At 46.5% G+C, this 288,358-nt stretch overlaps 6 protein-coding genes across 14 annotated transcripts; 3 read left to right on the top strand and 3 right to left on the bottom strand.

Moving 5' to 3' along the window:
• The first annotated feature begins 59,470 nt into the window (after positions 1-59,470).
• On the top strand, positions 59,471-61,106 carry LOC144150529 (uncharacterized). The gene is made up of 2 exons (XM_077682160.1): positions 59,471-60,068; positions 60,465-61,106. The coding sequence occupies exons 1-2, from the start codon at positions 59,581-59,583 to the stop codon at positions 60,556-60,558; spliced, it is 582 nt and encodes a 193-aa protein (XP_077538286.1). The 5' UTR covers positions 59,471-59,580; the 3' UTR covers positions 60,559-61,106.
• A 3,627-nt stretch (positions 61,107-64,733) lies between these two features.
• Positions 64,734-182,648, bottom strand: LOC144150472 (large proline-rich protein BAG6). Of its 5 annotated transcripts, none has more exons than XM_077682155.1 (27): positions 182,536-182,648; positions 182,022-182,084; positions 175,939-175,980; positions 175,779-175,854; positions 169,354-169,574; positions 165,079-165,150; positions 160,111-160,239; positions 150,230-150,334; positions 146,796-147,018; positions 142,608-142,734; positions 139,662-139,742; positions 128,874-128,997; positions 127,835-128,014; positions 116,313-116,426; positions 115,878-116,136; positions 111,647-111,933; positions 107,749-107,845; positions 103,743-103,930; positions 99,670-99,909; positions 88,951-89,010; positions 88,754-88,859; positions 85,533-85,765; positions 85,174-85,273; positions 81,952-82,292; positions 77,636-77,788; positions 75,832-75,939; positions 64,734-66,346 (listed from the first exon to the last, which is right to left on the bottom strand). In XM_077682155.1, exons 2-27 carry the CDS (start codon positions 182,082-182,084, stop codon positions 66,071-66,073), a joined length of 4,005 nt encoding a protein of 1,334 aa, XP_077538281.1. In that variant the 5' UTR covers positions 182,536-182,648; the 3' UTR covers positions 64,734-66,070. The 5 variants fall into 5 exon arrangements, with proteins under 5 accessions (XP_077538281.1, XP_077538282.1, XP_077538284.1 ...); XM_077682156.1 differs by having other exon boundaries at positions 103,743-103,927; XM_077682158.1 differs by having other exon boundaries at positions 146,928-147,018.
• A 181-nt stretch (positions 182,649-182,829) lies between these two features.
• LOC144150446 (endothelial differentiation-related factor 1 homolog) lies at positions 182,830-199,056 on the top strand. 2 transcript variants are annotated; one of them, XM_077682154.1, is made up of 5 exons: positions 182,830-183,053; positions 183,140-183,191; positions 183,517-183,677; positions 186,813-186,906; positions 198,267-198,615. In XM_077682154.1, exons 1-5 carry the CDS (start codon positions 182,976-182,978, stop codon positions 198,401-198,403), a joined length of 522 nt encoding a protein of 173 aa, XP_077538280.1. In that variant the 5' UTR covers positions 182,830-182,975; the 3' UTR covers positions 198,404-198,615. The 2 variants fall into 2 exon arrangements, with proteins under 2 accessions (XP_077538280.1, XP_077538279.1); XM_077682153.1 differs by lacking the exon at positions 198,267-198,615 and adding an exon at positions 198,655-199,056 and having other exon boundaries at positions 182,842-183,053.
• Positions 199,057-203,184: 4,128 nt separating this feature from the next.
• Prosbeta6 (proteasome beta6 subunit) lies at positions 203,185-208,218 on the bottom strand. The gene is made up of 6 exons (XM_077682152.1): positions 207,977-208,218; positions 207,795-207,902; positions 207,548-207,629; positions 207,343-207,472; positions 203,534-203,640; positions 203,185-203,435 (listed from the first exon to the last, which is right to left on the bottom strand). The coding sequence occupies exons 1-6, from the start codon at positions 208,060-208,062 to the stop codon at positions 203,250-203,252; spliced, it is 699 nt and encodes a 232-aa protein (XP_077538278.1). The 5' UTR covers positions 208,063-208,218; the 3' UTR covers positions 203,185-203,249.
• Positions 208,219-218,055: 9,837 nt separating this feature from the next.
• Positions 218,056-273,606, bottom strand: LOC144150384 (protein SCAI). 4 transcript variants are annotated; one of them, XM_077682149.1, is made up of 14 exons: positions 272,752-273,606; positions 272,352-272,447; positions 272,194-272,280; positions 271,796-272,009; positions 270,753-270,851; positions 267,971-268,123; positions 259,845-259,964; positions 257,138-257,333; positions 251,156-251,246; positions 250,734-250,888; positions 238,610-238,783; positions 238,301-238,401; positions 232,615-232,701; positions 218,056-231,185 (listed from the first exon to the last, which is right to left on the bottom strand). In XM_077682149.1, exons 1-14 carry the CDS (start codon positions 272,946-272,948, stop codon positions 231,042-231,044), a joined length of 1,914 nt encoding a protein of 637 aa, XP_077538275.1. In that variant the 5' UTR covers positions 272,949-273,606; the 3' UTR covers positions 218,056-231,041. The 4 variants fall into 4 exon arrangements, with proteins under 4 accessions (XP_077538275.1, XP_077538274.1, XP_077538277.1 ...); XM_077682148.1 differs by having other exon boundaries at positions 259,845-259,982; positions 272,752-273,605; XM_077682151.1 differs by lacking the exon at positions 232,615-232,701.
• An 8,547-nt stretch (positions 273,607-282,153) lies between these two features.
• Positions 282,154-287,210, top strand: Dhps (Deoxyhypusine synthase). Its single transcript, XM_077682144.1, has 3 exons — positions 282,154-282,732; positions 282,899-283,063; positions 286,016-287,210. Exons 1-3 carry the CDS (start codon positions 282,532-282,534, stop codon positions 286,772-286,774), a joined length of 1,125 nt encoding a protein of 374 aa, XP_077538270.1. The 5' UTR covers positions 282,154-282,531; the 3' UTR covers positions 286,775-287,210.
• The last annotated feature ends 1,148 nt before the right edge of the window (positions 287,211-288,358 follow it).

Here is a 288,358-nt window from a genome sequence, read left to right as displayed (position 1 = left end):
TCTCAAAAAAAGAAATCTATTTACTAGTTGTCGCGCAAATAAATGCGCTAGCCCCACTCCTCCATCTTTCACACTCCTAAAAAGGTTATTACGACTGCACCTCTCCCAGTTCGAGGCCCACACACAAAAAAAACCAACAAAAAAAAACCAGCGAACACTCGATGCAACTTGTGCACGTTCGTGCGTGAGCAGTGCAACACCTGCATCACATAACAGAGTTTGCATACTATGAACAAATTGCACACGGTCGCCCTCGCAAACGTGAACAAATAAGCCCCCTTCTACTTGTCCACTTTCGCGCGAGTTTCTTGTGTCTGTTCTTGCCAATATGGTTCGCTATCCCTATAAAACTGAAGGGGGGCTCACACTAAACTTTTTTACACCCTTTTTGGTTGAAAAGGGTGTAAAGATCTTGTCCCATGGCTAACACCCTTAAAAGGTGTTTTGGCAAAAAAGAGGTGTACGGATAAAAAAAAGGGTGTTGAGCTCAACACCCTTAAAAGGGGTGTTCAGCCTCACACCTTTTTTTTAAGGTGATGGAATGCGCAGTGGCAATGTGGATCGGCGCAGCATTCGACACAAACAGTCAATACGCACAAGTTACAGTTGGAACGCAAATGAATTGAGCCAGGACACCAGCGGGATGCAAGCGGTACAGGGAGTGCATACTTAGTAATACATGTGCTCTTCTTGCTTTTATATCCAGGAGAGGAAAGCCCCCCGATAGAGTCGGTGGGCTTGTCGTAAAAAACAGATATTTTAGCGCTAATTTCGAAACTATGGCTTTTACTATGAAAATATACAAATCAACACGCGGTTTTGCAAAAATTTTTAATTAGTAGGTAGTTTTTGTGTACCATAACTTATACAATTTTATTAAATACCAAAAAAAAATCTTCCCCGCCACCTCAACACCCTTCAAAAAGGGTGTTCATTATTTCAACACCCTTTTTTCTAGAAGGGTGTAAAGCTACAAATTAGGGTGTTTGAAACTAAGAAAAAGGGCGTAAAGAAAAAGGGTGTAAGAAAAGACCGCCAACTAAGCAAAAACGTGAAGAGACCTCCAACTTTGGAGGCATTTTGTACTGGTTTACACGGGTGGACTGAACATTTTCTACAAGCGGGGAGTGTTTTGTACCTCACGATGTTTAAAGCAATATGAATTGGCATAATTTATTACCAGTGAAGCTCTTTAAGCTTGAGCTAGTTTCGGTGGCGTTAGCAAAAAAATACAAAAAAAAGAACTGCGGCACATTTAAAGGGTGCACCACCGCAGATAGGGTATTCTAACAGTGAAGTCGGCTTTCGAGCTTGTTAGAGTGTGAGCCCGAGGGGCGTATGCGTATGCGCACCTCTTACTGTACCATTTCAAAGGTGCTGAGCACGAGGTCGCGGGTTCGATTCCTGGCCGCGGCGGCCGCTTTTCTGATGGAGGCGAAAAGCAAAAAGGCCCGTGTGTACGAGATTTCGGCGCACGTTAAAGATCCCCAGGTGGTCAAAATTAATCCGGAGCCCTCCACTACGGCGCGCCTCATCGCCTGCGTTGCGTCGGTACGTTAAACGCCACAATCAATCAATCAACCATTTCAAAGGTACTAGCCTTTTTTGGATTCTAAAAGGCAAAAAAATTGGCGCAGCTTGCAATAGCGGTGCAAGACTGGAAAAACAGCATAGCTGGGGGCCGACCTAGCTTGTTTCCCCCTTGGATCCCCTAGCAGTGGGGTGGTGGGGGGGACACACTGGAACAGCCTTGTAAAATCCGGTTCAACTTGGCCTCACTCCTCAGCGGTCATCCTAGCTTAGCAAGAACATTTCAAAGCTTAGCAAACATAACAAAACTTAGCAACACTGGAAGAAACTAGGTCGACCCTCAGCTCCGCTGTTCTTTTTTTTTTGTAACTGAACACCTATTTCACACCGTTACAACAACCTACAGAAAGCCAAGCGTGTTGCAGTAGGTAAAGACCCTTTTCACCACACGACTATAGTCTTTTTTTAATTTTGAAGGTTCAAATTGGTGTTTCACGTGCCAAAGCTAAACTTGGGGCATGAGGTGCACCGCATATGGAAGCGAGCGATCATTGCATACGAGCAATTATTTTTTTTTTGCGTTTGAAAATTTCTTGCGGATGTCTTCTTCTTTACAGTGCTATTATGCATCCAAACATGGTCTTATTCAATGAACAGCTGAACACCTTTTACACACTCTTTCAACACCCTAGGAAAACCAATGGTGTAGAAGTTGATCAACACCCTTTTTTTAACACAAAAAGGGTGTAGAGCTAGGACAAGGGTGTTGGGATTCAAAAAAAGGACGTAAAGGCCTCCCAACACCCTTTTTACACTTATGCTACACCCTTTTTGGCGAAAAGGGTGTAAAAAAGTTTAGTGTGTGGGGTTGTTGTCCAGCCTACGTTGGCAAAAGCGCTGGGGGTGGATTGCCATTCGCCAGGCCACAACTCCAGACATTTTCCCTAATTTACTAGGCTTCCTGTTGTGGTACTGAACCATTGTGTGACCTGGACTACTCTACTCTCTTTGTTTTCACAGAACACGGCAATGTCATCTGCATAAGCCAGCAGTTTCAATTCGGTCTCGAGGAGGCGGAATCTACGAATCTCTACGTCTTTTAGGATACGCAAACACAAAGTTTCAATGTAAATACAAAACAATAGTGGGCTGAGTGGGCAGCCCTGGCGCACCGAGCGTTGCACGTCAATGGGTGCTCCCAATGTCTTATTCAAACCGCGTAGAGCAATTTCGGTACGCTAGAGCCACCCCATCTTTGATAACAAAAGCTGCATTGATATAATCCAGTGTACAAAACAACCCTTCATGTGACACACAATCAAAAGCCTTCTCGAGATCCAGCTGAAGCACCGCGACACATACTTGTGCGGCATCGCCACACTCAAGCACGCACCTGGCCTTGTGAATGTTAGTACATATAGATCTTCGTCGTATACCGCAGGTTTGATGAGAGCCTACTATTTAATGGATCACTCCCTGGAGCCTGCTTGCTAATATTTTCGTAAAAATTTTATAATCAAATTCGTGAGTGAAATGGGCCTATATGAAGTAACCTGTTTAAGTTTTTCCCCATCTTCTGTTTTTGGGATTAATATCGTGTGCGCGGATCCATAAGAAGGTGGCAGGACATTAAAATGAAGGCTTCATTGAAAACGTCAGTTAGCACCCTATCTCTTTCACTTTTAAATTCTTTATAGAACGCCGCACTTAAACCATCCGGCCTAGGCGACTTCCCCGGGTTTAAATTGTCAATAGCCCTTCAACAGTACAAAGTTACTCGCAACCTATCACTCGCCTTATTCGCAAACAAAAAAAGAAATATTACAGCACCCGTATCTTGAAAGCGAAAGGAAATTCAAAAGAAATATGGAACATCATTAATTCAGTTACAAAATCATCCCAGAAAAGGCGCGTATTGCCTGATATAGGCGTTCTTAATTGCAGTGAGGCAGCTCTTGCAGAGAAATTTAATGATTTTTTCGTTAACATAAGCCGCAGTATTACGTCCAATCTTGATCAGAATGAGGATATTTGTCTGCCCAGTCCTTTACAAAACAGCTTTGTTTTTAAAGAAATAACTAGAGAAGAGATTATTCTTGTTACCAAACAAATGACCTCGAATAAATCCGTAGGGCATGATGAGATATCTGTTAATATACTGAAGGCCAATATCGATATTTTGAGCGATCCACTACAGACAATATTTAATCAGTCGTTTATTAGTGGTGTTTTTCCAGATCAATTGAAAGTTGGGAGAGTTGTCCCAATCTATAAAGGCGATGATCCCAACGACGTGGAAAATTATCGCCCAATTACAATTCTACCAGCCGTTACCATTCTATTTGAAAAATTGATAGCTCGCAGAGTGATAGAATTTATTGAAAAATACCAAATATTGGCATTACAGCAACAAGGCTTTCGCAAAAATGTTTCTACGAGCACCGCAGTTCATTCTGTTACCGAAATAGTTCACCAAGCACTCGATAAAGGTCAGATAACCCTAGGCTTATTCGTTGACATCAAAAAGGCGTTCGACTGTGTTGACCACAAAATTTTACTGAGTAAGCTAGAACGCTATGGGTTCCGAGGTCCAGCAAGTTCATTCTTTAAAAGTTATTTGACCAGCCGTAAACAGTTTGTGGACGTTTTAGGTGAAAAGTCGACACTGAAAGACGTCAAGTCTGGAGTCCCACAAGGCTCGGTTTTGGGTCCTATTTTATTATCACAGCACTATTTTATTACCAGCACTATTAATCAGCTGTAACTCTGTGGCCGAAGCTGAAACTCTGGCAAATGAAGATCTCGTGAGAACATTAACGTGGTTCAACACAAACAAATTAGTACTAAATATTAAAAAGACAAAATTTATTATTTTTTCTTCGCGTCAAAAGCAGTTATCCCACCTGTCTAACCTTAAAGTAGATGGAAAAGCAATTTGCCAAGTAGATGCATATAAATACTTCGGCGTAACACTGGACACATCAATGCACTGGGCACAGCACATAAAAACCGTATGCCAAAAGCTATCTTTTGGATGCTTTACCCTTATCCAAGCACGGAAACACTTCACCGAGAGAACACTGCGCCAAATTTACTTCAGTATTTTTCACTCACATATAACCTACTGTGTAGAATCATGGGGATACACTTACACATCGTACTCCACACCTATAAACATCTTGCAAAAGAGGGCCGTGCGCATAATAGCATCAGCAGCAAGAACTGCAAAATCTTCGCCAATTTTTAAGGAGCTGAACATCATGCACTTCAATAAAGCACGAGATTACAAAACAGCAATACTGATCAAGAGGGTCATAAGTACTAACACTCCGTACCACTCATCTATCGTAAAGGAGCCATGAAGAGAAAATGCAAGTTGGTTTTATTCGAAAGATTTCGTGTTTTATAGTGCCCCCAGCGCTTGTCCGGATACAACGGTGCTTTATTCACTGAGAAATTAAACAATTTAGGTTAAAATTTTGATTTTCCCGCTCAATCGTGCGTTTTCGTGGTCCCAAATGACATCACAGGAACCGACCGCTCTGCAGCCTAGAGTACCTTCATTCATGCATCCGCCGTACAGGGTAGAGACACGTATACGCTGGCGCCGCCATGTTCGGTTGCTCGCTCGCCGCCGAAGCAGGTCATTGTGTCAAAACCGCGCTAAAATTATCGCCGCAACGCGGTTTACTGAAGAAGTTTGAATCATATTGTCTGTTTCGCGTTGCTAGGTCTCGTGGGAAACGAAAAGAATAACGCGTTGAGCTCGTTGGCCCAATTGCGGCGGCACGGGACCGTTCAAAGGTTGTCTCCACCCTGTACAGCGGTGTTGGTTTGTTCCCGCGTTTCTTTGCGTTCCGTAACCTAGATGGCGCCACCATACCGTGGCAAGCGTTTGGTTTGTTTTTGCCCGCATTTAAAGGAGCCATGAAGAGAAAACACAAGTTTGGTTCATTCAAAAGATTGTCTCGTTAGAATCATACTGACACCACTTTTAACGTAAACTTCGCTCAAATAAGCTACATAATTAGGAAAAACGGGAATGGTCATGCGACCCACCAGCTCATTTCCCGCAACAGAACCTATGATGTCACATGAGCTAAGCTCTGCGATTGGCGGAGTCTGGCAGAAGCAGACGCAAATTAGGTAGAGCTTACAAACTAGACGAACGAGCGATTTGCGCTTAAATTTAGGGCACATTCTTTACAAAGCAATAAGAATGATGGGACAAACAGTGGAAGTTACGAAAGCACATGTAAACATAGAAGTACTGATGCGTTCTGCTGTTCGTACTGCGCACAGCATGCTTGGTTTAGCTGCACAGCACTACGGGGCTTGGGGTTGTCTCAGACGACACTGGCCGATTGACGCAAGCAACGGTGTCTTACGTGACCCCATTTGTCGAGCGAGCACTGTTTCAGGGAACGAATATTTTCTCCCAGAACAAAAACAAGCCAGGTTTAAAGGGACACTGAAGTGATATGTAAACATTGCGGGATTACTTGAGCAAATTGTAGTCCGGAGTCCCCAGGCCAGGTTTCGACCACCCTGGGCGCGTTTACGCGATTTTATTTAGTAGAAAAATTAATTCGAAATTGCTGTCCTCCTCTCTTTACGCTCGCCCATTTTCTGCGGCGTTTTCGTGTGACGTCAGGAGGGGATAAGCTGGCAATTGGCTGCGCTACTGCACGGCTCCCCGGCTGCCCCGGCCTTCAGACAGAGGGCATCCTCGATTTACCAGCCCTGGACGGTCCGCGGGCAGTCCGAGGACTGCGTTCGGACCGGGAGCCCCATTGGAATACATGGGAAAATCGAGCGCCGGATGGCGCCTCGGGCAGTCCGCAGACGATCCGGGTCTGATAATCGAGGAGGCCCAGAGTCAGTCGGCCCAGCGTTTCGTCCGCCGGCCGCCGACGGGTCGTCACAATTCGTTCGCTCAGTTGAAACGAAGCCAGGACACGTTTGTGAATGGTGGAATTTGCCTTTCTTTACTTGGTTAGTTTGTACACTATATCTAGCTCCAAGTCAAGGTCGCTTCACACAAGCGCACATGCGACGCTTCGCTGACTGGTATGCCAGTAGGAAAATATAAGGCCTCTTGAAGGCGGGAGAAGAGTCAGCGAAGTCAATATAGGTACTAAGGAAATAAAATCAACTGATATTTTTACCGTACAGCGTAAAACTAGGGTGCGGGAAGCACTTTTTGTGCTGGGCGAACAAGCACAGCGGTCAGCAGCACGACTACGCATCTGCGAACGCTTTTCCGTCTACGAAATGCAATTGCTAGACGTGAGCTATTGTGGAAACTCGGGCGACACTTACTGCACGAGCGCAGTACAACAAATAGTCACCTAAGCTGCTTGAAATGCCAAAACTAAATAAAAGTGTAAACTGGTTGTACAATATATACCCTATTTACCAATACCAGGGCGGCTGGCTCCGTGGCCGAGTGGTCTGGGTTGCTAGGTGTGCCACCGCAACTATTTTGCAAGTCACGAACGAGTTCGAATCCCCGCGGGTACGTGCTTTTTTTTTTGTAAGTTAACTTTTTCGTTTTCCGCCGATGTTTTCTATATTGAGTTCACCTTTTTTTGTGCCGCAACGTTCATGGCTCCACGAACTAGTTCACAAAACGCGCGCAGGCTGGCACTGGCGCGCTAGCGAGTTCTCGTTGGCGTGCTGTTGCCTTAATAAGCACCGACTGCTTGCAGGCAGTGGGCACAGGCCAGAATGAACAGACCCTTGGCCTGGTGCGAACGCGCTTTTTACGACACAGGCATGAGGGAAGCAAGCTCCTAATATGGGGGAAAAGCGCATGACATTTGGGCGTCTGCGGGTACGCGGAGGGCGTTCATGCACTGCGTAGGTTTCGGCTAGTGAATGCTACGATTCCAATCCGTCCTAGGAGGCTTATCTTTATGCATTTTTACAGCTGACAACGTGACAGAAGCGCGGTACGATGATTACTGAGTTATTGAGAATGCCCATCCGACAACGCCAACGGTTGTGTTTTACGGAACCGAAACCGAAACTTGTTTGGTTGCTCACCTTGGGCATCGTCCAATCACGGTGCCCGCTCCTCCTAACGTCACAGCTTTAGTTGGTGCGGCCGCCGCAAACCGCGCATGGTAGTTTTTCTTCTTTCGCGCTTTGTAAAATAATTACCGATTTGTCAACCGAATAAACGATGAAAAGTGTGCTAATTTAAACCAGTCTACGCAGCGCAAGCAAAAACGGGAGCTTGACAAATTCACTTCAGTGTCCCTTTAAATGCGGGCAAAAATAAACCAAACGCTTGCCACGGTATGGTGGCGCCATCTAGGTTACGGAACGTAAAGAAACGCGGGAACAAACCAACACCGCTGTACAGGGCAGAGACAACCTTTGAACGGTCCCGTGCCGCCGCAATTGGGCCAACGGGCTCAACGCGTTATTCTTTTCGTTTCCCACGAGACCTAGCAACGCGAAACATACAATATGATTCAAACTTCTTCAGTAAACCGCGTTGCGGCGATAATTTTAGCGCGGTTTTGACACAACGACTTGCTTCGGCGGCGAGCGAGCAACCGAAAATGGCGGCGCCAGCGTATACGTGTCTCTACCCTGTACGGCGGATGCGTGAATGAAGGTACTCTAGGCTGCAGAGCGGTCGGTTCCTGTGATGTCATTTGGGACCACGAAAATGCACGATTGAGCGGGAAAATCAAAATTTTAACCTAAATTGTTTAATTTCTCAGTGAATAAAGCACCGTTTGTATCCGGACAAGCGCTGGGGGCACTATAAAACACGAAATCTTTCGAATAAAACCAACTTGCATTTTCTCTTCATGGCTCCTTTAAAGAAGCCATGAAGATTAGTACAGCATGTTGTTGGTCTAGTTGGTGCAGCATCATGAAAGTAGAAAAAACTGCGCGTAAAAGACAGGACCGTGACAAGTAGACAGGACAAGCGCAGCCATGAAGAGAAAACACAAGTTTGGTTCATTCAAAAGATTGTTTCGTTAGAATCATACTGACACCACTTTTAAAGTAAACTTCGCTCAAATAAGCTACATAATTAGGAAAAACGGGAATGGTCATGCGACCCACCAGCTCATTTCCCGCAACAGAACCTATGATGTCACATGAACTAAGCTCTGCGATTGGCGGAGGCTGGCAGAAGCAGACGCAAATTAGGTTGAGCTTACAAACTAGACGAACGAGCGATTTGCGCTTAAATTTAGGGCACATTCTTTACAAAGCAATAAGAATGATGGGACAAACAGTGGAAGTTACGAAAGCACATGTAAACATAGAAGTACTGATGCGTTCTGCTGTTCGTACTGCGCACAGCATGCTTGGTTTAGCTGCACAGCACTACGGGGCTTGGGGTTGTCTCAGACGACACTGGCCGATTGACGCAAGCAACGGTGTCTTACGTGACCCCATTTGTCGAGCGAGCACTGTTTCAGGGAACGAATATTTTCTCCCAGAACAAAAACAAGGCAGGTTTAAATGCGGGCACAAACAAACCAAACGCTTGCCACGGTATGGTGGCGCCATCTAGGTTACGGAACGTAAAGAAACGCGGGAACAAACCAACACCGCTGTACAGGGTGGAGACAACCTTTGAACGGTCCCGTGCCGCCGCAATTGGGCCAACGGGCTCAACGCGTTATTCTTTTCGTTTCCCACGAGACCTAGCAACGCGAAACAGACAATATGATTCAAACTTCTTCAGTAAACCGCGATGCGGCGATAATTTTAGCGCGGTTTTGACACAATGACTTGCTTCGGCGGCGAGCGAGCAACCGAAAATGGCGGCGCCAGCGTATACGTGTCTCTACCCTGTACGGCGGATGCGTGAATGAAGGTACTCTAGGCTGCAGAGCGGTCGGTTCCTGTGATGTCATTTGGGACCACGAAAACGCACGATTGAGCGGGGAAAATCAAAATTTTAACCTAAATTGTTTAATTTCTCAGTGAATAAAGCACCGTTTGTATCCGGACAAGCGCTGGGGGCACTATAAAACGCGAAATCTTTCGAATAAAACCAACTTGCATTTTCTCTTCATGGCTCCTTTAAACCTGGCTTGTTTTTGTTCTGGGAGAAAATATTCGTTCCCTGAAACAGTGCTCGCTCGACAAATGGGGTCACGTAAGACACCGTTGCTTGCGTCAATCGGCCAGTGTCGTCTGAGACAACCCCAAGCCCCGTAGTGCTGTGCAGCTAAACCAAGCATGCTGTGCGCAGTACGAACAGCAGAACGCATCAGTACTTCTATGTTTACATGTGTTTTCGTAACTTCCACTGTTTGTCCCATCATTCTTATTGCTTTGTAAAGAATGTGCCCTGAATTTAAGCGCAAATCGCTCGTTCGTCTAGTTTGTAAGCTCTACCTAATTTGCGTCTGCTTCTGCCAGCCTCCGCCAATCGCAGAGCTTAGCTCATGTGACATCATAGGTTCTGTGGCGGGAAATGAGCTGGTGGATCGCATGACCATTCCCGTTTTTCCTAATTATGTAGCTTATTTGAGCGAAGTTTACGTTAAAAGTGGTGTCAGTATGATTCTAACGAGACAATCTTTTGAATGAACCAAACTTGTGTTTTCTCTTCATGGCTCCTTTAAGCTTTCCTAGTAGAAATACTAGGCATGCTAACAATAATAACCTGAACCTACCGAAGATATCAAATGTATACGGGTGTCGAAGCCTTCCTTTTATTGGCACAAAAATATGGAATAGCCTCCCACCAACAATAAAATGTATGACACAAAACGATCAGTCAATAAAAACATACATGATGTCTGACACATATAGTTCACCTAGTTGAAAGTCTGCTCTGCAGCACATAATACGTATTTTCCCTGATACCTTGTATAGTTCCCAAGTGTATGTACCGTTATTCTTGTTCAAAGTTTGCCGTTTATTTTTGTAATGTATCAACACATCTTCCTTGTCACATGTATTGAACCCCTGATATGTTGCTTGTTCTTGACTTGGATGAAAAAAAAAACAATGTGAAATTTTTGTATGGATCCAAAACTAGCCTTGGGGCTATGGATCCAGATGCTCATCGCAGCACTTGTATATATGAAAATTTCTGAAAAATAAACCTTCTTTACTCCGTGTAGAGCCTGGACTTTCGCCCGCGCACAGTACAGTACCTGAAGCACATAACCAAGCTTTGCTACCAAGAAGACATTGCAGACTTGCGCACGGGCAAATACAGAAAGCTCTCGCCCCAGCCGTGCCTGCGAGGCACGCTTGACATGCGTGAGTGCTGAAGACCAGTGTGGTCCTGAGTTCCTTATTTGGTGCAAAGGCACGCCAAGGTACTCAAGCGGTGTGTTGTCCCAATTAATACCTGCAAATTTGGAAGGTTTGGTTCCCCACAGGCCAAACCAAAAGCCCTTAGTTTTCTCCATATTCATGACCACTCCAGACACGTCACAAAACTCCTCAGTCAATACAAGGGCTTCGTGAACACTACGCTTGTCAGCACAAAAAAAGGCAAGGTCATCAGCATACGCAAGAACTTTAACTTCACATGACGGTAACGAAAAACCACGTAAACCACGTACTCTTTGGCTGTTTTTTATGCTAACGCAAAGAGGTTCTATGTACAGTGCAAACAGTAGAGGCGATAGAGGACAGCCCTGTCTAACAGACGACCTGATCTGAACTGGCTTCGAGAGAATGCGATTGACGACAAATTGTGTAGTACAATTCTTGTAGCAAAGCTGAATGCCTCTATATAGCACATCACCTACATTAGCCGCTTCCAAAAGTGCAAATAAAAAGTCGTGAGACACCCGATCAAATGCTTTTGCAAGGTCAATTTGGATAAGGGCCACCTGTTCAACCGAATCAGACACGCATTCCAATATAGAACGAGCAATAGGTATATTCGTTTGAATACTTCTGTTCCGAATACCGCACGTTTGGTGAGAACCAACTAAACTAGAAATTACCTGTTGAAGACGGTTAGATAAAACTTTGGCGAATATTTTATAGTCAACATTGCAGAGAGAGATTGGCCGATAGCCCTCTACAGATCTCAGCTTGTGTTCATCCGCAGTTTTTGGTATTAACACTGTGTGCCCTAAGTAAAAGGTTGGTGGCAAAACACCGTGATCGTATGCGGCTATGAATATGTCCAAGAGGACTGGAGCAAGGATATCAGAAAACTTCTGATAAAATTCCCCGCTCAGTCCATCCGGTCCAGGGGTCTTGTTTGTCTTAAGCGAAGAGATGGCAATCTTAACCTCTTCCAGTGTAATAGGGCCGGAAACCCCGGCACACTCATCATCCGCAAGCCTTGGAAGTGCCCCAATGAGAGAATGAAAGCCACGCTCTTGACCCACGACATTGGACCCACCAAATAACCTGCTGTAATGAGCATGGAATGCACCGGCAATATCCGCTGAGTCGGTATACCTAGTACCATTATAATTAATCTCAATTACCTCCTTTATAAGAGCCGATTGGCGCTCATCGCACAGCGAACGGCGAGTGGGATAACTGTCAAAAAACCTTCGTGTTCTGGACCAAATTATTGCACCGTGGTATTTTTCAGTAACATATTGCTGCAATTATCCTTTAGTTACGCCAATTTCATATACAGGGTGTCCCAGCTATCATGCACCAAGTTTAAAAAAAAGAGTAATGGCGTAACTCGAAGAAAACCTATTGGATAATGTTTGCAGTACTGTGAAGAAGCGGTGACTAATTTTTTCGTTAATGAGACTTAACTAATTATGTCTAATTAATTATCTAACTCGATAATTACTGTCCTAATCACGAAAGTGTCAATGAGGCACTTGTAGGTACCCACGAGGGGCATCTAACTGCGGTATTTTCAGCGACGATCTAATTACGTACACATTTATTCTGACTGATAAAGAAAACCCGCGAAATATGAAAAATACCACGTGACAGCGCGTCCGCGCGCATCGTAAAGCAACGCCCTCAAACTGGCTGCCTCTGAGTTAGCCAGAATGAAATAAACAAAAGAAAGAAAGAAGGAATCGCCACCGAGTTTGTGCCTTATCTGCACACGCGCCTTATCAAGGTGATGCGCTGTCTCTTCGGGTGGGTAACCCCGGAAGCAGTTGCTTTCAATCAGCTTATTTGGGGACGCTGCTTTACAATGCGCGCGGATGCGCCGTCACGTGGTATTTTTCATATTTCGCGGGTTTTCTTTATCAGTCAGAATAAATGAGTACGCAATTAGTTCGTCGCTGAAAATACCGCAGTTAGATGGCCCTCGTGGGTACCTACAAGTGCCTCATTGACACTTTCGTGATTAGGACAGTAATTATCGAGTTAGATAATTAATTAGAAATAATTAGTTAAGTCTCATTAACGAAAAAATTAGTCACCGCTTCTTCACAGTACTGCAAACATTATCCAATAGGTTTTCTTCGAGTTACGCCATTACTCTTTTTTTAAAACTTGGTGCATGATAGCTGGGACACCCTGTATACTTGATCCAGGCATTGCTGCCTCCAGTTCATGAAGGTCCACCAGTGTACGGGAAAGTTCACGAACATGAAAGCGTTTTAGAAACGCAAGACGAGCTGACTCTTCTATAGCCAAGTTTCGCACCTCTTGCTTAAAAAGATCCCATTGCTGATATAATGAAAGCTCAGCTATTGCAAAGTGCATTGTAAACACTCCGAAATACTTCTGCAAAAGATTTCATCGGCCAATAAGGAGACATTGAGCTTCCATAGATCCCACTGAGGCAGCACACCACGCGGCTTTGCGCTACCGAAGTAAACAGATACCATACAGTGGTCGGTGAAAAAAATAGGGCGCACAGTATAGTCGGAAATCCCAGAAACTTCTTCTGCAGAAATGTAAATTCGATCCAGGCGTGCATTCAAGGTACACTGAAAGTGAGTGAAGTGCACGGAACTCCCTTTCCTCTCTCCAACATCAACAAGACCATGCTCGTGCACTAGATCAGCCAGGGTGGCTGCGCTGCGGTCATATTGCACGCTAGGCCTAGAACGATCCTGCACACTACATACACAATTGAAGTCCCCCATGAGGAGGACTTTTCTTTGCGTACGTAGCAAATTCCGAACCGACAGAAAAAACGACGTGCGCTCACGACAGTTCACGGGGGCGTAGAGGCAAATGACACGCCACTCAACACCTGCAATGACAAGGTCACAACAAATAAAACGCCCTGAAGTATCGGTGCAACACGAGAGACAAGAAAACCATATACCCTTGCTGATGAAGACAAAGCATCCCCCAGACAAGCCTGCGGAGTGGCTAACACAAACACTGTACTGCTCTAAGAAGGGCTCTAATGCTGCCGATATGTCCTCATCTCCACAGAGCTTTGTTTCATGAATGGCCGCAATGCTCACGTCCATCCGTTTAAGGAGGCGCAAAAGCTGGTACTGTCGTCTCCTGTTCCTCAGGCCTCTCACATTAAGTGTGGCAGCGTGCAGTGCTGTGACACTTCCCATACTGTGGGAGCATCTTACGTGTCCTTGTCACCTCCAGATAAACCACCCTTGCGGATGGCCTTGGATGACAGTACCTTTCCTGGCTTCTTGGAACCAGCCAGCGGCACAAGACCACTAGCCAGAACAGCAGCGTCGGAGGAGTCCAGTACGGTGGACGCCTGCTTTTTGCCCGTGATGGATGACTTCTCATTATCCACAGGAGCAGGCCTTTTCATGGGCCCGCTGCTACCACCCGGAACGTCGTCAGGCAAAGCCACAGCATCCGCCCAAGATGATGAAGTAACGGAAGCATCGCCCCCAACGTCACCGGGAGACAAGTCGCTCCTCTCATCATCGCTGACAGGCAGTGGTACTGAAGCATGGTCTTCCTCCAAGGCTTCAATGGGAGTCGTGGAATCCATGCCAATCGGCTCCCCCTGCTCATCCACTTATCACTTGACCAGGTGGCACCGTATGGGGCTCCACTTGCTCACTCTTCCCCGCTGCAGGATTTGTTGGCACAGCCTCGGGAGGTCCCACCAACACTGACTGGCTAACTTCCCCCGATGCGTCCACTACCTCCGTGACATCCATGACATGAGCGGACACATTTTCATCAGTTGGTAATTCGTGACCTTGTCGGAGCTTGTCCGCATATGTCATGAGGTCACCTTTCTGCGGTGTGGCCATACCGACGACACTCGGTGCACCGTGGTGTACGACACTGTCGCCGTGCGTGCCCAATCCTGTTGCAACGCAGACAAAGAGGTGGTCTGCCAGGGACCAGTACAATGGCACTGGCTCCCATAAATGTACATCATGTGCGGTATGTCAGCGACCGAGACGCCATCCTTCAATATGAGGGACACCTCCCGAGCTCCGGTCTCCATGTGGTCCATTCCTGGACACCTCCACATCTCTCTAGCAACAGACTGGGTAGTGCCGAATGGTTCCAGCGCTTCAGTAATCCTCCGGTTGTCCAAATGGCGTGGCACCCAAAGTAGCTTCATTTTGATGTTTCTCGTTTCCGGGTCAAACACCATCCACTTTAGTCTCTTGACGGGGATGTGCTCGAGCTGGACTAGCTTATGCTTGACACTGTTGGAGACGCAGGTAAGCATCCAAACGTGACTCATTTGATATTGTCCGATGCACAACACATCACGGAGGTTGATAACGCGAGCCAACGCATCCCTAAAGTCAGGAGCCCGGTAAGGACGGCCTTTCAAGACCGCATGCAGGAAAACGGTATTCAAGACAACGTTACCGGTTGGGAGACGAGGAAGAATGATATTGTAATTATCCATATTAGTTTCAGACGAAGTAGTACCTCGGCGAGTGACCAATGCGCTGTTTCCAGCAGAGAGCATGAAAAGACACAGCCGTTCCGAACGGCGTCTTCGGGCGAGCGCTGCCGACCTTGGAAATATAAGGTATATAATGTATAAACAGTTTACACTTTTATTTAGTTTTAGCATTCCAAGCAGCTTAGATGGCTATTTGTAGTTTTGCGCTCGTGCAGTAAGCATCCCCCAAGTTTCCACAATATCTCACGTCTAGCAATTGCATTTCTTAGACGGAAGATGTGTAGTCGTGCTGTGCTTGTTCGCCCAGCGCAAAAAAGTGCTTCCCGCACCCTATTTTTACGCTGTACGGTAAAAATATCAGTTGATTTTATTTCCTTAGTACCTGTATTGACTTCGCTGACTCTTCTCCCGCCTTCAAGAGGCCTTATATTTTCCTACTGGCGTACCAGTCAGCGAAGCGTCGCATGTGCGCTTGTGCAGCGCTTATGTGAAGCGACCTTGACTTGGAGCTAGATACAGTGTACAAACTAACCAAGTAAAGAAAGGCCCATTCTTCCATTCACAAACGTGTCCTGGCTTCGTTTCAACTGAGCGAACGAATTGCGACGACCCGTCGGCGGCCGGCGGACGAAACGCTGGGCCGACTGACTCTGTCTGAAGGCCGGGGAGCCGTGCAGTAGCGCAGCCAATTGCGAGCTCGGCTCCTCGCGACGTCACACGAAAACGCCGCAGAAAATGGGCGAGCGTAAAGAGAGGAGGACAGCATTTTCGAATTAATTTTTCTACTAAATAAAATCGCGTAAACGCGCCCAGAGTGGTAGTAACATGGCCTGAGGACTCCGGACTACAATTTGCGCAAGTAATCCCGCAATGTTTACATATCACTTCAGTGTCCCTTTAAAAGGCCGGTTGCTTGTCTTATCACGTGCGGTTAATACACAGTTAAAGTCCCCTAATAATATTATAGTCCTATCATTATATAAATGTCGTCCTACATTCGCAAAAAAATCTACCCGCTCGTCGAGTAAATTAGGCGCATAAATACACACAATACGCCACTCAACCACTCAACGGTACAGAAAGACAGGTCGCACACCCCAAACCTTCCAGACAAACAAGCCATAACAGATTGAACCACTAAACTCGGCAGCTTTCTCACAAAAAGCACACAACCCGCCGAGGTACCGACTGCATGACTAACGCACACATAGTATCTCGCCGTGAAACGTCGCACCATGCTCTCGGTCTCTGCCTCCCCCTGAACTTTAGATTCCTGAATGGCTAACACATGAACGTCATGATCAATTAACAGCCTGTCCACTTGACTTTGCTTTCTTTTGCTTGCCAATCCCCTGACGTTAAGCGTAGCTATGTTCAGTGCGGGGTCCTGTGCCATTTTAGTTCAATTAGAGGCCGAGAGCATGGCGCCTACCTTTCGCGTCTCGGGTCGGGCTACGCGTTCCCTCCCGCTGCTGCACTGTCACTCGGGCTGCGTTGCCCGGGCGGCGTTTCCGCAGGGTTCCTATCCGGTGGCATAGTGGGCCTGGGCCTCAACGATAGCCGTCGCCCTTGAGTCTCTTTCACTGGTGGCTCTCCGATGTGCGCGTCTCCTGCGTCGTCTTTCTCTTCTCCCTCTTCAACGTGCGGACGCTTGGCTGAACCAGCCCCAGTCACAGCCCTGCCCGTGACCATGGTTTCCTCCCCTTGCACCAACGCTTCCCCGGAGGCCCCGGCGTTCGAGCGTCTTTCGTCGCTCTTATACGCACCCTCCTCTTCGCTGGTCAGCGTTACGCGTGAGTCCTCAGCGTCTCCTTCCTCCTCGTGAGCGTCGGCTTCCCTCGGTGTCGTCGCCGTAGTTCCCGGCGCCTCGCTGCCATACGTTCCTTGCGCTGCTTCCTCTGCTTCGGCGACGTCCATAGGGGCTCGGCAGACTCCTCGGGGTCAGCGCACCCCGTCACCGACGCGTACGAGGGCACACACTGCGCGGCGAGGTGTACAAATCGTCGGTACTGGGTAGAACGCGGCACCTTACACTCCCTGCGCACTTGTCCCTCTCCGTTGCAGCGAATACACTGCATAGGCCGGCCCGGCACCACCACTAGGGCAAGCTCTCCCGCGACTTTTACCTTGTGTGGCAGGTCGTCCAGCTTGATGCCCCTTTTCAGCTTGAGCAGCACCGTCCTCATCGTTGACCCCTTGTCGGTAACACCTTGGACACGCCAGCGTTCGCGGTTCACTTCAGTAACTTTGCCGAGCGGCGCGAAGCCGGTACTTCGCCGAACGGCGCGAGGCCGGTACGCCGTGCAGCAGCCAATGCAGTTTCAGCCGTACCTGTTTGCCTTGCAGGTCAATGATGACGCACCGCCGGCCCTTCACCTGTGGCTCGGTGACTTCCAACATCCTGTTCGTCGCTTCGGCACGTGAGTTAGAACCCGAGAGTCAAACGGCTTACTCCCTCGCCTGTAACGGTGAGGAGTCCCTTAGGACCTCCCAATGTCCGTCCGCGTCCATCCGTGAGCACACCACCACCAGGCGAAAATCAAGGGAAATTCGATTTGAGCCGTGAGTTGCACTTTCATTTAGGGAATAATCAAGGTGCAACTCACGGCTCAAATCGAATGACGGTCGGGGCGCAAATCGGATGTCACTCGGGGCGGAACTTGGATGTCATTTCGAGTCCCCGTACTCCGCACCCTCGCCATCATCCACGAAGTGGAGATGCTGCCATTTTTTCTAGTCATTGCACGCATTGCACGGACAAATCGCAGGCGGTGATCGAGGGTGGCAGCAGAGCTTGCATTTCGGTGCTGTGTATCTCAACCATGAGTGTGCCGGGGACCCCTTGCGGGATTGAAAGTGATGGGGGACAACACCCCAATGAACTGTGTTGATCCGTGTCATAAAGTCAAGCACTTGCAACTAAAGTCGCCCACATACTTATTCAGGGCTCGAATTTTGTGTCTAACTTTTATGCTGATACCACGCACTGTGAAACAATTCGCCTAAATGTCACGCGAACACCTATATGTTGCCTTTGTGTGTCTGGCTTTATCGCATAGCTTGCCGGTTGTGCAAAAAGACAACTTTAGGTTACGTGCTACGCGGAGAATTTTAACGTACAGCCGGTAAAAGGCTTGTCTATAACACAGCTTTCGTACTCTCAGCCCTATCCTGCCCCGCCGGTGCGGGATTTGAATAAAACTACTGCGGAATTCTGAAGTCTTAGCCCTTCGCTTTTGCCTCCGACATGTTTGGAACGAGTATGTTTCGGCAGTTTTCGAATGTAGCTGGTTGAAGTTGAAGTCGCTGTTATAGACAAACGTTTTACCGACTGTACAGGTCATGCAGCAAAGCCACCTTTTTGCATTGCCAGCAAGCTAGGTTTGACAAAAAAGAGGGAAATGATGTAGAAAGAGAGAGTTTCGTGGAGGGTTTCGGAGAGAGTTTCGCTGGTTTCGCGGGCCCCTGAAATGCCCTCGCAGACCCACATTTGGGGGAGGGGAAGGGTGGGTTAGAAAAGGCTAACTTGCACGCGTGTAAGCGTTGTGGGTTAGCCGCGAGAAGCTAAATTACCAGATCACGACTTCTTTTAATGCCCTTGTTTCAATTTTTTGTAACAGTGGGGCCGTTTAACCTTGAGCTCTGTCCGTTGGGATCATGAACAGCAAACTAAGTGGAGCGGGTGAAAATGCTAGGCCAAGAAGTATGAGGGAACGTGGCGATGAGGCAAGGAGCGTGCACGAGCAGGTGTTCGGAGTGCGCGCCCGGAATCGAGTAGGCCCCGGGAGGTCCCGGGCATCGAACCCGGGACCTTTACCCCGTGCAATCGGCAACCTAACCACTGGGCCACCCTAAAGGCCCGAGCGGTGTGGGGTTAGCAGCGGCGGGGAACAATAACATGTGCAACCATTTGGAAAGAAAAAAAAAAGTTGTGCTGGCACGCCGTGCGCAACACCTACAAGGGAAAAAAAGGCCGGATAGGAATTTACACAAGTATTACAGCCAATGTGCTAATTTTGCAGTGGAAAAACTTAAACCTAACCACGAATTAAGGCGCCCATGGCGTGCAAAACCCACTCCATCTCGCCTTCCCAAGCCGCCTCATATTACGAGACGGGAAGGCAAATGCACACACTGTTTGGGGAGGTTGGAAATAAATAATAAAAGAACGAGAAAAGCGATAACCTAACACCCCAAATTAAGCACAACAAAAACAATTAAAAGACAGCCGCGGCATGAAACAAAAGAGAAAACCAGGGGAAAAAACGCTTCCCGTGGTCGAAATCGAACGTGGTTACCTCGCGCTACGAAACCGGCGTCTATCCAATTGCGCTATCATCGCATACGGGGCGCCCACCATTTCCTTTGTGTTCATAGCGCGGGCGTTGGCTTTGGACTTTGGCTGAGTTTAAATGTACTTTGGCTTCGGTCTTCAGAAGTTTGAATTTTGGACTTCAGGAGGGTGGATTGGGGACTTTGATTTAACTCAGTTTGCATGGAGAAAGCTTAACCAACTTTCTCTTAAGGAAAGGGCAGACCTAAGAAAAGCCAAGTCAAAGCTAGTGAATACCGCCAGCTAGGCTGTTTCCTCAGATATTCGCATCTCAGTTGCGAAGGTGGCCGATTTTGTTTTACTTATGAATAAAGTTTTAATCAAATGCGGTCACAATATTAATCCGTTCATTCCAAAGCTGTACATAAAGCTGAAACAAACACACGAGGTGTTTCTACTATAAGTGAGCGTCTTCAAAACTTTTTGTTGAGCAAACCTCTAGTTTGTTTACGCTCAAATTTTGCACGAAGCTCAAATTTCGCGGTTTATTTTATTTAGCGCCGATGTCAATGACGTAACTTTTCTCGTTATTTATGGTCGAGTAAAAAAATGTTCCCCTATCTAGTAGTAGTGAGGGATTTATTCAGAAATAAGAAGCGGAAAGTTCGACCAAGGATATTATTTTGTCCATATAAGGGTACACCTGCATTCAACTTGGTGAAGGGGGAGAGTACTAGAAGGATCTACCCACGGCCTCCGAGATCCCCCCGCACGCGTTATCCGAGGGGTGATTGATTGATTTGATTGTGGGGTTTAACGCGCCGACGCAACGCAGGCGATGAGGCGCGCCGTAGTGGAGGGCTCCGGATTAATTTTGACCACCTGGGGATCTTTTTCGTGCGCCGAAATCTCGTACACACGGGCGTTTTTGCTTTTCGCCTCCATCAGAAAAGCGGCCGCCGCGGCCGGGAATCGAACCCGCGACCTCGTGCTCAGCAGCGCAACGCCTTAGCCACTGAGCCACCGCGGCGGGGGAGGGGTGATCTCGGAGGCCATGATCTACCGTAACTAGTACCAAAGCGCCCGCGGCTACGCGGCGCCACGCGTTTCGCTCGGGTTAATTTATGGGTTAAGTCTCCTGCCACGCGCGTGGCACGAGCTGCGCCCCCCTGGCAACAGCTGCTGCCACGCAGAAGTGACGTCAAGCTAAAGTAATCACGTGACTTCCTGTGACGTCACAAAACAAACGTCATATTTACGTCATTTGATCATGCCACTTTTTTGTGTTGACGACGGCAGCCGGGTGTTCGCGTCTTGTGTCCCGATGTTCTCCGCCCGTGGTTCGAATGGCAGGCCTGACGCATCGTTACGTCCTTATCTCCCTGTACAGCAGCTGCCTCGCGGCGCTTTTTTCTTGTTGGGAGGTGTGCTTGTAATTATTTAGATTGGGTATTTTTTGTGAACTTGCTGTTGCACGTCTTGGTAAGCCTAACGCATTTTTTCTGCACGCTGCTTCGCCCCGCTTTTTACATGCTCCTAGAACTGTACTGTTGTCGTTTAATATTTTGTAAGCTTCACGTTGTTTTGCAGTTCGCGTGCTATTTGCTTTACGCGCCTGCATTTGTTGTCTACTTGTGCCTCGCTTCTTCCATGCCAAGCCTTGTGTTCTGATTCTGGAGTGGTGGCTCAATTATAAAAGTAGGGATCAGTATTTTCCATCGCGTCGCGCCGTAGCGAGCGACGTAGTGTCAGCGTGTGCACGAATCGAGTGTCGTCAGGTAGCGCACGGCATCATCGAACGCAATCCGATCTCGCATGTAGCTTCTGCAATTTTTCCCCCGGGGCAGTAGTACTGTCGCCGAGAAATGTATCCTGACTATTCCACAGAAACGATCTGTGCACGTAGCGCTGCAGAATCCGTGCAGGGGGCGCAGTTGCACTTCCGTGGGTGGAGCCCAACTGCCCGTCCAAAGATATATCTATTCAAGATACCACTGAAACCATTCGCTGACTGGCTGGCTTCTTGTGCAAGGAGGCTCAAGCTCCAACTGTGCAAGCATGGGAGAAGTGCAGCCGATAAGATCGCCGTGTGAGCCAAGTTTGGAACTTCTGCTAATAGTCCTTTAAAAGTCTGGTGTGCATAAGGTTAACAAGTGACAATTCAGTTATTGTTCATCTATGCTCAGATTTGTTGCTTAGTACCATTGTGCTTTCAACTTAGGAAGTCTTAATGAAATGATAGGCAAGGCTTAAAATTACTGCTTGGCTCTTATTTCCCTTTCCTTCGCTCCAGTACCTTTCGCCTCCTCTAACCTGGTTAGGCAACAGAACTTCCTCCTGCGTCTGCTTTGAGTATGTATTTTGATAGGCTCGTTCCTTCTTTACTCTTGTGTTTGGCTTGGTTGGAATTGAACATAACCAGGCACAATATTTTTATTCACTCTCAGCAGGATGGGCTAATGATGATGAGAGCTTATCTCGGAGGCTTGCAGTCTTTGCACAAATTCCAAGTGGCTGTGACATCTATATGCCCATCCCAAGCACTCTGCGGAGTTCAACTTGACACTAATGCTTGTATTCGCAACTGGTGAAGCGTGCTTAAGCGTCTACTGTCAAAGCCTTTGGGGTAGTGAACAGGAAGAGTTTCCAATTGTGAGGGGACGTTTCACATTCTATTGCTTTTTAACTCCGCACTGTGTAAACTGTTTTCGAAAATTGCTCAAGTGAATTTACTTAGTGGTAAGGGGCTTTATAAAATGTCCCAACAATGATGCAAGTCTCGTCAGAAGCCAGCTGCTAGAAAACACATTCACGGGTTGTGTGTTGTGTGCCCATTAGCTGTTTCTTTTTCTTCCACAAAACGGGCACTTAAACAATCCTTTAAGCCAACAGGCGTAAAAAATAGTTCATCAAGTACAACTTCGGGGTAATGGTTGGTGTCGAGCGTGACATTGCCCACTCCCAAGAGTACTTCTTAATTCCTTGTGCAAGAACTGGAGCCAAGGCCACGTGCGTAGATGTGAATGTCTGTCGGTGTTTGTGAAAGTTGCAGTACAGCTGGAAGGTGTATGGATCATGGGTGGCTTTAACAATAAAATGACTGCTGAACGTACTTTTGCTCTGGTATCAATGAGCAGCATGTGAGCATTGATAAGTGCTTCACTGTTGACATTTTTGTTACACAAAAGCAGGCCATGTTAAGGCCCCCTGGCAAATATTCATGAAAAACACTGGACCAAAAAGCTGCCAACACATGGAAACCATGTTGATCACGGCACCTTTCCTAGTACTTCAGTACCGTTTATCAGTGCTGTGTTTTTCCCCCCAGCTAGTAAACTATCCCAGCGTTGCACCTTAAGCCAGAAATCAAACACTTGCTTGTCAATGACAAGTGATCTGCCAAACTTCCGTGTCTATGCAAAAAGTGAGTAGCTCTACTTTCTGTGCACTGTTTGTGCTGTGAAGTTCCATTTCTAAACAAAATGCCAGGGTTCTTCTGGAAGATGCACAGCATTAAAACCCCAACAAAAAAGGAATAAGCACGCGATACTTTCTTGCACTACACTAGAGCCCTGCGGGAAAGCCAAACCAGCAAGTGATCTTTTTCTACAAAGCGCTGCAGAGGAGCCAAGAAATGAATGAATGAATGACATTTATTAAGATGGGGGAGGCCACATGGCCGTAGTTGGGGAAGGGGAAGAAGGGAGGAGGGGGAGGTGATCACTCAAGCGTTAGAGATTACTTGTCGGAGATAGATGATCAGTGATTTCTTTGGGAGGGGGATTGTAAACCCCATCTCACACTACCCTTGCCAGGCCACTCTTAATAGAAAACACACCTAGAGCATGAAAAAGATTCCTTTTTGCGGACACCAAAGCTACGCTGGAAAGCCAAAATGTGTGGTGTCTGTTAATGCAGATTAGCTGCAAGACGGGCATGTTCACGCAAAGATTTATGAACCAGGCTGGCGGGGTAACAAAATCATTGAATGAGGTTACAACAAAATGTGTTATGAAAAATGATATAATACTGTTTGCTATAAATAGCAATTAAAGGTATAAAATGGTTCTGACACCAATTAAATGGCCTGTTGGAAATCATTGGCAAAACCTAGAGAGCAACATTTCATACAGCTGCAATTGAGAAATAGTAAAGCGTGGTTGGGGCCTGAATTCAGCAGGCATGCTCCAGCTGAGAATGTATAATTGCAGAGCAAAACAATTATAAAGGCCTAGGGAAAAGGTGAGCTTAGTTGAGTTTACCACCAAGGTATTTGGTAGAGAGAATAGTTACAAAAATAAAGAAGCAACATGGGAAGCTTTATTTTCCCTGATTTAAGTTTATCAGCACTGAGCTTCATGTTCTGCATGTCCCATTGAAGAATGTTACACCTGCATGCACTCGGCACATCACATTTTACGGTATAACACAGTTTACTTCGAACATAGGTAAATAAGAGAATATTGCATAAGCAGTTCATTTATACGTGAAATAGAAACAGCAGGGTTTTTAAAACGAAGCCCGGAAGTGTGCTGAATGAAAGGGACCAATGATGAGTTTATGTTGTCACTAATAACAAATTTCAACGACCATGTCAGAAACAAACCCCTTCCATGGAGGGACTGTGTGTAATCAAGATTTTTTTGATAAAAGGTTGTAAATGCCCTGTAAATGTATGTCAAAAGGTATTTTAACGCCCTAGTCGTGGCCTGTGAGTCATCGGCGCTTTTTTCTGGTTTAGATGATCAAGGGCTGTTGTACGGGATCCACCTTCTCTTCTCACTTTGGTCACCATCTTTCTTAGTCACTGCATTCATGTGCTTGGTCAGGGAGCTAGCAAGCGAGGACGACAGTCGGCACCAACTATCAGCTGAGTTCCTTCAGGCTGGGACAATTGCTGGAGAGGCTAAACAATGTTTTTAAAATCCCTGAGAGCTTTCACTTTTTGTTTTGTTAAAGAACATTTAGGCAACCCTTCAACTGTCCGAAATAACAAAAATGACTATTGTGCCCGTTAAATAGTTAATCTACGCACAGTGAACGATGGCACAAAATCTATCAATGTGAACCTACCCTTTGAACCTGCTTAATATTTAGCAGAGACTCACTCCATTCATTAGCTGTTTTATGGCGCTGTGGGTGGGCTACTGGTTTCCACCTATGGAGCCTGTGGGCCGCACTAGTTTCCAGTCGTCCTGGCAAATGTTTTTGGAGACTAGCACTACCCTGCAGTGTACGAGCCATGGATTCCTTGGGTTGGCCATGTGAAATTCTAGTGAATCGTTACAAGCCACCAAAGAAAGTGAGCATGTTTATCGACCACTGTTTTGTGGCCATGAAAAGTTTCGTTCATTAATTAAAAAGACTAACAAATGAGATCAATTTTATTGCAAACTTCAAACAAATAACTGGTATTACAGAAAATGTGTAAAGCAGCTGGAGCTCCATAGCCACTTTCCAGCTATTTCTCCATGCCATCAGAGAATCTTGTTTGTGCGACTAACAGATACCGACCTATTCCACTGCAAAGAAACATAACTTGGCGATTGCAGTGGGGCCTCTAGTTCCGTTTGATCATATCACTTGAGTGTTTACGTACAGTTAACATACTGATGACTGTGTTTATAGTGCATGCACATATAACATCAATGTAGTTTGAAATTGGGATCTTTTGCACCATTTCTTTTTGTTAAATTCGCCCCATGATAGCCTTGACGTTTGCCTATCAATTACATTTGCAGCATGCTCGCTGCTTATACCTGTTTACACAAACAATCCGTAGATGCTTTCACATTCCAGGCACATCTTAAGATTCTCTTTGACGTTGCTTATTGAGCCTGTGCAAAACCCATAGGTTTTCATATGCTGGAGTGCATGTAGGTGTATTAAACATGATGGCCGGCCAAGCGTATACCCTTCCTATTGCCGTCTCTACAGCCTCTTCTCTGACCCTATCGTCTGGGTGTGTGTCCTGAATTAACTTCCTTTGCATGAGGGACTCAGTCAAGTCTGGCCAACATAGCGTACACCACGGTACAGTGAGACGTGAAAGTTATACCAGTGCAGTGGCTATGAGATGAAGCGTCTAGCTAGTCTACCTTTTGAAGGTCGCAGGTCCTAAACTGTTGTAGAATCATGTATCCTACTACGAAATATTTGGTTTCTACTAGGAAATCTTTTTAAGCGCTGAATATCACGCAATTATGATCCTTGTGGCGCATGCTCACAAGACTTTTCTGCTCATAAAACGTATCGTGGGTGTAAAACAAATTTTAAGCTACAATTTCGCCCACTAGAAAATAAGAACTTCCCGATTTTCGAGTTTTCCTTGCTAATATTTCAGAAGAGGAGATCTACTGTAGTGGTACGTACGTGGTACATGTGTGGGGACACCAAAGATTACCTTTCCTATTCTCGGCGCAATTGTCTGTAATTGTAATGCGCACATGTGCCTAGTAAAAAACGGTTGCCGCCACTACCCTTCGTCCTCGGCACTGTAAATTCTGATTATCTTTTGGCGCTGCTAAGTTGTCTTCATTTCGAGAACACACACCGCGATTTCAGGTCGCCCATTTAAGCATTCTGGACTTGCCGTGGTGCAAACTGTTTATAGCAGATGCCGCCGCGCCGACATGCGTCGGAAGGTTCACAGAATTACGCTCGGACGGTGTCTTTTCTTGTGTGGAACGTAGCTTGTTCGAACGAGGCCAGTCGGCTGTGCGATGTCGTCTCACGTACGCTGAAACTGTACGCAGGTACCATCGGCGTACACCAAGCATAACCAAGCGGTCACAGGTCAACATTACTCGAGAGCGGCTATTTTGCTGCGGTCTGGAAAGGCTGGCTGGGTCCCCACGCAATACATAATCACAAGCAACTTTCTCACGTTTTCAGATAGTGCTTCTAACAATATGAACTCCGGTTTATCTACGTTGTCGGCCCGAGAAAATCGGAGCTTCGTCACGCTTTCGGATACGCGACTCCATGTGCGCGATACGGCAGCTGGCAGCAGCAGCAGCAGCATCGCCGGCTGCTCCCGCAAGAACAAAAATTGTTTGTTTAGAAAGGTTTTAGCAGTTCAATGGTGCGTTATTTTGTACTGCAAATAAAAAAAATGTGTATTTCGGACTACACTACACAAAATAATGACAATTATTAATGTTATGACGTCATATGACGTCACGCGTGGCAGCAGCCGTTGCCAGGGGGGCGTGGCTGCTGCCACGCGCGTGGCAGGAGACGCTGCCAAATTTATGTGGCATTTTTTATCATGATTGACTCTAAAACGCTTAAAGGGGTCATGATGATAAAATAGGAGTTTGTTTTATTCAAAAAATTTGGTGTTTTATACTGCCATCAGCACTTGTCCGGCAGCAGACTGTGCTTTATTGCTAGATGGCGCAGCGATACCGCTCAAGGTGGGAGCGGTTTTTCGCAACGTTACTAGAATAAACTCATAGCATCCTCGATTAACCGCACCGGTGCACACCGGGGCACACCGGTGCGCCTTTTGATCCTCGATAAACCGCACCGGTGTGCACCGTCCGTCCTCGATAAACCGGGGTGCACCGTCGCGGGGCAATTTTTGGTTGCACCGCCGCGCACCGAGAGAGTCGACGGTGCGCCGGCGTGCAGTCCCGAGATGCATCGCGGACGATGCCGGCGAACATGGAGGAAAAAAAAGCTCCGGCGAAGGAGCTTCCTCCGCCGTCTGCTGCATCGACGGCGCATCGCCGCACTCGTGTCAAGGCGGACGGAGTTGTGTATTGTTGCTGACAAGGATGGCGTGCTTGTGAATTCATCGGGCAACGATGCGACAGTCTCCTAACGGGCGGTAACAACGGCCAGTGATTGTAAATGAGGACGCGAACTTTGTGTACTTCAAAGACGGCTGCATGCATTGCCAGAAAGTTGGGGATTGACATTCGTTTCGTTCGATCGAATTATCATGAACTGTTACCGGAGTGCCTAGACGATGAAGACCTACTTGTTTTGCTGTAACGGAAGGGCGGAACAAAACAGGCACTCGCATTATGGCTCAAACGAAGATTAGAAGCAGCTTGTATGTAGCTGTTTAGTGGAAGCGGTGGCGGTACGTTGTTCCGCATGTGTGACGGATTTAAGTTGTGCGTACATATAATCATTGGCCTTCAATAAATACCACTTTCAAATAGCTGTATTGTTACTTGTGAACGTTTTTATGAGTTGATTTCTTAGATTAAGAGATGGCGCCTGGGTAGAACCGCCCCGTTTGTCCTCGATCAACGCTCCGTGCCGGTACGCACCGTCGTGGGGCACTGTGCACCGCACCGGTTTTGGGGGCAACACCGGTGCGTGTTTATCGAGGACGCTATCAGTTTCGGAGCTCCGCATCTCCGCCAGCGGAGGAGGGTGGGCCAAACGGCGGTCGCGAGAACTAGCGGCGCTGCAGTCAAGTCTTGCGTAAGGTCTTGCGCTACTCTCGGGGCGTCGTCTGCTACTGCGGCGGCGGCGGCGTGCCGCGGTGGGCCGCCGCGGAGTTGCTCGCGGCGGCTTTCTAGTAGTGCTATGGCCAAACTTAAACATTTATCATCCTTGCAGTCGACAAACTTCAAAATTAGTCATCCTTCTAGCTGACACCCCGCATCACATTTGCGCACTGTTTACGTAGATATGCATACGGTCGTCTGTATGCATTGACTTGCGTGCGTTGCTCATTGGTTGGCTGAATCGATGGTGGGCCTATATTTGAGCTGTGTAGATTGCTTGTAACTTCCATATACGGGAGTTTCTTAGCGAGTGAGCATTTTCAGCGTAGTTCCGATAACTACTGAGCTGTCTTATCTCGACCAAAAACCACGCAACACGTTTGTAAGATAGTGACTTTATATTTATTTTACTTTATATTATATTTTATATTTTATAATTTATTTCACACACCTTTTGTTCGTTGCCTCGTCGTAAAAACTCTCGAAAATCCACTGCTTTGAAGGCAGCGTGACAGTTGACAATTTATCAATTGTTAGTGTGACGCCAGGGCAACTCTGAGTCACGGCAGCGTTGCTAATAACCGCTTGCCTTTCGTCTTACTGTTCTACTTCCGGCGGCTCCTCCGCCGAAGAACTAGGCACTGGACTTTTGCGGGACACCGTGCGTTTTTGGGCTGATTTGCGCCTTGATCCCGAAAGTTTCGGCTTCGATATATGGGGTGGAAGTGCTGGGAACCTTGCGCGAGCTCCCACTTTCCGCGTGCTATCAAAATTTCTTGTCCGGCAACAACATGATGGTAGTGCTTTACAATGCCGCCATCTTCAAAATGAATGTCACAGACTTTGCATTTCGCAGATAGCCTTTTATCTTTGCGAAGTAAAGCTTGCTCCCACCTTTTGAATTCCGTGGGATCTTTTGGTGGCCCGAAGAAGTGGCGTGAAGTGGAGTAGCCATTGCGGTAGCCGCTCTTGCACCCCGGCGCAAAGCAAGTCGGCATGCCGAACCGTGGATGAATCTCTTGCTCCTCACTACGCTTTGTACATGACGTACGTGTCTTCGCGCAAGCTCCTTCGCATGGCCGAAAACAGTTCCAAAAATGACCGACGAGCAAAGCGTGCACACTCGCTCCCAACGTTACTAGTAATGTTGGTCGCTGCAAAGCACGCGCACTTGCACCGACGATCTTAATGAAAACCTTCTGGAGTGAAGGAGGCGCCCTCTATAGACGCCGATGCTCGCCAGGCAAAACAACACGTGTTTTGCCTGGCTTCAGGCAAAACACGTGAGGGTGGTCGTTCCGGCCCGCATGGCAGTACGACAGTTTTTGTGAACCTCATCAGTGGGAGCTTCCGGTGTAGAGTTCCTGTGCTGAATTTTTATGTGCGCCGGGCTGGTCTCACCTTCTACGGCCTTTCGAACTGATTCCGGGTGAATAAAAATCATACATCCCTTTGTTGCTTCCACCAAGTACATGACTTTTGGAATGTTTCAAGCGAATACGCATTACGCCCGCGAACGGCTGAATGCATATTGGATCATATTTAATCGCGTACGGCTAATATGAAATTGCTTAAACAACTGCCTTATGCAGCTCCTTTGGAAGGTAGTAGGGTTGTTGTTTTTTGACACCCCTTTCCTTTTACGCAACCAAAATATGCTTTCAGGTGGTTTTGAGGCATCTTGTGCGTGAGCAAATTCTGCAGCTTCCCTGTTTCCACAAACCTGTAAAAAGTTGCCATGATGGGGTGTCCTAAAAATACGGTTTTCTTGAGGCCCTCAGTTGCTGATTTTCCTTGTGCATCCTGGAGTCCTGTTATGTATAATTCAGCCTTTAAAAAAGTCATTCAATCCTCATTCGCCTTTCGCAGAGGTGCCTTGTACGATCAGGTGGGGGGATTTCTTGAGTTAAAAACATCAAAAATGCGGTCAAAGATCCTTATGAACTTAGGCGTAGAATCCGCACCTTTAAATTGTGGATTAAAGCTTTAACGTGATTTCGCAAAAGTCGAGTGCATCTGCGAGAGATGAACTGAGCGTCAGAACTGTAGGCGAACTTTCGTCTTCGGTGATCTAATGTCTCCTATGCACCACAAACAGCGCTGAAGCCGGGGGAGGTGAGACGAGCCCGGCGCATATAAAAGTTGAGAATAAGAACTCTACATCGGAAGCTGGTTAACGGAACCTCGCACTGACGAGATTCACAAAAACTGTCGTGTTGCTGCACAGGCATAAAGGCGCGGCTTTTACAAACGTGTTGGGTCATTTTTCGTCGAGATAAGACAGCTCAGTACTTATCGAAGCTACGCTGAAAATGCTCACTCGCTAAGAAACTCCCGTATATGGAAGTTAAACGCAATATACTCAGCTCAAATATAGGCCCACCGTCGATTCTTAGCCAGCCAATGAGCAACGCATGCAGGTCAATGCGCATACAGACGATCGTATGCATATCTACTCAAACAGTGCACAAATGGGATGCGGTAACGTCGACTGGAAGGATGAAGATGTTTAAGCTTGTCGACCGGGAAGATGATATATGTTTAAGTTTAGCAATAGCAGTACTAGAAAGCCGCCGCGGTACGTCGGGGCGGCGGCCCGCCGCGGACGGCTGCTGCAGCGGCCCGCCGCAGTAGCAGACGACGCGCCGAGAGTAGCGCAAGACTCGACTACAGCGCCACTAGTTCTCGCGCCCGCCACGCGGCCCGCCTCTCCGGCGGAGCTTTCAAACCATGAAGGAAAGAAAAGGTTAGGAGAGGCCCTGACGTCACATTTGTGAAGCCGAGTCCCGCCATGACTTGAGCCCACGGAGCCCAGCACTCTATCCCACCATCCTTGGCTGTCTCCGGTTTGATTTGACTAACATGGCGTCACCCTGCCCTCCCGCTTCGAAGCGAAAACAGCTTCGTCGCTAATTCCTCGGTGCGATGTCATCTTCTAAGCTGTTGATTTCGCCTTCAATTTGCCCATTCTAACCCTCACCCAAAGTTTCAATCGAAAAACGGCCTTCGTTTAAGTGCGAATGCACTTTATAAGCGACCCCAAACCATCCACCGCCGGCGGCGTTGGCGTCCGCAGTGCTCCTCTATATTTGAAAAAGAAACAGCATCCGGCGCCAGGTTTCGATCCGAGGACTTTGCGGCCGCAGCGCGATGCTCTACCGACCAAGCCACGGACGCGACGGCGGTATCAGTGTTAGACGCGCCTTATATCTTTAACGCATTCAAACTACGTCGTCAGCGGCGTGCGTTGGCGACTCAGCGGCGTTATAGCGGCTTGATAACTGCGTGGTGTACACGTGATACTACAAACCCGATGGAAGAGATGGAAGAGAAGGCGGCGAGGCGGTGGGCTGCGGGGGCCGAGCGCAAGCGCCGCAAGCGGGCCGACAACCGTGCATTCGCACTTTCACATTCTCCCCCTCGGGGAAATGCGGGGGAATTTTTTGAGATAGAAGGACGATTTTTCAGCTGTTAAGCCTGGCAAAGTAGCGTTTGTCGTCGTCATAGCAACAGGCTCGCGGGATGGCGAACGCAGACGCCTCCGACGGCAGAGTTTTCAAACTGGCCTAATCTAAAAACGTTTTTCGTAGCGACTGCGCTGGTTTTCAAGCGTAGCGAAGCAGCCACATACCAAGCGCCTTAAAAATTTGTCCGTTCTATTCGCCCAAATTTGGCCGCCGCAGTTGTAAACAAGTAAGCAACATTGTCCATGGGCTCAAGAAAAATCACGTGACTTCCTCCACATTTTTCGCAATGCATTGGGGTGCTAGGGGCCTCTCCTGAGTATTCATTCCTCCATGTTTCAAACTGAGTTTATTCTAGTAACGTTGGTTTTTCGCACTTGATCTCACCCCCACTGCTCTCTGCGCATGCGCCGCGTTGCTATGGCAATGGAGGCGCGTCGCCTGCGTCGTCTGCTTCCTCTCGGCCGCGGCTGCGCTCCGCGGCGCCGAAGTCAAACGGGAGCGCGCGGCACGCCGCTCGTCGATGCGCGCCGTCGGCAACGAGAAGCGTGTAGCCGCGTATGCGATCACGATGGAAACAAAAACAAAAGCAAAACGAAGAAAGAAAAGAAGAAGATTCGAACGCGGAGATCGAGGCATTGGGCACATTTTAGCGCGCGGCACGCCGCTCGTCGATGCGCGCCGTCGGCAACGAGAAGCGTGTAGCCGCGTATGCGATCACGATGGAAACAAAAACAAAAGCAAAACAAAGAAAGAAAAGAAGAAGATTCGAACGCGGAGATCGAGGCAATGGGCACATTTTTCTCAGCCTAGCAATGAACAGCTGATCTCACGATCTCAGTGCTTTCGTCAACTGCAATAGAGAATGCTTCAAACTCGTGGCATCGGTTGATTAATCCTTTTTCAATGTCTGCGCTGATCTCGTTAATTCTCTGGGCGACTGTGTTTGGAGAGAGGCTTATTTTCTGGAATGTCTTTTTCATGCTGGGACAGGTAGCATCAGCGACTCCGAGCAGGCACTGCTTCACGAACAGACCTTCAGTGAAGGGCTTGGATGATTTGGCGATAAGCTCAGAAATGACGAAGCTTGCCCTTACCGTTTCGTCGCTTGCTTTGGCAGCCTTTTTGAACAGGTTTCGCTGCTTTCCCAACGCCGCCTTCAGTTGAGTCACGGTGTGCTCGCGAACGTTGCCAGTAAGAGCACCATACTTCTCGTGATGGCAAGACATGAAGTGGCGTCGAACATTGTACTCCTTCGGCACAGCCAAAGTCTGGAGGCAGACTAAGCACAACACCTTGTCTCTTGATTCCGTGAAGAAATAAGAAAGTTCCTATCGCTCCTGAAAGCACCTCTTCTCGTCTTCCACTTTGCGTTTTGAAGACTGCTTGGACAACGACATTGTGGCCCGTTAGACTTTGTGGGATTCTACATTTCACACACTAGTGATTTCCCACCCCGCAGCCATCCGCGCTCAGCAAACATGCCTTGCGAGCGCCGGCTGCGGACGGGTCCGTTGTTTGCGGAGACAGACAAAGGCAGGAGGCGGCGAGGGCAAAACATCAATGGCAGCATTTATTGCAAAGTGCAAATCAAATACACTGCATACAGACTAATCGTAGGCCATAACGGTAACATTGGGAGCGAGGCATTAAACAACGCTAGAGATCGAGATGGTTCGACTCACCGATTGCATACCGGAGCAGCGGAGCGCTGCTCGTGCGAGCGCGGGTGCAGTCTCCCAGCTCGTCCGGACGCGTCCTTTGTGGCGCGTTCCCCCAGGTAAGGACCAGCGCCGAGACGTCCGCGCGCTACCGGATCCCGAAGACAAGAGCCCGTCCCCTCGTCATGCTACGTCCCACCAGACTTCGCCTTACGGTGGCGCTAGTATCGAGGAAGAACTGGTTCTCGGGTAAGGCAGAGGGGAAAAGGGTCAACGCTTCCACCAGGGCGACAACAAACCGTCCGGTCGCTGGCGCCCTCCCGTGTGGTTCCCGCCGCGTGAGCGAGGCGCGTGTGCACGCCGGCCGCGATGAGAAGCTAGCCAGAAAAGGGGTTCGCGTGAAAGTCGCGATCCCCACATCCCTCCCTCCTAAATTCCTTGCGTACGCCGGTGAGAGCTGACCACAGGACTAGAGGCGACGAAAAGTTCGTTCGTCGATTAAATCGTTAGTCACTGCATCGTGTTGCCTACGCCGGCTTCCACTCGTCCAATGCCACCGCTGGTAGTGTACCAGCAGGCCCGGTCGTCGCCCGCTGATGTCTGCAGGCGGGTAGCTCCGGGAAGAATCGCACCAGCCAACCCAAGCAAGCGTTGCTCAAGTGGCGGCACATCCGTGATGGCCTGTGGCCGCCGAGCGACCAGACTGCCGACTCTCTCAGCCAGGCTGGTGACGGCATGCCGCACCGCACCCCTTCAGCAGGCTCGGCAGCTCGCCCGGAACAGTAGACAGCAGCATAAACACGCTCCATCATGTGGTCCAAGCCGGGGTGGCTTAGCTGCACAAAGAAACTCCCCGCACCTTCAGTGTACGGCAGAAAAAATAGCTCTCCGATCGCACCGCCTTTGTGGCGCGATCCTAACGACAACTGCCGAGTTGTCAGCATTGCCATCGCTCTGTTAATGTCAACAAAGCCCAATAAATAGTCCAAACCCTACAATGTATAGGGCAGGAAAAAACAGGCTGCAGTAGCCCTTTGATCCCATCGATCATGTGGTTCGATGTCGAATATCACAACTGCCAAGGCTTCGGCATAATTACCAGCTTGTTAGCGTCAACAAAGCACGCCAAATTGTCCTAACCCCGCAGCGTGCAGGGTAGGGAAAATACGAACCCGATTGCATCGATAACGTGACACAATCCGATGGTTCAGCTGCTAAGTTTCTCAGCAATGCAACCGCTCTGGAAATGTCCACAGAGCTAGAACCTGTTCTAACCCTATACGGTACAGGGCACCAAGAACACACACGGTCGCATCGACCGCCCGGCGCGATGCTTAACCACACAAATGCGAAAGCAGTATTTGCTCGCATCAGTAACACTTCATTCATACACATGAACGCGGAAACAGTATTTGCTCCCAACGACAGCCCTATGTTCACACACATGAACACCGCTTGCGTAAAAATGCTGAAATACGTTTCAACACACTGGCGCTTAGTTTACGTGAACAGAGCTTGGTCTCTCGAGCCGAACAAGAGGGCTCCTGCGACTTTACAATCAGCGGGCGCAAAGTTTGCCTCGCGTAATTCTCCCCGTCAGTGGAAGAGGGATGAGGACCCCCTTCAGTCCCGTCGCCCGCGTGGCGCGACAACAAAAACAACTACGCTGCGGAAAGCAGTTTTTCAAGCAGCGAGGGGTCAAAGCAAGTCTTTCCTGAGGCGGGAGAGATTCCTTTCTCTCGCGCGAGGCGATCAACAAAAGAGGGGGAGCGCTCCATGCGCCCTCGCATTGTTCCCAAGGTCGTGCCTTCTCCGGGAGGACCGGCTGTGAAAGCCTTCGGGTCACTCACTTCGGCAAACGACCCGCATCCAAAAACACAACAAAATAAAACAGACCAAACGAAAGAAACCCTGAACGTGCCCGTACGTGCAGCCGTGAGGAGACATCTGCTTTTTAGGGTCCTACACGCTCGCTGCAACACAAGCAGCTTATGAGCGAGCGGCGCCTACCGCATTCCGCGGTATCGGAGCGCCCATGCCAGGCTGCAATACCAGCTAGCCTTTTGCGGCACACGTGGCCCAGCCACACGGCTCCCAGAGCCTCGACTCCCGGAGTCGACAAAACAAAAAGAAAAACTCGGACCCAAATTGCAGCTTCCGTACACACTCACTTCGGGCTGACACAACGGCGCGGGCTCCCGGCCTCGCGTGGATGCAAACTCGGAAACCCTCGTTTCCATAAACAACAACGTCCCGACAAAAATTCGGAGACCACGTGTTAATTGGCAGCGATGTCCTGCCATACACACGATTGCTGCAAACTCGGCGCTTAACAAATTAAAAACGCCGCAGCAATAAATAATTCGCCTCACTCTCAGGAAAGTTGGCCTCTGCAATAACTCGCTCCAATCAGTTAGGCCTGAAGTCTGTTGTCTGTGCTCGGATCGTCCGACGCCAGAACAAAGGATGCTGCCGTGCCTCCTGCTCGTCTCCGCAAACAAGGCCCCACGTTGGGCGCCAGATGTGGGATTCTACATTTCACACACTAGTGATTTCCCACCCCGCAGCCATCCGCGCTCAGCAAACATGCCTTGCGAGCGCCGGCTGCGGACGGGTCCGTTGTTTGCGGAGACAGACAAAGGCAGGAGGCGGCGAGGGCAAAACATCAATGGCAGCATTTATTGCAAAGTGCAAATCAAATACACTGCATACAGACTAATCGTAGGCCATAACGGTAACATTGGGAGCGAGGCATTAAACAACGCTAGAGATCGAGATGGTTCGACTCACCGATTGCATACCGGAGCAGCGGAGCGCTGCTCGTGCGAGCGCGGGTGCAGTCTCCCAGCTCGTCCGGACGCGTCCTTTGTGGCGCGTTCCCCCAGGTAAGGACCAGCGCCGAGACGTCCGCGCGCTACCGGATCCCGAAGACAAGAGCCCGTCCCCTCGTCATGCTACGTCCCACCAGACTTCGCCTTACGGTGGCGCTAGTATCGAGGAAGAACTGGTTCTCGGGTAAGGCAGAGGGGAAAAGGGTCAACGCTTCCACCAGGGCGACAACAAACCGTCCGGTCGCTGGCGCCCTCCCGTGTGGTTCCCGCCGCGTGAGCGAGGCGCGTGTGCACGCCGGCCGCGATGAGAAGCTAGCCAGAAAAGGGGTTCGCGTGAAAGTCGCGATCCCCACAACTTCCACAGCAGAAACCTTCGTCGTTTGCAGATCTTTCAAAAAACAACAGGTCAGAAAGACACCTGTCACATTTAAGGAGGCGACAGGCGCGTAGGAGCACAATTATGTAGTGCGCTCTATCATGAATGATCTTTAGTAATGATCTCCGGATCAACACCGACAAAACAAAGGCACCCCCGACATAAAAATTTCACATTGCTTCCCATTCATATAGATAATACCGAAATCGAAATAGTAGCGCATTTCCAAACTTTAGGTGTATACTTTTCAGGGCATAATACATGTCCTGGGATAAACACATCAGTTACCTAAACGGGAAATTTCGGTTGTGACTGGCTGAATGCGAAAACAGTACTTTTATTTTCCCATATCTGTTGATATCATTTTATACAATGGTCTGTTATAATCTCTATTGAATTATGGCGTATTAGTGTGGGGCACTACCACTCTTCAAAACATAGGATAAACTACTCCTTATGCAGAAACGAGTTATCCGAATTGTAAATAAAGCACCTCCGCTATCCCATACAAGTAGTCTGTTTCATGACCTTAAAATTATCAATGTAAAATCCATTTAAGTTATCTCAGAACTTTAATTCAGAAACAGCCAGAAACGTTGGCACAATGGCCGAACTTGCGAAACTACGAAAAAACGTCATTTCTTATGCAACCCGCAGTCCTAGAGCAATGGCAAGTTGACACGTGCCGCACAAATTATAGAAAGCAAATGCTGAAATTTTGCCTCCCTTCAATGCTCAATCGACTTTATTGCGAACATGGAACTGATATTTTTACAGTCTCTTTTAAAGATCTGCGTAACGCGTTTTTGTAGTTGTCTCATAGACCTCCTGTATATTTTGTTTTTATTTCCCATTGTATTCTGTTTCTCCTTTGTTATCAATGACATTTATATTCAAACAAAGTTAAAAAACGTGGCGCAAACTAGACGGGACAAGAGAGACAAGAAACACAGATACAGGCGCCTCTTGTCCCGTCTAGTTTGCGCCACGTTTTTTAACTTTGTTTGAACTATGTACCAACTAGCTCAGCAACAAGTTTTGTTAAGACATTTATATGTTGCTGCAATCCCAGATTAACTATTGTTCTTAGCGTCACACATTATGGAATGCCTTACTGACCTCCTAGTGCACACAAAAATCCGTTCCCTTATCTAGTCACTATAGTACGGTCTCTGTTCTTTGTTGTAGTTTTTTTTTTTGTTTTACAAAAGTGGCGCTCTGCTTCTGTACGCGAAAAACATGTAATTTCTTTGTTGCCACTATGAACACGGCCTCCCGTTACTCTCCACTGTGTGCCATGTAGGGGGCACGGACCTCTGTCAAGCCTTTGTATGGCTTTTTGTCTGTGCCTCCAAACATCCTTGATGTTGAAATAAACTGAATTGAATTGAATCGAATTGAATGATTGACTTGGGGCGCCGCTACCTTTCCCAGTGCTGTCAACAGGTTGCGAGTCGGAGGATTGTTGTGGTGTTCAAGAGTTGTGGGAAGTTCTCAAAAGTAAAATTTTTGAACTGCGTGATCAGTACGTACCATCGTGGGTATTGACATCGCGCCGTAATAAGAATAAACCATGGTTCACTAAAGCAGTTCGTCAAGTCAGTAATAAAAAGAAGAATATTTATGCGGCTTTCAAAAGAAATTCTAACTCGTGTAATAAAGTAAAATTGGAAGCTGTTACGAATGAGTTTAAAGGGTCCATGAAGACAAAATACAACTTTGGTTAACTTGAAAGAGTTAGACTTCAGTACCTCACTCAGCTCCATTCCGGCCACGAAAAACGTTTTTTAACCGATAAAAACGCAGGAAATACTTCAGAACTTTCAAATTTCGCGCCACAGTGACGTGTTATTGGCACGAGTGATGTCATACGGGCCAGCACTAAAAACATAATTTTCAGTGTCTTAACTGCAGGTTAGCATTCAAGTGATTCGATCAAACGGAACTAGTGGCCCACTACAATTGTCCAGTCATGTGTCCTGGCGATTGATCAGTTCGGCCGCCGTCAATTGCCCAAACAAGATACTGTGACGTCATAGAAAAGTTGCCGGAAACTGGCTAGCGAGTCGCCACTCCTCCACGCATTTTCTTTAATATATCCGTTATTTTTCTGAAGTTTGCGATGAAATCGGAATCATTGTTATCACGACAGAGCAGTCTTTCTAATGAACCAAACTTGTGTTTTTTAGGAAAGCCAAAAACTCGTTCTTTAATTCTTTTAACGAGCGTGTTGTGAACCGTCCGAAGGAACTATGGCGATATATTAAATCAAATAGAAAGGACCAAGTGTCGATTCCTACTCTGGAATGTAATGGTGCATTGGTGTCTGATAGTCGCGAGAAAGCTACATGCTTCAATGCGTTTTTTAGTTCCGTTTTTACCGAAAGGCGGCCTGGTACTGATAACTTTAGATTTGGCTCCCTTTGTGCTGAACCCATGGGTGATACTGAGTTTGATATACGCGGAATCGAGCAGCTGCTTTTACGTTTGAAACCTTCCGGTGCCATGGGACCCGATGAATTACCTACTGCGTTGCTATCGTCATGTGCAGCCGTGTTATCAAAATATTTTCGAATTCTTTTTTCGAGATCACTGAAAGAAGGAGTTCTACCACATGACTGGAAACTTGCAAACGTTGCGCCGTTGCACAAATCGGGACTACGTAGCCTCGTACCCAATTATAGGCCTGTTTCTTTGACGAGTGTAGTATGTAAGGTATTCGAGCACGTGCTTTTCACTCGCATTATTAATCACTTAAATTCATTCTCGCTACTTTGCCCCCAACAGCATGGTTTTCGGGCTGGGTTTTCTTGTGTGACACAATTAACAGAATTAACTCATGATATTGCTGGTTCATTGGATCAAGGTTTCTCTGTGGACTGTATTTTTCTTGATTTAGCAAAAGCGTTTGACGTTGTTCCTCATTCACTCCTCCTAGAAAAATTGGCGTGGTATAACATAAACCCTGAAATTCTTCGTTGGTTACAAGAGTACTTGAACTGCCGCGGAAACAGCGTGTTGTCGTAAATGGTCAGCAGTCTGAAGATGTCGATGTAAGTTCGGGAGTACCGCAGGGTTCTGTTTTGGGCCCACTATTATTTTTAATATTTATGAATGATATTTGTAATGGTATTTCTTCTACAATAAGATTGTTTGCGGACTACTGTGTATTATATAGAATTAGTAATCACTTAGACGACTGCACTGCGCTTCAACATGATCTGAATAGGCTAGTTGATTGGTGTAAAACTTGGGGAATGCAGATAAATCTACAGAAATCGGTGTACATGTGCTTCACGAGAAAGAAGACGCCTCATGTTTATTCCTATACCATTAATGGTACATGTCTTCACCAAACGTTCGAACATAAATATCTTGGTGTGTATCTTACCTCGGACCTGTCTTGGCGCCATCATGTAAATTATGTATGCGCGAAAGCATGTCGTGTTTTGGGCTTCCTACGTCGCAACGCGAAACGTTTTCCAGTGAAGACTAAAGAGTTGTTGTACAAGACCAATGTTCGCCCCATACTCGAGTTTGCTTGTACGGTATGGGATCCACGCATCAAATCTGATATCGGCAAACTAGAAAAAGTTCAAAACTTGGCTATTCGTTTTGTTCTTAAAGACTACTCCAGGAATTTCAGTGTGTCTACAGCTAAGCGCAGCCTAGGTTGGGATTCGCTTCAGCATCGTAGGAGAGTACTTCGATTAAAATTTTTTCACAATATATTTCATAACAAAACAGGGATAGACAAAAGTTGTTATTTAATGAGCCCAGACTACGTTTCACTAAGGACAGATCACTCCTGTAAAATAAAAGAAATAAGTTGTAGAACCGAATTGTTTAAGCATTCTTTTTCCCCAAAACTATTAGCGAATGGAATAAGTTACCCAAAAATGTTGTGACAATCATGTCTAATGATGTATTTTCTTGTTCTTTGTAGTGTATCTTCGCTGAACATGCCGGGTTTTGGCTTGTCATTGTGCTTTAAGTGATATTTCTGTTATGCCTGTATTTTGTACGAATTTCTACTCCCCCCCCCCCACTGTAATGCCTTGAAAAGGCGCTGTGGGTAGTATGATAAATAAATAAATAAATAAATAAATAAATAAATAAATAAATAAATAAGCGCTAAGTTTTCAGTCTCGGTATGGGGCGTTTGATGTCTGGAAGTACACAGTTTCGACGTGCAATGTGCAGTCTTTTCCTCAGCAGCGCGATGTCGCTCTCTCCCAGGCCATAAATAACGCTGCGACCCTCCCCTAAACGCACGTGGGCGCATTTGAATAAATGAATGATTCATGGATCCTGTGCTATAATTAGCCTCCCTTTGTCATTGAAGCATGGCATAATCCATCTCAAACGATCAGGGCCCGAACAAAAGAAATGCTTGCCGTTTTCTACGCAATGACGGCACGTGTATTATATTTTTATTATTGCATAATTTTTGGCAACTTTAAATTCACGATGTAAACACGCCTTGTGCGGTGCATGAAAGCGTCTGCTTGAGAGCGTTCGCGTTACTTGCTGCCGAATTCTGCTTTGTGGGGTCTATGAAAGAACCGAAAAACAAACACGGGATGAAGCTTCTTTCATTACGTGGTTCATCTTTCCAGGCCTAATGAAAAAAAAAAAAAACACTGCGCGCGCGGAAGGCTTTCAACCCTGCAGTTGCGCGTAACCTTTGCCCTTTTCATTCGGGTTTTTCATAAATAGTTAGTAATGAAAATATTATTTATTTATTTATTTATTTATTTATTTATTTATTTATTTATTTATTTATTTATTTATTTATTTATTTATTTATTTATTTATTTATTTATTTATTTATTTATTTATTTATTTGTACAGCAAGCCTCTATTTAGGCCCAGCACAGGAGGGTGAACAGAACAACTTCGACAACAACAAAAAGACTGATCAACACGTACGAGACTAGCATCGTCCCGGACAAAGGAAGCACATCAAATACACAGCTTACAAAAGTTGATAATTTGCGTAAGAAGTTCTGAAACAGGCGCTACAAGGATGGGATGCACAGACAAGGGCGCCGATTGTATCAAGTGACCATCGCAATGAAACCCCATGCTAGCGCCGATTTACCTTAGTCACAACCAGCGCATTTTGAAATACGACACGAATCGTGAGATTAGCTGTTCATCGCTGGGCTGAGCAAAATGTGCCCAATGCCTATATTATAGATTTCCGCGTTCGAATCTTCTTCTTTTCTTTCTTTCTGTTTTTTTTTTTGTTTGTTTTTGTTTCCATCGCGATCGCATACACGGCTACACGCTTCTCGTTGCCGACGGCGCGCATCGACGAGCGGCGTGCCGCGCGCCATGGAGGCACGGCCGCTGGATGAAAGGCGTGCGCTCTCATCCAGCGGCCGTGATGGAGGCCGCGCGCTCCCGTTTGACTTCGGCGCCGCGGAGCGCAGCCGCGGCGGAGAGGAAGCAGACGACGCAAGCGACGCGCCTCCGTTGCCATAGCAACGCGGCGCATGCGCAGAGAGCAGTGGGGGTGAGATCAAGTGCGAAAAACCGCTCCCTGTGGCGTCACCTGGCGTCACCCCAAGTTGTCCTCGCCTTACATGCCGCCTTGCCCCGTGGCCTCCGCGATCGGCTACCGCATGGAGGAAAGAAAAGGTTAGGAGAGGCCCTGACGTCACATTTGTGAAGCCGAGTCCCGCCATGACTTGAGCCCACGGAGCCCAGCACTCTATCCCATCATCCTTTGCTGCCTCCGGTTTGATTTGACTAACATGGCGTCGGCCTGCCCTCCCGCTTCGAAGCGAAAACAGCTTCGTCGCTAATTCCTCGGTGCGATGTCATCTTCTAAGCTGTTGATTTCGCCTTCAATTTGCCCATTCTAACCCTCACCCAAAGTTTCAATCGAAAAACGGCCTTTGTTTTTGAGATAGAAGGACGATTTTTCAGCTCTTACTGGCAAAGTAGCGTTTGTCGTCGTCATAGCAACAGGCTCGCGGGATGGCGAACGCAGACGCCTCCGACGGCAGAGTTTTCAAACTGGCCTAATCTAAAAACGTTTGTCGTAGCGACTGCGCTGGTTTGCAAGCGTAGCGAGGCAGCCACATACCAAGCGCTTTAAAAATTTGTCCGTTTTATTTGCCGAAATTTGGCCACCGCAGTTGTAAACAAGTAAGCAACATTGTCCATGGGCTCAAGAAAAATGACGTAATTTTCTCCACACTTTTCGCAATGCATTGGGATGCTAGGGGCCTCTCCTGAGTATTCTTTCCTCCATGGGCTACCGGCGGCGCGCCGCCCCGCCGGCAGCAAATCGCGGAGGCCACGCTTGCCCTCTTCCACTGCGTCCGAATTCCGTGTGGTGGCGCCACCCACCAATCCTCCCGCTACCGATCCTCTCCCGCTACGTCGCATGGTAGCAGACGATCCGCGGGCAAACCGCGCACTAAGCATTCCCGCCTTTTGCCAGTGAACGGCTCTTTATGGTACGTATTTTTACAATATCTGCGAGAATACCAGCCACTAAATTCATGTAATACCTGCCCACTAATCAAGCGACGATGTTTTGCTCGTGAAATTTAAACCGAAGAATGCGGTATGTTTTTGCGTCCCATTCTGCAGTGTGCGGAAAAAGGATCCGGATGTCTCCTACCATGAGTTCTCAGTGAACGAAGCCCCGAAAGCACATTGTGTAAAGAACATTTCTAGAAAGAACTGGGAACCCAACTCAACGTCCAATTACTCAGTGGTCTGCAGTCAGCACTTTCGGCCGGAAGAGTTTCGGAGTGACACGAAAAGACGTGCGATGCTGTGCCTCGTGTTTTTTCGCGCCACCCTTCGTACATGAGGCCAGCACCGAAAAGGGAAGGAAGAAGCGATGTCAGCTTCAAAAGAAATAAATAAATAAAGAAAGAAAGAAAGAAAGAAAGAAAGAAAGAAAGAAAGAAAGAAAGAAAGAAAGAAAGAAAGCGGGAACCCGCAACGCAGCAGCTAGTGCGACCCGCTGCGTGCCTTGAAAAGCTTTCTGACGCGCGTTGCTTTCTGATCGTCGGTAGCTTATGAAGCCCCTCTAAGCATTCGGTGTCGTTGAGCTCATCACATCAATGCCAGTCATGGTGTGCGAAAATCCCAACAAAGCTATAGGTCATCGGCAAGGTTGGTGGAACTCATATGTAGAATGTTTATTAAGCCGCTGCTGACCAACCACGGATTTTGACATGACCGATAATGCCATGAATATGATATATATATATATATATATATATATATATATATATATATATATATATATATATATATATATATATATATATATATATATATATATATATATATATATATATGTACAAAGCCCCTCTCACGGAAATTTCTGCAGCCTTGAAAATCATCCTTCTACCCATACGCATGCATGCGTGCATGCACTCATATGTACTCGCGCAGTGTAACGTAACAACTCGCACTTTTGGTTTTCGCATGTTTCTTTTCTGTCCATTTATAATTGTTTTTAAGCCCTCTGTTGCCGTGTAATTACTAATTTGTTTGAATTTGTGATAAACATATGTGTGTTGTCCGTCTGAATATCATCGCCCAATGGGACTGGCAGCTTCACCACTGCTGTTTCATGCCTGGAAACGCAACTATTCAGAGTATATATGAGGGCAGCGAACTGTGCAGAAAACGGATTACATATACGGAGTTGCAGTTGTCTATTAGAAGTAGGCAATAAACCCGCCAAAGAGCGACAAAACCGATACAAATTAAAGCGGGCCGATAAACTGTACGAGCGAAACACAATCTGTTCATTTAACGATTGCGCAATAAAGCACTTTGAAAAAGAGGAAAGTTATTTAAAATGACAACAAAAACACAGGCAAACAAATTTTATTTTAGAATGTACATCAGATGAAAGCAAAATCGCGCACAAAGACCCGGCATCAGCTGACGCCGCTACAGCAACCGAGGATCGGTCACTTGCGCTACAGTGCGGTGGGTACGTTAAATAGGTCGGCGATCTGGCGGCAATGGGAACCGGAGCGACGCCGCAGGCATTAAAAAAGTAAAGAAGGCGATGCCTGCGTCTGACGTCACTTCCGGCCAGCCGTAATGGCCGCTTTTTTTTTTTCAGTTTCGGTTTGGAAAAGAGCACTTTTGATCTTCGTTTACAATGCAGCGACGAAAATTTGGGTCTCAAAATTTTGCACGTAGCACCCTTTAAAGTAATACTACCGGAAAACAGTACAATTAAGCGGCCGGGAATTTCGTTGCAGTTGGCCTTTAAGATAAACATGAACTACATTTAATGCCGGAGCGCAATTTATAATCACCGCTGTGGTGATACCGTCTGGACCAGACGCAGAGGCTGGAAGACGAGAAATCACGTGTTCAAGAGGCTGTTACAGGACAGGATTTCAACAGCGACGCTTTCGATGGCTATGGTTCAGTGATTTACATATGCGAAAGCAAAAACCCCCAAGGCTCCACGTGTCTTTGAAGCGCGATGCGTTCCGTAGCGCGAGGTATTGGTGTGCGCGCATTTGTCAAGTTGCTTGCTTTTACTTGGGTCCGCACTTGCTTCAATTCGAAATGTTTCCCAAATATTTTCCGCTGGCTGACTATCGCAGCGGAGGCAGACAAAAACGCTACTTCTGGACGAATACCTTTCTTTTTTCCCTCTATCTGCCGCTGTGCGACCGGCGTCAGCCATGTCTACGCTCACCGCTCACACTGCCCACTCTTCGTCGTCGTTTCAGGCAGTGGCGTCGCTAAGGAGGGGGGGTACCAGCCCCTCAATAAAGGGGGGGGGGGGGGGGTGCCACTTGTGCCCCTACAAATGTATAATGCCGACGTCGAAAACTGGAATACGACTGTAACGAGACCACAGCTTTAAATTGCCCTGTTCAATTTACAACCCCATCAGCTAGTCTATTCAAATTTGTTTCCTGGTACAATGGCAGAAAGCGAGTAGAATTTTGGCATCCAGGCATTTGGTCGCGGCGGTAGTCGAGGATGGGCGCGGCTTGAGGAGTTAATTGGCTGCAGGGTGAGCGGACGCGAAGAAGGAACGATTTCTGGAGAGGGGGAGCTGTCGGTATGACTGCGACACTCGGAGGGGTGTAGTGAGCGAGCTTGTTTCTCAATGGGAGACAGGGGACTAACAAAGCCCCTTCATCACATCCAGGACAACTGTTGCGGCGGCGGACGAGAAGAGTACGGGGGGGGGGGGGGGGGTGAAGGGGGGTAACATCAGGGTCAACGAGTCTCCACGTGCCTTTTTTTTGCGCACATGAGATGTTGTGTACGGGCTCATGGTGAACGTTTAGCATTTTCTGGAGTCTTCCGGTGACGCGTCGGAGACCGTGTACCCCTGTCCGCTTGTCATATCTTCAGAAGGAAACCAAGGGGAAAATGACTTGAAAAATAAATATGGGGAAGATTCAATCTTGAGGAAGCGGTCACTGAGAATTAAAACGAAATGAAAGTAAGTGCGAAACATGCAATGAAGGTTGGTGCGGAGGAGCTAACTACAAGTTAAGCCTGTGTTGGGATGACTTTCCTTCATCGTGCCCAGCGACGCAGCCAGCACATGGCGATTGTACGAAAATGGCGATATATGGAAGGGGCGTATCCCATGCGGCCCCGTGTAATTAAACTAAAATAACAACGGACGAGTAGCTTGTCGAACAAATTATGCAAAAAATAGAACAGTTATGTAGGCATTTATTTTATTTACTTAACTGTTAATCAGGTTAATAAACGTTTTTTTTATTTCATTCTCCTGTAACTTAAAAGCAATATAAATGAGTATTTGCGTTGTGCACATAAATAAGACGTATACCCTTGTGTTCATTTTCTTGCTATTTTATCATGCTTTTCGTATAGGCGTCCCACGAAGTTCTAAGTAAAGAAAAATTTGATGCTGATGACCTAAATATTTTGCTTTGGTAGTTTCATCTTTCAAGGTGGAAGATGAGTAAAAAAAGGGCAGGGCAACGAAATTAACTGCATAACAAAAAGATAAACACCAGGTACATCACCCACTTTCTATCATTAGGCATTCGATCTGCTGAGTGCTCCCATCCCGGAAGATGGTCGGTGGACCACACGGTAATTGAGGTGGGCGAGAGGGGCAGTTTCTGTGTTAGTGAAAGCGTTCTGCTGAGTGCTTTGTGAACATTACTAGAAAAAAAAAATGTCGAAGACTGTCGAGGATTTAGGAGGAAACGCGCTCACCTTGAACAATTTATTGGGACCAAGGATTCAAGCGAAATGCCTGACGTCGTTTGTTTTCAAGAGACCGGTGTTTTTGCAAAGCTCAGCAATCACAAATCTTTCGCAGACGTAGAAGAAGACGCCGCTGGTGTTAACTCAAAGCAAAAACCCACGGTAGCCACTCTCGTGAGGCGAAACATTCCGGCGATTCGTCACGATGCCGGGGTGGTGCGTCGTCTGCGGCTCACATCCTTGTTGAATTAATTCCAGACAGGAAACACAGAACACAGAGCATATTTATACTTAACATATACAGCTCTCCTCGAAACGCCCACAAATTCGGTCAACTTTTTCGTAAAACCCTCGAACTGGCCAGGGGAAACACCCTAAAAGTCGTCGGAGATTTCAACGCTCACCACACCGAGTGGAGATATAAACAGGACACGATTAAGGGGCGAAACCTCTGGCTCGATGCGCATAGAGAGGGTCTCACCTTAATCACTGACCCCACAATGCCCACCCGCACAGGAAAAAAATTACGCCCACCTCCCCTCGCGGGAACCCTGGTGTGATGCGACGCTGAGGGGGGTTCAAGCGCAAGCGGAGAGCAACCGTCGACCGAAAGGCCGCCGGAGAGCGGCACACCGGTTATATGCGCCGCGCGCCCGAAGGAGAGGAGACCGCGTAAGAGAGAGTACTGCACATGCGCCGGCGCCAGTGCGTCTGCCGCGGCTATGATGCAACACAATCCAACACGATCCACTTTAATCCAATCCAAATCCAATCCAATCCCATCCAAGCCAAGCCAAGCCAAGCCATTCGAATCCAATCCAATGCCCCTCGCTACAGTGCCTAGAATATACTGGCTAGTGTGCTGAGGGCGGGCGCGGAGGTGGCCCCGACCGTGATGACTGGCGGCGGCGCCCGCTTGGGGCGCTGCTGTGCGAGAGGGTGCATGTGCGCGCCGTCCGCGCCAGCCCGCGCAGCGTTTCGCGTGCTCCCCAAGCGCTGCGAAGCTTCAAGTTAGCCGAGTAGCGCAAAGCGGGCGTTTACTTTTTTCGTGTGTTTGGAGCGTTCGTTACAAAACGCCATGCTATATAAGAACTACGCGAGTACTTTTAGAATGCACGCATTTTGCTAAACCCAATGTAGATAAATGTGTGGCGTAAACTTCGCCGTCTCCTCCCGCCTTCAAAAAACTTTACTTGTCAGTAACCACCCAAGATTTTTTATTTACTTTGCTTCTGAAAGCAGAAATATCATAGGAAGTTTTAAACCCCTTACCACATGGCCTGCATTCTGCCAGTGATGAAGTGAAAACAAAATAGTAATGGCAAGTATGTCAAGCAAATAACCGGACACTAAAGCAACGTTTGAGATTCTGCGCTGCGCTGATTATTCTGGGCTGGTGACGTTTGTTTGCGACACTCTCTCAATCAAAGGAGATAAGATAACATGTGCGGCAATATCAGAGGTGAAATAGAAAACATTATGGCAGCGACATTTAAAGCGACACCTTCGATTTGTTTAAAATGAACATGGATATTTGTAAATGTCTCCAAAGGACAGTCGTTGCCGAAGACATAATTAACAACCTACAATTCACCTATTACGGCATTAAATAACTACACAGAACATGAATTATATTTCAGAACTCCTGTCGTAATGACAATAATATTGGCGTTCGAAATCTCAAAGCAGCTATTATATATATATATGTGCTTCACCAGGCAGTAAATTAAAAACATTGTTATATCTCCTACTTTAAATTGTCTTTCACAAAGGGCCTGACCAACAATATAAACCACGATTTATTACACGTACGTTAACCAATTCCAGAAGTTTCCTCGTGATTCAACTAACCTACTTAGCAGGTAGCTCAGTGTGATGCAGAACCTTTGTCTGCATGTCAAGGATTATCTCTATCGGCTAGACGAGAGTCCCCGGCCTTCATGGTCACACGATGAAAAGCGGATTATCCATGGTGGGGGTTCAAATGAACCGGGCCTTTCGTGTTTAGGGAGCCCGGTTGGCAGACAGTGTTTCAAAAAAAAATTTTAGGCCTCCTGCTGATTTCCTTATTAAAACAGGGATTGTCTATTACAAAATGAATGCTTCGAAAGGGCTGTTTAATTGTTGCATAGTGTGCATAGTCATAGTCATAATCATAGTCAGCTCACAGTTCATCAGTCTGAGGGGAAAACGTTGCAATCGCCCAGAACCATGCATCGCGTACAGCAGAGAAGCTAGTTTAGCTGATGGACACAGATAGCAGCCGGACTGGGATTTGAGCAGCGGCGGTCCAACAATTTCGGAACGCGCATAGCGCACAGAGAGCAGTTTCTGTTTGAAACCTGTTTTAATGCGCTGAAAAAAAAAAAAAAAAAAACTGGAAATAAGGTAACGCAGAGGTTTCTATGCTATATTATGTTTTCAGGATAGCGTAAACAACGCCCAATTAAATACTTATACGGTATGGAATTCTCTGATTATGGAAGGACTCCGAAGGGGTGGTGGTTTGATTTTTCGTTCGGATTCAGAGGGTGGGTCGGGATGTCCTGCCCCCCCCCCCCCCCCTTTAATTTTTGGATTTATTTTCCCAAGTAGACGATGAGGTCGTAGAAAAAGTGTAGTTGATGATTTTTTTCTATTGCGGTGTATTTAGGTTTCTTGTAATTTTGTCTGTACAAAAATTATTGAAGCCAATAAAACAATTAAATGTGTTACTTCTACCATTTTTGTGGAAATGCAAGGCATAACTTTTGGGTCATTCTCGCTATTTTTAATGCGTATTCGCATCGTCTTTTTCGAGCTTTTCTAGTTCAGGCCTATAATGCGTATTTCTCATCTTTACATTTTTGTATAAAATTCCTATTTTTTATTTTTTGGTTTCTTAGTATTTTGTCTGTGCAATTATCTCTATTCATAACGATTTAGTGTGTTAGTGCGCCCAATTACGAATTTTTGTGCAAACACAGGGCGCTACACGGTCCCCTGTAGGGGCGGGGGGAGGGGGGTGCTCGTCAGTGCTGTGTTGTGCAGTGAGTGCCCTGTTTCACGACCAATCGGGCTGGAAGCTTTTCGAGGACATCTCAAGTCTTCTGGCGACGTTCTCATTGATGTAACGCATCCAGGCCCGCCTTCACTTGCTAGTTGCGTGTACACGTTTTGTGCGTGCGTGCGTGCGTGCGTGCGTGCGTGCGTGCGTGCGTGCGTGCGTGTGTGCGTGTGTGTGTGTGTGTGTGTGTGTGTGTGTGTGTGTGTGTGTGTGTGTGTGTGTGTGTGTGTGTGTGTGTGTGTGTGTGTGTGTGTGTGTGTGTGTGTGTGTGTGTGTGTGTGTGTGTGTGTGTGTGTGTGTGTGCGCGCGCGCGCGTGCGCGCGTGCGCCCGTACACCGAAGTATCCTCGCAGTTTGCTGTTATTAAAGATTGGAACTGCTTTTCCCAGTTCGAGGAGCCTGCAGGCACTGGACATTGCAAAAAGTATCCGTCCGAGTCTGGCTGGCACATATTTTCCGATAAGCTTGGGCATTTTATTTCATATGCTAGCAACGAAGGCTGCTCTTCTGTGACAGACATGGCGAAACTTCAAATCCGTGAAAACTTTGAAGGTTCATTCCCGGATGTTTATGTTGCTGTTACATTTTTTTTGTGCTTGTCGGTAATGAATTTCACTTGCGAAGGTCATTCAGCCAGCTGAAATCGATAAAACCGCTTTGATCAGTGGTGACTGACAGCTGCCTCGGCGATTTGTCGCTGCTCAGCGTGCGGACAGAGATTCTTAAAAGCGTCAATGGTGAGGATATCATCAACAAACTAGCAAGTGAAACGGAAACGCTTGTAGAAACGTGCAGAACTTTTTATCTATTCCTAAAACACGAATAAAAACAGAAAGCATGCTAATACGTACACATGCCCCATTTCAAAGGTTGGATTTCGTCGAAACGCGCGTAAGGTATAGAAAATTTTGTTTATTTATTTAGTCATTTAAGAGGGAAAGAGCCGCATACAATAGGAATGTGTTTTTTTTTCTGTTATAAATATATATAGTGCCTGCAAAAATGTAAATCTGTTACCTGTTTAACAGTGAACTATGTTTTATTATTAAAATATTTTTGTGATGTTCGGTATCCATCTCATTTGCTGTAAGCGCCACTTTTTCTAACAGATTTAGCTCCCCGCAGGTTCAGAATATTTTATTAATAAACCATTCAAATTAAATTTCCCGCTCAGTCGGCATATACCAAATACTGCCTTAGGAGAGCTTAAATTTGGGTTTCTGGATGAAATCACAAAATAGCCAGGCGATTGGTAGCTTATTTACAGTAAGGATGGGTGAACAGTTTCTGAAAAAGGACTACCTGTTTACTTCGGCAGTGCTTACACGCCGCCGACCGAAGCGTGGGCTGCCGAATACGCCGCCGCGACAAAGGAGCTTGGCGGCTTTCATGCACCCTCTCGCCGAGCAGCGCCTCTTGCGGCCTCTGCGCGCAGTCATCGCCGGCGGAGCCACCCTCTCCCGTAGAGAATGCGCGCGCTCCGCACACTAGCCAGTAAATTCTAGGCACTATACCCTCGCGAGAGAGGGGCATCGGAGAGGAGAGGGGGTGAGCGGCGGAGAGCGCAGCTCGCGCGGCGAGGAGAATGGGGGAGGGGCGCACGACAACAACGCCGACGACGCTACATGGACAAGGCGAGTGAATGAGATGCAGTCGCATCTAACAGCGTGAGTGGCGATACTACTCCCGACCTCGCCTTCACGAAAAACACGCGCAAAGATGCCACTTGGTTCAACAGTCAAGAAAACCTCGGCAGTGACCACTACATCGTCGTGATTGGGGTCGAATCCAGGGTCACTAAATACCCGTACGGTAAAAAACTCCACCTTATCGATTGGGACCTTATCGCAAAATACGGGCCGCCGAACGTACCTCATCTGACGTTGCGGGCAGCCCTGCCATCGTGGAGATATCTGACATTCGGGCATGGACAGAACAACTCTGCAGGGATGCCAAACAGGCTACTAAAGAAATACCGGCAGATGCAGGCCTTTATCAAGCCGACGCAAAGCTCCTTCACATGTGGGAGGCCCAGCGCAGTTTGCACCGGAGACTTCGGAAACAAAAGCTAAATCACAACCTGAGGCGGCGCCTCGCTACTCTCAATCGCGACATTGAAGATTACACAAGTCAACTAACACGTCAAAATTGGCACAGCACGTGTGATTGAATGGAATATGAAATTGGACTATCAAAGACCTGGAATATTCTACGCTGTCTCATCGACCCCGATAATAGTAAAACCACACAGAGAAACAACCTCAACATACTTATACACAACTTTAAGGGTTCCGACACTGAGCTAATCAAGACAATTAAGGATAGATACTTCGGAGACTCCGCACGTGAGGTCCTCCCTCACTACACGGGACAGGAACATGACCTCCTTGATCGACCCATCACGGTCAGCGAAGTACGAGGGGCCATCGTAACCCTGCGAACCCGTTCTTCGCCAGGTCCAGATGGCATCACAAATAAAATGCTCCGAAATCTGGACGATGAATCAATTGAAGCCCTCACCCGCTATATGAACCTGTGCTGGGAGCGGGGCCAAATACCCGACATGTGGAAAACGGCAAAGGTGATTATGATTCCCAAACCAGGCAAGAAACTTCAGCTCGAAAACCTCAGACCGATTTCGCTCACATCTTGTGTAGGGAAATTAATGGAGCACGTCATACTCAACAGACTCAACAGCTACATGGAGGACAACGGTCTTGTTCTGCACACGATGATCGGCTTTCGACCAAAACTCTCTGCGCAAGACGTGATGCTTCGCCTCAAATACGACGTCATAGACGGGGCGCGCTGCTCACCACTTGACACTAGAGCAATTTTGGGCCTTGACCTCACAAAGGCCTTTGACAACGTTAAACACTCGGCTATCCTCACGAACCTGAGCAAACTCGGTGTCGGGGCAAGAGTCTACGAGTACATCAGCAACTTCCTTTCATACCGCACAGCTACCCTCGCTGTAGGGAGAATGGAATCCGATGCGATAAAGCTAGGGAACAGGGGGACGCCCCAAAGCTCTGTCCTGTCCCCTTTTCTCTTCAACGTCGCCATGATTGGTCTTCCCGAAACTTTAAACCGAATTTACAGCCTTCAACATAGCCTTTACGCAGGCGATGTTACGCTCTGGGTCTCCGGAGGCAGCGACGGCCACATTCAGGACACGCTACAACAGGCAATCGAAGCAGTCGAAGATTACGTCGGCCCTCGCGGTCTCAAGTGCTCTCCGCAAAAATCGGAGCTTTTACTATATCGACCAACCAGTCGAGGGCGGCGCACAGATAAGACCCCTCCGGAAGTCCATCTCTTCGCTGGTGGTGGAACCCAACGCATCCCCACAGTCACAAGCATACGGGTCTTTGGCCTTCGCTTACAGGCAAACGGACACAATTCCGAAACCATCCTCGCTCTCAAAAAGAAGGTCTCTCAAATCACCCGACTCATCTCCCGTATTGCAAACCGCCATCACGGCATGAAGGAACTCAATCTAGTAAAATTAGTTGAAACTTTTGTTCTAAGCAGGATAACGTATGTCACTCCGTTCTGAGACCTTAAAAAGGACGAAGAACACAAAATCGACGCTCTCATTAGGCGAGCTTACAAGCAAGCTATCGGGATACCGCTTACCGCATCGACTGAACGCTTCGAGGCACTTGGGCTACACAATACGCTAAGCGAACTCATCGAAGCTCAACGCTTAGCGCAACGAGAACGACTTACGTACAGCGCGACTGGACGGCACATCCTCGACTCTATTGGCATCAATTACCCGAGTACTGCCCCAACCAAGGTCCCACTTCAACCAGCCATAAGAGAAGGCATATCCATACCACCCATTCCAAAAAACATGGATCCCGTGCACAATCTGGAGCGAAGACACGCGCGGGCCAAAGCCCTCCACAAACAGTACGAAAAATCAGAGAACGTGGCATACGTGGACGCAGCCGATTACGAAGGTCGTGACGCCATGGCGTTCGTGGTAGTCGATCGGCAGAGAAATTCCGTAGCTTCCGGCTCGATTCGCACGAAGGAACCGGAAGTGGGAGAAGAGGTGGCCATAGCACTGGCAATGACGGCCTCCGCAAATATCAAATATGTCATCAGTGATTCTAAATCTGCCATTATAAATTTTTCGAGAGGACGAATCTCCCCAGAAGCGTCTGCAATTCTTACATCTGGCTTCCGTCGCGATGCGCGGACCGGCAAAATCTACCTGATATGGGCACCTGCCCACTCCGGGAACGAGTGCGCGCACGATGCTGCTCGAGGATTCACCGACCGAGCTGACACCGACTCTAACACCCCCATTCGCCCATTCGCTCCGATGGTCGGGTAGGGATCGGCTCGTGTCCTACAGGGACATAAAAAATCACTATCGTCTGGAACGGGCCCGTCCCCCCCCCTCCCCCCGCTCACCCGTCACACAACAAGAGGCAATCCGTCGTATGGCGGCTACTTCAAACGAACTCATATCCAAACCCTGTTATGTATAGCTACTGCTATCCAGCGCAACATTCGGATAAATGCCATAAATGTAAAGAAAGGGCAGATCTAGCACATATGCTATGGGCCTGCCCGTAGGCGGCTATACCCGCGCGCAGAATCACTCAGGCGGAGCAATAGGAGACCGTGCTGATCAGCCACGACCCAGCGGATCAAGTCTGGGCCGTCCAGCTGGCCGAAGACGCTGCTAGAGCCCAAGGGCTCTTGGCCGACGCCTGGGATCACCAGCCTCTTCCAATAAAATTATTTCTCTCTCTCTCTCTCGAAGACTGTGCGACAAGGAACAGGACGCCCGGTGTCGCATACAAGATTTTTGAGCTGAGTGTCCCTCCCCATGCATTGGGGAGAGGAACTTTACGGTAAAGGTTGAATGGACCGTGAGCGCGCTGGGGGATCCAGACGCCGACTCCGAGCTGCGCGACTCACTGCAAAGGGGGTGCCAAGCCCTGCAGCACTTCAAAGAAGAGAATTAAGCACTCGGCGCGGTGGATTACCTTAATTGGCTTACGGCGCGTCTCATACATGACTACAATTTAAAACATCCCCCTCGCGAGGGGCACGATCAAATGCACAGCATTTCCGAGGGGGTGCGCCGGCAAGTCGTATCTCTTGATCGCGGGACCCGTGTCGCCATCTTTTGGAGGCGCGGGACAACTTGTGGCGCTTTCGAAACAAACGAGAAATGAGTGAAGGATATAAGGCGCGTTCGGTGCATCGAAATGTGTGTGGGTTTCGTGGCTCGGTCGGTAGGGCGCCGGGCACCTTGCGTTCCGCCCGCGGCGTCATGGGTTCGAAACCGGGCGCCGGAAACTGTTATTTTATTTCTTCCTGGCTGCGGACTACGACAAGGCGCGCATGCGGACTACGACAAGACGCGCATGCGGACTACGACAAGGCACGCCAACGCCGCGTGACATTGTGAGTTACTAAAATGCTATGCATTTAAAATCTACTGGAACGAGTCAGGCAGCGCAACAACGACGTCCGGCTGCAGAACCGTCGCCCAGTACCGCGAAACATCAGACCGCAAAAGAGGCATCGGTGAAACGTTCCGGAAGCGTGACAAACTGGAGAAAAAGATGCAAAGAACATAAATTCTTCCCTCCCAACTCTACCACTTGTGCACACGCGGTGCACGACGCTCCACAGCGAGGCACTTTGTGAGTGACCGGCGCTTCAACGTGACCCCAGTCACCCCTGAAGCGGGAATCGAGACGTCTTGTTCTTGGTTGTTACGTTTGGTTGGAGGGGGCGATATTATTTCCTCAGCTACTGGGAAAAGGCCCGTCCGTCTATCGTGCGTGCGGCCGGTTGTTTTCTTTCGGCGTCGCGCTCGCAAGTACCGCACTCGTCATGTCTGGTCGCGGCAAGGGCCTCGGGGCTGCGCCGTCGTTGTGTGCTGTGTTTGCAGTGTTGTGTGTTCACACTTTTCTTCCCAGCTCGGATACACCACGCCACAGCCATCCAGGGTGAGTCGTGAGATTTCTTTGTTCACCGGGCGCGTGTTTTAGGTAGGAGTGAATTCTCTGTGCCTTCGCGTTCGCCATGGCAGCTCAGGATGCACGGCTTAGGCCTTTCACGTTCTACGCTCGACTCCCGAAAGGGGTGACGAACGTGGAGCTGACGAAGATCCTTGTCCAAGTGTTCTCGAGGCAGGAGCTTGCAGGCGTGCAGGAGTTTGGAGCAGGCAGGTTCGAAATCTTTTTCAAAAGCAAGAGTGCAGTCGAACGTTTCCTGAACAACCCTGTCGTCCCTGTTCGTGATCAGGAAGTTCGGTTCGACTACCGCGGGTCGCAGGCAAAGGTGATTAGGGTGTTGCACTACCCAAACGACCAGCCGGACGAGTCTTTGTGCCGTGCTCTCGGGTCGTTTGGGCAGGTCCACAGCTGCTTCAAGGAAAGTGTGTCGGGTTTCCCGGGCGTCTGGTCAGGTGTGCGTAGGATGCGCTTGGATATGAGCAGGGCAGTCCCGAACTTGGTAGCTGTAGGCGGATTCACAGTGCAGCGTGAGTACGATGGTGTTGTGCGCCTCTGCATCCGCTGTGGCCTTCCCGGCCACTACGCGGCTGCGTGCACGACGGCCAAGTGCAAACGCTGCGATCGGTTTGGCCACGAGCAGTGTGAGGAGCCCTGCACTAAGTGTGCTGGCGACCACGCTGTCTCAGAGTGCACTTTTCGCTCTTTTGCGATGGAGACTCGGCAGCCGCCGCGTCCCGCGGGAGCGGCCGGCACTCCAGTAACTTCTATACAGCAGGATAGCTTTAGCTCCATCCAAGGTAGTGGCGCAGGGTGCATGGAGTCCGAGGGGGACGGCGGGCGTGCCCAACCTCTGCGGTCAGTGCGGGAAGAGCAGTTGGCAGCCGCCCCTCTAGAACAATCGGTACCTGCTGTTGCTGCGGCGACAGAGGAGCAAGCCGAAGAAGGTGGTGGCTGAGACGATGCAATCCGTCGAAGAGGCACCGCAACAGGCCAGGCGAAAGAGGCCACGCCACAAGAGGAAGTCGCACAACCTCGTGGCAGACACGAGTGCGAACGACGGCTCAGAAGGCGAGCTATATCTCGAAGCTCGCGAGGCACCCCCGCGGAAAAACGAGCCGCTGTGGACGGCATTGAGTCCTCGGGGGACGAGGGGAGCAGCAGCTCTGAGGAGATGTCTGCTGACTCTTCCTCCTCGGTAAGCGAGGATGCAGTTGAGGATCCAGTGAGCCCTGAGTCCAGCTCACATTAGTCTGCTAGCGGACTAAGCATGAACCAACCGGTGGTCAAACCGATGGCTCTCGAGCTGCGCCGCGCCCCGCGGAGCAGAGATGACGAATGGCTGACTTGAAGAAGAACCTGGCAAAATGACACTGGCACTCCTACGTCCAGGAAAAAAAAAAAAAGGACCGTTGCTCTAAAAAAAAAAAAAAGACGCACAGCACCCCGGGGAACCTTACCTGAGCACCGTAGTTGAATGATGATGGTTGGATGAGTTTTTGACTGCTCTTGGGCGAGCACCTCCATGAGACCCCCCCTCCATCTGGCAATGGTAAGGTTGATTCATCCAGGAGTTGTCTTGAGCTAGTCGACTGCACAACGACGTCAATGAAATCGTTGTCACCAACATATCGGGATGGGCGCGACCGAACGGTTGTGAGCCAGCGTGTAGCGCTGATACACTCAGGCCCGTGCGAATCTGATATTTTACTCAAAGCGTTCCTTCTTTATCGCTTCGTAACCTCCTCCTCCGATTGATTGATTGATTGTAGGGTTTAACGCACCGACGCAACGCAGACGATGAGGCGCGCCGTAGTGGAGGGCTCCGGATTAATTTTGACCACCTGGGGTCCGAAATCTCGTACACACGGGCGTTTTTGCTTTTCGCCTCCATCAGAAAAGCGGCCGCCGCGGCCGGGAATCGAACCCGCGACCTTGTGCTCAGCAGCGCAACGCCTTAGCCACTGAGCCACCAAGGCGGGTCTCCTACGATTCGGATTTCCTCCATCGGCTGGTGGCTGCTTCACTGGTAAGCCCGAACATCACATTTTATACTCTGTTCATTTTCCCAAGACGCCAATATCAATTAACTTATTTGCAAATGTGTGATGGAACATTTTTTTTTACAACGTACGAAAGGAAATGACGACATCGCCGCCGACAAACATCCACAAGACCAGCCGTGCACTGGTCGCGTAGGCGACTCGTGTACGGCCAGTCGTCTCTTTCCCCGCTAAATGTCCCCTTTCTATCTGCTTCCATTCTGAGAAACCAGATAACTATTGAAATAAAGAGGCTAGACAATGTATATATTCAAACGGAGTCTGAAATGCTCACCTAGAGAAATTTCCAGCATGCAGTTGCTGCCACAGAGGCTGCCTTTAGTGACAAACCACTAGGCGCAGGCGGTTTTTCCGGATTGCAGGGGCGGTCATTTTCTTCGACATTTTATACCACTCACGCTTCCGCGTATTAGCCTTCACTTTTCCCCTACCCCACTTAGGTTTTGGCGCATTACACCCTGTCTTGTCGCAAATAGCTCTTGGCCACTTCTTTCTCGGCTGCTAACGGTGTTTTCGTGCTCACGAGCGACACACCACGATGCTCCTTACTGTTAAAATTTTTATCGATGCCTGAAAAGGTCGGTGTTGTGTATTCGAAACCTGCATCCGAGTCGGCGTCTGGGGTTCTCTAAACCAAGCTCGTGTACTAACACACGGCTTCTTATCTTTCTGCTTACTTTTCTGATATATTGCCAGTTCTTTATAAATAACTACACATCAATTATCATGTGGCTTCATCGCACGTTGCATATTATGCATGCTTGCCCACACATTCAGTATCTGTGAAGTTTTTTTTTTTTTTTGCATTGGTATCTAAATGAGATTTGTCGAGACCAATCGTTCTTGTCGCGCGACGAGAGCGATGTCGAGCGACAGAAATAGCTTTTGGTAGCTCCAGTCGCAAGTGTGAACCAGCCTTAATATGGTAACAATAGAATACATTAATATTATTGATAATAACAATAAAACTAGTTTTATTATTAATAATTGTTTTGTATATGTGAAGGGGTGACAGATTTTCTGGGCCCCGGGTGCAAGTTTACCCAGCAACGCCACTGGTTTCAGGCTCTCAATTGCATGCCTAACCTGGCTTAACTTCCTTTCCTTCAGCTCCACCCTGGTAGCTGGTACGCATGGAGGAAAGAAATGCTGGTACTTCGTGCGCATATCTACTTTCAGCTTTCAGCCGGGTGGCACGAATGTCGAAGTTTCGTCCGGCCCCTCCCGGCAGCGGCAGTCTTCCAGGCGAACTACGAAAACACAATACATGCGTACCTTTCGTCACGATGACTATACCGATCAAGACAATAAATGAGTTCGCACCTTTCTTTAAAATTCTGTCATTTCAACTTTGCTGGCCATTCACCTCCAGAGTCGGCAAAGGATGCGGACGCTCGTTGCGTGACATTTTGAGCCTAACTTAGCTGATTGAGGCATGTTTTATCTCTAACGCGATCGCAGAATAACCAGGTAAGTGCCGTCACTGATATCTGTGTTAAACAAAATTATTTGTACAAAGCATGCGCTCAAACCATGGCTCAAGGCTATGCCACGCTATGCTCAAACGAACGCGCGACTTCCTAAAAAAAATCATCTTTGCCGCCGCTAGCGCCACAGCCAGGATGCGTGCATTCGTCTTGCAGCAGCATCGAACGATTCAAATTATTTACACAAAAAAGCTGCTGCTTTTTATTTTAGCGTAGGCACACCTAGAACGTAGTTAAACGAACGCAAAATATATGTAATTTTGCCCGAACGGTTAGGCCTTCCAGCATTTTCGAACACGCGCTACGTCATCTGTGACGTCAATGCAACCGCGTGCAAATCAAATATGGTGCCTGTCAAGAAGAAGTAGCGGACGGCAGTTGCATTGTCACGGCCCTCGGCTTGCAGTCAGCGGACGCCCAGCTCCCTGAAATGTCCAAGCTGATGAGCAAGATGATCCTGCGCAGCCTGCTTCTCCGCCTGCGGTCCCGCAGTGCGCCTTCGAAGCAATGCGAGCGCTGCTGCTGGAACTACTCCGGCTTCGCCGCGGCGGGTCACCACCACAAACTGCGGAGGTCCCTTCTTTGCGGAGCCAACTGCGAGCAGTTTCAATGCCACATGACCACTCGAGTGATCTGCGTGAAGACTTTGTCGACAAGCACCTGTCTCAGCTCCTGCCCCCAAACGTCCTGCGGCCCGGCGTGCGCCGAGAGCGATGACAAGATTCATGTGCCTCTCGAGAAGCTCCAGGGCCGTATGCTACTGTCGTTCCTTTGCAAACTTTGCTCGACTCGAGTCACCAAGCTGATTTCCAAGGTTTCGTACGAGAAGGGTGTTGTCATCGTCAAGTGCCACGGCTGCAGCAAGCATCACCTCATTGCTGACAACCTGGGCTGGTTCCCGGACCTTGAAGGGAAGAGGTAACTAATTACAGCGTGTCTTTTGTTAAATTTTAATGGCTGGCTAGCGCAGTGAGTTGAGCGAGGAAGCAGCGGTGTAATTAATACCTGTGTGTGACAGCTCATTTTGCGCGTAGTTGGCCTGACTTGTCAGACGTTTGAGAACGGACGTAGCGGACCAGAACGTGGCAATAGCAATATATTGTCGCCTTCTGATCCCCTGCGCGCTTGAGTCAGTGGGCATCACATAGCATTGTCATAAAGCAGCCCCTAATAAAGGCGGCAATATCGGTAGGCCTAGAACGACCGGTGAAAGTACAAAGCGGCTTCTATTGTTTCGCAGACCCCCCCCCCCCCCCCCTCTCCATTTTTTCTTCGCTGCCTGTGTGTGTGACTCACTGTGGCGTCGTCTTTCAGGAACATTGAAGAAATCCTGGCGTCGAAGGGCGAAGCCGTTCGTAAAGCGCTGCTGAAGAACGAGATCCTGGAAGTGACCGTTCCTGATCGCTAAACCCGCGCTGGCTACCCGAGATTATGATGCGAGAACTACGAGTCAAAATTTTCGTAAATCAAAAGTGAAGATTTGCGAGTTAGTCAGTACTTTGGCTTACGGTGCTATTAACGGTTCTCGGCATCCATTTACTCAAGTATTCTTGGCTACTGGCGTTGCTTTCGTAGCGCAGGCGTCCGGTGTTACCGAAAAATTGTCACGTTTTGATGGCATCATGTATTTGTTAGGACTTTTTGATCATATATTTGTTAGGACTTTTTGCCACACGCAGTGTTTGTCTAGAATGCTTACAATACGCACCATTGTATAAGACGCAGCATTTTTGTGCAGACTAAATTGCTTTGGCTTGAGCCTCGTACTTATACTGCCCCAGGAAGTCGTGCGTATTCGTTTGACGAAATAGTTTTTATGAAGGCTAAAATGTCCTAGTAATAAAAACAAAAGCCTCGTACTTATGCTGCCTGAGGAATTCATGCATATTTGTTTTCCAGCAGAACATATTTTGTAAACGTTTTTATATTTCTGGAATAAAGGTTTGCAATCAGTAAGTTCTGGTGTACCATATTCCTTATTATCCATGAGGCACTCGTTCCTTTCAAGGTGCAGTTCATTTGTGCACGCTGAGCCCAGTATTGCCCCCATTTGGGCTGCCCATGCTCGTTCATGTGCAGGCGTTGGAAGTGAAATAAATAAAAATTGGAAGCTCACTTTCACATTGTTTGAAATGGCTGCCTCTTCATGGGGGTGGGTGCATTGCAAAGGCTGTTATTTCAGTGGCCATAGCGGCGTGCGGGGCAGCTGGAAGTTAGTCTACGTTAATTGCGACGTGGACGTAACTGCAGTGATGCTTGCAGACTTCCAACACTGGGAATTCGGTAAAAGGTTGGCGGATCGGGAACGATGTAAATGAAGGACAGTGCGTGACGACTAAGGAGATTTATTATCGGCCACTTGTTTCTGCACCACATGTGAAGGTGTTGCCTCAAGTCTCTTATGAAGTGACTTCAGTGTGCTCGTGGCCGCATGTGTGTGCCCACAATCGAAGTTACATGCACATTGAAGAGTGCTCCCTCCCCTGCTGAACAGAACGTTTTGTGCAGCTTCTGTTAGGTTGAACTTCGCTCAATTCAGGCTCTCCGCACACCCCAAGGGATTCAAATTAGTTTTGTGCCTTTTATAATGGATGCAGCTCAACTACAGTGGCCTGAAAATGCTTTACAGCACATGCTATTCTTACAGCTTTGCATACGGGTGAAGCCCTCTATGTTCCTTGAATGGAACAGATCGTTCTATTTAAGTATATTCAAGGTGAAGCGAACAAGAGTCGGGGCAGAAGAGAACACCTTGCAGTCTCCCCGGTTGTTTCATGCACTTGACCTTGAATACAGGATGAGCGGAACGTCCTAGCCAAAGCGTTCCCAAACCGCTTTGGATGAGGAGAGCTTGCAACACCAGGATGGGTTCTTTTGATGGTTCCGGATGAGAAGCACTTGTCTGCAGATTAGATGGTGTGTTGCCCACCAGATGGAAACACTTACTGTATTTCTTTTTCATCTGTGGCAGGAGCACAGTTTTCGAGTGAACACAGGGCATCTGGTGACAGCAACGCATGCATAGCTGGCTCATCAACCCAAACAAGAAGCTTTTCATCTTTGTCATCTTCTTCCAGTGAAGATTATTCGTTTATCTTGTGTCCAGAATTGAAGAAGACAGCGATGACGCTGAATTGAAGTTTGGTGATAAGGGCATCCCTGAATCATTATGAAGAGCATGTCTGCATCATTTTCTGCTTTGTAGCAACACAGCCCTGAAGCTTTGCACGTGAAATAGCTAAAAGTGGATTAGACTACACAAGTGAGGGAGGAGTACACAATTGTTTTCTTTGTTGTTTAAATTTTTATCAGCAGGAGGCAGCTGCTTTCCTATATAATGTACAAACTGTGCTGTGTTGATTCGACTTGGTATGTGGGGTAAAAATTTCTTGATCATGGAATATTGATTGATTTATTGATTGTAAGGTTTAATGCACCGACGCTATAAAGGCGATGAGGCCCGCCATAGTGGAGGGCTCCGGATTAATTTTTACCACCTGCGGGTCTTCAACGTGCGCCGAAATCTCGTACACATGGGCGTTTTTGCTTTTCGCCTCCATCAGAAAAGCGGCTGCCACGGCCGGGAATCGAACCCACAACCTCGTGCTCTGCAGCGCAACGCCTTAGCCACTGAGCCGCCGCAGCGGGTGTTGATCATAGAGAGTTGAATTCGGTACAGTGCAATTCAAAATCAGCAATAATAATAAAAAAAAAATACAGGCACTTTCGGCAAGAACAAAAAAAACTAAAGGGGGTACGGTGGTTTTCAAAACAATTTGAACTTCAATTCCAATTTTAAAGTCAACTGTGTGAAACTTGTCAGTCTTGCAGCTTTTTTTCCAGATTTCCCATATGCAATTGTTTTTTTCAGAATTGACCCATTTTTGGTGGAACAATAAACAAAACAGTGGTGGTCATAGAACTGTATGCTTTGTATTTTTCAATGCTATGAACCCTGGTGAATGCAATAATTGAAGCGTTTTTTTTATTTATGCACGACTTGGAACTAATTCATAATCTAATTAAGCTTTGGTGGCACCAGTAGCAAGGAACCATTTCGAACACCCATTTCAAACACTAAAGTTTAATAAGCTGTAAACTTAGTTCCGAGCGATGCATAAAAAAACTGCTTCAATTATTGCATTCACTAGGGTTCCCAGTATTGGAAAATACAAAGGTTAGTTTTATGACCTACACTGTTTTGTTTATTGTTCCACCACTGAAAAAATATGGCATTTTTAAATCCGAAAAAAAAAAAAAAAACAGCAAGACTGACGAGTTTCACAGGTTTACTTGGAAATTGAAAGAAATTGTTTCAAGACCGGTGTCCCCCCCTTAAGGGGCTCACTTTCCCAACAGTCAACCATAGCTCCGCGTGTCTAAGGAAGGGACAGGGAATGCCTTTCATAAAACCATACTACCACTTATGCAGCAACTTCATTCAAGGGCCTGCCATCAAGTACTACTTGGCTTACATTTTGGTGTGCACAAGGGTTATGGCCAGTTCAAAATGCAGGGACACTGCTGCTGCTTACTGTGCCCTACCTTGCTAGGCACTAGCGAGTGCATGTGCAATAAGGTCTCCCCGAGTGACGCCTAGTTGGCAAAGCTAATGTCCCGCACCTGGGCCGGAACCCAGCCACTGCACCAGTGCACCCAAGTTTGTGCAGAAATCTTGGCAGCTGGCAGTTGCACAGCTGAATCCCAGCAGGTGATGGCTCACAATTTCATCCATAATTTTAACACACACCTCCCTTTAATCACTTCCTCTACTTCCCCTGTTTTTTGGTGACATAGTTCTGTGTCTTGGCAAACAAGCATTGTCAGCACTCAAACTCCCAATGTTACTTTCACCTACAAACTTCGGCCACCGACTACATCAAGAAGAATGAAATAACTATTTTCACAAGGATCCCCTAGTCCGGAGCTCCCGGGATAGCAGACAGGGCCGCCTCTGCGCGTTCAACGAGTGTCCTCTGCACTTCCGCGCTAGAGTCGGCCAGCCTTCTCCCCCATGAAGTGGGGGTAGGATTGGGTATGGGGGATGGGGGGAAGGTTAGGGTTCTGTGTACAGGGTAGTCCCCGCAGTTAGGACACTTGGGGGTGCCCGGTTATCGTTGGAATGGGTGTGCGACGTGTGCAGTAGGTAGCGTGTTTGTCTTAAATTTGCCTTAGTACAGCGACATTCCCGGCGATTGAGTGTTTTGTGTGGTGTGTGCTTTTGTCTGTTTTGACGGGCTGTCCATAGCAGATCTCTGGTGTTAACTGGTTCTTGAGGTCCTGGTCGCGTCCTACGCTCAAGTACCTTTGCGAGGACCCCCTGGTGGCACCTTGGAAGTGGCAAAGCAGGTACGTACTTGCGCAAGGGCAGACTCTCACAGACCCAAGGGCCATACACACACAGCAGCAGGAGTAGGCAAGCAGCGCAAGTTCACCAACGTCGCAAATGCGTGTAAAGCTGCTACTTGATGGCACAAGCAAACTCGTGGAGCAGAGAGGATAAATGCATTATTTGGGTACAGAACTTGGTGGTACACGAAAGTTTACTTTGTTCCACCACGTGCAAAGAACAACTTGCTCAAGTTCCAGCTTTCATAAAATGTTTATTTTTGGCAACACTTATGTCTAACATAAAGAGAGAGAGAGTAAACACAATGACACCTGTTTGCCTTAGTTTTGTCGCTTAGAAAAATTAAGCAAATTTTTAAACCCTCACACAAATGCTCTGCAAGCACAAAAAGCAGGAATGCACCACTCTGTCGGCAATTTGAAGGTTAAGACTCTCCTGCCAAGCATAGCACTGCCAGTTCTTAGGACCCCAACAACATTTGCCACAAACAAACAAAAAGGATTAGGAGAAGAGGAAACACCTTACTCGAAACTTGAGAAGCAACATAAAACTAACAAACAAAAAGTGCACTACCAGAGTTCGTTCAACTTAAGGTAAAATTTACATTTTGGGCTGTGTCCAGCAAGTGTTGCCTGCTGGTGCCCTTGCCCTAGGTCACCAACATCATTGACAATTTTTTTCTACGTGATGCAACAGAAGCATACAAACAAAGAAGGTGAATGGCATAGGATCCCAGCATTTAAATAACCACACCAGAGGAGAGAAAGTGCAAGTTAAAATGCGCTCAATGCCCCTCCATTCTTTAAAGTGCAATGCCAACAGCAAATTCAAAGGGTAACTTGGGAGCTTGCAAGTGTGTCTACTTTAGTAAAGGCTGCTATATGTGCTCATTTAGATACAGCAACCAACATATGGGTTAGGCCATGGTTGGCCGATTTCTGCTTCAAACAATTGAAAGGTGAACTTGCAGCTTTTTTTCCCCCCCTCCCATCAAGGCAGACCTAATAGTACGTGTGGCAATGGCAGGCAGGACAGATCAGAACACAGGCTATGAGTCACAATAGATTTTTCACTATTGCCATTATTTGTCTAGGGCACAACTAGGCAGCTTTAAAAGGCAAACCCTTCAATGCCCGTGTATTATATGTGGATGAAGTGAATAAATGTGCCCTGTTGAATAAATGTGCCCAAAGAAGTGATCCTGAAAGTGACTGTCCAATCATGCGTGGTAGCTGTCTTTGCCTGCTATACCATATGCTACATAGCATGGGCAGTGCTGTCCAGAAATTTCACTATTGTGGCAAGGGTGGAAAAGAAGTTGTCCAGAGAGGGCAAAACAGGGCAGGCATCTTTTTCTTTGGGTTTGCTCCCATGCTCAGAGGTACTGATGGGGCCCCTTCCCAGGCATAACAAGCGACAGCAGTAACAAAGGTTGGTTTTTCCCAGCACTACATGCAAGGTGCACGGTCTCCCACAAAGGCTCCTCCCACCAATTCCAGAGAAGTGGGCGCGTGACAGACAGTCTCATTTACTCGCACACCACCTCTTCCAGAGGCCAGGGCCCCCCTAGCTAGGGGTCTGCGCTGTAGTAGAACTTGTGGGCGTTGGGGAAGCGCTCAGGCCGGAAGTCCGGGTCGGCGGAGAGCCGCTCGCGGAGGGCCTGGCGCAGCTGCAGCTTGTGGGCCGCCTGCAGGGCCGGGTTCTGGCGTGCCTCGGCCAGGAAGCTCTCCATGCCCCCCCGGGGGGCCCGCACGCCTGCCCGCTGCACCGCTCGCTGCAGTGCTTCTGTCAGGGAGCCCGGACCCGCTCCGGCCGAGCCGCCCGCACTGCCGCCGCCGTTCATCATCTGCAACACCCGCACGCACGGAACATTGCCTCGGTTCAAAATGCCACACACTCGCCTCCACCTTGTGGTGCAAGATATACGTGCGGACAGAGCGGCTCAAACTGAAAGGTCATCTGGGGGTGGAACTCCCAACTTCGCAGTGTCCTAGACTTCACGTGGCTCCACCAAGTGCGGTACTCACGACCGTCTGAAGCAAGGTCGTTAACAGGCAACAGGCAGCATGCATGTAAAGCAATGTTATTTGTCTAAACGTGAGCTCACACAATGTGAGCTCAATGTGTGAGCTTACCTGCATTTTTAAAACAGCTGCAAGAGTGTGAACATCAGAAGTTACCCTAGACCCACGCCCAAGCTCCCCTGAACATTGGGCGCCACCGCAGACTTTGATGTTGCTTTGTCTCTGCTGCTTCGTATATCAACTTACACAAGTTGCACAGCGTCCTTTACAACAAAGACACATCAGTGTGCTTGCTGCTAGTATCATCCATTCCAGCTTCAGCTACGTTCCTTGCTGTATTCCGTGGGGAGTTCTGCCAGTGGATGCTTCCTTCTTACTGGTGCCAAGACTGAGTGCTAGGGTGCGGTACTCGACAAGAAAATCGACAGCTCTGGATCGTTTGCGAGCGCGCACCTCTTGAACATTGAGTAGCAAGCGTTTCCCCTCCAAGCTACAAAAAGTACCATTTTGCGCAACCGCGTGCTCAAAGAAATGCCAATGTCTGTCAAAGGCTGGTCTTTGCAGGAGATTGCTGCAGCACCCACATTTATTCATTTAGAATCACAGAGAACGATAAATACTGTCACTTTTTCTTGCCAAGTGAACCCTTTAAGAAGCATCTGCACCTCATTTTTATCGTTGCACAAGCATGAAATCTCACTTGTGAGAGTATTCAAAGACTACTGTGGCACACACTCACCTCAGTTTAATGCTGGGAGTGTTCGGATAAGGACAGCTAAAGTGGTGTCATAACCATTTTTTGTTTCAAACGGTTGCATAGAATATTGTATCCTCACCAAGGCCCTGACGGTACCTTAGCGAGAAACACCACTGAACTAAAAAAAAAATATTAGGACACAACTGGGCAAGGCTACTTCACAGTGTGCCCAGTGTGGCAACCTCGGTGGCCCGTAAAACAAAGAGGAAAAATTTTCTGAATATTCATATTCTCTACACCAAATATTTGCAAACTTTTTTGTTGAATTCAGCAAAATTGACTTCTTCGTAATTACATATCTTCAGAAAATATTTCCCAAAATTAGTCGGAAAAGTAATGTTGTTCAAAAATGGCACTTTTGAAATTTTTTTTTTTTTTTACACATCTGTTCAAAATCTAAGCGCTCAATTTTTTTGCCTAGTTTACCAAAGGCACGTGAACATTTTGCACACTTCTCATTTCTTTAGAAAACAAACTTTTCAAAATGCTGCTATGTCAAGTATGCAGGAAAAGGAAAATCTCTGAAAAAAGAGCGAACTTTCGACGTCATTTCAAAAAAATCATGCCTCTTAATTTTCTCAAAATTTTCCCAAATTGTGCAGCAATGAAATAATATTCTGAATTAGTAAAAATGTATTGCATTATTTTTGCTTGAATGTAGAAGAATGAAGTCATACTTAGCCCTATAATCCGAACGTGAACCTTTGCATTTGCACGCTTTCAGTGTGGCGGCGAAGGAAAAAAAAAAAAAAAGTATCACACTGGACCGAGACACCTTTACAGGAGTATGATCGGGCCTTCAATTCTAGCCTGCAGATACTATTTCAAAATATTTTCGACCATTTTTGTTGGTTTATTTTGTACTTTTCGGAAGCACACTCCCATACCGTTGCAATTTGAAGGAAGCGTACACCTTGTATTCCTGCTCACAATTTATTAGTACCCAATGCGATGGCTTGTTTCTAGAAAACTTAGCAGAAGGCTGTAAGCAAACTACTGATAAAGGGTACAAGGATAAGTTTTACAACAAGGAGGAGTGCTAACTGCGACAGTCCTGCAAGAGGCAACTACAACTTGATACCCAGCATTGTTATTCTTGGCTCCGTGTGTTTCTATTGTTGCGCCAAACTATAAACCGTTGCGAATCGCCAAACTAGGTCTTCACACTTCAAAATTGGAGGTGCGTAAGCATAAGTTCAATAATTATTGTTTACAACGATTGTCTTGTGGTCCGCCAACTCAACTCATAAAGGTTTGTTCCTTACACCCAAGTGAGAAACCACAAGTTCTTCAGCAGCTTAAGGACGGACCGGCTTTAAAAAAAACCTAATGATACCGTGCGAAAGCACGTACAATCAAGAACTTATAAGGCCAGAAAAATGCTTCGACTAATATGGGGTCATCACTCGCACGCTTGGTAAAACGTCAAAATGACCAAGCTCACACGCTTTGTCATCTGTGGACCTCTCGTGCCCGACTGATGACGGTTTATAATCACAATCCACAAGCTTCGAGTCATTTCTGCCTGATCATCACCGTCCTGTGTCCCCATCAGCTCCGCGGCTCCTGCTTGCAGTCATCTGGATCACCAAATGGCCAAAGAACCTCCTAGGGGCATCTGATATTTTTGAGCAGTGGACGGCATCTACAGAAGCACTTGAGTTTCACTGCCTTTCACCGTCATCCCTGTGAGTGTTCCAATTTCATTCTTACTGAACCAGACTAGGCCAGCCCTGAACGAGTAGCAGTTTATTACCTCCGGAGGAACATGGGGCCTCTTCCTCGGCAGAAGTTTTGTGCTGACTACTCAAAAGACACAAGCGCAGGATTCAATTTCAAAGGAATTTTCGTTGTACGAGAGAAATTGGTGTCGCCGCCATCAAGAAACTGCTACACTTGGACACAGCCGCTACGGTGCATGAAGAAGACATGCTTTGTCAGAACTGTTTCTGCCGTTTTAAAGAGGCTACCCGAAGCACGCCAGAGGAATTTCACCTCACTCTTGACAACTTTCAGCCTGGAGAAGTTATTGTCGCAAACCTAAATGACTGTCGGCAGGCGCTTGGCAGTCTCGCCACCAAAGCAACCGAATGCTGTGCGGAAGCGCGTCAGGGCTTCCTACGTGAAGAGGAAGGAGAAGGAAATTCATGATGCCGTGGTCACTGAAATCAACACGAACATTCGGGCGGTGTACAATGTCCCAGGCACATCCACAATGCCGGAGGGAAGCTGCAATGACTGTGACAGCTGGAAGGGCAACATGCGCCAGGCGTATGTCAAATGCACCTCCTTTCAGAAGCGGTGCTGCTTGCTGACTTTGCTGCCACCTGCCATGACTGCAAAGGAAGTGCAAAGGGTAATTCCAGAGGCAACTAGGCACATCATAAAAGACGGCAAAAAAACTTGCAGATTCTCAAGGCATGCGGTCTACTGTGGAGGCCTACAGTAGACAGAGTGAGTGAAGAAGACATCCGTACAGTGCTCTCTTACTACACGACTGATGAACTAGACTGCTGAAGGCAAAGCCCCAAGAAAAAGGGTGTGGTGCGTTCTCAGGTTGACAGTGAGCAAAGCGCTTCATGACATGGTCCTTGCGAGAAGCTTACTGTATCTACCAGCACGCTCACCCTACCTCCGGAGTTGGGATAACGAAGTTCATTTCACTGCATCCTGACCAGGTGAAGTGCACTCCATACCGCCAGGTATGCGTGTGCATATATTGCGCCAACTTTCACCTGGCCCTAGTAGCCCTCCAAAATGCAAGTGGGCGTTCGTTCTCAAGCGAAACCATGCAGGATCTTTACACATGTCCGCAGCCTACAGTCACTTGTTTTCTTGGAGATTGTGAACGCTGCCTGAAAGCGGAAAACTTGACCTTGAATAACCTCTACGTTGACTTTGAAGAGGAGGTGGTCATGGCTTCCTGGGAATCTGGCGAGCTTATTAAAAAAACGATGACCGCCCCAATATTCACTGAAGAGCTCCAAAGGTTGACCAAAAAATGGGTGCCACACACCTTCACGAGATGTGTGCAAGCCAGAGCAATAAGTGATGCGAAGCAGAACTGCGAAAAGAGCGTGGTAGTGCTACACTTCGATTTTGCCGAGAACTGGACGATTGTGGTACCCGACGAACCGACGAAGTACAAGGGTACCACTGGCACAAGAGGCAACTAAGTGTATTCACGTGTGTTGTAACGTTGAGAAAGACGAGGAATTATGCCATCATTGGCGACGACCTTAGTCATGACTTGCCCATGCATGCTTGGCCCTCGTCAAAACCAAGCAGAATCTCGAAGACAACGCACCAATATACGCTATGCTTATGTATGTAAGTGATGGTGCTGCCGGCCATTTTAAAAACAAATACCAGTTCCACGAGATGCAGAGCAGTGAATGTAGGGAGCCGAAGTGGATTTTCTCCGCAACTGGACATGGCAAAAATGCGTGTGCCGGCGTGGGTGGCCTTGTGAAGCATTAACCTACGATGCAGAATTTGCGTTGACGGCCGGTGAAGCCATACAAAGAGCAAAGCAGTTAGTGGACACACTTGCAGGAAAAGCGAAAAATGTCGCCATGGTGCATATGGACGACAGCGAACTTGCCACATTCAGAGAGATGAAGAAAGAGGAGTGGAAGAATGTCAAGCCAGTACCTGGCACCCAGTCTTCTCACATGTGGAAGAGTGTGATATCACACGAAGGAAATTTCATGTATACAGCACGCAACGCGGACTCAGAGTGGCAGTGACGGTTTTGACTAGAGCTTGTGGACACTTTCAAGGACCTTTGTAGGAGCAAGCTGCACCTTCCTTTTCACATTTAAGGATCCTAGGTAAAAGTAAAATGTTTGGAAGTGGTATAAAAGTTTGCCTTTCTTTCCTTTTCTCAGGACACAAATCAAGATTTAAAAAAGTGAATCATTTTATAATTCTCGGCAGACTGAATGGCAGATAATTGAAAAAGCTTGTCTTTCAAATTAGAACTTTACACGCAGCAGACAAAACGAAAATGCACCCTGACTACGACTGCCTGCCATACCTCACTACCTGCAGCGTGGTTATTTGCTTGTAATAGGGGTAACTTTATATTATGTGATTTCAGCAAGATCAGAAAATAAAATATGGGTTTCTAACAGAGCACAAGCAAGATGATAGAAATTTATGAAAAAATAGCAAACTTTTATTGCCGTGGAACATTGGAAATATAGGAACTGTTCAGTCAGCACGAATACTCACAATTTGATTTATGAATACCCCCATTAACAAGCTAAAATATGGCTAAATATGACTGCACAGACCAGTTTTCTTTGTCATTAACATTATATTTTTTTAAAGTTGTAAGAACAGTCCCAATTATTTGCCTGTGCTTGTTGCGTGCTGCTATTCTCCTATCGATGAGACAAAACCTCCTGTTGGATACGACTTCATTTTCCCAATATAAACAGAAATAATGCACTATATTTTTACTGCTTCAGAATACTCATTCATTGAGGCACAATTTGGGAAAATTTCAAGAAAATTGAGAGACACGATTTTTTTTAAATGACGCCGAAAGTTGGCTATTTTTCAGAGGTTTTCATTTTTCTGTGTACTTGACATAGCAGCATTTTGAAAAGTTTATTTTCTACAGAAATGAAAAGGCTACAAAATGATCACCGGCCCTTGGTAAACTAGGGGGAAAAATTGAGAGCTTAGATTGTTTGATTGGTGGGTTTAACGCGCCGACGCAACGCAGGCGATGAGGCGCGCCGTAGTGGAGGGCTGCAGATTAATTTTGACCACCTGGGGATCTTTAACGTGCACCGAACTCTCGTACACACGGGCGTTTTTGCTGAGAGCTTAGAGTGTAAGCCGATGAGTAAAAAAAAACATTTTTTTTTTTTTCAAAAGTAAAGTAACGACATTGCTTGTCCGGCTATCTTTGGGAAATATTTTCTGAAGATATGTAATTACGAAGAAGTCAATTTTGCTGAATTCAACAAAAAAGTTTGCAAATATTTGATGTAGAGAATATGAATATTCAGAAAATTTTCCTTTTTGTTTTACGGGCCACCAAAGTTGCCACACTGGGCACACTGCAAAGTAGCCTTGCCCAGTCGCGTCCTAATATTGTTTTTTTAGTTCAGCAACTATGGTGTTTCTCGCTAAGGTACCGTCAGGTCCTTGGTATTCTTTGCACCGTAAAAGTTTCGTTCGAAACAAGAAATGGTCATGGCACCACTTTGGCTGTCCTTTTCTGAACACACCCTACCCTGCTTTATAACTTGATTTGACTGTTACAGACCCAAAACGTCTGCCATGAATACATTGCAACAGCTATAGTGGAATCCCGGTTATACGTCCCCGGGTTTTACGACAACCCACGTTTTACAAAGAGCTATTCGAGTCTCAGCGACGTCCAAAGAGAAACAATGCATTAGAAACCTCGGTTACCTGACCCGCGTTACCTGACCACCGACGCGAAGGGTGCGATTGACCAGCAGACGAAATGAAAGCGCCAGGGGGGGGGGATTTTGGGGACCTCGAGCACACTCTCTCGGTCATAGTTTTCTTCTCCGTCTCATCTTTTGTTTCCATTCCCTCCAGCAGCCGGCCGCTCCTCTGCACAGCTGCTTTGCCTTTCTCCCTGCTACCGCCTCTCCTGGTTGCACAGTGGTCGCAGGGGCAGTGCACATAGTGCAGGTGTTTATTTCTCCCACTCAGCAGTGAATTGCCAACGAGATTACGCTGACACGCTTAGGCTTCCTTCCACATGTACTCGTTGGGATGATGTGTGCCATGATTCACACCGGCTGGTGGGAATCGCGGCAGCAGACTGCGGTGCTAGGTTTGTCTTATTACAGCGTGGTTGGCACCTGCACCGGATTACCATTTACATTTTTTAGTGGTTTGGGCTTCCGAGCCCCTAAAAGCATTAGTTTGTAGTCTACATTGAAGTTTCTTGCAAACCCGTCGTGTGGAACTATGACGCTTTTTCACCGTCCCGAGCAATTCGTACAACCAGGGTTCTACTGTACAAGCACTGCGGCATGCACAAAGGTTTTCACGAGGCTTTCTCTGAATTATCGTAGGCTCCATTGGCAGAGTTGGCTATGCCACAGCGAGCAGCTGAGTGGTTACGAAAGCTGCCAAGAAGGCCCAGCAAGGAGCCGATCCGAACACCTTCAAATAGCTGCTGCTCGAGTAGCTTCTTTTCACCTGCACTGAAGGGCACTGTCACAGACGGCAGAGCTCTCCAATATGCACCAGTTGCAAAACACCGCTTCAAAATGCGGGTGGTGCGGGCCCCCCTGCTTCGGTGAAGCTAGGGGGCAAGTGTACTTGCGCAGCACCTAGGGGATAAAAACTGAACTTTTCTAAACAATCAACCAATAACATAACTTAATAAAATAAAGCTTGCTTTCCAGATTTAAAAACCTAAATTAGGCAAGATTTACTTATGTTTTCTTGCTACCTTTTTTATGACTTATGGCAGCAGCTGCAAGCGCTCATGAGTACTCCAACTTTCTGCTGACAGGCGACAAAGAAACAACATACAGGTTAGTCAACTTGCCCGATGTGTGCCCCAATTTGCCCCAGCACAAAAGTAGGGGGGGGGGGGGGGGGGGAGAGGGGAAGGGGGGGGGGGAGGGGGGGGGGGCAGAGTGTGGACAGGACTTTGATACATGGGGCCTATGGGGAGTTTCACGACTGGTATACAGGGAGTTAAAACACAGGCTTTTTAGCTAGAGGTGCGTTTCCTTCTTCTTGGTGTATCACAAAGTATGTGCTGAAGGTTTCAACTGGCGAGGCTGGTTCGATGCTAATTACTTTGGTCCGGCCCCTTTTCAAGGACCGCTCGGTTTTTCTTGGGGTAAAAAAAGAAGGCATAAATGCATGGTGTACATTCAGTAGCAGGGCCGGTCGCCCACCACAGAGCCTAACAAGGGAACGTGACTTTGAAGTACCCGCTAACTGTATGTCGCTACTATAATCCTATGCTTGGAATCGAGAGTGATGTCTCTGCACAGGATTAACCCTCGCCGCCTGGAAAAACGTAGTAATAGGGAAGATAGGAGACGACAGGACAGGGTTAGGAAAGGAAATAGGAAAGAGAAAGAATTGAGAGGAGAATAGAAAAAGGCGACTGGCTGATTCCCCCCAGGGGGGGGGTCAGACTGCGAGCCTCGTCTGCGAAAAGCGGGGCCCAAAGTGGTGTGTTGCTGGTGCTGGGGGGCCAGAACGGTCCAAAACAACCCCAGCTTTGCCTCGGCCATAAGGTTTTCCTTTTCCCCGGGGCGTGAGTGGGTCCAACCCACACGCGCAATGGTCCACGGTGTTGCAAGGCACCGAATGCAGGGGTGTAGGCACCCCTGCAGAACCGGGAACTGTGGTGGCGCTACTCACTATAACACCTTGACTGTCAAGGTGCCCCCTGCGGGGAATGTTTTAGTGCATGACTGCCATATAATTAACATAACTGGCACTGGGTGGGACGAGGCACACACAGCAATTCTCTACACATATCAGGGCGCATGATAAATGCAATAGAGGACACTGGTTTAGTACAATTCGGACTGCAACTGTGCAAGCGTGTAGCAGCACAAGGCACGGAGTGCAATTGTGCAAGAATGTAGCAACAAGAAAAACAAAGCAGCAGCAAGAAAAAGAAGGAAAAGAGAGCATACAAATATATGAGTGGCACATCTGCCTTACGTAAGTAATCACAAAATAAGAAAATTCCATAAAAATTTTCAGTTTCATTCGTGGAAGGTGCACCAAAATACTGTCACAATGTATGCCAGCATTTTCAAGTACTAATAATGTGCAGGGGAAGAAAGAAAAAAGAAGAGCAGCTCTTCAGTGTTATTTTATTGTGCCGCAGAACTTGGGTGCGAATTTAGCTCGTGACGTTCCCCCTACATGGAACAACTGGGAAGACGCATGGACACACGATCACAGGAATACCGCCAAAACTATGAGCAGGTAGTCCCCCTGGTACCCTTGAGCACAGCACAACCAGTGTGCTACCCATCCAATGCTCAACTACAGCAGCATTATTAGGCATTCAAAATACCCAAACAGAAAACCTTCATGAATCAGACCACTTGCGAAAATACTGGCTCAAGGGCTCCCTTAATGGCAGAGACCCCAGCCTACAGCAAGCCATGTGGGAGAACTTTGCAGCGATAAGAATATAGCTTTTCATGGTATGGTTTTAAGGCAAAATTATGCTTGTGATCAAACAATTGCTAGATGTGCAATGTCTCGCAGAGTTCAGTCTCTTTCAGAGTAAATTTTGTTATATTTGTGAGCATTGTCATCCTCCTTGGAGTTTCAAGACTTTCAGCTGTACTGGCACATAAAACGCAGCCTCGTACTTAAAAAAAAAAAAAGAAACAGTGCTGAAATGCATCTTTTGTTATCACATTTGTTTATGTTAACTGCAGGCTGCAGTTGAATAAGAGCAAAGATTAACTAAATGGAGCTACAAGAAGAAAGATGAGGAGGAGCAGAAGAAGAGAAAAAGAAAAAAAGAGGAGCGAATATACGACCATGCTTAGAACCCACCTTTCGGCGCTTTGATGGCATACCGCAGAAGTAGGCATCACTAAATGGGGGCTGTGTTGCCTGGCGTCGCTGCCTCTGGATGTCCCGTGTAATGATGGGCACCCATTCCTTCGTTTTGAAACAAAAAGCAGCCTTCAGCACACCAGCCTCTTACAAAAGCTGAGTTAATTGGTAAAAGTAGATCCTGTCAAGAGCTTTTAGAGAACATAAAACACCTATACATGCAATAGTGTCAGCTTGAAGAGGCCTGTCACAACACACGGCCTCCACTAAATGTGAACTGGGTGCCCACACTGGCATTAACAGAGAAGTGTTCACACGCACTAAGCTTAGGGAACCTCACACACTGTCACTGGGCACCTAAGAAATTTTCGCCGTTCAGCCTGCTAACGTGTTGTTGATACTTATCAGACATCTTCACTCCTACACTGTGTTTGCGTCTCTTTCTTGGCTTTTCTTTCTTTGTCTTTTGGCATGAATAAGTTGGACACACAGACTGGTGGCGAAACATCACCCCACAGCTTTCCAGAATCCCATGGTTGGGGGCACGTGTTCTACCCTTGTGAAGTAAAATTCACCTGTCTCGCCATATGACGTCGGTGCTGAACGCACTAGGCTAATGCTTGTTCTGCGGCTGACAACGTGCTGAGGTAGTATGATGCATATGCACTCTGCCTGCTATTCAATACCCATATGAACTCAAGTGTGAATTTTATTTGCTATTTAGAGTGGCAGCCATTTTCTGTACTGAACAACAATGAAAACACTGGTTTTTCGCACAGCAGGGCATTCAAGGCTTTTGCCTCTTAAAAACATGGCTGCACATGAACAGAGGTACCATCCCACAACGCCCAATGCTACACCATGGTTGAGGCCTGCTGTAGTCGAGGGCTACACATTAACGAAGAGCACGTGAGGATCACTAACACACACTGAATTCCTAACGATGAGCATTTCTGTTTTTCGCCCAGCCATGCTCACCACCGCAACATATTGGCCACTCCATAAGCAAACACTGGCCATAAATTTAAACTTTGACAGAATCACTTCTTAAAGGAGCCATGAAGACAAAATAAAAACTGGGTTTATTAGAAAGACTGCTTAGTCCCGATAACAATGATACCAATATCATCGCAATCTTCGAACAAATAACAGATATTGGTGCCATTGCGCTGTCAAAACCAAACGCCACACCGCACGCAGGCCACTATCCGCACAGTTCAAAATGGCGGCATCGCCCCCAGCTATGGCCCCTTAATTAAGTGGCTACTGGCTCGTCTAGTAATGGCTACAATACTTTCTTTTCTGGGTGACGCTAGCTGCGCACTACTTCCCTCAATTTCACTTGGAAATTGGTGCGTTTCAAAATCCTCGAATCCAAGCCGACCCTGAAGTTTGATATATCAGTATTTCAAAAAAACTATCGACCCTGAAGTTTGATATATCAGTATTTCAAAAAAACTATCGGCTTAGATTCGTAAATACGGTAACAGTATTTTTTGGTCCAATATTTGAGATGGTTAGAGCTTTCACAATGAGAAAGCAAGAATTATGGCTGTGGCATAGTTGCACTCTTTGGTCCTCCCAAAGCACAAAATGTGTATGCCAATGATTAGCAGGCAGACTATAACAAAATTGGTGGCAAACAAATGGAACAACATATATGACAATTTCGGTTGCACCACAATAACAGGTCGGCATAAGCGAAACGTGACAGCCGCAAGCAGACGTAGGCACAAAAACAACAAAAACAGCCTCAAGACCAGCGTCTCCCCCTACAGAATCAATGCATCGCAGCTCTTACCGATGGCACAGATGCGTGCCACGATTCTGAGCCCAGGATGACGGGCAAAGGCTCCTCATCCAGTGGGGGATGTGCAGGACGATTCTCGGGGACTGCGTTGGTGGCTCCCATGTTGCTCAGGTTCTGGGCATCATGCGGAGCGAGACCTGGATCCTACAGCAAACATCCAAGCACTCCAGTTAACACTAACCACATTTACATAGCAACAAAAATGAGAGAGCATTTTGACAACTCATACACGATCCTTACTTTGGCACGTTTCCCTAGACATACTCCCATTCCTTTCCCCATGAGCAATCGGAGAAATGCAGTGTGTTTCTGGTAAAGATGTGTGAATATTTTAGTTTCAAACGAATCAAATATTAGATCTTAAATTCAAATCTCCAGTAATAAGATTGACAAATAATTCAGAACTTCCAAGTATTCTCGTTTTTTACAACATTTGGAGAAGTTCGGCGCTTGCCACAATTATTGTCACATGCCCGTGAGCCTAATCCACCAGAAGCTAGTAAAATTAATTTACGCTAACTGCCTTCATAAAATCTATTATGTCTAAGACACTGTTTTGTTTTGTTTACTCCAAGGCACGTTACCACTTGGACAACTTGATCCATCGGCCAATGTGCCCCCACAGTGACATTTACCCCCCAGCAAAGGCGCCGTAATGGCAAGATGCCCTCGGTGCTGTCTAGGCCGTGCTTGCTAACTGATGTAAACGTAACTGAATATGCGACCTTTATGCCGGACATAAGAACGCCTGCAGGTGAAAGAAACAAGGGCTGAAAGTATGCTTGTACATGGAATCGTGTACTTTGGCAATGGTTTGTATATAGCCCCAAGTAAAATACTGCCACAATGTATGCCAGCATTTTCAAGTAATAAAAATGTGCAGGGGAAAAAAGAAAAAACAAGAGCAATTTGTGAATACAAGCAAATAAAATACCTGTGAAGGGACACTAAAAGCTGAATTGAGGAAGGGGGCATGGCTGCTGCACTTGACAAAAAAGCATGGCGCTCGTGGTTAGGCTGCATTACCATAATTTTTTTTTTTTTATCAAAAGACTCCTGGCAAATCAAGTACCCAATAATGTTGTCAGCTTTGTAATCTGTGGGAATTGCGGAGGTCCGCCATGAGGATGACGGCGGGGGGCACTGCCGAACCCCTCATGTGACAGGTTTTGCCCGGAAGTTCCGGGCGGCATGATCTGGGGCCGGCCACAAAGGGAGAGCCTCTTTGGATACCAGCCATCATCGGGAGCGGCCGTAAGTACGACTTGCTCCTTTTTGGCCTCCCTTTGTCCGCCCTTGCGCCTCTTCCTCCCGTCCTGGCTAAGGTGGTCTTAGCAGTGGAGAGCGACGCACCCGACGTCCCTTATTGCAGTGCAATAAACGTCGGAGTGGGCGAATTCTGTGTACTGTGTGCCTTGCTGTTCGCTGCCACTACGCCAAGTTGGCGATCAGTGGCGGTGTTCAGCGGAGCTAGCCTTGCGGCCGAATCTCGAGGATCGAGCTAGGCCGCCGTAAGAACCCCTGTCCCCACAAATCCAACAGTGTTGAGAGGTGATAATTACTTGAAAATGACACCAGCTATTCACTAGTGATCTTTGGTTCGGAGAAAGGGTACCGTATTTACACGATTGTAAGACGACTCGAATGTAAGACGACCCCCCCAAAATCGCATCTCAAAAAAAAAAAAAAACGTGCGCATTTTACACAAGGGAAATTTATTTCCGTGGTTGCGGAGGATTAATCATCGTCGCTGGAGTCGTCCTCGCTGGTACTGCTGCCGTCATTGCTGCTGCAGTCCCACAGCACGTCGTCGTCAAGTGCATGTGAGTCCACACTTCGCGAACGACCGCACCACGGCATCGCGTGGTACGGCCGCCCATGCGGAGAGGACCCACCCGCACACAGTAGCCAGGGAGGCTCTCCTCACACGCCCACTTGGCGTAAGTTCGAGCACGCGGCGACATCACCACGGCCGGGCTGGAGGAGCGGCGAGCGCGCACGGCGGGCGCGCACGTGCGCGCTCGCCGCTTCTCCAGTCCGGCCGTGGTATGTGGTATCACAAAGAAAAGCTCTTCCATCAACTACCAATACCCCCCTACGGCGGCTCTTCCATCAATTATCGGTGCTCCCTCAAGAGCCGTGCGCTCGTCATAAAGGCACTCGTAATGCGCGCAGTAGATGCTAAAAAAAGAAAAGCTTTTGTATAAGCACGCGAAAAACTATGCGCTTTGGGTTGAGCGGGAAACTATTCGAGATGACAATCGAAGCAACCGACAGCAGCCACGCGCGATCGTGATTAAAACAACATGGCGGCTGACGGAAGCAGCCGCTCGCAATTTCCGTGAGCACGTTACTCGCTTTCACGAAGCATTTTGTTCGTCTCTAACACGACCGGCTTTATCGTCGTGGTCTCTAATAAACAAAATGAGTATTAGCGAATCCCTTTATTCAATGCACGTTGCAAACGTAGCCACTATCATATCACGTTGCTTAGTACTCCGAACGCGATAGTGGGAGGTTAGTCGCTCTAGGTCCAACTTACAAAAGGTGCATCATTTTTATTGACGCCAGAATGTATGAAATGGTTACCGTAACCATGGAAATGAGCGTGCAAAGCCGTTCACACCTCGAAGCACCCCTGATTTCTTGTCTCTCTTGTCGTTGCAAGCGGTACATGGTTCGAATGGTTCGATTTCGATTCTAAGACGACCCCCCAACATTGGATTGTCAAATTTGAAAAAAAGGGTCGTCTTACAATCGTGTAAATACGGTAGCTTTATTCTGCCAAAGCTTATTTCTGATGGTCCCCTGCATGTCTAGCAAGTGTGCCTGGCATTTTCAGCCAGTTTCCAACAGTTTCGGTTTCGTTTTTGCGTTGCAAAATTCATATTTGGCACTACTACGCAGTTACCTAACTACAAGCTCATTTGCCATGGCGCCTCCGTTGCCCGCTACAGTTCCTCGAAACAAGCATGCCGCTCGTGCTTCCACTTTACCCACGCCTTACTTCTGCGATAACAGCCTCCGCTGAAAGCCGAAAGATAACAGAGTCAGCGGATATCAGTTCAGATGAGGAGAACGCTTCCAATCGGCCTTGAACGCCGCCAGCTGTTCACCGGCCAGTTTCGGTTTCATACAAGGGTAGTCTAGTGTCGCTGCTTCGTAGAACTGTCTATTCTGACAGTCTCCAATAACCTTGTATTTGTTTCTTTTCGTAAATAATAGGTGGCGCTGCAATGTAGTTGGCTCGTAGTGCTGAACTCGCTTCATTGCACGACGGCGGCTTGGTGAAAGCTTGCTGGGTACGATTCTAGCGCATCGTACCTTATTCCTGCAAGCAGGGCTACCATAGCGAGTCAGAACATGATAATAAACCGCAGATTAAAGTTCTGACTGATAAGTGATGATCAGAACGTCAACAAGCATCCACCACAGAGTTTGGTTTTCAACTCCAAGCGGATTTTTTCGCATCGCTTGCTTGCCTTCAATATTGTGCTGGTCATAATCACCGACAAGGTGTTTTTACATCATGTGGAGGCTAATTAGGGCCTTTAATGATGTCAAACCACCAGATTTCTTCCGGAGAACCATCCAAGATAGCAAAATTTGAAATTGAGGTTGGGCTTCATCACAAGGCACAGGCACCACGAAGGCTAACATTTTCTTTTATATCTGACAAATTGTACCGCGCAACTCAATTTTTTTTCTAGGACGGGTTTTTGAAATGTTTACCTACAAAATGTATATTCTAAATTTTTTCTACTACTCGTGGTTTATTATACACAACTTTCTATTTTTTATTTTCTTCGACGCCTACACAAAAATTTCAAATTTGATAATTTTTTTCGCAAGCATTATTTTGAAAACATTATTAAAACTGGTGTCGATGGAAAGCGCGTGGAATCATCTGCATTTTATACCACTGCAATGTGTGCCTAACCAATATGTATAGCACAGAAAAAATGTTTTGTTAGACCCCTCAAAATTGGTCAATTTCCCGCGGTAACGAAAGCATTAATCAAGGCCTAATCAAGGTACCATACGTACATGTGGCAGAGGCAAAAATTTCACTAATTTTTTACTTCACAAATATACTTGAACAACGTATGCTGTGAACCGTATCAAACAGCAAACAGGGCTGCGAGCAAGAGTGGCCCAAGTTTCAAACACTTGCGTACTAGAAAGTTCAGCCACCAGCTCTCGTAAGAGTGTGTTATCTTTAGCTCGTGACTCCACAGTGCAGAGGTTCAGCGATTGAAAGGCAAGTGACGCGCTTCCACCTTTCCCCATCCCACCGCCACTCCTACCGTGAGACTGATGTCCATGTCCAGCGGGGCAGCCTGGCCAGCGGGGAGAGCCCTGGGCGGGTTGTGCTGCACGAGGTACTTGGCGGCCAGGTCAGCGGTGGCCGAAGAAGAGACCCCGTCCAGCACCCTCTGCCAGAAGGCGCCCACCCAGCCGCCAAAGAAAACGCGCGTCTTGCCGCTCAGGTGCTGGCCCAGCACAGACAGCATGGGGTCCACCTTGGCGTGGAACACCGTGTTCAGCGACTCGGTGCCGTCTTCAAAGCACGAGGCGGCCAGGGCCACCAGGTCGCTCACGGCCACTCGCAGCAGGGTCAGCAGCTCCGTGCCAAAGTTCTCCTGGCCTGAATGAAACGAGACGGAGTCGTGATTGCTGGGCCCCGACACTTGCGCACAAAATTTGGCACCCTGCAACAAGCACACTGGAGCTGCTCAGTACGACGTACTGCTCCATCTGACTACTCAATGGATTGCTTTTCAGCAGTGCCCGCCAAAAATCGGCAAACACTATTGAGGTGGAAAAAACAACAGAAGAAAAAAAAGGACTATGTTAAATTGTGAACAGGTAAAAAATATAGCAACACACAGCTGTAGGCTACAAAGGGCTTCTACACGCGGCTGCTACTGAATAAAGGTGCGACCGTTTCCAAGGGGGGAATGTCTTGATCCCATGTGGACTTCAACATCTCATCCCCAGCCCTTGGAGCTCACCCTGCATGGCCAACCCTAATCATGCCTTTTTTTTAGATGCAGAGCATCTGATTCACTCGCCTTGTCCCTCCGGCGTCGTCGGCGTTGTCCACCCCTCCCCCATTCTCCTCGCCGTGCCAGCTGCGCTCTCCGCCGCTCACCCCCTCTCCTCTCCGGTAGCGAACACTCTCTCGCGAGGGGCATTGGATTGGATTGGATTGGATTGGCTTGGATTAAAGTGGATTGTGTTGGATTGTGTTGCGTCATAGCCGCGGCAGACGCGCTGGGGCCGGCGCATGTGCAGTACTCTCTCTTCCGCGGTTTCCTCTCCTTCGGGCGCGCTGCGTTCTCCGGCGAAGCAACATCCACGCTTGGCTCAAACACGTAGAGTCCACGCCGCTTTGCAAGTACGCCAACGTCATCACCGGCTTACGCAGTCCCCTCAACGTTATGCGCGCTATAAAACGCGGTCCCTTCGCCGCTCCGCCTATGCGTCGCATCTACACAGGGGTTCCCGCGAGGGGAGGTGGGAGTTTTTTTTTTGCACAAGACACCTAGCGTCAAATTGCAAAAGAGAGCCCAGTTCCCGCCACTGGCTGGCACCCACTGATACTGCTGCAGCATCCACAGCGCAGAACTCATTTCACGAACCTGCACAAGTGGGATACTGGACATGCCTATGCTTTACCAGATGTCAGCAACTACAGTGGAACCCAAATACGTCCACCGGCCTTACGACGACCTGCTTTTTAAGACGAATCACCGCGGTCCTGGCAAACTCCCCATAGAAACAATGATACAATGCTCAGGTGCACGCGGTCCGCTTCATATGACGGATGCTGGCGGGGATATGTTTTTCCCATCTTTTATGCTACTTCAACCCCACCTTTATTTCTTAGTCCCTGTGTGACGCTGCGTGATGTACAAAGGAAAACAGTCTGCAGCAAGCCTGACCACTTACTTTAACAGACTCAAGCAGGCGGGTGCTAGCGTGCGGGAGCCGTCAATGGCCTCACTGGCCCCATGCATCAGCAGAGCGCCAACGTGCCAACCGGGAGAAGTTGAAGTCCAGGTGCCGGCAGACCACAATTGGATACTCCCATCGAGCCGACAAATGCGGAAACGCTTATGCAATACCCCACAGTGATGACCGAACTCGCGCTTTCCTTTGCTTGCCCTCCCCCATATCACTTGCCTGCGGCCTTGGCCACCCTCTCGCATTGAGCGGCGGCGTCTGCAAAGCTTTTCTCGCGCACACGAGGCACAGGGCTGGTGAGCTAGTGCTGACGCCACCAGGGGGGGCACAAAATAGGCGTTTTTGTTTTAGAAACTCAGGATTACAGTTAGGGTTTCACAAATTACGCAAGAATGTGCTAAATATAGTAATTTAAATAAGTTCTTGGCTCACCTGTCGCGTAAGACTGTCTACTAGGGCAGCATTTACTCGCACCCCGATCATTCGACGCTTTCGCGCAGTGCCTTGAAAGCCGTATTATTGGGGTTCCACTATCGTATAAACCGGTATATAGGTTGAGTTTTTTTCCAAAAAAATCCGCACGAAAGTCAGCCCTCATCTTATATAGCGGTCATTGACAGAATGTAAATTGTTGTCTGGCAACAATGTGCAAGCGTAGTCCATCGCCATTGCCCTTTGTGTCGGACTGCTCTCTCGCACTATCAGGCCTTTATTTGCTTTTCGCTTTTCTCTAGTTTTTCGTCTTTTACTCGTCTTGTGTGTATGCGTGCGTGAATTTCTGTACTTGTCTGCTCAGAGATGAGTGGCGGAAGCCGACGCCAGTTCACTGCTGCGTTTAAGCTGAAGGCGATTGAGTCGCCGAGCAGAATGGGAATAAGGCGGCGCAACGCCAGTTTAGCATTTCGGGGAAAAGTGTGCGGTACTGGCGTAGCCAGAAAGCTAAACTGTGCGCGAGCAACCCCCGGAACAGATCGTTCTGTGGACGTCAAGCGGTGCACCCCTAGTTGGAGAACAAATTGGCGGACTTCGTTAGGGAACTTCGCTCACGATCGCTGCCGGTTACAGCGGAGGCCATCCGTGGACCGGCTCCGCGAACTGTACAATGCGTGGATAGTCGGCAACAATGAAAAGGCACCTACAGGCCGGCTGCGGAGACCATCGCTCGCAACCGTGTCAAGCAGGGTGTCCTGCTCTTGGCAGTCGCTGCCCGACGACATGGTTGCACGAGCGTTTAGGAAGTGCTCCATCAGCAACGCGCTCGACGGCACTGAAGATGACAGTGAGAAGCAGTCATCCTCGGACGACTCCGACAGCTCGGAGGAGTGACATAGTGAGTGGCAGTGACGGACGGGCGTCGAAAATAAATATAGACATTGTGTGCGCGCTTCTGTGCCGAATTATTTTTCTTTTGTCGACTTTTCCCTCCTCAAAGTAGGGCGTCGGTCTATATTCCGGTTTATACGGTATTTAGCAGCATGTGCTGCATACACAAACTTCAAAATTTCACCATTATATGAAGGATTCGCAGTCTGACTAAGGCAGTCACAGAATGAACTTACTTGGTCCGAGAATGTAGAGCAGGACAGCGTGCAGCCTTTCACTCAGAAATCCACTGATGGTTGCCTCCACGTCCACGTTAGGTTTTATGTTGCCTCTTGCCTACACAAAAAGACCACAGGATATCAATATCCTAGGCATGTGCACAAATGCCACAGACAGGTTTTCTCTTTTCAACTCCATGCAGTGATTGTTGACACAACAGGAAGAGGAAACATTAAATGCAAAAAGACCTGCAATGACACGCTCAGAACAGCCACTACCCCACGGGTGTTCGACACAACACCGAAAGAATCAACACAACCAACGTTAGCAAGTGCCTCTTCCCGTTTCCAAAGGAGGAGGAGGTCACCCTGAGTACCTGCATGTCCTTGATAAGCGGGGCCGCCCAGCGCACGAGCAGGGCGTCCCTGGCGGGGCCCACCAGCTGGGGCAGGTCTTCGGTCACGTCGGGGGTGAGGTGCTGCACCACAGCCAGCTGCAGCAGGCACTGCAGCTGGTCCAGCCGCTCCAGTCGGTGGCCGCCAAGCAGGGACACCAGGTCCGCAGGCGACAGCACCCGCGACAGGCCCGCCAACACGTTGGTGGCAAACTCTGCACGCACACCGGCAGAGGGCACAGAGCTTCATGTTAATACACACTGGAGGGAAATCTGTCTCCGCAATCACACGCCATCGTGAGCGCTGCCACAGCAGCTGGCAACGTTCCTCTCCCACTTGGCTTATTTTCACTCTTGAAGCCAAATCAACAAAAAAAGGGGTAACGGGAATTGTGGAAACCCGTGATCCCGACTCTGTACACAAAATTATCGTAATTTTTTTTGGGTGACCATAAAGTGACAAAAAATTGTTGTATTGTTACATACATGTGGTTTATTTGTGAGTAACACAAGAAAAATTCTGAATAAAAACGAGAGAGTAACAAGCCGGCACCTTTTGAGTGAATCGAAATCAGATAGACATCAGTTTCGCGGGCGCAAAAAGCGGGAAGCGCCCAGAGGATGATACCGAAACCAGCCGCTGCGCGTGGGCGCGCGGCCGGATGCGCGAGCGATAGACGGCGCACCGCTCCTATAAAATACAAAAAGAAAAACGAGAAAAGAGCCTCATCAGTTTCGCAGATGCCCTTGGTCTGTGGCAGGCGCAAGAAGTGAGAGGCGCCCGGGCACCCGGTGAGCGATACCCAGCGCGCCCCTTCATCACCGGATGCGCAAGCAATAGCCGGTGCGCCGCTGAAGTAAATCATTAAAAATAAAAAGAAGAGCCATCGGCTCAAGAAAATAATTTGACGTATTTCCGCAGTGTGGCAGCACATGCCAAGCAAGAGAAGTTGGCGAAAACGGCGCGCTTTTAAGCATACAAGCAATGACGTACATATACGTTATTGACCATTTTGAAGGTGTTAGCAGAGGATGTATATGTACGCCCGTGACCCTGAAAGGGTTAATACATGGGACTCTATGTGAGCTGCGCCGGGACTAGACAAAAACAACGTAGCAGGCGGGAAAACGCAGCACTGAGGAACGTAAGAGCAGGGTTCTACTGTATATATTCTTGCTCTGTGAGCGCAGCTCACCTAGACTAGTGGCAGATTGTTCTCCAGCACATATTAGTAGGAAACTATATAGCAAAGGGCATACAACGCTGACTCTGAATTGGCTTCCTGACTTCCCCGCTCTTTTTTTGCTCACTTTCTTACTAATCAAAAAGGCTTGAGGAGATGCCAGTATCTACACGAAAACTTCTAAGTGTACAGGAAATGCAAATAAATGCGACGTTGGTGAATGCTACACAGATTCTGCTACTTCTGATGAAACTGATGGTAAAGCACGATTTGCCGGCCCTGAAGAAAATTAGGCTAAAGCACGAGAAGGAGGTAAAGATGTGCCAGCTCATGACACGCTTTTAAAGTCTGTGCGCTGGAAGCAAAAGTATGCTTGTCCATCTGATGATGTGCTCAATGGACAGGATCAGTTTCATTATGAGTTTTTACGTTGCACTGTTTGTTTTAACAAGATTGCAAAGTGCCCATTTTCATAAACTGGCACGTTGCCTGGACGCTCGTAACAACTGCTATGACAACATATCGGATGCTTGTAATCAGAGCAAGCTTTCACGATTCGAACTAGCAAAATGTGCTGGAAAGTCGCATGTGCTTTACACAAAATGCACTGTGCCACGGTGCTTAATTGAAGTGCAAAACTGCTTCCATGCATTCCACAATTTTTGCAACTATATCGGTGCTATGTACACAATTGTGTACATACAGTTGACCCCCGTTGATATGAAGTCCACAGGGACCGCAAGCAACCTCGAACCGAACTTCCAATTAAAGAAAGAGCACAATAACAGCATTATTACTAGTCCGCAACACAACTCCCTTCTTGATTCCACTCACAATCTCGACTTTGGTCCCCACTCGAGCGTATGACACGGGTCGCCACGACAGTTGACTTATCCCTAAAATCGAAGCCTGAAGCATCCACCACACAGACTCTTCACACAACACTGTGCGCAACAACAACAACAACAAAAAGTTAAGAACCTCAAAAGAGAGAAACGCATACACTGGTGCGAGCCTCAACCGGCCTGTTGTCGTTATCAACTGCATGCTGCCTCAGTTTTGATAACACCGATGTCAGTACAGAACACGGCGCTGTTTTTGCGCTTGAAAAAATTTATTTTCAAGCTAAAATTTTATCGCGAAAGGACGGTAACCTTGCTGCTTCTTAGTCAAAATAACCTCCCATTAACCCATGTAATGGGTTTCAGCTTCAAATTGTCACATGATTTCTTCCATTGGATTGCATGTGAAATTGCCGGGACCAGCGCATCACTTCCAATTAGCTGACCAGCACCACTTCCAAGTATCGAGAGCCCACTGTATTATGAAATGTGGTTGGAATAAAATGGGGGTGCCCATTCTGAAACCCAAAAGTACACAGTGCATCTCAGGCTGGAGGTTGGACAAGTAAAACTGCCGAACACAATTTTTTTTAGAAGAAATCACTTCTGGCTCTAATTAAGAAGCCCTGTCTCTGAAACAAGTAAACTTTTCTCTGCTTTGCAACAGCAGAGCATTCTTCCTGCTACAAGTTAAAACAAATTCACCGAACGAACAAAATTATATTTGCTTCAAAATGCAATTACAATAACTACTTTCCCCGAAGGCAAAAAAGAAAGAAAAGAAAGTACAGGTTCCATACAAGAAGAAACATTGTAATATGCCCCAAATTTTTTTTATCCAGCAGAAGCCAAGATAATGAACAAGCCAAGAAAAAAAAAGGAAGGGGGGGGGGGGGGGGGAGAGCTCTTGAGGACCACCCACCTCAAATGGAAGCTTCTCTTTGGACTTACTTCTGCTCTCAAGTGAAACCAAGTGCAAAGAACAAAAAGAAAAAGACTTGGAGGAGTCATTTTCTATAGTAAAATCTGTATGAAGCCCATTCAACCATCAAATCACTTAGATAACACACACTATAGCACTGCGAAGCAAAAAACACTTATATGCCGACTTGTAAATATAAAAATGACACCTATGACACTTTTCTTAAGAAGCCAGTGATGTTCATTCAGGACTCACCTTCACCTAGCAACTCTGTAGTAACCACATTATCTTCAACGAACACCTCCAAGAGTCGCGCTGTATCCACGAGATTTTGCTCCCAGCAATAATCATGGAGGACAACCTGGTTACATCGGAAGAGACAACCAGGAAGGGTGAAGATGACATCCCAAACCTTTCTACGTACACTTCAATGTTTCTGTTGTTATCCTCACCTCCACTGTGTTGGCCAAGGAGCCTTGCAATGAATATGTAGGGGCCAACATTCCCGGCAACTAAAGGAGAAAACAAATCAAAGCTTTAGAACAATCATAGCCCAAGTGGGAACTTGAACAGGATAAGGAGATAATGGTGTGCCCAGCCAACCACGGTCTTTGCCCTCTGCTACACAGCTAGCTACAACGTGTAGTTCGCAAGGCTCTTGAAATGAACTATTTTTATTTTTCAACCGCCACACCATTTGAAAGAGACTTTAGCTCAAGGCAAGCAGTTGCCTCCTTGCCTAGAAGCAAAATGTCATGGGACAGCCACGTGATTACTCTGATCCCTGCTGCAAGCAAATCAAATAGGGGCTTTGTGAGTGGAGGGACAAGCACTCGTTTGAAGCATCAAGGAAATTCTTGAAAGCATCAAGGAAATTCTTGAAAGCACCAAAATCTTGCACACACACTACTCCATAAGAAAAACAGCTGCTATGTGCATGAATAACCCTTGTGTACAGCACAACACTTCTAGCCCCATGCCAAATACAGTAGAACCCACTACAACGAAACCGCCAGGGAAAGCCAAACAATTCGCTTTTGCGCAAATTTCATTGCCGTGAGAATGAAACAAACGGCAAAAAAAAAAAAAAAAAAAAAAAAAAAAAGGCATCAAACCAAAAATTTATTTCTGAAAGTCGGTTATGTTACTTTGCGAGACTTACACCTTGCAGCAAGTTCACAGCTCGGCTCTCACACTACTAGTAGTAGTTCATTGCTCATCGTCGTGTGTGCCTAAGAATGACAGGATTGCATCAATCGCCTCCAAAACATCCCGTGGGGTCGCCTTCTCTGCACGTTTTTCTCCTTGGCTTTCGGCACCGAGTATGTCTGAGCATGCAGGTGAAGTACAACTTCTTCTGTTGATGAACTTTGCCAGACAGTGGTACCTTGTTGTTACAATGCTGTCCACACCGCTTTGTTGATGTCCAGAAAGGCCACAGCCATCCCTGTTTTGTTTTGCGCACGTGCGGCATTACAGAGTGGCGTCCTTGCTTTACAAAATGGTAGAGTGAGCTGCAGGCGGTTCCAAACTTGTCAGCGCTACCCTCCCTCGTTCCACTTGGGCCACTGACTTGGGCAAGAATGGCTGCCTTATCTGGTAGCGATTAAAAACCTCCACTTTTGGGCTGGCAGAGGCATGTTGCTGAGAGCAAATGTGCCTATCGCCGCACACACAACAAACGCACTCGCGTTGTTCAGAGGTAGCGGGCTAGCGCAGCCCAAGCCAAAGCCACGCCGGCTGCGCCGTGAGTCACCATGTGTCGCCCCCCTGTGGTGTTGCTTCGAGGTACCTCCATGGCCGCCTGCTGCATGGCCTTTTTTGTAAACATAAGGGCAAGCATGCTGTGGCAAAAGTTTACGCACTTTAAGTCTTAAAAAAATGCATTTCGGCAAATTTTGAACACTGTTAGCCTACAATGGGTATGCAAAATGCCGACCAAAGTTGCAGCAAATTTCAATAACGCGAAACACTTCCCAAAAACATTTCATTGCCGTGAGGCATGAAATACATGGGCACCTGTGGACATTCGCCGGGGATGCGATAATATTTTGTTGCCACGAATATTTCGTACTCGTGGGATTTGATTATCACAGGGTTTGACTGTAGTACAGTTGAACCTCGTTATAAGAGACACTGATGTAAGAGACAAATGGGTATAAGAGACACTATTCACTCACATGGTTGGCTGCCCTATCTCTCCCATTAAATCGACCTCTTTTGTAACAGACATCGGATGTAGAAGATTGGTTATAAGGGACAAGTCATCCTTGAAGTTTAATCAATAATCTCGCTTGTAACAGACATTTTAACTCCAGACGCAGTGCCACCAGTCACTAATTGCAGTTGCTTCCATCCTGGAAGCACAGGTGGACGACAGACACCTGCAGTCGCTATTTATTATAACTTCAGCAAACACAAAGTGGTTCAGTCAGCTATGAAATGACAATGAGAAGCCCTGCCAATGAAAATGCAACTTACAGAAGTGGTTGAAGCTTACTGCCGTCCATTGAATGGAGCGCGATCGCACATGCGGGCTCTCCCACTCGCGTAGCTCTCAATCAAGAAGCACTGCAGATGTTGAGTCCTGCAAGCGTAATGAATAGCCTGAGCACACAGCAGAAGAAGCTGTGCGCTCTGGCTATTGATCAGGCTTGTGAACTCAACATCTACGATTCATCTTCCACAAACAAGGAAAGGAAAAAAAGCTTGTAGAATTGGTTGTAAAAAACAGCGTAAATACAGTCATGAAGCAAACAAAGTTTCATAAATGCTTGGGCCAAACATTAATTAGAATGAATCTTTTTCTGTAGCGTTCTTTTGAGCTTATTTTAGTCATACGGTGCCCACATTGAACTATGGGTTGATTAATTGGTAAAAACATGGCACCCTGCTTATAAGAGACATCTTATATAAGAGACAGAAACTGCTCCCCGGTACGTGTCTCTTATAAAGGGGTTCAACTACTAGCTTCAGCACACACACTGGACAACAGGGGTCAGGGTACCTCGCAATAACATGGGTCAGAAAGCACCCTTCACAGAAATCACGCTCCAAAGCTCTGGGCAGGGGCATTTCAATGGTGAGAGGGCAAAAAAAATGACCGGGCACTGAGGAGCCTGGTCTTGCCAGTGCTCACAACAGCACAAAAATTAGCTCAGCCTCACTGACTTAACGTCGCGAACACTGATGCTAACAACAAAGCGGCCTGGCATTCCCTAATCACAAGGCTAAGCTTCACAGAACTTCTCAAAGCCAGCAGATCGATTCCCACTTGCGCCAATTCATTTTTGCCGTGTTCTACTGCTCGCGCCATCTAGTGGAACCTCTCGTTATTTTCAAACTTGGAACACTGCCCCGAGGGAGCGCCACGAGCATTTTTCTTATTTGCTATCGCAAAAATCAAGCAACCATGCATTTTTAATTAGAGGAACAATGCAAATATCACTTATGTATTAATATCTTGCCTCAAATATGCTTAATGTTTTCTTTTTGCTCAACAACATTGACAAGTATAAGCACTGCCACCAGATTCAGTAGTTTAGAAACGCTTTGCCCATATAAATGTCGTGTTCAAGATTTCAGCACACGTTAACGATCATCAGGTGGTCAAAATTAATGTGGAGCATGCCACAATAGCGCGCCTCAAGCCCGCTTGCAGAATTCAGTGCATTAAACCCCATTATCTGAATCATATTCTGATTTTGAGCGAATGCAACTTGACCTCATTTTGATTACTGAATAACCTGTACATATTTATCACCTCTGCATCCAAGTGATGATGTCGCCATCTCTAAGAAATGGGAATTATTAGAAGAGCTTATTTTTCCATGAGTTGTATCGAGACCCAGAACACTCATATGCATTTGACAAGCCACTGATAAAAAAACTCTGCCAAGGGCTCACTGAAGACTGTAGCTATTTTTTAGGCTCAAAAAAGCACGCAAAGCAATTTAAGGGGGATTCCGGCTCTCAACTTCGAAAAAAATGACGAAAAGATCATGTTTTTGAAACCCACATATTCCGCTTCTATGTTTCCTATTCTGTGCGCCTGCAAAGTTTTTCCGCTGAAAAGCATCACAAAGTGGCATAAAAAAATACCTTTGCCAGGCGCGGTGACAAACTATCAGCGCAAAAGGGCAAAAAAAAAAGGCAATTTTCGGAGCGCTGTATCTCCGCAACGGTGCCACCGGGCGCGGCCATTTTGATATCGTTAGATCGGCTGCGCGATCGTCTTTGCGGTTTCGCTCGTCTCTTTTATCTTCGTTCATTCACAAATGCACAAACGGCAGAAAAGAAACGATGCACAAACGAAGCTAGAAATAGATGCTGAAGCGCTATTGGTTCTTTGGTCGGGGCGCACTAAAAGGACCCTCCTGATTGAGCGTCGCTGCGGCAACGCAAGATGGCGGCCGCCTGAGCTGCGTAGTGCGCGTTTCTGAGTTAATTTTTGCTGCTTCGCTCGGCCAAGCTTCTGTTCAGTCTGTGGTATTCAACACGGACGTTATCGCGATAGGAATGCCCGAGATCGCGAGCCAGATTACGAGAAGTTGCGTGGCTCGAAAGGTGGAGATCATCAAACGCTTTGTGGTGCGCATGACTCTACCATCGCCAGAGCCCAGAGGGTGACACGGCTGGCGCCTCGCAGGAGTCGTGAAATCACCCCCCTCACTACCCGAGACTCCGTTAGTTCCTTGCAGTGCGCCTCGCAGCTACTGTGCTCGCGAGACCAGCTGCTGCAGTCGCGACCGTCCACCTTGCGGCCCGAACACGGCCGTCTTGATATGCGTGCCGTATCGTGAAAGTCGACAACAAAATCAAGCGTCGTGAAATTGCTGTACTCGCTCGCCGGCACACGGCACCTGCCCTTGCATATTATATTCTCCCCCCTCCACTTTCTAAATTCTCATATGTTTAACAGGGGACGTGGCTTTCAAAATCAACTTTTTTATTTCTTTGTAGATTTTGATGAAAATTGGCACAGCAATGGACCTCTCCCTGTATGTAAACACCGTGACGTCACGAAGTGCACGTGCATGACAGATGGCGCCTGCTGGCGGCTGCGAAATGCGGCAGCGGTTGGCAGAACGCGCCTGCGCCGACGGCCCGGCCTGGCCGCGTGGCACCCAAAAGGAACGATGTGCCGTTGGTTCGGACTGTCGCTGACTGCCAACATTACAGGTGGGGGGTCTAGCTATCCTAGCGGCGGCCGTCGCACCTCCATGTAGCCTTCTGCACAACACTTTTGTGTACCGTTCGGTCAACTGGCGAGTGACGCTTTCGGATAATCAGTGCGCGACAGAACAGCCTAAACGTGTCATTCTGAAGGTTGGTACTGTTGCGACGCCTTCCAAGAATATTTTTTTTAAGATGCTTTGTGTTCGGACACATACCAAGGAAAGCTCATTCATTGTTTTTGAGGTCAGCTTTAAAGGGGCCCTAAACAGGGTTCCAAAGGTTGCGATTTTGCGTGCGCAATCCTTGGAGTACTATCCAAAGAACGTCCTGCCGCAAAAATGGTTTAAAAGCGTTCAGTATTAGCCGAGTTATTCATTAAAAAGGGCCCGCAACAAGGCCTGCCGCATTTCCTCTTTCACCGCGCCTCCAAAGCACTGTGGAAGCGGAGACGCCACGGGCCAGGCGCAAGACCTGGTCGGTGACACCTAGAGAAACAGGGTTGGTTCGAGCAGCCATTGGCTCCACTCGGCGGTACGCTTCTTTTTTTAGCAGACGACGGCCAAGCTCCGCCTACTACATCCGCTACCACTCAGCGGGGTCGGTCGGCGGCCGGCCCGCATCAAACGGCTCCTCGCGCCGGCCGTGCTCGCGTCGCCGGAAACGAGCGTTTGAAGGCAAGATGGGGGCTTCCAAACACAACATGCTCGCTAACGACAATAATTGAAGATTGCCACCGACGACTACAGCGGCTCGTTAGCGTTTCGGCATGCGGCGCTGTCGCGGTGAACTCGTCCCATCGAGGTCTGGGAAAAGGCTTAGCATCGACGCAGTTATCCAGACACTGCTTTGTGAGGCCGCGACGACGACGATCCCCCGCGTAATATTTCACTGCACTATCACCCCCTTTCACGTATTCGCAAACTGATTTTCAGCGATAGTCCCGCTCTGGCGGGCGGTGACAAGTTTTAGCTGCTGCGGTGTATGCCGTATCGTGCCCACACTGCACAGTGGGCTGCTTGTCAACCGTGCAGGCAGATGCTTTTCGCGGTCGCGCGTGTAGCAGGCGTTTGTGCCCGCAGAGATGCTCCGTGTTTTTCAGCGTGATTCATACCTTGTAAACGACGCGCTATATCTTTAAACTCAGCTAAGCTCGTGTAGCGGATGGCGACGATCTACATTCGTCCGTGCCACCGGTGTAGGACGAATACGCCATGCCGCCGGTGCAGGAGCGCCGCGCGACCGCGTTTCCCCCAGAGCCGGGAACGCTGATTGGCTACAGCATTTAACGGGGCGCACCAATAGCGCAACCGTACTGTTGAGAGCTTCGTGCGTCACAGGGTGCGTCAGAAGCGGTCTGTCGCACGTCAGAGCGCGGCAGTGTGGCGGCAAGGAAGCGGTAGGTGAGCAAGGAAGAAAGAAAGCATTTTTGTTGCGTGTTTGCGCGGCCCCTGCTTTATGCAAAGGTGTAATATTTGGTATACATTGTCATGAAGGGGTTCTCTAGCGATTGCGCGATTGAAATGGCGACCTTCAGAAGCCTATTTAAGGCCCCTTTAAGTGAGCGCGGTGCCTAGCTCAGCAGCGTATACGCTCTCTGTCCTTGGTCTCTTTGCGTCGCCCCGAGACAGTGGCGTACCCACGATTTCATGTCGAGGGGAAAAAAGGAAGGGAAAGCATGAAACTATTACAAAGTAAAATAAGCAGCAACGAAGCAAAAATACAGTAGAATCTCGATGATACGATTCTGGGTGATACGAATTTCGGGATGATACGAATTTTTGAAAAGTCCCGGCAAAATTGCATTGTTTGCAACGGGAAAAATTTCGGCTGTTACGAACGGACCTGCGCGGCCCGGCGGATGATACGAACGAGCCGGCGAGGCGCCCGAGTGCCGAACAAGCAAGTGACGGCTCTCTCTCCCCATTTGTCACTCTTCTTTCTCCAGAAACGGCCGGGCTGTTGTTTTCTGCTCGCGAAAACGCGCCCCGCACGCCCCATGCGCGCCGCGAAACCTCTCGCACGCTGCGCGCGCCGCGGCCGGCGGCGGCAACATGGCGGCGGCTTCGGCCGCGAAGTGGCACGGCCGCTTGAGCGACTGCGTCTAGCCGCTCTTTAAAATGCCGCTCAAGGCAGACACGAAGTTTCTTGTGCAGTAAAGGAGCTGATAACGTTGGCGAAAACGGTACTATAAAACACCATCCGCGCCGCTAGTGAAAGCGCTCATAAAATATCTGCCGGAGTGCTAAGCCTAAACATCTCGGGCGGAGCCAGCGGGCTGTCTCGATCGTTTCGCAAGTCGTCAGCGTCTTTTTCTGACCGAGGTAGGAGATACCGCGGGCGCGAAATTGTCAATGCGGCCGTGAAAATACAGCGCGCGCAAAGCCGAGGAGTGCGAATCGCGTGCAAAAACGCACCATGCGGTTCACGCTTGACTGTTGCAGCGTGTAGCGAGCTTGGACACCGGGAGTGAGGAGACAAGCGCGAAGCTAGGCGAAACGTTACGGGCCCCAGAAAGGACTGCTTTGTGACGTGGGGGTTTTAAAAAAGCAGAAAAAATCACGGATTTGTTCACGCGAAAGTAAAAGAAATAAATGAAAACTTTTTTCAGCGCTCAATTTTTTGGTCTGTGTTGGTTCATACGAATTTCGGATGATACGAATATTTTTCGCGGTCCCGCGAGATTCGTATCATCGAGATTCTACTGTATAAAGAGCAAAAGCCAAAAATTATTCTAATAAAAATATCACGACGATGTTGGGCTTTACGTATAAGTGACCGATTGTTTTGTTATTTTTTCCCCCAGTGAAATCGCGAAACGCTTCATCGTCATTGTGACAGTAACGTAGCAGCCACATATGCATGGTTAGTACGACTCCATGGTGCGTAAAGCTTGCGACAGTGGGACTGAAATATTTATCGGTAGTCATTATTTGATGATAGTTAAAGTTAGTGTACGCCCACTGCATACGCCATCATCGGGAGGCTGCAACAAAAGAATACATTCACTCAGTCCGTTCACTTAGGCCAAACAGATTTTTCGAGTTTTTTCGAGACACGTGATCGGTCTATTTCGCGCCTAGCTAAGGTACATACATGTGAGCATGGCAAGCATATCTGTTTTGCCGCATCCTCAAGGCATAATATAATTGATCAAGGTAAAAATTTATTACACTTACAAGGAAAGAATTTCGTTGTCTTGAACAGATCGCCCTAACACGACCAAAACTTGTGGTCGATCTGGCGGCAGGCGGCTATCGCAGTTCGCTCGTCGAAAGATTTATTTTGTGTCGTCTCAGCAGGTTAGGCATTCCTTGTTTTTCTAATACAGTACTCTACCACGTCAAAACATGACAATATTCGCAGCAAGAAAATTTCCATGTGCCCACCCTTCACCTCTCGCACTATTTCACTTGACCAAATTTCTGCTGGTGCTGCATGATAGCAGATGGTTGATAAACAGCATCGTTTCATGGCACTAATCAGCGCGGACTGCCAATGTAGACAATATGACTGCGCTGTGAAGAACAGCAGAAGTTTGAGAATGGGAAGTGTTGCTTTGAGTAAGAGCAGACCCTGTCGCTGCTTTGGCTGCCAGCCTATTCGGCGCATTGCGCGCCGAATTGACCTCTTTGGGGACGCGGAAGAGCCTGATGCCTCTGATTTTGCTCGCACTACTTGCGCAGCCGAGAGCACAGCAGCCCACCGGCATCAGAAAAGCCAACACATAAACACAAACTACACTTTTGCGCGCGTTTAATGCAGCCGCACTGCATACACGCCGCGCGGCGGTCCGAATGTTCTGCCAACCACCCTCCCGGCTACGGCGAGCATGTGCGCTCGCCGTGACGTCACGGCCGCCCCGTGACGTACCCCGGGAGAGGTCCATTGGTGATGATGATGATGGTTAGTGTTTAATGGCGCAAGGCCAACGAGGGCAAAGAGCGCCAGAGAAGAGGTTATTTAATGAAGAGAAGTGATTACCACACAAGGGTAGGTATAAAAACGTGTAAACCGAACATAGTAAAATCAATTAAAGATAATGGTGATGGCTGGTGTATAGGGCCAGATTTGATTATGTGTGATAGGAAATGACGTTTAAAAACTTGACGTCTGACAAATACTCAAACACTGTTTCACGGAAACCATGGCATCGTCACCTAGAAACAGCGATGGATGTAGGGGAATATGTTGTCTGTAGAGTTCTCTGAAGTGTTTGTGTCGTGTTGTGTGAAGTGCCTTACATGTGATTAGTATGTGCACTACGGATAGGGCCTCTCCGCACCTGCTGCACTGGGGTCTAGAAGATCCCATCAGCAGATACGAGTGCGTTGCATGGAGTGCGTTGCATTGGAAATGCTTCTGTGATAACATCATAAAAATATCAAAGTTCTATTTTGATAACTTTTTATTTATTAAATTTACTTTCTGTTCCACTTGTACCGAGCTTGAGCAACTTATAAAACATCATAGCAAACTTGTTCGAAGTGCTTTGCATTCCCAAATGAATGGACGAAATCGTTACAGTTTTAGAATTTTTTTACAACACGTTTTTTAGTTTTCATTTTTTTAGAGGTTAATGAGCAACATGCATGTCGACTGTGAACGACTATTTGAATAAAAAAATCACAAAAAACAAACCTGGAAAAAAAAAAAGTGTTACGACCTGAACTGCTCATTAAGGAATGTAATGCAAGAAACTGAATCAAAATAGACCCAGCAGTCACAAAGAAATCCCCGGTACAAGCGACACAGGTGGCAAAAACAAAGTTTTGAGACTCCCAATTTCAAGGCAAGGCCTTCCTGAAGCCCCATGTTCAAAAGGACATGAAAGGCTACAACACTGACGACTTTTTATAAGTGAAACCTATGTAGAAACTTCGGAAGCAGTTTTCTCAAAACAGCTTTTTTTGCCAACTGTGTCGCTTGTTCCAGGGATTTCTTCGTGACCGCTCGGTATATTGTGATTCCGTTTTTTTTTTTTGCGTAACATTCCTTGATGAACAGTTCAGGTCACGACACTCTTGGTTTTCCAGGAATACTTTTTGTAATTTTTTTATTCAAGTAGTCGTTCACAGTCGACATGCCTGTTGCACATTAACTTCTAAAATACGGAAAACTAAAAAACATTGAGTTGTAAAAAAAAAAAATCTAGAAAACATTGTTGTAAAAAAAAATCTAAGACTGTCACGACCTCATCTATTCATTTGGGAATGCAAAGCACTCCGAACAAGCTTTCTATCATGTTTTATAAGCCGCTCAAGCTCGGTACAAGTTTTTACAAGCTTGGTACAAGAAAATTTTATAAATAAAAAAGTTTTCAGAATATTACTTTGAAATTTTTATGGTGTGGCAATTGTGGCAGTGACTCTTTGATGGCGCAGGCAGGAGGTCAGCATTGCCAGGGGGGGGCTTTGCCTTTCCTTCAAGTTGTCCCATTAAATACTCATCTGCCATAACCAATACAGTGGAACCCCGATAATACAACTTTCAAGGAACCGCAAGAAAGTGTCTATGACCGGGGTGCGGGTACATACCGGCCTAGTAGACAATTTCACGCAACAGGTGGGCTAAGAACTCATTTAAACTGCTATAGCGTTCTCGCGTGATTTGTGAACCTTTAGCTAAAATCCCAAGTAGAAAAAAAAAAACGCCTATGTTTCCTAGCTATGTAGCTTATTTGAGTGAAGTTTACGTTAAATGTGGTCTAACGAGGCAATCTTTCGAATGAACCAAACTTGTGTTTTGTCTGCATGGCCCCTTTAAGTGTCTCATCTTTGAGGGGGAGGTGGTGGTCAGAAGACAGTATTTCTTTTCCACTCCTCCATTCTGTGGAGCGTTATTACAGGGTCACATTACTACAGAGACGGACCGACTGGCGGGGAGACTGCCTATCCCCATCACATCCTGCACACCGCGACATTTAGGCAAAGTTGCGCTAAAAACAGGCCCACCATGAACCTCCAGCCCAAAAAGCTCCCGTGAGAGCATCGCACCCCGAGAGTGGAGCCTTCCCGGCCCAGGGCCGCCCCTGCCGCAGGCCCCTCGGTGGCTGCCGATGTGGCCGCTGCAGTGGCGTCAGACTCCCCGGCTGGGGACTCGGCGCCACTCGCTGGCTGCTTCTCTGCTGGCTGCTGCTGGGAAGCTGTGGCAGAGCTGGGCCCCTGCTGGGTGGAGCCAGAGGACGAGCTGGACCAGAAGGAACCGCCAGAGCCTAGGCGCCGGTTCTGCCCCAACTGCAGGGAAAGAACAGAGGGCCCCACTGGAGTCTCAGATGCACACCGCAGGCCAGGTCACGCTGTCCAAGGCTGGGCTCTTCTCTTCATATAACCTCAATGTGAAGCCAGACAGACGCCAGTTCACTACATACATTTAAATAAACTGACCAATACATTCTGGAGAACGAAAGAAATACACTGATCTGCTGGTTTTGCTTGTTACAAGCTCCTAGAAAATTTGGTTATGAAATAAAATATCCTGAAATAATTCGTGGATAGACAAGATCAACTACACCTAAATATTGGTGAAAGACTATGTAAAACCATAAAAAGCTCTACCAGTCTTGTGGTATCTAAATGTCAAATGGACCACTGCGACTAAGCTGTGACTGAGATGGCCTAGGCAACTGTTTCGATTATGAGCCCGGTAAGTGGTATAAATCCAGATTGGCAAGCTTGGTTTCCACAGACCATGCTCTGAAAACAAGACCACTGTGATCAATCCCAAGACGAATGACCATCGAAATCTAGATACGCCTGCTGGCTGGACACCCCAACAACCGTGTAGGAATTGATATCCCCTTAATTTTGGCACCATGATGCGCGAGGTCTTTTGCTTCAAATGAAATGGTACTTCACATGCGCACTCCCAAATGCCTTCTAGGTGGACCATTGGCGCTAGCTTGTTTTTGCACCAAAGCTGAAGCCAAAAGAAACACGCAAAATGGACGCCTCCAGCTTTTATGGAAAAGCATGCGAGTGCATTGAGACTCTTTGTTTATACGATGATAATATTTTAAAAAACTGTTGTTCATATCAGCTCAACATATAAGGTGCTGGCTTGTTGCAAACGAGAAGTTTTTGTGATTCCTGTAAAAGATGGCACTAGGCCGCGCCTGAAAAACGCCTCATTGCTGCGTGGCCGGATCACCTTGTCTTTGCATTTCATTTTTATCTAACTTATATTCTGAATTTATGTGAGGGTTGTATCTGTCATAGGTATAAGACCACTCCTTAAGTAGGCAAAAGCGTCGACACCGTCAGCTTAATTAAGCTCTTTTGGCCACAATTGCGGATAGGAACAGCTGGCTGGAATAACTGCGTTAGAACGGTGGAATACATACAAGATGCGAATGCTGAGGGACTCCCCAAAAAGGAAGCGACAGACATCATATATTTTGGTCAGACACTGCGCGTAGCTTGATTGCCAGCAACAGGGCTGCGCCACCCAAGAGGGGAAGACCAAGCACGGCCTCTCCAAAGCCTGTCCGCAAATCGCATGTCGGCTATGCCAATGAATTTCACAAGGTTTGACAAAATGAACCACTGGCCAAGTCGCAGCAGTTCCAACTTTTCCCAAGTGTGCTGGAGCACAGGCTGTGTTTGCAAGTCTCGAGTTCGGTGCCGCAAATGCGGAGTTTACCTCGGCCTCAGTGCCGCAAAGGAGCGCTTCTTTGAATTTCACGTCAAAAAGTAGCATCGTCAAAGCAATCAATCTAAGAGGCATTGAAAATGCACTCTTGAACAATACTGACAAGCACCTGAAAATAGTTTTTGATTGCGCTAACGCTCATTGACATGCTCTGCTGAAGAGGGGCGCCATGTGTACAAATGTACACATCGCAAATTTCTTTTTCTTGGATCAATAAACCTATTTTGATTCATATCGCTGAGTTTGGGTTTGTTTCTAGAAGCCATATTTGAAGGACTCACAATTCTTCTTATTTAAAGGGGATATACAGGGTCCAATGCTTCCTTTGCACACATAGCTAATGCTCAGGGCTCAACCATCAGGCAGTGTCAGTAGACTAATATATTGCCATATTATACTCCCCTCAATCCACCTCATTCAGATTTAGATTTATGCTTATAGTGCTCACAGGCTTAGCTACGTTGAGTGAAGCTCAGGCTCAGCACTGCTGAACAATGCATGCTCATTCAAAGTAAGGCTGATCTGCCAAGGCCTCACACAACTTGCATGAACCTTTAACTCACAATGCACACGGCAACAACTCATCGGCTTAACTCTTTCGGGACCGCTCCTATAGGCCATCGGTCACATATGATCGATGGTTTCGCGAGCGTGCAGAATAAAAATTTTCGCTCGATGGAACACCTAACGACATCTAGGAGATAGTTTGAAAACTAGAGTTTTCTCTTTTGTGAAGTTTCTTTTTTTATCGCCAGGCGGCAACGCATCAGATATTTTATTCTGACGGGCGGTGGTTCGGAATGTAAACATACTCACGCGCGAGCGCGATAAGAGATCCGCGTCGTCTCGTCTCGCATATCTTCGCCTTCTACTGTGGATTTTTACGATGAGAGTGGCAGTGAAGAGTCGAAATGCGACTTTAGAAATCGCATTTCAGCTCAAGTGAGGATTCGGGTGTCGATCAGCCTGGAACATGAATCGCGCTCAAAGGTGGGTGTTGGTTTCGGTTTCAATTGGCTCTGGAATAGGTATGTGCGCTCGAAATATGTTCTGGCTAGTTTATATCTGTTCGCTAGGGTGTTAACTACCTATTGTGGTGATCTCCTGCCACCAGCGCAGAAACGGATCAAGTTTTCGCCGAGCCGAGAGCCCGGCGTGTACCTGGGCGACGACGTAGCCATGGCCCTAGTGCCAAAGAAATCACACACAAAACAAAAAACCAGTTACACCTAGCCGCATCAAACTTTCGTGATGAATAAACAAAGCATTGTGATAGATTTTGTATATCCTGAAATAATTTTATTCTTTTTAATTATTCATAGATTTACGCTTTTTTCTATCTTTTTCAGTAGTTTTTTTGCGAAGTTCTTACTTTCGGATTTTTTCATGGTGCTATCGTCAGTGTTGAAGTAAAACACGGTATTGCATGTCAAAGAACATATAATTAGCTGCATTTTGGTATATGCTAAAGCAGGATGGTATCTTTGCTTCATGTAATAAAAAATTTTCACCGAGACCTCCCTTTTTCATCACTTTTTCCGGCGGTCCCGAAAGAGTTAAAGCCCCAAGCTTATAGGGGATCATACACAGATTCCAAGCTCAGGTTTTGCAGCATGGCCATGTGTCAAGGGTTTTTTAATTTTGCAGGTTTTACGCATTGAGCTACAAGGCGTGCCACAGCGGGCAGCTACAGATTAGTTTGGGCTACCTGGGGGTTTTTCACAAGTGCAGAAGGGTGGACACACATGCAGTTTCCTCGGACTCTCCACCAGGTGCAAACGTCGTCTGCTCGGCGTTACTATGATTGCTTGCAGTTTTTGTGCTGGGTGAGTATCAGGCTTCGAACTTCGCCACGGTGATTTTTACAGCATAAACAACTTATCCGGATTAAACTTGGGCAAAGAAAAATTGAGTGCAGTTGGCCTTTAAAGTATGTCGGGAGATACGTGAATTTAAGTAGAACTGATTTTTCTGGCTGATACGTAAAAAGGCGCCCTTTCAGCATAAAGTTTGGTTCTTGAAACGCCTCTAGACATCGAAAAGTGTCGGAAGGCAAACATGACACCTAAGTTAGGTTTGCGAATAAGGGGGCTACTAAGCTCCCTCGTGATCACGCTAAGCTCACTGGGCTCAAGCCAGCGCAGACACAGACTTACTGTGCCATGCCAGGCTCCACCTGAATAACTGCCCTCACAAGTGTTCCCAATGACCTAGAAGTGGCAACAAGGGAACTTGGCCCTCTGCGAATGTTTACCTGATCCGTGGGGTGCCTGTTTAATGCTACAATCCCTGCTTTACCAGTCCCGGACAGACCACTGGCTGTTTGGAGGGTTCCCCCATGGTTCAGGCGGTGGCAAGGCAACAACGCAAGGCAACATGGGGGCCAAAAAACCTGGACAACAGGTGGCGGCGGTGGTACCTCTGCAGGGGCTGTGCTGGGCCCCGTGGCGGCCGTGGCAGCTGTGGGCCCGCTGCCCCTGTAGACCAGGGGAGTCTGGCGCATGGACATGTGGCGGCTCCGGCCCTGCATCATCCCCGCCAGGGTGGCCCGAGGGCGGGTGCCCCCGCCACTCTCGCTGCCGCCACCCTGGCCCACGTGCTGGCCTGCTGGGGACAACAGACCGAGGGCCCTTAACCCCTCCGACGAACCGCACACTCGGCGGTTTCCGGCTGCTACATCAAAGGTATTCTGTACTCTGGTGCCACATAACACCAACTGCCCCTGGCACTGAGTGACACCTGTCCACTTCACGGGACTAATGCCCGTGCTACACGGCCATTTCAAAGGCCTTCCGAAGCCCATTGAACCACTTGTCTATCGAGGGCCCCATTGCAAATACATGGGCGAACTTGTGGACCAGCGTTCAATAGTCAATTGAAGGTTGCCGTGTAGCACAGGCATTACACAACCCATGTTACACCATGCATACAACTGATGCACTCCACCTTCACTCGCTACACAGAAAAATACGCCTGCAACAGAAGTCTTCAAAGGAATAAGGCAGTGGGCTTCTACCTTAAGATTTAGCCATGCTGTTGGATTAGCAGACACTTGTCAAATACGATGGGAGGAGCAGATACACTAAATCAGTGCACAATGTGTGTAGCTCTCAAGCTAAATAAGTCACTATTTAGGTACTGCACAGTGGGCAGCTACAGGGTAGCCCACTTAAAACTAGCCCAGTGATTGTGACATGCTGAATATTACCAGTTTTGACTTTCCATTTGATATAGTTGCAATGCAACTTGAGTATACTTTCAATGGAAACACTCAAAAGGTCAGCGCAGATGCAAATAAAATTAATTGATTTTCCTGAAATGGATAAAAAACTAGAAACAGGGAAACAAAACGTGGCTGATAGCTGGCAGTGCCCAGACTGTGCTTTGTATAAGTGCATGCAGGGACAACGTTTGCACTGTGGGAACCTTTATGCCTCTTTGCAAGACACAAGGTGTAAACCATTACAAAAAAAAGTACAACTTTGAGAAGTGAATTTGCTGCCTGCTCGGAAAAAAAAAAGGGAAGGGGGGGAGGGGGGGTACTAGTGAAAAAAAAAATCGACGGGCCAACAGTAAAGTCAAGTGCTTTATGTGTATCCTTCCTTCATAATAGAGTGCTACTCTGGAAGTGAAGCCACTTGATGTGGTAGCCCTCAAGTATGTCTATACTGATAGGCCCACACCTCATTCAATGACGAAGCATCCATTCTTTCCTCTCAGGCAACCAGCCCTTGTACACTAGGTCGATGGTATTGTGGCGGCGCCCCAGCAGCTTGCGTCGTCTGCTGCCGCAAACGGGCACGCTCCAGGAACGATGACGCTGGGGCTGAGCCACGAGTGGCGAGTGCTGACCGGCGCTTGCGGTGCGTGCTGGGCACGAGCGTGGAATAAAGCGGGGCCCCCAGTTTGGGTCCACGGCGCTGTAGCGTGCAGACGTGTGTCTTCTCATCTCTCTGTCGCCGTCGCGACAGTATGTTGTGCCCTCCCAAGTTTTATGAGAAAACATTTTAAAGGACACAAAAGTCTGAATAACATTTCATTTTAGCTGGAGCTTTAGCAACTCCTCCTAATTTAACACTCGTAACTAGGGGTGTGCAAATAATGGTTTTGTTTCAAGGCAAATACGAAGTGAATAATGATTTCGTTCAAACAGTTGTGAATAGAAGCAAATATTTATCGATTGTCAATAACAAAAACATTCACAATTTCTCCAGCATGCTTCAGTAACTAGCCTGTAAAAAATAAAAGGCTCATTAAAAAGGGTTTTCAAATTTTTCTATAGCATAAAACAAACATACAGAAGCTATCCTGCTGCTTTTAGCTTTATTGATGCTATTATAGTATTTTATGTTTGAGCAACTGTACTCCGATGTGGTGATCTCAACCCAAAGTGTTCCAGTAATGACGTAATGAGGGTATATACCCTGACAAGCTGAGATTAAAGGGGCCCACTGGTCTTAGACCAAAAATGTTTATTGTTACAGGTATGATGGTAAAAATTGGGGGACATATGTAGTTTATCATTCTGATTGTAGATACAGAATTTGTTTCTGTGCAAAGCGATATTAGGATTTTTATATTTGATTTCTTTTTACAGCTTTTGTAAAAAACCTGCTGGAGTGATGCAGCTGAACAAGGTACCAGTGAACTGTGCACAAATCAAGGAGTGCAATACGACTAACAGTATCATTCTATCTGGTCTGTAGCAGAAGTTATGACCGTTTGAAGTTAGAGCTGGGAATCAGAACCAGAAAAGTTAGGGCTGGGTGGGAACCAGAAAAACCCGTTTCGCCTTCCAAACCCAAACTTCCTAACTTCTGCTACAGACCAAACAGAATGATGATGTTAGTCTTACTGCACTCCTTGATTTGTGCACAGTTTACTGGTACTTTGTTCAGCTGCATCACTCCAGCAATTTTTTTACAAAAGCCGTCAAAAAATCAAATATAAAAATCTGAATAAATTTGAATGTGTTTATTGAATGTGTTTATCTACAATCACAATGAAAAGCTACACAAGTTCTCCAATTTTTATCATCATAACTGCACAAATAAAGTTTTTGATGAAAGACCCACGTGCCCCCTTAACTTAGGTGAGATCAACCGTAACTGGAAGTCCCGTATAAACATTCATGATTAAGTTTACTAGCTGAAGGCTATTAAATTTACTAGCTGAAGTTTAGCAATTTTTAATATGTGCTTAGTAGAAGTTGCCAGATAGCTATTTTATGTTTACAGTACTTACCCGATTCTAATGCGCCCTCGATTCTAACGCGCACCCGATTTTCCTGGAAAAAAAAAAACCCCAAAAAACTTGAACCTCCGATTGTAACGCGCACAGAACTTTATGACCCAGACAAACGAATGCGGGAGAAATGGGCGATTTATTTCCCGAAGTAATCTCACTCATCTCACTCCTCGTCGCTTTCCGCTGACCACAGCATCTCGTCCGCGGTGCCGCCGAGCGTTCGCGATGCCACACTTCTGAACGAACGTTCAACCATGGTCGATGGGATCGTGGCCCACGCCTCGCACGCCCATCCCGCGAGCTTCTCCAGAGCCGCATGCTTCAGCCGACCGCTCGTTTTGAACGCGTGAGAGGCGCTGCTGCCATTGCTGTTATTAAGTGCGCAAGTGAAACGATTTGACGATTTGTGTGAACGCTGATAGAAAAGCCTAGGCGCTTATGCTTCCTGCGTTCAAAAAATTGTTGCTAAACATGGAGGAAGTCTTCCTCCATGTTGCTAAAGGCTTTGGCGCCATCTTGAGATGGTGATGGGTTGTACAGCGAAATAGCGAAATAGCAGCGAAATAGCGGAAGTACGTCACCGCCGAGGAGCGCAGCATCATGGGAGGGAAGGCTCGCTCGCCGTCAACAGCAGAGAGTAAGTTGAAATAAGGAGGAAACGCGGCGCGACGATAATGCGCGGTTTTTGATTTACGATTTCTCAGCTAATACTCATCGCTTTAACAAAATTCTTGCGGGAGGAGATTGCTAATACATTGCTTTATTTGGTTACATGTACATCCACGCATCAGCGGAAGGTATTTCAAGACCCCTTTAAGAATGGCTCTGGTTACCGAATGTGAAAGCTGTGACTCGTATTGTGCTGCATGTGCAGTTGTCATCCTTGGCTACACTGTACACTACACCACGAAGTGGTCTGACAACAAAGCTGGGTTTTGGAACAGTAGTGGGACAGCTACACAAGCCACATATAAAGTAAAAAAAAAAAAAAAAGGGGGGGGGGGAGAGAGAGAGAGAGAGAGAGAGAGAGAGAAGCATGCAATGACTCCATTTTCGGCTCCCTATGTATCTTGTCAAGGGAGCTGCTGTCGCATCTGGCCCGGCCACATCACACGGCGATTGGCAACTCTGCCCCTCCCTTACAGTGCAGAACAGGGGCCATTTTGGCGTCCACTTACGTTGCAGAACGAGGTGTGGCTGGTGTAGAAGGGCGCTCATCAGTCCATTCAACATTTGGTGCAACTGGTCGTCGTGTTGGTTGGCTGATGGTGGAGCCTGCAAGTGGAAATGCGGTTACACAGATGCTGGTGAAAACCGGTGCCACCACTGAACTCTCCTGTGGGGACCCCCTTTCACATGCCAACACTAAATTGTGGGATGTTCCCCTTCGACAGCTATCTGCAGCATTCAACTACTTGCAAATTCTCATGGCCCCCTCTTAGAGTGCAAACACAAAATGTGCACTGCCAGTTGACAAAACGGTGAAAAATATAATAGATGATGAGCTAGTATGATTTGGCAGGATAACGGAATAACCTGGAATACACTTTCAGTAAGCTTGCCTATTTATTTACAAATACTGCTGTCCCATCCATGCCTGGGACATTGCAGGAGAGGGTACAGAAAAATCCAACTATAACACAGAAGCAAACAACAGTGCACACAATTGTGCACAATTGTGCACACAATCCCCTCTTGAGTGCACACTGCCTTTCAAGCTTCTCTACAGCAGAGGGTGCGCTGGCTGGGTGGGAAGAGCCCCCTGTGCTCATTCTCCTTTGGCTTACAATGCCACTGTGAAATGAGAATGATTGCCAGGCTTCGTGCACCAGTCAACCAGTACCACAACCTGGCACTGTCTGAGCACGGGCAAAGTCCCAAGTTGCAGACACTTTGTGCCAGCGGCAAAGAGCTCAAAGCTCAAATTGTGTAGCTCAAAGAGCTACACAACACGTCAAGCAGAGCCCAGCCGTCATAGCAATAAGGTGTGCTGTGACCCCACCTTCTTCAATCCTAGAATTAATGCACAACACTGTTTGAATCACAATTCTTTTGTTGGTCTGTTGGGACTATATTCATTTCACGCAGTAATCTGACGCTTCAAGAGCAGACAAGCCATCACTAGCCCTATAATGAAAGTGGAATTATATATATTTCGGAGCAGGTCTTGGAGTAGCTATGGGAGTCTTTGGAGCAGATGTCATGGTGCCACTTAGAGGTTAAAACATCACTGACAAAATCCAAGCTGTTTACTAGCAAATACTATGAAACATATACTGCCAAACTAGAATAAAAAAGAATGACTCTAGGCAGAGTATTGAGTAGGACCGGTTTCTGGGCTGCATGGTCCACACCTCATCCAACACTAGCAGGCAAGGACAAGAAAGTGACAGGACAGGTGTGAATTACCGACTATTGTACTTGAATAATCTATACGCATTTCAATACAACAGCAGACACTCAAAAATAGTTATGCTTGGGTTAAGAATCTCTCCAAAATCTCGAAAAAGTCACCAAATCTCTCAAATTAAAAAAGCTTCAGCCACTCACCAAGCTGCAAGCTCAAATGGTATGATTTCAGTACACTCAATCCTTTCCTAAGCTTTCCTAAACGAGCAAACTTTTTGGGGTGATCGAGTGAACCCTGCAAGCCTTGTGCGTCTCCTACTGCATGTAGATTATCAGAATACAATAGGAGAGAGTTAGTGCCTTTCCTGCTCATTCCACGCCTGTTTGGGATGGTGTTAGCAAAGCACAATCCATTAAGACAAAAAAGACGTTAACTCCTCCTGAGCATAAAAGAGTAGAAGTAAACACTGCAAAATTGATCATACGCTAATCTAGAATAAACCTCATCCCCATGATTGGCCTATCGAGATATACATACTCAAGCATCAAAGCTGCAAACAACAGTGCATCAGCACTAGCAAACTGCAACATGACCTGATTTGATTGATTATGAGGTTTAACGCGCCGACACTACACAGGCGATGAGGCACGCCATAGTGGAGGGCTCCGGATTAATTTTGACCACCTGCAAGGAATCTTTAACATGCGCCGAAATCTCAAATCAAAATCAAAATCTCACCTCCATCAAGAAAAGCGGCCACCATGGCTGGAAACGAACCCGCTCAGCAGCACAACTAACTCACTAAGAGTGCGAACTCACTAACAGACTTACAAGCAAACCAGAGGCTGCAACTCCCACATCAAAGACCCCACTGGAACAGCAATCCTTTGATTAGAAGAAAGGTCACAAGCCAATGGCACTGCCCAAGTCTCTGCATCTGCAACCTCCTTATCAGCTTGCCCGGGACACTGATCCAAAAGGAGGTGAGATAGCAGCCAGTCGTTCGGCTGGAAACAACTGCCTTTTCTTTCCTTTTTGTTTTCCCCTCAATTCTTAGGCACCTGCAGGCGTTCTTTGAATGGCAGGAGCGAGTGAAAAAAAATGTGAGCAGGAAATGTGCCAAGGGTGGCCAGGAAACCCATACAATGAGAGGCCCAAATTTCACAAGGTGAAATCAAATTGACATACCGATATTATATACGTTGTTTTTGCAATACTCTGCTTTCCCACTGCTCCATGGAGACAAGATCAGGGGATATGATGAAAGAGCACTGGCCATGCATAAAGCGTGGAGGTGAACTATGCAGGAAATGCGTTAGGACAATCTCAACTTGGCAGCAGCCTTGGGGACACATTTTAAATGTCACTATATACTGACGAACGCACACTTTTGAAACGGTTTTTTTAAGGGTCACCGGGAGGGCACATCTCCAGGAGCAATATTTTCTTCCCCGCTTTTACAAATGTGATTTAAATTAGCACAGCTGTGGCACAATTATGACCAAAAAAGGTTGGCTGGAGCAACATGAAGCAGCAGCATTAAGCAATAACTGCTAGCACGCGCCTGCGTGCCCGATTCCACATGCGTTCTTGTGTCTACGCACCCAAGTGCATGATGAGGGTGAGGGCAAGCACCCACATGAAGGCGACGGAGGCACGTGAGCATGCGCTGCCCCGCGCTTGACGGGACCGCCTTGTCGACATGGCCCAACTGTACTACATAAACAGCGCCTAACACTGTTACACGGTCATCGTAACACGCAGAAACGTCGACTTTTCGATTGATTGATTGTAGGTTTAACGCGCCGACGCAACGCAGGCGATGAGGCGCGCCGTAGTGGAGGGCTCCGGATTAATTTCGACCACCTGAGGATCTTTAACGTGCGCCGAAATCTCGTACACACGGGCGTTTTTGCTTTTCGCCTCCATCAGAAAAGCGGCCGCAGCGGCTGGGAATTGAACCCGCGACCTTGTGCTCAGCAGCGCAATGCCTTAGCCACTGAGCCACCGTGGTGGGAAAACGTCGACTTTTCATCTTCCAGCAGAGCAACATTACCTTTAATGCCAGCTACTAACTAAAACACAGCAGCATCGACGCTTCGCAGGCACGCACAATGGCAGAGAGCCATGTTTACCTCTGGTTGACGGGCTGACGAAGTTTGATCGCGTGCGTTATTATTTGCCGATAGCGTATTTTGCTGCTGTGACACGGGGGAAGCACATACACCCAATAAACATTTGCAGCTAATGAAGCAACTACGCCAGTTTACCACGATGAGGAGACAGGAGAAAACTTTGCGGCAGCGACGTTCTTGGCTGTGGCCACCGGCAGCCGTGCCACCATGGCCACCCCGCCCCGGAAACGGAAGCACGTCGAGCGGCGGCGGATTGGTCCCGGCCGGTAGGCGCGTAAGGGAGCGTGCCCAAATATCTGGCATTGCCAGACCTTCGAGAACATGACGTGCGTCACCTTGCATCCGGTCTCCGGCCGTCGTGGGGTGGCGCACGGGCGCGAGCGCGTGGAATTGGGCGCGCAGGCGCATGTGATTGGTTACTGCTTAAGTGCAGTTCGGCACACTTGTCACTGAATTAGCATTTCCAGCACTGGTAGCCTGTTGATGCCTACTGCATGACAAAGGCCTTGCTTGATGGCATCCAGTGCCAGCCCTGAATCCGTTCAGTCAAGGGTGCCCAGCAGGAAGAGGGGCCTTGGCTTAGCTACGCACCTGGGTAGGCCCCTGCTGCGAAGTCCTGGAGCCCTGGCTGCCACCCCCACCGCCTGCGGCTGCCAACTGGCCCTGGCTGCCCCCGTTGTGTGTCCAGAAGGAGTTGCAGGGCAGGCAGGGGTCAAACGAGTTGCCCAGCGCTCCTCCCAAGGCCGAGCCCAGGGGGAAGCTGAGGGGAGTCAGGCCCCGGAAGGACCCCGGCGATGCACGGGTGCCCGTTGTGCCCGACGAGGTGGTCACTGTCGCAGCCCCAGTGGGCTGTGCACGGGCCTGCGAGCTCGCTGGGCCTGCCCAGCAGGGGGGAGCGTTCAGTTGCTCAGCTAGTCACAAACACCGCAACCCTTCCAATGCTGGCAAAAGTGTTACAGGGCCACTTATCGAAGACATCTGATGATGTCTGCACCAAGTGTGCATTGAGTAGGATCACTATTGCCCACCTCGTACCAGGGGTTCAAACTAGTGTTGAACTGGAGCAGAACCCGAACCATCAACCAGAGCCAACTCAGTGTTTTGGCCATAGCTGAACAAACGATGATAACAAAAATTACCAGAACATAACGAAGCAGTTCAGGCATGTACTCTTGACAATGAGTGTTAGAGGTCATTTGGGGCCTTTCTCTTCTAAATGTCACCAGCGTAATCGCTCACATATTTTTTACCTTCCAATCAATCGCAACAATATGAATGCTCAATTCTTGATCATGAAATGTGGCAAGAGATGTGCACCAATATTGGAAGCACAACATGGAAAATAAAATTAACGGAACGATTCTACACTAATCTGTACACTAACAACATTAGGCCAGGAGACAGTACTGAGCCTAACAACTTAGCTTGCAAAATCTCCCCAGTGCACTTAAAAGGAAGTGAAAAAGGCATTCCCAGGTATTAGGAGAGGAAAAGCCACAGAAGGCAGCAACATAACCATGAATCATCGAAAGGAGGGAGGTGACATTGTACCAGAAAAGCTTCTAAAACTATTTTCAGAATGCCTCTAAACTTTCAGGGTGCCCCTAGCCTGGAAAAATGCCAGCATAATTCTTATTCACATGAAGGGTGTCAAAGATTATGTCAATAACTAGATGTGCGTTGCCGCTGGCCATGCGCACTGAACCCCCTCCTCTGCAGCCTGCAGGCATTATGGAACCTAGGCTTTGCCCTTTCCATGCTCCAAGTAGAGGTGCAACAACACCACAAGCTTGCTATGCAGCACATTGGAAAGGGCCTAAACCCTCAAGGTGCCTACTTGAATTTCCCAATTTGCTTAAAGGAGCCATAAAGAGAAAACAAAAGTTTGTTTTATTCGAAAGATTAGGTGTTTCATAGTACCCCAAGCGCTTTCCCGGAAGCAAATGATGCTTTATTCACTGAGAAATAAGGCAATTTAAGCCAAAATTTTAAATCTCCCGCTAAATTGCACATTTCGTGACGTGAACAATGGCGTCATATGAGCCGGTCCATGAAACAGATACTTAGTATGTCGACTCCATATAGCACCCACACGCGGAAATCAAACAGGAACCGGAACTCGTGCCGAAACCGAGACGGCGGCCATTCTAAAAATACTAGTAAAACCTAGTGCACCCGCAGCCCTAGTCATGGAATCGCCTGATCAGGAGAACAAAACTCTCGCCGAGAATCTCGGGCTTGCATTTAACAACCTCACACCACTTGAACGCTCAATGCTTCTAAGTGCACGAGCGGCAGGAGTTGTGGCTATCGCGGAATGGTCGCTTTCCGGTCCATCCACGTATCCCACAACAGACGAACGCCCAGCCGTCGGCACCGCTGCCTCGTCAGCCCCGTCGCGACGGACGAATAGACTGGTACGTATGTGCCATATTTTTATTACGGTTAATAATAGTTCAATTTCAGTAGCACTATCGCTTATTGCAGTTGGCCGGTGTCGTGTATGGAAAGCCGTTCGCGCGAGCTCTCTGCTCCGACCAGAAAGATAGGAGCGTCAATGCGCGGTGTGTACGGCATTTTTTCCCCCCAAGGTCAGAGCGCTTTGACGGCGATTTGACGAAGTCGGCGACGAGCACCAGCATGTCCCAGGAGTGAGCTAACGTAAGGGTCCCTGCCGTAATCACTTCTTCGGAAATGAAGCGAGCACACTCGTACTTCCATTAGCTCTCTTTCGCCTCCGTTTGCAAAGTTCACAAAACGTAGCCACTTGCTTCACCGAGGTTCGTCGTTGGGCAGCACATGAAAGGAGATCTCCTCACCGGCGGGGATGTCGCACTCCCTCGACGATTTGCCCGTACTACATGGGCATTTTGAAACGCAGCAACGAAATTTCATTGTAAAGTACTCGAGCAAACTGAAGTTTTCAGTGGTTGTAAACTGGAAACGAGCTCCTAACAACAGCAGCAAGCCAACACCATTCCGAAACTTCTGCGACGACTGTCACTATCTCGTCGCTGCTTGATGTTCCGTACTCCCCTCGTTTCTATTTTTACCTTTGCTGGTTGGCGATATGACGGCCAACCTCCTGTGAAGGGATTACGATACCAAGCAAGGTCGCGGCTGTGCGTGCTGGGACGGTTCGTTGGCCTCGAAGAGCCTGGAACCCGAAAATTTGTCTGCGCGACGGTGGCGACAGCGAGATGTCGAGTTCGGCTGGCGGTAGTTTCGTACGCATTGGCATACACGCTTGCGTGTTTATTCGGGACTTCAACCGTTTACTCCACCGTTCTTAGTGTCATAAAAGGAATGTGCAGTATGTTTAACGGGCATATAGCTCACTATGCAAACTGGTAAGCCCTGCCTAACTTGCGTTTGCTTTTGCCGGCCTCCGCCAATCGCAGAGCTGTCTCGTGTGACATCATAGGTTCTGTTGTGGGAAATGAGCTGGTGGGTCGCATGGTCATTCCCTTTTTTCCTAATTATGTAGCTTATTTGAGCGAAGTTTGTGTTAAAAGTGGTGTCAGTATGGTTCTAACGAGGCAATCTTTCGAATGAACCAAACTTGTGTTTTCGCTTCATGGCTCCTTTAAAAAAGGTCACACAACTGGAAAGTGACTACCGTATTTTCCGGTGTATAAGTCGCGTTTTTTTTTCTGAAATTTTCGTTGGTGCGTCTTATCCACCGGTGCGACTTATGTATGGAATAAATCCGGTTCACGGCGGGCACGCGTGGCCAGCGCACGTTAAAAGACACAGCTCTATGGTCTAAATGAATCCGAAGCCCACTGCTACGGTGTTTCTCATAGCCCATATGCCACTTCGGGACGTTAAACCAAATAATTTGGAGCTTTTTCTAGTCAAAAACAATGATAATGGCCTGCGACAACCGCGTTGCCACTTTCCCCCATGCGCAGTAACTACAGTTCAGAATAAATTCAAAGTAACATCAAACCGGGTTGCAAAAACAAAATGCAGCTTATAAATTATTACAGAGAGTTACACTGAAGGAGGTAAACGTGGTGCTAATTTTTAAAATGACAGCTTGCTGATAAGTTTCAATTTTCGGGTCGCTTCCATGCGCGTCACTTCCGTCCGCCATGACACCTTTATTGCGCTGATTTACAACAGCGCGCAAGAGACGCGCGATGTTGGGTCTCCGACTCTTGGGACTCCATTTCTACAAAAACAGTTGTAGCCGGGTTGATAAAGGCCAAAGTAATCCCGTCCGCGAAGGGTGACGATGTTGGCGAAGAAGGCATCAGTGAGTCGGAAGATGACAGCGATGCGCCGGCGGAACACCCACTTGAAGTTGCTCAATTGTTTGTTAGCGAGTCGGAGGAAGAAGACCTCGATGGTTTTGCCTAAATGCCGTCTGTAAATACATGCCATCTGTGTGCATCAATAAACCATTTTTGAGAAGCTCTGTCTAGACTTTGGACAATATATGCACGTGTCTAGCCATCCCTACCGGGGGATGTGTTCATAGGCGGCCGCCGCCGCAACCATGTACTTTCCCCGCACTTTCTAACGATATGATTCGCTATGAGTTTACCTAATTAACAAGTGCGTCTTGTATACCGGTGCGTCTTATACACCGGTGCGACTTATATAAGTTTTTTTCGGAAAAACTGTCTTTTTGAGGGGGGTGCGACTTATACGAAGGTGCGACTTATAGACGGGAAAATACGGTACGGTTGCTTGCCCTATAACCCCCCTGAATCTACATGTCCCCACTGCATGCCATTCAACCCAGGCAGAGCTGAGAGGGGGGAGAGAGAGCGAATGAAGTTCAATGCAGAGCCGTCATGTCCATTCTTCCTACCAGATTGGTTGGCAGGGCCCTCTTCAGTGGGAGCCGATGAGGCAGGAGCCCCCCCGCCCTCCGGCTGGTCCGTAATGCGGTCGAGAGGTGGAGGAAGGTCGTTGATGACTGCCGTCGAAATGCTGTCGATGGTGATGGAGCCTGGCCCCAGCTCCATGAACACCACCGGGCTCTGCGCTGTCAGCAGGGCTGGGCCCCCGGTTGTGCCAAAGGGCCCTCCCCCGGTGCTGGGGGCAGTGCTGCTGCCAGACGTGGGAGCCTGAGACGGGGGGGGGGAGGAGGACGCCACCTCAGTGCTCGCTTCCCTGGAGTTCAGAGCTCAGCTCCAAACACCAGCATGCAATGTGTGTGTAAACAACGCTGCTCTGCTCCCTGGGGCCCCTTGGTAGGGTGATGCAAGCAATACCATTGCATGCGGAATTAAATGGCTGTTACCTGCGAAGTTGTAGACGTAGCGCTGGTAGAAGTAGTGCCGGAAGTCACCCTTCCGCTTAATATACGCGGTTCAGTGGTAGGCTGCGGCGGCGGTGGGCTGAGATGAAATTGGCTCTGAAAGTAGCAAACGAAATACGCCCAATTAGGATGATGCAAGTACATGCATGGACTGGTTATAGAAAAACTGTGCTCTCTTCTTTGTTGCTCGCACCACTATGCAGACTATTTCAAAGTACAGGGCCTGCCCAGCACTAAGAGTACACAAATGCAGAGTACTGAAACAAAAAGTCGAAACAAGCTTCGTGGTTGCCAGTGCTAAATAGCCAGCAAAGCTCTCCACAATCAATGTACCATATTTGCACGTAAATAATGCAATCTTGAGTGCAACACGAGGGGGGCACTTTTGGTCTCTACAAAAAATATATATATATATATTACGATTATAACACAAAGCAATGCAAATGGAAACAGCAAACAAAAGGTGGTTGCTTGTAAGAATTTATTGTTGCAGCTGCCACAAAATAGAAAATAAATACGTGTATGCCCGATCATTCGTCTGCTTGTGCCCTTGTCACTGTTGACAAAAACCGTGTCGTTGTGGGCGCCGTCCATATCGTCGATGCTGTCCATTGACGTCCTTCGGTGAAGCGAGAATCCCGCACGACGCATGAACTTTTGCACCCAAGAGCGAATGGCCTTGAAGTTGTCACGAGGCACACCGACCTCACAAGCCACCTCTGGCTTTGAGTTGCGCAAGCTCAGCGTTTACAGACAAAAACTGACCGCTAAACGTTTATGAACGAACTCAGCCAGGTCATTCTCGAGTTTAGGGTAGCGGCCATTCTCGAGTCCACAGAACGCTTTACAAGTCAGTGCGGCTTGAAGGATGCAATCGCGGCACTTCCTCCAACCTCGAATGGTTGCCTCACTTAGTCCGAGATGCCACGCCGCACTTGAACTTCCTTGTTCTTCGGCCAGCAGGATCACCCGTTTCTTAAATGTGGCGGTGTACTGATTTTGCCTGATCATTGCGGCGGTTCAGAAGGCTGAAGCAAGTACAAACAAAACAAAGCACAATGAGAAGCCAAGGCTGCGACGCGCGTGTGACAGAGCTCGCCTTTGGACCAGACTGCCTGGTCATGTGACCACTACCGGCGTAGCCAATGGTGTTATCGAGAGAAGCCGGCAACGAAGTTTCCGCTGAGAGCAGCGAGCTCCCGGCAGAAAATATCCGAGGGTAGGGCAGCGGGTTCGAGGATAACATTTTTAGGCATAATAGTATGAGGCATGTGCCAGGGATGAAGGTATTTGAAGAAAAACAGGTGAGGAAAAAAGCTCGCGCTATGTTCGAGCCCGAACATAACGCGAGGCATGTTTTGGAGGCACAAAATCACAGGAAAAAAATGTGTGTTATATTCGTGACAATACGGTAAACAGCAGCTGAGAAAGTAACACAATGCCAGTGCTAAAACTGACAAAAGGAAAATTCAAGTTTCGTGCCCATATAAGCAAACTACATTAGAAAAATTGACCAAAAGAAAGAAATACCCACTGTTGTGCCTTTTTTCTGGGCATGGTGCCCTTATCTGTAAAAACAGTTTGTTGTTTCAATCAAGCAACCTCATGACAAGATGTGTGGCTGCCAGTCACAATGTGAAGGGCTGTGAACGATGAGTGTCTACATTTTTCCCGGGCCCAACAGCGTAAATTTAGCTACCAGTTGATTTAGCGAGCATGAGTCACCTCGAAAGCTACATTGTGCTCCACAGCTTCGTATAATGCAAAAAAAAAAAAAAAAAGACAGAAGAGAGATGAATGAGCACAAGTACTGTGTTCGTTCCTTTCCCTCCTGTTTGCTTTTTGCATTATACGAGGCCATCGGTCACTGATACCAACTGGCTCAAACCAACACTCTGCTAAGCTTCTTGGAACGCGACATTCTCTTGAGCCCCTTCTTGCAAGCCTGCTCGCAATAACACTCTTACAAACACGCCTTGCTCAGGTGCAATGGGAATACACCCCGTCCTTGACTGGTTCGCTTTGGCAAGGGTGGTGCCCTTGCCCCTTTTCCTCCCTGCCTAGCCCGGGAACCGGTAGCGCCACCAATTGATGACGTGTTGTGGCACGTCGTGCGACACACTCTTCAAACTATGAGGACGTGTCATGCGCGGACCTGCCTCCACGAGTGGCACTTGACCAGGGGAGGGTGTGGTGAATGAATGTTTCCTTGCAAGCTCTGAGCGCAATCTCGCTGCTGCCCGTGCAGCGCCCGGCCACTGCTCTGGTATTCCATTGGCGAGTTGAACCATCTTGATCTCTAGAGAGTTATTTAATGCCTCGCTCTCAATGTTGCTGTTACAGCCTACCATTAGTCTATATGTAGCATAGTGCATGCACGTTGCAATAAACACTGCCCATGGTGTTTAACTCTGGTACCTCCTGCCTTTGTCCGTCTCCGTGAACTACGGACCTGTTGCGGCCAGTGCTCGCACGGCATGTTTGCTGAGCACAGACAGCCGCGGGATGGGGAATAACATTTACCCCACAAGCTACATAGTGCTGAACCGCATGAAAGCACCAATATTGCTTCTACCTCATTTTCTCCCTCGAAACACCTCAATTCCTGTTAAACTAAGCTACAGCCCAAACACAGTGAGTGCTTCCCAGTCACGCAACAACAGTGCTGCTATGCCTCTCTGCTGAGTGTGTCACAATGCCAAGCAGTGCACAGAAGTGAGAACACCTATACTCAACCTTAGTCACTTCTTTTTTTCCCTGGAGATATGTGCAATCAGTTTACTCCTGTGACCGCAAAATTCAGTTTACTCCTGTGACCTCAATTCGTTCATTTATGGCAGCCTGGGCACATTCTGTGCTATCAGGTGTGACATGTAAGAACAGAATTTCATACAACTGAAGCCTACACACTGGCACTTTGCCAGCTTTTGGTAGCAAACCTGATGATTAGAGCTTATGCTTTCAATTGGATTTCATGCTCGGCTGAAACTGAACAGAAAAGCTTGTGTGGCTCCAACCTTGTGCAGAGGGGCTGACCACATGTGCACGAAACATGAAGCTTAAAGGGGCCATGCAGGCAAAATACGTTTGTTTTATTCGACAAAAGTTATTTACGTACAAGCTAAAGTATTTACGTACATACAAAAATATAAACACTAGTGCCTATTATGCCATTGCGCGAAGCAATTTCTTGATGCGGAGAAACACAGGTTGGCTGCACATGTTTGGCAGATTTTTGTTTTCTCCTCCACCTTCCTTTCTTCGCAGCCCAGTTTGCAGTTCCGGCATTTTTTAATTTTTTTATGGTTGGTGCTGGGGACCCTGAGGTGCAGTTTTCGGGGACACAGCAGGAGAGATGGTGGGGCCTGCGAGATGTTGCTCATCCCAGCCCAGCAGCTGTTCAATTAGCTTAAATGTGAAAGCAAACCGATTGAAGTTCAAGCTCCGTGTCAGCCCCGGAACCTCTGGACGCTGCCGATGAAATCAACGGTTCCGAGAAACCGCCACGCGCTACCCATGCGCGCTACGCTAAGGTCAACTATGGGCCGTCTCGGCTGAGAGAACCTGACTCCTTGTGCAACTGGCACCAAGTGGTCACGCCCGAACGAAGCCGACACCCCGCAGATAAGAGCTGTGACCTTTAGAACAGGCAGGATCTGTTTACATCAATGCGCGCCCACGATAAAACAGCTGGAGGAGTAAGTGAAACTCAACGGCAGATACCTGTTGATGTTCCAGGGCGCTTTGATGCACTTTCGCGGTCCGTACGAAAGTCTGACGGATTGAAGTCGTCTTCTGTGTCTGTGCTACTGGCATCATCCAAAGATTTTGGCTCAAATTCACCGGAATCCATCGAAACTTGCCGTTTGCGTGAAGCATCGGCAAGCATTGACGACGCCATAATCGAAACCATGTGAGCTCGCCTTTCCGGCAAACATTTAAACCCCCCACCCCCTTGCACCGGAGAAAAGTAACTCGAAAGCGAAATCGATGAACTATTTCCTCCTTCACCCTTTGGACAGCGATAGCTATCCAGAAGTGCTCGGAGAGTGCCAAAATTTGAATTTGTATTCATCGATAACATACTATCGATAGGAATAGGCACAGTCACTAAAGTGTTAAAGGCCCCTAGGGCTAAAAAGAAAGAAAAAAAGATGGCGCAGATAAAACTGTTCAACATTTTTCTCATCGTAGCTTCCAGATTACCCTGGGCTACTAGCTTAATACATTCTTGGCCTTTGTATTTTTTTTTTATGAAGTTTTTGGCCTGCCTTACTCTTCCTCCCACCCTCTGAAATTCACAGCTACTTGGTTTTATTCCCATGTGACCTGTCGTGATCAAATTCTTTCTTTTTCGTTTAAGCTAAAAATAACTTCACACAATCCGCCCCGAGATCGAACAGAGCATCCCCTGGCAGCGGTGGGACAAACCGCTCCTAGTGTGGATCCCGTTCTTGCGTCAACTGCTCATTCATGTTGCGGACGCGTGCCGCACACAATAATAATAAAAAAACGAATATGTATATTTCTGTGGCAGTAAGCAATTGCAAGTTACCGCTGCTTGCGGATTTCATCTAGGAATGCAATAATAATCAGTGGCCATTGCAGGATAACATGCTAGTTCAGTTCCACGAAACATTGTCGCCGTGGTCGTCGCGTGTTGATTGATTGATTGTAGGGTTTAACGCGCCAACGCAACGCAGGCGATAAGGCGCGCCGTAGTGGAGGTCTCCGGATTAATTTAGACCACCTGGGGATCTTCAACGTGCGCTGAAATCTCGTACACACGGGCGTTTTTGCTTTTCGCCTCCATCAGAAAAGCGGCCGCCGCGGCTGGGGATCGAACCCGCGACCTCGTGCTCAGCACCACTGCGGCGGGTGGTCGTCACGTGTTGAAAACATTTAGACCTTAACATTTTTTTACTGATGGATGCAGTCGTCTGCTGTCTTGAGAACATCAAAGAGTGCTTGATGAATGTGGCGTGGTTATTGAAAGGACAAAAGTTAATTACATGAAACAGGCGAGAGACGACCAGACCCACGCATGCCCATAAATTTGCCACACCATTGTAAAATTACGCTAAGTCCTTTTAGAAAGAAGAAACAAGCAAAAACAATTATTCCACACTTGACACGGACCCTATCGCCCATACATTATTAACGGCCGGGGCGTATTTTACACATGATAAAGAGCCTGTGTCAGGTACTTCTCCGCGTTCCTTTTGAAAAATAAATACTACTTTTGGGCAACTGTTGCTCATAGTGTGCGACATCCTTGCTAATTTTTATGAATAATTTAAAGTATTCTTTTGTGGATGTGCCAGAGTATTTCAGGCGGATCCTTCAGTGGAATTAAGTAGTTGCAAGTTTGCGACTGTCCTTTGCCCTTTGTGTCTCATTTTCATGTATCTCATTTTTAAATCACGGCAAGAATCACCTTGCCCACAAATGCGTTTTGCTCAGCATAACCGAATGCTTTAACCCCTTGAGATAGACCCAAGTTTAAAGAAGTACCGTATTTACTCGCATAATGAACCCACTCGCGTAATGAACCCCCCCCCCCCCCCTTTTCTTCTTGAGAATTTACTTTCTTGTCACTTTGAATAAAAAATGCAGCGGGGATATGTTTTTATCTCAGCATGGTTGCTGATGCTGTAGACGATCGCAGTAACTTGATATCACGCCACAGTACACGCAGAAATGTCAAAAACGCATTCCAACAAACAGAAATCATGCCAGTAGCCGGAGACGTGAGCGGGAATGCTGTGGCTCACAATTTAAAAATTGCACACTTGCGGTGCGCCACCTGCTGAACGCATAACAAACCTTGCGCCATAAAAACGTTGCGGCGTGTGAACAAAGCGCAAAACGCACTCCGCACTCCTTCCCTGCTCTTTGCCGTTCTGGCTGGTTTTGGCGTCGTGCGAATGAAGCACTAAATGTACTCCGCACTCTACTCTAGCTGTTCCGCTACGTCGCCATTACGCTCCGTGGTTTTGTTTCTCAGCCGTGTTGCGACCTTTTTTTGAGCTTCTGGTGCGCTCCCTACGACGGGCCAGTACATGAGCAACACAGCTGGTTTTAAATTGAAGGTGGTGCAGCATGCTCTAATGCACATGGAAACCGCGCGGCTGGGCGGCACTTCAGTGTTGACCAAGCGCGTGTACGCAACGGGCGAAAACGAGGTTTTTGGCCGGTGAACAAGGTCCGCCGTGTGTTTCGTGGGCCCAAAAAAGGGAAGTTTCCCAGTTTGAGAAAAGAATTTTTGGAGTGCCTTGACGGCACAGAAGACTGTGCGCTGTGGGCCGACTATGAATGTGAAGCCGCTAGTGATTTCAGTGAGGAGGACAGCTCCATGGCGAGTAGGGGGCCACTGGCATGTTCAGAATAAAAAAGAAAATCCATTACATAATCACCCAGGTGTTTTTACGAAAATGGTAAGGCTCTAACGTGCACCTCTTATCAACTTTATTGTAGGGAATTTGAACTTCAAAAAAATCTGTTGCAATTTTTTCCCGCATAATGAACCCTCCCCCCAAATTCATGCCGAATTTTCTGGAAAAAAAAGTGGGTTCATTACGCGAGTAAGTACGGTAAAGATCACTTCATTGAACATACCAGCCAGGCAAATGACGAATATTTTCTACTGCACGCACGTTGTTGCACGCATGTGGGCAGTGTGTATCCCATGACTCGCTGGATTTTATTTCTCACAATGCTGTCTTTAAACACCACTTTGAATAAGGTGAGGCATAATTCCTGGACAATCTTGTTCCAAAAGGAGACTGATTAGTTTTCGAAATGCTGATGTTGATGTTGGCTAGCTGAAATACTCCTTTTTTCACCGTTATGGAACACGATGCCTAGGGTTTTGTAAGGCATACTTGTCGCCAACGTTTGGCTTTTCTTATTAGATGCATCCTCCTCGCGCTGGCTGCTACTAGAAGGCCAGCAGGAACTTAAAGAAAAGAAAAAAAAAGCACACAAATATATCCGTGCCTTTTCTAACCAATCTCAAAAATTGAATGTAAATACAAACGCAACGTTCGGTGGACAGCACAGCGCAGTTATCTGGAACCCGTTACGTTATCTGCGTAATGGGAAAATTGGGGAGGAGCGTTTTACCATAAAAATAACCGGGCAACTTCATGAGCCACCTTCATGGTTTTGCAGTTGACTGTAAATTAACTGCCTTTGTGAGCGACATTATTGAAGATTGCAAACACATTTCACTGTTCTAGGCAAATGTTATATCTTAAAAGGAACGCAAATGGTGAACAGCCCAGCTGTAACAGAAAATTTGTGCTCACTGTGCAGAAGCTTGGTTTACGACACAGTAACCCTGCTAGTCACTTGGAAACATTCTAGCTAGACGTGAGGTGTTGATTGTACTGCGCGCGTTATTCATTTAAATTTTATTTCACTTGCGATGAAAGCCTTAAATCACTGACATGGCAGTGCACATGCTTTTCATAAAACCTGTCTTCAATGTCACTATAAACTAAAGCTGCCCATAAAAGACCTGTTTGAACATATGCATTGATATTGCTGTGCTGGTTGAAATGCCTTCCGGAAAAAAAAAAAAAAAAAAAAAAAAAAAAAAAAAAAAAAACATATTGCAAGCTTTTATAATAATGTTGGGGCAGTGTAGTGCTAGCCTTTCAGGGCATCCCACAAATGCAATGCACCATGTTACCCGTGAAAACGACCGGAACTGCTGTCCTGTGACTTGGGCTTCATGATTTCTCCCTATTTCTGTTTTTTATTTAATATTCAAAGTCATACTCGGGAAAGAGCTTGCTACAAACCACGGCATATAGATTCCGCTTCATTATTTCAGCTGTTCATTATTTCGGCTGTTCATGATGATGGTTGCATTTTAATGGCGCAAGGCCAGCTGGGGCAAAGAGCGCCATATTTCGGCTGTTCAGTGATTCTAGACGTGCTGCCGCTGTTTCAACGCAGTAATGCAAGCTTATCGCCGCATCCATGCAATAAATGGAACACTGATGAACCGAACTACAGCGTACAACGTTTTATGCGCACATACAACGCAGGTCCACAGCGTGCATTCGCCTGCTACTGCTGCCCGAGCACCCACACTAGCAGCGCGACGCTGTCCCCACCTGCAGGGTGACCTCGCGGCAATTATCCCTACCCATGATCCTCATTTACCGATTGTATGTACGGCCCCTATAACCTCTATTTCCAAGGCTCCTCAAGTTGATGCACGTTTTCTTTTGTTTCTTTTGAGGTACACTTAGACTGTCCATAAATTTCCGTTTTGTAGGCGAGGACAGAGTACCCCTTTTTTGGATACTGTATACAAAGAAGTGGTAAACAAAGAAGTGGTACTTCGCTGACATACGCAAGCTAGTCCTTATTACCAGAGTATGCTGGCCCCATGAACTCCATTCAATCTTCTTTATGCTCCATTTCACTCTGATGGGTTTTATTGTGTGCTGACCATTTGCCCAAGATGCAACTTACCAAACCCATTCCAGTTGGTCTTTCTTGTTTGCCTCTCGAGAAAAGTTATGAGCAGTTTATGGGTACTCCATGACTGCTTCTGCTATTAAAATTCTATGGGCAAAAAGAATATGGAGCTGTGCTGAAGCAGTTATGAGCAGTCCAAACTGGCAAATTGAAGAGACCAAGCATTTCACTGCCTACGTTTAAGGGTTAAGGATGCACTGTCTGGCTGTTTCCCGTTACTTCAGGTTTCAACCTTACTACCATGCTTTCCTTAGGAAGCTGAATTGGAAGAGGTCCCAAAATACCACCGAAAGGGAGCCCTGATTCATGGATGACATGCTGCTGATCTCAGAAAGGCCCTTCAAAATGCCATTCCAGCCTTTTTTGGTGGCACCACCCTTCAGAATATGCCTGACTTTCTGATTAAAGGCCAACTGCAACGAAACGTTCCGCCCCTTAAATGCACTGTTTTATGGTATTACTTTAACAGGTGCTACAAGCAAAATTTGAGGGCCCACATATGCGCCGCTGCATCGTAAACGAAGATCAAGAATGTTCTTTTCCAATCCGAAACTGAAAAAAAAAAAAGAAAAAAAGGGGGGGGGGGGGGGCGGCGACTATTATGGCTTGGCAAGATTCGATGCTCAAACTCATGAACCCGCCGCGGTGGCTCAGTGGCTAAGGCGTTGCGCTGCTGAGCCCGAGGTCGCGGGTTCGATTCCCGGCCGCGGCGGCCGCTTTTCTGATGGAGGCGAAAAGCAAAAACGCCTGTGTGTACGAGATTTCGGATTTCGGCGCATGTTAAAGATTCCCAGGTGGTCAAAATTAATCCGGAGCCCTCCACTACGGCGCACCTCATCGCCTGCATTGCGTCGGCGCGTTAAACCCCACAATCAATCAATCAATCAATCCAACTCGGGAATCGAGTGGGCACAGCCGGCAGATTCTCCCACAGCTGCCTGCAAGAAGACGGCACGCATTCGATGCGTTTCAGGTTGTCTGTTTCTTCAAAAACTCAAAACATGCGCAAAAAGGGGTTGGGAAGTTCGTGAAACCATTATTGCTTCACTGTGAGCGGCTCAGACGCGCCTATAGCCGTCCAGTAAAAGGTAAAGACAGGCATCGCGAGGCGTCGTGGCAAAGCTGAGAGCTAGGAAATAGGTACAAAAAAGGTGGCTTGAGCACTTGATGGGCACCGGCACAGGGCATATTGGCTGTTCTGATCCAACCATCCTGCGTTCATGAAAGCAGGAGGGGAAAAAAAAGCTACTGTGGGAGGTAACTGCACTGTTTCGGCACTGGTGTCATGAAACTGTGACCTTACCAGAGACTCAATTCTGCTTACCCAATTGGTGAGCGAAATGTTGCCAACAGCAGCTACCTTTTATTTACTTTTTGACGAAGTTGTTTGAACTGAATCAATTACGTACAGTGCACTGTGTGCTGTACTTGTTCACGCCACGACAACAGTGACAACAGCGTATCGCGTCGCGTCAACTGTACTCGCGCCGCTCGCGGTCTCAAAGAGTCGACCGGCCGCTATTGTGCAGTGCTCCGCACAGCTAGCTGCCGTTCTCATTCGCGCCCGGCCGGCAGTGGCAACAACGAATTGTCCTGCTCCGGCCGTTCTAGCTTACCGGCCAGCCGCGACCTTGCATTGCACCGCGCAGCCCAGGCGAAAAAAACAATTGGAGGCCCCCTTGGACCTGTCGAAAACACAATTGGGCCAAACGGAACCATTTGCATTTTCAAATGGTTTGCATTTTCAAATGGTTCCATTTGAACCAATTGCGTTTTCGGCAAGTCCAAATGGTCCTCCAATTGTTTTTTTCGCCTGGGAGCTGCCGTACTCATTTGCACGTCCAACGCTTGGCCAAGTCATTTGTGGAGGTTTGGGCTCTGGTAAAAGCTCTAGCACACTTCTCACAGATGGGCTAATAGGCAACTCGCTTTGCAAAACATTCAACTGATGGCGGAAAAAGCGTTAGCATATCACGACAGAAAAAACTTAGCATTGCACACTGTTCTAAGTTCAACTAAGAGATGGCGCCACGTTGTTAAGTCAAGTGCATCGAAACAACTCATCCTCATCATCAACAGAAGCCTACTCAGGCCCACTGCAGGGCAAAGGCCTCTCCCAATGACTTCCAACAGCTCCTGTCCTGCGCCGCTCAAATGCACTGTTGGCCACCAAATTTCCGTATTCCATCCCTCCATCGTGTTATTGGCCTTCCCCTTCTTCCAGACCCGTCTCTCGGTATCCACTCTGTTACCCTAATTGTACACCAGTTGTCGGTTCATCTCACTACATGACCAGCCCAAGACCATTTCTTTTTCTTTACTTGAACTATGATATCATCTACTTGAGTTTGTTCCCTGACCGAAGCAACTAAAACCCGACTATCTATAATGAGAATGCAAATAAAAAGAGCGCCCCTGTCGTCGTTCTCGCTGCGGTTGCGCTGTCCGCTAGACATTTTGTGGGTAAAGTAAAAGGCCTCGCAGCCCACTCACATTGTTTAACCACCATTTCATGTCCCGGGCGGCACCAAGATTGACCCGCAGTAACGGGTAGGGCGGGAAAGTTGTTTCATCGTATGCGCCGAGTGCGCGACCAGTGGCTCCTGTGGCCACGATGGTTCGCTCGGTAGATCTTAGTTTTCCTGCTAAACCACACCGCTGTCACTCGCTTCCAGCAACTGCTTATGTCAAGCGAAACGTCATAAAATGGCGCGAGGAATGAAACGCGTTTTTCAATTGGCACTTTCTCAGCAATTAAACCATCTTTCGCCACCGAATAAACACTGAGAGGGCTTCGGGGCAGTTAGACTTTTATCCGAGCCTAACTTGCTATTTGCTTTCAGTGTTCTTTTAAGGTCCAAGCTTCTGAATAGTGAGCTGAGGTCATTTGTGCACGCGTCTGTGACCTCACAACAGCCCGACCGTGACCATGAAGGGGCTGCTTGTTTATAGTGCAGGTGCAGCATTGAAAAGAAACAAAGGTGGCGGCCCCCCTCACCGACACCCACCTGAAAGGGCATGGTGGTGTGGAAGAGACTGCTGCCCTGGCTGGGACCCAGAAGGCGAGCACGCAGTGTGCGGGGCCTGGCCCCCACATTCATGTGCAGGTCGCTGATGGCATGCAGCGCATGGCTCAGCAGGTGCAAGGCACAGCACACCCCATTGGCCAAGCGGTGTATATCAGCGTCCTGGAAGAGGAGCGGGCCAATCAGAACACAGCCGCCACAGGACGGAAACAAATGCAATGCTCCTGGCCTTGCTACATTTCACTCCCGTATCAACAGTACATCAAAGCTCTGAAGACCAGGGTGGTGAATTCTATAAAACGGCATTCAGAATGGGGACCGAAAGAGACATGTGGCCAGCCCACAATGTCTCTTTGCTCATTTACTTTGCTGCTTGCTGTTTCTTCAAGTCCACACATGCAAGCCCAGAGAATTGATTCAACAGATGATCTGAGGAGTGTTGGCAAGCTGCAATTGTTTGGAAGCAGGTTCCTACAAGCCCGAACTTCTGATCCCTTTTACTAGGAGCATGCAGTAGGTTCAGGCTAGCTGGTAATGTGTGCATTCACAATATCTTCAGAAGCACACTGCAAGACAGGGAGAAGGTAAAAAAACAAAACAAAAAGAACAGTGCAGTTGGCTATGCAAAGAGTGCATGCCCCACTGCCTTTCTACCACTTTGTCCCCCACATGGTAACCAACCAAGACGGCCCAATCGGCACAACCAGCACTGCTGCAGCAGAACAGCAGGTGGGTGAGGGTCCCTGGTCTCTTTCGGCCGGGGGAAGCTGCCGGTGCATTCGTATCCTGTCAAACTCCTCGTCTCAGGGCAACTGCCTAGGCTTCCGGCAAACCAAAGATGCTGCCTTTTGAATAAGCAACACGCACACATAATCCTTCCACCTGAGCAGAATACAACCTTTACCTCAGGAGCAGAAGAAAACCCCGCAACAGATGCCAAGATACAGCGTAAGTAAAACTCCCTCCAGGACCAGCCCCATGGCTAAATTTAACCAGCACCATACAGGAAGCAGCATCGTACCGACATGGGCGGGCTGCTTGCATCATCCTGGAGGAGTTCCTGGTATCGCTGAAGGTATGGAGCAAGTCGGGTTTGCAGCTGAAGAATTTCTCCAATAATTGGGGCCAGAGTGCTTCCAGGAGGGCTGCATGAAAAGAAAAAACAGTCGCACCAGCTTGCAGCCCCCATAAAAAACTACAAACAACCAAAGAGACAATGAATCAACAATAATTTTTTCAAATGGGAGAGTTGCGTGCAAAAAAAGAAACACGTGTCCTCCGAGGCATGCCTAATGGAAGGCCATGGATCAATTTATAGCACAGCCTGGGAATCTTTGCTGCACTGAAAAATACTTTACACTGAGCCAGTTTTGCTGTTCACCTTCGTCAGAAATAGCCGGCCTTACGGTCTCCCATAAGTAGCCACTGGGCCACACATGGCATCAGTGCCCACGTTTTTCATCTGAAATTTGCTCCTGTACAAACCCTCAGCCAACACAATGGGTAACTGGATTAACAATCAACATGTCCTGAAGAACTGAAACTTTTGACATCAAAAACAAACAAAAGAGGTAGAAGATTTATTGAATGTAGGGTTTAACGCGCCAACGCAACGCAGGCAATGAGGCGCGGCGTAGTGGAGGGCTCCAGATTAATTTTGACCACCTGGGGAAATCTCATACACATGGGTGTTTTTGCTTTTCGCCTCCATCAGAGAAGCGGCCGCCGCGGCCAGGAATGGAATCCGTGTTTTCGTGCTCAGCAGCACAACGCCTTAACCACTGAGCCACCGCGGCAGGTAAAAGAGGTAGAAGAAACAGAAGAGAGCTAGAATGAAATAGCCAAAAAAATAACACCAGCAATGGACAGCCTGCAATGTGCAAACAAGGGGGCACTGAGGCCTAACACAGCACCTAACAGGCACCAGAGTAAGACAAAATTAGTAGAAGCATTGACACTGCTGCCACCCACACACATCTACGCTCAAAACTTGAGATGCTGCTGCCAGATCGTGCAGCAGCCCAAACTACGAGTTCGCACACATGCAAACTGAGAAGTAATACTGTGAAGTAATGAAGGCTGCTCATTTTTGTGGAAAATTGGGCGTGCTGGTACCGTATATACTTCCCAGATAGCAGCGCAAAAAGAGACAGAGACGGAGACAGGATGACAACAACAGTGCAGTCCTTGCCGTCCTGTCTCCATCCTTTTTTACTTCCACTACTATCTTCGAAACTGCTCATTAACATTGAGAACACAACTTTAAGATTTGCTGTCAAGTACTCAACCATGCATCTAAATTGCCTCATTCCACCAAATGTATATGCGAACCACGTACAGACACACAGCTGTTCTTCACAGAAGTTTCACTTCACCAGAAGTGTTTCCCAGAGAAAAAGCGCTTTACTTTTGTTGTGTTAATAACCTAGTCAACCACGACCTAGAAGCCCAACCGCATGGGTGCGTAATAACGACACACTCTGGCATCAACGTAAGCGTGCGAAGAAGTACGTACTGCCGCGCACTATGCCGGCGAGGGCAAGCAGCCACATGGCAGCCGCCGTACGGCCTAAGCCTAACTTGTCTTCGCCATTTCTAACCACCAAATTGCATCCGAACAAAGAACGATAACAACAGGCGTGTTTTTCTACATGACAAAACATTTTCAACCTGGGAACAAATGCGTAGGAAATACACCGAGCCCCGTTCTCGACAGCGACTCCACCCGTCAACCACCATCCAGTGAAAAGTGCAAGGAAAACTGTTTTGAGCATGCAGTGCGCGAATATCTGGTTTGCACAGACTTCGGTGCGACAAGTGCAGAGCAATGCATTCGCCGTACGCTGGGGTAGGCATATTTTACACGTGCATGCACAAGCTACGGCAATGTGCGAGTAGATCGACATTACACATCCATCTGGTTGGGCCTTACTGCTACTTGCTAATGACCCTTTTCTGAACAGCCCTCTTCGAAAATGCAGCAGCACCATTGCCTACTGCAAATACAAGCCTCCCATTCACCTGTCTAAAGCACAACTCTAGTTAAAGCTCATGAAATATTAGGTAGAGCTGAATAATTGTAACAATTGTGAAATGGCTCATAAGCAATCTTTATTCATTATATTAAATCGAAAGCTCAATGCATTCACCGGCCTGGTTTATGAGGTACAGTCAAACCCGTTTATAACGAACTCGAAAGTGCCGCGAAAAGTGGTCGTTACATCAGTAGTCCATTGTATATGAACTCGCCCTTTATAACGCGCACAAATTAGCGAACCTGTCGAACAGCCCCTTCAGTGACAAGTTAAGCCTTTGCACTTCATGAAGGGACACCCGCAGCTTGCTTACGAACAAACTAAACTGTGTTCGCGTCGAACCTGCCGCTACCGGTGCAATGCCAGCAAAAAAATTCTTTCGGACGTCTTCAAAACCTCCACTTGCCGTAATGGCTTTGATAGCTATCAGTGCGTAAGGCTGAGCGAAGCGGGAGCTGCGTCGCTTCGGCTGGAGAAGAGCGCAGTTCGGAAGCTTGAATGCCATCACCATTCCCTATCAGCAACTGTGCAAACGAAGTGCTGGTGAACTACAATCTCTAGATGGCAGCTAAGTAACCACCGGCGCTTTTTGCAGCACGCGGCGCCGCACTCGCGTCGACTCGGGTGGCATGAAGATTGACACTGGTGATAGAAATGCTTCGGAGGCATTTGTGCAGACTTTAAAGGGACACTGAAGTGAATTTGTCAAGCTCCCGTTTTTACTTGCACTACGTAGACTGACTCAAATTAACACACTTTTCATCGTTTATCCGATTGATAAGTCGTAATTATTTTATGAAGCCCAAAAGAAAAACTGCCATGCGCAGTCTGCGGCGGCCGTACCAACTAAAGGCTGCGACGTCGGGAGTAGGTGCACTGTGATTGGACATTGTCCAAGATTAGCATTCAAACAAGTTTCAGTTTCGGTTCTGGAAAACAACATGCTTGACATCAGACGTTATCGTTGGATGGACATTCTCGATATCTCAATAATCGCCATACTGCGCTTCTGCCAGGTTGTCAGCTGTAAAATTCCCAAGATAAGCCTCCCAGGACTACTTGGAATTGTAGCAATCACTAGCCGAGGCCTACGCAGTGGATGAACGCCCTCTGCGTCACCGAAGACGCTCAAATGCCATGCGCTTTTCCCCCATATTTGGAGCTTGCCTCACTCATGCCTGTATCGTAAAAAGCGTGTTCGCACCAGGCCAAGGGTCTGCTGATTCTGGCCTGTGCCCACTGCCCGCAAGCAGTCTGTGCTTACAGCAACAGCACGCCAACAAGAACTCGCTAGCGCGTCAGTGTCAGTTTGCGCGCGTTCTGCGAACTCGCTCGTGGAACAGTGAATGTTATGGACCAGAAATGGTGAACTCAGTAAAGAAAACATCGGCCGGAAAAAAAAAAAAAAAAAAAGAGAGAGAGAGAGAGAGAGAAAAAAACCTTACAAAAAGAAAAGAAAAAAAAAAAAAAAAAGGAATGTATCCTCAGGGATTCGAACTTGCGACTTGCAGAATAATATACTTGCAGAATAATATAATTGAGAACAACTCAGCAAGCAATAAAGCGGACGATGATAGGTGTAACACTAAAAGACAAGAAGAGAGCGGATTGGGTCAGGGAACAAACGCGTGTTAAGGACATCTTAGTAGAAATTAAGAAGAAGAAATGGATGTGGGCAGGGCATGTAATGCGAAGGCAAGATAACCGTTGGTCATTAAGGGTAACAGAGTGGATCCCTAGAGAAGGCAAGCGTTGCAGGGGGCGGCAGAAAGTTAGATGGGCAGATGAGATCAAGAAGTTTGCGGGGATAAATTGGTCGCAGTTAGCACAGGACCGGGGTAATTGGAGATTAATGGAAGAGACCTTTGCCCTGCAGTGGGCGCAGATAGGCTGGTGGTGATGATGATGATACCTAGCGCTTCAGACCACTCGGCCACGGGCCAGTGCTGCCGGCGTTGGAAATATAAGGTATATAGTGTACAGTCAGTCCACACTTTTATTTAGCTTTAGCATTTCAAGCAGCTTAGGTGACTATTGTATAGCGCTTGCGCAGTAAGCGTCCCCAAATTTCCACAATATCTCACGTCTAGCAATTGCATTTCTTAGACTGAAAAGCGTTCGCAGATGTGTGGTCGTGCTGCTGACTGCTGTGCTTGTTCACCCAGAGCAAAAAAAGTGCCTCCTGCTCCCTAGTTTTACACTGTACGATAAGAGTTCCAGTTGATTTTATTTCTTTAGTACGTATATTGACTTCGCTGACTTCTCCCGCCTTCAAGTGGCCTTAGATTTTCCTACTAGCATACCAGTCAGCGAAGCGTCGCATGTGCACTTTACAGTGCTTGTGTGGAGCAACCTGGAGTTGGAGCTTGATACAGTGTACAAACTAACAAAGTAAAGAAAGGCACTATCTTCCATTCACAGACGTGTCGTGGCTTAGTTTCAACTGAGCGAACGAATTGCAACGACCCGTCGGCGGCCGGCGGACTGAATGCTGGGTCGACTGGCTCTGTCGGAAGGTCGGCGCGCCGTGCAGTAGCGCAGCCAATTGCCAGCTCATATCCTCCTGACGTCACACGAAAACGCCACAGAAAATGGGCGAGGATGCAGAGGACAGCATTTTTAAATTGATTTTTCTATTAAATAAATTCGCGTAAACACTCAGAGTGGTCGAAACGTGGCCTATGGACTCCGGACTACACTTCGTGCTAGTAATCCCGTAATGTTTACAAATCACTTCAGTGTCCCTTTAAAGGCTATGCTATCGCTGGTTGACTGCCAGCTGACCGCCAGGCTTCATGCTCCCTCCTTTTTCTCACTGCCATACTGCCTCCGGAGAAATGCCTGGACCAAGTGGCCTCGGTCGCCACGTCCAAAATCTGCGGCCGGTGCTCGCCGATCTGGGATATCTTCGTCGCGATTAAACTGAAGCGGTGAACGCACCAGCACGCCGCCTCTGTCATGCTTTAAGGACTGTTTTGATTTTTTTTTTTTTTTGTTTCACGTCGTATGCGCCATATTTTTACCGTGACCGTGCCGGAAGTGTTCGTTGGAAAGTGTAAAAGGAGTCAACAAGCTAATGTACTTGCACCTGGTCAAGCCTGGTGTATAAATAGCATAAAGCGTTTGCCAACCACTTAAGGCCAACTGCAGCAAAATTTAGCCTCAGCCGAGCTGCTACACCTGCCTGTCTGGCCCATTACCAGTCCTGTACCAGATGACACTTCAGCAGGGCTGCCGGAGAATCGGTCTAACAGTCTGTGCTTAGACTGTGGCTCAAGAGATATGCAAAAATGAGTGGTCTCGATGTGCAGTAACTAGCCACATTAACAAAGTCCTTGAGGGGAGGGGGATGACTCCAACTGTGCTATGGTGGATTCGATGTGCTCCATAGTTTCATGATTCCTTTCATTCTTTCCCTACCGTGCCCACAGAACGTCGACAGCTGTGGTACATTCAAATGCCAATTTTGAACCCACACCAGGGGTTGGAAAACCCATAACACACCTGCTGCATCGTGGGAGAAGTACACGTTCATTCTTTCTCAGCTAAGCAATGGTTTTTAAGCTCGCGAAAAAAGCAAAACTGTGGCATAACTGAGGAAGACGACCACGTTCTACTAAGCACCACAAACTGAACTATTAGGATGCATTTTTGGCGGATTTCACGATGTTATTAGCAGCAGCGACTCTGTGGATGATGTGGAATGATCAAAATTCACTCCCGAGAGGGGTAATCAAAGGGCTGGCCTTTAACATCAGCAGCCGGTTATCAGTGGGCTTTGGTTCCTTCTTTCAGTTTGTTTGGTGTTCGAGCCCATTCGGGTGCTTTATGGATGCCACGAATGTTATTTACCTATCTAAAGGGCACAAATGTCATTCCGGACTTGTTGCCTCTGCGTCAAGGAAGGTTAGTGTTTCACCTGAGGATAGACCCAGGGACAGACTGCTTCGCCCAATGGCATGAGCAATTCGAAGGCTGGAAGTAATTTTTTTAGCAGGAAAACTGCTCGAGCTAAGACTTGGAATTCTATCGAGAATGTTGGTAATATATGTAAGACGACTTCGTTTATTCTAACAGGTTTTTATTTTATCTTTTTTTTTAGATATAAATATCTTAAGCAATTTTTCAAAGTTTTCCAAATGACTAATTTCGCATTCTGACCCCTTACTTAATCTGTAAAACTGTATCCTTTAAAGCTTCATTTACTTAGCTTCATTTCTATGTGCCTTGTATATTTTTGAGTCAAACAGTTTTCGCATAACAAAAAGCTTTGAACGTTTCACTAAACTGATGCTATCAAGTACGTGCCCAACGGTCTCTTGATCCAGTTTTTAGCAAAAAAAGAACCCATGGTTAACTCTTTCGCTACCGTGCCTTTCAAAATCGATCAATTTGATCAATACTTTTGGGAATGCCTTTTCATAGCGTTTCAGGCGTTTCTCGAACAAGTAAAGCTGTTCGGAGTTAGATCAGAAAATGGCCTTTCAAAATCAGTTTTGTTTTCATTTTTGCTACGGAAACGGGATTTTTGACACGCTTTTGAATCACCTGGGTGTGGAAAGGGGGCATGGTCATCGCGCGTCACTGCTACCAACGAAGAATGCGTGCAACTCGTAATTACTCTGCCCCAGCGCTTGTTTTTTGCTATCAGGGCGTAAATGGGGAATTAGCAAACGATTATCAATAGTCAGGTTCGCGCTCTGACAGTAACAATCCCAGAAATCGGCTAAAAATGTCAAGCAGTGCCTGGTTGCAAAGCTACTTTATGATTTTAGGCAGTTTCATTGCCTTTGCGCACGTTGTTCTAAGTACTGTGGTAGTTCTACTTACCCCAGGACCATTCGCAAACAGTTTACAACAGTTTCGGTTTCGTTTCTGCATCGCGAAATTCATATTTAGCGCTACTACGCAGTTACCCAACTTCAAGGCTACCTGCCATGGCGCCTGGAGCGTCCGCGACTGATCCTCGAACAAAGCACGGCGCTCCTGATTTCCCCCACCCTAACCCGATTTCTGCGATAAGAACTTCAGATGCAAGTCAAAAGATCACACCCAGTCGCCAGATATCTGTTCCGCCGAGGACAGCGCTTCAAACCGGCCTTACACTGCCAGCTGTTCGACTTCCAGTTTCGTTTCCATGCGAGGGTATATCCGGGTGTCTAATGTTGCTGCTTAGTTGAACTGTCTATTCGGACGGAGTCTCCGATAAGTTTTTCTACTGTTTCATTTGAAAAATGTTAGGTGGTGCTGCAATAGAGGAGGCTCGTTGTGCTGATCTTTTTCATCGCGCAACTGCTACTCGGCCAAAGATTGCAGGGCACGATTCTAGCTCATCGTACCTCATTTTTGCGAGCAAGGCTACAATTGCGAGTAAGAAGATGATAATAGATAAGATAAGAAGATGATAATAGATAAAGAAAAAGATAACTGACCGTGAACGACAACAAGCATCAGCCACGGCGTTCCATTTTCAACTTCATGCATGTTTTTTTCCGCATCGCGTGCTAGTCCCAAATATTGTGCTCGCTGTAAATGAAAAGTCAGCCATTGGCATGATGTTTTTACGTTATGTGGGGGCAAATTGGTGCCTCTGATAATGACAAACCGCCAGGTTTATTCCAGGAAACCACCCGAAATTGCACATTTTGAATTGGAGGTTGGGCTTCACCGCAGGACACGAGCACCGTGCATGCTAATATTTTGTTTTTACATCTTACAAACTGTTCCGCGCAAGTCGACATTTTTTCTAGGGCGTGTTTTTGAAATGTTTCCCTACAAAATGTATATTCTAATTTTTTTCTACTACCGGTGGTTTGATAAACACAACTCCTTTTTTATCATTTTTTTCGACAACTTGACAAAAATTTCGATTTTGATATTTTTTTTTACAACTATGATCCATAAAAACCTTTAAAAAACTGGTGTTATTGGAAAGGCCATTAAATAATCTGCATTTTGTGTTCCTGCAATTAGTGCCTAACAAATTTTTTAGCAGGAAAAAAAATGTTTTCTTGGACCCCTAAAATTAGTTAATTTTCCGTCGGTAGCGAAAGAGTTAAGCCACCAGGTTTAATTTGTGGTAGCACTTGTTGCAGTCCCTGTTGGCACATGCATTTTTGGGTGGAGTCTGCATACGAACTGCTTGTTTTCAGCTGCTTCCCAAATAAGTCCTTAATTATGGTAAATATAATGGGCCATTTGAAACCCACTCTTAGTTCCGAAGTGATGTTTCAGCCTTCTTTCCTTCCTCTTAAACAAGCATGCAATGAGGTACAAACGGCCGAACCTGTTGTCTTTGCGCACCGTTGATGTTGCTCTGTGACCCACTATGTTTATCTCTTCATTCAGTTCACTATTAAAGGCATGAAACTATGTGGCCATGAGCGATGCCACTCCACTTAAGCCCACACAATAACAGGATGTTGAAACTTCCCTGCTTTGCAACTGATTATGGCAAATTTTTGTAGCCTATGCAAGCAAACAATTGGCAGCAAAGTCGTGTCTATCCGTCTGTCCCATAATACAACCGTAATTTTATTCATTCCTTTTCTACAGTTGTATGTCTTAAAGTGGCGTGTGAACATGACGCAGCAGGTCAACATTCTACAGCAGTGTTCCACTCTCCGTCTTCCTTCTTTTCCTGTCGTAATCCAAGGGGGGAAACAGCTGATAAGCATGTGAAAAAAAAAAAAAAAAAAAAAAAAAAAACGGTATGTATAGTTACAGCCTTTGTCAACGGTGATGCTGACCAAGTTGTGTACATTCGAACCCGGATATATCGAACTCCAAGGGGATCACGAAATAGTTTGATATATCGATAATTTTAAATATAAATTACTCCTATAAGATTACCTGATAACTCTGCACATTACTGAGAGCTTTCTGATATTGTGACAAGCAGTAGCTTACCGATTTGTTCCTCAAGGCACGGAAAATTCGAACTACAGCGCGACGACCACCACGCTATTTATTGAGCATGAAAAAAATCTGCGGGCTTCGCTTGCTTCTTCTGTGTCATAAAGTTCACCGAACTGTCAAGCTTACAAACGCGTCACAAATGAGAAAATCCGGTGCTGTCCACTGTGCTACAACAGCAGGGAATAATGCTGATGCAAACTTGGCTGCAGTGGGCGGTTGGGAATGTCGTCAGAGCCGCTAGTAGGGTCCCCATCTTCAGCATCAGTGATGTCCGCCACAATTTGCACATCGCTGTCAGCACTTACGAACTCAAGTGCTGTTGTGTCATTTGGGATGGCGCATGGGAATGCTGACAGGAATTAAATCTTGGGACATTCGGTGCCATCATCTTCGCAATCTTAACACCTCCCATCTGGAGCCGCCCAACGAAGCCACTTTGCACACGACCCGCTCCGGAATGGCTCGGCCGGCTCAGCCAGCTCGGCTGGGCCGGGCCAGGATGCCGTCGCCTTTATGCCAGGTTTTATGCGCAGTATTGCGCTCAAAAATACTGCGAGAAATTTCGAATACCTCTGCAACTGATATCTTTTCACCGGCCTTTACCCGGTGAATGATGTCTGCCTTTGTCGCTCCGAAACACATGCCTCGGACAAACCACTGCATCGGTGTCCTTGCGTAAGCCACCACTGGTAACAGCTCAAGCATAGAAACAAAGCGCCTCCAGTCAGTTTCACCTGCTCCTTATTGCATTTCGTACCCAATCACTACCCACATTCTCGCTACCATGCGGCTGCCCCCCCATGCTGGCGTGCGAACAGGTGTTGAAGGCCATCAAAGCGATGCGACGCCGCCTCCTTCTCACCTAGCACGGCAGCGGCTGCGAAAAAGTCACCGTCATCATCGCCTCCACCCCATCAGGAAAAGCGCCCTTGCAGGGGCACTTGTGGCGAGGAGTTCGATATATAAAATATGCCCGTGATGGGGAGTTTGATGAACGCGTCCAACAGTGCTATACTTTTGCATGGGATTTGCAAGGGGATGTTTACATTGTTCGATACAGTCCATAATTCCATATGTCTGGGTTCGACTGTAGCAAGCCCTTGACCTTAGCCAGCTCACGAGTGTGGGAGGTTGGCCTAGCCGTGAAGCAAGATGCACCCACAATGCAAGAATGACCATGTGCATGCTGTCCTCCTCACAAACACCAATGCTCCCCCCGCACTGCAACTCTGTCATGCCTGGCCACTTCATTACCTGCATCCCAATCACTGCATCGAGGCTGAATGTGGAAACGCCTACAAGGCGTTTGCCTACAAGGCGTTTGCCTACAAGGCGTTTGCCCAAGAGGTGCACAACTGACTGGAAGGCAGCTTTGCTTGACGACTTTTAGTGTCCCCTTTCAATAACGATATCATTAAACGCTCTGAATAAAATAAAAATGAGAGAGGCATAAAATGGGCTCGAAACCAAAGTGCACACATCCCGAATACATTACGTATGCACGGACAACACAACTCGCTGAACACTGTATTGACAAGCCCTGCCAAGTTTCGATACAGGAGTTGCAGAATCTGACATAACACTACAAGAAGTTCACAACGATCAGCTTCCCACACGCAGGATTCCCACTGCCTGTGCACTGGCATCACACACACACACACTTGTAGTTGGGGCTAACAAGCATACAATGAAAGACTCCACCATTGCAGCAAGACTGTGTAGCCTGTATAGGCCTTATGTGGCAATCTGGTTAACATTTCAGATCAACCACAAGCCCCAACAAGCAAGAGTTAGCTGCACGGTAATGTAGCAATGATTAAGTTATGTCTATCTCTGAGAAAGCTTAGCGCTATTACCCGTAGGGCTCAGACGACTGCGATCGACTCTGATGAGATGTAGGGCGGCGGCGGCGGCGGCAGCGTCCCGAGCTATCTGGGCTGGATGCAAAAATCTTAGTTTTGGTTGGCCAGCCCCACCAGAACTGGCGAGTTGTGCTCATGCAGGTTAGTACGTTAGAGAGGATACACAACACAGCACAGAGTTCCCGCACACGTTACAGACAGTTGAGTAGGCAAGCAAAGAAACACACCATGGCAGGCGGACACTTTTTTTTCCCAAGAAACTGGCTGAAGACATGGAGTGCAGGGTTAAGACACCGCTTCGACAGCCAGCTCATGAGACGACTTTGCCGCCTTCGAATAAAAACATTCGGAGCACACAGCCTAAATATAAAACACGACTAGTGCATTCAAGGGCATTACATTTGCAACTTGGTGGCCAACATACTACCCTGTTTTGGACCCACTGTGGTGGTGCCGAGCACGATACCGGCCGTGCTTTTTATGATGAACAATGGCCGTGCATACGAGGTTTCAATTAACTCCCCTGGCCATCCATTAAGCCGCCTCGGCACGTAAAACCCTCCTTTGATTGAATGGTGATGTCACAACAAACAACTTAACAGAGGACAATTTGTCAAGGCCCAGTCAGCCTCACATCACCCACAGGAGGAAATCTCCAAAGAAGACATGCACACATGCCTCCCTACAGGTCCCATTCAACATGTACCAAGGATAAGGCTACTAAGCTATTTTTAGATACCCATTTAAAGGTGACAATGAGAAAGCTTCATGCCCGCTGTTCCCAAAGTGCCACTTCAATTTTCAATTTGCAGTTTAGCTTGCAGAAATTCTTTTGTCTCCACAAGTGAAAATTTGAAGACAATGCACCACCCCTCCTCCTCACGCGGCGCTGCAAACCAGTAGAAACTCCTGAACATAACTTGCACCCTCTCTTTATTGACACTTTTCTCAAATTACTTTTTTTTTTGTAATCATAAGCATGATAGTATACACTGTCTTAGTAGCTGTTAGCAGAAGCACATGGGTTCATAACAAAGATACGATCACTGACTAAGTCGAATGAACAAGTTTGACCTTTCGAATCCCATACGGGATCCTTGATCACAAAGAGGTCAGTGGGATCAAGGATCCTGCATGGGATCTGAAACATAAAAATTGTTCATAAAGGATCCCGTATGGGATCCAAAACGCAAATTGTTCCTCAAGGATCCCGTACGGGATCTAAAAAAATCAAAATTGTTCTTTTGACCTGGTCAGTGACCGCAAATTTATTATGAGCTCACAACCAGACCAGACGGACTTCTGTTGAACCCTGGACTAAGTGCATAAGAGAATGGCATGATAAGAGAAGCTAGATGGTTGGACATGGAACCAAGAACTATGTACGGCAAATGACCATCTTTATTGCAGGACGCGCAAGATGGCAGTATCACCTCGCCCCATATCCACAATGGGCCAACAGGCTGCTCTGACAGCGGCAAAAGCCACGTAATCCTGTGTTACTGCTAACCTAAGAGTGCATACGCTGAAAAGCACGGGGCTATTTGGGCAATCTTTGCACAACTGTCACCAAAGCAGCCTTGATCTCACAGGTCGAAAGCGACAGCAGCTTTTTTTATTATTTTTACTCTGGCACAAATTACCTGTTATGCACAATACCAATCACTAGGCAATATATAAACGAGATAATTTTGGCCGCTTAACTCTGAATCTTCTCCAAATCCCACTTTCTCTTGCTTCCACTAGGATGTGAGCATCTGCTGTCTCCAATATGCTTTACAGCCTCTGACAGGTGGTCAGATTGTGCACACACAACCGGGCAAGCAATTTTTTCCTCGAACAAAAATGTAGGGGAGCAGATACCGTGGGCAGGAAAATGACTGCCTTCCCGGACTATATTAACATTAAGGGCACAACCCGTCTCAACCCCACACAAATTGCAACAAAAAGGTGCTGCCCTTGCATAGGTGTACACAAATGCTAGTTCAAAATCAAACAGATTCAAACAAAGCCTTTTTGGTAACCTTGGAATGGAAACATGGAGAGGCATTGTTATGTTTTCTTTTTACGCACATTTAGTCGAACCTGATGCAAAATTTAACACTAAACCTGATCCCGAATTTAGCACTACTCAGTTCGAGCTGAAATTTCCCCATTCAAGCACCTCAATTTATAACGTGTGCATCTTATAAAGCATGACTGTAGAGGATGACAAAACCAGGTGGTATTGCAAGCCAGCCAATCTTTTAGAATGCTTGGGTCAGTTATGTCACTGACTAAACTGATGACTAAACTGCCCCCAGCGTAATTTTGAAAGGCCATTTTTTTTGTGCATCAGTGTATGGAAGCAGTGCAGAACATGCTGGCACCTGATCTAGTAATGAGTGCTACAGACAAGCTCTAAAGGTTGGCAACGCATGCAAGCTTGCTCCTTGGAGTATGCCACATGCAGGTTAGAAAAGTGCACAAACTTTTCTTCAGGCATGTTGCAGGGCCACCTCTTGGATGAGAGATTCAGTGAAGAGATCCACTTTATGAAGAGATCTGCTTTATTTTTGCAGTCAACTACTCCCAACAATTCTTGGGTATTACAACATAGTGCCATGCACAAATTCAAATAAGGTGTGGACACCTTATACTGTGCCAAGGACTTATGCCATTAAGCACAGTTTTCGTGACCCCTTTTTAAAGCATACATGCATAAAGAACTTTGTGCTTTTGTTAGTATAATTTCCAACATTTTCCCGGCCAGTACATACTTTTATATATAATAATAGAGCACAATCAAACCTCTCAATAAGCAGCAAAAGGCAACAAGCAGCAAAGAATACATATCTGAAATGAATGTATGCTCCTTATGGACTCGCATGCACAATCGAGACTGCATGATCCGAATGCTTTCTCATGGCTAAAGCATCCAGTCTGTCGTTGCCTACTTACCCATATGGTCTTGCATTGGGGCTGTGGTGGCGTCTAGGGGCAGAGGCAGAAGAAGCGGTCGGTGCAGACGGCTGCACTGTGGCTGCTCCTCCGGCAGTGGCTGCCTGGCCGGATGGCAGACGTTCATCTGCAATGGGGAGAGTGCTCCAGATTTCGTTCTCCCCACTACGCAGGCCACCCATGAGCTGGTAGTTTCAGAAGAATATGTAAATGTTAGCTTTTCATAAACACCCACACTACTCTTTATGCAGCAGAAAAAGTAGGACAACACTGCAACAAACAAGTGGGGAAAAAAAAAAAAAAAAAAAACACGCTTGCTCAACAGTCCTCAAATGGAGTCGTATATGCACACCATGTGAACATTTCTGGCCCAATCTTGATTAAGCGGTGGCTAGCATTCCATCCAGATAGACCGAACGGCATTAAAGTTTCATCCAAAACTCAATTGCACGGTAATGCAGTAATGCAACCCAACCCAAGATCAGCACGACAAGCTATTATACATAACCCATTTTAACCCCACCGAATTGAATGCAAGGATACTATATAACTGATGGCGAAACTGCTATATAGGTCACAAAAAAAAGAAAAAGAAAAGTATCACATACCCTAACCTAACATAAAGCAATGCTTTTGCTAAAAGTACGGACAAATTATAGGCCAACACAGGTATAAAGAACAACATTTGTCCCAAGTAACAAATATTCTAAAAAAAATGATAGCAGGAGGAATCAAACCCACAATCCCCATGTCAACAAGCAGAGACGTAACCACTACACCAAGGACAAACGGTGGCAAAGAGTGGTACAGTCGGACCCTGCAATAACGAATTCACCGGGAAAAGCCAAAAAAACTCGCTTTTGTGGGATTTTCATTCCCGCGGGAATGAAACAAACGATAGGAAAATCACCCGCAAACCGAAAACTTATTTCCCAAAGTTGGTTGTATTACTTTGCAAGCCTTACTTTGCAGTAACTTCATAGCTCAGCTGCCATACTACAAGATGTGCTTCATTTCTCGTCGTGCGTGCCCAAGAACGACCGCACTGTGTCAGACTGATCCAAAATATCCCGCCGCGGGTCCGCCTTCTCTGCACATTTTTCTCCCTGTTTTTCGGCACTAAGTATGCCTGAGCATGCAAGTCCAGCTTCTTCTGTTGATGAAATTTGCCAGACAGTGACACCTCGCTGTTCCAATGCCGTCCACAAAACCAAGTGAGCACCACTTTGTTGAAATCCAGAAAGGCCACAGCAGTCGCTGTTTTGTTTTGTGCACGTGTGCCATTAAAGAGTGGCATCCTTGCTTGTCAAAATGGTAGAGCGAGCTCCAGGCGGTTCCAAACTTGTTGGTGCTATACTCCATTCTTTCACTTGAACCACTCACTTGGGCTTTCCAAGAACGTTTCGTTGCCGCGAGATATGAAATACATGGGCTTCTATGGATGTTTGCCGGGGACCCAAAAATATTTCGTTGCCGCGGGAATTTCGTACTCGCGGGATTTCTTTATCGCGGGGTTTGACTCTACATTAGTCATATGACGTGAACACTTGTCTAGACAGAATGCCTAGCAGTCGTTTATTAGTTCCATCTGATAATTATTTAGTTCCATCCAACGGCCCAGAACTGCTTCATTTCTATCTAGGCTGACCACTAAGGGCGATTCGAGTTCTGTCTAGGTGCCACTCTAGACACTTAATAAAATATACAAGTGGTAAGTAAAGAAATTCTATCCGACATTGGTGGCTATAGGGGCAGCAATTTCAAAGGACTAACCTCACAAAATTGCTGACCCAGCCTGCCCACAAGTACATTAGCCCAGTGATGAGAAACACAGAGAGTACAGAAAGCAGCCATTCTCAAAAGTGGAATTCAACACACACGAGCAATATTCACACTGAAGTTTTGAAAAAAATTTCTGGACTGCGTGATGCAAAAGTACCTAATTAGAAATGTCCTGGTCCTACATAACAGATTTAACTGCAAGGAACAAAGTGCAAGCCTTTGCATGTCGAGATGCCCCATTTCCTTGCCAGTTTTTTTCAAACACTTGTTAAACATAGCATATTATGCGACACATTTCCTTAATTAAGACACGGGAGGGGCTAGCTGAACTGTACAATCATTAAGCATAGCTGTTGGGCAAGTTGGTGCATTACGATAGAAAAATAGAACGCGACTTGGACGACACTAAAGAAGAACGACGGGACAAGCGCTTGTCCCGGCGTCCTTCTTTAGTGTCGTTGTCCAAGTCGCACTCTATTTTTCGTTCAATCATTGCACACAGCCCATTGTAACTGTGTGAAATTTAAACGACTGCCAATTGAGATGCCTGCCAAGTGAGCATGTTTCCACTGTACAGTGGCACAAGCAGTTCCCACCAAACTTAGCTAGAAGGAGGTCTCAAGACATGGTTTGGTTGACTTGTTGGAAAACTTGGATCAACCCTGCAGTTACTCAGCACATTTTTGCCATGGATAAAAAAACACCTGAGAGCATTTGTGGTGTAGCAATGGTTTTACTGGGTTTAAACATTTGCTATCAGACAAGGCACCACCATGGTGCTGTACTGGGCAGAGCAGCACACAAACAAAAAGAACTTCACCACCAATTTCTAGTCTTCAATGGCAAATCTAAGGGCTAGAAAACCCACTGTCAACCTAAGCAGGTTGGAATTCAATCCCAGTCTCGGGAAAAATAGGGGAAATAACTACACACGCAACTTCAAGTTATAAAAATATCTCTTATTTTCCTTTCGTGCGAAGGCAGACATTTTGTGGGTTGCCTTGGTTAATGAGCAGCAGCTACCTGCTGTGCATCAGTAAGACATTTGCAGTGGCTGTATTGCAAGGGCATGATAGAGGTTACCCCACGGCTGTTCAGAAAATGTGATTACGCAGAGGTAAAGACCAGATCATGTCAAGCATTAGTAAACTGCGCGCATGCGCACTTCTTTGAGAGCGTTTGATAGTGTGGCCTACTGGTACGGGAAATGCTTGATAAGGAAGTGACGCCCATCATTTATTTTGAGGAGCCTTTTTATGCTCTGTCGCCACTGAGCATCCCGTTATCTACTACATTCGGGAGAGCACAGCAGGCTGACTGCAGCTAGCATGATGCCCTTCAACGATCATCTGACTCAATGGCGACACAGCGTGAAAAGGCGCCTCAAAATAAACGATCGGCGTCGCTTCTGGATCAAGCATTTCCCGTAACAGAAGGCCACACCCTCAAACGCGCTCAAAGAAGTGCGCAGGCGCGCAATTTTAACCCCCCCAATACCTCTGCATTATCGTCAGACACCCATAAGCCCAAAGTCCCCCTCTCAAAATACATTCCCTTTGATTCAGGAAAGTAGCATACGCTGGCCTGTCTTTTCCACAGAGTTAAAACATGTCAGGAGCAGAAACGTGGCATTTCAGGCAAACAAAAGCCCTAAAACACACTGAGCACTAACACGCTGGCAGCATCTGGGAGCTGGAGAAGAAACTGTCAATGTTTCGGTTGCCAAGGCAGAAAGTATATTCTTTTCTCTTGTTCTTGCTCCACGCTCTTATGGTTCTGCAGCATACCTTGTTCGGCTGCGCTCGTGTGCACTGCATTTAGCGCTGGTCACAGAGTGTGAATAGCGCAGTTTTTGAGCAGAATGAGCATAGGGTGTGTTTTTTTTTTTTTTTTTGCATGCAGAAGCCAATCAGAGAAAGAGCATTTACAAGAAACAAGTGTCTGAATTCCCCGGCACAGTGGTATAATTTTAGCTTTGGGACCACAGGGGTCCAAGGGAGACCAATCTACATGATCTCAGTTCTATGTATAGCTACAAAAACATTGCACATTGTGAACAGCTTAGAAATGCAATCAGCCGCAGGCAGGCTGTGGTTCTGCATGCTCAGGTGTGCAAATGGAGCATGGGCCCAGTGAAGAACCTCGCAAATTGTGCATGTTTTCTCTCCTCCACGGGGCGAAGTGGAATAACTTGGATAACTAACACAGGTGACGCAGTTTTTTTTGCGCCGTACTCGAACTGCTGCACGTTGCCGCGCAGACCTCCTCAAAAGTCCCAGTGCCATGGTCCGGATGCCCATATCCACTGATGCCGAGAGAACATTTAGAATGTGGCTTTCACCCCCGCAATTACTTTGGCATGGGTTACCAAGCCTCAAGGTGTGTATGGCAAGTGGCAGCCCTTACTGTGAGCCGCAGTGGAGGCTGCCGGCGTCTCTGCAGTGGCGGCTGGGCCAAAGACTGATCCAGCCGTGACGCGAGCAGCCACCAGGGCTGCGGCAGCAGCAGCTGCGCGAGCGGCATTCACTATTCCCTCACCAAAGCGTCCGGTTGACGACGATGCACCCACAGGCCGATTTGACGCAGACACATCCGGGTCACTGTTGCCACTGCTGCTCGGTGCACCCGCCTGCAGGGAGAAATGGGCACGTTCCAAGCACAACCCCGGCAGCTGCAGCTACCCACCCAGCCAGGAATGACACACTTGCTTCCCGACAGTCCTGAAAATGATGGCCACACTGGAAAGGGACAACTAAAACCTCAATATACAGCCAAACCCGGTTATAGTGAACTCGCAAAAAAACATCTACAGTTGAATCCCGCCACAACGAAATTGACGGGACGCGCGAAAAATTTCGTTGAAGCAAAAATTCGTTGAGGCGAAATCTGCCCCAACACACCACAGAAAGGCAAGAAAAATAGCCCCGTATGTTTCAGCATCATTGGCAGCATAATACAATGTTTAGAAAAAGGAGTGACGCGCAATAACGTCGCTTATTTGGATAACAAACATACCAATGGTTATCTGTCTTTTCACTGCACGCAAAGAATGCGTTACGGAGGGAGGTGAAGAAATGCAGGCGCAAAACGTATTGCTGTACAACAAGGCATGTCCACTGAGCTGATTACTCGCAGATAGCTGCTAGGCCGTCGGAAGCCCCCCTCTCGCTTGTGGCAGGAGCAGTGCCGTTATCTTATTCTCTGACAGGGCACGGCAGCTACTGACCTTGGCAGGCAAGACGCGCGCGCCTGCATTAAACAAGACCGCGCGCTCGCGACTAAGATAGGATGACTTGGCTTCAAGACCAAACACGCAAATATGATTTTTGCTCTTGGCTATGAAGAATGGTAGAAGGAAAACGGCAGGGACAGCTGCTCGCAACGCATACATGACGGCGCCGCGCCAGCAGCGGAGCACATTCATGCGATTTCAAATGGATACGGATTGGTTGTAGCTCCCGCTTGGCGAACCGGGCCTGCGCCTCATGTAAAGACGACCAGCCACATCGTTATCACCATCAAACAATGGCATCCGCCATTGTTTGATGGTGATATCGTAACAATCGCAACAGAAAAACCAGATCGCAACAGCCAATCGCAACAGAAAAACCGGAGTTAAGATAGCAATTAATAACTCACGAAAGCACAAAAATAAATAATTACACACTTTGAAACAAAATTTAACGTTAAATTGGCAGTTTGAATAATTAGTTTGTTTTTTGGATAGTGCATCCAGCGGCCGCAGTGGCGCCACGGTACGCACGATCCAAAGCAGGAGGGAGGGGGGGTCCATGTGCGGGCCGTTTTTTTGAGGCGGAGTTCTGACTTCGACAAGGTGTTCTCAAGAATCTCATGCCTGACGGGGACGTCCGACTTCTCACCGCATCCGGCTTGATTTCCGACTGCCAGCTTCACGGCAAAAATCAAAGTTGGCCACTTCGTGCTAAATAGAGCCACTTAATAAGCCTTTATTTAGAGACACTAGCACTAGCCACCACAGCTACACTCCCAAAAAAAGCCCACAAAGCGCAAGCGACACAAACATACCGAACGAAAAAGCATGGTGGGAGGGCGTGGATCATTTTTTGCAGGAGGGGGTGGGGGGTACCGACGGCTCGCCCTACATGGGTGTTGCGCAATGGCACAGTCACGATAGGGAGAGCAAAGTGAGGGAGGGGAAAGAGCCACCCGCTGCCCATGAACGGCTGGGCTAGACCACTTTGTGGGGTGTGCCAGCGGAATTTCTCCTGCGCCCCGAGGGAAGGCCAACTTGTGGAGGCACCTATGCAGCATGCGGCATTCGATATATCGGTTGTCGCTAGTATTTCTGTTCGATGTCAGCGTAGCTTTTGCTTATATTCTCATTGTAAATGTACCATGCCCAGAAATAGTTTGATATAAAGGATAATTCAATGTGAATGGGTTCGATATAGTCTGGTTCGACTGTAGCAAACTTTGATAAACAAAATCTGTGATGTAAGGAAGTTACAAAATCAATATTTCAAGTGTACTAGGGAGGAGTTAGAAGAAGTTAGGGCAGGAGCTGGTAGAAAAGGATGAAAAATGATGGCGGCCAGTGGACGTGTTCTGTCTAACGTCATGTGATGTAAATACAGTTCTTTTCCGCTAACGAAGGCATTAAGAGTCGCGACAGGGACCCTAAATAGGATTCCAAAGGCTGCGATTTTCTGTGTGCAATTGTTGGAGTACTATCTGAGGAGCATCCTCCTGCAAAAATAATTTGAAAGTGTTAATGACTATCCAAGTTATCAATCTCTAAAAAGTGCCAGCTATAAGGCCTGGGGCTTTTACTCTTTCCTCGTGCCTCAAAGCACTGTAGATAACACGAGCTGACCAGCTCGGAGAAAGACCACCTAGAGACACCTGTCAAGGCCCTTGCGCTACGAGGTAAACACAGCCATTAGCGCCGCTCGGCGGTATGTCATGCGTGTGTTTTAGCAGCCAACACTCATTCTCCGCCTAGTACTGGTTGCGCACGGGGGACTGCCGGTCGCATTGAGTCTCGCATCAGCCATGCTGGCGTCGGCACGACAGTTTTAGAATAGGGGAAACGACCGTTTGTGGGCCAGACATGGGGGACCCAAACACAACCGCTTGCTCGTGGCAATTTTTGAAGATTTCCATCAATGACTAATGGTCTGTTTGCACTTGCATGTGGTGCTGGCTCGACGAACAGGTCCCTCTGTGGCTGGTTTATGCAGAAAGGGCTTAGCATGGCCACAGTTATTCTGTCACTGCTTTACCAAGCCCTGTCGACGACCCCCAGCGCAATTTTTCACTGCTCTATCACCCCCTTTCACGCATGCGTAAACTCATTTTCAGCAATAGCTTCGCTCAGGTGGGTGGAAACAAGTTTTAGCTGGTGCAGTGTATGTCTATTCGTGTGCGCTCCTCTCCCACCGTGCGCTCATACCATGTAAACGATGCGCTGTATCTACAAACTCAGCTAAAGTCATGTGACAGGTGCCCCCAATAGACATTCCTCCGTATAAAGATACGCCTAACCTGCCAATAGCGGTGCCATAGTCTTCAGTGTCAGCTGCGTCATAGAGGCTACGTCACACTGAACAGCTGCGTCAAGGAGCTGTCAACAATGTGGGGGGAAAAAAACGCAATTCGAACAAATTGTTACAGTGGAGGTTAGCTATATCTACCAGGTGTGCCAAGTGGATATGTGAACTTGGCACAAGGCCAGGGTTTAGTTTACTTCCTGACAATTTGTTCTCACACACATGCACAGCAGATCCGCAAACCCACACACACAAGCCGCCTGCAAACACACTCTCACAAAGGGGAGCAAGCGAGAAAGGTGCTGTTACTGGTGCAGTGTCATTGCCATTGGTGTCCACCATCTGGACATCCACTTCAACTCGTTCCCCAAGATCCATCCCTTCAACGTCTGATGTGGCCTGCTGGTTCTGGTTCTGAAAGGACATACAAGCAACGAAAAATGCTAAGAAACCTCAACACCAACAGTCCCTGCCCGAAGCACTCAGACGTACCTTCAGAATTATTATATGGCTGCCACACACACAGGCGTGACCTTTACGCCTACCAATGGCAACTTCTAACCTTCCTTTGCCCAAAGGTGTATCCCTATTACTGTCTGCCCCAGTGACATGGCAAACCTTGCGGTGAATGCTTTAAAAAAACACCTTTAAGCTTCAGGCTCTTAGTACGCCAGCAACGGAGATGAATCCTAAGAAATTATGTACATGCCAGCTAACAACAAAGCTTTATTATAGCAATGGCGAAATGCCCACGATATTTGCTTAGTGTGGGCATGCATCAATAGCAAATGTTTTGCACCTCTGTTCCCGCCATCCAAATAAGAAGCTGCGCACGACACGGTTCAGTGCTGCGCACGACACGGTTTTCAGTCAGTTCTGCTCAAGTGGCCGGCAACGGTTGCGGTAGCAGCGGCAGCAACAGCAGCTCAGCTGATAAGCACCCAACTATGCCCACAGTCACGCTGTCGAGACCGAACGACTGGAACAAGAACTGCGATGTTGCATTTGTTGCGCTAACATGGCTGACCACTAACGAGACGAGGCTTAAGAGGCCACGAGGCTAAAAAAAACATAGGAGAAAAAAAAACGAAAGAAAAAAAAATGAAACAGCCGGAACCATAAAAACTGATTCTCATGCCAATGAGTTTCACAAAAGTTCTATTTCTGGTTCCGTTTACACAGTGACGCGAAAATTTTAGTTCCGATTACTGAGTTTTATCACGTTATCTGACTACAAAACTAGGGTGGTTAGAATGGGAAGGTGTGATGACCTCCTGCGGAGCGTGTTCCCCTGGCCGGCCGCTAGGGCAAAACAGAGCGCTGCTGTCAGGGGCGCCGTCAGCGTTTCCGCAGGGGAAAGCCAGTCCAGCAGACCGCCTCTCTGTTGGCACCTGGGTGCGGAGCAGTCGCGGTGTGTTTTGCTGCAGATTATTGCATGTTGCGTGTATGACTGCACTGCTGTGCGGTGGCAAAGATGCCTTTTACTTCAAAGAAAAAAAACTAAGAGGTGGTGTTTCATGCTAGGGTGCAATTCCGGATCCAAATCTTGTTCCAAAAAAGTGTCCCTCTTCTGTGCGCCGGCTTGTCAAGACCTGTTTTTGAAGTGGTCGCATGCTATTGCAAGGGCCGACAAGACGCTTCAGGACAATTCGGCTGTTTGAGCAAAGCTTTTTGACAAGATACGAGTAGTTCTAGCATGTCATACAGCTAAAACCCGATCTAACGCAGTGACTGAGAACCGCGAATTAGTTCATTAATTCGTAAAATTGGAACTGTCATTTTACAAGCAGTTGATTTCATAAATTCCGTGTCTAAAGAGAGCCGCATCGCAGCAGCTACCATGGGATCATAATCGTGGCGGCTGCGGCACTTCCCTGACGATAATTAAGCGGTGCACTAAAAGTGCGCGGTGAAAATAATGAGCCAGCTGGGGCTTGCCTTGAAGTCATCGCACCCCAGCAGTCACGCGAAACAAAGCGCTTTCTGTTGTACCACTTCCCCACTAAGCGGAATATTCTTGGCTCTCATATCCTCAACCAACACAGGGCTTCCTCCAGCTTCTCGTGCAGGATACACGTCTCCTTGAGGTTATTTTTCTTTGATGCAATTCCAGAAGAAGTGGCATGGATGATGGCGTAACTTCCCTTCAAGATTGTGGAAAGTGTGCTTGCCAGGACGCCGTACACTATGGGATTGTTGAGTAATTTATCACGTAAAGTTCCGTGAAAACAAAACAATATGCCTTGTTTTTTATTTCTGACGTGGCGCAATGATTTTCGTTGCGTTCTGTCAGAACACATTCCAATTTTCTCATTATTAGATCTGTCTGTTGCTCTAAATACTTCGTTAAATCAGAAGTGGCGGGGAATCTATTTCGTTAGTTCGAGTTCCTAAAAGCATTGAGCTGCATAGGCACCTGCGCGGGAATCAGAATTTGTTGGTTAGACAGGGTTTTGACTAATATCTTACCGCGTCTAAATCTAGTACGTGGTACAACTACAAGCAATGCTCTACAGCTGAAGTAGCCCCGCTTATTGCGTGCTACACATCTTTCATTTTTATTTGCATTTTGATTATAGAACGAACGAGAGCAAAGAAAAAAAAAAAAAGAAAAGCCTTGCGGAACGTGGAAGAAGCAGCAGAACTGAACTGCATTCTGCTTCACGCAATAAAGTTTGCTCACCCAGGAACATGTTGCATCTGTTTGTTTGGTTTTCGAACTTCACTGAGAATGAAATCAGGATGTTTCATTACAACGCATGCCATAATTTCATGTTGATCTGGCAGGTTTAAATGAAGTTATCTGCTTTCGTACGTAATTGCGCGCGCCCACCACCACCATTAACAGCAACAAAAAAAAAAAAAAAAAAAAAAACGAGTGGCAAGAATAAACATGCCGCGTGATCCTAGCAGTTAATATAGCGCGGCTCACCTCCGAGAAAAAAAAAACATTTCCCATAAACCCTGCAAAAAGCACTGTACCATAGATAAGCTCCCGCCCAGCGGCTCAAACGCCTGCTTGCTTTCTGGCAGAGTAAAACTCGGCTGTGTTTCGCCAAGTCGCAAACCCCATGTTAGCGGTAGCGTAACAAAAGCCTCGCCTTGTCTAAGGAACTGCGGTATCAGCTAAAATTTCTAGAGTTCAGTAATGCGTCCCCGCCGGGTCGTGGCAGAGACGGAGAACGGCCGCGCGAGCTGACGGCGCCCCTGACGACAGCGCTGCCGCACAGCATTCACGCAAACATGGGCCAGCTTTTTCCGGCCGATCATCACACCTTCCAACTCTAGCTACCCTAACAAAACCAGCCAACTTACAGTCTACTGTTTCGTTTAAGAGGCAATTCCGTTTATTCCGATTTCCGTTTATCGAGATTCTACTGTACAGTTTAACCCCTTTATACGAGACACGTACTGGAGACCAGTTTGTCTCTTGTAAGCAGGGTACCATGTTTTCACTAAATGATTAACCCATTGTTCAGTGGGGGCACCGTACGACTAAAATAAGCACAAAGGAAGGCTATAGCATTTTGCAAAAAGCTTATTCTAGTTTGTGTTTCACCCCCAGAATTTATGAAATAGTTCTGAATTTTTGTTGGCTGCATGGCTGTATTTACACTGTACAAGCTTTCTCTTTGTTCACTGTCTCGGGAAATGAAGAATTGTAGATGTCAAGTTTACAAGCCTGATGAATAGCCAGAGCGCACAGCTTCTTCCGCTGTGTGCTCTGGCTATTCATCAGGCTTGCAGGACTCAACATCTGTGATGCTTCTTGACTGCAAGCTACGAGATTTGGAGAGCGTGCTGTGCACTCCCGGTATTCTTGACTCGCGCAGGCGGTTGCGCTCGTATGCATGGTGGGAAAATTTAACAGGGGTGGAACAGGAGGGTACATGGGTTTGGGAGCAGTCCTGGGAGCAGGCAAAATTGCCTTGTGTAGCAGGCTTGGAGCAGCCAGAAAGGCCTTTTGGAGAAGTTTTGGGGCAGCCTGAAAGGCCATCTGGCAGGGGGCTGGCAGAGGCTGCTGTACCAGTCGCCTGCCAGTTACGGTTAATTTATTTATCTACTACACTGGGCATTCTACCATGCACACTAACTATCTCTGTAAACTGACAATATGCGGGGTTATCTTCCTTCGGCCCCAGCGAGTGCACTGCGATATCACCGTTCAAAGGGTAAACCTCAGACGCAGAGTCAAAGGGGATCAGATAACAGGCCTCGCTTTGTGTCCGGTAGACGAAAGTGTTAACCGAACCAACGGCAGCTTTTTTGCAAAACAAGGCACTTGCTCACATTTTCTTCTATCTAACAGTGGTTTCAGTGAATGAGAAGCAGTACATAGCTCGTCTTCGCCCGTCACAGGGTTGCGAGAGTCGACGACCGTACGCCGTAGACTACGCACTGAGAGCTTGTCAGAAAATTAAGGCATACTTAACCCTTTGAGGGTTTTTGCCGTACGTGTACTGCGGCGGTTTTCCGTCCCGCAAGGTCTTTGCCGTACGGGTACGATTTCGAGCATCCGTTTGAAATTTCGCGCCATTTTAATGATGCATGCTCCCTGGGAGGTGCTGCCACCTCCTGGGACTTACAAGAAGTGTTTGAAATTTGATTGTGCTACCTTCTTGCGGTGAAAAACAGAAGTCTCTGGCTTCGGCGCGTTACGGCGTCTGAACGTGTCAACGCGTTTCGTGGTTTCAGCTTCGCCATGTGATCGCATTGGAGGCGCGCGAAACTTGATCAGCTCTCGCTATCAGGGGTGGGGGAAGTTGATTTCGATCTATATTGGCGCTGCTCTTATCTTGTTTATTACCCACGCTCACTAGGTATTCTTGCCCTCCTTGCTTGGAACTGAAGTAACCTACTCGGAGACTCCGTTGGGGGGGCGGCGGAAGTTGATTTCTATCTATATTGGGGCTGCCATTAGCTTGTTTATCACTGGCGCGCACAAGTTATTCTCATTCTCCTCGTTTACTGAGTTGCCTTCGAGTTCTTCAGATGCACGGCAAAGCGGCGATATGGCCCAACGAACTGCTCGTTCTGATGACACTGACTGCAATGACTCTTCTGACTCTGAGTTTGCTCCTTTCACCAAGTCTGAATTAGAAGACAGTCTTTCTTTGGAAGAAGACAGCTTATTTTCAGACACGCGCTTTATGCGTGCAGACTGCGATAAGGCACTGTGCGTAGACCCGTGTTTGAAGGAACACCACACTGAAATACTATTGAACATTTTTCAGTTCTAAGTGATGCTGACCCCAAAATACTGTTCCTGATACTTTTTTACCATTTAATCTAGACTTTAAACATTTTGTACATTCCAAATCCGCAATAAACTAATTCAGGGTTCGTACAGGCTTGAAAAGCAAAAATTCAAGGGTTTTCAAGGACTTTCAAGGACCAGAAAACACATTTTCAAGGTCCCCATCTAACGTTTTATATGGGATTATTTATAACTTTTCCAACACAATGCAAAAGTTTTTTATTGCACAATACCTAAGCACATTAGTGCACAATTAGATAGTTGCTAACGGGTTTGTAAATGCTTCCCCAGCTGTATTTTTTATTTCATGGCTGGTATTTAGAGGTTTTTCTTTTTTCCTTTGTGTTTGCTGAGGCTGTTTGATTTTAAAACTTAGTTAATGTTGCCTGCCTCTCCTCCTTTGTCAGCAAAAGTATCAGCTAAAATTAAATCCGCAAGTGTTGCTGCAAGGCAGGATGAACAATGAACACGTCCACCATTTGCACGAAAAAGCAAACACAGATGGAGCGTATGAGGCACAGGAAACATGCAAGGAGCATGTGTCCACAGACTATATGGAAGATGCACGATAGAGAACAGAAGCTGGCTTTCACTGGATTGTATCGTGACATGGATTGGATTGACAAGTGTCTGCTCCCACCAAACTTGTAATTTCACGCAATACACTGAAACTTGATTGTTACGATGTTTCTTTACATTTGTTAGCACCTAAAATCCACGAGAAACACTTTTAATTCTTGTGAAAAGACAGGGCCATTGATTCTCTCCGGAAAAATCAAGGGTTTTCAAGGACCATTTAAAAATTCCAGGACTTTCCAGGCCTTGAATTGACACTTCTAAATACAAGGGTTTTCAAGGTTTTCAAGGACCTGTGCGAACCCTGTAATTTGACCACCAGGGAAAGTTTTTTTCAAAAAAATTCGACCCTCAAAGGGTTAATGCTGACCCATCCTACACATAACCAAAGCTAACCTCAAAGCCCACAGGCCAAAATTGTACAGTTAAACCTGCGTATAACGAACCTCCATACAACGAATTCCTCTTTATTACGAAGTTTTGATATTCCCCGGCGCTACTGCATAGAAGCATGTGTATTTCTGACCTCTATGTAACAAACTAGCAGCGGCGGGCACCCTGGAAATAACGAATTTTTCCGCCAAATACCTCGCCATTTTGCACCATTTTTTTTTTTTTTTTTTAGCGTGATGGACAGCCGCATTCATCTGCTGCGCGGCTGCCCCGGCGCCGACAGCGCGGAACGATGTGATCGCACGGCGCGCACAAGCCGCGGCAACGGTCTCGCTGCTGAGCTCCCGCGGGGTGCCGTGGTGCCACCGGCGCCGGCGCAACTAACACCCTTTCAGTAGAGAGGGTGTGGGTTGCGGAGAAAGAGGAGAGGGCTGCAGAACGCGTCTGCCGCGCTCTCCCCTCTTTTTTCAAACTGCATTCCGTTGCTCCCTGACCGGTGCTACCTGTGCTCGCGGGTTTTCAAAGGCTTTCGCGCCGGCTACCGGAGTCCTCTTCAATCCGCTATCCCCGCACCACGTGACACTAAAAGAAAAGCTCCATGGAGAAAAAAAAGGAGGGGGGGGGGCATGGCGTCAGGCGGCCAGCTTTCGCAAGCGAACCTCCTCTGGCACCGCTTTCTCCTCTCTTCACGAACGTCCCGCGCTCTCTCTGTTCTGTGGCTGCGTACTGGAGAAAACACACGCCGCACTTGCTTTCCGCGCTTTCCGTTCTTTGCTCCCTTCTGCGCATCAGTACTCCTCCGGCATTTTTTTATTCGCGCGTGCGAGTCGGCTCTTGCGTCCTCGCATCTAGGAAGTGTGCGGTTGTAAAGATGAGTGCCTCGATAAAGAAACGAAAGACATTGACTCTTGAAGACAAGGTAGCCGTTTTGGACGCCGTTGCCGCAGGTGAAAAGAAGAAGGACGTCGCTGCAAGATTTGGCATCCCGGCCAGTAGCCTGTCGACCATTCTGACCGCCAAAGATTCGATTCGCAGTGCAGTGGAGGCTGGCACCAGCGGCAAGAAGAAGAAGCTGAAGCAGTCCACGTACGCCGACGTTGATAAGGCCGTGTATACGTGGTTTATGGATATGAGGGCTCGGAATGTCCCCATAAGCGGCGCCGTTTTGCAGCAGAAGGCAAAAGACTATGCTTGCATCTTGGGATGCGACGATCTGAAGGCGAGCAACGGGTGGCTGCAAGGCTTCAAGAACAGGTACGGGATCGTCGGCAGGATGATAAGCGGCGAGTCGTCCTCTGCGGACAGCAAGGGTGCTGCTGCTTGGGTTGAGCAGAAGCTGCCAGGAATTTTGGAGCGGTACGAGCCTCGCGACACGTACGACGCTGACGAGACGGCTCTATTTTATGAGATGCTCCCAAACCGCACCCTTACGCTGAAAGGAGACCTCTGCCACGGCGGCAAGCAAAGTAAACGTCGCCTCACTGTCCTCCTGTGCGTAAATTCAGACGGGAGTGACAAGCGGATTTTCCAATGACCAGCGGGTTCCGCTGGTCATTGGCAAGAGTGCCCGACCGCGGTGCTTCAAAGGGGCACACAGAATGCCTGTCACATACGTGGCAAACGCCAAGGCATGGATGACGCGGCACATATTCAGCGACTGGCTGAAGGAGTTCGACGCGGACATGAAGAAGCAAGGACACAGAATTTGTCTCTTCGTAGACAACTGTACAGCGCACCATGTCGAAGACCTCCAGCTGACCAACATAGAACTGCAGTATGCCCGCGAACTGCACGTCGCTGATACAGCCCCTCGACAGAGGAATAATCAACAGCGTCAAGTGCTCCTACCGGCGGAGGCTAATTCAAAGGCTGCTTCTGGACCTTCGTTTCCAGCGGGAGACCAAAGTGGACATCTTCCGTGCGGTTGAAATGCTTGCGGCATCCTGGCGTGAGACAAGTGCGGACGTGGTCTTGAACTGCTTCAGAAAGGCCCGGATAACAAAAGAGGTTGAAACAGCCGAGGAATGTCCGGAAACTGGAGAGGAGGAGTCTTCAAGCCCGCCCGATCTCGCCGAAGCTTGGGTGTCACTGCGCGCAAACGGAGCAGTGCCGGGCGACGTGCAGCTGTGCGACTTTCTGCATGCCGACGACTGCGCCGTCACGACGGAAGAAATGTCCGATGAGGCGCACGTCGAAAGTGTTCGAGATCAAGATGACGAGGACGGACCTTCGGAAGTCGAGGGATCACGTGACTTGCCGTCTGCGGAGGAAGTTAGATGCGATTGACGTTTTGCGCCGCGTCACGGGATCGCTGGACGATGGCGGGGCAGCGTTGTGTGCGTTAATCTCATGCGAGCGTTCCGTGCTGCCGTCCCTCATGAACAAGCAGCAGAGCAAAATAACTCAGTTTTTTTCCGCCAAATAAATGTTCTAGGTAATGCCGACCTCCAGTTATACTTTTGTTTCATTTGTGCATTTTTTCCCCGAATTTTTATACCAGAACTGCATACAACGAAAACCTCCTTATAGCGAAATTTTCCGAGAATTTGTCAGCTTTGTTATATCCAGGTTTAACTGTAATTACATCACAACAAAGGCAAACCGAATTCAAAAACGATGGCAAAGCGTCCCAAGACCCCGTTTGTTCAATACATGCAGCTATGCGCGTCAAAAATGGTCGACTAAATTGCAGCTCACCTTGAATAAACTACGACCTTTCAGGCAAATATTATTTTGTTTTCTATCTGTTTGTTATGTGACATTTCACTCAAACACAACCGTGCAAATGCAGCCCAAATAAATCCAAAGAAAAGGTGCAGAGGGCGCGTAGCGCCTGCAGCCTTACAGCTAAGCAAATGCAAACTTCCATAGCTGCTCATAGCATTGATTAAACCAAAACCATAACCACATTGAAACCAAAAACACCATGTTTCAGCCACGTTTTTGGGCACGGGGCATCGTGGCGGTCATATCTCACAGCTCAATTTCGGCTCTGCAGCGCAGGACGGCGCTGAGAAACGAGTTAGGGCAATAGGGGAGGTTTGGCGCAGAATCACGCAGGTAAACGAGTTTGGCGCAATAGGGGCCGTTTAACCACTTCTGCACGTTGCATTTCCATTGGCAGGGCTTCTCGTCGTTTCATAGCTGACTGAACAGCTGTGTGTTTGCTGAAGTTATAATAAATAGTGACTGCAGGTGCCTGCCGTCCCTTTTTTGATTCCACAACGGATGCTACTACTGAGTTAGTAACTGCTGGCACCACATCAAAAGTTAAAAAGTCTGTTACAAGCAAGATAGTACAGTCATCCATGAAAGGTGAAAGTGTCTCATATCCGATAGTCTCTCACATCCATGCCTCGTATAACAAGGTTCAACAGTACTGTTCCAATGGGGACGAGCCATAAGCAACCCCCATCAGTTCACGATCACAACCAGAACAATGTTGGAACCGCTTGGTGTGCCACGAATTTACATGGATGGTATGGTTGTGGTTCCCGCAGCTACACCGGCATGTCCGCTGTGTGCGTGGCACATTTTATATGTGTAAAGAGTTTTTTGCGGTGCAGGCCTTTTAGTGGTCACAGGGTCTTGAGAGTTGGAACCACTAGACTTGTTGCACAGCAGCACTGTTCTGCATCTATTCCATTACGCTTTCCATATACACACACACACACACATATATATATACACATAAAAAGCAGCTGGTGCTTTTGATAGCATTGATGTTGCCAGAGCGCCTTGGGAAATTTCGTTAATATGTTACAACTCCCAGTTGTGTTCTTTCTTACTCCTTGTAACATAATGTGGTTATTTATTTGGCTTCGAAAATCTGCAATTAAAGCTTTCACATACAAGTAGGCCTTCATTATATCAAGGTACGACCGTGGCCATAATCCCTGCAGTGCAGCCATGCCACCACCTCTGCCTCAGTGACACTGTACGCATGTCAAAAGCAGCCGTTTACCTCGAGAGCAGCAATCACGCGAGTTGCCTTCTGCACCATTGTCTGCGCCTGGTTGAGGCGCAACTGGGCTTCACTCTGCATGGGGACTTGACCCAGGTTGATGTGCACATCCACTGAGGAGCCATCCTCCTGCAAAGTTACGATGAGGAACGTGCAAGTGTAACAACCAAAAATTGATAAAAACCACTCACCGATACGAGACACTATTAAAGAAAAAGACCGTGCGACAAAGTAAGCCATCCTTTGCACTGTCCTGTGTGCCCTCTTCAACAGTTACATTTTTTGTGCAGTTTTACAAGTAAATTGCTACAGGCTTGACCAACTCTTGATTAATGAAAGAAAAAAATGGGAAAGAGAAATTAAGAGTAAAATACCCACTCAACATTTGTTGCAGAGATGCCCACTTTGATTAACCCTTTCTATACCGTGAAAAAAAAGTACCAAATTTACCGAAAAATTTTTTTCGGTACATTGTAGATTTTTTTTTTCTGAAAAAAAAAATGGCACGATTATTTCGATAACATAACGTTCCTTTATTTCTCTAATTGTGTAAAAAGACTGCTCTAAGACGGCTTCACACGGCACCATTATTTGAATGACATAAATTGCTTTATTTCTTTGTGTAAAAAAGATTGCTCGAAGATGGCTTCACCACACAGCCTACGCGGTGTCTTGCAAAAAACCGCCGTTAAGGCTCCAAAATAACCGATGAAAAATATAGTAGTCATGACTGATGACGACTATACTCGTGGTCTGTCATTTTGGTACAAATTCTAATGACGACTAAACTCGTCAACGGGAGCGAAAGGGTTCAACAGATCTTTAGGGGCGAAGCACCTTAGGGGCTCGGGCTGTTGGCATCTCCTGTCACCAAGCGACAGGAGACGCCAACATCTCCAGTCGTCAACTTGTCAAACGATGGTCCCAAAAAAGTGTACAATGAATAAAACTGGTTCAAAATGAACCAACATAATTCGGGGTAGCTTGACTGCAGTAACGCGCAAGCACTTGTTTTAGCTAGACGAGCGTAGCTCATTTTCAGTGGGAGCAGTACAACCCGTGTGGACGAGCTCAGCAAGTCTACTGTAGGGAAAGGGTTAAAGGAGCCATGAAGAGAAAACACAAGTTTGGTTCATTCAAAAGATTGCCTCGTTAGAATCATACTGACACCACTTTTAACATAAACTTCGCTCAAATAAGCCACATAATTAGGAAAAAAGGGAATGGCCGTGCGACCCACTAGCTCATTTCCCGCAATAGAACCTATGATGTCACACGAGACAGCTCTGCGATTGGCGGAGGGCGGTAAAAAGCAAACGAAAATTAGGCAGAGTATAAGCCTGCCGAACGAGCTATTTGCCTTAAATTTAGGGCACATTCTTTTTAAAACCGTAAGAATGGTGCTAAGTGTAAGTTACGAAAGCACATGTAAACATAGAAGTACCGCTGCGTACTGCTGTTGTTGGTACTGCGCGCACTATTCTTGTTTAGCTGCACAGGACTGCGGGGCTTTGGGGTTGTCTCAGACGACACTGGCCGATTGATTGACGCGACGGTGTCTTACGTGAACATATTTGTCGAGCGAGCAGCATGTTTCACGAAACGAATTTCTCCCAGAACGAAAAAAAAAAGGCAGAAAACGACACGCCACGGTATGGTGGCGCCATCTAGGTTCACTAACGTAAACGCGCGAATACCTCGATACCAACTCTGCCGTACAGGGTGGAGACACCCTTTGAACGGTCCCGTGTCGCTGCGATTGGGTCAACGTGCTCAGCGCGTTGTTCGTTTTGTTTCCGACGCGAACCAGCAATACGAAACAGATATGCTGATTCAAACTTCGCCAGTTAACCGCGTTGCGGCAATACGTTTAGCGCGATTTTGATACAATGACTTGCTTCGGCAGCGAGCGAGCGATCCAAAATGGCGGCCCCAGCGTGTACGTGTCTCTACTCTGTACAGCGGACACGTGAATCAAGGGATCCTAGGCTGCAGAGCAGTCTGTGATGTCATTGCAGCTACGAAAACCCATGATTTAGCGGGAAAATCAAAATTTTAACAAAAATTGATTAATTTCTCAGTGAATAAAGCAGCGTTTGCATTCGAACAAGCACTGGGGGCACTACAAAACACAAAATCTTTCGAATAACACAAACTTGCATTTTGTCTTCATGGCTCCTTTAACAGCGTATTACTTCTTAAAAGTGAAATGGTGAGAAATATTTTTCATCGATAGATTTTATTTAACAAGGTTCTCATCATGGTGCTTACATCCTTTATACAGAAATATTTCATGCAGACTAAACTGAGTCAACACAGCTAGGTTAATAAATTTCACTGACTGCATTGACAGCATTCCAAAATGTTTTTGAAGAGTTCCTTGTTAAGAAAACAATGTCTGCCAAGAACTGCTAGCCAGACTGTAACATGACAAAGTTGCATTAGTGCTGACCAACGCTCCCCACATTTGAACTTCAACAGAAGCAGAATAAAAATGTAGTTAAGGCGTCAACCAAACATTTTCCTCCCGTCCTGGATTCGTGGTTTGAGCACCGCTAGGTCACCTTTTCATGAATACAGCACACACAATAAGTAACTTGATATAAGCACTTGTTACATTCCCACCACTTAATATTGCAGGGGAAGAAAGTAGCTCTGACTAATTAGAGCGTGCACGCACACACACGCACAAAAAAATCTGGATGCAAAGAAAGTCTGAATTTTACTGTTACCCCTTCCAGGAACAAAGAACCATTGTGCTCTAACCACAACAGAGCTGATCAGCCTTACAGCTACTATTTATCAGTACTAGTAGAACATCGAATGATTTCCACTCGAGGTTTGGATGACACTGCCAGGGGTGGAACAGGAGGGCACATGGGTTTGGGAGCAGTCCGGGGAGCAGGCAAAAATTCCTTTTGTAGCAGGCTTGGAGCAACCAGAAAGGCCCTCTGGAGCAGGTTTGGTGCAGCCAGAAATGCCATTTGGAGCACATGTAACACCATTTCAGGACATCATGGTGCATCCCTAATCTCCCTACGGGCCGCTGTGCAAGTCCCCTGCCAATTGCGTTTTATCTATCTACTATATCAGGCGTTCTATCGTGCACTGGAACCTACTCCGAACCAGGAACGCACTTTTTTTGTACTATATGTGGAGGTTTACAAAATGCGGAGTTACTATCTACCTTTGGCCCCAGCGAGCGCACCGCGTCATTACCGTTCAAAGGTCAAACGCAGAGTCAAAAGATCAGATAACAGGCCTTGCTTTGTGTCCGGTAAATGGCAGTGTTTATGTGAACTCCCTGCGGCATTCCGTAAAACAAGGTGTTGGGTTGCATTTTTCATATCGAACAGCGGTTTCAGTGCATACGAAGCTGAACATAGCTTAGTCTTCGCCCGTCACCGGGTTGCGAGAGTCGACAAATTTACGCCGTAGACTATGCAACTTGCCTTCTGACACGCTTTTTTTATAGAGCGTGTCAGAAGGCACGATTAATGTTGGACCAACCTCCACTAAGCAGAGCTAACCCCAAAGTTCACAGGAGAAAATGAGTAATTACCTCACAACAAAAGCGAACCGAATTATAAAACGAGGGCAAAGCGTACAATACCCTGTTTGTTCAATACATGCAGCTACGGAAAGTTGCGTGCAGCAAAGCTATAGATCGCCAAAAATGGGCGACTAAATTGATGTTTACCTCCACTAAACTACAACCTTTCATGCGAATAGTATTATCCTATTTGTTTGTGATGAGACAAAAAAAAAACATTTTACTTTTGGTAATTTTTCATTGATTGTGGCACAGCGGCCGACACCGGCAAACACAACCGTGCAAATGCAACACACAAACTCAATGAGGAGGAAGAGAAGGCGCGCAGTGCCTGCGGCCTTACGGCTAAGCCAAAGCCAACTTCCATAGCTGCTCATAGCCTTGGTGAAACCGAAACCATAACCCCCTGCCCTGATGAAACCAAAAACACAATGTTTCAGCCAAGTTTTCAGGCGCTGGGCATCATGGCGGTCGTATCTCGTGGCTCAATTCAGGCGCTGCGGTGTATGGACGGCACTGATAAAAGAGTTTGGCGCAACAGGGCACTTTGGCGCAGGATGGCTCAGGTAAACAAGTTGGGTGCTCAATGGCGCAGCTGTTCCACCCCTGCACTGCCTGATGGCGCAGCACTGCCAATGGCGCAGCTGTTCCACCCCTCCACCCTTGCACTGTCATCATGCCTGAGGGCATGATGACAGTGCAAGCTGCAGGCCGTCTCCAGCTAACGGATTAGTTGTTAGCACGTGCGAAACATTCATAGAGCAACAAACGCTTTTAATGGGGTGATCAAGGCAGTGGTCTTGTGCTTGATGTGCCACCCAGCTCTGTACTGGTGAGCAGTGGTGGCATCAAATAGGACTCGTTTCAAGCTTTTTTAAACCCTGTAACGAACCACCTCTTCTGATATCACTGTTGCAATGTCACTTCACATGCAGGAAATTTAGCAACACTCTACTCTGACTACAATTTTGCACGGGGAGCTGAACAATGACCAGCAGCAGGGGAAAAAAAAAAAAAAAAAAAAAAGGACTGGCACTTTTAAAGCCTAACCACAACCATTTGCCATCACACCAAGTGGAATAGGTTTCATGATAACACATTCAGTCACACAGTATACATGGTCATGCTGCAGGAAAAGGATTGAAATCCCACACAGTGTGCTTGGTTCTGCACTATTCTGGTTTCTTAAAAGCATATTAAAAAAAAGCACTGTAAGCCTCTGTTGATGCTTTAACAAGGCCCAATGAACCACAATCACAGAGGCAGGTTTTATGCAGGCCTTTACAGCCGTAGTGGTTAGAATAAAAAAGATCTGGAGATTTCGGTTAGACTATTACGCGAGTGGAGAATTGCAATGAGCAGTGCACACAGACACACCTTTCGACAGGGAAAAGAGACAACATAGACCCACTTACCGACGTCCTTGACATGACAGTTGCATTGCGGCCAATTTCTCCCATTCCAGATACCACATCCTGCACAATTTGCTGCAAAGTAACAACCAAATCAATATGTGAGCACAGTGCCCCTAAGCAACAACAACAAAAGAAAAACCTGCTTCCATAGCCCATTATGCTGGCAACAAGACAAGCCAGCATGTGAAAACTATGCACTAATTCAAGAAAAATTTGCCTCCTCAGACATGCCCCGCAACAAGTAAATAGACTTCTGGTGACTTTTTTTTTCATTGGTACTGCAAAGAAAGTGGAAATTTTTGAGCACTACTACTTAAGAGACGACACTGTGAAACAAAAACTGAAACCCAGGACCGCCACGCACAACATGTTGCCAGGCACAGTAGTAAATTTCACACGTACTGCAGAAAAGATGAAAGGCAAGCACTGATCTTCCAGCTGTAAAGATGAGCATCTGACTATAGTGGTTTGTTGCTCTGTGCATTGGTGGACACATGCTCCTTTGTTACTATCAACAACTCGTGGGTGGAACTCCAAGTTTGGTCCTTTTCGAAGCGCCCGTTTCGAGCGGGCCCTGATTGGCTGAAGGCAGACGACAGGAAGTAATGCGAAACAAGCAATACTTTCGGTGCACGTCAGAGGCCCTGCCACCAGAAGTACATACCAACTGAAGTGGACACAACTCGGAGTTCCGCCCCGTAGCTTTGTACATACACAATGCGTGGTGCGTAAAGACAAGCTTTGTGGGGAGCCCGGTATGAAAGCCTGGACTTAGCAATAACACAGGATGACACATATTGAATATTCCAATACATATAAGTGTTTAGTGTTATGCGAGAGCTCACTTGTGTTTCCTTTTTATTTGGGCTTGCTAAGCACGCCCACCTTCATGGGTGTATTTTTTTTTCCCCCTTGCTTTCTCAAGTGCGAATTCAGCACAGTTGCGTTTCAGTTATGGTCAGAAAGGGCTATTTGGTGCAGCATGTAGCAGCATTTCTGCTTTGGCACAATCTTTGAATCTTGAACAATCTTTGGCACAAAGTTTAGTTTGAATGATCATTTGCATTTCATCTCACCTAATGATCTGAACTGTCAAAAACAAAACAAAAAAAAAAATCCAAGCAGCCGCAAGAGCCTTGCCCAAACCACTCATATTGCCTGAAGAATGGTGGGTGGCTTCGCTGCTAGGACATGCCTTTGCATCTACCTAGCTCACATCTGCAGGGGTGTCAACTCTGTGTAATACACAACCAATAAGAAGCAAGAGCGCTTGAACAGACCACATGAACACCATTCATATAGTACTGTTCTAAAACAATGGCCGCCTGACCGTTCGCAGGTCTATCGTGTACAATTCTCAAGTACATCACTCGCATCTAAGCGTATGTAAACAACAGGCCCCTTTCAGTATTTTTTTTTTAGATAATAGAAAAGTTTTCATTGAATACAAGAAACTCGCTACGTTGGCATAGTGATTCGCCGATGCACGTCAACTTAAAACTTGTCATTAAAAATGTGCCAAAGACAAGTAAGAGTCCCATGTTTTCCTTAAGCTAGCCCTATTTATGCTCCATTCAGATATGGAAGTGGCATTTCCCATTTTAGAACAGGTCTCGAAGCAGGAAAAATGCTCGTCCGGAGCAGTTTTAACAGTTTTTGAAGCAGACACCAAAACACGTTAAAACGACACGTAAAAGTAAAAACATTATTGATGTAGTCTAAGCAAGTTTTTAGAGAATACAATGGAACACATGCCGCACAGACAAGAAAGAAGAGGGATTACTGTATGCACAATATTTAGAAGGTCAACACATTGCTGGGCTATCGGTCCATACCTCATCTGACTAGCACGCATAGAAAAGGAGGCGAGCGACATGACAGGCGTTAATTTTTAATTATTGTACTTGGATAATCTACATTCTTTGAAATATAGATGCTAACGTGAAAAACGTGAGAAGTTTGGGCCAAGAAGTTCACCAAATTTCTTGATGCAGAAAGCTTCAGTTGTGGCCAAGCTGTGGCTAAAACTTCCATGACATATTTGCGCTGCAATCAATGACTTCCTAAACTTCAGAAGTGAATTAATTTTTTTGCATCATGAGGAGGGCCTTGCAATGTTTTAGCATGCCATCTTTGAAAGAAAAGAAGCATACTGTTGGTGTGATTGGATCAATTTGTTGTTCCGAATATAACATTTTTTGCATCTGCTGCTGTATTTGAAAGGACACAAATTGTCAGAACAAAATTGCCGGGAGTTTCCACCAGTCCTCTCAATTTCACACACTTTAGTGTTATCGAAGGGCACTACTAAATAAAAAAATCTAGGCGCTAAATCCCACCACTTCTAATAATAACTGTGTTTTATGGCGCAAAGCCAGCTAGGGGCACAGAGCCCCAAAACAAAAATAGATAAGATTTGTGTTATGTGTAACTACAAAAATCGGGGAATAAAAAATGAATGGTTTGAAGGATGAGATGACTGGTGTATAAGGCCAGGATAACTATGGGTGATATGAAAGGAGCTTTAACTTGAGCTGTTAGAATTTTAAAAACCTGCTTACTAGAAACGATAGGATCATCACCTAAAATGAGTGATGGGTGTAGTGGAACATATCAGTACAGTTAAAAGAAATGCCTGCGTTGTGTTTTGTCAAGTGCCTTACATGCAAGTATGATGTGAACAACGGATAGGCCCTCTCCACCCCTGCTACACAGAGGTCTTGAGGATCCAGTGAGCAGGTGCGAGTGTCACATGTGCATGGCCTATCCATGGCCTAGCCAATAACTTCCGTGCGTCTTGTGAGGATCAGTTGTGTATCGTCCCAAGTGTGGTTTTACTATGTGCAGTTTGTGTTTTGTTGACTCCAGTCTGCTTGCCACATTTTACGAAGGTGTTGTCTGATGTGTGGCTTGAAATCGGTGAAGGGTACTGTTGTTATGTCCACTGTATTCGCAAGTGCAGCAGCAGCAGCCATTTGATTCGCAGTCTCATTTCCGGCAAGCCCAAAATGGCCTGGAACCCAGCACACGGTCACTTTGAGATTTAACGCATATGCTGACACAATGGTTTTCTACACTACATTAGGAACATGGTTTCTACAAGGTTTCTTGGATGATAATGCACGTACAATGCTCAGAGAGTCTGAGAAAATGATAGAATTGGGAATTTCATGCTGGACTATCTGATATAGAAAACGAAAAATTCTGCAAGATTCCGACGTAAAGCTGCTGCTTTTGAATTTCACAGGCTTAAACTAAAGTCGGGTCCGTGCACAGAACACGCCACGGTAAAAGCAGTTTTTGATGCACCACTAAAAAGCTCTGCAAAATTGTATTTCTCCCACAGAAACAACAAGTGCTGAGGAATTGCAGTTGTTGGCCCTTGGTTCTTATCAATTTTCGTAAACGTCAAGTAGCACGACACAGGGCAGAGCTGCCATGGTGGTAAAAGTCCGGTAAGAGATGTTTTACAGGTGTCTATAAAGGAGACAGCTAGTTCGGATGCTTCCTCTCTTGCTCTGTGTAAGAATGGAGTAGAAATAGAGGACCGATTTAAAAAAACGTGGGACGATCTGGCCGTACATTTTACTCTAACATTAAACCTGCAAACACCACCGATTTAGAACAAGTCAACTGCAACAAGCCTAATGTGAACAAACCACACTAAGGCCACGTCCCACCTTGGAGACTGGCATTTTAGCAAGAAACAAAAGTGCAGTCAAGGATTGCACGTTACGAAATGAGTCGCGAACGGCAGCGAGTGAGAGAATCCTATGACAGCAGAAAGATCAGAAGTGAACGGAGCCACAAATCTATGCTTAAATGCAACCTTCGCTCTTCTAGATGTGCACTTATAAGGAGCAAGTGCGATAGCTGTTGTCATTCCAGCTGGAGATGACTGCAATTGGGCTTTTTTTCTTTATTTTTATTCTAATTCTCTGGCTAAGACAAGTGCAGGTCAGAGTGAGTGAAATAAATGCCAGTAAGAAATGTGCCAAGGATATTCTGAAAATTGCTCAGATCCGCATATGAGCTGCACATTTGACACGGTGAAATCCGGATAAAAATGCAGTATTATATGCGAGTTTCTGCACATTTTCTCACTCGTCTGCTGCTCAACTCACGAGCAGCAACTCATCTGGCCTTAGCCCGAGGGTATACTGGGACAGGTGATGGGGCTTCGCAGCGCACGTATGGAGACATCTTCCCCTGGAGCCGGGCCTACAGTGCCGGCGGTGAGGGGAAGAAGAGCAGCAGCCCAGCGGCCACACCCACCTGCACTTGGGCGGGGTCAATCATGTCCTGGGGAATGGTGAAGGCTCCCAGGAGGAAGCCGCCCCCCTCCCGTGGATGGGGCAGGCCCCCAGTGGTGCTGTTCCGGGCACCCGCCCCCGATGACGCCGAGCCTGTGCTGGCAGCCCCCGATGACGGCGAGCCACCCGAAGTTGGCTGCGGAGGCGGCCGTTGCACCAGATGGATGACTTTGCCATTGACGTCTGCCAACAGGGAAGGAGGGAGAGGGGGTGCACTTCACTACTGCTCAGCCAGTACGCCTACCAATCGACATAGCAAAAGGACAACTTCGGCTGGCCATTAAATCGTGCATCTGGCACTCAATGATGCAAGGAAAGCGTCACAAGAGAGCTGATGATTCCTACAGAGTGATTTGTACTCGGGAGAGTTGGTAAAAATGTCAGAACACATCATAAAAATACGAACAGGAAAAAGAACGCACACAAGCACTGTGTACGTCGTTCCATTTATCTGTTCAGATTTCTGCAGTTACGTTCAGACTACCACGGTTTGGGAAACACAACATGGGAAAATTAATGCTGAAAACATTTTTACACTCACCATCTCAAGCATTTTAAAAATGGGCCTCACGTGAAATTTCACACAAACCACTCACTAGTTGAACTCTTGGTTCATTTATTGACTGCTTAAAAAAAAAAAAAAAAAAAGGCCAAAGGACTTGCAAACCGCAGGCTTGGGGCAGAAATGCATACACCGCATAAAATGCTTTTCTGTGGCATGCACCTAGACCCAGTCTCACTTTCCAACCCTACCGTATACTTTAAAAATATCTGAGCCCTAATATTCAAGTCCTTATTCCTAATAATTATTCCAATGCACCATACCTTTACCATAGCCTGTATGACCAGCCCCTGAGCAATTAACTCATTTCTGCAAGGTCGCAGTAATTGACAATTCTAGGTTTAGAAACTTAATCCAACTGCAATGCTACAGCTGTCAGCAGCCCATTCATGTACCATTCTACTTAACTCTTTCCAGTTCTTAACACTTCCCTGCCCACACCTATTCAACTTAATAGTTTATCAATGCTTTCAAGTTCAAATTTTGGAGTTTTCCCATTCAAATTCGGCGCTTTCCGAGTGCACTCTGAGAGCTGCCCCCATCTACCGAATAGTAGACACACTTAAATACTCTTTTCTTTTGTTTTTTCACACAGCGTTGATTTTTTATAGCGCCGCCGGAGTTGCTCTTAAGATATAACAAAGGTGTCAACATCACAAGCGACCACGATGCGGTAATGACACATTTCTAGCAGTTTGGACATGCTTACATAGAAATTCTCCAATATTAGCCGCACCAACTTCAAGGACAACCTTAACCCTTTGAGGGTCACGGCCATACATGTACGGCATCGGCAAACACTTTCAAAATGGTTAATGACGTACATGTATGGCATCGCTTGTATCTTTAAAAAGCGTGCCTTTTTTGCCAACTCCTCTTGCTTGGCATGTGCTGCCACACTTCGGAAATATGTCAAATTTTTTTCTTGCGCCAATGGCTCTTTATTTTTTTATGATTTATTTCAGCAGCGTGCCGGCTATCGCTAGCGCATCCACTAACGAGGGGGCGCGCTGGGTATCGCCCACCGGGTACCCGGGCGCCTCTCGCTTCTTGCGCCTGCCACAGACCAAGGTCGCCTGTGAAACTGATGAGGCTCTTTTCTCTCTCTTTTTTTTTTGTATTTTATGAGCAGTGCGCCGTCTATCGCTCCCGCATTCGCCCACGCGCGCCGGCGCGCGCGCGCAGCGGCTGGTTTCGGTATCGTCCTTCAGGCGCTTCCCGCTTTTTGCGCCCGTGAAACTGATGTCTATCTGATTTTGATACACTCGAAAGGTCGTGGCTTGTTACTCTCTTGTTTTTATTTAGAATTTTTTTTTGTGTAACGCCATAATAACCCACATGTATGTAACACAAATGATTTTTTTGTCACTTTACAGTCACGCAAAAAAATTTGATTATTTTTTTCTCGATATAGATTCGTCCATATAATTTAAATCAGCAATAAAAAAAATTGACCCTGGGGGTACGCATTTGGCGAAAAAATTCGACCCTCAAAGGGTTAAAGGGGCCATGCAGACGAAAAAAAGTTTAATTCAAAAGATTTAGTGTTTTATAGGGCCCTAAGTGCTTGTTCGGCAGCAAATGATGCCTTGAAGTAAAATTGAGAGTCGAGCTAGTTGGTGAACATACATTGTTGAAAACTAGGTGCGAACTATAAAACACAAACAAGGACAAAACCGGCACTTAGCACCGCTGTCATCCTTCTTTCTTGTCCATGTTTCATAGCTAGCGCTTAATTTTCAACAACAATGCCTTATTCATTGAGAAACTAAATATTTTAAGACAAAATTTCAATTCTCCCACTAAAATGTGTTTTCGCGACGTCAACAATGACGTATTAAGAGCCGGGCCTTAAAACTATATATAGCCTGCTGACCGGGCTGCTCCCATCTCACAGGCGCCGATTCAATTATCTTGTTTATCACCCACTTTCAGAGATGGCGCTGCAATAGTGCTGAAGTGCCAGTGTTCACACTTTGCTTCTGGCCGGACTTCTACACCTGTCATATTTTTATTACGGTTCATACTAATCGTTTCCTAAAACTTAAGCTGTGACTCGACAAACATGGTGACGTAAGCGACCATGCCGCTTGTGTCAGTTGGTCAGTGTCATGGGTCAGTGTTGTTTGACAAATCCAGTGCGTCCGACTGCTGTGTTAGCGGGCGGCCGGAAAAGTGCCGCACTAACTGCTTCGGTGTTCACACCTTGTTCGTAACTTTATTTGCTCACCCCACAATTCTTACTGCTATAACCAATCGCACAGCAGGGCTTATGACATCGGTTGCTTGAAATGAGCTAGTGGGTCGAATGGCCATTCCCTTCCTGGCTAATTATGTACCTCATTTGAGTGATGTTTAGGTTAAAAGTGATGTCAGCACGATTCTAACGAAGCAATCTTTCGAATGAACCAAACTTGTGTTTTGTCTGCATGGCCTCTATAATTAATCGGATTTTAGTATGGAAAGTGAGAGTGCGTAAAACCAACCAGCAGCCTGACACCACTGTTCAATACAAGCCCCAGAAAATACAAAAGCATCAAAACTGTAAAAGGTGCTACCAACAAAAAAAGTGGAACAGAGACCCAATGCTTTCTGCGATGCATGTGCAGCCAACTTATGTTTCACAGGTTCAAAGAACCGCTTTACCAGTGGCACGAAACCCACTAGGGCTAACTTTTTTTTTTTTTATGCTTTGCAAGTCGAGAAATGTTAGGCATTCCATATTTGCAGGAGTTTTGCACTGCTAGTAGTGTACAAAATGTATCTTCCTTTATTTGTGTTTTTTCTGTGTGGAGCAACACCAACGTGTTCGCTCATTTTTTGTGTCGCAAAATTTTGCTGTAGATTTTTTTTTTTTTTAGCAGAGGAGCAGTTGTACAAGCCGTAAGTTTGCCATTGCAGGAAAAAATACCAAGAAAATGCGAATGCTCATGAGCAAGCTCGGCACCGGAGCAGCAACTCGCCCTGGTGAAACGAGCTCTGGAATCGGCGCGGGCTCGGGGCCTCCTGGGCATCGGAGGCTGACCACTTCCCTTCCCCCTCAAGCTCAAATGTTTTTACCACCAGTACCACTCATGAGCACGCAGTGGCTTTAGAAAAAATTAAAAAATAAAATAGAAACTACAGCGCTGTCGTCAAGCGCTATGTCACATGCAGGGCCGTAGCCAGAAATTTTTTTTCGGAGGGGGTTCTGGGTTATGGAAAAGGGTGCGTTTTGTCTAAAGGAGCCCTACGCCTCTCTTACGCACTGCCTGGAAAAAATTTCAGGAGGTGTTCGAACTCCCCCTAACCCCCCCTCTGGCTACCCCCCTGGTCACATGTAAAAAAAAACTCCAGCGCTATTGATAAAGATGAAAAGGCGCCCTGCTTGGGAGAGGTCACCACATTCTCTAGAAGCCCTTACGGATAATTGGAGATACGGCTACAAGAGTGCCACTCGTTTCCGAGATGACTTGCAGATCCCGTCACTGCTGCCTCAAGTTGACGACAAAGAGCTGGAAGTCTACAATGCCGAGGATGACTTTGCATCTACCACTTGCCGCAAAGACGACGACGACGACCTCTTCAATGCATATGACGACGATTACTAGCACCAAAACAATGCAAATAAACGATGATACTGAAACTTTACTATGTGTTCAGCGATGTTACAACAGCGTCTTGCGCGCGAGTCCAAGCTTCCCTGAATTATTTTCTTTTTGCTTTCCAGATGAATACTCTTGTTTGAAACAATTACCACTGCAAAGGAAATTTACCCTCCTACATTTCGATACCATACACTTATATGTTACTTATTTTTTGCGACTGGGAAAAAATTATTTGCTAGACTACTCAAAATCACTGCTTATTCCATGGGCAGGAAAGTGTTAAGGGAAGAGCCTTGTCTTTACAGTTCTATGCACTATTTTCACTTATAACCTGGAATTTCTAAAGAATACTAGTGAAATATTACACTCCTATCATGAACATTAGCCGAGCTGTAAAACTCTGAAGTTATTTATATAACTACTAGTGCCTACATTTCAAAGCTTTTCCTTTTTCCTTCAAAACCTACATTTTTGCTGCAGAATCAACCGTTGCCCACAGTACCAAAATATGCACAAACCAGATTTGTATAATTTTTGCTGCATGTGCACCGTGAAAAAAAAAATAAATAAAGTACCGAATTTACCAAAAAACGTTCTTCGCTTAATTTGCAGAGCTTTTTTTTTCTGAATAAAACGGCGCCATTATTTCAGTGAAATAATGTTCCTTTATTTCTCTGTAAAAAAGATTGCTCTAAAATGGCTTCGCCGCAAGGCGGCAGTGTCCTGCAAAAAAGCGCCATCAGGGCTCCAAAATGACCGATAACGAGTGCAGTAGTCATGACCGATGTTTTTTAGGGGCGAAGCACTTCAGGGTTCGGGCTGTCGGCATCTCCTGTCATCAAGTGACAGGAGACGCCGACATTTCCTGTCATCAAGCTTTCAAAACTACGGCCAAAAAACTAAACTAAACTAAAAAAAAAACTAAAATGATAAACGATATGCTAAACACGACGAACATGATAAATAAACTAGCATTAGCTCGACTGCAGTAGCGCGCAAGCACTTGCGTGGACGGGCGTAGCTCGTCTTCGGTAGGAGCTGTACAACCTATGTGGACGTGCTCAGCTAGTCTACGGTAGGCAAAGGGTTAACTGGATATTGCAATAACACTTTAGAAAGGTAACACTTTCTTCAACTTTATGGTACAAGTAGAAAATTTTTTGTACTTTACTTCACCAAAATATTAGTTCTTAAAAAGTACTGACAAAATTTTCGTGCTTTTTTTTTTTTTTTTTGCTGCTGAATGGCACAGAATGGCACATCAGATGGTCGACCATGGCGCCATGACAAGGTTGCCACGACAGGACAGTGCTCTTGACATCCCTGTCCTCGTACCGCTGCCGGTCTGGAAGCAAGGCTAGAGCGACCAAGCACGTCCAGACCGGCCGTGGTCGCACGCGCCTGGGTACCTTTACATCAGTCCCGAAACAGTGACATGATACACAAGACGGAGCTGTGCGCACCAACAGCAGTCAGCGCCTTGGCTACCACATGGGAGCCCTGGCGTCGCAGTTTGGGGCAAGGTGCACAGCAAGGCACTGAATCAGTCATGCTGATGCCGATGTCAAAACGGTATCCGTTATGAGCTTTCTCGTGTGCGCAAGGATAAAAATTGATTTAAAATGTTATACTGAACGGTTACTGTTGAAACGTCCTGGGAGATATCTCCATATAAAAAGGAAGCTTTTTATGTGGTTATCTCAGCTTTGAAATTTCGTGTCAATACTCCTTTAAAATAGCGCGAAATTTCAATTTTTGCACTGAAAAAGCTGAAGTTACAGCTGTAGTAAAGTTGAATTCTATGGCCCATTTAGAAAAGACATCGAAATTAAGCCAGTATCTGGTAGCTGGCTAATCAAAAGTTTGTGTCAAACGATGTGACACAACTTAACATCAAACTTGCACTGCAGAGACAAAAAATGATTACAAGTTGTTCTCTGCGTGCCAAAAAAAAAAAACACTGTGCTGAAAGTCCGAAAGTAATAACAATTGCTTAAAGACCACGGTCTCCTCAAATTCGTTGCACAAGTATGCAGATGCTCCCAAATGTGCAAGCACAAGTTCTGGACTCCCGGTCACAAGATCGAGAAGCACCTGGCTAGGCATGGTTTCTTATAGCTAGCCAAGGTACAGTCATTCCCTCCACCCACTTGAAAGAAATCTGCATGGCCACAATAGGCAGCAAACCACTGGCTTGAAACAATGCATCAATGAAAGGAGGTCATGGGGCGAACTTACCATATTCACTCAATTTTTTATCATCTTGCAGCACCCTGCCACAAAATATCAGACGCTGCTTGTCAGCAGTGATGTTCTGAAACAGTGCAGATCATGACTCCATCGTATCAGCTGCATCTTCTACACCAAAAGGGGCACAGCAATTGTCAACAGCACTTACCACGGAGCCCGCTATTTTTTCCTTGAAGCTTTTGACAGTGATCTAAGAGAAGCAACATAAACAATACCATTTTACACACAACCACTGTAAACAATGCTGAAATACATTGTAGACAGGAGAAATGGAGTTCCCAAAGCAATGACATATCACAAACACCTAGAAGGAACTACGAAGGCAAAAATAAAGCTTTCAGAATGAATAAGTAGCCATACTGGAATAAAAAAGGTTCACAGTGAAACTTGGGTTACAGTACACACCACAATGAACGCTACTAATTAATTTAGCCCACCTGGTTATCTTCCAAACGCGACAACTTCTCGTGCACACAGCCATGTTTTTCACTTTTGTAAGAACTAAGAGTCAGTAAGCAAATCCCCCCTACATCATGTCCAACAGTGCCTAAAAAGATGCCCAGGAGTTCACCCGCTCCCCCATTGTAGTCAGCTGGCCATCAAGTTGTACACATCTGCCACAAGGTGGCGCTGGCATTGGACACTTCCAGCTTTTGCATGCAGTAATCACGGGACGTAGCAGGTTAACAAGCCTCAATACTCGTCTGTTTTGTTCAGAACTTGATTTTCTAAGCTGCAATTACATGCGCAGACTCGAGTTTCCTGGTCACTTGTTATTCCTGGTCACTAGAAAGCACCACACAGAAATTAATCGTGTACCACATTTATATCAATAACAGATTCCCAGCACTTTGATTAAACAAAAATCTGCCTCCAGCACATTCTCGAAAAATGACCTCATTTCACCTAGACCCCAACCTTTGCCTTTGAACTAACTAGCCCTCTTAATTCTGTCTGCAGATGATAACAGACTAGATCCATAAAACCTATTTCTTCAGACACTGACACATTTCTGGAGAGAGCATTCTTGCATAGGAGCCTGAGCAGCAGCCAACTGGACCTTAAATGTTCTGTGGGAATGGAGCTCTTACAGCAACATAGCTTGCCTCTTTGGCATGGGCCTCCGCACTAGCTCCTGGCACAACTATTTGGCCACTGCACCCACCACAGCTCAGCAAGATTCGCCAATACGCGAACACAATAACAAACAGCAGTGCCAAAGCACAGCTGTTTATCTGGAAACTACCCAAACCACACGCCGGCACCAGGCTTGAGGAAGTTCACAATTCACACGGACTGGCCTTGATGTGAACAGGAGACGGACAGCCCTGGACAGCCCGCGGCAGATCAGCTTTCACCTGAGATGCGCCCTGCCACTACTGCCGCTGTCTCATGTTCATCCCCTCAACAAGCGCCTTAGTGGACCTTCTGCTTGCACGTGCGCGTCAAGCGGTGGTGCCATCTGACGGGGCCCAGCTAAACCTCTGTGTGGGAAGAGCCGTGCCATAGCGTTGCAGGTGCACTGCCAGACGTCATGTGCTGGGCATGTCTGATAGCTACGTCTTCCCGATGGCGAATGGGGCCACAGACTGCCCTGATTCCTACAGGCAGAGCTGAAGTTCTATTTTTTAGCTGAAGTACAGTGCTCGACCAGTCTTCTCCTCAAAGTCCTGTCTGCATTGCGCTATTACGAACGTATGCCAACTCGCCCAATTCTCAAAGTTACTGCAGTTAGCCGAGAGGTTTCTGACAACTGTGCCCAAGAAACTATGAGTAAGGTTTTGCATTTGCATACAGTACAGTGCCTTGCACAACCAGAGTTATACCTGTGTTACACGTACACGAAAAATGACATTAAGTGCTTAATGCCTTAAAGTTTTAATGCCATTAATTTGCTTCTGCATGCAAAAATCTAATGCCATTCGCTCTAATGTCATTTTTGGTTTAAGGAGTTCTGCAAAAATCATTTGCCTTCATGAACGCCTTAAATCTGCCTACTCTTGAACGCGATGAGCACCAAATGACACCAACGACACTCTCAGCACCAGAGCGTTGACGCGAAAACGCAGCTGAACTTCGAAATAAGACGATTTTTTGTGCACTCTTGGTGGCAAAGTTCTGAAAAAGACTAAGTTCATCAAAACAGCGGCAAAAGGCAAAACATTGTGTTACTCGCCGTTTTGAATTTTTCGGTTTTGGCTACCACTAGCAGGCAAAGGCAGGTGCTAAAGCCACTTTTAGAAACGGCTTACACCATTTTTCAGAAAACACTATTTCTCACAATGTTTTCTTTCACAAAAAACATTTTTAACTGTTGTACGACATTTTTCTCTACGTTAAAAACTTCTAAAATATGAGTGCATTACTGTTTTTAGTCATTATCACTATCATGCCTAACACATTTAATGCCTTCGCATTTTCGCGTGTAGCACGGCCCACCAAAATAATGTCATTCGGTATCTTAAGGCCTTAAACACTTAATGTCATTTTTCGTGTACGTGTGGCACGGGTATTCCCTTGTTGCATGTTGAAGGTGTGACATCAGCTATGCCATAGCAACCACATTTAGTAACACCATCAATTTTGATTGATTGTAGGGTTTAGTACGCCGACGCAACGCAGGCGATAAGGCATGCTGTAGTGGAGGGCTCCGAATTTTTTTTTCAACCACCTGGGGATCTTTAATGTGTAGTAACACTATCAGACGGGAATGCAGCAGTCGCCCCGCCCCGCCTATTGGTGTGTCAGGCTCTTTAAGACAGTTCAATATGCAGCTGCCAGATAACCAAGTGGCCTCCTTCCTTTTGTCCCACGTGCATCCATAGATCGACAAATTTATGTTCAATTCAGCATCTCTGTCGTCAATTTGTATGCGTTCGCATCATAAATTACCCCTTGACATGGGCTCGCCATCATGTTCTCACACGCCATCACCTTGTGTGGTCCCCAGAGGCTTGGTCATGCATGACAGATAGTCATGAACACTAGGCCAGATGCCTGGTTTTACCAGCTTATTTTTGCAGCTTTCTCTGAAATTTATTGCCTGGAAATGCAAGGTACACACAACGAAATGCTTTGAAGCATTGTTGGGCACCCAGTCCCACCTGGCTCTTTTTTTTTTCTTTCTGACTATGCAGGAGTAGCAGCATATAGCAGCGAGACTTCAAAGTTTAGCACATACCAGTTGCAAGACTAATTCGACTAAAAGCAAGAATCAAGAACTTGCATGGCAGGCGAGAACAGGCAAAAGCAAAGAGGCTACTATAACCTGTCCACAATAGCCAGCATCAAGTGGAAAGGTGATGGCTGGTCTCTGATTTACTGATCCCACACAGTCCTGGATAGCTCGTAGATAGCCTTAAGAACTTTCCTTGACGTATGAATACACGAGCAAAAAAAAAAAACGATATAATAAAAAAAAACATGAAAAGGCGGTTAATGCTTTTTCCCACATTTCCAGCAATGCCAGAAGCTGGTTGACTTAAAGGAGCCATGAAGAGAAAATACAACTTCGTTTAATTTGAAAGAACTAGGATACAGTATCTCACTCAGCTCCATTGCAGCCCCAAAAGATGTTTTTTTTTAACGAAAAAAAAGCAAGAAGTATTTAATAACTTTCAAATTTTGCGCCACAGTGACGTGTTATGAGCGAGATTGACGTCATACGGGCCAACAATAAAACATGATTTTCAGTCCGTTAACTGCACGTTAGCATTCAAGTGATGCGGTAAAATGGAACTAGAGACCCCATTACAGACGTCCAGTCATGTGTCGTCGCGACAGGTCAGTTAGGGGGGCGCCAATTGCACAAACAAGGCTCCGTGACGTCATAGAAAAGTTGCGGGAAATTGGCTAGGGGGTCGCCACGGCTTCACACGTTTTCGTTAATATCTCCGTTATTTTTTCGAAGATTGCGATGATATTGGTATCATTGTTATCGGGTCTAAGCAGTCTTTCTAATAAACCCAACTTGTATTTTCTCTTCATGGCTCCTTTAAGCCAGTATAAGCAAACACAAATAAGAAATGCCTGTGGGCTTACAAAATGGACTAACAGTGGTTGAAATTCAAAATGGTGTTTTACTATCAATAAGGCTACGGTGCAAAAACTTGCATGAAACCAGCAGTGATGCGATTTGCATACACCAAGCAATGTATCAGCGCTAGGTTACTGTTCCGATTTCCTCTCGGAAGTGCTCGATTGGCTGAAGTCGTCCAATAATAACCTCTACAGCAAGCCGAACCCATGGCTGCACCGTAATCAGGCGATGCGCACTACAAAGTCTTTCTCAACACGACTACACATTCACAGGGAGCTATCGAGCCAACACCCAATATTTAACTTGTAAAGCCTTTGAACAGCAATCTTGATGGCACAGCTTTTTAGCCAGCAGTACCAGGCCATTCAACACCTTGCTGTTTTGTGCTAGAATTAAGGAGTTATTCTGCACTCATAAGCAATGTCCTGCCTAATTTCACCTGGTCTTGAAGCTCTGTCTTCATGCTACTACCAGCCCTTCCACAGTAATGCCTTCCCTATTCACTTAATAGCCCTTGCTTGCTTCAACAATGGCCCCACAAGAGCACTCCAAACGAGGTCAACAGTTGGGAATACTTTGGTGGCACCATTATTGTAATGTCCGAGACGCATTTTATGCAGCTCCACTAGCACTTGCAGTGCTAGGCAGGATATGATCATGGCAAAACTGGCCCCCCAAAGAACGCAACAGAGCCTATTGTTTGTTTCATTGTGTTGTTGCATTGCTTTACTTCAGTGCCATGTTTCTCCCCCCCCCCCCTTTTTTGCAAAATGAAAGTCGTGTAATCCCGCTTAATTGTATGTATGTGATGTTAGGCTTGATGCCTTTTCATATTCTTTTTTTCCTGTTTATTGCCTGTACCACTCCTGCTTGGGCTTCATGCCTGCAGTATCTTGTAAATAAATAAATGTGTTGTGTTTTGAGACAGTGCAAGTGCATCCGGGCAAATTTTCTGCTTTTGGAGCAACTCAGAGCAGTAACTTGGAACTCTAGCACTATAACGCAATTGGAGCAGCTGTACCACCCTGTCATGCTGAAAGCAGCAGGTAATTTGAACCCTGCCCCTTTAGTCCCAAAATCTTTAGTAGTGCCATATACACTTCATTGAGTAAGATTATAGTGGGACATGCAGGACAGCGAGTTGGGCTAGCTGGTATACATGCATCCTGTAGGAAAAATAGCAAAACTTCGCGACAAAGGAACACGAGACAGTACATGTGAATGCATGTCTGAAGTCGCACTACTTTTTGCTTCAAAACAAAGAAGTTGTATGCCACCTTTACGGGGTACTTAGTGATTGTCGCAATACATTTTTGGAGACAGCCACACTGTCTAAATTGACTTCTTGCAAACAAACCGTTTGCAATTTGACATGAAATTTAGCTAGTGTCTATTCTACCTGCAGCCAGTAAAACTACCGAAAAGAACTCCTGGCAGTTGCTTGCGATTGGCTAAGGGCGACACCTGAAGCATCCTTGGGACAAATATTCCATGCAAAGCCATTCTGCTGCCCACTTCCGCGGCAGTGTGGCATGGTGCTCATTTGAAAACGCAGAGACTTCCATTTAGGCCAGAAATAGTGCTACTTTGTGGTCTTTAGAATTTCACAAGTTTTCATTCATTGGGCTTTTTGGTGGTAGATGAGCTACTTCTTCAATTGTAAAACAATCGCCGCATAGGACTTTAACTGGGTTGGGTTAGATCAAGGTGATTGTCGTGCAGGTGTATCATTGGTTACCCGCGCAAAATAGATAAGTTTAGGTTTGTTTAACTACAGGCATGCTAACTTCAGGCCTGACAGGCTTTTACGGAACCTGCCGCGAGTAATTTCCTTGGGTAACTCTCCCGGCTGCAGATAGAAAAGCTAGTGACGAGTAAGCAAGCCACCCCAATTATAACCCACACAGCGTGAGCGACCCATGTGGGCCGCAGTAGTGTGCGCGTCGGTTTGACATGAGTGACACACGAGTAGTCGAAAAATGTAACAGAAACAAATTCAAAATTGCGTTTCGTGTGCGCCACGTCTAGGTGTGCCCTGTTCCGGTTGCGCTGGTTCCGCGCCAGACATATGGGCTTCTGATGTGGAACCTGGGGCTCTAAACTGAAGCAGGTTAGTGAGCACAGCGTTAAATACCCACTTAGGTTTTGTACTGCCAACTGAAACATTTGCGCTGAATTTAAAAAAAACTTACGTCATCGGGAACCGAGTAATTTCGATTCTGTGAATCTAGAGTCTTCACTGTGACTTCCAACATCTGTAACAGACACGTAATTGTAAGAGGTGATATAGCACACTTATTTATAGAAGCGGGCAGCAGTTCAGATCTTTCAGAGCAAAGTGCATGACTACGCTTCAAAGCGAGGCCTGGCTACACTACTTGTTACTAGTACGAGTACGGGGAACAAGGCGACACGTCATGCTCAATAACCCCAGCGAAGCAGTTTACTACTGAAACGAAAACTCTTTGCGGCTTTCAGTTCTGTAAGATGAAGCAGAAAAAAAAATGTACAGTAGGAAGCAGAAGGTACAGTTCACAGTCTCCCAAGAAAACACCCACACAAACATAAGCGCCTAGGTACAAAGGTGGTATCGGTGGGGCAGCGATTCGCAATACGTGTGACGGTAACAGACGCAGTTAGCGACATGCAGCTTAAGCAAGGAATGACATACTCGCACGTTAAAATATACAATGCACTGGTACTTACAATTTTAGCGACTTTGCGATGTTACCGAACTAGTGAAACACACGCATAAATCTAATGTACGGCGTTCTCCGCCGCCTCGGTCGCCTCGGGGACTTGTCGCGCCGCTCTGCGGCTTTCAGCAGATCAGTAATTTTTTAACGTTACACAAATAATACTTTTTTAATAACATTCAAATATTTTTTTGCTTCTAATGCTTTAATAATATAAATCTAAAAGCTTAATTGTTTCTTTTTATTAGCTTTTGTTGACGAGAGTGTGCGAAGGCGCCTGCGCCAGCCTGCGCCTGCGCGGCTGTTTTGTGCATTTTTGTTGTTGGCACGCACCACGCACTAGCTGCGCGTTCGGCACGTTCGCAGGCGTTCGTGTGGTGTTCTTTCCGAGGGGATCAAGACTATTTTCTGCGCCTTCTCCCAAATTTTGCGTTATTTGGAACGTTCATCATGTCTGAGACGGATTGGGACACGGTCACCTATCTGCGCAAGAAGCCTATGAAAGCCAGTCAGCTGCGCTCTCAACAGGTCAGTTTCTGACGCTCTTGCGTGGGCTTTAGGAGACTGGGAAGCGCCTTTTTACGAAGCGTAACACGTCTCATTTTCATCAACAGGTAATCAACGCAGCTCAAAGGCAGGGAGTGCCGATCGAAACTACTAAAAAATGTGAGTTCAAAAAGTCTCCTTGCTCGCACGACTCTGATGTTATTGTGCGCAATCTGCGTATTTAGAACGTCTTTAAAATGGGCCCTGATGTTGGCTCGCAAAGGGAAATCCCAGTACGCACTTTGCATTACTGGAACGTCTGGCATGGTGCAATGCGATGCACTGACAATCGTCCACGTCACCGTCTTGTTCCGTCTTGTGTCATTCGCGCAGTTGCTTTACTGGTGTTATACGAACAAACCCGATTCTGCATCTTTCTGATGTAATGTGACGTTCTGGCAACAAAAATAAGCTAATTATCTTTTCGTTGTTTTGTTTGGTTTAGTTAACGCTGCCACGAATAAGAAGACTGTAACAAGCTTAAATACCGCCAAGCTCGACAGGGAGACTGAGGAGCTGCATCATGATCGCGTCGGCCTGGACGTGGGACGGCTCATCCAACAGGGCAGGCAGGCCAAGAGCATGACGCAAAAGGAACTGGCCACCGTAAGTGGTGTTTTCGGCGAGGACAGCCTCGGAAAGAAAAAAATACTGCGCCGTGTGTCGCGCTGTCGTGTAAAAGGCCTTTCATTTCGTTTGCTTGGCGAAAGGAGAAAAAAAAAACTGACATCGTGGAACGTTTCTTTCATTCAGTCTTTCTTTTTTTTTTTTTGTCACAGGCCATTGGCTCGCGTGCGTAACCAGGTGTAAATGCAAAATGTTGAATTTTCAAGCTACGTAGGTCGTAGGATGGGAAACCAGTTTGTCGCTGTGAGCAGGTGGCAGTTTGTGGGGGCAAAATGCGTCCCTCAAATTTTTGCAGTTGCCATCATGTAGCAATGTAGTTTAGCATTGCACAAATGATAATTCGTGCCTGCTGCATTTGTTTACCAGGAGCACGGACGCTGTCCAACATACTGCAAGTGATGTCACATGAAGCAACATCACAAGAAACGCCATTTTTGATAAAGCTGGGCCGCGTGGCGGAGTTTGTTTCTTCCTCTTTTTTCTTTCATGCTTAAAGGAGCCATGAAGACAAAATACAAGTTTGTGGTATTCGAAAGATTTCGTGTTTATAGTGCCCCCAGCGCTTGTCCGAATGCAAACGATGCCTTATTCACTGAGAAATCTTTATTTAAGCCAAAATTTTGATTTTCCCACTAAATCGTGCGTTTTCGTAGTCAGCAATGACATCACCGGAACCGACCGCTCTGCTGCTGATTGGAAGCCTCGTTTACCGTTGTGAACCTAGATGGCGCCACCATACCGTGGCAAGCCGTTTTCTTCCTTTGGTTTGTTTTTGACCGTATTTAAACCTGGCTTGTTTTTGTTCAGGGAGAAAATAATCATTTCGTGAAACATAGTGCTCGCTCGACATATGCTGCTGCTGATGATGATGATGCTGATGTGGCCGCTACCCTTTGTATCGGGTGATGCCAGAGAAATCTGGTTCGGGCCAAAAACTCCTTAACAGTGTCACTGCCCTGTCCTATTTACGTATGATCTCGCCACCAGTGTTCTAGTCGCTGTTCGGTAACTTCGACCGCTTCTTTTTGGCCGCTAGGTGCGTTCCCCCTACGCAGCCAGAGTGCCATCGCAAGTGCCTCGGACGACCCCATTGCCGCAGTAGGGAGGGCCGGCGGGTGTAGGTGTGGGCATTCCACCACTACGTGAAGGAGAGTTTCCTCCGTGTCCTTGCACCTTGTGCACCGAGAGTGTCCAGGTCCAGGGAAAACTTCGCCCTCATCACTCTAGTCCTCAACACCCCGCTCCTCGCTTTGCCCAGCAGCCCACTCCCTCTTGAGTTGTCATAGATCTCCTCCCTGGAGATGCAGTCCTTCCCTTCGCAGTACACTCGCAGAGATGGCCGGGCCTGAGCGTCGCCGCGCACCTTCAGTCTCCAGTTCGGCTTGAGTGCCTCTGTCAGGCGCACCTGCGGGACGTCGTAGCGCTGTGCCAGTTTTCCTGTTCGGGTCATCCATTTGGTGTTTGTGCAGCAAAGGTGTCCATATTTGTACACCTCCCTGGCCCACCTGCCGTCAGGCATCGCACTGAGGCGCCGTTCAAATGCTAGTTTGGCTGTGGCCTCTCTCGCCTCAAACGACGACCAGCCCATGTCGCCCTGCACGGCTTCGTTAGTGGTGTAAGCATGAACGCCCAGTGCCACCCTGCCCGCTTCTCTCTGCCTGACCTCCAGTGCCCTCCTAGTCGCCGCCGACATACACAGTACGGCATTGCCGAAGGCCAACATGGGCACTGCTACCAGCTTCCAGAGCGCCCGGACAACCTCGTACCTGCTGAAAGCCCATAGTGACCTTGATGTTAGGTATGCTCGCTTAGTCACTGCTTTCTTCCGCAGTCATGCCTCGTATTCCTCGAGATAGTTCCTTTGGTCGGCGATTTCTATCCCCAGATATTTGTAAACATGGCACCATTCCACGTCACTGCCCTGCAGCCGCAGTGGTTTCCGCGTTTCCTCTTCATTCACTACTTCCGTCGTTGCCCCTCCTGACATAACTGCCGACTTCTTCGTATTAAACCTCAGGCCCAGTCTGGTCGCCTCTTCCGCACACACATCGAGGAGGGCCTGAAGCTCTGCTGTCGAATTTGCCAATCCCAAAGCCCCGCAGTCCTGTGCAGCTAAACCAAGCATAGTGCGCGCAGTACCAACAGCAGTACGCCTTGGTACTTCTGTGTTTACGTGTGCTTTCGTAACTTCCGCTGTTTGTCCCACCATTCTTACGGCTTTAAAAAGAATGTGCCCTAAATTTAAGCACAAATAGCTCGTTCGGCAAGCTTATAAGCTCTGCCTAATTTGCGTTTGCTTTTGCCGGCCTCCGCCAATCGCAGAGCTGGCTGGTATGACATCATAGGTTCTGTTGCGGGAAATGAGCGAGTGGGTCGCATGGCCATTCCCTTTTTTCCTAATTATGTAGCTTATTTGACGAAGTTTACGTTAAAAGTGGTGTCAGTATGATTCTAACAAGGCAATCTTTTGAATGAACCAAACTTGTGTTTTCTCTTCATGGCTCCTTTAAAGGAAATTATTTATTAATGAGAATATTAGAAGCCCTCAGAATTATGTCTTGAGTAATAACTCGACATTGAAAAAATACTATAGTTGCACTTTAATTAATCGCTCACAACTTATCTAAGTCGGTGTACTCGAATGCACAGACTCCAGAGCGGGGATAGTCACAATGAAGACAGATGTTGTTGGGTGAGTTTAGGTTCATGGTTGTAGAAAACTTAGCACAGCTGCAACCTGGGATGTTGACCGAACAGGTCTTGCACTTAGGTTGACAGGGATTTGTTATGTACTAGCAAACTTGTTTCTGTACGAGCTTAGTGTACTATCTGTGAAGGCCTTGCGGAAAGCAGCCCTAAAACATACTAAATTTTGTTGCACATTGGCAACTTTTTTTGCTACTTTAACCGAATTAGCTCTCATGGGTCTTCCGGAAGACCAACAGGATTTATAAATACAAAAAATAAATCATTCTTTTTAAATTGTTAACTCATCCATTTGAAATTGACTGCGTTAGCTTTGCATGCATTGCAGAGTTGTTGGATTTTACAAATTGCGTAGAAGAGATCATGTCATGAGCTGCCCTGCTCAGCCTGCAAGTTTGTTGCTTTCAGAAAATTAACGAGAAGCCACAAGTGATCAACGACTATGAAGCTGGTCGTGCTATACCAAACCAGCAGGTCCTGGCCAAGATCGAGAAAATAATTGGTAAGGGTCTAACCTGTGTGTGTGTCTACTTTCATGCAACCCTTTGAGTGTGTCAGCAGAGAAACAAATCTAGAAAAACACTGTGCTTAAATTTTAAGCAGTGTGCAGTGCGGGAAATGCCAGAGGTGTGCATTTTGCCCGTCTGTATTGCGTAGACTCTGGAAGCTGCGTGACTGGTTAGCGAACTTGTTGTGCAGTTTAAGGTTTAAGCTTCGAAAATTGAAGGGAAATAAGTCGGCCTTTTTCCAGGATGCGGTCGCTGTCTGAAGAGCTCATGCATGTAAAAAAAAGCATGTAAGCATTGTGTCGCATTGTTATGCCTAGCACTGTTATGTTCGTTTTTATATATATACAGCGTTTACCCCAATAGCAACTGTGCATCGAATTGAAGTTATTGCTCATCTGTGTGGCTGTGGCAAAATCACGATTTGGTGTGCTTTGTGCAGCTGGTGTCCAGGCTTTTCCTACTCTGCGTAAGGGTGGCAGTGGTTTTTTCTCAGCAAGAAATGATATGGTGCCACATATTTGTTGGCATGAATTTTCTGCGTGTTACTTCTGGCTTTCAACTGGATCTGAGAAAAATGGTTTATACTGGGGTGACCACCCATTCTGCATTGTGAGTTTCTATCCACGTCCCGCAAGAGATTGAAAAAAAAAAAGTGTAATGTCTTGATTTCCTAACATAAAATTTACTCCATCTTAACTAAGGATTCCATATCCTGAACACCGTCACGAATTCGGGCATCCAACATATTTAAGTACCAGAAATGAATTGAGACATGTGAATAATTATAGCCTATGATATGTGTACAAAACTCGTGAAAGACCAGGAACCACAGATCCTGTTGTTGGCTGCTTAAAATGGAGTGCAGGAAAAAAAAGTACCTATCACACAGGAATACATCGAAAATTTTCACCAAAGAAAGTTTGTGCCCTCTTCAATTAGTTTAAAATAGACGAGTTTGTAAGAAAATCCCCATCATTGCCTGTTGCCCATTGTTGGTCCAGTGCATGGGAGCATGTAATGAATTTTTCGAAATGAAAAACTTGCATTTCTCAAAAGATACCCATGTGTGACCAAAGTGCTGATTCAAGAGGATGGTAAGTTGGTGTGAACTCGTTTTTTATTAGGTTGCGCAACTTAGATGAGGGCAAGCGCTCGTCATCCTCTCCCATTGCCGTCGTCTGAGTTGTGCTGAATCAGAAACTAATTGGCTGAATGTTTTGTTTCCTTTGAATAAAGACGTACTGACCAAGCTTGTACAGGTGCAGTTGATCTAGGCTAAGTCCATGGTTTTCGAAAATGCCTCAAGGGGATCAATTTTACACAAAAGAGGCGTTGTTTTTTTGAAGCGACGCGGTAGCGCTATGCAAATGCCCGTGTTCTCGGGTTGGGGCCCCGCTTTGAGGGGCGGAGTAAGGACGCAAAACCAGCGAGGGGAGCACTCCCACAAGGGCGCAAAGCGACACGCGCCTACCCCCGTCGTTTTGCGTGTCGCTTTGCGCCCTTGTGGTAGTGCTCCCCTCGCATGTTTTGCGTCCTTACTCCGCCCCTCAAAGCGGGGCCCCTTTTTTGTAGAATTGATCCAATGCTGTCATCAATGTAAGCTTTCCATCGTTTCATTGCTTTCTTCTGCATTATGAACAATTTTTGTACATTAGCGCACTTGGTTTTCCTAGATTACGGTAGGCTATAGATGTGGTTTTATCATGGCATGCTATATTTTTAACCTATACCTGTTCGGAATTTGGTTTTGTAGTTTCCGTGTTGCACCAATCACTTTCAACAAGCATGATTTCAAATTATTTACATGCTTAATCCAAGACAAATGGTCTTTATAATACAGAAAAAATTTTACCGTGACCATTTGGTGTATGATTATATTGCAAAAGGTTAGAGCCCTTTCCTTGTTTAAAAGGGTACATCTATTTCTGAAAATGCAACATTTAGTTGCAGCTCGTTTCCAAATAACTAAATGTGACTACTGCAAAATATGGACCCGGAATGAAGAAGGGAGTCTGAAGTGCAAAGAATGCTTATGACTGACTCTGAGGTGTGTGAGAGCTTGGTTAGCGGAATTTAGAGCCAGTCGCTGCATATTTAATTGCATGGGCTCTGCCAATGCTGTGCATGGTGGTCATTGCCGCCTCGACGTTTAAAAGGAGACATGCAGTTCTTGGAGCTGAACATCCGTTGGTTCTCATGCCCATTGAAGAGCCACGCTGCATCATTACTCAAATCTAGGCTGGCCTCAATTTGAACTGATCTTTGAAATTCGGAAGGCCAAAAAATAAAAAAAAAAACCTTGAATGTAAGCCAACTAAAATAGGTGAAGATGACAACAAACTAAAATGACCTTTGTTTGCAACACACCTACTCAGTTTCACTCATCGTCATTTCCAGCTTCATTGTCACCCCTATAGTGTGCGTAGTACAGTATTCATTCCTGTCAAGTGCATTTGCATTGCTGCACTTTTTGATCAAGCTGGCAATCAAGCCCTCAGGGGTGTCATCCCAGGTTTGTCTCTAGACCCCCTCCAACGCAAACGTTTGTTTCATCAATGCCAAGTTGCTGCTTTGCCTGTAGAGCTAACTTCCAGGCAGAGCTAACTGCGTGTTACTTTTTATGTTTGGATGAGGGCTTGGCGTGTTTTAATATAAATCGTCGAATCTGAGCTGACCCGTGACTTTTGTATCCCACTTTTTGAAAAAGGTGTTGGGTTAATTTGAGTAAATACAGTATGCATCTGGTCAATTCACACAGTTTTATAGTGATTAAATTACTGTATCAAGAAAAACTGTCTGGCATTGTTTAAAATAATTATGGATTGTGGTAGCATGATGGATTCAGTATGTCTATTCCATAGAAATTACTCTCTGTGTTGTAGCTCTGTTCCATTTGTCCTTGGCTAGAAAGGGTGTCATTTGAGCTGCCCGCCTAAGCACAGAGTCCATTCATTGAAAGCAAAGACCTAGAGGTGTCACTATGGTGCCTGGAGCGGGAACTGCACAAGCAGATGCCATGGAGTTTTTATTGTGAAAGCATGAAGCGGCTCATTGAGCAAAGCAGGCATCCCTGAAACACGACACCTAAATTACTATTCGCTGCAATTGGTCATATGGCTCCATAGCCCCTGCCTCAAACTGGTGGCGTCTGGTTTGACGGTAGGTCTAATGTTACACTCTGAGGTTTAACATTGACAACTGGTGCCCACAGCTTCACATGCAGTAAGCTTCACATGCTTGGCTGGTCATTAGGCTCAACATTAGGTCTAAATAAATATTAGTGTCTATTTGGCAATTGGACACCACTACATCATAAGAAGGGCATCGGTGTCCTTGTAGTGTTTTACAGTGACATTGCTTCATATGGAGGGCGGAAACAGTTTTGCTGGCATAGTATCCTCACATGCTGAACTGCAGGTAATTCCAGCACGACAATAGCGTGCTGGTTCCTCAAGCACAGGCAGCTGTCACCATGCTTGAATTACAGGTAGCTGTAGTAGTGTTTTAACGAACGTGTCCACTTAAAACAGCATATGCTGGTGGGCCTCACTCTTGCAACTTACTGGCATTTGCAACAGCTGACACAGGCCCAAAATAATTTGCGGCGTAACACTGTTATGGCGACATAACCATCTCTGGAGAATTGCCAACACTTCAAGGCAACTCACAGGCTTCGTAGGTCAACACAGCAGTCAACGCAATGAGTTGCCCACACAAGCAATGCAACAGGTCTCCCCAAGGTATTGAGAAGGTTTGAATAGCTTGCTGCAATTCTCTACATTTTTTTTTTATCCTGTTCAGTTCAAATCACAATAAATGCATCCAGGGCACAAATGATTTAAAAGCAGCACAGTGCATCTCAGTAACAAGAAGGGGTGTTATTTCTACGGGGGACCCTGTGAGACAGTTTTGTGGCTGGCTTTCCCCACCACAGAGATGAAACTACTGCCACTGAATATGCTTCCCCAGCATGCACTTGCAGTGCATCTGCGTTGGGCGTAACTAGTAATAATTTGGGGGGGATGATGGGGGGGCAGGGAGGGGAATGATTGGTTAGTTTTCCACTCCAGGACAACAATATAACTGTTATGGAAAATAAGATGAGCCCCCCAGGAAGTGTTCATAAGAAAATGTGAGAAAATGCTGTGGGCTTGTGTAAATGGGGAGCAGAGTCAGCGAAATGTGAAAGCACTTGACTGAAATTCAACCATTTGTCGCCCCATGAGCCTTCCGGCCATTTTATTGTGAGCAATGCTCAAAGCGAGGGCACGCACTATCACACGTGCTCACATTAAAGTCCTACTATAAGTTAACGCGCAAGCACCTGAAGCACGCTACAAACACAGGCAGGCATGAAACAGCCACTGCGGGTGGAATGAATGGTTGGCCTTGGCAGCACATGAAGCCGTCCCCACCCCGCCGTGCATTGCAGTGTGTCGCAAGAGCCTGAAAATGCCTTGAAAGTCCCCACTCCCACCCCTTTCTTGCCCATGCCAGGTATGATGCTATGTTTGGTCGGTACTCGTGTTCATTTTCTGATGGCATGCATATGCACACCTGAGTGTGACGTCGCTGCCCCAAATGCTGTCTGAAATGTAAGCCCGTGCATGATATGGCAACATGTATGACGAATCAAAGTGATGCCAAACAAGTGTCACTGAGACGAGATCGGGCTGAACAGAGGCCCTAAGTGAAAAAATGCATGCAAATAAAAATTAAGCAAAGTACTGTGTGTACAATTGCCAAGAACTATATCACGGAGCATGAATGTGGTGCCCCAAGAATCGGTGCAGAGCGAAAGAGGCACACACTGAGTAGGCAACCATGAATCAGGTGCACCACAATGACATCATGCACATCTTGGCTCAAGCAGCAGTGCAGTGATTACCTGCCATGGTTATGTTGAGTGATTTTGAATGCATGGTATTCTAAATGCCTATAACCACCTATAAAACTGAACACGCAATTTTCTGTATGCACAAGATGTCTTTTTTGTATAATTTTCATAAGGGCAGCATAACTAATGTGTAGAGTCGGGTGGCTACAAATAGCTGAAATCCCGACTTACTAGCTGCAGTTGTCAAGGGCACCCCCAAGATTCACAAAGCTTGCGGCATCATGTGGACATTGATACGGGTCCGACTCACTGACAGGGACGAGCACAGGCACCCAAGGGCCGAGTCAACCAAAAGGGCTTTGTTAGCTGCAGAATATAAATTTACAAAGCAAGTGTTTACAAAGCTCCCAGGGGGGTTTGCTAGACACATGTGGTAGCCTTTGAGGTTGGCGTACCAAAAAGCGTGGTCTCGGCGGCCAATCTCTGGACAATTCTTACAATTGGCCCAGTGTGGACCATTTAGCAGAAAGCTTGAACAAACTGTTTATGTGGTGCTCCCAAGCCAACCTGCTATGGGAAAATGGGTGCTGGGGCGACTAACCCTTACAATGTACAGTCGACTCGGTAATTCTAAGTCACTCAATACTCAATTGGAATTTTTGGTTGATTTGAAATCGTGCTTGTCCCGGCAATTTTACACTCAATCCAGTGGCAGAAATTGCTCGATAATTGGAAGCTAAAACCAATTATATCAGTTAATTGTAAGTTGTTTCGAATAAAAAGCATCGAGGTGGCAGTCGTTTCTTGATAAAATTCCAAATTTTGAAGCGTGAAAACAGCGCCGTGTTCTCTACTGATGTCAGTGCTATCGCTACTGAAGCAGCACACGGTTGATAAAGCGGCAGGCCAGTTGAGGTTTGCGCCAGTGTATGCATCTCTCTCTTTTGAGGTCCTCAGCCTTGTTTTGTTACACACAGCGTCGTGTCAGCCGTGTGTGCGGTGCATGCTTCTATTTAGTATGGCGACCGTGCTGTACTCGACTTAACAGCGAAAGGGGGGGGATTGTGCACAATATCAAGAAGGGAGACATGTTGCAGTTTGATAACAATGCTGTTCTTGTACTTTTGGTTTAACTGGAAGTTTGGCTAATTTGAAGTGTTTTGTAATCCCCGTGGCCTTGCTATTAACTGGCGTCGACTATTAACTGACATCCCCATGTGCAAATGCAGCATGGGGATGCACACAAGTGTTTGGGTTTCCACCTCGCACTGTCCAGGGGTGTACGCGTGGACACGGTTGTCTTGTGGACGGGTTGTAGACCCAGGTACCTCCACAGGTCCTTGCACAGGCCTCGGATCGAGCTCATTGCTCATAAAATGCCAGCCAAACCAGGGCATGCTCATGCCTTTCTTATTTGGAACCTGCACCATCTTAACCTTTCTAGCCCACCGGAATCTTCACGTAGAGAAGGCAGCATGTTGGCGTTTGTTGCAATGAAAAAGCATTTCTGCCAACAAAATTACAACCTGGGGTCAGCTCGCAGAGAATAAAACTTATTGACAAGACCTATTACACTGTTGTGCTCTGCCAGCACAGATCTATGAGAACTGGTAAAGCCTGTTAATTTTTCTTGCCCTTTGCGTGCACTTGTTTGCTCCACAACTGGCCAGTTTTGGCAGACATACTGTCGTGGAGTCCCTTGTTGATTCTGTCGGTGCCATTGCCGATCAGGACCTGTTGCCGAATACTGTCTGTATTTGCAAGACCTTGAATTACATTATTTTTTATCTGAACTACCTAACGAGCTGTTCATGTTCCAGCAGATTCTCTTCAGTGTCTCTATAAAGGGACCATAATGACAACAGGCAACTCCACTGCATTTGGAAATTATCCTTGTTGGAATAACAGTTGCGACAATTTTAATGCAAACCTCAGCCAGATAAACTGCATAGTGGGAAAAACAGAAGAAAGCACGGCAACTCGCACACTACATCCTCGCACTCAACGTGGCTCGCACTGCATATCATTTGTGCGATTTGGCATGTGATTGGCTGATGCCGACACAAGCTACCTCAAGTAGAAATGGTTTTGTGGTCGTGAAGCTCACCTTCGTTGTTTCAAATTGAAAATGTTATTTTGCAGTGATGAGGTAGTTAGCAAATGGCTACACCCCAAAAATGTAGGGGAAATCTCCACAAGTGGGAGGAGAGTGCTACAAGTAGCAAGGACGCTGCGCCATCTCTAAGTAGCCCTCGCACCAGTGCAGTGAGGTTGAAGGAATTTAGGCATTGAAGGAATCTATTTTCAGAACACACCCAGGGCTCAGGTGAGCACGGGTCCAATTCTAGTTTGTTTCATCACACAAAGCCAAACAAAATTCATGACTGTGCCATTAACTGGCACGGGGTTATTGCATGGCGAAATGTCCTGCTAAGTTTTATTAGGTTTTATCAACGATTTCAAACTAGTTTCTTTACATGTATTTCACAAATTACGCTGACTGCCTATTTTTGACTGCCCCTTCCCCCCAGTACACCACAGTGCACCTGCCATGTATCAAGTTTCAGTAAGCATGCACCGCTACTATATACACTAATTCTTACAGATGACAGCAACTTTCCAATCTTTTGAATAAAGCAGAGCTGTATGCTGTCTTCGCGATCCCTTTAAGGCTATGCTTACTTTCTGCAGTATATTGATAATGTGAGCATACTCACTCACTTGCATTTTTTTTTTATTATTATTAAAACTGATACTGACACGATCATAGCAAGAGTGTGCTTGGTCTCGTCTTGGCTGACATCTGAGCACAGTATGTGCTTGGATCAAGGAAAGAGAATCTAGCCATCGAGGAATGTTCACAAGGAGAATGGTGCAATATCTGTGGAATTCGATAATGCATTTGTTCCTAATTCTAAATTTTGTAAACTTCTAACTGATGCATTTACAAGTGTGCCATTCAAGTTGTTGCAGACAGACTGGTCACCAGTGTCTTGCAAACACTGGTGACAAACCAGAAACAATGTTAATAAAGGTTAAACAACCAGGCCAGTTATTAAAGGGACACTGAAGTGGTCTGTGAATACAAATATATTAGGCTTCTGCAGTAAAGTAGTACAGTGAATACAATTATACTAGGCTTCTGCAAATACAGATTCTTGCTTTTGAAGCAACTACAAAGCAAATAATCTGTAAATTCCAATTTGCTGGGGTAAGCTTCAGTAACTAGCTCATAAGGAAAATAGCTAATTTAAAAGCCGTTATGTAAAATTTTTCTGTGGCATAAAACAAGCATAAAGAAGCTGACCTGCTGTGTTTAGCTTTATTGCATATATTTTGTGTGGAGCCATGTTTCATCTTACGTGATGGCCTCCCAGTAGTAGTGAAATCGGATTAGAACTGTTCATACAAATAGGATCAAAATTCCCTTAATCGTGAGCAAAAAAAAGGCAAATTGCACATCCATGAACGTTCATGCAAGTTCCAGTCAATGTGGAGCAACCCAAGGCATGAAAGATTAGCCTGATTAATAAAACCTCGCAGGCATGCATTAGGTCTCTTTTTTTTTTTTTTTTGTTACTTGCTTGGAGCAGCTCCAAGCAGCCCAAAACTGCTCCCGCCATAGACGTTCTATGGGCAAATAAAATATGGAGCTGCTTTGAGCAGGCAAAAAAAGAGACTAACTTATGGCATGGTGCCATCATTCCCGTTTTGTAATCCTCTGCTCGTGAGTCCCTGCCTTATTAGTGTTGGAATTTCATTTTAACGAAGGAATTTCATTTTAATGCATCCACTGCGAATGTACCCGCACATTTTAAATTTAGTCTTGGGATCCCCTAGGGGCATGTCATGCCTGTTATGAATCACTAATGTTATCGCAATTGTGCAACAGTGCTGTTGTTGGGAGTTCCAGATAATAAATGTGTGCAGTGATAAATGTCGTCTTGCCAATAAAGCTTTATCTGGGTGTCGGTAGTATGAAGCTAGAAGAAGAGTTCATTATTCCTGATGTCCTATATGTTTAACTCTGTGAAACTTGCCAGTCTTGCTGCTTTTTCCGCACTGATTTCAAATATGCCATCATTTTTTCAGTCAGTCAATTAGATCTCAAGATAATTAGAGATAATTAGTCAACTTGAGCATGAGCATGTTATCAGGATGGAAAGCCAGCCCATTTGTGGCGGCTGTCGTAGGTGATCAAAATGTGGTACATCCAGTGCCTGACTAGCTCTAACTCGTTGCAAAAAGTGTACTTTGGAAGTATTTTTGTTTCCAGCGAGGCATAATTTCACGAAGCAGAGTTCCTTGAAACAACCGGATTTGCATACTTTGAGAATATCTGAATGTTTTTAATGTTCACACATTTCTCAAATACACCACTCGTAGCAGCAGTTAAGGCAGAAAAGGCCAAAAGTATGAAAACCAGTATTGGCAGCAGTTGTTTAAATACACTAACTTGAGCTTAGCAAGCACTGCTGAACAGACAGCCTCGCTACCTTCTGCAGCAGGCTTTGCTTCAGTTTCAATTATAAGATGCCTTACCTTGGTGAACGAACATAGTCGAAAGATTTATGGAAGCTGACACGATTACAGCCATTTGTTCTGTGTGACAAATAGCAGAAATTGGATTTATTAGTGGTAGTGGCAAGGCAGCAAATCTGGCAGTTGGCTTACTGTTCATACATTCTATGTTCAAGCAGCAGCAGCTCATGACATGATCAGCATGTGGGAAGCGCTTGTTCTTGCCATTTGTGGTGCGCAGTTTTATGTGATGAAGAAAAAAAAAGGGAAGGAAAAACGGAGTCCACCAGTTGTAGTCAAGTAATGACTAAGGGGGCCAATGGAGAGAAAATACAAACTTGGTTCACTAAAATGACGTCTTTGTCCCACTAACAATGGTACCAATTTTATCGCAAACTCCAACATATAATCTAAATATTAAGGTAAACAGACGAAGCAGTGGCAGCACACCAGCCGTTTTTTTGGTGGGTCTTAATGATGACACAGAACCTTTTTTGTACATTGGAAGCCACCGACCAAAGCCTCCACCAAGAAACATGACTGCGCTCTTGTTGCGTTTGATCATATCACCTGAATGCTAACGGGGAGTTAACACACGGATAGCTGTATCTTTATTGCTACCTCTATTGCGTCACTCCTGGAATTGGAAATGTTGTAATATTTTTTGAATTTCCGCAGTTAAAATAATGGAGCTGAGTGGGTTATCAAAGGTTAGATCTTTTAAATTAAACAAGGCTGTGTTTTGCCTTCACAGCCCCTTTAAAAGATCTTGGAAAGCTACAACCTTTCAGCAAAAACAAGTTACTCGGCCTATATTGCCCCACAGTGCAAGATTCCCTAAAAATGCGGACATCTGCCAACATGTTCTAAACGCCATTGTTTTCTCTTTTCACTGCAATGTGGCTAATGCCCAAGCCTACCACTTGATAGGAACTCAGGGGTAGTCAAATTATGGAGAGTACTGTGAAAAGGCACTTTTTTGAGGTTAAGCTACTTGCCTTTTGGGTGCAGGGAAACATGTAAAAAAATATTGGTACGATTGCGGTTCGGGTTCGGGAGAATTCATTTCGTTCTGGTTCAGTTCCGGTTTGACAAAATCAGTCTGAACCGGTTCGGAAGCTGAACCAGGTTGGTGAGTTAATTATTGCCAAAGTGCGAAAAAGTTTGTAGTTTGAAGTGACCACAAATACTAAATACAATTGGTGCATTTAAAAGTTTGCTTTTTTCAGATGAAAGTTGAGCAATTACACCGACAATAGTTAGCAATTTGGCCAGATATTAGGGAAATGAGGTGAATGAGTAGTGATGATTGAGTAGTGACGAATGAGTAGTGACGAATGAGTAGTAGTGAGGTGAATGAGTAGTAGATATTAGGGAAACGAGTAGTGACGATTTATGAGCTACTTTCCCACTCAACCCTTATGTGGTCCTTGGAACTACTTATAGCAACCACCAAGGGTCAGGCTGTCCGTGGAAATAAATTCTCCTGCTTTCTTTTGTTGTTGTTGTTTTTTTTTGTTTTTTTTTTGAAATCGCAATCCTCCCTCTGGAATCACCCATCACCGGGGGGTAGGGGGGGGGGGGGGGTGCTAGCTGAGAACGACAACAGCTAGCCCCCCCCCCCCCCTTTAGTACTCTGTTGTTTTATGGCCCTGGCAGATGCAGCAGCTTTTTAAAGGCTATTGAGGAAGTGTGCTGTTACAAGCGATCATGTTGAGCATCAGTAATTCCTGCAATTAAAATCATATTCCTGCTGTGATTATGCCAAACCTGTCCCTCGAACTGGCATTCTGTTAATTAGTTGAATTCCAACTGGAAATTTCAGCAAAAATGAGTAGGGTCGTGCGTGTTGGTGACAGCACCTTGTAGCATCTTTGATAAGCTCACCAATGCTTTAGGGGTCACGCATTTATGAAATTGTTGCAACCCGAAAGGTGTAATGGCACAGTGGTAGCTTCATGACTTACAGTTGCGAGTGCAATACTCTGCTTACAGAGCTTCCAACAGAGCTAAAGCTAGAAGTTGTGGAATTCACTGGCAATTCACTGGCCACCGGTCTTAGCCACCACATCGGACAAGGAGTGTGGGCTCCATGGGATGCCCACAAAGTGGTCCGGCAGATGGTACGCTGACGGGCTGAAGGGCATTCGGTGCTCAGGGCAAGTGGGCCATCAGATTCTTTAATCACCTCTAAGTAATTTTTCTTTTCTGGCAAAATATTGTGTTGGAGTCCTGTGTTCAATTTCTATGAGCTTGCCGTTTTTTTGTTTTTATTTCTTTAATGGTTTTTAGCAAAATGCGCTACTGTGGTGTAACAACACACCCCTTGTTGCACAGTTCTTCCCTGTAATTCGTTTTCTCTCGCATCACACTTGTGTTGCAGGAATGAAGCTGCGTGGCAAGGAAAAAGGAATGCCAATGGGCACCGAGAAGAAAAAGTAGCTGCCACTGGGCAAAAAGCAGCGTGCAAAATTTTGCCAGGACAATTGAGTGGTGGGAGAGGGGGAAGGGGCATTTTCTTTTTTGGATGTGTGTGTGTCGGCATCTTCACTCCTGTTCATAGCCTCCTAGAAGTTTGTGTCACACGGCTCAGCTTGTCCCCCAGGGCGGGACCAGTGGAAATCCAGCCCAGAAGTGCAAGAACTGTCTAGTTTTGCCAAGCTGCACCCGCACACACATTCGTGTAGTCCCTGCTCCATTGGACGTGGCATTGGTGGTGTCTTCAGCGTGTGGTGACCAGTGTGTGTGTGTGTGTACCTACAGTAAAGTGTTTGTTTCAATGCTTGCCCCATTTCTTTACTGGCCTCAGTTGGAAATTTCCTTTGTGTATGGTATTGTGGTAAAAAGGAATTTATAAATTGATCTGTGCTGGGCACCAGTTCGTATGGCCTGATGCATCAGCAATGGTTGCATGCTGCCCGCTCTTCCCCTCACTTCCAGGTAGTATTTACCCTCACTACTGCCTTCAGTTAGGACACCCGACAGAATTGGTAGTGCCATGCAGTGGCACAGCCCTATCAATTTGACAAATATGCATATAGACAGGTTGAGAAAGGCTTGTTAGTTTTAAGGTCGTTAATATGAGCAGGAAAGCTGTGTTGGCCTTCAGTTGTAGTTGAAGGGGTGTAGAATACGAATGCATTTGAGGGTGACCCAATTCTACAACCCCAAGTGAGATCGTAGACTGTCATCAGTTCATATCATTCAGGCTAGCTTAACACTTGGACAGGAGAACTTAGAAAAAGCTTGAATCTAACTTCGGGCAGTTAAAAAAAAAAAATGAAAGCATTACTAGCCCAGAAAACTGGATATCACCATTCAACCTGTCCCTTCAGAATACAAGCTCTTCAAAATATAAATCCCCTTCGGAGCGAAACGTCGCTCCAATTCAGCATCGAACCTGGGTCCTGTTGGTTGTGAAGCTGATGCCCCACCAGCTATGCCACGCCACCAGCCAGTTGGTTTCAACGAGCAAAACGTTGGACGTGATGTCTGTGCAGCACATGTTGCTACAGACGCTGCCACCGTGCCTTGTGCAATATGATGCCCGCTTGCAGATGTAGTATGGAAAGTGGATTGGAATCGTCTGAAATGGCCAGAGATTCATTGGACCCACGCCCAGATAGGAGGAGATTGACTGAAAAGGGGCAATGTGCGCATACACCCGCAAGCATATGGCACATGCCCATGCGATGTTGCTCGCAAGCATGTACTTATCAATGTAACCAACCAGTCAAACAATGAGCTAGCAATATCTAACTTGGTGCAAGAAACAGCTTTCTCGAGACATACCATGAGACATACCATGGTTGCTGCAGCTGAACCACCTGTAATTTTTGGATTTCTAATGACAACAGTGTTCATGATTTCAATGCCCAATCCTATTCGATGACACATCACTGGCCCTTGCGAGGAAAGGAATTAGATATGCGCTCTGCCAGAGGGACTTTGGCACACTGTCCTGCTCCAATCTCTCCCAGTTGCCAACAAGGATCGGACTGCTCATGCGAGCGAAGAGCATGTTTCACTGATGCCAATGAGCAATGGCATGTGTTGTTGCAGGCTTGAAAGGAAAGAAGTCCGGAGGGGGGGGTCATTCATTGTGGAGGTCATCTTGGTGAGGTATCTCCTTGGATGTTTTGTCGACCACGGCTAAATTGCTTGAACTAGACCACGTTTCGCGGCGTAAATGATAATGTCAAAGACGGTGTCGTGTGAGCGTGTAGTTAGATTAAGGCAAGTTGTGTCGTAGTAACGAGGAGTGAAGCGAGAAAATTTGGGGCAATGCCAGACGAGTTGGTGAGATTGGCTGTGATGCTGTGGTGGCAGCAGGAACATAGGGGAGCATTCTGTGGGGGATACCAATTTCGAATGGTCTCTGGCACATTACAGGGGTTTGTAAGGAACTTGTTCAGAAAGATTTCTTTTGCTTGGGTTAGGGTGGGGATGGAGGCGAGGTGGCCAGGAAAAGTGAAAGCCTTGAAGCGTAGTTGTTTTAGTTGCTTGTATTTAATGGGGTCTTACTGCGGGAGCAAGAGGGGGGTACTCATCAGTGCAGTTGGGCCAGGGGTCATCCAGGGAGGGCGGTGCCAGGGGGCCATAGGAGGCTGTTGTGAGAAGGGCTTCTTCAGGGGTGGAAGTGGGCTGGAGCCTTTGGGAGCAGCTCAGGGAGCAGGAATAATGCTGTTTTGGAGCAGCTTTGTAATAGTAAAAGGGTAGTTTTGGAGCAGCTTTGAAGCACCAAATGCGAATTTCGGAGCAGTTTAAGCCTGTTTGGGAGCAGATTCTAGAGCCAAAGGTCTAGAGCCATTTAGAACCATGCAGTTTTTCATTTCTGGTATGCACACAAAAAAATCCAAATGGTTCTTACTCAACTTTCGATCAATTCCGAAGCCCACTTTTTCAACAAGTTAGAAAAATATACATTCCCAGAATTAAAGCATCACAGCTGACAGAGCAATCGCCAAAAAACGAAATAAGCGATGCTTTAAACAGCTACTCCTAACTAGACTTCAGACAAGTGAAAAATAACACCATTACAGCCATGAGAAACAACCAAGAGAAGACCAGAGCTAGGCGAAATGGTGTCTAGCACCTAAGGAAGTTTACCTTCATTCTGCACCTAACGAAAAAAAAAAAAAAAAAAAACATGAGAGAGAAGAAATTGAGAGGAAAAGAAAATGAGGAAACTAGAGATAATCTGAACTAAACCTGAATGGACTCCAGAGAAAGCAAAAATAATTGAAGTTCACGAAACAAAGAAAAAGATGTCCTAGCGTATAATTTCGCACTATTGACACGTAATGTACATGCTTCTAACTAAGCAAAATTCTGTGCAAATGCGTCATAACGAACGTACCAGTGTTTATCAACGTGTTTTTTTAAGCATAAACAGCGGGCTTCCCGGAGGAAGAATGGAAAGAGGATGCGCCTTCCCCCCCCCCCCCCCCCGCAAGAAACACGCAGCATTGGGCACGGCTCACCTACAGAACTGATTACTTGCAGATAGCTGCTGGCTTAACGAATCCCCCCTCTCGTTGGTGCCAGGGCATCGCCTGTTATCTCATCCTGATGGACAGGCCACGGTGGCAATTAGCCTTTGGAATGGCAGGCGCATTCTTGATAAGATAAAATGGCAAGAGTGCGACTGAACAATAAAAATTGCATTAATTTTTGCTTTTTACATTAAGCGGAAAGATTTCAATGACAGCTGGTGCTGATGCATGCATCACGGCGCAGCGTGGTGTGCGGTGAAGTTGAATTTCGGGCCAAAGTTCGCGCATCACTCGCACCCCCAGGGCACTCTTCAAGTCCTGTGAAACCGCACCGCCATTTGGTGACTGGGAATCGTGACGAGTAACTCCAAGCTCCGCATATCCTTTAGGGATTTCACCAGAGTGCGTTACGTCGTGAATGACAGCTGAATGAGTGCCTACTGCTCCGCGCTCAATGCCATTGGCATTGAACTGAACTGATATCACCTCAGTTGCCTCGCATCTTGTAGCATCGCTTTGGGGCCGTTTCGGAGCAATTCTGCCTTTTGGAGCAGTGTGGGGCAATTAAATGGAGCAGCACATCCACCCCTGCTTCTTGTGCAGTCCCGTGAGCTGCTTGGTTCCCAGGCGTGACTGGTTTACGACAGGGGGTCCAGTCAATGCGGACCTGACAGCCTGATGTGAGAAGTGTGAAGATTTGATCACCCAGGCAAAGTTGATCAAGCTTTGCCCTCAATAGGCAGAGCGTGACGATGCCGGCAAAGTGTTCTGCAGAAGTTCTGCTGCCTGGGAGCAGGTGCAGAAAATATATGCACAATTCCTAAATGCAGTAATTGGCAATCTCATTTCAAGCTGGTTGTGCTAATCATCTCAGATTTTGCCACTGGCGGTTACATATATACACGCTAGTGGCAAGTAGGTACTGCAGGAGCTTGCGTTCTCCAACCAACATGCATGCATCCTTTGCCTGCACCCGTATGCAAGGCCAAACATTTCGCCGAACTGAAACAATACCTACCACCTGGCCCGAGATTATCGTATATTGTTTGCTAGCTGAGGCTTCTCTCTTAAAAAGCACACAGCGAGCAACATAAGTTCCCATGTATTTAGGTACTTTACATTAACATGTCCCTACTGCCTCGTCGTTTGTTTCAGAAAAACCAAACCTGCGCTTCACCCGTCAAAATCTATGATAACACAAACTGTACTGGGGGAAGTTGTATGGGGCAGCGATGTCCGTTTTCGTGCTCTTACCACTTTCTGCATTAATTATCAGCACCTGCTGTTGCTGTTGCAAGTGATGCATTTGTATTTCCCATATACGGGCATAAGCCAATGCTTTTACACTTTAGCAACAGTCGCTAGCCTGGAAGAAGTATTTGTATTTTTCAAGAGACCATTCAAGAACAGGCAACAGACAAGTGCAAACACTGTCTTTATCCAGTCACACATGCAAACAGTGACAAACGAGGTGCAAACTAGCTTAATCTCGGCGAAGGGCAAGCTTCTCCTCCTTGATGCCGTTGCTGTCAATGATGTGAATTACAACAGCATCCCCAGTGTAGATGTCTCTCTCAGCAGCCGAGATAAAGCCATCCTTGATGATGCTGACGGCCCGCTCCCGAGATGGTGGCACCGGCTTCACATTCTCCATGTTCTTGAAACCGATCTGTCAAGCAAAAAATTCCAGTTTTAAATGGAGTGCAGTCAAGCGCCTGCTCCAGCTGTTCCTGCAGCACCAGGAGTGCACCGCACTGCGACACTTGCCTGGTTGTCCAAGAGTGGCTGAAGCAGGGCACTGGAAGAGCCTCCCGCCCTGTACTGCACCCGTTCACAGTGGCCAACAGGGTCGTAGCAATAGATGCACCCTTTTCCTGCAATGCCAAGCAGTACAGCAGTTGGACTACAGGCAACAGTGAAAAAACCATGCCGCAGGTACAACAGCTCCTCTCTGCCTATCCCTTGGAAATGGCCTAATGCCTGCAGACTATATTCTTTAACAAAGGTGCTTGCCAGCAGTGCCCAAATTACCACTCCTTCAAAGCTTGCCCGTTTATCCCTACCAAATGCCTTCATTATAAAGGCAAAAGTCAAAAAGTTCAGGTTAGAATTTCACTTGCCAAGCTATGCACGGGGCTGAGAGGAGCACCGCAGTGGAGGGCTATGAACTGAATGAGATCACTGCACTGAAATCTCACACACGAGCATCCCCCACATCGAAAAACTGACCACGGCAGCACAAAGTGAAAAAGGAAGGAACACGTTTCATACTAAAAACCAAAGTACGAATAATATTTTGCAATAAACTGCAAAGCAATCAGCTACATGCATACTTGCAACTGCAGCAGATGCAAAAATGTGGGTGATTAGGCTGCAGGATTATTTAAAACTTCTTGAGCAGGAAAAATGCAGTGTTGTAGCAGCACATCCCACTGCTGGGTGCAGCCCGCCCTGCAATTTTACCACGTCAAATTGGACACGAAAGAAAACTTTTCATGAAACATGAACTTTCCAAAAACACCTTGCCTCCCTCTTCCACACCTATAAAAACACTGGAACCACACAGACAAACAACTAAAGAAAACAAACTTTCAAGCACCGTTTGAAGCGAAGTTTGAAACACCATTATAATGTTGCCAGTGTTCTGGACCGCAATAAAAAAAAACAGCTGCTGCAGATTGACCAGTGACCTTATGCTCAGCAGCAGCATGCCTTAGGCACTGAACCACTGTGACAGGTGAGAACAGAACAGTAGCTTTTAACAATGAACGCAGAAGCAGAGCAAACACGGTCACAAGCACCAGGTAGGTGCCGACTAATCAAAGTATCTGCAACTTGTCTCTCATGCACTGTGGATGCACCCCCACTTGTGACAATTTCTCAGGAACTTTCATTTGTAGTCTACTACATGGGATCATAAAACAAACATGTCAACACAACACTTTGCATCAAGCCCAATTATCGGTCACTGGGCAATGGGTATTACGCCCAAATATTGGCCTGCTCACAGCGAGTGACAGAACTGTTAGTGGTGACAGAACTGTTAGTGGCTTCAAGATAAAACAACCCTGGTGTCGTCACACTTTTGCATTTGCACTTTATGTAGATTACACTGCTGACGTTCACTGGTCCAAAACGAAATGACAACAGATGAGAACACACAACACGGCTCGTTTGTTGTCGTTTCTTTTTAAATTCAGTACGGAGTACTAACTCACCCAAATCTCTTAAGGGACACTGGTCTTAAGGACCGAAAATTTGCCAAAAGATCACTTCTGTGCATTAATTTTATTTGCAGTCTACAGGTCCTAAATGCACCTACAAAATATTATAGCTGTATCATAAGTATTCACAAAGCTGTCGCCCTTTGAAGTCGCCTAAACTTTGTGCCCTGTTTTCTCGGAAACAATTTTTTTCCCACAAGGTCAGTTGTCGGGTGCAATATCTTGGGATGTACTGGTTCGATTTGTATCATTTTTGCTGCATTCAAAAGCTTATGAACTGAACAGTGCAATAAAACCACAAAAGTATAGGATTTCTTTTTGCTGGCACAAAATTTTATGCAGTTAGTTTTACAAAAAAATTGGTAATTGATGACCTAACCTTTATGAAGTTTACGTTTGCAGAAACAATGCTAAAATTAATGTTGTGGTATAGTTGCACTCCCTGGTCCTTTTAGAGGACTAACGGATAAAAGCATTTCGAGTATTGCATAGGTAGATAATGAAAAAAATTGGCCGAAACTGAATGGGATAACATGTTTCACAACTCTAAACTTACACCCCATAGACAAAAACTGACTGCATATTTGTGCTCAGGATGTTAACATACACTCAATGTATAAATCTCAAGCACATAGGTTAAAAATTAACAAAAATGACCTCAAGACCAGTTTCCCCCTTAAAATAAACACTGCCATGCAAGTACTGAGAAATGAAGTGCTCAGATTTCCAAAAACAAAAACAATCAGCCCAGCTTCGTTGCAGGGACTAGGAAACGATTATTTCTGCATTACCTTTTGCGGCACCAGTGTGAACAGAAGGCTCTGTAGTTATCAGTCCCAACTAACTGCGGACCAAGAGGATACTCTAGCTGGATTATCCTCTTGGATACACATACAGGCTAGCCTGTATGTGTATTGAAACTCTAGCACAAACAAATCCCCAATGTGGACACAAGTTACCTATAGTTTCTGATTTAAAGAGACTCAGTGACTTCTTTCAGGGAATACATGTTGCATGATGCAATGTAGCAGGACATGAAGCTTTGCAATGTAGCAGGACATGAAGCTTGACTAAACTGGAGCAACAATTCCTCCTGTCGAAAACAGTGCCACAAAATGCCAGCAAATCAGCTAGCAGTGCTAGACAAAGTAGTACATGTATTCCAACACCCCACCAAATGCTGCTCTGCTCAGGTGTATTCATCAGGCTGCTGATGCTTTAGATGTGCACAAAAGGCAAATGCTCAGATTGGCCACTTCGAGAGACATTGCAAGGTGAAAAAATGAGCATGTCGATATAGTTGCCCTTTTGGATAGTGATAAGGAAGACCGTAGGACACATGCTCATAGGCTGGAAGTGGCAACCGTGGCTAGGCAATAAGGACAATCGCTGAAGGCACGCAACTACAGGTCAATTGTGAAGAGTATTTCTAAACAATTACCTTACGAAATTGCGAAATGTTACAATATTGACATGACTAATCTTTTCGTATCAAATTTGTTGTACCTGCTGTCTGAACAGTGTTCTTTGCAAGTGTGAGGCATGCTGGGCCTGTGTTACTGACATACTGATATCACTCCCAGTCATGGTTCAAAAGGCCAACAGAGATCGGTGCCAGCAGGCCAGATGAAAGCTGCTCCACCTGGTTGCTGCCTAAAATTGGGAGGCCATCAGTGCGGGCCACCAGATCAGACAGTATACTTCAGGCTTTACTAGCACATCCACGATTTTATTTAGATGAGAAAGGGAGGTGTAGCCCCTTCATCTATGATATGCAGCGTCTTGCAGGCGCAAGGTGTTAAGCAGGGGAGTACTGACCAGGCAATGGTCTAATTAGTGTGCATCATGGCGGCGACGGGCGCAGTCATAGTTGAGCTTACCCAACCAACCGAACCACTTCCACTCACTGACTAGGCTGAGTCATAATGACTCTGGCTAGTCAGTGAGCGGAAACGGTTTGTCCGGTTGGGCAAAATCAAGACAGACTAATCCGTTTTCAGTTGTTAAACGACACCAGCGAGGATTGCTGTACTGGATGGGAGCAGTCTGTCTTAATTTTTACCCAACCGGCCAAACCGCTTCCGCACACTGACTAGCCAGAATCATTATTAATAATTACGGTGACTCTGGCGAGTCAGCGGGCGGAAGCGGTTCGGCCGGTTGTGTAAAATCAACTATGACTGCTCCCTTTGCCGCCATGATGCGACACTAATTAGACCGTTGCCTACTGACCCTTCGATATCCTTTTCTTCCTCTAAAACTGACGGGTTCCGAGGGGAAGAAAGTACTGCCGTATTTCGAGCATAATTTGTGCCCGGGAGCGGACACTCAGGGCATTGGCAAACACCTTACCGTCTTCATCAAGGCCAGCCAGAATGTTGGAGATGTAGTAGGGGAAGAACCTCTTGTTGTACAGCATCGTGACCACGAGCTGGGCCACTGCAGGCGTGCTCATATGCTTCTGGTGCTCATGCAGATACATCTGCAAAAATGCCTCTGGTTAGCTCCACCATAACCAACACACGGTGCACATACGACTGAGTGTGGAGTGTTCTACCTTCATTCGGGCTTCCAGAAACCGTGTGAATGTAAGAATATCGCACCAGCAACCCGTGGAACCGAGGACACATTGGTTGGACCTGGGACCAGCAGATGGCAAATTGGAAGTAGTTACACAACAGTTTATACCGCCGACACATGGCCAATTTAAATGACCATTCAGGCGATCGTCGATGGAAGTTTCAGCGTCGGACGACTACTGAAAACCTCAACGACGACCGGCTCAGTGGTCATGCGTTGCTTACAGTTTGAACAGCTTCGACTGCTCCCTTGTGTGGATATGAAATCCACTGCTCAGGCGGCTGTCAGACGCTATGACGGCGAAATCTTCTCCAGCAACAGCCACAATGCTCCTGCGAAAGCCAAGAAAGTAATACACAGTGTTAAAACGGTCAAAAGCAAACAAGAGAGCTCAGGAGAATCATACCCTCCGTTGTCAGCGTAGGGATTGAAGTACGCTTGCTTAGGCCCTCCATAGTAAGAAAGTACAGGCTGCTCCGCCAAGATGTCCATGCTAAACGGTTAAATGCTGCTAGAATATACAACAAAGCAAAGCTTCAATCGCAGTCACGGCCCGGTGTCACAAGCACGCAATGCGCTTACAGCGTTCGCAAATATGGACCACGGTGAGTTGACTTTTTCTACACCGCGTTTGAGCCTCTGCTTTAAAGACACAGCAACGTAGTTATATTCGAGTCGCAACAAAAGTAATATTTTTAAATTAAACTACAAAAAATATGACCGGAAAAATTAGCAGTAATTATTTACGTTTATGTAGCGTGGGGTATTTCATTGCCTGCGGTGCACCCTTTGGGCAAGACAAAAAAAAGCAGCAATATAATTTTTGTTGTTGTAACGCGTTTATTAGAAAACAAACGCCAGAGAAAAGAAAAAGAAATGTAACACAATCACGGGTTATATTTTTTCTAGTCTAGTTTTTGCATTGCTTGCTAATATAGCCACATCCATCTCCATCCAAGTGCCAGGCGAGTGGCGCCAAAATTCAATTTCTATTTTTTTATGTGGCGGCGCGAGAAAGCCGGTCGCGAGAGTACTAGCTCGCTACAAAACGCGTGTTTGTGCACTGAAAATGTTACAGTCACACTTTGAAAAGAGCGAGAGAATACAATAATTCATTTGTTTACTCACCGTGCATACGGAACGTTGTTTTACTGGTTTAAAATTGCGGCGCGCGCGCGCTCCCATGGCCTGTCTGTACGTCTTGAACAGTAAGCGAACGTGTAGTAGAGTGAACTAGAATCGTGTAGCATCGGTGTCGTTTTGTGCATCGTGCGCACTACAGCCACTAAATAAGCTACGCTAGTGGCTCTAGTGCGCACCTTATAGCCTTCCTTTTTGTCTCCATGACACTACTTCACAGCTGCGCGGCAAAATGACGCGTGGCTTAGTAACAAAAACAGAGTTGGGATATGTGGCTTTCCAAATATATACCAATCGCGCGCCATTGTTAAGCCACCACGAACAGTACTTTTTCAATTTTGCGTGTTCTATTCATATTTTCGTGTTCGCATTTCATTTGTCCATGTCTGTACGTTGTTCCATCACAGCTCCCGTTTTTTTTATTATTTTTATTGCTGAATTTTAGAAGCAGACTAGCAATTTGCATCGCAACATTTACGCCGAAGTAGTACGTAGGCCTCTTCCATAGACTTCCAACTGCTCCTATCTCGCACTGATAGAATGAATTTTTTTGCCGTTGAATTTTCCTGGATCACCCCTCCGCATGCAGATTTGTCTTTCTTACTTCTCGTCTCGTTTCCCGGTTGCCATTCTATTACCCAGGTGGTCCACCGGTTTTCAGTTACCCGCACCCGACCCAACTTTATGCACGTATTCAAGGCGCTCGTATCCACTAGAGTTAATCTTATCATCTTTTTCCCTATGGCTCACTGAGCTGACATAACTTTCCTTTCGAAGTTTTAAGTTCCCATTTTAAGTTCCCAAGTTTCTAGTTGCACCATAAGTTATTACAGTGCGGATTTCTTTTCAGCGACAGATATGTTCATAGCGCTTGCAGGACACACGCCAACCCATAGAAATTTTACAGCCAATTTCTTTCTCAGGGTTTTAGTCAGCTCTGGAAGTATTGCCCCTGTTTTTCGTACATAAAAAAAGTTTTATTAAACCCTGTTGATTTCTCCATTGCCTGGGTGATATATGACACAAATGCAGCCCATAATTGTGAAGTAGCCTTTCCTAAATAAAATCTGTTCCCTTTGGTTGTTTGAATCTGAGGTATGCACTTATGCGGCTGACTACAACAACTTGCTTCGCTCTGTAATTAGTTAGCTCTTTGACACCACGCTTCTCATGAATTAGGTGGGCATTTTTTTCAGGCTAGTGGTAAGTACGGAGGTATTTTGAGAATAAATTTGCAACCCTGCACTAGCTGAGTAGCGCCGGTGGTGCCCATCAGTGACATCAAGGAGGTTGGGACACGGAATCTTGTCAGAGGCTCATTGTCCATCACCACTAGAGCCAGGGTGGTCTAGCAGCGGTAAAGGCAGGCATATTGTATCAAGGGGCTTGCCTATATACGCAGCAAGAGCTGCTCTACCTTTGAAACAAGTTTACACACTTAAGCAGGCGAGCAAAATGGTGCTGATGAATGATCTCACCTAGCATCTTTAGCTACGCTTCTGCTTGTAGCGTAGAACTAGCATTATGCAAGGTAAGCCAGTGATGGTGCACACGTCAGCCCTCTCAATTACCTCAACCCAAACACAGTCCGCCTGCATCACCTGTTGAAGCTGTGACACAAGCTGGTTGCAGTATGGTGTACACCAAGAGATGGGCATTTGAAATAAGGAATTTATTGCTACTCAGTGTCACGTGTGCGTTTCTTCTTCATCCTGTGTCAGTGGTTTTTATTAAATGTTCCAAAAAAATTTGAGCGATGACTGAACAGATTTGTGCTACTAATTTCACTAGCCGAAGTCGATCATTCGCTGATATTACTGGTTGAATGAAATTTACTGCAACCGATTGATAAAAACTATCTGATAACTGTTAATGAAGGTCCGACCAATGCCTTCCTGCAAATATGCTTGAGTGACTGCCGCACAGGAATGATGCGAATTTCAACATCAGGCAAAGTTATTTATTGAAAATTATAACAGACTAATAGCCATGATTTCTTGAAACTGCTCCCTGACTGTAACAGCATTATTTATATAATCTATTTGAGTATACAGTGGAATCTCATTGATATGATTCAGCATACTAATACGTTTTTCAGCACAATACATTTTCTTTTCGTTCCCGGCCGACGTCCCTCAGAAATAATGTATTTTTGTGCATTTAATACGATCACATTTTTGCCTAAAGTTGGATAATACGACCGCCAAAGTAGATTTTGACCGACATTTTTACAAATCTAGCGTTTATTCTTTGCTATACTATCACAAACCGCATTCCAACAAGGCACAATCTGTATGTTGCAGAGCCGCTGAGGCCGCGGCGAAGCCGGTTCTATTGGTTCTACTGTGAAAACATCGCTGGCCGGATGTTACGTTAGGAGATACACTGCGCCATCTTGCGAAACGTATTATAATCACACCGGAAGGCTTCCTGCTTACATGCTTCAAGGAAGTTACAGCGGCAGGAGTGAACGTCAAAGGGTCAGAAGGGAGCAACGGGCGCGGGCGGTCACCAAGAAATTCCCCATCAAACCTGACATTCTCTACGTGGATGCGGCTGAATACCGCCATCACGACGCTTTTGCCCTTGCAGTCATTAATAGCCCGAATGACCCCCCTGTGAACTGTCTAAGCATCCGCACTAGCCCACCTTCAGCGGCAGAGGAGGCGGCAATAGCGCTTGCACTAATAACTCGGCCGTCACATACAATTATAATCACCGATTTGAAAACGGCCATCCAAAACTTCGCCCGCGGGTACATATCGTCCACGGCGTCAAAAATTCTCGTTCAAAATCCCCCGACTTCCCTGGTAGACGTCATCTGGACCCCGGCGCACACTGGTTTGGGGGGAAATGAGACAGCGCACAACTCAGCACGAGGATTCACTATCCGTGCCAGTGCCAGCCTCGTCCCCTCTCGTCCCCTCTCTCGCCGTCGATACCCTCCTGCCCACCCCGAGCTAATCAACCATCAGGAGCGCTTATGGCGACTCCTGCAGACGCACTCGTTGGCCTGCCAAGCACTTCTGCACCAAATTCACCCCTCGCAATTCCCCTCGCCAAACTGTCCACTCTGCGGGGACCTAGCCACGCTGGTCCACTCCATGTGGGCCTGTCCTCAAAACCCCTTTCCCTCCATAATTAATGAAGAGCAGTCAGTGGGAGGGGGCGCTGGGCAGCTCGGACCCAGAGGTTTAGATACTTCTGGTCACCCGCACTGACAACGTCGCTGCCGGCCTCAAACCAACGGCCACACCGCTCCCATAAACCCGCTTAAGCCTCAATAAAGTGATTTCTCTCTCTCTCTCGAAGAGTCAGTTCTACGTGAAAAAGTTGACATATTCACACTCTTCTTGCACACTGAAGACTTCCAAGCGTCCGGCGACTGGCTTCACCGATTTAAGGCACGACATGAATTGTCATACAAAAGAGTGTCCAGCGAAGTGAAAAATACCCGCAGCTTCTTTTTTTACATTTCACAGTAATTTAGTCCTGGACATTGAAAAGACAGTGCCGCACAAATTGACTAGCTACTTCAATGTTGCTCAATAAAAGTGAGTTGCTGACAGAGTACGTGTAATTTCCTCCAATTTATAATCTCTTTGGATAATACGAATTTCACATACTACGTTTTATTTTCCAGTTCCCGTGAAAAACGTATCAACGAGGTTTCACTGTAGTTGTTTAATCAAGCCATGGTCAAACATACCCCCTCGAGTAGGTGATACCGGGCTGCTCCAAAAAAAAAAAAATGTATGCCAACACCATACATGAATGCAAAAGTGCCGGACCTTGCAGCTGATGCTACAAAATGACTTTTTTCATACACTGGAGATATCTGGTATCCTAAAGGAAGCCCAGAATTCACTGCAGTGGGCAAAAGACAGAAAGGGTGGGTCGATCCTAGTCCTGAATCTCGAGACCTTTGCTGGCCACTCCGATTGACATAAAAGCTGAAACTCAGATTATATTAGCACAAGGGCAAAGATAGAATGGGCCTTACATGTAATATCATGCAACCTTAGTTTGTCACTCCTACATGTGTGGTTGAACAATCTCAGAGCTATCATCAAACTCCGGATCAGTTGCGTGAATTTCAAGGTATTCACCAAAAGCTGTGCAGCATGCCCCTCTTCAGATACATTCCTTGTTTTTTTTTAATGACAGCTAGCAACCCCTTCATTCTATGAAAGCAGCAAGAGCTTTTCTGTGTGGCATCACGATCTTCCGATGCTTTTTTTTTTTTCAGTATTTAGTTCCTACAAAAAGCAGTTGGGGTAGAACCTTGTGCAACTTAACAAATTAAGCTAGCTTGCCCCACCTTTGAAGTCCTTGAGGTTACCAAGCACATGCATACTATGTCATTTGAGGTTATCAAGCACATGCATATTATGTACTTCAGTAAAATGTGCTGTTGGGCTGGTTGGTGCATAGTTGCTCATAAAAAATACTATTACAAAAAGTAGCGCATTTGTTTGTCTCCCTTATTGTGTGTTCAGTTTCAGCGCTATTTTTTGTGAGCATACTTATGATGTCATTTTAGCACTGTATCAATGACACACTACACAGTCGAGCCCACCTATAACGAACTCTACCATCACACTGAATTTGTTCGTTATATCCGAAGTTCATTATGAGTGTAATAAGCATTTTCTGCACGTGAAAATGTGGCACACATAAGGCGTGTGCACTGATGGCCGTGGACATCGCTTGGACGGTGCGCAGCAATAACAGGGCGCTGGCTGCAGCTGTGAAGGAAAGTTTGCCACTCGCCCAACGGGATGGAACTCCTGGCCCAAAAAGAAGTTATTCAAGCGGAAAAATAGCTGATAATATATGCATAAATGTCCTATGAATTGTCATCGAGGCCGTTGCGCTTCGTGGTTGATGGGTTGGCATTGACGTTGGAGTTCAGGATCTTCTCTGTGTCTTTAAAAATTCCAGAGATTGTCGACTTTAACAGATCGTACTTTTTTACAAGATTGCAGTTTTTTGTTCCCCTGCACAAGATCGTTCACAATGCCCGAAGAAAAGAACCGATGACACCTGAGTGGCACTCGATGAGTTTCAGCTTCATGGCACGCGTCTCTGGTTGCTTTGTGTTGTTTTTTAAATGCAGAGCATTTCTTTAACTCACGATGTCACCCGGCGTTGTCGGCGTTGGTGTGCCTCGGCGTCCGCAACAGCCGTTCCAGGTGCGCCCTCTCCCACACTCCTCCTCTCCCACATCACGCTACCCTCCTCGCTCTCAACAACAGGTCCGCACCCCTCCCCCTACACTATATAAAAAAAATAATACTTACCGGCGCCTGGTTTCGATCCCACGACCCTGCGGGCGGAACGCAAGGTACATGGTGCTCTACCCACTGCGCCACAAAGCCGACACAGAATGGAAGGCTACGAACGCGCCTTATATCCTTGACTCATTCAAACTACGTCAAGAAGCTGCTGATACAACGCATTCACTACCACCAACTCCCCAAACACTAAACGTTAACGCAATACACCCACCCCCTATGCGACGCATTTACTCGAGTCCCCCTCGTGGGGAGATGGGTTTATGCCTTTTTGCTTTCTCACTTCTCTCGGCTGAACTAGAGACGAAGCACCAGTGAGCATGAATGGGGACTATTTAAATTCACGCGTAACTAATTTTGTGGCCATACAAATTCCGCTCCACCGAATTGTCTGCCCGCAGACAGGTTGGACAGGAGAAACGCATGTGCCTCACAAGTGTTGTCACAGTGCGAACGCCAACTTTCTGGAAGTTCGCCGTCGTCTCCCTATTTTCTCCTCCATCTCGCTTCACCCCTCTTCCATTGTGTGCTCCCTCCATTCGCCTGCAGACGAAGTTGGGGGGGCAACATGGAACCTACTACAGTGGCCTTTTTTGTTTACATTTCCTTTCCCTCTGGTTTTCTTTTGCTGGATGCAATCAGTTCTGTTGGAAAAGGGTGATCCCCACGCAGTTCATTTGTTGCTTCATGTTTCTGGAAAGCCGGTCAAGTGGCGACTGCAAACACCAGGCGCTGTCGGGCAATGGTCGATCATTTGCTGTACCTGGGTTGCACCCTCGCACCAATTCATTATATCTGAAACAAAATGCCATTGCCTCAACGCATTCTGTGATGGTCATGCCGTGTTCATTCATTGTAACCAAGCATTTGTTATAACTGCAGCTGTTATAAGTGGGCTCGACTGTATATACTCGTGCATTTGGTAATGGAAGCAAAAACACTACAGCACACAGCATCTGCATCCATGTTGACGCATCATGCCCAGCTGCTATTTCACCATGCTGTTTTTCATGTCTCTTTAGTCACAGCAGTGGAAACTATATACATGTACCAGCCTTTTTTACTAGATACTTTTCTGTTTAAAATACGTGAAGTTGCTAAAATCACTGAAATTGCACACATTGCACAAGCTACTTTTCAGGCCACACAAAGTTTTCAGACACTATTGCTGTATACTGGCAATCAAAAACATCATTCTGATGCTTTGCAGCCGCTTTTAACATTTTGCATTTTTACACAGCAGTGCTCCAGTTTCCCACTGCCACTGCCACTGCCACGGACGCAGCTGCAGCGGAGCAGGCAAGTCGAGGCTGTGGGAAGGGTGGAATAAGAAAAGCCTCATCTGTTGAGAAGCATGAAAGGAGTGCAGCTGACCAGCATTCACCAAACTGCAGCATTCACCAAACTGAACCAGAGATTTCACCTCCTCAGCTTGGAGGGGGTGCAGTGCAACGCGAAAGGAATTCGACCATGCAATAGTTATGGCTGAGAAGGCCTTCATTTGTAATACAGAGCCTAGGCCCTTAACCCAGCACTCCTGCGGTCACCACTGCACATGCAGCCTAGCTTTTCCCATGACACCAGACAGAGCTCCAGTGACACACAGGTCACAAAGGTTCCAGTCTAACTCAACTATGATTTCCTAAGGTGTTTCCTGCCACATTCCGAACTATCACAATGCGTCACTTTGATTCCAGACTGGATTAACATACACCCAAATTCACCCCACCCCAGAGTAAGGGGTCCAGCATGCACCAGATTCTGGAACATACATGGATCTGTTAGTAGCTAATGACTTAAATGCCATTACAATAAATCCTGAGCACGCAAGTAGAAAAAAAATGGCCCACACCACCATGCACATATATGTATGCATCTACAGGGGGAGTTGTCCCCTCCCTAAATTTCCACTGAGTGGGAGCAACGGGACCTTGCGAGACCTGCAAACAGGAATTTCCAGAATTACTACAAGCACCTCGCAGATTGCAGGAGCAATGATTTACGGTGTACCACTACAAAACCAGGGGTCACCTTGATGATCAGACCCGGACTACACAGGATGCATTTTGGCATTCACTTCTCGTGTAATCCACCTATGGCACCGATTGATAGGAGTCCTCCAATGGGTGCACAGACATGGCCGTACTAAAGATTTCGTTTGGCGACATCCAACTTGTACTCTGTTATAGTGGTGGGCATCAGTAGAATGGTTAATGCATTTCTAAATATGTAGTAGTACTCGAAAGACTTTATCCTCAGCCCTGATCCTAGATGTGGAGCTAAACCTTTCGATTTTCTTTTTTTTACTTTTTCTTCAATAGAAAGCAGGAATTCTTAAAGGATATCCACGCTCAGCGATAAATGTATGCCTGGAGATAAACGCTTGCCTACAGCTGACATCAGACCACTGTTACGGCTTGGTCACCTTAGGTTATGCTGTCAAATAAGCATAAAATAATTAACCGGCTACTTTGAAGAGCCCCTTGAGGGAAGTCGGTTAGTGAAACAAAAAATTATAAATTACCATCATTGCATACCAATTTCACAAGGGACCACACTGTGTTGGTTCATGCAACCACTTTTTTTCTGTTTTCGGGCCAAGGCTTTTACATCCTTTTCATTGGCTACTAAGAATCTTCACTTGCCCACATTGCCAAGTTTAGGTGGACAGATACTGGTATGTTTCACTTTACAGCCCATTATGTTCCCCGTACAAGTTACGTTCGCCTTATTTTGTTCTCAAGAAGATATGGCCTGCTTTGCAGTTAGTGCTCATGCAGCACAGGTGTTCTCTGTAGAACCACAGCAAAGTCAAATTCAGATTTCAATGTTTCTGATTAAATTACTTGTAGCAGCATATCCAGCAGCTTGCACGACGCATCTGCTAAGCGATTTGTTTGCAAATTCAAGTCTGAAAATTTCACGCGATTCACTGTCAGTTTGCGAAAAATGTAACAATTTTCACTATTTTTGTCTGTTTTATTTTGTCCGTGTTTCGAAAACAAGAAAAGTCTTTGCTTAAGCCCAACGTCTTCCAGTATATATGTTCACGTACAGCACAATCTGCCAGAAAATAAACTGTTGGCCTAGCTGTTGCGAGGCGAAGGGTGCAGAAAATGAAAAATTCACTTCTTTATTTCTGTTATGTTGCATCTAGGTTCACATATCCTATTATTAACTCTCTAACAGGCAAGGTAGGCTATTTGGGGCCATAGAACCTCTTGCTATTCCTGTATGTGCCTCAAAATTGGCACAGAGCCAAAACGTGCTCCTCACAGAAATACACAGCGTGTGAAAAGTAAAGGAACAATACGAGGTGGCCAACTCTCCCAGGCCACGCTATCTGATAATGAGAATTAAAGTTAGTTGCACAGGTGGAATTCCCTACATATGGTGTTCTTGCATTTACAACATAGCATGGTGCTAAACTTTACATCATAATCATGCAAAAAGTTTTATAAGGAAAGCTTTTGCCTTTTTTCTCTATTTATTGATTTAAAGAGAAAAAAGCTCACCAGTGCAAAGCAGAGAAATTCGCTTCAAATCTTTCCTCAGGCCCTTATTTTTCACTAGTGAAAGCAATTCATGAAATATGCCAAAACTAGGTCCTCATGAAAATAGTCATTTACAGTATTTGAAATGCACTAAATTACTAAAAACAGGCTCTAACATGTGGTACTCAGTACAGCCGTAAGCAAGGCCTGCCCCTAATGGCTTGGTTTGTTTTTTCTTGTCAGTGCAGTTTTGGCACAGGAAACAAAAGTAAAGATGTATAAAGATGCACATTTTTCCATCATGCCTCTGCAGGCTTGAGTCAACAGGTCAAAAGTCACCCGTGCTGCTTAGTTTTCGGCATGAGAAACACAAAAGAAGCTAACAGCCATGATCTAACACCGAAACCCTGTGTGCAGACAGAAATGGCCTATGGCTTAACGCTACTAACCATCCCTGCTAGCACACATTAGGTGATGTCAGCAAAAGCATGTTTGAGTCAGTAGCGGCAGCAATCCGGTGTGAGGCAGCCGTGAAAAATGAGTCGGCCATAAGCGCAACAATCTTCCTTGAAAGTCATTTTTATTTAAGAGTAGGTTTCAAAAACTACTTTTCCTCCTAGAATCGGGGCAGTCCAACTGGAGAGGTAAGGCAAAGTACAAGCTCCAAGAAAAGGACGTTCGGTCTGAACACCTTGCAAGCAGCAGAAGCAACGAGCCAGCACAACTCCGACCACCACGGGGGCTGCCCACGGGGGCGGCACCCGTGGCCGCCGCAAACTCTGCCCAGCACATGCGGGTCACACCGGTTCGTCATCGGGTGCAGCCACATCGAAACTGGAGGCCTTTTCAAGTCGCTCAGGGGCTCTTTGCAGACTTGGCAAGAGAAACACCAGTGAATGCAGCTACTTCTACTGTCTTCGTGAAGAAATAAATATCTGAACTTTTATATTTGTTAACCACAACCATTGTTTTCTCATCTTGGGTGAGTGTCGAGTATTGTCACAAGTGATCTGAGAAAATGTTGCTTCAAAGTTCCAAAAAAGATGGGGAAGCAAAGAGTCATGTAAGTAGTAGTTAGTATAACCACCTAGGACGCTACAGCTTTGTCCAGCAGGAGGGCACTCATACACTCCCGGGAACGAGTACACGGCGGGCAAAACGCTTGCCACGACACTATAGAGTGCAGAGCTGCCAAAGAGACATTAGAACGGGAAGGTGCACAATTGGGGCTCCGGGTGCGAGAACAAACACAGTAATGCAACAGAGACAAGGTACTCTCATCATCGTGTGGAGTCATTTGAGCAATGCAATCTTTTCAGCCTCCACATAGCTGGCTCTCATAAGGCTTCTTTGTTGCCACACTGCGCTCGCCTTTTGGGTCTGTGCGCAGCAGCACGTCAGACTACAGCGTGCCAAGGTGCAGAGACTGATGCCACTACCAAGAACTATGTATGGTTGCACAAAGAACCACTCCTGTGATCACAGCTGGGTAGTGTTAACACATTCCTGGATGAACTAGGAGACCTCAAAAAAGGAAAAGAAAACAAAAAGAGGAAACTTGAAACATAAATCAGCTATACTACGCACGCAAGTCCCCTCAATTTAAAGTAGCTGCACTCGTACGCTTGCACAGCTGCTTGCACTACAACCACCTACACTACCAAGTACTCCAAAACAGCTTCTACGTATTCTATGAAAGCGCTGGAAGAAGGCAAGAAAAATGCTACACATTACTGCTAAGCATCACCAGTACCAGTTAGGAAGAAAGAAACTTTGGTTGCTGGTTCTTTGCTGACTTTGTGCAAGTGTGAGACATGCACACAAGTAAAGAGGGGAGCAGGGAAGTTTCAATGGGTGGTGCACGACAGCACCCACTCAAAAGTCTCCTGTCATGTGGTCAGTGACAAAAGCCCAGCTGTTTTTCCGCACTCCCAGGGGTTTTCATTTCCAAAGCCAAGGACACCCTCACTAACGGCAGGGACATTCCACATTAGCCTAGTTTAAACTGTGCAATAGGTTATTTGCTGACGTCACGGTCACTTGCCAGGCAACGTATGCCTTAACTTATGCAGGTAATAATTATCACAATATCCTCTCTGCACTCCTGTGTGCCAGGCAACAAGCCTTTTCTTTTCATCTTATCAACAATGCATATCATGTGCAACACACATCTAAAACTGATGCAAAGTTATATTTGCTTTGTGCTAATACAGCCAGAGCATTGGCTTGCCAAAAAAATTCCGGTTCTGCTCTTATCATGGCAGCAAAGAAATTCAACCACTCCTTCATCTTCATCTTCGAATGAGGTCATTACAACTGACACTCTTGCCCCTAAATTTAAAGTTAAACCCCATCAAAGCACAGCTGAACCATTTGTACATGACCCCGTGTGCATGGTCTCTTTAGCTTCGCTTGCGAATTCGCACTGCAAGTTTAATGAGCTGTGCCCGTAGCTTGGCTATGAGGCACAACAGGCTCGGGATAAACAAGACCAGTTGGGGTCCTTACACATGCACTGAACACTGCACATTTTGCTGTTACAAGGAACATGGCTACCACAGCCAGGAGTACCTTTCCACTTTACCAATCTCTGTGTAGCATAAAGGCATGAAGCTGTTAAGACACCGCCCCATCAGGGCAAAGCTGTGTCCAACAGGCAAGGCTGGTAGATCTGCCTGCAGCCAGTGATCTCCCCCCTCCCTTGAACTGACCCCTGGCTGTAGAGAGCAAAGAGCCAAATATGTTAAGACACTTGTGACGGCAGAGGTCAGACACCGTATAGGGGACAGGGCCACGTGCACTGCGGGGCTTTAGAAGCTCAGGACTAATGCCGTGGGGCTTTTGCAACAGACATGCCGGGCAATCGTGCTACACCCATTTCAACTTGCCCTGGAAAAGGCTGCTAGCCAGCAACGCGTGCATCTCCTCCTTGCGAAAGATGAAACTGCCCTTCAGCTCTGGAATATCCCTTCTTCTACGACTGACCGTCCAGCACACTCCAAGAGCGCTTACCAAGAAGCTCCCCAGCTCAATTTAAATGGCCGGTGAAGGGTACCCCATCTACTTATTGGGAAAAGCAATTCAGCATCGTATATTGCCACATACAGGTCAATGGTTGCACTGAACTGGCTCCAGTAAGTTGGTGGAAAAAAAACATTTTGAGAAAGTAAATTTTTATTAAAAATACGAGAAAGAACGTTATGTGGTCTTATACTGCCATTTAACAGTATCACTAACATTTGCTACAAAATGCAGTCTCTTTCAACTGCCTTTTTTTATTTTATTTACAGAAATGCGCAAAATAATGTTCAAGGCTAAAAACACACAATAAAAAGTAGGTGGGAGAAGCACCACTGCTTGCATCACACATGCACTCAACTACACAGAGCAATATTTAACAAACAGACCATTGCATACGTGGCAACATACGATAAGCTGTAATGCTCAAAGGAAATGGTCGCGTCATAAGGTATACCCAATTGCAAGCAGTTCACACAGCTCAGTGGCATTCATTGGAACAGGAACTTTATACAAAAGTAGTCGCTTGAATGTGTACAGGCATGAGGGATGCCTCTGGCATGGAACTATGCAGACTCCGTTGAAAGTGGAAAAGATAAGGTTCTCTTGCGCATATAATCCAACATCAGCGGCACTGTCCGAAGAGAGCCCTGGACAGATGGAACTGGTGTGCAAAGCACATCTCGGCATAAAAACGTGCGCTCGCTGGCTGTACCCCCCAAGTAAACAACCTTTGTAAATGGTGAATGTTATTCAAGTAACATGGCAGGCAGAGTGTCGAGTGAATACTCTCGGGGCGAGTGACAAAATAAAAGATGGACTAGAACATAACACAAACAGCTACACAGTGGTGGCAGAAGGCTAGAAATGTGCAAGCAATTCAACAGCAACAAACATTGTTGAGCCTGTACGGCTGCACAACAGCTGGATAAAGAACTGCACGCAGAACAAAGCCCCTTTGCCAATAGATACAAACCAGGCCAAAGGAGTAACACATCTTCCCCCTACACATTGCAATCTCACAGAAAAGCAGGTAATGGCACAATAAAACACCCTTAAGGCAGGCACATACAGCCTGAAGCAAAAGAACAAATACGAAACAAAACTAAATGCAACCTCCAGAGCCACATTTTCACAAATGGTCAGGCCACAGCGTCAGGTGCAAAGGTTCACCCTAAATAAGCTGAAAATACATACTCTTCTTGCAGTGACGCACTGCACACATCAGACAAGAATTCACAATGGACGCACACCGAATGCAAGATCAACGCTCTCACGAAAACGGACCTGGAGCTGTGTGGAATAAATAATTCTTGGATGTGTACAATGCAGCCCGAGGAGAAAGAAATGCGCTGCTCCAAAGCGTGCACGAGTCACGTGGCTCCAGCAGCACTGCTGTGGCAAATGCAAAGGGCGCCGTGAATGCCTGTGCATGGACAAGCAGACTCCAGTGGGCACTGCCAAGTCGCTACTGTTCAACGCATGGCACCCAAGAACAACGCAAGTGATGTCACACCCCTCCCCCCTTCCTTCCCGAGGACCTGCCCAGGGAGCCACACACAGGCCCGTGTGCCTGGAGGGCAAGCTGCCAGTGCCCAAATAATTACTCGCTGAAGCATGCCACATTTCCACACCAACACATGTGGGAATGGCAACTCTGAGGAACATGCACACTCAAAATTTCAGGAATCACGACAGATTTCGCGGCCCGGAAAATCACTGCACATCTTGGTTTACTGTAAAACCCCTTAATTTCGCAGATGCAAAAGTTTCACGAATTGAGAACATGATACATATTCATGGCCACTAAGTTTCACAAATCTTCAAGACCGAGGTTAGGGGCTCGAGGAGGAATGAGCAGTCTTTAAGGCCCACTGCCCCCGATACCTTGACAAATGATGTGCACAGGATTGAACCTTCTAGTCACCGGTTTCCTCCAAAAAGTACTCTCTTAAGAGAATTTGGCTCCCGAGATCTTTAATTAAGTTTTTTTTTTTTTGCCCCTGTCATTGGAAGTGTGAAATAGCCACAACACAGGGAAATGTGAACACACCTGGCTGACTTGAAAGCAAGCAGTTTTTGAAACAAAGGGTATACCAAGACGTGAAAGACGCTTGCCACACACTGTAGCCCATTTTAGATTTTTAGGTTGAGACCATCCGTACCACATTAAGCACCAGCCAAAAGCATCCGTGAAATTATTTTTCAACACAAAAGAGTTCTGAAATCCATCCTTAAGCGAAGTGCTGCGTGTGAACATAGCTGGGACGGACATCACACTATAATCCTCCAAGAGGCTTCCTTTGGACTGCAAAGGCCATAGGAAATTCCCTTGAGTGAACACCTCAGCTTATCTGAGGGTCATTTACCTATGTGCCCGGTGGTAATACCAACGCTGTGTCTACTGCATTCAATTGAATATGTGTTCAGTCACATCGTCTTAAAAAAGGCCTTAGTGTGTGGTGTGTTCCATTAAAACCTTTGCAACAAACAATATGTAACTATCAACTGCAATGAACATCAAAGTGCAACCACTAATTGGAACGTAATCTGAACATCAGAACTTAAAATTTTTGCTTGCCCCTAAGACTCACAAATTTTTCAAGTCTGAAAAATTTGCAACAATTTGGTGCGCGCGAGAATAAAGGGTTTTACAGTACCTTGTATAGTACATATCTGCTCTCCTATGCCACTACAAACCTTGCACTTATTACATCTTAAGCAACAATGCCTACTGTGCGGAAAGGAAGTTAAAATTGCACTGGGTCACGAGAAGCTTCAGATCACCTTTGGGGGTAGACGAAAAAGGGCGTCCAACAATCTGAGCGCATTCACACTGTACACTTAGCAGTGCGGCTACTTCCCACGGCCTGCAAGGCGGAACTGGTAATCGACGGGCATGATGCCACAGGTCCCGTTTGGCAACCAGTGCCTGAACGAGCTCCCAAAGTCAGCGACAGCACATACACCAAGAGCTAGCAAAAACAAGAGTTATTTCCTTAAAGATGGTAAGGTAGCTCGTAAAGCAGCAAGTTGTGCACTGCGAGATCAACGCAGCCCAAAGGCTGCCACTGCACCGGGAATGCATTTTATTCTCACCGAAGCTACTGTGACAGCTAAAAAAGGTGAAGTCTTAACAAAATGTTGGTAGCTTTGTTAGCAGCTTCAACTAGCTCGAAAATTGCACGGCCAAGTATTAGGGCATAAGGACCTTGTATATATGATGTGAAAAGACTACAGTTACCAACAATATTGCACACCGACACACTGGAGACTTTACTGCGCAGCAGGGCGCCACTAGTTTCGTGCTGTTAAGTAAATGCAGAAAATAATTTTAAATTACCTTTTTGCAATACGTGCAGACAAACAGGAATTTAAACACAAGCTACACGAAGACCCTTCTGTTTTGGTCTATATGATGCCTTTTCCTTTGTTATAACCCGCAAACAAGATACTTTTTGCTAACACACCACGATGTTAGGCTACAAACAAAGCATTTAGAAAGAAATACTTGGCTGCCAACCATTTTTTTCTTTAATATTGGGCACTGCCAGCCACCTTCGGGCCATCAACACAGCAGTGGGTACAAAGCATGCACTGAAAGCTCATAAGCCCCTGCATAAAGGCTCCGGAAGGATTAGCTTAAAACAGCAGTACTATAATTTAAAATTCCCTTTCACCACTCTCATGCATTCCCAAATGAAAGCACTGCACTTAAAAGCAAAGAAGGCATAATGACCATGCTGAGTTCCCTTTTCTGCTAGTAATAGCAGAAGATGCCAAATAAAATTTAGGCAAACGATAAAGCTAATAAATAAAGTAAAGCTAATAAATAAAGTAATAAAAAGTTCCATTTGCAGGATAAAGTAATAACATATTTGGCTCCGATCGCCCCAACGACATGTCCCAACAATCTTTCCCACTTCCACAACTTACTAAGCCATGCAAGGCCATTCTCGAAATTCATTTTTAAAAGGAACAAGTGAGTGCACGGCAGGAATTCAGTGTAGCGTCAGCCTCACGTAGCTTCAGAAGCTGAAAACTCAACTGACAGCAGCCTTATCTCCTGCACATTTTTCGTTATGCGAAGCATTGTTCACGACTTCCCCACTATTTCGCGTTGTTTCTAACCATTTCTGCAAAGCAGCCAAGCAAACAGTGCCGATACAACTTGCCCTTAAAACTGAAGAGGGTGGAGGGGGTGTGGTGGGAGGAAAGAACAGAGGGTGGGGCAAATGGATCTCTAAAACGAGTCGCGTGGAGGGCAGATGGAGTGGATTAAGTTCACTTCCTTCCTTCCTAGGTGCTTGATTCCCCCCAAAATGCTCTTCCCAAAGAAGCTGCTCACCCAGGCAGAGTTCGAGAAGCGCAAGTGTCAGTGCGCCAGGGCTGCTCTGCTGCTCCTCGGACCCGATCATCCACATACGAAACTGAGCAGGCTTCGCACTACGTTGCGCTCAACAGGAGCACTGGCTGCCGCAATTTCTTGATTCTTTCAGTGCACACCCAGAGACAGCAGAGGTGCTGGTACTGTTGCAAGCACGCTGCCTGGTAGCATGACAAGCTCCAGTTCGGCTAGCAAAAAAAATAAATTTCTCCTCCCTTTTCATGTCCCGACTGTTTTGCTTATGTTTGATCAGGTAAGTAAACTTTTCAGATAAACAAACCATTTTAAAATACCCCGCCAACACGGCGCTGCACCTGATGTGAATATACTTTAGTTGAACAAGCTTTTTTTAAGCAGAATAGCAGCACACATTCCTCTATTTCTCCCTGTGCCGATTAAGAGAATGTCCCTCAATGCCCCCTACCCGTTTTAATTTTAGATGGAGAGCGGTGCAATTCATACCAGCTCTTTTGCCCCTCTCGGCATAACTCATAGCCAAACTTGAGTAAAGCTTGGTGTCAGGCCAGGTGGTACGGCATTGTTGATGCGGTTGCGTGGGAACTTTTTACAGAGACGGACACATAAAAATGCACACTTTGACGGAGCACGGTACGAAGTGTACATTTTTTGTGTCTTCGTCAATCCCCAGCCAATCCAGCCAATCCCCTCAACATTGCAGCTGAAGTCATACCTATGTCTCTAGAGGCAAACATACTTGATTTGTCGCTTAGTCTTAACTTTATTGAGAAATTGAGTGTGTTGGCTCAGTTTTGCTTTTTTTTTTTTTTAATTTTGCAGTGCTGTCACCATTGGGCAAGTGCCCGGCCTCTTTCAGCATGCGATTATGACAGAGAACGTACATCAGAGACCGGGAATGTGCAGTCAGTGTATGTATAGTTTGGCAGAATTTACCAGCGCAGGAAACATTCACCCGCTTTTCCGAACTGCTAAAACAGGAAGGATTTCCAATGTAATGCACTTGAAAACAAATAAATGTTCCCAGTTTCACTTGAATGTTCTATAACATACCACTGAGTACTGATCTTAAGCTTCATTTCAACTTTCTTGTTGGAATTCTAAAGTTCATTCAGGTAAGTTTCACTGCAGTGCAAAGTAACTGATTGATTGATTATGGGGTTTAATGCTCCTACGCTACACAGGTGATGAGGCGCACCGTAGTGGAGGGCTCCAGATTAATTTTGACCACATGGGGATCTTTAACGTGCGCCGAAATCCCGAACACACAGGCTGCAGTGCAAATTAGGCAGATGGGAAAGGAAGAGAGCCTGCGCTTTGTGCCACCATGCTTCAAAGCAACAGACGTTGAACTGCCCACCCGGCTGTCTTAAAGGGCCTCCCAAAGGACCCACAACTGTCCTGCAACAAGACTGTGCAAAAAGTCGCCTCTCCTTTTCTTCACAGTTTTACACAGACTCTGCCTATGTGGGGAGCAAACAATATTGCTAATATTCAAATGATACTTCAGCACACAGTACCCAATCATTGTAGCTGATCAGAAAGACAGCAATTTGAGTAGAGACATTTCTTTTCAAAAGGCACTACCTGGTCATTTTGTATAGTGTCATCATTTTGTGAGAGAATGAGTAATTTTGAAGGTCAGGTCAGAACCGAGAAAAGGAGTAACACCGAACCTTAAGCAGCACCAATAGGTGATTGTATTAATTATAGTGTTAAATACCAAAACATTTTGTCACAGAAGTTGATGTTTATTCTACTTGCTTGTTTAATTTTTTTCATGCAAATAATGTGCACTTATGCACGAAATTTATGCAGTCACACAATTAAATAACCTCATTTGGAATCACTCCAATAGCATGTTCAAACATAAAAACGAACCCATCTAGGCATTTAGATGCTGAGCCATTGATACAGAACTTAGGAGAATAACTTCAAATTCCAGTTGTTACGCATATTTTCTGCTCAAATGTCGAGGACCTACAGTTCAGTGAAGGGGCTTGAAATATAACTAAAATTTTGATGATCCTTAAGCTCCGCAAAATGGTTGAGCTGATACTAATTCAAAGCCCCAAAGCCAACGTCATGTCACACTCAAAACAGAGCAATGCAAATGCCGCAGACAATGTGCTTAAAGTACCTGCTCAATGCAAATTTCTCTGCCTGCACCACCCTGCAAGTACTTAGTGCACAGTCCATGCACCCATTTGTTCCTTTCAATGAAAAGCTTCTGCTGTGGCCCCACATTTGTAATGCACGAGAGGAACACCCACGCTAACACTCGCAACATCCATTGAAAGACCCACTGTGCTGGACACGAGTGCCTCATCAGTGCTGCGCCTGTGCTAGCTGGCCACGGCAGGCGAAACATGCCAGGTGGCGGAACATGCCAGGTGGCGACTCATGTTCTCCGATCCTGGGGGATCTGCACAACGCAGCTGGACAACCTTGGTTGCCCTGACACACCCTGCAGTAGTTGTGCTGTACTAACTGAGTACAGTACCACTTCTCAAAGTCAGGCCCCCTCATCTGCTAGAGAAACAAAGATGAATGCCCAGATTGGGACCATGGAGGTTCATACTAATATACACTAGGGGGAAATGTGGCGCCACCGTCTAGGTGAGCCGCGCTTCAGCGAGCGTTTCGTCATGCACTGGGGAGGCACGTTCCACTTGTCCTTGGCATGGCTCATGAACAGGCTGAAAAGTTGCCTCTGGCTGCAAAACAGCAACAATTTTACTGTAAAAGATTATTTAAATGTGGTGAATTATCATAAAAATGGGGTTCAAAAGAGATTTATTTGTCATGAATTATTCAGAACCTTTATGCTGGATGAACAAGAAAAAATGTTACAATTGTTGTCGATTTTGGCTTTAAGTGCAAAAAAAAGAAAAAAAAAAAGCCATGTCGCTAGCCAAGTCAAGTGTGTGAGGAACGTCGCTTGCTGCTATGGCGGCGCCCACGACGGAACATGACTGCAGCGACAGATTTCCGTCTAGTATATATTAGTAGGAAACTGTTTGGAACAGCCTTTGCAGCTAGCATTTTGCTGCCACCGACAGCATGGCTCGTGCATTTCGCATGAAGTGGGTGCAGTTTCCTTTTTTGTTCATTTTGCTCCAAACGAAATCACAGTGGCACATATCCACGCGTGCATCTACGCAAAAGGTTGGCAGCCTAACCTTGGCTCATATGATTTGATGCTCAAAAGGAACAGCAGAATCCTCATTTGCCAAGAACACCTGAGTATGCAAAACTTTAGAAAGCAAAGAAACAAAAACAAAACAACATGCCAAACTTATGCCACTACAAGAGACTTCCATGTTTAAAAAAAAACACTCGTGATGATTCTTAATGTACTCAACATTTTGTCTGGCGCAAACATAGGAAACAAGGCTGCAAAAAGTTGTCTCATTTATACAATTACAAGAGAACAACCACAAGCATGGTCATTCTTTTCCTTTTTGTACGACAGAGACTAGAACTTAATTTGCAGTGACCAGGATTTTGCCAAGTTAATATCCCACCCTGAACCCCTGGGCAGCCCACCCTTTCCCTTTATGTGCTTCAAGTCACTCACTGTACACTGTAACAGCTTCAGGAGCCTCAGCCCGTGGCACTGCATTGCATCACAGATAAAAAACCGCCCCGGTTGGGTGGTTTCATTTTAGTCACACCCATGGAAAACGCTCAATCATAGTCTCTGCATAGAGCAGCATGATAAAATCAACGCTCACTATGCAGGACGATCTTCTTGTGTGTACAGCCAATCACAGAGTAGCACTTTGTGCTGGCACAGCGAGCTTATACAGTGCTTCGAGGCAGGAAATGAAGGCGAAAGTTTTTGGGGCCCCAGTTTGTCAGCCTCATTTCGGAGGGTGTCAAACCTATGACCTCACTTTCCAAGAGCAACCACACAAGTTCTGTTATTGAAAATAAGCAATGTGAACAAAAACTATGAAGTAGTTTTCTACATGGAAAACCACAAAGGCTTCCAACAAATTTAACTGCGTGTCACCCAACCTAAATGTTTAAAACGAGAGATGCATAAGGATAAAACAACTAAATTACACGGGAGCATTCTTTGGATATCTAAGTATACAGTAAAGGCATGAGACTGCTAGTAGTAGGGGCCTTCAACGGCATGCAATAAAAGGTCCTTTGAAGATGTTCCACTAATATATGCTGTACTTTTCAATGGCTCTACGAAAAGCCCACACTTTGTGGTTTCTTGTGAAGTTCAGGCGAAAAAGCATGCATGCCTTAGTCAGACACAAAAGAAGAAAGAGAAACAATGCGCATTCTATATTGTGCACCTTGTGCTAAACGTCGGTAATGCGTTTAACACCCCGAGGTAAAGGGATACACTAACAGCCTTAAAGTGACGGAAAGCAACTTGAATAGGCAAATTACTGTTTGCAGTCAGACTACTGCTGATATGGTTAGCATCACTTTGCAGGACGTCAACATACTCTCTGGCCTAACGCATGACAAGGGTCTGTGCAAGTATGGCCAGCCAATTAATACACTCAGACGCAGACAAAACAGTCGGGTAGGCATTCCTATACACACAATGGATATGTATCACATGTCTGAAATGACAGAACAACGCTCCCACAGTGTCTAAATGAAAGACAAATATTGTGTTCATTTTCGAGTACAGTCCCAGACGAGCGAATGATAGATATCTGAAAGCAATTGGAACGACATCTGTGTATAATTAAACATCCAATCGAGACACGGTAAATGCTCAAACAACAGCAATTGCGTCTACTGTACTTTTTTTATATACGAAAACAAAGCAAACTGGTCTTTGCAAATTACCACCAGAGCACCAACAGCCGCAACCTTAAACCGTATTAACCTTCATAAACCTGGAGAAAATGACAATATGCCTACGAATGTCTCAAATAAAGCATTTAAACAAAATGTGTTGGTGAAATTTTCAGGCTACGCCATAAGCATATTGACCACTGCTCCCAAAGTAAAGCAGGATACCCACCACTAAATACCAAGAGATCGCCAGCTACAGTTTTGCCCTGTGCTCACACACTGCCTACGAAATCACAGGAAGTGCACCTACAATAATGAAAGTTTAAGTAAAGGTGTTTTTCAAATCTTCAGGGCAGCCATTGCTAAACTTAATTCGAGTCTAATATGGTCATGCCCTAAAGCCAAGGAATACAGATACTCATCAATACCCTTTTGATTAGACATTGACTATGAAAAATACAGAGCAATGCATCAATGCTGAAATAAGGCGCTTTCTCCAAAGCTGACAGCAGGGTTGTAGCCACGGAATATAGCAACGTCAGACTGCATATCCCAAAAGGGGCTATTCTTCCCCATGGGGTAATCCCTCAATATTCTATGCCCCCCACCCCTAATAATACACAGGCTACGCATCACATATCATTGTTTGTTTGAACCCCTGTGCTCACCGGTAATATAGTAAAGGTGTCTGGAAAGATCTAACAAAGATAACAGTAAAAATGACCAGTTCAAGCACATATTAATTTTTTCATAGCACATTCCTACACCAATAGTAGAGATAGGTGGTATTATTACATAAACCAAAAATGCAGCCCAGATTTAAAAAAAAAAGTAGTTACAGTGATATACTTGTACAAGTTAAGAAAACAGACGAAATTGACTCCCTGACTTCACACCAACACAGGCAACCAGGCTGCACTGTTTCAGCAGTGACTTTGGGCCTCTGCAATGAACGTTGTTTCTCTTGGGATGAGACTCAAAGTAAAACAATGCCCACGCAGCGATTGCACGATAGCAAACAGAAAGATTCCATTTGAAGAACAGTTTCACACCGTGGGCTCTAGCGACTTTTGGCAGTGCATCAATTCCTCCTGGTAAAATGCTGGAAACGAGACAAATGAGAATGCACTTAAATACATGTGTGACCGACTGTCTTGTCAGCGGCGTAGCACGCAGCCTTGTGCCCCGACACCTTGATCGTGATTTCGGAATATTACACACACCATGCCTAACAGGAACCCTCTTCTCGGACCCTCGGCGGCGTTGAAAGAAAGCCAAATGTAACAATGCCTGCGGCGAGCAAAAGCTGGAAAACCGAGAAACCCCTGCAGAGACGGGCGGAAAGAGGCGCTTTCCCACTCAGGCCAGGGTGAACATGACCGCCTGTCAGTCGGCCTCGTCAATCTCCGAGAAGAGGGAGCGCACGTCCAGCACGTCGGCCAGCTCCAGGATGGTGCGCTGCAAGGCCGGATGGTCCAGGACCTCGCTCTCGGGAATGGGTGGGTGCGACCGAGGCAGGTAGTTGGACCCCTGGGGGGGGGGGGGGGGGGGGGGGGGGGGGGGGGGGCGCAAGAGAGCATTACTGGTACTGCACCACCACGGGGTGCCCCCTCCCTCTCGCAATGCAGCTTGCGCACAGTTTGGGGCAGCTTTCGAAAAGCACACAAGACAAAAAAAAAAAAAAAAAGTAAGAAGAAAACACATGGCGCTCGCTTTTAATGCCTGTAACGGCCCTGAATTAAAGAAAGCTGTCCATTTTCATAGGAATAATGTATAAAACTGCGCAGGAAAAACTGACTTAAAGGTGCAAGCTCAGGTGATGCAAACACTAAACTCAAGCTAGCTGACTTGCAAACAAGCTAAAGTGAAGCAAACAGTAATTTAAAGCTTATCAATATGCTCCCAAGAAGACCAAGAGTTGTGCCGCCGGTTTCAGTTTATGGCAGGAAGGCCTGCATACAGTGTGGCGCACAAAACCCCATTTCCCGTTCTGCATAAGCAAGCGGCTATGGCTGTTCAGCAGTCTGCACCCAGTAGGCGAGTGGCCCGTGCACAAGCAGACTCTGCCCCACCGCCCATACACATGACGGGTGGCCTCCCCGCACAAATTTGGAACTCAATACATCAGATGGACATGCAACTCTGCTCCACTAGGAAAGCTATATGCAGGAACTCTACCCTAAACTAAATTGGCCTGCCACCTGGCGGAAGCCCTTGAGGTCAGGAGCCCTGGCTAGTTCCCATTTCGGCCACCAGATGGTTCATCTGCAAAAGGGCTGTTGAGCACTTTGGTCTTTGTCCAGCAGCTTTGAGAGGCCTTGTGCCCTTAAGCACCATGATAAATGTGCCACAGAACTTTGTTTTTGAGTGCAGCTAGGTGAGAACATTTTTTTTTTAACTGTGCTGTCAGATACCTCTGAACCGTTGGCCTGGGTGCAGTTTACTTGCAAGCTTATAAGAACTTCCTCAGCTCAAGTGACACTCAGATTTCATTAATGAAAAGTTCTTTTTGGTCCACTCAAATAGCTTTTACCAGGCCTTAATATCACTTCACCACTTTAGAACGTTAGCCCCAAAGGACATGAACCATGTGCACCAACCCATTTACTAAACAGCCTAAAGAAATTTCAACAAACACTTGTGTTAACATATGCCGAATAAGTTTGACCTTGCATCATAAGTACACTACTTGAGAATGACGAACGATGCATGCCAATAAATTTTCAACAACAGATTTCTTGCCATAAAAATACAGTCCCAAAGTGCAAGGCAGTAAATCAGCTTGCACGTGCCCTGTTGAGGTGTGCAAGGAGGGTGCCACACAGCGAAGCATGCATTTTACAAGCTAAACAAAGGGAAATAATGCAGGGTGGGAATGGGCAGAGGAAGTGCAGAGAAAAGCACTTGGAAGCCTGACTAGGCTCGCAGCAGGCGAAACAGAAGAGAAAAGCGCAAATACCGGCAGGCTCTGGTAGGGAGGCGTGCCCATGGCTGCCTGAGGCATCCTCTGATACAAGTTCTCTGGGTCCCCCACCGAATACTTAATCTACGATAGGAGAAACAAAAGCCAAATTCCAAGAGTCCAACAGCAATTGAACCACACAGGTCTGTTTACCAATGCTCTCGGGCCTGGGCATCAGAAACAGAATGGTGCACTGGCAGAAAGGCATTATAAAAAAGAACTGCGAAAGTAACAGAAAAATGATCCAGCAGTCATTTTCCTCCCTGACTTCCCCTTGTGTGCAATGCTTTCTGGTAGCATAGCTTGCCATGTCCCCAATGTCCCCAACCAAAGCAATGCACTGCACTCAGTTCATAAGCTCCCGCAATCGAGCTGGCACATTTTCCTGGTCAGGAGTCGGCAGCTCCCCAGGTTGCACACTTGAAGGTTAGCATGTGCACTGCCACCTACAGTGCAGGCATTTTGAATGCCAAAGAAGGCCCTCCCTCGAGGATTCTCAGCTCATGCCCGCTGCCCTTGCAAGACAGCCAGAAAACAGAGACAGAAAAGAAAGAAGCAAAGCGCACGCTCGCTGCAGCAGCAGCTGTGGTGCACAACACAGTGGCATTTGCAGAGTGCGCAGGTCTGGCCAAACAAATTTTGCGTGTCAGTCGACAAAGTGCATGTGCTGTTTGCTGTGCAATTATATACTGGAAGAGAACAAAAATGCTACAAGCACGGTGCACAACATAAGAGTGAGTTGTTGTTGAACTGGAAACCGCTGCAACAGCCGCCAGAAGACCTGGACACAAGTACTGATGGAAAGGCTGGCTGCAGCAAACAACATAAGTGGAAAAAGCTGTAAGCACAAAATCACCCATTATTAGCATGAACCTGGCTGTAGCAGAAATGTTGGATCCGCAGGCAACCCAACACTTCCTTCTGCTGCCTTATTCTAAAATTAATTTTAAGAGAGTTGGTCGGACATTAAAGAATTACACACACAAAAAAGTACCGATTTGGTCGGACATTAAAGAATTACACACACAAAAAAGTAGCAATGCAAAATTTGGGTCTGCCTTTTTGGCATCGCAATGAGCTGCCACAATGTGTGGAAATGTGTAATACATAGGTATCGCATCTCCAGGCACTAAGGTACTACTTTCCAGTTTGGAAAAAAAAAGTGAGTAGTGGGTCCCCAAGCAGGTTTGCACCAAATCAGAAAGCCATGCCTTTCTGAATTTTTTTTTTTTGTTTAACCATAGCAAGAAAAAGTCAATGTAATCAGCAAAGCCTCCATGACACTTATAGACAAGATGTCACCAAGCTGGAGTCAGCCACAACTGTAATTAAACTGTAACCTATTTTTATTGTACACACCAACCAGGCCATAGTGCCATCCTTGAGAGATTCCTGCCCTCCTGCATACACAAACTAAAGCATTTCCGTGATCCGCTACTAAAAATGGCTTGAAACAAATGTGCTTGCCAAATGACACACCACACAGCAGACGAAATAATTTAGAACCTCGGTGGAATACGGACAACAACCCTGCAAAATCTCCATGCACTGCTGAAAAATGCCATCTAGCATCCCATCGAGTCTGGCTTACCCTGCAGAAGTCCAGCAAAATCAAAAAAAAAACTGCTCCAACTACTACACCAACCAACTCAGCCGGTGTTTGTGTCAGAGCTTTAAAAGTAACAGCTGTATTCTCAATCAGATGAAACATATACAAAGAGTGAAGGAGCATCAGCAGCAAAACCCAGTCCTTTTTCAGCACAGATATTTAGCGGAGCAGGCCATCGAACAAATGACACGCATGTTGTATGCGTGTTAGCCTCACGAGTATGGCTGATTGGTTTACACCTGTTAAAAATTTTTCTGACATGCCTAGCTGTCATGAGGGGACCATGCGAGCATGGAGGTTAGAGAAACTGGCCCTCAGCAACTTTGCAGATAGCTCTTCAAGCACAAAAAGAACCGCTTCTGATGCATTCAGCTTTTCGAAAGTTAAGTTACAGTGCCTTGGTTATGGTACGGTACACATAGCCATTGCAGTTCTTGTCTAAGGTGACAATTTTAGCCAAATGGTGCCATCATACATGTTGAAGACCAGGAAGCAGACGTATGTTAGAGGACAGCGGTTTAATGAGGGGGTAATTCGGTAGAGGAAGAAGATGGTGTCACGAGCCTCGCTGCCTGTGAGGTGGCTTCGATGTCTTCGTCTTCTCAACCAGATCACATTTTCCAACAGGCTCCGGCCGGCCAAATATTATGGATCTGGTTGGATTCACATGGCTAAGTTCTAAAAATGGCAGTAGGCTGTGCAATTACGTCAGAAGCTATGGAGTTTAAGCTTCCGGAGTTGTTTAGAAAACAACCATGCATTTCGTGCGTCCATGGGATCCAATTCCCTTCACATATTCGTGATGCTTTTGTCTTGAGATAACTATCGCATTTAGGCTTCGGTTTCTTGCAGCAATCAGTTAACGTTTTCTTCCAAGCGGTAAATCGTGCGAGAGGGATGTTTGATCTGCAAAAGTCGATTTCAGCACTACCGCAACAAAGGTTTGCGTTTTCTGATGTAGAGGCGCTTTCCCCGCCTGAGTTGTCAATATCTTCGTCATGCTTGAAAGCTTTGAAGTTCTCTGTACTTTCTTCTGAAAGTTCTCGCTCGGCCGTAACTCCTAGGTGGTCAAGGTCCGAAATTGCTTTCTTCTGCTCATTTTCAGGCGCTTTAGTTGCCACGTGCATGCTTCTCATTTCTTTGAAGTCGACGATCGGAGAGATGGATGTCGCACCTCCGTGCACCGTCCACCCGAAGACTGTTTTTACGGCGGTGAGATTTTCACTAAGGCGCCGAATGTCCCCAGTCACAAGTTCCCAGTAAAGTCCGCTCCGATAAGTAGGCTAATGCCTGGTTCGAGCTGAGCTTCAAAGGAGAAGTCGGCGAATGGCATCGCTTTGGCATCGAGTTCCTGAAGAATCGTCTGTTCTGTTAACCGAGGCAGGTCCTTGCTTATCTCAGGTACTTCAAGTGCCTCGATTTCAAATTCGTGACAGTCGTACTGGCTGTAGAGGGTGAGTTGTACTCTTTTGTATCGCCTGCGTTGAAAGGACGAATTTCTAAAACCGGACATCGTCATCTCCTCCTCTGCAAGTACATTGGATCGTAGCTTCCTCGACAGATTGATTGATTGATTGTGGGGTTTAACGCGCCGACGCAACGCAGGCGATGAGGCGCGCCGTAGTGGAGGGCTCCGGATTAATTTTGACCACCTGGGGTTCTTTATCGTGCGCCGAAATCTCGTACACACGGGCGTTTTTGCTTTTCGCCTCCATCAGAAAAGCGGCCGCCGCGGCCGGGAATCGAACCCGCGACCTCGTGCTCAGCAGCGCAACGCCTTAGCCACTGAGCCACCGCGGCGGGTAGCTTCCTCGACAGCCTTTCGGTTATAAAACTACGTTGGCTACCTCCGTCGAATAAGAGTCTCACCAGATATTTGCGTGAAGTGCCCGTAATCCAGACCTGTGCTGTCTGAAGCAGAACAATTCTGTCGGAGGTCTTTGATTCCGTTGACGAGCTGGACGCCGGCAATCTTTCCGGCGGTCGGCGTTTCCACGCTGGGTCACACAAGGAAGTGATATGGCGTCCATTGCAATTTTTACATGAAAGCCTTCTCGTACTCCTGCACTCCTTGGCGCGGTGAAAACGCCTAGCGCAGCGAAAGCAACATCCGTGTTGTTTCAACTTGGCTTTCTTTTCGTCTAGTGTAAGTTGAGCCTGGCAGTTCTCTGTGATGTGGTCGTGCGATTCACAGAAAAGGCAACAGTTGTGGGACAACCTAATGGTTAATGTCGAAGCAGACCCTTGAGTGTTGTCCTTCACTTGCATCCGTGGTGTGTCGATTGCAGATCCAGCCATAACGGAAGTAATCTCCCGACTCCTTACTTCTAGGTTCAACAGGTCAAGTAACGTCGATACTTCATCGGGCCTTTCACATCTCGGTTCTCGTGCTGATGTTTCCGTCAACGTTAACTTGTTAAAGTTGAGCACGAGCTCATACGGTAAACTCTGCAATAGCGCAGCCTTTAACATCACTCCGTAGGAATCAATGTGAACATCGAGATGCTTTAGCGACCTGACGTGGCTCTGCACACGTTCATGGAGCATCTGAAGGCCACTCAAGTCGTCGCAGGAGGCTACTTTTGGCAGGTTTAGAAGTTTTCTCATGTGGTCGTTGATTATCAGGGTCTTGTCTCCAAATCGTTGCTGCAGCAGTTCGATGGCTATGGGGTAGCTGTCGTTAGTTGTTGGTAATCCCCTGATGATGCCTTGCGCATTCCCCTTCAGATAACTGTGCAGATACTTGAGTTTGTCAACGTTGGCTAGTGATGGGTTTTTATGGATCGTAGATTCAAACTGGTCCCAAAATGCAGGCCACTGAGCAAATTCTCCGTGAAAAGGTTGTATCTCAAGTTTGGGCAATCGAACTTGAACTCGTTGTGGAGGTGAGCTGGCAGCCTGTATTGTATTACCCGCCGTGAAAAGGCACGCATCTACAAGAAGCCCTTCAGCGCGGAAAATCATGCGTGCGATGGAATCACGGTAGTGTTCTACAGCTGTCAACTCGTCGTCTAATTCCTCACCGGGGACGCGACCCTCGATTTCTTTGTCCATATCGTTTAAAGAAGTCTCTTTCAATTTGAGCATATTTAGCTGTTCCGCCAGCTCACCCATCGGTAGCGGGGTACTCTCCATTGTGGCCTTCATGTCGTTGATGATCCGTGTAGTTGAGGCGCGTAGAGCAGCACGTTTTCGTTTGAGCAGGTCCATGATGACACGCGGTACGCGGAGGTGCCGCTCTAGCAGGAGCTGGGGCGATGCGTCGTTCTTGGTAGCCGCGTCCTCTTCTATGGGCCTGCTTCATCGGTAGGGGTCTTCAACGGTGTAATCCTTCGATCCTGGTCACGGCACCAAATTGTTGAAGACCAGGAAGCAGACGTATGTTAGAGGACAGCGGTTTAATGAGGGGGTAATTCGGTAGAGGAAGAAGATGGTGTCACGAGCCTCGCTGCCTGTGAGGTGGCTTCGATGTCTTCGTCTTCTCAACCAGATCACATTTTCCAACAATACAAGGGTTTAGCAAGCAGCCATTGCTTTTGCATAATGAAAAATTAAGAAGTAACTCTTCCAGTTAATGTTAACCCTTGACTCGTAAGGTTAAGGTGTCAACTCGTCTTGTTAAACCGACTGTGGGGACACCACGCATACAACTTTGGATTTGAACCACAATTACTTAGTTCATTATCACTACTAAGTAATTGCCACCCTTGTTCTGTTTCTCCATTACCTTGTTTAATTAAACTAAACTTGTGTTAAAATAGGCATATTTGCTATTTTGACCTGACAATTTTTTGAATGAAGTGAAGCTACGTTGTCTTCTCGACTTTCTCAGAATTCACCGGGAGGAGAGGTTTTGTAAAACTGAACTGCAAAGAGACGGAAAAGCAAGCAATTTTTCCAAAATCTTTTTCTGTCACTTCATTTACCTGGCTTTGAACCGTTTTGCAAGCTGTAAAACTCACCCCAGTATTAACCGTGTTACTCAAACAGATGCATGCTAACTTGGGACGAACACAAATGTGAGCACCATAACTCCATATTTCATGCTAAGGGCTCTACTTCAAACCAACTTACCTTGAACATTCGATGTAGTTTTAGGACAACATGACAGAAGATAAACCTCAGCATCAACAACCTTAGGAAGTCATCACCATAGAATTGCAAATATGCGGGATCTGGGAAGCAAAGAAAAAAATTGAATCCACATTAATTGAATTCAGTGAACGCTTTCTGAAATACATCAGTGGCATGCACCCAAAGTATCACTGGAAAGCCTTCCCGATGTGTTGGCATTTTAGATACTACCTTTGCAGGTAGACTGAACAGCTAGTATAGCCGATAAAATACAGGGTGGGGGAAAGGAGGAGAGAGAGCGAGTCGTACCTATGCTGCGGGAGCGTATGAGGACCCGGCTAGCCTCGGCCATGAAGCGGTTGAGGTGGCCCAAGGCCTTGTCCCAAAGAGACACCGGCACATCCACCACATGGCACACGAAGCACAGCGCCGTTAGCGGGCTGTGCAGGAACAGCGTCAGCAAGTTGCCCTTGTGCTGCTGGTCTGGGGAGAACAGGGAGGGGGCGGCACCAAGGAGGAGCACTGGCTGTTACTTACTACAAGGAGAATCAACAGGGCGATGCTTCGACAGCATCCCAAACTCATGCTTGGGCGTCCCCGTCAAAGAGGTCCTGCCAATCCAGTAATCTCCTCCCTCAATTATTTTGTTAATAGTACTGCCACAAGGGGAAAACAAAGAGAGGAATTTTGCACGGCACCGTACTCCTCCAGCTTTGAAGAAGACGACGCTGTTTGTGTTTGCGTGGAGCCTGCGTCAGACTCTCCGATGGCCAACGTGTAATAAATACATCTTATCACCTTCAACCCTGGCTCCTATCACTTATTCTGCCACCACGCAACAACACTATTGGCATAAACCGAGCCAACAAGTATTCCCTCTTTCTTTCGCTCTCTCCTGCACTGCTCCTTGTAACGCAGTGAAATGTACTGCCACGTTCGCTTTATTTATTTATCTATTCATTCGCCTTACCTATAAGACATTACAGCAGGGGGGTATAAACAAATACATGAACATAGTTAGTCACACGGGGAATAGAAAGCACAATACCACAGCAATAAAAACAACAGCAAAAGAATACAATATCACACCAATTGTACAAGAAATTTCATTGAAGCAAAAAAAAATTACATGACAAAAACGTGTTGACATGATTGTCAAATGTACAATTAACCATATTACTTAGTAGCTTATTCCATTCACCAATGGAATGTGGGAAAAAATAACCCTTGCAACCTCAGCGCTGTGCCGTCATTCCTTCCTCTTTTGTCCCGTTTCCTTCCAAGGCTTTTGAAATGTTAACCCTTGTAAACATCAGTACAGAAGGCAATTTCATGAATTTTCTATTCATGGTCACGTCGCTTAGATACAAAGTGCGGGGGTACTAAGAAAATGTTAGGACCAATGCCAGTTTTTTTTTTAATTGATGCGGGCAAAAGGTGCTTGTGGTAATGACCAACCTGACACATCGCACGTCAGCAATTTACCACAGTATAGTGGCGACATCTGTTGTGGGCACAATTAAGTCCTCCAAAAATTACTATGGGGTGCTCGCAGCATTGCGAGTGCTGCTGCTTTCGACAGCTCGTTATAACGTGATAAAAACTAATGTATGCTATGCTGAGCCCTCCAGTTGTATTTCGGCAGTCCTGAACTTGGCTCTATTCTCATTGGATATCGCGGTATCAATCGATGAACACATCAGTGGAGCAAAACGCTTCAGGTTTCAGAAATGTTTCGCGGGCAACCAGAGGAAAAACAAGGGCAGCTGCCAGTAGCAGTGCGCGTTTCTGTGGACCTGCTTGTGTAACATTCATCTTAAGTGCACAAAAAAAGACGGACAAGCGCTACTTCCAACTGAATTTTATTGAATCAGGGTGAAATATATTCCAGCAAAAAGACAAGAGATAAGAGATACAGGAAAGGTTACAATTATACTGAGATTAGAATAACGGAACCACATGGTGCTGTCCCACACGTGTCAGTCACTACCATGACCAGTTCTTTTTCAAGAACGCTGCCACCTTTTCCGATAAGGCTACCGATGTTGTACTGACACATTCGTAATCGCCTAGTTGCATTTCAGCTGCCTTCACTATCTCACGCGCGCGCTGACCAGAATCCCGAAACAATATCCCAGAGTTTCGAAAGTACGGCTCACACTTGGGGCATTCACCGCAGTGAGTTGACAGGTTCCCATCCTTTCTTTTCTGTACGTTATTCTGATGTTCGTGTAGACTGGAGTTGGTACACCGTGCCGTCTGCCCTACATACAGCGTTCCACAGGCCAACAGAACACGGTACACAACCCCTCTATCACATTCTACGTACTTGTTGTGGTGCCCAACGCTACAGCCAGTATTTTCTTTTTGTACTGGACATGTGGTCTCTGCAAAGCCTTGTGAGCTTCAGTGGTACGGACATTACAACCCAACGCCAGCTTTCTGCCCTATTTTCTTTAGCCGATGTGCAATACCATGTAGATACGGTATAACCGCCGTCTTACGGCGCTCATTGCCGTCATGCGCACCTGTTGGCCTGCGGAAGGGTATACGTAGGACAGACAGCACGCTGTGTAATCTCCAGGCTATGCGAACATCAGAATAACGTACAGAAAAGGAAGGATGGGAACCTGTCAACTCACTGTGGTGAATGCCCAGAGTGTGAGCCGTACTTTCCAAGCCCTGTGATATTGTTTCACAATTCTAATCAGCGCACGCGTGAGATAGCGGAGGTAGCTGAAATGCAACTAGGCGATTCCAAATGTGTCAGTACAACATCGGTAGCCTTATTGGAAAAGGCGGCAGCATTCTTGAAAAAGAACTGGTCATGGTAGTGACTGACACGTGTGGGACAGCACCATGTGATTCCGTTATTCTAATCTCTGTATAATTGTAACCTTTCCTGTATCTCTTATCTCTTGTCTTTTTGCTAGTATATATTTCACCCTATATATATTTCAGAACCAGTTGAGCTTTGCTCTGTGCCCTCCTCCCTGGGCTGCAGCATGAGCTTGAAGAGGTTGTGTGCACGCTTTCACCCCAGGAGAACGTCACTTCCGCCTGGCCGGAATGACGGTGCTTTTTTTTTATTTCAGATTAAGAATAGCTGATTTTTGCTGGTTGCTTGCTGAAGGCATGAATATACTTCAGCAGTCATACTTCGTACCTTGCAGTCGGACTGCGCGCAAAAAAGTATTCACGAGGTCAGAATTTTCACTGCAGTTGTCCTTTCAGCACATAGCCTCATGATTGTGCCAGTTTACTGACAATGTTTAAAATGTTGTTCAGGGCCCCTTTCAATACGCATGAGCCCTTGGTAAAAATTCAGGTTTAAATCGCACAAGCAACGCCCATGAAGCGTGCAGTGTGTGAAATTCAGACTATGTGGGGCTTTTTACTGAAAATTTCCATATAAAGAACACTGCCGTTACCACGAAATGTGGGGCTAATTATAACATTTGTGTATTTTAATGTTGTGCTTACATTTATAGTTAATTAGTGGATAGGCTGGCAGAGGCTCTTGGTTGGCATGGCTTTCAGACACGAAATGTGTTCCAGAAAATAAACTAAAAATATGAATGCTTTCACCGTTCTAGTAAAACTGTCGAGCACATGGCACACAGATATGAGAAATTTTTTGGTCGCCCACCGCGGTCACGCAGTGGTTAAAGCGTTGGGCTGTTACGCCCAAGGACGCAGGTTCGATCCCGGCCACAGCGGCCGTTTTTCTGATGGAGGCGAAACACAAAAATGCCCATGTGACAAGATTCGGTGCACATTAAAGATCACCAGGTGGTAAAAATTAATCCAGAGCTTTCCACTGCGGCGCACCTTATAGCACAAGTGTACCTCTGGCACAAAAAACCCCAGAATATTTTTATTTTATGGTACAAATAGGGTCAAACCTTGATGTAACGAAGTCGGTAAAACTCGTAATTTACTTCGTTACATTGAAATTTCACTACGTTGAAATTCACGGTTGAAACAAAGTGCTAAGCACATGAAGCGGTTCTTGCAAATGAAAATGTGGCGCGCATACACGGCTGGTGCACTGTTTCTGTTTCTATCAGAGCTTACTCGTCTACGCGGGCATAAAAGTGAACCGCATGGAGCATTTCTGCACGCAAAAACGCGCCTCGCGAGCCACAGAGGAGACCCCCCGCACGATGCGGGTAGCTCCAGCGACCGCTTCTAACTGCTCGCTGCAACGCTACATGAGCGGCAAACGAAGTTGTTCATGCGGGCAAGAAGCTGATGATGTGGGCGAAATTCACAATGTAAAACAGCATCCACGCCGCTTACGAAAGTGTCCATCAAATATCCTCCGCGGTGGTAAGCCTAATAGTCTACGGCATCCCTGAGCGCTTCAAAGCTCCCGCCATAGGGCACGCGCATCCCCATTGGTGAAAGTCGTCAGGCTCCTCTAACTGCCGTGCGCGGAGCGAGTCGCTTTCTGGCCAAGGCAGAAGCCGCCGCCTGCGTGCAATCACGGACGCGGCCGTGAAAAAACGCACTCGTAAAGACCCACAAATGCTTTTCCGCGCACTTGCTGGAACGATGGAACCAAACAAGTATGAGCAAACTCGAACGAAAGACAAAGCGGCGGCATGCAGCGGCAGTGGCGCCATACGCAGCTTGTAGGCAAGGAGCTCGCTCACAGACTCCGTGTCTCCCTGCATCCGCGGCATTGGGCGGCCTGTGTAGCCGTTCACGTTTCATTGAGACCCCGTTTCAGCGCTTGCATTTCCCAAAATCTACTTCAACAACCAAAATTTCGTGCCTAGTTGTCCGTGAAACTTCGTTACATTGAAATTTCGGCAAATGGGACTTCATTACACAGAGGGTGAAAATACATAGTGTGCATACACTTGAAATTTAAAAAAAAATTATGCGGCTCATTACATCAGGGGCTTCGTTACATTGAAGTTCGTTACATCGAGGTTTGACTGTATGTTGGCAAAGGTGTAGACGGGGTCTGGTACAAATAAATCGCATTCACATAAGCACAAATTCTTGTAAAAAAAAGACCGTATGAACAGGCTTTTTATCAATTCCTAAAGAAAGCAGACTGGCTATGTGGCAAGCTAAAGGTCAAGCATGGAGTGTCTATATAGCCAAATATAGGTGATATTTCAAAGCAACTTGGAATTTCAACTAAATTGCATTTCTACAGACTTCTGAGGCCCTCAACAGCACCACAGATGAAATACACATACTAAAAAGTGTGCTTACTATTATTTCAGCATCATTGTGCTGATGATAAAAATTCTACATTATGTAGTAAGAGTTATTCAATATAGCAAAACTCCCCATATGTCCTATGTATCAAAAAGCGGTCCGTGGCCCCGTGCCCTGGGGGCAAAAAAAGGAACTATAGTTCCTCTATACAGCTCCCGCAGGGAGCTAGAGTTGCGTGACTTCTTTCTACACGCTGCCCTGGTGACAGCACACAGGGATTCCGATGCCGTGCAGAAAAGCCCCCTCTACAGCAACTATGGTCCCGTGTGGGTGCCCAGAGCACAATTGACCGCCCTTTGGCCACCATCCGAAGTGTGGCAGCTGGATTCCTGCATAATGACAGCTGGATTTCCCACATAAATTTGGATTCTAAGATGGCAGACAACCATGCAACTCTAGCTCCCGGCGGGAGCTACATTGAGGAACTCTAGAGACAATTGGATTAGCCTGCTATCAACTTACGTAGTACTCAGGTGCTTGCAACTGCTGCCTCTAGTTAAGAGGAACTGCCATAGAAACATTTCTCATGACACTTTCTAATATCAGTTCCACTCGCACGTTAGCAATTGTCTGATCCCCTTTAACACAGCTGAGTGCAGCCTTTGAGTGGCAAGGGCAGGCTCGCAACAAGGATAGCCAGGGCCATAGCCAGAAATTTTTTTCAGAGGGGGTTATGGGTTACCGGAAGGGAGGAGTTTTGCCAAAAGGAACACAAAGCCTCGCTTATGCGCGGCCTGGAAAAAATTTCAGGTGGGTTCAAACCCCAAAATCCCTTCCCCCCCCCCTCTGGCTACGTCCCTGAAGATAGCACGAGCACAGTTGGTACTGCAGATAAAAGAAGTGTGAACACAAGAACTTACTTTATGTAGAAATATGCACATATTCTTATCGGTAATGGAGAGCATGCATTCCTTTTGGAATGCATGCTCAACAATTTCAAAGAAAAAAAAAACTACAAGTGCAAAAGACAGATGCAGGTAGAGAAAATAAATATGCATCTTCTTTCCTTATTTGTGTTTGTCTAGTTTGTTTCCAGTTATATGAATGTTGGATGATACGAATATATTTTTAGCTGCCCCAGAGATTCATATAATTAATATTCTACCATACATCAATACTTCTGCACACACACACACACAAAAAAAAAAAGAGAAACTGCTAAATATCAAGCTGTCAAAGGAAGATGAGAGTACAGAAACATACAGCAGACACATTGCATGACTGCACTAATATAAAAACAATATACAAAGTATAACTTTAACCCTTTGCAGGCCGGAACCTTTAGCCACTCTCCGGCCATTCCGATACGCAACCACTTTGGCAGTTTCTGGCGCCACGAAGAAAAACACAAACTGTGCAAGAAAAACTCACAGGATATTTATTTTTTCGCTAGCATTCTGCTTGCAACTCCTTTACCGATACTTGAGCAGCGTGTCAAACCGCTCGAAGCATTCTCCTGGGTGCAGACCAGCATTGTTACTGCAGGTTTTGCATAAATTTCAGTTTCCCTCCTGCCTCCTGTTCTTTTTCTATTGCTACAAGCAGCACAGTCCTTGCTGCCTCGGCGTGGGAGCTTGTAGATAAAATGGCTTGACCCAATTAGCCTTTCCTCGCACTCCATACGTGCTGAAGGGCCCCCCTTTTTGGCACGAGCCTTCAGATCACCCATCAGCTGTTGGATGAGGTGGTAGCGGTACTGCAGGTGTCAGCACTCTTTCTCCCCATGATTCTGCAGCTGTGCGCACCTCCAAATAAAACTATTGACAATGAAAACCTCTAGATGCCAGAAAAAATTTTTGGCCACCTATTCATTGTCTTTTGACAAAATGCATAGCTCACAGAGTAATGATCTACCCAGTGCTGACACTTTGTACGTGGAATGTGGTATAAGCACAAGCTCGGGAGTCAATTGAGCTATTTGTACTTGTTTACTACAAATGGGATGCAGCATGCTGCTAATGCCCTTGGCACTCATTAACTAACGTGCACTTACATCCATCGCACTTTTTGCTCCTGTTCTCAAAGATCACTCGCCACCTATCAGCTTGCTATCTTTATAAGAATCAGAAGCTACAGATGAATCTTGATATGGCCAAACACGTTGTGAAGAAAAGTTGACTCACGGTAGCCGAAGGCTTGGGGTGCTACATCTGGACTTACATAAAGCAGCTCATTTTCCCCTTTGACGTAACGAGGTGTAAAAGAAAATTGGCGCAGCTTGCACTAATGGTGCAAGGCGGGACAAACAGCAGAGCTGGGGTCGACCTAGCTTTTTCCAGTTTTGCGAAGTTTTGCTAGGTTTTGCGATGTCCTTGCTAGGCTAGGCTGAGTGCTGAGGGGTGAGGCCAAGTTTAGCCGGATTTTACAAGGCTGTTCCAGTTGGTCTCCCGCACTGACAGCGGATCCAAGGGGGGAAGAAGCTGGGTCAACCCCCCCAGCTCCGCTGTTTCTCTAGCCTAGCAGCACTAGTGCAAGCTGCACCAATTTTTTTTTTTTTTTTTTCCGTTTTACTAGCCCAACAAAGACTATATCCCTTTAAAATGGTACAGTAAGGGGTGCGCATACGCATATGCCCCTTGTACTCATACTCAAGCAGGCACAAAAGCCGGCTTCACTGTTATAATACCCTACTGTGGTGGTGCACCCTTTACTGGCGGCACTGTTTCTTTTTTTTTTTTTGCTTGGTATTTGTCTTGCAAATGCCACCGGACCAAGCTCAAGCTCAAATAGCTCTGCTGTTAAAAGTCTGTAATTATGCTCTTCATAAGGTGTGGCCCTTGAAATACTGAATGCAAACAATTTCACTGACAATAGCGAAGTAAATTCAGCTGGTTTACCCAGGACCTGCTGCACGGCCAACCAACACATGCAAGGGTGCAACCAGGGTGAAGAAAAAGCTGCAAGCAACAGCCAACCACTTGGGAGACACGCACATTGTAGCACAGCATGCAAGTTAGCACTGAGAAGAGAAAACACGCATGTGCCCAGACGTGTGCTCAACTGCTCGGTGCTCGCGATTGGGAGGCCAGTGGAAAGCAAGCAAAAGCCGAGGTACTGCATGATGGAAAGTTCGGCAGGTTAGGTTAAGCACATCGCGGAACGAAGTGTGGAAATGACCATAGCATAGAACAGACAAAGCACAGGACGATGTGCTACTAGCAACTGCAAGTAGCGAGTACTGAAAGAAGCTAGTAACTGCACATGCACGCCATCCCATCGTTTTAATGACTGTGTTTCTTTTTTTTTTTTTTTTTATTCTGTGCTATCGTCATTTCCGTGCCTTCTTCCATGCGGTATGATAGGCACACATAAAAATGGTATGCTGACTCCTCAGAAACGGTGGCCATACAGGGAGATAGGCACTGCTTCTCTTTGGTAAAAAGTACCCCCCCACCCGGAGGGCCCCACTGCCTGCGCCTTCCATCACACTGGCTGGCAGCAGAAGATGCAATGAGCAAGGAACAGATGAGGGCTCCTCTTAGCGGATGCAAATGTCTGCATTAGGTGGATTTTACCGATGCAGCTCTATGACTGTTACATGAGACTGCTAGTTTGGTAATGCACTCTACTGAAGCTACTTGCTGTTAAGGCTCAGTTGGAAGTAACAGCCAAATAAAACATTACAAGGTCATTTGGTCTCATATCAAGGGTTCCAAACTCAAGAGGGAGGGTCCATCACAAACACACTAAGTTCAGGCTGCAGCAAGCCAACAATACAGGCACAGCCACTTAAACGATGGGAATACATAAGGGTGTTTTTTTTTTAGTTGCAACAAATTATTCAAAAAAGAATGCAGCAGCACACTTCTAATTTCTCCCTTAGATCATCCTACATAGCAGCCACTGGGAACAATTATGCTCCTAGAGGCCGTCATTCAGAGGGTTAATTAACAAATATATTTTTTAATGAAGACTTCCACTGCTGACATTTTAATTATACAATTTAGAGGGAAGCCCAGCCTGTATGCACCAACTGCCTAGTGAGATAAACTGAGCAACAGCCATTGTTGGCGCTACAGCAGATATTTTCCTCTTCACACCCTCTTTGGAAGCGAAACCTATTTGCACTACAGCAACAGTGACGTCTCTGCCTTTCTTTCAGTAGCAGCTCGCAATCTCAGTGTCTGTGGTAAGCACCACCCATGACGCATTGGTAGGGAAGACACAGACCGCAAATTCATAGTAATGTATTTTTGCTTGTGAGGCTTTGCAGGGCAGTTCCCCTAAAAGGGTGCACATCAGGCACATCTTTCTCGCACTAGCACAAACTGTAATGCCTGATAAATGCATCGATGTGCACCCTGGGTGCAGAATCATTTTCAAACTGAGCAAGTTGCACACCAGAACATGACACATAGTCGGTGTGCGATCACGGACAATGACGACGAATGTGGGAGCTGTGAAGAACACGCACCCAAATTACAGTGAGCTCCCGTTAAGGGGGCAGACTGGTCTTAGAGCTATATTTTTTATTTACCAACCAATTTTAATGAAACTTCACTGCGTTATAGAGTTTTTTGTGCTGATTTCAAATCTCCTATTAGATTTTTTGTAAGTTGATTCTATTTTGAGTTAATGATTAATTGCCATTATTTTGGGATGCAGTTACAAAATAACCACTCCATGCAGAATGGCAATTACCACGTGGCTAGGCAGACAAATAACTAAAGAATACAACATAGGAAGAACTTTTTTGATTTAGCTATTTCTGGTCATTTTACAACACAGTGAACTTCGCTTCTCCCGCGCTCTGCCAGAAATGGCTCGCAGGTGGTGCCAATTGAACACAATATTAATTTTCCAAAGCCTCCATTTGAAAAATTTGTTTCCAACATTGTATTCTCCAGACATTTTGGTATCAGAAGCAAAAAGAATTAAAGTTGTACCTGCTCTCGGTGCCAAGATATCTGAGGATGAAATGCTAGCTTTGCATTGGAAGAAAAGTGCCATTTCACCATCGAATTCTGTGCTAACTGAGCTGTAGAGTGCACTTTAAAATGCTATTATAATATAATAACAACAAAATATGGTGCCTTTTGATGAGGAAATTTACAGACTGTTAGAAAAATGGCCGTGGAGGCCAAAAATTCCATTTTTGAGAAAACGCTTTTTTTTACTGTTTTTCGGCCCCAAAGACCCAACTGCCCCCTTAAAGGAGCCATGAAGAGAAAATGCAAGTTGGTTTTATTCGAAAGATTTCGTGTTTTATAGTGCCCCCAGCGCTTGTCCGGATACAAACGGTGCTTTATTCACTGAGAAATTAAACAATTTCGGTTAAAATTTTGATTTTCCCGCTCAATCGTGAGTTTTCGTGGTCCCAAGTGACATCACGGGAACCGACCGCTCTGCAGCCTAGGGTACCTTCATTCACGCATCCGCCGTACAGGGTAGAGACACGTAACGCTGGCGCCGCCATGTTCGGTTGCTCGCTCGCCGCCGAAGCAAGTCATTGTGTCAAAACCGCGCTAAAATTATCGCCGCAACGCTGTTTACTGAAGAAGTTTGAATCATATTGTCTGTTTCGCGTTGCTAGGTCTCGTGGGAAACGAAAAGAATAACGCGTTGAGCCCGTTGGCCCAATTGCGGCGGCACGGGACCGTTCAAAGGTTGTCTCCACCCTGTACAGCGGTGTTGGTTTGTTCCCGCGTTTCTTTACGTTCCGTAACCTAGATCGCGCCACCATACCGTGGCAAGCGTTTGGTTTGTTTTTGCCCGCATTTAAACCTGGCTTGTTTTTGTTCTGGGAGAAAATATTCGTTCCCTGAAACAGTGCTCGCTCGACAAATGGGGTCACGTAAGACACCGTTGCTTGCGTCAATCGGCCAGTGTCGTCTGAGACAACCCCAAGCCCCGTAGTGCTGTGCAGCTAAACCAAAGCATGCTGTGCGCAGTACGAACAGCAGAACGCACCAGTACTTCTATGTTTACATGTGCTTTCGTAACTTCCACTGTTTGTCCCATCATTCTTATTGCTTTGTAAAGAATGTGCCCTAAATTTAAGCGCAAATCGCTCGTTCGTCTAGTTTGTAAGCTCTACCTAATTTGCGTCTGCTTCTGCCAGCCTCCGCCAATCGCAGAGCTTAGCCCATGTGACATCACAGGTTCTGTTGCGGGAAATGAGCTGGTGGGTCGCATGACCATTCCCGTTTTTCCTAATTATGTAGCTTATTTGAGCGAAGTTTACGTTAAAAGTGGTGTCAGTATGATTCTAATGAGACAATCTTTTGAATGAACCAAACTTGTGTTTTCTCTTCATGGCTCCTTTAAGACACACTTGAAGGCACTATGAATATTTGTTCATATTATCAGAAATTCGTCTTAAGCCAATGTTTCTTGCACTGTGCACATTACAAGAGAGCAAAAACGTTGTTCGTCTTAACTGAGTTTCCCTTAACGAGAGTCTACTGTAGTTCATTACCCACCCCACTGCACCTACTAACTTCCTAACAACCCTTACAACCAGCTGCACCAATGGACAGCCATGTGTGCATTCACAGGAAGAGGCATTTGACTTCTGTGCCGAATCATCGCAATAGGCTGGTTAACAGATGCACGCACACAGGCACATGAATTTTTTACCTTAAGTTGCCCAAGTGCTACCATTTTTCAGTAACTAAGTGATAAAATTGAGAAATAGATATAGTGGAGGAGTACACATTGAGGCTACTGCTGTAAAGCCAAAAGAGCAACATTTTAACAAAATGCTTCAAGTGAAGAGAAGAACAATACCTAAGCAAACAATCAGTACATTGTTTCTCCTGGATCTCTGCCAATGTGATGACCTGTGCACACTTGCGTTGTAGACTGCCTCATAATGGGGCAGCACAGTTGTATGCCATGCCCTCCACTGCCCTAGCAGAGGACATGGCCACTTTTTCCCACCCCCTATCGTGGAGCTGAACAAGTGAGGCAGGTGGCGAAACACAAGGTGTGGGCAGCCAATCCTGTCCGCCTTCCCAACTGGCGTGAGCCTAGCACACTGCGTTCTACAAGCTCCTGGACATGCACGTCCACAGGCCAGTGGAGGAGCTGAAGGGCATGCACCGTGGCAAGGCTGCGTTTTGATGTGTGCACCTGAACCAGGACTATTCCGACCGACTACCGACAGCTAGGAGCCCGATGCGTGAAGCCCACCCCCACTGGAAGGGACCAAGTCATGCGCACAGCTGTGCCAGCCAGAGATGTAGGGGCTTACCATGGAACGCAGGTGGCACGTCCTCGGGAGACATAAGGGCCACCAATGGCTGACCAAAAAATCGCGGCATGTGCTGGAACACATGGCTGTTGTCGCTATCCATGATGAGGAAGAGCGGCTTCCGCGTGTACGGATACAGGTCACCAGGGTACAGACTAGGCCCATGCGCCCCCCATTAGTAGGAGTCGCCAGCCGGGGAAGGAAGTCGGGAGAGAGGTGAGGGGGGAGGCAGCAGAAGCAGAGAGAGAGAGAGAGAGAGAGAGAAAGAGAAAAAGGGGAATAACACTCAGCCACCATGTCGAAGAAGGGGGAAATGCAAGCACATCACAGGAAGCAGGTCACCAGAAGATGCACCAAACAAGGCGCCACCAGTGAATGTGTTAGTAAATAGTGCTACAAAATATGCAGGCCTTCGATCTCACCAATGCATATCTTTGAGCTGGATGTTGCGCTTGTTGGAGTGATCAGGTTCTCGCTTGCTGTTCGTGGTCACTCCACCATAGTCATAGCCAACTGCACAAAGCACGCAAATAAAAAAGAAAAAGATATACAGTCAAAACTCGATCTAACAAAACCTGACCTTACAAACTTTCCGATCTAACAAACAAATTCGGATTCCCCCGCAGGTGCCTATACGGCTCAATGCTTTTATGAACTCGAAACAAAATAGATTCAGCGCCCTCCCTGACTTACAAAGTATTTCGAAAAACAGATACAAGCAAGAAGAAGAAATCGCGCCCAGTTCCTGGCTTCATCGGCTCAACGAGATGGCAGCAGATCTGAGCTTCCACGACTATCTAGCGCCAACGCAGATGCTGACGCCAACATGACGGAGGTTTTGAGCGAGGAAGAAGTTTCCAGTGCCCAAGAGGTGTCAGAGGATGCTGACGACCCAGAGACTGCTGAAGCTCCCGTGCCCACTCCAGGCCAGGTGATGGACGCTACTGATTTGTTCAGGCGTTTCGCTGGGGCCCATGAAGGAACTGAGGATGGGTTGAATGAGCTTGCGTGCTACGAATGTCTGTCCACCCAATGCTAACGAAGCGCATGCAGACGGAAATCACAGGCTACTTCACCGGAAATAAATTAGCTTCCCTCAGAACCCCTACCATTTTATTGTTGTTATTTTCACCGTTGACTTTTAGCACACTGCTAAATTGGTCAGCAGGCGAGTGCCGCGGCCTCCACAATTACGATGTCATGGTAGCTGCTTGGACGAGCCTCCCTTTACACATCGAATTTATGGCATCAACTGCTTGTAAAATGACAGTCCCGATTTTAAGAAGTTCTCGATTAAATGAAATAACTCGCAGTTTCAGGTGACTTCGTTAGACCAATTTTTACTGTAACATGCCCGTAATCAGCACTTTTAACTTATGCACTTAGCAAAAAGCTCCCAGGAATGTTGCACAATGTGTTAACTCTTTGTTACCGCACCTATTCAAAATCGCTCAATTTGAACGATACTTTGGGAGCACCTTTTCATAGCATTCCAGGCGTTGCTCGAACAAGTAAAGCTGTTTTGAGTTAGATCAGAAAATGGCCTTTCAAAATCAGTTTTGTTTTCATTTTTGCAACAAAAACGTGATTTTTGACACGCATTTGAATCACCTGGGTGTGAAAAAGGGGCGTTGTCATCGCACGTCACTGCTACCAACCACTCATAATTATTCTGAATCAGCGTTTGTTTTTTGTTATCAGGGCATGAATGATGAACCAGCAAACGATTTTCGATCTTCAGGTTTGCACTCTGACAATAATAATCCCAGAAATCAGCTGAAAATGTCAAGCAGCGCCTGTTTGCAAAGCTACTTTATGATTTTAAAGGGGCCCTGAAAGGCATTTTGACCACACTAAATGAACTAGCGCAATCGCTAGATTGGGTCGCCAACGTCACCTGTGCTAAGTATTACTCTTTTACGCGCAGCGGAAAGCTCACACTTTTGTTGCAAAGTTTGTCGCTTTTTTCTCACCCTTTCCTTCGTGTTTTTGGACGCCGCCATCTTCACATGTCTACATCATCGATTCCCAGATGTTCGTCATGAGCTAGACATCCTGCTATTGGGCGGCTTTTTCACGCACTTCCGGCAAACAGATGAGTCGTCTGCTCAGCATCGGCTCGCCGGCTGATCTGCCAGCGGAGTGCCGGAGTGCTTTGACATTTTACGACAAACGAAACAAGTGTAAACAAACGCTTAACCGTTTGTATTGAATGCACCACGGCCATAACACGACGTGGATTTTATCTTACGTGAGTACGTACCATAAAGAAAGTCCCGTGGCACTTCTTTGGTGCAATCGCAGAGAACGCCCTGAGCCGAAGGCCCGGGTTTGACGCGTACATTTTATTCAACTTCAAAACAATCCAGAGATGCGTTTCGAACGAACGCAACGTCACAACATGCGTTGCAAGTCTGAACCGCGATTGACAGACGATGAGTTGCCTCCTCCTGCCCGTCGTAAATACGGCACTCACCTCACACCCGGTTTGCGGGGACGAGCAGCAAGTCACAACTCTGGCGCGCAAGCGAGAAGGCTTTTAGCCAGGCACACTGCACATACCCCATGCGAGGTTGAGTGGTACGTCGTTCGAGAAAGATAATCCAGACCATGGGAAGCACTATCCACCCGCAGAAGTACAATGTCGCATTTCATCGCGAAACGAACGCGTCCACAACACACAGGAGGCGATGCACACACACACACACAGCTTCGGTCGCTGCATTGGCTTAGCTGCAAGCTTCGTTCGGACAATCAGCGATGCTACGACGATACAGAGCTGCGTGAGGACGACGTGCTAACCACTTCACGTATTTAAAAACACAGGGGCAAAGAACTAGGTTCATCGGAAGCAAAAAATCTTTCCTCCATTATAGTGCCTGAAATATACTGGCTAGTGTGCCGAGGGAGGGCTCCAGGCGGGCGACGGGAGCGATGTACGCGGCCGTCTGCCGCTTGGGGCGCTGCCATGCGGGAGTGTGCGCGTTCATCTGGCCCGAGCAGATCGCGCGGTTACCTCCGAGCTGCGTAGCAGACGGCAGTGGCAGAACTTTCCATTCCCGCTTGCGACGAAAGCGAGCGAAAGCGACGGGAATTCTGTCGCGCAACCAAAATTTGTCCCGACCATTCGACAAAAACGATCGTCACGCGACAAAGCGACGGAATTCCTGCCGCTCTCACTCGCTTTCGTCGCAAGTGCGATCGGGCCTTTATGCGCAATCTCCGCCCCACATAAAACAAGCTCTTGCTTGTCGCCTGAGCATACGGTTGATATCTGACTACGTTACACTGTGCTTGCCAGTGTATTTAAACGATGTCACTAGGTTTGAAACGTACGCGCTCGGCGTGCAGCTTTGTAAACGCAAGCGGTTTCACATACGCACGCTATTTTGCTGCTAATAGAGTTTTAGTACAGCGTTTGTGGCCTTTGCATACGCTAAACGCTAAATTTTTGCGTCCCGCTACGTGACACTGCGATGGGAGTTTTAGTAGAGCGTCTCATCAGTTTTGCGTAGCGACACACTAATGCATACGGCGCCATCTGTCAAATGTTTTCCGAAACGTCTCGCCGGCTGATCTGCTAGCGGAGTGCCGGAGTGTTTGAACCGTTTGAACATTTTACGACTATCCAAACAAGTGCAAACAAACGCTTTCCCGTCAGTGTTGAATGCAACACATGCGTGCAGCTTGTCAGAACACGGGTTCTCGCTGATCGAGTGCAGCGTTGGTTTGCTCTTCGCCTTCACGTTCATCGCCGCTGATATAGCGATCCGATCCGGCGCGTTTTGTGCACGGGTTCTGTGTCGGTTGAAAATGTCTTTTTTCACATGCCGCCGGTAGTAGGAATTACAACCACCGCAAAATAACACCCGGCACCAGCGGGGCCACATCTGAGACCGCGCTTTTTGGATAAACAGTGCGCGGTGCACCAAAGGGAACGAGGCACGATTATCCCCACGCGGCTGCGAGTTCGCCGCCGATACCAACTGCAGCCCTGCAGCTACGTACACCGCGAAAGGGCAAGGCCAGGCCGCACACATGCGGCCAGGTCATTCGTTCGCTTTTCCAGCCTGTGTCCATGGTGTCTACAGAGATGAAAAAGCCGAAAGAGCTGGCCCGTAGCAGACGGCAGTCTGTGGGAGCGCAATAGCGGAAGTACGTCACCGCTGAGGAGCGGAGCATCATGGGAGGGGAGGCCAACAGCGAAGAAACAGTTGAAAGGAGGAGGAAATACGGCGCGACGATAATTCGCCGTTTTTGATTTACGATTTCTCAGCTAATACTCATCGCTTTAACAAAATTCTTGCAGGAGGAGATTGCTAATACATTGCTTTATTTGGTTACATGTACATCCATGCATCGGCGGAAGGCATTTCAGGACCCCTTTAAGCAGTTTTATTGCCTTTGTGCACGTTGTTCCAAGTTTTGTGGTAGTTCTACTTACCCCAGGACCATTCGCGAACAGTTTACAACAGTTTCGGTTTGGTTTCTGCATAGCAAAATTCATATTTAGCGCTACTACGCAGTTACCCAACTTCAAGGCTACCTGCCATGGCGCCTTGAGTGTCCGTGACTGATCCTCGAACAAAGCATGCTGTTCCTGATTTCACTGAACCCTAGCCCGATTTCTGCGATAAGAACTTCAGATGCAAGTCAAAAGATCACACCCAGTCGCCAGATATCTGTTCCGACGAGGATAGTGCTGTTCTGACGAGGATAGCGCTTCAAACCGGCCTTACACACTGCCAGCTGTTCGCCTTCCAGTTTCGTTTCCATACGAGGGTATCTCCGGGGGTCTAGTGTTGCTGCTTAGTTGAACTGTCTATTCGAACGGAGTCTCCGGTAAGTTTTTGTACCGTTTCATTTAAAAACTGTTAGGTGGCGCTGCAATAGAGGAGGCTTGTTGTGCTGATCTTTTTTATCGCGCAACAGCTACTCGGCCAAAGTTTGTAGGGCACGATTCTAACGCATCGCACCTCATTCCTACAAGCAAGGCTACAATTGCGAGTCAGAAGATGATAATAAAGCTCAACTTCATGTTTTGAGAGATAACTGACCGTGAACGTCAACAAGCATCAACCACGGAGTTCCGTTTTCAACTTCATGCATGTTTTTCCACATCGCGTGCTTGTCCCAATTATTGTGCTGGCTGTAAATGCAAAGTCAGCCATTGACAAGATGTTCTTGCGTTATGTGGGGCAAATTGGTGCCTCTGATAATGACAAACCGCCAGATTTATTCCAGGAAACCACCCGAAATTGCACATTTTGAATTGGAGGTTGGGCTTCACCGCATGACAAGAGCACCGTGCATGCTAACATTTTTTTTATATATCTAACAAACTGTCCGTGCAAGTCGACATTTTTTCTAGGGCGTGTTTTTTAAATGTTTTCCTACAAAATGTATATTCTAATTTTTTTCTACTACCGGTGGTTTGATATACACAACTCCTTTTTTTTCATTTTTTTCGACAACTTGACAAAAATTTTTATTTTGATATTTTTTTTGCAACTATGATATATAAAAACCTTCAAAAAACTGGTGTTATTGGAAAGGCCATTAAATAATCTGCATTTTTTTCTGCTGTAATTAGTGCGTAACCAATTTTTTTAGCAGAAAAAAAAAATGTTTACTTGGACCCCTAAAAATCGGTCAATTTTCCCGCGGTAACGAAAGAGTTAACCAGCTTCAATAATGTTGAAAATGCATATATGCCTCACTGGCAGAAGTTACAGATCCCAAATACTGTCCACTTGAAAAGCCAATCAAACTGTTTTTGATTAAATATTTACTTTGACTCAAATTCAAGTAGTAGTAATAATAATAATAATAATAATAATAATAATAATAATAATAATAATAATAATAATAATAATAATAATAATATAATAATAATAATAATAATAATAATAATAATAATAATAATAATAATAATAATAATAATAATAATAATTCCTGCAATTAGTGCCTAACCAATTTTTTTAGCAGGAAAAAAATGTTTTCTTGGACCCCTAAAATTAGTCAATTTTCCGGCGGTAGCGAAAGAGTTAAGAAGGCGAGAATTGCCCGCTTTTCACTTCTACTAAAAACGCGAATTGTGCAGATTTCGTTAAAGTACATCTTGCAGTGGTTATTTGCTCTTCCTACAAGAGTAACAAATGTGTGCAATGCACAAGGGAGCAGAAACGTGAATCATTCAAACCACAGCCAACTGTCGGCTCTGACTAAGCACAGGATCCTCTCTATTCACCTGTGCTTGAATATAAGCTACGGACTACCCCAGGGTGGTGCACTACGCACAACCACACAGTTACCCAACAGTTCCATGCGCATCGAGACATGCACGAACAAGCAAAGCGGCCACAAAACTTCTTTCCCCAAACAGAGCAGTTCCCTGGGCTCACCTTCCTCGGGGTGCTTGACGTTGGGGAAGCTGCCGTCGGCAGACACGTAGAGCAGCAGCACCCCGTTGGGCGGCAGCTCCTTGAAGCCCGAAGCCAGGAACACAAACAGCTGGCTGAAGGTGGGCTTGTACAGCAGGTACTTGTGCGGGTTCTCGCGCTTGCCCGGACGGCTGTCGCCTGTGCCGCCATTCTCAGGCTGCACACACAAGGCCCCCCCATCAAGCACACGGTGCAGGTGCTCACGACACGCAGGTGCTCACGACACCAATGATAGGGTTTGGCCAGGACGTTACAACAAGAGGCTTTCACTCACAGGCAAGCATAACAAAACAAAACATTTGGGTCACCTTGGAAATAATAGAGATAATACAAGTAACCAAACGGGGGGAAAACGCAGCAGCAAAGTGAGACAAGTTCCTACTTGAGAGATTTTCTAGCAGGAGTGCCTTTCCACTACCGAGGCTAGCGAGCACTACAACTCCATTTGACCTAGTGTTTTCATAGCTCAAAAGCCTCGAAAAGTTGCAGACTGACAGTTTCCAACACAGAGCCAATGGCTACTGTAAGGCTGCTATTCTCACACACCACAGGAAGAAAATTTCAGACCATTGCCTCAAGAGACAAACATTACCAGCACTAAAAAAAGCTGGACAGAGCAATTCAGCTCGCACTATAACCAGTTTTTTTCCCCTAGAAGATTCAGAGTTTATATGACAAGAAAATTATGAGGACAAGCACATTAATCAGGAGTAGGGGCATGTCCATCAGCACATGCTGATCAACTTACATGCTGATCAACTTACCTACCGTGTTGATAATGCAGTCCAAGGGACACTAATGGAATCTTTCTTTTCAGATTGAAAAAGTTTACTGTAACTCATCTGTCAACCTAAACAGAATCATGGTGCGCTGAAATCCGTGAGAGCACCTACATATCAGTCCCACAACAGTCCACCAGTGCGCCTTGTTGACGTGCGTTTAGGGCCCTAAATTTTTAGGTAAAACCATATTCTGCCTGGCGCTCCCCACCCCCCAATACTGTGCCCTGTGCCTGCTTCTCACCCCCCCCCCCTTCCCAAAACAACATTTATAATTAAATTTGATTTCCTCCAAAAATTTTACAGTACCACAGTCTGACTACAAATATTAATTTTTCTGCCAAAGTAAAATTGAGCTGAATAAATAAAACTGTGAAGTGATTCCTAGTTCGGACCAAACATGTATTTCTAGCAATTCATTTGGATGTAAAAATTTTTTGTGCTTCAATTCAAGACTACAATAACTTCCTTCAAAATCTGTTTTGACTGTGCACGTTTGAAAGAACTGCTGACACCTGAGAAGAAATATACAGACATCACCGCCCCTGCCCTAAAAAAATTCATTATAGTCAGCATTATTTTTAGATAGAAATTGAAGCATATATCAGTTGTAACAAGACAACACAACTACTTAACTGAAATACATGCAGAGATTGAGTCCGTTGGCCAACCCTGCTTTTACAGCCAGTTTTTGTGGTGAAAATTATTCGTGTTGAAGCATTTTGCATTTTAAAGGATAATAATGCTGCTGACTAACATTTTTGTAACGAAATTTTTAAACATAAAAAAAATTCAATTTATCCTCCGTTAGCAACTTTCAAAATAGCACTCAATTTAAACCACAAAATTCCAAATTTATAGAACCGGGACTCTATCTATACTTATTGCTTTGCTTTGTCCAAACTTTATTGCCGTGCCCTGCTGCCTTTTCATCTGCCATGAACTTTACGACAGCACTCAGTCAATCCTTAGACAAATAAACCAGTGGTCCAAATGTCTACTTTGACAGCTGTGTAAAGTTAATCCAAGGACTACAGTTAAAGATCATATGAACTTTGTTCTTTCTATGGGTTTCGCCCCATTCCACCATACTATCCGCAAGTTACAAAGGCTCCAGTGTTTTAACTAAATGGAGCTTTGTACTCTCTCGCCCTGTCCAACAGTACCCAGGCTGCAACTAGTAGTAACTACGTCTGCCAAAAAGTCTTCATGCCTGCCCTCGACAGCTTCCACGTAAAACTTATAACCGCAAAGCTCTGTAGTATTACTCGACTCCGAGGCTCTGACAACAAGCACTTGCACTTAGCACGAAGCAAAGCTGGAAAACACTGCACAATAATGTGGCTTGCGAAATCCAGTTTTGAAGTGGGGACAATCCTACGTGCTGCTACTGAAGTAGGTACCTGCTGAGGCACGTCTCTTTTAAGCCTTTAAACCGTGCTTTTAAAATAATTGATTGATTGATAGTGTTTAACGCGCCGACGCAACGCAGGCGATGAGGCGCGCCGTAGTGGAGGGCTCCAGATTAATTTTGACCACCTGGGGATCTTTAACGTGCGCCGAAATCTCGAACACACGGGCGTTTTTGCTTTTCGCCTCCATCAGAAAAGCGGCCGCCGCGGCCGGGAAACGAACCCGCGACCTTGTGCTCAGCAGCGCAACGCCTTAGCCACTGAGCCACCGCGGCGGGTGTGCTTTTAAAATAGGGTGCTGCAATTTGCTTCCATTCAGTGCTGTGAAAGGACATTGCCATGAACAAAAAAGTGACAGATCACCTTGCCAACTGACTGAATGTGCCGAAACAGAAGCCCCAAGCTCGGCGCTTCGAAGTAAAATGTAACCCTGCTCATAAGAGAGGTAGAGAGGGAGAAAGAGTGGGGCCCACGTACAAAGGGCACCCTGCCAGGTGCAGGCGATGCATCGTACAGCTGCGTCGTGTCTTCCTGTGGTTCGCGCTCCAATGTTTGCAGCATCCGGAACATGTCCAGTGTCAGCTCACTGAACTTCACCTGGGGAGGGTCCGCCATCTTGGCATCAACACCAGGAGAGAAGTCATGTGTTACCCTTCTGCAGCACTCTTCCAATTTCGTTGCCTCTCTCTCTCCTTCTTTCTCTCTCCCTCAATCAAACAAGAGCGGCTAAGCAATTGTTCAGCTTAGCCGCATGCAAAGTGAACATCTTTCACACATCCCACTGCCCAGTGTTCATCTCCTCCGTGCAGCAGCATCCACAGCAACGAGCGCAGATTTAATAAACTATAGCAGTGCAATAACAGTTTCACATGTGGAAGTAGCTACAAAAACATGCACTTTGGTACAACAAAAATTTCCTCACTGACAAACATTTTCACTGTGAAAGTGTTGGAAGAAGATGAAACCTTCCAACTCAGTTCTATTGTCCTTAAAGAAAATCACCAAGTTCATCAAGCTATGCCGCAAACTAGTAACGAGCCCACATCATGAGCTTCTGGGATTGTGCAGCTAATTATTTTTACATACAGTGCACATCCATATACTGAACTAAACGCTCCTTCTGTGGATGCTGGTGGAAGCAAGACGACAACCAGGAGGGTAGCCCAAAGGAAATACCATGCTAGGTGCGTCACTAAAGGAACCCCTATGAAGAAGCAAGACACAATCTGGGGGTCATACTGTGAGTTGACAACGACAAAGCATCAATTTAACGATATACAAGTTTTCCTCAACACGTTACCGCTCATCATGAACCTGCAGAAGCTGAAAGACACTGCGAAACTTGGCTGCCCCTTTTAGGTAGTGTGTTCATTGTCACTGATTCACAGTATGGCCCCAATTGCACACACATAGTACCTGCGAATAACACAGGGCTGGAAACTGTGCATGCTGCAAGTTATATGATTTTACAGTCATAAGCTCCAGAGTACCTTCAGCAAGTGTATATTATTGCAAGTGAAACTCAGACATGAAAGCACATCTGTCCAATCTTAGGTCGCAGCACAACTGTGAACAACAGCCACAATATGCTGTGCCATCTATTGCAAATAATAAGCTATCTCAGTGTGAATTATGCCAATATTACACTTTTCCTCTTTGTTCGTTTATGCGTTTAGTTGTTCCTGACCAGTAAACAACTAAAACAACTGACAACTAAAACAATCAAGTATGATAATACATAGGCCGTGAAAACAGCATGAAAAGCCTACCAATACCTGTAAAAATGCTTGCACGATCATGGCGTGATCATGAAATTACACGATCAATAGGTATGTACAAAGAGCTATTCTTGCTTTCGAAGCAATTACAAGGCGAATAACGGTTTTGTTCACACAGTTTCAAATTGAAGCAAATATTTTGCAATTGCCAATACAAAAATCGAGTAAGCTTTCGTACAGAAAGAAAAGGCTGGTCTCAATGATTGTATGTTTTGACGCGCCGACGCAATGCAGGCAATGAGGTGCGCCGTAGTGAAGGGCTCCGGATTAATTTTGACCACCTGGGGATCTTTAACGTGCGCCGAAATCTCGTACACACGGGCGTTTTTGCTGTTCGCCTCCACCAGAAAAGCGGCCGCCGCGGCCGGGAATCGAACCCGCGACCTCGTGCTCAGCAGCGCAACGCCTTAGCCACTGAGCCACGGCTGGTCTCAATGGCTTGTAAAAATTTCTATGGTGTAAAGCAAACATATTCAAGCTAACCTGCTCCTTTAACTACTTTTGGTCCCCAGGACTTGTCAAGCTGCTCAATGAGCAGCTTTTTGTTTGCGGTTTATTTCCCTATTGAGAAAATAAACAGCCTCTGAGTCTGACGATATTACCCTTTCACTGCATTAGGTGACCTCGAGCATTGATGTAGGTACAGATCCAGGGGGCATGTCTGGGTGACCTGACCCCTGCCCCATCAAATACTGCTTTCAGCACACATTGCTAGTGAAAGTTCTTTTTGACTTCTGATGGCAGCTACCCTAGTCACCGGCCAGTCCCCTTTACAGGCTATGTGCCGATTGTGGAGAGGTGTGTGTGCGTTTAGTGAATTTGGGAAGATCATCAGAAGCAGCAACGGTCATCCCACTCCTCAGCAACGTCATTCCTCCTGTTCCCTACCCCTTCGCGATCCTTTTTTCCAAAGAATGAGGAGGGGCAATTTTCCATGCGGGACCCAGTGAACCCTTTTTTTTTCTGCACCTGTTTTAAGGATGACCACATGGGGTTTGGTGAAAGTGGCACTAACACCAGCCTCACTGTAAAACCGCTCTGAGGAGTGCCAAAGAAAACTTCCCATAGCCAGTAGATGCGGCATTTGTGAAAATGAAGCTTGGGTCTCAAGCCTTCGATGAGCAAGCGAGGTTACGACAATGTGCATCTGCAGAATGAAGCAATAATGAGGGGGAGTTGAACACGAGCTCACTCCCCAAACCGGTACTCCAGCTGCATTTCACACCATGGTGCTAATACAGTGGAACCCCTTTATAAGAGACACGTACCGGGGAGCAGTTTCTGTCTTGTACAACATGCCTTTATAAGCAGGGAACCATGTTTTCACTAACTGATCAAGCCCTAGTTCAATGTGGGCACCGTACGACTAAAATAAGCTCAAAAGAACGCTACAGCACATTGCAAAAGATTCATTCTAATTTATGTTTTGTCCCCAGAATTTATGAAATAGTTCCGAATGTTTTTTTGCTTCATGACTGTATTTACACTATATTTTTACAACAGATTACACAAGCTTTCTCTCCTTTCACTGTTTGCGGAAGATGAATTGTAGATGTCGACTTCACAAGCCTGATAAATAGCCAGGGCCCACAGCCTTTCCTGCTGTGTGCTCTGGCTATTCAGCACGCTTGCAGGACACAACATCTGTGATGCTTCTCGATTGGGAGCTGCGCAATTGGGAGAGCCCACTGCACACTCTCGGTATTCTTGGTTTGCGCAGAAGCCCGCATGCGCGGTCATGCTTGTACGCATCATGGTGGTAGGCTTTAAACACTTCTGCACGTTGCATTTTTATTGGCAGGGGTTTTCGTCATTGTTTCATAGCTGACTGAACCACTGCGTTTTTGCTGAAGTTATAATAAATAGCTAGTGCAGGCGTCTGTCGTCCTCCTGTGTTTCCACAATGAAAGCAACTGCAGTTAGTGACTGGTGGCACTACTTCTGAAGTTAAAATGTTTGTTACACGCGAGATTGTTGACCAAAATTCAAGGATAACTTGTCCTTTATAACCAACTATCTTCTCCATCTGATGTCTGTAACAAAAGAGGTGAAATTAATGGGAAAGGTAGGGCAGCTATCCATGTGGGTGAATGGTGTCTCTTATACTAAGATTGTCTCTTACATCCATGTCTCTTATGATGGGGTTCAACTGCAGTGTTTTTTGCGATGCATCTGAGACAGCAAACAGAAGGAGAGCACAATAGACGTTTTGAAGATGGATAGTGCGAGTAACTTACTCCTTTCGTACTGTGCGAGCACCTGCCCACATGACCCGGTTTATACTTTTATGTTCTTCTTAATTACTGACACTGCCTCTTTTTCTAGTCGGATTAAGGCCAGGCAAATCCAGGCTAAGTACTTGCAGTCTCCCTGCACCAAATTTAGGCGTTCACGGATGCGAGCGCGCGCAACGTAGTGCCAGTGGTGGTGTCAGGCGCCATGAATTACCGTATTTACTTAAATCTAGGCCGATACTTTTTTTAAAAAAGTTGTTTACAAAAGTCAGGGGTCGGCTTAGATTTGAGGATGCGGCTTTCCTGTCCCCGCTAGCCACTCAACACCATCTCGCGGCCATAGGCTTGCAGCTTGCAGGTTTGCGGGCGCCATTTTGCTTGTTCGAATGTTGTGAACTCAACTCTGAGCGTTCCGTGCTTGCTTGCGCTCGTCGCCGCATGACCTCGAGAAGCGCCCGTGTTCGCAGCACAATGGTACCCACCAAGCGGTACCACTACACCGTGGCTTTTAAGCGGAAGCTAGTTTTGGAGGCCGAGAGAACTTCAAAACCTCCAAGCACAGAGTGAATTCAACATCGACAAGAAGAACGTGCGCTGATGGCGGAAGCAGCGGAACAAACTTTTCAGCTGCGCTGCCCAGCGAATGGCCTTCACATCACCCAAGAAAGGTCGACACCACAAGGAGGAAAAGGAAGTCGCTGACTTTATCCGGCCGCAAGGAGCGGGTGCAATGCCTGTGGCGACGGAGATGATACAGGCAAAGGCTAGGGAGATCGCAAACATACGAGGCGTCTCACGAACTCAGTTCAAGGCCAGCAGGGGCTGGGTCACTTGCTTTATGAAGCGGTTCGGGTTCAGCCTGCGACGGCGGATGTCTGTGTGCCAAAAGCTGCCCCCTGACTTCGAGGAAAAGCTAGTCGCATTCCAACGCTTTGTCATCAAGAAGCGGGTGGAAAAGGAGTACCGACTGGGCCAGATCGATAACGCCAATCAGACCCCGGTGTATTTCGACATGCCTGTGGCCAACACCATGAATGACAAGGGCACGAAAGAAGTGAAAGACAAAACTGCAGGCTATGAGAAGTAGCGCGCTACCATAATGTTGCGTTGCACGGCCGATGGGCAAAAGCTGCTGCCGTACATTATTTTTAAGAGGAAGACTCTTCCAGTCCGGGAAATTCTCCCTAAGAACGTCAATGTGCGAGCCCACAGAATGGTTGGATGATTGGTGCCCTCGTCGAAGATTGGGTCAAGACTGTTTGGCTGCGACGTGCCAGTGCTCTGCTGTTTAAGGAGTCACTCCTGGTTCTGGACTCCTACTGTAAAATGCTCTGGACTCCTACAGTAAAATGCTTGACTTTTTGGGAGTGGCTGCAAAATGCTGACAGACACTGTACTATAAAATAAGAGCAGGACCTCTAGATGCAGTGAAATTCCTGATGTAGTTAAAGGCATTACCCAGATGCAATAGGTTTATTACGACAGACTTCTAAAACCAGCAAAGCAGACTCATTAACAATTCTGAAAATTTTCCTTCTTTTAAAACCAGCAGAACCCTGTTACACTGAATCCTCCAAAGAATCATAAGAATTCAATTAGCCCCAGTAATTTCTTTTTTATCTATCACTGGTACATCACAAGCAGTGGCAGCAAGCAATCACACTAATTGGGACAAAGGCTACCGTGAGGGGTGCCCCCGCAGACTGGAGGGCATCCAGCGGACACCGCTGCTTCGTGCATGCGGCTGCACTGGCGAGCCTGCACCCCCCTTTGGTGGCACTGGTTGGTAGTTATGCCCTCAAGGTTGCTATAAAATGGAGCCGGCAAAAAGGTCTTATAACTGCAGCCCTCACAGGGAATCCATATCAGGCAGAATGCATGCTCAAGAACTATCGACTGATGGCTAGGTATGATTCTGGGGAATTTTGCACAAGTCCCCATGCGTGGAAGACTTTACAGCGAGTTTGGTTCCATGATGGTTTAAATTTTTCCGTGGTCCCTGACCACGTGCTTCTCATAGCCTTGCCCAGCTGCAGCTCTGAACCTCGAAAATTGATTTCCCAGCACGGCTGTTTCCCAGCACGGCAAAAATAAGGATGTTTCTCACATACACGGTCGTGCGGTGAATGAAAGCTAAATCCACAAACTTCTTTTCAAGGAATGCACGCTTCTGTCTCACACACAGCTTCGCATTGGAAGGAGAGTGAAATAGCGATGTTTTCTTGTCATTCCCTCTGCAACCAGATTGGAAGCCAGGAATGCAGCAAGTTGCCGGCATGACCGTTCATACAATACTTTTCAACACTCAAAGGATACAAAGTGCATTTCAGCAGCACACGACAGGAAAAGAGAACTTGCACTGCTAATACTGCGGCGTGCATCCGTTCCCTGCCGTACGCCTTTCCCCTGTGATCAACGCCAGCACCGCAGTGTGGCCTCCTTGGGCAGCGCACAAAGCTCTCCCAAAGCATTACGGCGGAGTTTCATGACCAGAAAAGCACTGAAGGACTCTGGCTACAGTAACATCAGTAAATGTCCGGCAAAGTGTGTGAGGCAAATAGAGGGACTAAGTTGATGCAGTTTCCTCAATAGTATGCCAGCCAAGCTGGACCTCGTCAATTAAGTGCAAGCACTGCATTTGTTGCCAACGGTGTAGAAGGCAAGAAGCCAGTCGTGAAGTGACCATCATGACTGACTACTTGACATTTGCTCAGTGCTAAACGTATGACAGTTTTCACTCGCACCACCTGCTGCTTATTCTGTTCTATTTCTGCTCGCTCAAACTGTTCCTACCTTTCCACAAGATTGGCCTATTCCTGCGTTACATTTAGTGCACTAGTATTACTACCTGCCTCACTGGCCTGCCTTCCTCCAGTTCCCTTTTTGTAAAACAGGTACTAGCAGCAGTGAATAAGACACATCAGCATGCAGCTGCTCGGTATTGTTTTGGGAATTGTGTTATAAAACGAGGTAAGCTCAGGTTTCATTATGAATTGTGGTGTAAAAAACATATCCCGGAACACACTGCATGCTGGAATTTTATCACCAGCCTTTTATCACACGTCATCTCGTGCCTACACACACACCGGAGTGTCCAGGCTTCACCGGTTGCCGATTGTACAGTTCTGCCTGCTAGCATACCCGCTAATAGAAACCCGCGTTTCGACACAGAGACGTGGCACTGCACAGAATACTGAAGGAATGAAAGAGAGATGGAGAAAGAGGAGAGAGAGAGAGAGAGAGATTGAGAGAGAGGCCAAGGACAAGAGCCCACAGGAGTAGTGCCTCCTTCAGGGAGGGCTTAACGCAAGCAGTGTTAGACACGTACTACGCAAAAGGGTAACATACAGACCCAACAGAACACACAGAGGCAAGCGCAAACAGCAGCCGCCTAATGCTCAGCCCTCGCAGCCAGCACATGCGTTGCCTCTAGGAAGAAATACAACGTAAGCATCCGCTCTTCACAACATTTCTCCAGCTCCTTGCAGGTAAAGAAGGTCTACCAAGATTGACGCTTCATGCAAACGCGCAACTAAGGACGTTTGCAGTCGTTCTAGAAAACCGAGGGAGCTCACATATCTCAAACATTCTGTTTAAGTCATGCTATATACGCGAAACGGCAAGCTAACAGTCAGAGCCATTTCAAGAGGAGACTGTGAGTGGCAAGTATGTATACAGTGAGCTCTAGGAAAGCGCAAAAATTATGGTATGAAGTTATGGTATGAAAAGACAACCGAGAATGAACACAACATGTTCAATAACATTCTCAAAAATGTATCATAGGCATGCTTTTTATACAGTGGTAACAGAGATCTACAGCAGACAAAGTATTTTACATAAGAGATGCAAACATAACCACATCTGCCCTTACAGGGAATGATAGGGCGCTATACAAAGCTGTTGCCACTCATTTTACAAGCCTGCATTTATACAGCACTGCATTTAGCCAAATGGTTTTTGCCCTACTGTTAGTCGGAGCTAAGAAAAGAGCTTTCAATAATATATAAATGATCCATGAATTTCTTATTGTGCATAGTGCTTGCAATATTACTAAAAGAAAATGTGACACTAAAAATCGTTCAAGACTACTTGTTAAACAACATGAAAGCATTATTACCTGCTTTTGATGAGGACTCAGCAATAAGACACCCACAAAGTGGACCAACATATTGGATACCCTGACAGTTATAGTAGAGCTATGTACATGCTAGAATAAAATTGAGAATTTTTATTATCCAAATTTTACACAGCGCTGGAACCATGAAAGCTTCCAGAAGAAAAACATCTAAAAAAAGGCTTGATTTTCCTCATCAAATATGCTTCACACCCGTCTTGGTAAAACTCCATTCAGCCTGTGTTACTGCGCTGACACATTCACCATGCAACTAACTGCCTCCTCTAACAGGCATCACGACTTTCATGCCCTTCATTCTTTCTGCCATTCTACTCACGGCACAGAAATGAAACAGAACTTGTAACTTTTGCTTAGAAAATGCACATAAGATGGGCAAGCAAGACACACTCTATCAGAGGCAGAGGAAGAAGGGAAAAAAATGACCACAAGCAGATGCAGGACCGGCACACCACTCACCTGGTCACAGCAGTTGCCAATGATAAGGATCTCCTGCAGGCTCAGATGGCTAGAGGGAACTTTCTCCATGGGCGGGGTGTTGAGAGGGCTCAGTCGATGGGACAGAACTATGGAGGACGAGTCGAGGTCCACCACGTTCACCAAGTTATCAGCCTGGCAGGGACAGGAAAGTGCCAATCAATCAGACCATTCAAAAAAGAGGATGGAGGCTTGGGGGACTCGACCCGCAAGTGTGCATAAAACCTGGCATAACACTTCAAGCCCCCACCCATGGATCAATCATTTTTTCCAGCAGCGGGTAAAATACAGTACAGTGCAAAGCAATGAATAACAGAAACCAAGATTGCAGGCTTCAGCCATGGCTAACAGCCAGCAAACTAATCCTTTCAGCTGCATGACGACTAGCACAGTCTCACGGACTTATTGTCGTGCTGTCAAGGGACTGGAAAGCACAGAATGCACCGAGCTCATGCTTATTAATGAACTTTTGTGCATTTAGTCCGATTTTTCTTTTGATGGTCGTATGGGCAGCAGGTCTGATTACCATCTCTAACCCCCTGGATTATTCCTTGGGAGGACCAGCACTGTCTCACAGCCTGGTCGCTTCCTATATAAATGAACAAGCTTCTACTTTCTTGGTCAATATTCTGCAAGAATACCCCACTTCAGATAAAAATCTTTGTGGCCAATCAGCTGTGTGGACCTGTGGAATTTTCCCACAGGTCCACGCAGGGACTATTCATCCCACACACCCCAAAGTCTTGCGTTGAAATAACAGAGCAAATATTTCCTACTTTCAATGAGTGCATCCAGTAAGCAGGTACTTTCCCTTAGCTTCCCATCACTGCTAGAGGATAAGACCAAACGAGCACAGAAGACAGCCATAGCAAGACTGCACTGAACAGTAGCGAAGCGGCAAAATACAAATTAGTAGTACACATTTATGCTCATTACAAATGGCTGCAATACGCTGCCTTGTGCATCTTTCTTGGTCAACTACACAATGTAGTCACCATTATGGAGGAACTCCTTAGAACTTGAATAAGAGAAACCTGCTATCAGAACTAGGGTGGGGATATCACAAGCAGCATAATCATACAGTTTCAAATCTCCACCTTCAAATCAACAGAACAGCTTGGGCAACTTAGCTTTTATACCCGTCACACGGACACTTTCAATAGCGATTGAGTCAATCCGGATCGGGCGCTGCTACACGGCCAGTTTTAAACGCGACCGAGCCCGATCCCGCTCGAACTCAATCCCGGTTCTCCAAGTGTGATTGAGGTTTCCAAAAGCGATCGGACGGAAGTGGTGATACTCTCGTCCCCATTGAGTAATGGCACAGAAGGTGACAGCTTCAACTAATGCATACCTGCCAGGTTCGCCGCGATGGCATTAGGGAGATCTGATAGGGGGGATTAGAAGTAACACAATGGAATATTTTACATGCATTTTTAACTTAGTTACAACAGAGCAGGTACCGACTGTGCCTTCCAAACTACTAACAACCTACACCATAGGTCACTTGCTAAAATCTTCAACATGGCTGACGCCGCCCTTTTCATGAAGTCCGGTGAATTGTTGTCGAGGCTAACAATGTCCGCCTCTGCGACACTTCGCCAAAAGAACGTGATCGAACGGTATCAGACATGGATGGTCGGAACAGGCTGGGATTTTTTTCCGCTCCGCTGAACTGCCTCTCGCATCAGCGCTGCTGAGGTACTAACGGGTTCAACTTCTGTGCACGGCCGACTACGCTTTTTAATCTCTTCGCTGATAGCGATGTCAAATAGTGTAGGATTCCACTGCATTGTTAGGTAGCTCCGGCGCAATGTGGCCATACTTGAAGAAAGGTTTAGCAAAACACGGGTAGTTTTCGGAAGATGTTTGTTTCGCTCATACAATCATACAAAACCATCAAAATTCGGGAGTCTCCCGGATAATTCGGGAAACCTGGCAGCTGTGCTAATGCCACAAATTGTATCAAATATTTTGACTCAAATAAACGTGCAATAACATTTATATAGTTACGTATACCTACAACTGCGCACAGTTGCCAGGCGCTGGCTGTGAAATGCATTTTTGGTGCCATCTGGCGTACGCGAGTGCAACCGGTGCACCTTCTCAATCGGGATTGAAACGTGCAGTGTAACAGCGGTGATGCGTCTAGCGCACTCGAAAATTCAATTGCACTTTGCTTCAATCTGGATTGAAAATGCCCGTGTGACAGGGGTATTAGTGTGAACTTCGTGGCTCTCCCTGTGGCAGTCTTAGCTGGCAGGCGACATTAGTGCTAGAGCGAGCCCTCATTTTAAGTGCAGCTGAGATAACAACTCGTAAGTGAGCACTGCAGTTGTGTCTTTACTGGTTCCTGTGAACTGCAAAGGCATCTCCTACCAGTCATGTGAGACATCAAGTTAAACGTCACTAACTGACAAGTCTAAGAATAAAAATTTTTTGTGCCCAAGTGGTGATGAAGCAAGAGTGCAATATGATCACTGGCAAAAACAGGACCACTTGTTCTGGATTTTGGTTTTGGTTTTTTTTTTTTTTTGCATAACTAGCAACATTTGGATTAGCACTATCAAGATTTTAGCTCTCAACGATTACACAACTTGTTTAAAAAAAGAAAAAGGCCTGGAAAGCCCCGCCAGAATACTGCAGCTAGTTAAAATATTGATGACCACTTCAAGTGCCCACGAGAGATTGCGTTCACAAAGTATGTTTAAGGCAAAACAAAATAATGGCTTAAAGGAACTGTATCCTGCACTGGCATCCATACATCAATGAAGGACTTGATCTCGCCCAGCACAAGGGACCATTCCAACTGGTCCTCTGGCTCGTATGTGGCAGTGTAATCGTCAATCTGCTTGGCAAGTTCCTGTAAAATGAAAGCAAATGTCATGCAAGCCCGAAATGCCTAGCTACTTTAAGAGTTCATGCTGCACAGTATAAGAAACGGACAATCATCGGCTGCTTAACAGTACAAGCCCTTTCAATGTAGTCATTTTCAACCAAAAAAAATTTTTAATGCAACCATCCCTATGAGCTAGGAGGGATAGGAAAAACAGCATTGCCTTGAAAAAAAAGGCCAAATCGTAAGCATGGTTATTGCTGAAACTGCCTAATGGTGTAGTTTGTGACCATGCACTTTCAAGCTTTATTTATGCTAAACATAATGAAGTCTTGAATTCAGAATTTGGAATTCTTGAATTCAGAATAACCTTATTACTATCCCAGATAGGGCTGTCTTGGTAAGCCGAATGTTACACTACTGTTGAATGCAGAAAATTAACAACAGCAAAAAGCAAGAAAATCGCGCACACTCTTTTATTTAGGCATAACCTGCCTTGATGCACACTGCCCGTTGTACTACCTCACTTTCTTTTCAACGCACACAGACACTATTTGCATGTACACCAGCTGTAAATTAACGCAACATTTTACACACACCCCACTTCTGTGAACATAACCTTTTCTGCAAGGCTCAGGGGCCTTGCAGAAAAGGTTACATGCGCAAAAATTTTACAGCACCTTGCTTGTACAAAAGTAGTTCCCAACACACATTTTTCCCACTGCATTGACCCCAAAGTTTGCTGGCATCCACCCCACGGCTTGATTGTGCTTGCACAAAACACATTTCGTGTCTGGTGAAAGCATTCACAAATTGCACAATGTACGAGCTTCAGCAGTGCAAAAATAGCAACCTGGTGAAACTTGAACTTTTAAGTGGTGCAGAAATAAGTGTGCATGGCAGTTCCCTGCAGATCTGTGACAAAGCCAGTGGGCGCTACATCACAACTCTGCCTGGAAACCAACGCTTACCCTGACTAGGTCACGCACAAGCTTCATCTTCTTGAGCAGCAGGCAGACGACAATAAAGCGAGCGTAGTAACGTAGCTTTTTCACCATCAAATCTGAGCGATGGGAGTACGGCAAGCTCTCTTCTTTGCTTGCTTTGGAGTAATATCCTCGGGCTCGGATGGCCGCATAGAATGAGAAAGCCTCGTTCAGGTAGTTGGTTTCACTCGTTCTCAAGCTGAAAGTCACAGCAACAGTATAAATAAGGAACTTTCCCACACAAGGACCTGATAAGTTGCATGATCTGTAATTGGGTCAATGTTCCTGGCATTTAGCAAGTTGGATTAGCTATGAAACAATTTACACTCAATTAGCCTGTACGGCTGAATGCAGCCCATAAAACGAGATGATGGCATACTTACTAGTAGTGGTAATACAACTGTCCAATTTTCGAGGCAATCTCTCCTATCTGCCATCGTTTCAAGCCATATTTTATGTCCAAGATTTGCCTGTAGCGAAGAGCAATTCATACAGTCACTCAGTTAGCCCACGAACAGAAAAGAAGTGACGAAGAACCTACCTATGCTGTTGCTGAAATTTCCATAATTTAGTATATACGTCAAATGTCCTCCCGAAGTAAGCTTGCCACTGTTTGTGTCCATACTGCGGGAGGTCCCTGCGTGAGACAGTAATAAAAAATATACTTTCTTTTTTTTTTCTCTGCTTCGCACACGATAAAACGTTCGCAGCTATGCGAAGAGTTTACAAAGAAAAGTTCATGTAAGAAATCAACTTTGCTCTGAATATCGACGACTGGCAAAAAGGAACTTACGAAACGGAAACAATATGCTGTCGACAGAATTAGAAAAACAAATGTTTGGATAGGAGCGCTCGCTTCCGGGATGCGATATGGATTTAATGAAACAAAAGCCCTGCCTTCAGAAGAGTGTGCGCGTCAAACATGGGATCGGTGTGCGTACCTCAGGCCGTTGAAGAGTTGTTTGGACTTTTCCAGCAAATGACAGAATTCATTCACTATTTTGCGCTCCTGTTCCTCAATTTCACTCATAATGGCCATCCTTCGAGGCGCATGCTGTCCCAAATCCTCCGGACCACCAGAAGCAGGGCGTTTCACGGGGTCCAAACGATCGTAGTATGAGGCGCTTCCCTTCTGCATCAAAAGCGCCCACCTACGGTTCTCTCGCCGTTGCCTTGTTCAGCCGTCGCTTTGGTGGCCGCAATAAAACGCCAGAGATCTCTACGAAAGCTTCCCGCATGAGGTAGCAGCCATAGAGTCGCCGATATCTACTGTACGAAACTGTACGACAATATTACGCGCACAAGCAGCACAAGTTTATCACCACCGGTGTCTACAACGCCTACACATGACAACCAACCAAAAAACAAACGCTACATCTAGTAGGAGTAGGCCTAACTTGCTAGCCTGCTAGTGCTGTTTCAGGAGTAGTTCGTTTCCTAATCGCCAGGCGGTGGGACACCTGCCGTGCTTTCGTTACGCTTTCGTTTTTGGAAGGATTGGGTCCATTGGGTGCTTTATACACAAATATTGTGAGAACAAAAAAAATTGTGCTCCGATGTGAGTACAAACGTTGTGGTTGTAATAAATGGGTTCTAGTTAGAATCGGCTTTATTTTGTAATTTGTTATATTACATGTGCACATAAAACTAATGCTACCATGGCCATGGCTCGTTTGTTGGGCAGTTGTGTCAGTTGTGTTCAGCGGGACTAGCAGAAGCTGAAAGAAGACATGCTTGTTATTGTAACCCATGACTGTAACCCCTTCCGAAATATCCATACCAAAAGATTACAGCGAGCAGAAAGGAGGCCATGTCCATGCGAAGCAGCGCATGGTTAGCTGTTTTTCTCCTCGTGTGCGGAAGGAAGGAAGGAAGGAAGACTTTGTTGAAGGCTTGCAACAGACACAGTGTACACTGCGCCCGGACGTAGCCACTCGTTCTTTCTCTATGGTCACCCCTACTCGGACCACGGCCACAGCGTGGGCGCTTGCTTGAGATATCGGCACACTAATCCGTTATGCGTTTCCTTAGCCAATTGGGAAGCGTGTACCTGGTACTTTCAGACAGTATGTTGTACCCAACAGTGCACAAGGCCTTGCACAAATTTATTGTTTGAAAGTTTGTAGGTGTAATAGTGTTTTGTTATTCGCACCAAGAGAAACGGAGACAGACAAAGTGCATCTTCGAGGCTACACAATTCTTACACCACGGATCAACAAAAGAAGACAGCGATACTTTGTCCAGACAAATAAAACGGCACTCTCTGTTCACAACCGCGGAGCTTTTCACGCCGAAGAAAAATAAGAATAGCCTGTTCCTACTGTAAATATCGATTGGCGGCCTTTTCAAAACCGTCACAGCGCACAGAATGGCATGCTTTGAATATAGTAGGAGACTTCAACTGCTTCAACCCTCGACGTCTTGGGGCTATCATAAGGACAACAAAAAATGACAGCAACTTTACGATGCAATACGAAAATGTACATTTGTATTCCAACCAGGGTCGCGAATAGTACGTGTCTCTCGAGACACAACCCCGGATTTCACTTTAACGCACCAGGCCTAAAGACGCAGTATGTGAATGTCCCTCAGAAACGCTGTGCATGCAGTGACCATTGCGTCATTCAGTTATAAATTCCGCATCATCGCACTCAATCACAAAAGATTGGCAGTGCCGGATTAACTGATTGGCAGAAATTCCATGAATTGGCCCCAACGAACTCAATCAATTGAAGATTGGACACAAAGAATGTTAGAAATTGTTCAACGAAGAACCAAAGAATTTCCTCTCACGCAAGATTGCGCTGTGGATGCGCATCTTGTACTGTGGGAGGCCTGAAGAGGTTTAACTAAACAATAAAAAAAACGTAAAACAAACCGAAAATCACGTCTCAGGATAGCTAAATGACGCAGGAAGTAGCTGATTATGCTAGAACTCTAAGTCAACCAAACTGGGCACAGTTTTGTACGCAATTGCATGGCACCCTCGGTACCCGCCGCACGTACACACATGAAAATGGACACAGTATTTCCAGCTGGAAACGGTTCTTTCCAGTGTTATATCCCGCTGGAATACGTACGTGGTCCCAGCAGGAAATGGTATTTCCCAGCTGGAAAGAACTTCAAGTGCTTCAAGTCTAGCTGGGAATGTTGCATTCCAGCGGGGAACTCATTTCCAACTGGAGATGATTTCCAGCCTAGGCTGGAAATTTCCAACATTTCCAGGCAACATTTCCAGCCTAGGCCCGCTGGAACTTAGAGTTTCCAGCTGAAAATGGCATTTTCCAGCTGGCGAGAATTTCCAGCCTAGCAGCACATGTACTCCAGCTGAGAAAAATTTCAGCTCCAACAGTACTTATCTTGGGAGGAAGTTGCCAATGTGTCAGTAAGGTAATTCCACTTTTGGTCTTTGAAACGGCCAATCATTTAATTATTTTTCTTTTGTGTTATTTCAGTGCTTTCAAAGATACACGATTCGGAACATGTCATGTGAAGCAGTTCCTGTTTCACACAAAGTCCTCAAAGCGTCGACCACATTATTTATTTATTAGCGGGGGGTTAAACAAGTTAGTGAGACTCGTTAGAACAAATTTCTTCTCTTTTATGCATACCTCCAAATCGCGAACGGTAAGGACCCCGATACGAAAAAAACATTTTTACAGAAAAGACCTTGGCAACATTGCTTATTCGAAGTCTTTTTTAAAGCCAAGTCAAGACACGTCAAGCCAATCAGAGTTTGTGTAAAATGGCGGTCGAGTTAGCTAGCTGTCAGCATCACGCGCGCTAAGAAACGAGTCAACAAGATTAATTACATCATTAGAAAGTGTGCTAGGCGGCTTTTTACTTGGCGGAGTGCGCACATTGTGTAGCCCAGTAATGTGGATGGAGGTCTGCAGGGCTCCTAGTTACCGGGAAGGCGTGCAGGCCTTACTTGTCACAGTCGTGGTGGACAATGAAGAGGTCGATTTGTGCTCCGCACCGTCTTTGTTCTAAGACGATTGAAGTGCAGTCATCGCAACGGTTTCATTGTGCGTTTATCTCGCATCGAGTTTCGACGTTTACTGCTCCCGTTACCGCGAAGGTAGGACTTGTTTATTACCTGTCTTTTTATTGCTTGTAAGAACAGATCAGGGCCTGTATACAAAATGAAGCACCAAAACTGCGCGCGCGCGCGCGCACACACACACACGCACGCGCGCACACACACACACGCACGCGCGCACACACACACACGTAGACAAGCAACTCTGTGCTTTTGTTTGTGTCCACTTACAGCTCTATCTTCTGTAAGTTGCCATTCACCAACTCGCCCAACACCACATTTGCCTGTTTTCAGTTGCCTAATGCATAATAAAATCTTTTCCTGTACTTTCCACTCGTGTTGGCTTTCTTGCTGCCTGCGTGACCGTTGTTGTGTAGAAATTCTTTCGCAGTAATTTAGGTAAGACTGTTTGTTCTGCCTAATTTTTTAAATGCGGATGTACTTGCATGTTCATTATCTTCACTCGGAAGCACTTTGCCTTAGTACAATGTTCTTTTTTTGCACTGTACTGTGCGTCCCATCTGGGTACGTAACCCGAGCCCTGAAAAATACTAGCAGAAAATGCAGCAGGAAATCGTATATTTCCAGCTGGAAATGCAGCCTGGAAGTCCGAGATTTCCAGCTGGGAATGCGAAATTTCCAACCGGAGTTTCCAGCTGGATTATGGAACCGGAAATTTCTTCCAGCTGGGAAACATTCCAGCTGGAAAGCAAATTTCTAGCTGGGATATTTCCCAGCTGGAAGAGATTTCCAGTTCCATAATCCAGCTGGACATGGAAACCTTTTATCATCGAGAAGTTCCGCCCTTGTAATTATGAATAAGTTGCCATAATTGGTGGGCTGCGGCTGATTTGGCTCCTTATTTCCCATGAGGGATCGAAGGCGGTGCCACGTACACCGCCTTCGATCCCTCATGGGAAATAAGGAGCCAAATCAGCCGCAGCCCACCAATTATGGCAACTTATTCATAATTACAAGGGCGGAACTTCTCGATGATCTTCAAGAATCATGGAAAGACAATGGTGCCCAAACTGTGCAGCCTTGCTCGTCCTATACTGGCACTGCCGACTTGGAATTGGATGCATCCTTCACCGTCGTCGAAATTAAAGCCACAGCTCGAAATCTCGCACCGGGAAAGGACAAAATTACAAATAAGCTCCTCCGAAATCTCGACAGCGAAAGAAGTTCTATTAATTTGGATCAAGGGAGAATACCCTCTGAGTGGAAGCATGCCGATATAGCAAGCTCATTCCGAAACCTGGGAAGCCGTTAGCACCAGCGAAACTAAGACCTGTTTCACTAACGTCCTGTGTGGGAAAATTATTTGAACATATGGTCCAAAATCGGCTAGCTTTCACCATACTTGAAGGCCATGAATATTTTCCAATACCATCTATGGCTTCCGCCAACACCTATCGACTTAGGAAATACTCATCTAAATTAACGAGGAAATCATTGACCGGCTTCCGAAGACGCATAAGCGCTGCATCCCTGATTTAGACATAAAGGGTGCTTTTAAAAATGTCAGTCACCGCGCTATTCTTTAAGGTCTCGCATCCGTTAATTGTGGACCGAGAATCGAAGGTACAGTTACGTGGCATCTTTTTTTACCAATCACACTGCAACCATAGGAATTGGCCATCTGCGTACTGCACCGTTCAAGACGATCTCCCGTGGCCCCCACGGGGTTCAGTAATCTCGCCCCTTTTGTTTAATCTTGTCATGAGAGGTCTTCCCCCTTTATTACAAGCAGGGCCGTATCCAGAGGGGGGTTTGGGGGTTCGAACCCCTCCGGAAATCTTTTCGAGGCAGCATGTAAGCACTACTTACTGTTGCTTCCAGCAAAGCTACCCCCTTCCCAAAATCCAAAACCCCTCCAGAAAAAAATTTCTGGCTACGGTCCTTAATATTACAAGAAATACCTCACATTCGATTTGCAATCTACGCGGATGACACCTTATGGACACCTACAGGATACACGGGTGACGGGGGAACAACAAGATGGACTTCAAGTAGCTACAAATAAAGCACAGAACTACCTCCGAACACGAGGCCTTGAATGCGCGCTGGACAAATCAGCGCGTTTAACACTTCGCGCTGGTACGGCGAAACAAAAGAAGACCATCGTTCCAGACCCGGTCCTACCCATAAATGACCAATCCGTTCCAACTGTGCCACATATGTGGGTTTTGGGGCTTGTTGTTCCCCAAAATGACTGCGGAATCAACACAATTGCCCCTCTCCAAAACCAGCTCGATTATGCACATTATTCAGCGCGTCGCTACGGCCTTAAAAAATCGGACACTCTTAGAATTATAAAAGCCGCGTATGGAACGCCGTATCTGGCACTTAAAATGAATGAAATAGCAAGATTTACTATAATTATCTACCAGCCCTACAAAACTGCCCTCGGGTTGCCCTCCATCACGTCGACATCAAAATTACTACAGTTAGCCATGCATAACAGTTGGGAAGAACTACAGGAAGCGCACCACGTTTCCCAAATAGAACACATGAAGGTGCCTATGGGGCGCGCGACTCTTCGACGATTGGGATTATAATACAGTAGCCGACCGATTTTGCCGACCTGGAGCGGAATGAAAAATAGCCCGAGTAAAAGAGCAGTCCTAAAAATCCTTGAGTCATTATGGGATAACTGGTGGTTCCTCAGGAAAGGTCAAAATATCCAGCAAGCCCGAATTTTCGGAGTCCGAAAAAACGGTCGGCTACTGTATACCATTGGTTAAAGATAAAAAACAAGCGTATTTTTGAAGATACGTCAGTGCATATGTGTGGCTCCAATACCACGAAATATGCACCCGACTTAAAGGGGCCCTAAATAGGCTGCCAAATGTTACGATTTTGCGTGCGCAGTCACTGGAGTACTATCCAAGGAACGTCATGCCGCAAAAATTGTTTAAATGCGTTAAGTATTAGCCGAGTTATCGCTCATTAAAAGGGGCCACCCATAAGGCCTGGGGCTCTCCTCCTCTAGTAGCTCCTCCGAAGCACTGTGGAAGCCGCGACGTCATCGACCCGGCGCAAGACCACCGAGAGAAACAGGGCAATCCATCACCCTCCTTGATGTACGTGCAGTCATTGGCTGCGCCAAGCCCTGCGCACGCTTTTTTTTTTTTAGCACTCGACGCGCATGCTCCGCCCACCAGATTCCGGTTGCACGGTGAGCGCTGTCGCTGTGGTTCGCGTTCGCGGCGCCGCACTGGGCAGTGTCTCGTGCGTCATAGAGGCGCGTCAGAGCCGGAAAGAACTGCGTCAGAGCGCGCAAGTGTGGCGGCAAGGTATGGTTGGTGAGCCAGGAGAGAAAGTGAAATCTTTTTTTCGTGTTTGTGCGGCCCCTGCTTTACGCAGAGGTGTAATATTTGGTACACGTTGTCGTGAAGGGGTACTCTAGCGATTGCGCGATTGAAATGGCGACCTTCGGAAGCCTATTTAGGGCCCCTTTAAACAAGGCCCGAAGAATTGCCCGAGCACGAGCCATGTCCACAAAATATAGCAATGACCGCAATACGTTCTATGTGGACACATCTCCTTATCCGCACCACCCCACCCATGTAGCCTGTGTAGTAAACGGACACAGACAGGAAAATAATGTCCACCACGGTCAAGACCACATCAATCGATACTGCCGAAGAAGCCGCAATAGCCCATGCAATAACTACTGCCCACGACACAGTCACCATATATATATATATATATATAATCACGGACTCGCAGACCGCTTGCAGAAATTTTCTGAGGAAGTCTTCGTTGAAAATTTCAAGTAGCTACAATTTCAAGGAGTTCCGTTCAAGGTGTGCCGTTTTGGAAATGCGTACGCATTTGCAAAACGGCACTTCATATTTTTTGAACAAGCCTGTTCGAGCAATGTCGGTCCGAACAATGTCGGTCTCCATTCGAGACCTTTCCGATCTTTGGAAGTAACTCAGCCGGACGAAAGTTCTCTCGACATCACAGCTTCCATTAGCTAGGCGCAACAATGCCAGTGCAGCATATGCCAGCCTGGGGTAGCGAGTGGTAGGGTCGTGCCAATGCTCAATGAGTTCAAAACCTGTGTTTGTGGGGCTTGCTTGTCGAACGGCGGACTGTCAGCCCACGATTGTGCAGGTCGCTACTTCTAAAAGATCCATCTGGGGAGAAATCGAGTTTAACACGATTCTCCTGAAACATGTTCGGCGTGTAAATATCGAGTATAATTCGGGTTTTACCAGAAAACGAAAACCTTAAAAAAAAGCGTTGTCCATCGGCACATATTTTTTGTCGCCAGCTCTGCAAGTGCTTGCGTTCAAAGTAACTTATTCATTCATCAATTGCTCAGTGCATGCCACAGATTACACGGAACATATTCTTTTTTGTTACTCTGTGCGTATGTATCACGGAATAAAAGCAGCAATTGGCGGGTACGCAGTGGCTTAGGACTAACGTGCCATCTTACAACGGCAAGTGATACCTGCAGATTGACGTACTTTTTCCTATGGGAACCGTTCGATGACGTACGTGCGTCCTAGGCCTCAAATCGCAATGTTAGGCCTAATGCTAGGCCCATATTTGGGCTTAATGTAGGTTCTTCAAGTTGAGCCGGCGTGCCAAGCAACGTCATACTCATTGTAAGCCGAGCTGCGGGCACCAATTGCCCCCGTTTAAGGTCTAACACCTGGCCGACGCATTCCCGCATCACCCGGGTCTTCCCTATATTTTTTCGAAAGCAAGTTATACACTGGAAAATACGGGATGCTTCACGAAAGACGCTTCCCAAATGAGGATTCACGAAACAGGCTTAAAAAATTCCATGCGAAACCGGTAGAGGTAGGCTAACGGTGTTTTCGCACTAAACGCTGCGCAGAACACGCCCAGAGTTCTTGAGTAACTCTGTAACTCAAAAATTTCATTGAATCTACACATATCGCAGTTTCCGCGCATAAGCCGCGATGTTAACAGACTACCCGCCATAGAGTTAATACTACTCTAGCCGCGATGTTAACAACTTTTGTAAAAGTATTTTCTTTTTATTTTGATATTATTATTTTTTTATTTATTTTGTTTGCAATTTTTGGCGAGGTGATTGTACAGCGGCGTTGCAACTAAGGCCGCTGTGCAACAAGTTATCATAGGTGTGAAAAGCGCGGCTCGATTCTTTCCTCCATGGCAATATAGTGCCTATGGCAGCTCGTTTCGCTGGCGTGGCCGTGTCCCTCGGCGCGCCGCTGCCGCCAGGAGCGCTGCTGCAGGGGGCGCTGCACTGTGCCTGGCCGTAGGGGCCTTACCTGTCCGTGCCATCCGTGCCACCACCGCTAAGGTGACTAGAATCACCTTACCACCGCTGCCGTCACCGGCCCCCGTAGAACGCAGTGTCGGGATGGGGGTGGGGTGCTGGTGCGTCGTCTTTTATCGGAAATGTAGTGTTTGTTTTTGTTCGCCGTGCATTTCTAAGCTGCGGTAGAGATGCCGTATGAAGGAAACAAGAAAACTGAATGCCTGGTGCTACCTACCTGGCTGCAACTGCAACCGCAAACCAGTGTTCTGTAAATAGCTTGCTGAGATGTTCAAATAAATTTGTTCCTTGCATGAGCGTGTTTTTATAACTCTATTTTTCCTTGTGCAAAGAATGCTATGCAATGTTCATGCACCAGTCATCAGTAACGGGTCTAAATACATGTTAGTGCAGGAGAGTAGACAAGTTTATGACACCAAGAATCAGCATTACAAGCTGGTTTGGGTAAGTTGGAGCGAGTCAAAACTGTATTAAAAAAAAAACAGCGAAACGCAAAACTACAGAAATTCTAAAAATTTCCTACTAATCCATTGGCATTCCCACGCCAGTTCTCTTCATTTGGAGTTTATTTTTCGCGCAATTATCTCTATTTACGCTGTTATGACGATCGTACGTCTAAACTGCGCCAATTATGCATTTTTGCGCAAATACAGGCGTTAAGGCACATTCCCACAGGCGATTCGCCTCGTCGCGCGACGTCGCAAAGCGATGAGCCGGGGCTCTGGGGCTCACGCATTAGTATAAAATGCGCGCGGCACGGCTTCGACGTAACACGACACTAAAGTGAATATAGAAGTATGAAATATATGAGAAGGCGCTCAAACGAACTAACGGTGGGGCAGATTAGCAGAATGAACAGTGCGCGCCAGCTACCGCGAGCCGGATTCCTCGGGCTCGCGCAACGCCCCGCAGCACGTCGTCTGCTTCACTCCGACGGCGCCCCTGCGTTCAGCGCCCCTTGCGGTAGCGGCGCGCTTCGGGGACCGGTTTTCGCGGCAGCTTTTCACCCCTTTTCACACCTCCCGTAATGCGCTGCGTACGGAAGATGGCGGCACCCTTGTCGCGGCTCGTGTATTTTGCATGCGTATCTGCGCTATCTTCAATTGACCTCTCTCGGCAGTTACACCCACCTTTAGTGCAGTAACTTGCTTGTTCAGACGCCCTTCGACGTAATTTATTTTCACTGTATGCACTGTACCGCCACCGGTTACTTTTTGCACATTCAGGCTTGTCTGGGAGGATTGTGAGTGGAGCCGGTAAAGCTGTCAAGAACAAGAACGCCAGTCGTGAGCTCTGTCGCGCTTGTCAGTGCTCAGACTTAGTTCGCTTTTGACCGCAGAGGCTGCTTGCGCTTACCGCACGTTGTGACTACAGTGCGTCGAAGTTGGCATGAGCGCGCAGGGTGAGCCAGCGCTTGCTGCAGAGTCGGTGTTAAGAAGGTCGGGGGAGATACCCGTGAAAGAGAAAATTGAAGTGAAAGGCTACGATTTCAACGATGGCGTCGATTACGCCCGCATCCTGGAAAGCTACAAGTGCTCCGGCTTTCAGGCCACTCACTTTGGTCGTGCTGTCAACGAAATTAACCAAATGGTGCGTTCAGCCTTTACGTTGCAAATTTCCGTATTTCAAATTGCGTGTGATTCGCACCATTATTTAAGTTGCTTCCGATTAGATACCACTACTGAGTACGTGGCCATGTTAACAAAGTTGGCTGTGAGAACGAGCTTGTTATTGAATTTTTTTCGTATACTTTCAGCTGGAATGCAGAACCGCACCCCTGGAAAAGGATCAGCTGGACGAGCATGAGACAGATGAATTCATTCGCAGAAAGTACGGCTGTACGATTTTTCTCGGTTACACGTCAAACATGGCGTCTGCTGGGGTCAGAGACATCATCAGATTCATTGTGGAACACAAAATGGTAAGATGATAAAATGCAGCTGAATTGCAGCTTGCCCATAATCAACAGCACGTTCATCTGTGGTGAAAATGTTTAGCTTAACTGGTTTCAGGTGTGAAATGCACAGTTATGACAATATTGTCGCGGTGCAACAACTGATCAAGGAGAAAGGGTGAACAGAAAAGAGGATGTATTTAGCGAACTTACGGGTGATGCCTGGATGCAGTCACGCAGAAAGCATGCACTCGCGAAGATCATCAATCATGATCGTCGTCTTCACGGCTGGATGTTAATGACGCTTCTCTTGATAATGATGATGGTGATGGTGGAGGCTTACATAACAATAGCGCACACCCACTGTAAATGATGGCCACTACCGACAGGGAACGCTGCATACAGAGTACATGGCGGCAGGACAACGATGGGGCAAACCATGGGTAACGGTGAAGCTATGATCAGCCATGAGATGAACCCGCGCAGGCTGCGTGTCGGACACCGCTTTTTCGTCGTCAACGCCACAGTGATACGTTCCAATGAACACTTTGTTGTTACCTCGTGACAATATGACTTGCACGTGACACCATCGCCCCTTTCTGGTGCAGCATCGCTCTCACCTTTCTCAGCGCTGCTTGAGATAAGAGCGGCCGATGAGTTCATAGCCTTTCCTTTTATTACAGGTCAGTGCAACTTGTCAATAGCTGTGGACCCCACATTGTGTGACTGTGGCGCTTTTCAGTGCCTACAGTTGGCAGGAAGAGGCATGCAAAATTCAGAACTAACTAGAGCCTTCTGTTTCGTTTTAATGCGAAAACCTTAGTGAAGTCAGTAGGTCGAAAATCTGGTGTCGACGTGGTCACGCAGATTGGCTGCTGCATGGCCCACAAAATGGCCAACAGATCGGAGGATAAAAAGCACTGAAAGGATTTTCGTATGAATGCACATTTTCTCATTGAAGCTCCTGCATAGAAGGTGGGTAATTGAGTTGGAGAGGAAAGAAAATTGGGCAAATTTTGATCTGGGTGGGAGTCAAACACAGGGCCTCCAGTGAGGCGAGCATGCATCCTCAACACCGCCATAGCTTGCCTGACTCAAGGTGGCCAAAGGTGGACTTAGTGAATGCGTTGTGGCTTTCGAATTGGAAAGGCGTGTTAAGCACATGTGCTCAGGCCTACAGGAGTGGTTTGAGCATGATAATTTCAGAAGTAGCAATTAGGGGAGTAGTGAAGAACATTCCCACTAAATGTCCTCCTTTCTTGGTGATGCCAACATGGATCTGTTTGCGTCGAGTCAGAGTAATGGAGTCGAAGAAAAAGACGCAAGGGGAAAAGGATCGATTGGGATAATGAGAGGGCACGATTGGCAATTTGGCAATTGGTCACTGACCTTCACTACACCATAAGGAGTGCTTAGGTGTATGCATAATTTTTTAAAGCCAGCTTGCTCAATTCTAAATTCTATCATTGACCTAACCATCATAAAATTTCATGAAAAAATTTTGGCTATTGGAAGCACCCAATTGGTTCGGGCACCAGTCTTTCTTCAAAGTGAGGTAAGACAAACCAATGTGTATTCAACGAAGTGAATCTGACTTCAGTGTACCTTCAATGCATGTGTGCATTGTCTTATGTTGGTGTGTTATCGTACATGAATCTGTGATTTGCTCCGTGTTCATTGTGTAAGGCCTTGCTTTGTTGTTTGAACCATAGAGTTTCATACAAATGACTAGAGGGGAAACTGGCGCTAGTGTCAACGCGAACATGGCAGCGGCGCTTGCGCTTCAATGGGAATGATGGGTAGTTGTGGAACCGGATTGCGTAGGATCAAAACGGGCTTTTGGCTGCGCAAATTGTGTTTTTTGACAAAAAAGCTTTTATTGCCCGGTTCTCCGTTTATAAATTACATGGCAAACAAGAAAGTTAGTGACGAAAAACTGTTTTTTTACGAAATAAAACGGCGCGTTTAAATAAAAAGCATACGCGGAGTGGAGAGGGTTTGTGGAGCAGGTTTGCCATTTTTCGCCAACTACAGCAGGACGCGGACTTCTTTAAAAACTACTTGTAAAAGTTTCGGCGCTGGTGGTTTGTAATAGTAAGAGAAGTTTTGTCCTCATAAGAAAAAAGAAACCGATTACCTTTGGAGAAGTTATAGTGACATACATCAAGCTGCGTTCCTATCAGCCGCCGGTGCTGCTGTTCTACGCCGTAGGAGCCGGCGTTCGCACGAAAGGTGCGGCTGTTCCAAGTGATTCGTAACCATTGTCAGCTTTGACAATACATTGCTCTGCCGAATGAGCAGCGCCGCAACTCCTAATTCGCAGACAACTTCGCCGCACACGGCGCCGTCATTTGTGTTATCGTGCTCGCTGTGCGGCAATGAACCACCCAATTCGCAACTCTGGTTATAAAACATTCCACTCAGGGCGGCGTCAGTGCATGCGAGGCATGCAGTTCAAGGAAAAACATATTTTTGATCACTCCTCCCAACACCCCACCTAGGCAAATGCGTTCATGTAAATCCAAAACGAAAACGAAACTGCCTACAATCTATAGTAAGTTCCGCAAGCCATCGAGCGCCAATCCGAATCCACAACTACCCATCACGCCCATTGAGGCGTACGATCGCAGCGCCAGTTTCCCCTCTAGTTATATTGTAAGAAACTCTATGGTTTGAACATTCAGACATCCATGGGACATCCGAATTTGTTACCTTCTTGCTTTTATCATATGTCCTTTAGACGTCTTTTGAATTTAAATGTATGTCTCGTGGAAATTATCTGTGTATTTAAAAATATGCCCAATGGATATCCAATAGATATTCATTGGCTGCTTGGGGTAGTTCCTTCACAAAATGCATACAGAAGCTCTGCACCTGATGTATACTTCGACAATGTCATTATAACTTTGCTATCGCTGAAAACTAGCAGGAGTGAACTGGCACCAGCCATAAGTTGATGTGCGCATGCATCGTTTACAGGTTGACTGCATAGTCACGACTGCAGGTGGTGTGGAAGAGGATCTCATCAAATGTTTGGCACCCACCTACATTGGCGATTTCAGCTTGAAAGGAAGCTCACTGAGGGACTTGGGCGTCAATCGTATTGGGAACCTACTGGCTCCTAATGACAATTACTGCCTCTTTGAGAACTGGGTGATTCCAATTTTTAACAGTATGCTTGAAGAGCAGCGCACTTTAGGCACCATCTGGTCACCGTCGAGAATGATAGAGCGATTTGGGAATGAAATCGATAACAAAAGTTCAATCTACTACTGGGCTGCAAAGAACAAGATTCCAGTCTTCTGTCCTGCATTGACGGACGGTTCTCTCGGTGACATGCTATACTTCCACTCGTACCGAAACCCGGGCCTCATTGTGGATATCGCTCAGGACATACGGCGCATCAATTCGATTGCAGTGAAAGCAGTGCGGTCCGGAATTGTGATTGTAGGTGGTGGGCTGGTGAAGCACCACATATGCAATGCAAACATGATGCGCAACGGTGCGGACTTTGCTGTCTACCTGAACACTGGTGCAGAGTTTGATGGCAGCGATTCAGGGGCGTCTCCTGACGAAGCTGTGTCCTGGGGAAAGATACGCAAGGACGCCCACCCAGTTAAGATCTGCGCAGACGCAACACTTGTGTTTCCACTTTTGGTCGCGCAAACATTTGCTGCATGGCACTTCAAGCTCAACCAACAGCGGAATGGTGTACCCGAGAAAAAAGATAGTGCCTAAGACAAAGGGTAGTGCCAAAGAGCCTGAGTTCAAAAGCTACATTGTGGCCAAGTTCTTTTTAGGGATCATTTTCTTTTCTTTCTCCGAAGCTGACGGGCTGCAAACAGCTTTTTAGCACTTTCGGACAACTGGTGGCGGTATCTTAAGACTGTTTGGAATTGCACTGCCCCAAAAGCAATGTGGCGAGCAAGCTGACATTTGGGCAAAAGCCTTGCATGGTTGGCAGTTTTGTTTTTTAATTAGTTTGCACAGCCTATAAGCTTAATCTGGCTGTGCAACATTATATGAGGCATTAATATTATCATAGCAAACATCTTTAAAAATCAACCTTTATTATTTCTTGTGTCCCTTTCGTATGACATGAAATAAAAAAGTACCTTTTACCTTACAATGTTAGCGAGAGTGTCTAAAATAAATGATGAACGGGTTGTGCTGATTTCGTTTCTACTCTTTGCATCTTGTGACATTTTAATCCAGAGGAAGTCAACCCAGTGTGTGTGATGTGCACCACTAGTGAATGGTGGTACCACAGTGTGCACTATAATGCTGAAAATAAAAGAGGGGAGCCGCAGGTGGCCTCGTCAAGCACCAGCGGCCACACCTACTGCAGGCTGCCTTTTGTTGGCTGCCACAGCCTACAAAGAGCAACACTTTCTGCCTTTTTTTTCCTTCTGCTAGGACCAGGCAGCAGCCCAACTGGTCACCAGACAGGCTGGTTTCTTACTGCGTGCATTTTTTTCCCGTTTCTCAAACAGTGTGTTGCTCGGACTTCATTTAGCCCTCTATTAGCGTCTTCAAAAGCCACATCTCTGGTTATTTGAGTAATGCGTGACGTCCTGCTATTTTCTATACCCCAGGTGGATGTGCTGAGCTCTCTGCTCTGCCATGACGTTAAGGAAAGAATTTGTCCCGCTTCACAGCCTTTTATTTGCACTCCGTTTCCTCGCTTGTGTAGAGCTGGCGCCTGCCACATCTCTGGCTTTAGTCCGAGTCCCTAAATCTCAGACTAACTCCATCTATGTCTCATTTTCCCCCTTTGTTTTCACTTTCACTAGTAGCTGCACTTCCACTTTCCTTTGATTATATCGCTCCCATTTTAGGCTTGCCTCTTCTCGTTGCCACCCTGCCCTGCCTGTGCTCTCTGGACACCTGTCTTTGCCTCTCTATGGCCACCTTGATCTCTGCGTTCCACCAGCATCTTGGCTTCCTCTTTCCCCTCAATCAATTTACCCTCTGTGCCTCCCGTTTTTTCCTGCATATTTTTTGTGTGTGCCATACCCCACTCTTCCCCAGAATTTTCTTCTGTCAGCCTCAGTGCTTTTGGTAATAACCACAAGTTGCTTACTGCTTAAGTTTGGGTGCTGCCTCAATTAGTCCAGTTTTGCACCTTTCAGCTACCCAAAATTATGATTTATACATTTGTGATCGTACTGATTTCACCCTACCATTTATAAACTCCTTCCAAGAGGAGGCAGTAGTTGGTACTGGGCTGCCTCCTACCACATTCCCATGTGATTTGGCTGTCGCATTTTTGTTTCCTAGTTGCAGTGATCAGGCTGTGGTGCTCGCATGCATCTTGCATTA

This window comes from Haemaphysalis longicornis, unplaced genomic scaffold (genome assembly GCF_048455015.1).
Source record: "Haemaphysalis longicornis isolate Haplotype H1 unplaced genomic scaffold, Haemaphysalis longicornis Haplotype H1 scaffold_1, whole genome shotgun sequence".
Lineage (NCBI taxonomy): Eukaryota > Metazoa > Arthropoda > Arachnida > Ixodida > Ixodidae > Haemaphysalis > Haemaphysalis longicornis.
Note: the sequence above shows the minus strand (reverse complement) of the source record. Positions and strands in the feature narration are given on the sequence as shown.

Bases quoted from the DNA above. Each gene is read 5' to 3' on its own strand.
- LOC144150529 (XM_077682160.1), top strand. From the start codon at position 59,581: ATGTCCAAGCTGATGAGCAAGATGATCCTGCGCAGCCTGCTTCTCCGC. The intron at 60,069-60,464 runs GTAACTAATTAC...GTCGTCTTTCAG, and splicing joins CCGGACCTTGAAGGGAAGAG to GAACATTGAAGAAATCCTGG.
- LOC144150472 (XM_077682155.1), bottom strand. From the start codon at position 182,084: ATGTTGGAAGTCACAGTGAAGACTCTAGATTCACAGAATCGAAATTAC. The intron at 150,335-160,110 runs GTAAACGGCTGC...ATGTCCTTTCAG, and splicing joins GCGTGATTGCTGCTCTCGAG to AACCAGAACCAGCAGGCCAC. The intron at 116,427-127,834 runs GTGGGTGTCGGT...TGCTACTTTCAG, and splicing joins ACACCACCATGCCCTTTCAG to AGCCAATTTCATCTCAGCCC.
- LOC144150446 (XM_077682154.1), top strand. From the start codon at position 182,976: ATGTCTGAGACGGATTGGGACACGGTCACCTATCTGCGCAAGAAGCCT. The intron at 183,054-183,139 runs GTCAGTTTCTGA...TTTCATCAACAG, and splicing joins GTCAGCTGCGCTCTCAACAG to GTAATCAACGCAGCTCAAAG. The intron at 186,907-198,266 runs GTAAGGGTCTAA...CTCTGCTTACAG, and splicing joins CAAGATCGAGAAAATAATTG to AGCTTCCAACAGAGCTAAAG.
- Prosbeta6 (XM_077682152.1), bottom strand. From the start codon at position 208,062: ATGGACATCTTGGCGGAGCAGCCTGTACTTTCTTACTATGGAGGGCCT. The intron at 207,630-207,794 runs GTAAGCAACGCA...TGCTGGTCCCAG, and splicing joins CAGTCGAAGCTGTTCAAACT to GTCCAACCAATGTGTCCTCG. The intron at 207,473-207,547 runs GTAGAACACTCC...GCATTTTTGCAG, and splicing joins TTCTGGAAGCCCGAATGAAG to ATGTATCTGCATGAGCACCA.
- LOC144150384 (XM_077682148.1), bottom strand. From the start codon at position 272,948: ATGCAGAAGGGAAGCGCCTCATACTACGATCGTTTGGACCCCGTGAAA. The intron at 272,281-272,351 runs GTAGGTTCTTCG...TCTTCGCTACAG, and splicing joins AAATTTCAGCAACAGCATAG to GCAAATCTTGGACATAAAAT. The intron at 232,702-238,300 runs GTAAGTTGGTTT...CTCCTATCGTAG, and splicing joins AACTACATCGAATGTTCAAG to ATTAAGTATTCGGTGGGGGA.
- Dhps (XM_077682144.1), top strand. From the start codon at position 282,532: ATGAGCGCGCAGGGTGAGCCAGCGCTTGCTGCAGAGTCGGTGTTAAGA. The intron at 282,733-282,898 runs GTGCGTTCAGCC...GTATACTTTCAG, and splicing joins TCAACGAAATTAACCAAATG to CTGGAATGCAGAACCGCACC. The intron at 283,064-286,015 runs GTAAGATGATAA...CATCGTTTACAG, and splicing joins TCATTGTGGAACACAAAATG to GTTGACTGCATAGTCACGAC.